The sequence below is a fragment of the Eublepharis macularius genome, chromosome 10, assembly GCF_028583425.1.
Source record: "Eublepharis macularius isolate TG4126 chromosome 10, MPM_Emac_v1.0, whole genome shotgun sequence".
NCBI lineage: Eukaryota > Metazoa > Chordata > Lepidosauria > Squamata > Eublepharidae > Eublepharis > Eublepharis macularius.
The window spans coordinates 60,203,177-60,491,534 of NC_072799.1; the positions used below are offsets into that span (position 1 = coordinate 60,203,177).

A 288,358-nucleotide genomic window follows, 5' to 3' on the forward strand; every position below is an offset into this window, starting at 1 on the left:
GGAATGGTAATGGCGGGAGGCTTCACTGTATCCTAAGGAGGTTCTTTTGCATATGGATTGGTGCTTGATGTGCTAATCTTCTCTGCAGGGCTATTGTCGGGTGTAGAGTGTTTTGTTAGCCTGTGTTTTTCAGAACTGGAAACCATGCTCTGTTCATTGTTAAGGTTTCTTCTTTCCTGTTGAAGTTTTGCTTATGCTTGTGAATTTCAATGGCTTCCCTGTGCAGTCTGACAAAGTAGTTGGAAGTGTTGTCCAGTATTTTGGTGTCCTGGAATAAGATACTGTGCCCTGTTTGTGTTAGGCTATGTTCAGCCACTGCTGATTTTTCAGGTTGTCCAAGTGTGCAGTGTCTTTCATGTTCTTTTATTCTTGTCTGGATGCTACGCTTTGTGGTCCCGATGTACACTTGTCCACAGCTGCAGGGTATACGGTATACTCCTGCAGAGGTGAGGGGGTCTCTACTGTCTTTTGCTGATCGTAGCATCTGTTGTATTTTTCGGGTGGGTCTGAATACTGCTTGAAGGTTATGCTTTTTCATAAGCTTTCCCATCTGATCAGTAATTCCTTTGATATATGGCAAAAACACTTTTCCTGTAGGAGACTGTTTTTCCTTGGTTGTTTGATTCATCCTGGGTTTGATTGCTCTTCGGATTTCATTTCTGGAGTAGCCATTTGCCTGAAGTGCGTGGTTTAGATGATTCATTTCCTCATTGAGAAAGTGCGGCTCACATATCCGTCTTGCACGATCCACTAATGTTTTCATTATGCCTCTTTTCTGTCGGGGGTGGTGATTGGAGTTTTTGTGTAAGTACCGATCAGTGTGAGTTGGTTTCCTGTAGACCTTGTGACCTAACTGAAAGTTTGCTTTGCGGATGACCAAGGTATACAGGAATGGGAGTTTTCCTTCGATTTCTTTCTCCATTGTGAATTGTATGTTCAGGTGGATGTTGTTGAGATGATTCAAAACCCCCATCAATTCTTCCTCCCCATGGCTCCAAATGATAAATGTATCATCCACAAACCGAAACCATACACTAGGTTTGTGGGGTGCTGATTCTAGAGCTGTTTTTTCAAAATGTTCCATGTAGAAGTTTGCTATAACTGGGCTGAGAGGGCTCCCCATGGCCACCCCATCCACCTGTTCATAGAATTCGTTATCCCATTGGAAGTAACTGGTTGTCAGACAATGATGGAATAAGGCTGTTACATCCTCTGGGAAAATCTGATTAATAAGTGCAATAGTGTCTTTTATGTTATTCTTATCCCCACAAGAAAACACCCTCTGAGGTGGGTGGGGCTGAGAGAGCTCCTAGAAGCTGTGACTGACCCAAGGTCACCCAGCTGGCTTCAAGTGGAGGAGTGGGGAATCAAACCTGGTCCTACAGGTTAGAGTTCCATGCTCTTAACCACTACACCAAAACTGTGTTCCTGCCCCCCAACTTCACCCAGCTGCGATCAGGAGCTGAGCAGGCGGCAATGCCCACCCTGCCTTCACCCACCCAGGATTAGGAGCAGAGCAGTTGGCACTACCTGCTCCCCCTTCACTCAGCCAGGATCAGGCATGGAACAAGCAGTAATGCCCACCTCTCTTCACCTGGCTGGAATCAGGCAGGGAGCAGGAGGCAATGCTGCCCCCCTTCACCCAGCCAGGATCAGGAGCAGAGCAGGTGGCAATGTCCGCCCCCCCGCCTTCACCCAGCTGGGATCATTCACAAGGAGGAGGCAATGCCTGCTTGCCCGCCCTCCCCTTTCTTAAGCCTGTTGTATTTTTCCCCACAACAGGCTTTGTTACTAGTTACTATCATAATTCTTACTTATGTGAATGCCATAATTGACAAAGACAATCTAAGATGCCTTAAGAATTGTAAGAGTAGTTTTGCACCTTTTTGAAGTGTACTTGAAAAGATAAATAGCAGCAGTAATATAGCTACTGACCTAATAATAGAAATGACAGCTGTGATGCATAAAAGTTCACTTGCCATTTGTACATGAGCCATTCTCAATCTCAAATGAGTGATCTTCGATAAGAATCTTGAAGTCTACGAAGCATTCAAGTGGAGTGGTGCTATATTTCAAACAAATCATCTCTTTTATCTATGCTGCACATGGATATTAGAATCTTCCTATGTCAGAGAATGAGGTGTTGGACAGAGATACCCATGTTATTTCATTCCTGCAATGCTAACCTGAGATGCCTTTTTCTTTTGTAACAACCATACAAAAATTCAGAAGACTAATTTTTTTTTGTATGGTATACCTATGTACCTGTAAATCTACTATGAGGGCCAAATCAAATGTGATACTGGGAATTCTGTCAATGGAGTTTCAACAGTTTCCCCCCAGCCCCCTCTGCCATAGATAGCAGACACGTACTATGATGCAATTGGGGAGGGGGAACTTTCCACTTTCTTCCACCATGTTCCCCAGTCTGAAACAACCCCACAGACTTATTCGCATGTTGGGGAAACGTACAGGCACTTCAGTATTACAGTACATAAAAAGAAACACAGAAAACACACTAGACAATGTTAAAGCATTCTACAAGCAAAATATTTTACTGCTTTTTCCCTCTTGGCAAAAGGTGGATAAATGTACTGGCTTACATATAGACTGTACATAAGCAAAACCACATTTCATAAAAATGCACTATACATCATTAAAATATTGGAAGCCCACTGTTCTTAAGAGAAAATAACCATCAACATTAATATAAAAACCCTTACCCCTGAAGCAATAAATATGTGTGCCTTTTTCACGAACACCTTATATATTATGGAGGCAAGATGACACTGAAATGTCAGCAGTGATGACAGTTTCGTCAAGAGATGTCTCATGCTAATGTAACCATTAAGATTGTAACCCAAGGCATATTTTCTAGGAAGCAAGTCCCACTGTACTCAATTGGACAATTCTGAATAAACATGTTTATGATCAGGCTACCAGACAGTTCTCTTTTTGTATTTTTGATTATTTTAAAAATACACCAAGATCCAGCATTAGTTGCACATCATAAGGTTATTTATGAATGAGCAGTCGTACCAGAATGTTTATGAAGATGCACAAATGTGAATCCCAGTGAAAAGAAGACATTTTAACACACATCCAATTTATGCTGTGGTCCCTGATTCAACAACTGATATGTTTGCGGAAGCCTGCTTCTGCCCATGGGATCTTCTTTTCTGGATTGGGGTGCTAGTATAGAAAGAACAGGCTTCATATGTTTACATTAATCTTCAACATCACAGAAGCTAATTTGCACACAATTTTAAATATGGGATGATATTTTTTACCTCTCTTATGTGCAAATGCATTATTTAGCTTCTTTCCTTGCTGAAACAGTGACTGCATCTTGTTTCCTCCTCTCTATCTCTCTCACTCCAAAGTGTTACAAAACTAACAAGTCGTTTTATCAAGGCTGTAATAAAAAAAGAATATTAAATACCTTTGGTAAAAAATAGATATTTCACAAGATTAGAAAAGCAAATAATTATGCTGCCAAAGAGAGTATAAAAATGTACACAATAAAAATATAAACAAACAAAAATACTTGCAGGCCGTAGAGAGAAGAAAAAGCCACGCCCTGTTTCTATTCGTTCCTTCTTCCTCATATACCCTGACCATTCAGCTTTGCTAAGTATTTTTACTGAAAACCATGACACACTGTCCAGTCTTTTCTATTTATATCAATGAAAAATTAAGCTTAATTCAGAATAAGCCAGTCTATAAAACAATTAACACTTTGATTTAGAATACACAGTTGCTGAGAAGACTTGAAAGATTCCAGATGTTCCAAGCTGTATGCCAGAAGTAACAGATCTGTAGAAGCAAGATGGCCAAAGTCCAGTCTTCGTCTGTCTTTTCCTATACTCCTAAACTTTAATCCTTTTAAATTCAAGATGAATGAAAGAGATGATATATATGTATATATAGTTGGAGGAAAAAAATTTCCTCATTGGTGCCTTCTGCACATCCTTATAGTGGGACTTCAAGCAACAGAGCTTTTACATTACATATATAACCCCAGTTTGATTTTCTCTCTTTTTTTTCTCCCAGAGCTGTCAATCCTGAAGATTTTCAAAGAAAAAAAACTGAGATTATAAAAGGAAATTAATGCACAAGCCCCAGAACAGAATCAGCCACTGTTTGAATGCTCTGTAAAAGGAAGAAGTGAGTCTAGCTCCTTTTATCCTTCTGTATTTCCTTTACAAACACAGTCACACTCTTCATGATGTTCCAAAGGTACATCTGTCAAAGATTTATGCAATCCTCTTACACCGCTCCTGGGCTTCAGCTGTAGGACCTGCAAGAGGACAGTTCAAGAAAGTCTTCTATAATATCAAGACTTAAGAGAATATTCCTACAACTAAAGTAAAGATGGGCAGTACACAGAGCCTTCTCCAGGCCTATGTATGAAGTAATTTTCCCATGCCCCAATCACTCCTCTTATGTAAAACTGAGAATATCAATACTTGTGTAAAACAGGATACAAAATTTATCCCAACATAAAACTTTCATAGAACAGAGGTACCTTCTTTTGATGCAATTAGCTCCACTCAATGCATCTAAGGAACAACAACAACAACATTCAATTTATATACCGCCCTTCAGGATGACTTAACACCCACTCAAAGCGGTTTACAAAGTATGTTATTATTGTTGTATTGTCGAAGGCTTTCACGGCCGGAGAACGATGGTTGTTGGGGGTTTTCCGGGCTGTATTGCCGTGGTCTTGGCATTGTAGTTCCTGACGTTTCGCCAGCAGCTGTGGCTGGAAGATGCCAGCCACAGCTGCTGGCGAAACGTCAGGAACTACAATGCCAAGACCACGGCAATACAGCCCGGAAAACCCCCAACAACTATGTTATTATTATCCCCACAACAATCACCCTGTGAGGTGAGTGGGGCTGAGAGAGCTCTGGTGAGCTCTAACTGGCCCAAGGTCACTCAGAGCCGGACCACACGTTACTAAATACACGCGAATGACACGAAAACCCACTTACACGGGTCTCCCCTGTACACTCGCCAGTCTTTCAGCACCGTAATCAAACTCGTGTCTGCCTTTGCACAGGTTCTCTTGGCATTCCTCCGAGACGGGCAAACGGTATCCCATCATGCATCCATTCCATTTCCTCATAAATTGAATCAAGTGGTCAACAGGGGGACTAACGATGGATTTTGTTTGTCATTATGTTTGCTTATCAATTGCTTTGTGGTCGGCTGTAATTTGTTCTGGTGTAACTCAATAATAGTTTTCCGTTGGTCATTGCAAGGCTGCAATACAGCCTACATGCATACATCAGATCTATTTGATGGAGAGCCTCATTTTTTCCCGAGCAGTGCTCATACACATGAAGGCTATGTTTCAAACACACATTGGTGAGGGTAGAGTTTGCTGCCATTATTCCATTCCTTCTCCCCATGTGCATTTGTTAGTCATGTTTAAAAGACTACAGAGTACTAGTTCCAGTAAGCCCTGAGCCATGCTGTTAGAGCAGCCAGTCTCTCCTTTGGTGTTGTTTGGGGGGGGGGGGGGGAATATAAGCAGTGGTCAAATGGTGAGAAAAAAAACTGGGGCGATTACCCACTGTAATGAGAGAGTACTTCGGGTAGAACTGGGCAATGGCAGGCAAAAAAATGAGTTGCGCGACTGACATCCAAAATAAATTCTTGACGTTCCCTCATGTTGACATGAGCGCCATCTATCTGCGATATTGAGAGAACGGATGACTGTGCTGAGGGCGGGAAGCGGAAGAAAATGGAGATGGAAACTATATTGCCGACTTGATGATCGAGACCGCGTACACTTGCCACTGAAAACAGATGATCTGAACGCGTGGCCGGACAAGGACACATACTCATCTAGGCACGGGAACTTGGGGTGAGGCACAAAAATGGACACTTGCTCAGTCTCGTGTATTTAGTAACATGTGGTCCAGCTCTCAGCTGGCTACAACTGGAGGAGTGGGGAATCAAATCCCATTCTCCAGATTAGAGTTTCACCACTCTTAACCACTACACCAAACTGGCTCTCAGTGGAAGTGGGATTAGTTCACAAAAACTTATGCTGGAATAAATTTTTTGTAATCTTGAAGGTGCCGCTAGACTTGTTTTCTTCTGCTTCAACAAACACAAGATTTTTTGTCATTTTTCATACATTTTTGTTACAATTTATGTATGTAAAAGAGAAAAAAAAGCACTATACCTCATGGTATTTTTTGGTGACCTTGGTGGGGACACACTGGCACTCACTACAAGAATGCTGACAGCAGGCACAATTTCCACCACAACGTTTAACCAGCAGACAAAGTGGCCAAAAGATGGTGTCTGTTCGCTTCAACTCTTCCCGTAGTGACACTGAAAAGTTGCGTGGAGTACAGCTATACATTCGCACTTCCTCCTTCAGAAGGTTCAGATCAACCACTGAAGAAATTTTAAAAAGCAAACATTTCTTGTCAGTTGTTTCATTAAGTTTTACCAATATGAATAAATGTCACAGCTGAAATCTATGCATCGACTTTTTAAACGGGAACCAACCCACCTCTCCACCTTCACAGATAGGCTTCTACCTACAGAACTGCTGAATGCCCATTAAAAAGATAGCATCTCCATGGCTCTATGCAATGTGGACTCTTTTGCAGTATGAGACTTAGCTTTGTTCCTAGCCAGCTGATAGATAAGTCTTTCTCGAGTTCGTGATTCAAGTTGGTATCAATCAAAGGGATGGGGTTATGGTAGAGCATCTACTTGACATGAAGAAGGTCTCAGTTCCAATCCCCAGCCTCTCGAATTAAAAAGATCAGATAACAGGTGATGTGGAAATCCTGTAGAGCTGCTGTCAGTCATAGTAGGCAATAACCTTGATAGACCAAGGGTTCAATTATATTCAGGGCTTTTTTTCTGGGAAAAGAGATGGTGGAACTCAGTGGGTTCCCCTCGGAGAAAATGGTCACATAGCTGGTGTCCCTGCCCCCTGATCTCCAGACAGAGGGGAGTTTAGATTGCCTTCTGTGCCGCTTGGCGCAGACCATTTTCAAGAGGTTTGTGACCATTTTCAAGAGGTTCTGGAACTCCGTTCCACCGCGTTCCTGCTGAAAAAAAGCCCTGATTATATTCAATTATGCCTCCAGTTGTTTTCCAGCTGAATCTTAATTTAGGTATTCTCAGTGATGCAACTTGTCAGAGTTTGAACCAATATTCAGAGTCAATGCATAACTATCTGAATTTGGAAACTAGATGTCATCACTTGTCAAGGTACATCATTATAGTACAGTATGCACCTTTTCAGTATAGTGCATTTTACATGAATAGGTGGCCAGAAGTTTCACAAAGTACTTGAGTCATCAAGTGTTTGAAGTGAGAATTTTCCTTCATCTCTCCCTTCCTTTCCACTATCTGTCTTTTCCAAAATATACTTTAACACACTGTAGGGCATAAGTCTAGATGAGAAAATGTATATACATTCCTCTAAAATGTTTACTCAGCTAAAATAAAAGGTTATATGGATCTATCAAGTGAACCAAACTATAAAGCCTATTAGAATGTGAAAATTTAAACACCCTTTGAACTGGGCTCCCATTCATTCATCATGTTTGACACAACAGTCAAAAGAACTTTTTAAGAACAAGCTCAGAAAGGATGTTTGCAGTGCCAAAGTAACGATATGAATAAGAGCTAATGACAGGAATAAGAGCTATTAAACAGAAAACCAAATCTAACCCAAACAAGAAAATATTTCTACTACGGAACTCACAAATACTGATTAATACAATTCTCACAATTTTTTGTAAGCGTTTGTGAGAATAAACCTACTAAAGACTCATTGCTAAATTTGGATTTTTCTAAACATATAGATCTTATTTTTAAAACATATAGACCTTTTCATTCTTAGGCTTGCCATCTGGCCAATTGTCCAGCAGCATGACTCCCCACCACTAGATGGTAAGGTTTTTCTTTCACTGTATTGATGGGAACAGAACAGAGGCCACTTTTTACCTGTTTAGTACCTCTTAAGGCACAGATTCTGTGCACTATTAAAGGCCTTTGCACTGCTTGGCATGCAGTCAATTTTAACTTCCATTTCCAGTACAGGCTCTTTTGTGACTGTGCTTCTCTAAACAATGAAGCTGTCTTTGGCTGCCTTTTCTGCTTCCCTTTTTTATTAATACTGCCTCAGCCAAAGAGAAAAAGAGCATGCACATGAGCATGTGCGCTGCTCACCTGAGATGCATTGCTATTGTCTGTTGGCTCTGCCCCTTGATTCTTTGTTTTATTGTCTAACCCTTCAGCTCTATCCTTGGGCACATGGGCCCAAGTGTTCCACCATTAGTTGGGTGGGCTCTGCCCTTGAGTTTGGGGAAGGGTTCACCCTTCATCAGATTTGTGCCTTCTAAGAGCTGTATCCAGATTGGACTCAATATTGTCAGGAGTTGAATGAAGGATGTTTTACAGTGCTACAAATTACTACTCAGTATTGCCTCACTCAGAAGATTTATAAAATGTCCAAATGAAAATCACCTTTCCTTTCCCAATCCTAACTTTCTTTAAATTGATGGATCAAACACTAACTATTGGGATCTTAACATTTCTTTCCCACTATATTGCTGCTGCCAAGAAAACATAATTAAAGTGACAAAAGGAACTAATCAAAACTGTGGTATTTGAAGCCTAAGGTGTATTTTCAATTAAATCGTCAACACATTCAAGTCCCCAAAATCCTGTACTTTCAGTGATTTTTTTGCAAAAAGACATCACATAGTATTAAAAAAATCAAACATTTTATTTCTGTAACAATTCTGCACGTCAATAGTTAATACCATGTCATCTCAATGGGACACATTTTCTGCCTTAGGCTATTATATTTCAGACTTGGTAATGCAGTCTGAGGGTGGTCTTTTTAAGATGGATGTGGGTATACTGGGATATGTTTATTCTATGGAAATTCTATTTCAGTGTCTAATTAGAACCTTTTAAAAAGATTTATTCTGATAACATTTTCTTTTTTGCAAGGAGAAAAAAAAATCAGTTTTGCAGGAGTTGCTTTTGCACAGCTTTTACACCCAATACCTATTAACCAATAGAAGATTCTAAAAAGATAAACACTGGCAAACAGCAATACTTTAATCATGAAAGAGCTAAATAAATATTTTTTAAAAATAAGATTTCAAAGTTCTGTATAGCATAACTATCAGTTCTCCACAGATCAGATGGTTTAGCTCTTTTATATATGTTAGAAGTAAAGTTGTATATAAGATGGCGGGCATTTAAAGCTTATTATTGGGGGAATTAAAACTACCCCAAACTGAACTTTGAAAATATTTCAACTAGTCCTCCTCCCAGTCAAGTTTAGATCAATCAGAACACAACACTGAAGCTTGAATACATTTAAAAAGTCATGGTTACACCTGCATTGACTTCACTGATTAACCTACAAAATGGACAAAAATTGTGCATATCCGGTTTGTCAAAACCAAATAAGCAAGTATGAAATACCAGAATATCAGAAAAGAACCTTTTTTTTTCTTTTTTGGCTTTGCAAAAAAGTGTGTGTGTGTGTGGGGGGGTCATCTTCCATTTGGATAAATACATTAGGGCATTCTCTCTCACAGAGCCTTCCTACACCAGCGAGAAGGTGCTAGGGGAGCAAAAGAAGCACGTCCCACAAGACCACAAGCAGAGTGCAGAGTGCAGAAGGCAGGGAGGTGGAGGATGGCACCCTCCAGCTGCTTGCCATCCAGTGCCCTCTGCCTATGTGCTGTCTGCGGAAGGCATGGAGACACAGGAAGGAATGTGTCCCTCCATAGTTAACTTGCTAGGCTGCCAACTTCCCTCTGCCTCCATGCTGTCTGGCAGAAGACATGGAGGCAAAGAGAAGAGGAATGCGCCCCCCTCCCCAGCTGGCTCACCAGGCAGCTTGCAGACCAGCAAACCAGCACATTCCTCTCTCTGGCTCATGCTTCATGGCTCACTTTAGAAGGGGATGCAGATCTAAGTTATCTTAAATTCAGGGTTATACCTTTTTCTCCTTTAGCGTTCTTTTGGGTGTGTGTGTTTTACATTCATGGTTGTCCTCCTTTTGAGTAAACATGGTAATGTTAGCCTTAGGGGGGAGATTTTGCCTGGAACTGCCAATCCAATTAGGAGTTCTATACTAGGATCCTATAATATTCTATAATAGGATTCTATATTATAACTTTCTTCATGAATAACATTATTGTTTCATTGGAAGAAGTACAAACATGATTTAATACAGCTGTGATCTGTCTTATCACTTTTCTGTATCTCTCAGAGAAAGTAATTTTTTTTTTTACTACCCAACAGATAATTTTGAACTGTAATTATATTTAAGAGCAGCAGTGATGGATCTGACTAAAGACCCATATTGTCTACTAATAGTCTTAGCAAGTGTTCGCTCTAACTGTCAAGTGGCTGGTCCGGGTACCAAACAAACAGTAGTGAGGCCACCCACCAAGAGGGAGATTTCATCATGTCTGAGAGAAACTTTTACCTTTTCTACTGAGTGGGGCACAATCACATAAACAGTGAACAGTTCCAGATATTTCACACCATTCCAATGAGAGTTTAATAAGCAATAACTATAAAGAAGAAATACTTTTTGTAAACTCTCTCAGGAGATTAACATTTCTGTGATAGAATATGAGGGCCAAAAAGAACAAACAAGCAAAACTGTAGAACAGCTGGTCACCTCTAGATTTTCTCCCATGAATGTATGCTTTTCCAAGGAGCTGCCAGGCTGGTTTGTAGAGGTCTTCCAAATCTAACTGCCATCTATCTGGTTCAAGGTACCGGATAAGTTCTTCCACAGTACTAAATCCAGCCACAGCATTGTTTAGCAAATCCAAAGGGAAAGCGGAGGGTGGTAACACTGTTGGGCTGGCAGATTCTGTTTGATGCTGCAATGAGACAAAGAGCACCTTAAAATTCAGAATATTTGGAAATCTATATATATTTCAGTATATTTGGAAATTTAAAACATATAAAAGAAAAAAAAGTTCTTCTCTAGAGTATCAGTAGCGATAACTGGTTACTAATTTTTATTGAGTGATTTACCTCCAGCATTCATTACATAGTTTCCTCTCAACAATTTTGGGTTATAAAATGACAATCTATTAATACTATTTTGCTGAATGGTAAATGATATGCTAGAAATTATTAAAGATAATGACTTTGGTGGGAAATTGTACCTCTATTACAAGCAAGTACTTTCTATAAAAATGGTGATACATATTTTTGTCAGGTTGTATTTTAATATTAAGGAAAATGGTTTTGATAAGCAGATAAAGGAATTGACCTACATATTTACTGAACAAATATATGAAGGGAACAACTGTCTATAAACATTTCCGGACATGAAATACTAATTTTTCAAAGTATCAGCAGTATGAAAAACCATTGTTTACTGAACAGTTTAAAAAGGTAAAGGTAGTCCCTTGTGCAAGCGCCGAATCATTACTGACCCATGGGGGGACGTCGCATCACGATGTTTTCTTGGCAGACTTTTTATGGGGTGGTTTGCCATTGCCTTCCCTAGTCATCTACACTTTACCCCCAGGAAACTGGGTACTCATTTTACCAACCTCAGAAGGATGGACGGCTGAGTCAACCTTAAGTCTGCTACTTGAACCCGGCTTCCACTGGGATCGAACTCAGGTTGTGAGCAGAGCTTGGGCTGCAGAGCTTACCACTCTGCGCCACGGGGCAGTTTACACACTGCAATAATTTAAAATATTAAAATAAGCCAAGATTCCTGATGACATTAAAGATAATTAAACTTCCTGAATATGTTCAAAACTTTAATCAGCAAACTCAACCACACAATAACTGAGCTTTCCCATTCATGTGACAGCAGAAGAAAAGGCTCCGTGTGCTTACATCTCTTGGATACTGGTTGTGGACTGGCTCAGCAACTGCTACTAATACCATAAACATTATTAGCCACTTGTTCTTGCTTGGCCAACAGAATGATTCTGCTGCAATTCAAGCTCCAAATCAAGTCTTTGGCCTTTCCCCCACATCCTAACCCCAGAGAATGTAGACTAAAAACACAGAAGCAATGTATAGAGGTTACTATAAGATGAGGACCTGGAAGACCATGGTTCAAATCCAGACACAGCCATGAACCAATGTTTTGAGGTCAGAAGAAACTGAAGCTCAATCTAGACAAGGCAGAAATAAAGCAGGCTTGGAAGGCCTCTTTCCGTGATCTTAACTCCTGGGCAGGAACATATGAGAATACAGTCTTTAGGATGCCTTGGTCCTAAGCCACGCAGGGCTTTGAAGGATAGTACTGACACTTTGAATTGGGCTCAGCAGTGGATCGGTAGCCAGTGTAATCGCTGCAATATCAGGGTTACACATTCCCAGCAGCTGGCCCTGACCAGCAGTCTTGCTGCAGCATTCTGCACTAGCTGCAGGTTTTGAACACTCTTCAGGGGTAACCCCAAGCACAGTGCACTGTAAAAGTTCAGCTGAGATGTAACTAAGACATGGATCACTGTGGCTCGATCTGACCAAACCAGGGTGCAGCTGATGCACCAGTGAAGCTGGGAAAATGCACTCCGAGCGAATGCAGCCACCTGACTTTCTAAGGTTACTGCTGTGTCAAGCACTATGAAGACACACACTGTTGTGGGAGCAATAATGTGTGTTGTGTTATGTGTGTTTAGGAACCATATATGCCACTCTGAACTTCCTGGAGGAAAGGCAGGACAGATATATATACTTGGAATAGTCAGTCCAAGTCTGAATTTTGGTAAGGCTTTCCCGTGTCATAAATGTGGCCCAGAAACTAGAACCATTGAAATTATGAGATTGCTACAGATTTTAAAAATGTGAGTCCATGTATAAGAACTCAGTGCAAGAACTGCATCCAAATATCTGATGTTGGAACTTTAACTTCAGAGGCTGGTCCCTACTATTACTTTTACAGCCTTCTCCAGGAGAAAAAGATCACTTGTAAAATAAGACTAAAACTTAAGCTCCAACAAATATTGGTATTAAGGACTATGGAATTCTGTACTTTTCACATGAAACTATACTGTTAAGATTTTCTTACTGTGTTCTCTGTTAACTATGTTTTCTATGTATATATTTTATGTGTGCAACATCTATATTTATGCCCTTCTGAACTTTTCGTTCCATGGCTAGCCCGTTCCTTATAACAGGATGTAAAGTTGCTATATAAAAGTGTGAATTGCCAAAATATGATACACCCACCATGCCCTGGTAACACCTAGATTAGATTACTGCAATGTGTTGCCCTTGAAGACTGTCACAAAGCTACAATTGGTACAGAATGCAATGACCAGAGGACTATCTACACTCTTCCCAATTTGTTTCTAGGCCCAATTCAAGGTGCTGGTACTTTAAAAGTCCTATATAGCTCGGAACCAGCAGACCTGAACACACCTGATCACTCTGGTAATCTTCAGAAGCTCGGCCTTGGATACTCCCACCATCTGAGGCTAGATAGTTAGCAACACAAGAAAGGGCCTTCTCGACGATGGCACTGAAATTTTGGTACTTCCTCCCTAGAGAGATAAGTGTGTCTCCATCTATCATTGTCTTCTGCCAGGAGGTGAAGACTTTTTTTTGTCTGTCTACCATTACCTCACTAACTCTTATTAGTTCTGACCCCTGTTTGAGTGTTTTTATGTCTTTATATGTTTCATTTAATACAGTCAACATGGTGTAGTGGTTAGTATGTCATTTTAGGATCTGGAAGTCCTAGGTTCAAATTCTGCTTAGCCATGGAAGCTCTCTGGGTGACCTCTCAGCCTAAGCTACCTAACAAAGTTGAGAGTATAAAATGGAGGAAAGTGAATGATGTAAACTGCTTTGGATTCCCTCTTGGGGAGAAAGGTGGAGAATATATGAAGCTAATAAAATAATAAATAAGTATACATACTGGTATTTTAATTTTTTTTTTAATGTTTGAAATGTTTTAATGTTTGTCAGGGACTCTGAATTGGATAGAAAGGCAATGTAGAAGTGTTTTAAATATAATAAAATATCCTTCTTTAGAAAATATCCTGTAACACAAGGCTTTAAAAAAAAGAAAAGGTATTTGGCAAACCTGATCAATTCTATATCAAAAGAATTATAAACATTTTGGGGGGGGCAGATGAATAAAGTTCCACAAAAAAGCACTGATCTTAAAATAATGTTATGCCTTTATATTTATTTTAAACCTTATAGCTAAAATATTCCTGCCAATATTCATGCAATTTCATCCACATTGTAAATGCAATAATGACTACAGTAATAACAAAATAATAATAGTAATAATACTGATGATTTTACTGGAAATATTTTTGAAGCCTCCAGCATCCAGCACTACTGTGCACAACTATTCTCTTATTAATTTCTTATGTTTTACATAGAGGTGTGCACAGGAAAAAAATTAGATTGATTCGGTTCGGAAATATTGAACTGGGGGGGAAAAATGGAATTTGGGAAATACCGAATTCATTCTCCAGTTCAGTAATACAGATCAAATTCGGTAAAATTTGGCTATTGTTTCCTCTGGGAAAATCATTTCAGAAATTTCAGGTAGCCAGGTGTGTATGTGTGTCATTTTTTGACCAAATTTGCAGGGACCTTCTCCCAACGGTCTTCTGATAACCCCCCAAGTTTCATAAGTTTGGACTCTGGGGGTCATTTTATGCCTTCCCCCAAGGAGGTGCCCCAAGCCACCTCTAATCACCATTATTCCCTATGGGGAAAACTATCTAGGGGCTATCCAGGGAGCTGGGGGAGGCATTTTGCAAGCAAAATGAACCAAATTTGCAGCAGTCCTAACTATTCTCCAGTGACTCTCCCAAGCTTCATGAAGATTGGCCCCCAAAGAAGGTGCCCCCAACCACCTGCAATCTCCATTATTCCCTATGAGAAACCTACAACTAGCCTATCTTAAAAACACTTTTTAAAAGTTCACAAGTCTCTCAGGATACCCAAAAAGTACACCCAAACACCACTAGGTTAAGTTAACAAACCAAACCAAGCACCTCAACAAGGAAGAAAAACCAACTACAATTGAACACCTTACCAAACCAAACTTCTATGCCAGCAGAAAAGAGAACTCAGCAAAAAACACCAATCAAACTTCTGTAAAGAGAGCCCAACAACAGGGAAAACAAACTCCCCCAGAAGAACAAGCAGCAAAATGAACAGCGAATATAACCAATTTCAAAAGCCAGAAATCAAAGCCCCCCCACACAGAGCAAAAAAGCAGTTTTTAAAATGCAAACTGAAAAAACAACCCCCACCCCTATCCCTCTTAGACACCAGGCCAACCCCCCTGCCCAAGAGAGAAAAAAAATCAGTGAGTCTATGACTCTCAAACCAAGCAGCAGCTAGGAATCCACTCCATTCACTGGGCAGCAGGATCCAGTGGCAGTCAAAAGCAGGCCAGGAGAGAAAGCTACAGCCAGCAGCAACAAGCAGGCAGTGTTTCTCAACCTCCAGGCCAGAGCAAAATGAGGGCTGACTGAGGCAAGCCTCCTAATGTAACTCCTTGCAGCAGTTTAAAAAAGACACTCTTTTTGAGAATACCACTGGCCAGAGAAGGAGAGCTGCTGCAAGGATTGGCCACTCACACTCCCCCCTCCCTTCCCTCTTCTGCTTCTGACTCCCCCCCTTCTTCCCCCTCCCATCTGGTTAAAAAAGGTGAGAAGCAGTGTTTCTTTGCTGTTCCTTAGCAAAGGAACAGCACGGAATAGAGCTTCCATTCTTACCAAAGTTTACTGAATAAATTCAACTTAAGTTTAATGTTACCAAATTTATTTAGTAATTCCGAATTTTACCAACTCAGGTAAAATTTGGTATTTTTGCTGAATTTTGAACCCGAATTGCACATCCCTAGTTCCATACATTTTCCCCTCCCATACTCTCAAATTTGCAGGGGATATGCTGCTTAATATCCCAGTTTCCACAACATGAGAACTGGGAGAGAATGGAATCTACCTCTTTCTGTATGGGCAAGACATTCTAAAGTATAGATACCACTATGGAGGATAATATTAAGTAAAATTCAGGCTTGAGGAAATTATGCATACAGACTTTAGAAGGTTATGTAATTTTTCTTCAATTTAGTCTCCCATTTGCAAATAGGTGACTAGCAATTTATTTCTTTAAAGCAGAGTCCTCCTGACAGCAAGTAAAGTTAGCCTGAAAGCTTAGGCACATTCCAGAGTGGACAATAATGGACTGGAAGGACCAATAATTCGACTCATTATTATGCAAAGTCCTATGAGGAAAACTATTTAGCAAGAGTAAACTTGTACAGCTGTTAACCAGGACTTTCCTTTTGTGGACAGGCTTTTATATCTGAAAAGATTACACAAATTGGTTAGCTTCAGATCTCATTATGAGGAGAGTACATATTCCCTTCAAGAATTTAAAAACTGTGCATTTCACACACACATCCCATTTGAATGTGACAAAAAACGTGCCATGATTCTAAACCATAGCAAACTGGCTATCAGATAGATAATGAAAGATTCAGGAATAAATGAGGGATGGGAAAATAATTTCTTGATACTTTATCAGTACTTTCTGCATAAGGTATAAAGCTATACAAACAAGGCTATAATAAATAAACCACTATAATTATGGGCATGCAATCCACTTGTGAAAGTTTGCAAAATACAATACTAAAGAAAATGGCAAAAGAAAGTTGAAGCCCAGGGATGAAATGTGAAGATAGAGTTGAAATTTTTTCCTTTCCCCCTGCATGTGGAGTGAAAAAGGACATTTTCTTCTTTGAAAAAAAGAAAAGTACTGATTTGCAGAACAGTTTGCACAGGAATGTTGGACCTGTATCTTATTGTGATTTGTATGCAACGTCCAGGTGATTATCCATGCGCAAACCTCAAAAAGAGTTTAAACAAATGATATTGTAAATCACATCAACATTACCTAGGTTATAATCTATTAGTGGTGCGTTGGCAATTTACATTAAACTATAGAACAGATTAAAATGTTTTGGGTTACGCAGCCAGAGCAAGAAAGCATGACGAATGGTGACAAATATCTGGCTTCTAAATAATTTCAGATTTCAGTTGAATTATGTGAATATCTTTTATGTATCTAAAAATAAAGTAGGTGACATGTGCCAACTATAAGAGCAGGTATCAAATCAGGTATTAAATTAAGCAGTCCATAGACTTGCAGACACATAGTGGAGCTCCAGTGCTGACAGGACAGGGAACTATCCTTCTGGATTGAAACTCTGGGCTGTAACACAGCAACTAGGGCATCTCTCAAAGCTGGACTACATACAATAGTATGTTGGTATTAATAGCATTCAAAAAGCCAAAATAAAACAAAACAAAAACATGAGAACTCTTTCACAGAGAACATCTAAAAACTTCAGAAGAACAAACAGCCCCACATTCCACTTTATTTTCATAAAACAACAAATGAACTATAGCTACTAACAAAGTCAGTACTCTCTTACATGAGGGGGGATGCAGTCAGCCACAAATGAAGGATGTGTTCCTTTCAAGACCTTTTTAAAACTACTCACATGAATCAAAATATGAGAGCTTTATCAAAAAAAAAAAAAGCAAGCTAAGTGGTTAGCTTGAACATGCTTAGATTGTGTTTGTTTTTCTCATATTTCACACAGCAGCCTTCTTGTGAACTAAATATGTGTGCCACTGGGAAAGAGTAATCGATGTATCATATTCCTCAGAAAGGATGCAGTCATCACCGACCAAATAATCTCCACATCGTCAAATGGAAAACTAATTGTACTTGACACATCCCTCTTAGACATCACATGTTAGCAGTGCAAGTTTTTGACCGGTTGCCTTTTGTGGGGCCAGGTAGGAATTTTTCCTTTCTTTCCCTGATTGGCCTTGGGGAAGGAAGTTTTTTGCCTACCTTGTACTGCTTGCTGGAGCTGTGGCTATTGGACTACGGTGGTGCTGTATAGGCCATCAATGGCAGGATTTAGTTGAGGGGATGTTAGCGGCGCGGTGAGTACCCTTGGCACATCCCCATTGGTGGGGATATTAGGGGCCTGTCAGGATCGGTTGGCATGCTTGGCGGCGGCCAGTTGAGAGGGCAGGCTGCCTGGTGGGATCTCCTGGACAAGTCCTTCCCTCATGCTCTGTGGCGGAGGTGCTTGGAGCTTTAAGGGGGAAACCATCTCCCAGGGCGGCCGGATCCCAGCCATGCATGTGGATGGCTTGCATCCGAGGCAGCAGGTCTCGCCCAGACAGGTCAAGGCGGGGTCCAGGGGAGTGACCCCAGGGCTTGACCTGTACCACTGGTTAGGCCCTTACCAGGGTTTTTTAGTTGTTGCAGTTCATGTTGTTGCCTAAATAAAAGTGGCCCTTTATTACCCAAGCCTTGTGTCTGCCTCTTATTCCGACTGGGGGGGGCAAAATATGTGTGCCACTGGGAAAGAGTAATCGATGTATCATATTCCTCAGAAAGGATGCAGTCATCACCGACCAAATAATCTCCACATCATCAAATAGAAAACTAATTGTACTTGACACATCCCTCTTAGACATCACGTGTTGCACTAGATTTATGATTAGAACTGTTAAATGCCCATTTATGAAGTTTGCCACACAAGACAACTATATCTGGGAGTGGGGAAGAAATGATCCATGAATTATATGTAACCCTTGAGACATTTTACATGTCCTTGAAGAGTTTTCATATCACAACTTAAAAGACATACCTAAGCATATAAAAGCTTATAGCAATTATATGTTTAGATAGTGTATATCACTTTTAATTGTTGTAAAATATTTTCAGTATGAACAACACAGCATGCCATCTCCTTCCCCCTAAATCACAATTTCCCTCAGGAACTAGTGAAAAGCCTCATTCTGATTTATCAACCAACAATTTCCTAATATTCTAGAATAAGCAATGGTTATCAAACAACTAAACTTTTAAGATTCTCATTTATTTAAAATATTTCAATCCCAACTTTTGATTTAAATAAACTGAAAGATATGTAACAATTTTCAAGCAATACAACTTTTTAAAGAAGTAGCAGTACAATTTATGAAAATGGAACTGGTGACTAAACCAGGGGTCTTTTTAACCCAGTATTTTTTTTTAACAGTGGTCAGTCAAATGCCTCTGGGTGCTTCACAGGTAGGGCATGAAGGTGATGACCATACTCTGATGTTTTCAGCATTTTGAATTCAACAGTATGCTACTGCTGGCACTGCAGATGGACTTACCAAAATGGCTCACAGAAATGCTACATGTATTGTCTATCAAAGAACCAAACCAAACAAAGAATCCTCACTCAAGCAGTGGGTCTTCATATCTTGTAGAAACTTCATGTACTGCTCAAAGTAGTACTCTTTTGACAGTCTTGCATCTACCAAAATCCACTGGTTGACCATGCACTAGCTCTAATATTTTATGAGTGAAAAAATCTATATATATTGATTTATATATTGGGATGGTGCATATTAGCAAAGAACATTGGACCAGCACACTTTGCAGGCAAGCATCTTTCTTGTAGCAGAAGGTTTCACGGCCCATGATCCACCTGCCTCTGGCAAAATGAACTATAGCCTGCAAAACTTTCTGCCGCTGGACTTTGGTGATTATATGAACCACTTAGGAAAGAAAATGTGGCTTTAGTTCTTATGCTCTTCACAGATACTTAAAGGCTTATATTTTCAGGCTTTTGGTCCCCCCCCCCCAAATACTCTAGGACACTTTCTTTTAGTATTTTCTTTCTCTTTTGGAGTTAGGAATGCTGGTATCTGTATTTCTGTTGGTCATCAGAGCTCTTCATAATCTACATAGAATTTCACTCTCAATAATTTGCTGTCTTCCAGATGTTTCATTAGTAACCCACATAACCTATGTGAAGAAGCACATGTTCTAATAAATACCCAGTATTTACATCCCTGTATTATTCATGCTTGCAGTTTATTCCTTTCCCTGTTAACCCAAAACATGAACCAGAAGTCCAGGAAACAACCAAAACAGGCTATAGGTAGTTAACAAGCAAAATGAAGGAAACTATAAAAAGCAAAAATGGCTTCCTTTAAAAAGTGAGAATATTTTCCAATTAAGCTGAATGAATGGGCATATATATTCTACAAAATAAACATATGCTGACAATATGGTGGGCAAAAAAAGAAGAGCAGATTGCTAAAAACATTGAGACAAGCAATAAGGATTAACTGCATTTGAAGCCGGAAACTGGATGAGGTAATTGGGCTTCTGGAAGAAAAAGTGGTGAAAGGTTTCTAATAAAAATGGGAAGATCACAGAGAAACAGAAGGAATTCAATGTTCATTGCAGAAAATGTCGGGTGGTTACCCACTGTTTTCAAGAAGGTTGTCAGAAGAGGAACACGGAGTTCGTAATAGGGCTAGTGGGCAAAACAAAACTATTAATTCACTGGGCCTTGATGGCATACACTACTGAGGGTTCTTAAGAAACTCAAATGCAACATTATTCTTACAACAAAATTATCCTAACCCCATTATGAAGCTAGAGAATGAAACACTGATTTTAAAAAAGGATCCAGAGGATCCTTATCATCTGGCTCTAGGTAAATTGTTGGAAATGGTTATTAAAGACAGAACTACTGCAGACTTTGAGTTAAGAGAACGCCAGTCTCTCCAACCCTTTGTTAACACTATCAAAGAATTCCAAGTATATGGATAAGAGTGATCCACTAGATATCAGGTAGATCCGATCATCCTCCATGGAGCCTGCCTTCCAATGGAAACATCACTTAGATTGGATGAAGGCTCCTTAAGGCTTCAAAGTTGAACTGAAAGGAAAGGTGAGTCATACTTTAATAAAAAAACAAACTTTGCTCAGTGGAGTGGTAGGATGGGGATAGGATCTACTCCAGTGTATACTTGGACTTCTAACAAAGTATCTCACCAAAAGCTCTTAAGTATACAACAAAAGGCTTGAGTTTTGAAGGCTTTTTAAGTATAGAGAAAAGATGACCAAAGAGGGGGGACATGATAGAATTTTATAAAACTTTGTATGGGCTGGAGAAAATGGATAGAGAAAATTTCCTCTCCCTTTCTTGTAACCCAGTGACACTCAATGACACTGCATGAAACAGGATGCTTGGCTAGACACACCATTAGTCTGATCCAGCCCAACTGCTTTTCAGCTCTTGATAATGATAATTACTGTGTATATTGTAGACACATGCAACACATTTTCAAGGACATATTTGAAGTTCACATGTAACTAATTTGTCCACAAGCTGCTACTCTGTAAAGGTAAAGTCACAACGATCAAATTTTCTGATCACCCTTAATATTTTGATGGCATGAAAACTGTTTCTAAATTCAAATAATATACTTTTCCTGTTCATTACAAAGTGTATGGTGCCTATTTTCAGTTTGTATTAAATGGCAAAAATGAAGGTATCTGTAACAGAGGCTGCAGCAGTTTGCAGCTAATTTACTCTCTATACTGGGAATAATTGCAATTTTATTTGACAAAGAAATTTAGATTTTTACATTTCAAAATATGCCAAAGAATGCAATTTAGTATGGTAATAAAGTTATGAATGATACATTCCTGAAGCAGTACATTAATTTTAGGTTTGATAAGAAAGCTGTTATTGCTGTTGTGGGTTTTCTGGGCTGCATTGCCGTGGTCTTGGCATTGTAGTTCCTGACATTTCGCCAGCAGCTGTGGCTGGCATCTTCAGAGGTGTAGCACCAAAAGACAGAGATCTCTCAGTGTCACAGTGTGGAAAAGATGTAGGTCATTTGTATCTACTCAGGAGGGGTGGGGTTGAGCTGAGTCATCCTGTAAGAGTTTCCCAGGGTGTGGAATGCTAATGGCGGGAGGCTTCACTGTATCCTGAGGAGGTTCTTTTGCATATGGATTGTTACTTGATGTGCTAATCTTCTCTGCAGGGCTATTGTCGGGGATAAAAAGTTTTGTTTGCCTGGTGTTTTTCAGAACTGGAAACCATGCTCTGTTCATTCTTAAGGTTTCTTCTCTCCTGTTGAAGTTTTGCTTATGCTTGTGAATTTCAATGGCTTCCCTGTGCAGTCTGACGAAGTAGTTGGAAGTGTTGTCCAGTATTTTGGTGTCCTGGAATAAGATACTGTGCCCTGTTTGACAGTAGAGACCCCCTCACCTCTGCAGGAGTATACCGTATACCCTGCAGCTGTGGACAAGTTTACATCGGGACCACAAAGCGTAGCATCCAGACAAGAATAAAAGAACATGAAAGACACTGCAGACTTGGACAACCTGAAAAATCAGCAGTGGCTGAACATAGCCTAACTCAAACAGGGCACAGTATCTTATTCCAGGACACCAAAATACTGGACAACACTTCCAACTACTTCGTCAGACTGCACAGGGAAGCCATTGAAATTCACAAGCATAAGCAAAACTTCAACAGGAAAGAAGAGCATGGTTTCCAGTTCTGAAAAACACCAGGCTAACAAAACATTTTATCCCCGACAATAGCCCTGCAGAGAAGATTAGCACATCAAGTAACAATCCATATGCAAAAGAACCTCCTCAGGATACAGTGAAGCCTCCCGCCATTAGCATTCCACACCCTGGGAAACTCTTACAGGATGACTCAGCTCAACCCCACCCCTCCTGAGTAGATACAAATGACCTACATCTTTTCCACACTGTGACACTGAGAGATCTCTGTCTTTTGGTGCTACACCTCTGAAGATGCCAGCCACAGCTGCTGGCGAAACGTCAGGAACTACAATGCCAAGACCACGGCAATACAGCCCGGAAAACCCACAACAGCCATCGTTCTCTGGCTGTGAACACCTTCGACAATACAAAGCTGTTATTGCCTGTTCCAAAGAACATAAAAAAAGCCTTGCTGTGGTCCATCTAGACCAGTATCATTTCCAACAGTGCTCATCTAATTGCTTTGGAAGACCAACAAGCAGGGCATAGAGGTCAAGTGCTTCCTCCTGATGCTGCCTTTTAGCACTCAGAGGTTTACTGCATTTGAATGGAGAGGTTCACTATAGTCACTGTGGCTAGTAGCCATTGATGGACCTAAACTCAATTCATCTGTCTAGTCCACTTTTAAATCAGGTATCACCTGTGGCCAGGAGTACCTTTTACCAGCTTCAACTGGTTAGCCAGCTGTGACCTCTCCTGAGCAGAAAAGATCTGTCCACTGTAGGATATGCTCTGGTTACATCTAGATTAGAATTCTGCAATGCCATCTGTGTGGGGCTGCCTTTGAAAAGTGTTTGACATCTTCAATTGCTGCAGAAAGCTACAGCCAGAATATTGACGGGAATGGGTAGGGATAATATCACTCTGGTCGTGGCCCATCTATACTGCTCCCAATCAGTTTCTGGGCACGATTCAAGGTGCAGCTGTTGACCTTTAAAGTCTATATGGCTTAGGACCAGCATACTTGAATGACTACCTACTCTCTTCCAAACCTATTTGGCCACTAGAGTCCTGCCTTCTGAAATTGTGGGTGGCAACTCATGAGGCAGCCTTCATCGTTGTAGCAATAAGACTATGGAACTCTCTCCCCAGGGAGACTCATTTGTCCCCTTCTGTTGTCATCTTCCACAAGCAAGTGAAGACTTTTTCGTTTCAACTGGCATTCCCTCCCTTCCTGTCTTATATTTTAATTGTTATTTTTATGCGTTTGTATGTGCAGTTTAGCTTGGTTTTTACTATATTTTTAATTTGTTAGCTGCTTTGGGTAGCGACAGCAGAAATGCAGGATATAAAATCTGTAAACAAACTTAAAAAGAAACTCTTTCAGTGCTGAACACCATACCAATAAAAGTACAGCCCACAAGTCTCCCTCAACTGCCTTGTGTTCTCACCAGTTTTTCAAAGGTCTGAGTAGTAGGAATGTTTATGCAAATCCCATGACACTCAGGCCAATGGCTAGCTAATGTCATCGAAATGAAGCATTAGATGCACAGGTTTCAAAGGCAGCAGCCCAAATTCATTTCCATTTTTTTTTTAAAAAAAATCAAGTTTATAGGGCGAGGGTAAACAATAATGAAGCTTGTATTTTCTATGAGTTTTTTCCCTGTGATTCCAGAGCAGAGCAGACTTAGAGTTGCCAGGTCCCTTTAGTCCTCCAGTGGGAGCCTGGGAGCCTAGCACTTACCCTGCACCGGCTTCACAGTCTTTATTTGCGCACGTGCATGCGTGTGCTCCCAGCGTGCATGATGACATCACTTCTGGGAAATGACGTCACTTCTGGGAAATGACACGCCCCCGATGGCCAGATAAGAGGGGGAGGGGGAGGAAGTGGGAGCAGGGGATCCCCTGCTCCCAGCGGGGGAATGGCAAGCCTAGGCAGACTTGTCATGGATAGTATCTTCTATTGGTCATGAGATAATTTTATTGCAAGTGACACTAACAAGAGCGACATCACTTTAGCTTCCAGAAAAACCTGGGAGCCTGGAAAAACTAAGAATAGCTAAGTCTGACACAACATTTACTGATACAATTACTAAAAATAATATTTACGCCAATTATAACATATGTGCACTAAGGAACTTGTCAAAGAGAAATTATTGTTGAAAACAATGCAGTTACCCCAGAAGATTCAAGAGAAGTCTGACATGTAGAAAGTCTATTTATATTGACTATTAGGTGAAGGAAAAGTCAAGTCCTACAAGCAACTCTTGCCCCATAGAAAATATACAATTCATTTTGATGGAGAGTGTAGAGCTCTAAGACCATACAAGCAGATGTTACGCTGTCTAGGAAGTAGATCTTCATTGCTAGCAAATTAAAAAACAGAAGGCTTGGCAGCTGGGATTTTGAACACTATGGCTAGACTGCTTGAGACTAGAGATGGGCACGAACCGGGGGAAAAATCCCATGCAGTTTGTGGTTTGTCAAATTTCACGAACCACGAACTTTCAAGAACCTGCCCCTGGTTTGCGAACTGGTTCATTTGGTTCGTGAAAACGTCACATCTGGGATAGAAAATAAGCACTTCCGGGCCAGCAGAAGGTTACTTCCGGGTCAGCAGAAGGTCTGCAGGAAGTCCATCCTCTGTTGCCTAGGAAATTGATTGATTGGCACCAGGCTGTCTGCAGTCACGGACCAAAAAATGAACCAAACAAACCAGCCTAAAGTTCGTGGCAGTTTGTCAGAAATGGGATCTGATGAACAGTGGTTTGCGAACCACGAACCAGCCTGGTTCATGCTTAATTTTGGTTCGTATTTTGGTTCGTGCCCATCTCTACTTGAGACAGACAACCACAGTTGCTTAAATGCTTTCCATGTAACTCACTTGTAGAAGTTGTTGCTACTCATCTTCCATGCTGTTAGATATAACAGCTATGACTGAGGATGAAACATTGGATTTTTAGACAGGAGACCTTCTTTAAGAAGCAGACACTAAAATGGTCAGGACAGTGATGAAAGCCTAAGACAAATCAAGTATGATCTCTCTGCTTTTGTACATTTTTCATACCTTGGATAATTAGAAGAAAGCTATATTTCATTTTCCTTGGTACAGTGCTAGCCAGCATGTTTGCCCACAGGATTGGGATGCCTGAGCCAAGATAGCCTCTTCATTCAAAATTTCTCAAGACTCATGAAAGGAAAACTTGACTTCTCCAAATAAGTTCGTTGTGGTTCTGATGGAAGGGACATAGTCTCTTGCTGTGAGCTCTGCATTCAACATGTCTGTCAGGCAGATATCTTCCTTGTCAGCCATACCTTAACCTCGCGTTGAGCCTTGGATCATCCCTATAGTTTGTTGCTTGACTCAAAAATTGAGTTGGGCAGCTTTTGTGGCTGCACTGTACTGAAAGGGTTTCTTTCTTTATGCTTTAAAAGCTGTTTTTATACCTGAGAGATAGGAAAAACCAATTTTCCCTCACGGTTACCATTGGCTTAGATTGTGAATGCACAGATCACTCCATTTGGGTGCTTTTGCAGCTTATCCGTCTGTGTGTGATCTGCATGCAATAAAATGCATTTTTACAATTAAAAAAGCCTTTAAAGCCTTTCCCCCCCAGTGATATGGGCAAAGAAAGTAAACAACTTCCATGAAGCTTTGGATGAGAATAGGTCTCTGATGCTTTTCTGTTTATTTATCAATCCAGAATTCCACTTTATAATTCCACTCTGTATCAGATTTCTGCTTGTTTTCAAATTTCTGCAACCCCTTACCCCACTGTGCTGTTTATCGGGTGCTACCCCAATAAATTTCTGCAACCCCTTACCCTACTGTCTTGTTTATCGGGTACCCCAGCTGTTGATTGCAGACTTACACTGTGTGATCCACCTTGAGTCTCAGGGAGGAAGGGAGACTTTAAATAACATAAATAAATAAGATCAAGAAGACTATGCTCACAGTATGTGATGTACCCAGTTGCGACAGACTGTTTAATTGTTTTCCAGTGTAAAGACACAAATTCCATGCACAAAGGTCATCTGGCATGGCTTAAGACATGATAATGCTGTTTACTGGAATGTTCTTAACAATTTGAAATAAACTTAGTTTAACAATGCAAAGTGCTTGTTAGGATAGATCTTACAGACCTAACCCCCCTGTTTTTGCAAGATGTCCTGTGTTATGTTATCCTTTAAAAAGCTGTTATCATTTAAGAATATGTGTGCATTTTCATGAAACGTATGCCTTTCCAAATTCCATGAGACCAGGCATTTATATACTTTGTACAAGGGGATTTTGAACAATGAGAATAACCTGAACAAACCATGTGGTCAGCTTTTTTAAATGAAAGGTTCTAGTAAGGTGTGGGTAAGAGGAACAACCTTTATCCAGGGCATGATTTTGCCTTAGCAGAGTTTGTCATATTCTTCCTGGTAGGCATATTAATGCCCCATCTTAAAGTTAGTATCATGGATAAAATTTTCAAAATGTGAGTAGACGCATCTTTTTTTCCCTTTGAAATGAACTTTCATGATTCTTTTCACTGCATTAATATTTCATTTCTCACTATACAAAGGCTGTGGTAAGAATAATCGGCATTCCTAAATCACCCTGCTAGAGGTATGTGCAAGGTGAAAAGGCATCTTATCAGTTTTAAACTTGCTGTATACATTTAGCTTAGGAAAGCTGAGCATAAATCTTTTTGAAGTTCAGAGGCCAAAATATTTTGTGCTTGTTGCTATGATACAAAAGGTAAACTTGTCGTTCTCTGGGAAGAGTGTATGTATGCCTGGGGTGGGAAAGAACTCAGAAAATATTGCATTTACAGTGTCTCTATAGGTGTTAAATTGTTTAACATAAATTGAAATCTGTTATCACCTATTCCAGCTGTTACAAGTGATCACAGTGCTTATCCTATCCTTTTGAGTTTTACAAAGAAATTCACAAAAAAAGACATTTAGCCCATTGTTCACAGCTTTCTTCTCTCTGTGTACAAAAATTTCACAAATAAAAAATTAATGTCATGAATCTGACCAGGCTGAAGCCCATGAAAGCTTACGCTACAATAAATTTGTTAGTCTTTCAGAAGCCGTAAGAATCTTGTTTTGTTGTTACTGTAATAGTGTTACATCATTAAAAGAATGATACAAGATAACATAGTGCACAGTGCTGTGTATCTTCTAATGATAGTGGCAAATAGAAAATCTGGAATGTTTTCACTGTAGAATTATATGTAACACATGTGATTTGTTTTTAATTGATGAAAGTAGGAATGTCAATTCATTCCTACGAAAAACTGATTTGGTTCTTTACGTCCATTGTAAGCAGGGCTTTTTTTCTGCAGAAAGAGGAGGGGGAACTCTCACCTGGGGCAACTCCTGGGAAGAGGGAAGTGGCATCATCATACAGGCATGGCCACACCAGGAGCACTCCTGTGCTCCATGGGGGGGGGGGTCCGATTCGGCCCAGAATGGGCCGCCCCACCGCAGAGTACTCTTCTGCTTGGCAGTGGCCGGATCTGGGCCATTTGGGGCCATAATTGGGCCAAAACGTGCACAAAATGGCCCAGATAGGCCTGGAACAGTAATTGGGCCCAAAATAGCCGAAAGGGGCCCAAAATGGCCAGGATTGGGCAGCTGCCAGGTGGGAGAGTGTTCACCCACCTGGCAGAGGCCCAATCCTGGCCTTCAGGCCCAATCCAGAACATTTTGGGCCTAAATTGGGCCCAAAATGGCCAAAAGGGGACCAAAATGACCAGGATCAGACTGCTGCTGGGTGGGCAGCCTGGCAGAGGCCAGATCCTGGCTGTTTTGGACCCAATCCTGGCCATTTCGGGTCTTTGGCCCAATTCAGGTCCCAAATGGCCCAGATCAGGGCTGAAATGGCCAGGATCAGGGCGCTTCCAGATGGGGGAGTATTGCCCCACCTGGCACCAGCCCAATCCTAGCCATTTTGGCCTCAATTCTGGCCCTAAATGGGCCCAAAATGGCCAGAATGGACCCAAACGGCCTGGATCAGGGCCAAATCGGCCTGGAATGTTCTGCTGCTGGTCGGGGGAGCCCTCCTCTGCCGGGCACCTGTCCAATCCTGGCCATTTTGGCCCCGACCTGGGCTGTTTTGGCCCTGATCATGGCCGTTTTGGGCCCTAAATGGCACCTGTCAAAATGGCACCAAAATGGCCTGGATTGGGGCTGAACAGGCCTGTAATGGGTCACTGCCAGGGGAACCCTCCCCCACCCAGCACCAGCCCGAACCTGGCCATTTTGACCCCGATCCGGGCTGTTTTGGGCCCTAAATGGGCCCCAAACAGCCTAGCCAAAATGGCACCAAACTGGCCCAGATCAGGACCAAACCAGCCTGCATCAGGTTGCTGCTGGGTGAGGGAACCCTCCCTGCCCCAGCACCGGCCAGATCCTGGCCACTTCGGCACCAATCCAAGCCATTTTGAGCCCAAAATGGCTGAAACAGCCTGGATCAGGGCTGAAACGACCTGGATCGGGTTGCTGCCAGGTGGGGGAACATTTTGGCCATTTTGGGCCTATTTAGGGCCCCAAACCGTCCAGATTGGGGCCGAAATGTCCAGGATAGGGCCGGTGTTAGGCAAGGGAACCCTCCCCCACCCAGTAGTGGCCCCATCCAGGCTCTTTGGGGCCTGATGTGGGCCCAAAATGGCCAAAATAGGCCCTTTTAACGATATTTTAAAGAGCGGGGAGTTCTGGCTCAAATAAAGCCCTGATTATAAGTCATATTTGTGACACACTTGTCTCGTTACAGAGGCCACTGACATTTAACCACAGTAGGACTAGCAGCATACCTGGATATCAAGTATTATTATTATTTTAGTATTATTATTTATTTAGTATTATTTATTTATTTATGGATTGGTGCGTGCTGTCTTCATCCTTACCTTTTGACCAATTCATTAAAAGCTATTAATAGCATTATCTTTATTTACTCTGGTTTTTAAAGGCATAATCCAGACAATCCTTATTTTAATATCTGTGCTCCTTTCAGGATTTCAAAGCTTAATTTTATTGCCCTCAATGAAAGCACAGAAGTAGTACAGGAGAAGGTTTGTTCTGTGCTGAAATCAACTGTATTTTGATAGATTTAAATGTCTGGAGGAAAATGCCATATAACTAGCAGAACAGGAAATTCCACTTGATCCAACACTAATTGTCATTTTTGGCTTCACTATAAGGAAGCAGCAGTCCTAGAATATTTATATATAGGTTTTGGTTTGCCATACGATTAATATACACTAGTATGGCAGAGATAAAACATTTGGAACTATCTAATATTTAAACATACTTCCTCATACTAAAATAAATGTTAATGGTTTTCTAGGTATAAAAATAGGAAATATGCAGAGTTTATTTGTATTTTGGAATAGGAAGTACATGTATAACATAAAATAAATGGTAAATTTATACTCCTTTTTTTTACTACATCCTATTCCATCTTACAGAAACAGGATGTTATGTTGACTGATGTTTAATTTTATATTCATTTTTATTTGAAGTTAGGATTATTTTGTACCACATTAAAATACTGAAGACTCAATAAATATCCTAAAATACCAACAGAAAGAAAAATCCAGGTGTAATCACCCCCAGCAAGCCACAAAGCCTTCCTAATAACCAAGTTCTAACCCCAATTCCTTCCTGAAGAGAAGTCATAAGAAATCAATCTCTTACAGGAGGCAGGAAAATATTTTGTAGGTGACCTTTTGGGCTTCAGGTTATTTATAGTATGCTGAATGAACTGATAATTTTTAATTGCAGAGACTGCTTACATGGGAGTTTATAATGTTTTTATTATTGTTGTTTTGGTGTTTTTATTGCAAACAGCCTGGAGCAATCAGAAAGGTGGGATATTATCAATATAATAAAAACAAATAATGAACTTTGGAAGAGCCTCTGAATATCCTTTTGTTTGTCTCTTTCTGCCAATGAATTTAAAGACTTATTGGTCTGGAATGAACAGAGAGTTCTGCTTTTTTGTCTTTCTTTTTTAAAACAAACCTGGCACTGTTGTGATCAGAAAGAGAAACAACAGGAAACCCAATTGACGGCTAAAATAATCCTCAGCTGCTTTACAAAAATTAGCTATTTTTCTTAAGCTCTCGTTACTCTTGCACGTAAACGTTCAAGTTTCAACATTTTCCCAACTACGTAAATATTTATACCTTTAATGTACCCACACATTCATTCTAATGACCTTTAAGGCATACACTCTAAGAGAGCTGCCTGCTTCGTGTTAGTAGCATTCACCTCCACTCATGTCATTACATGTTCTGTAATGTGCAAAGATGAAAGACTGAGCAGTTTTATGCTGCTTTCTCCTTCAGTGAACAGATCCTTCCACCACTGTCTAAACATTTTGATCACGTTACTGCTAGTTAGCAACATTTTTCAGCATTTAAAAATAAAAAAAAATAAAGTCACCCCTCTAGGGAAAGCAATAGCTGCTGGAACAGAATATAATTCCAAATGAAGAACTTCTAGACTGGTTGTACAAAACTCAGCATGAGAAGGATTACATGAAAACCATCTCAATAGACTAGAAACACTACTATAATATTTAAGTAGCAGGGGACTCTTGTTATTACAGTGAGAGTTGCTGTCCCTTGCCCTGCCAGTGAGGACTTCCTCTTCATAATATTACAGCCCAGGAAGGATAAACTGTGAGGCCATTTTCAGGGGATCTCTGACACCAGTATAAGGTGTGTGTTTGTATGTAAGAATGAGAGAAATTAACGTGAAGGAAGAGGAACTGCATTTTATGTCAATACTACTACTGAAAACAAAACGAGATGCTAGATAAAGAAGCTTCAGTATGGGAGAAAGTTATTTTCAGCCAATAGTAGTAAAAGAACTCTCTGAGTAGCTTTAGGGGACTATTATAGAATTCCAGTGGATAAGGTCTTTGAAATACCATTAACATGGCAGTGCAAAATTATGGAAAATTAATGCTGCTGATAGCAGCACTGCCAAAGTGTTCCAAGATATAGTTGGTAATATGTTTCTTCACCAAGTTTCCAGTTGGCTCATTAGGGAGAAATATGTTTTGGAAGTGAACTGATGGCAATATATGATTAGGATTATAACAGTTAAAACAGCAAATAGCCTTGGATAAACTGATCAGAATTTAGTCCAATGTTACTTAACTGGAAGATCAGATGGAACTAGAACTGCAATTTAGATATTTGATTTCAAAGGGCAGATTTTCAGAAACTAAATAAGTTAATTGCAAAGATGGGACAAAGGGACTTACACCACTGAGAAACAATTGTTTGAATCTCTTTAAATAAAAAAAAAGATGAATTATCTATTTCAGGGGTTTCCAGTGTAGTGCCCATGGGTACCATAGTGCCTGCTGGCATCTCTCCTGGCACCTGCCAAATGCTTTTAGAAAGTGGGTAGGGCCAATTATGGCTTTTAAAGTTTTTGATGTTTATGATATAATGCAGACAGTGGCTCTATGCAAAGTACTTTGCCTGTGCAAAAAGTGGAGTTATATTCTGTAACAACATAGTGGGGCTTGATTCTTCCCAACCACGGTTGGACTGCATGACTAAATACACCTAACCAGAACTTCTACTGAAATCATCAGATCTTCCTAGTTTTAATGTATTTTTATAATTCGGGTGGAAGTTGACACTAGCATCACTCCAACACATTTTGTTTACTTCTTTAAAAAAATTATGTTCTTATCAAAATCTGGCTAGAATCTCTCTCTACTGTACACTTGTGCAAGGAACTCTTGCCAACTGTCAGTGTTACAAGTAATAGTGCAGGTTAAGAATGGGCTGTGTTAATGAGAGAAGAGCTTTCTCAGAGTAGCTTTGTGGCACTCATGGTCCCTGTCCTGCTCTTTGAAGAGCAGGTTGGCATGGTGGCCCAAATAACCTTTTATCAGCTGCATCTGGTGAGCCAACTCTTTCACTGCCTAGACTCAGCCAATCTGATGATCCAAGCTTCTGTAACCTTATGGTTGGATTACTGCAATGTGCTCCACTTAAAGCTGCCACTGAAGACCTCTCAGAAACTACCACTGGTTCAGAATGCAGCAGCCGAACTATTGTCAGGGGCTAGCTGCCGGGAACATATGTTACCCATTTTTGAAATGGCTACATTGGCTGCCAGTTTGTTTCTGAGTTCAATTTAAGGTGCTGGTCATGACATTAAAGCCCTTTGTGAACTGGGACCCACATACCTGAAGGACCATCTCCTTACATATGTCCAAGCATGCCCACTGCAATCCTCAAACAGTCATTTGTTGGCTGTCCCACCACTTAGGCTTACCTGTCTGGCATGAACCAGCACCTTGGCCCTTTGTAGTGATCTGTGCTCTGTGGAAGGGGCTCCCTGAGGAGGGGAGCCACCTCCTTTGAGATATTCAGGAGTCAGAGAGATGAGGTCACCAATGACAAGGCTAAGACATTGGGTAGAAGACCCAATTGTCAGAACTGGGCGGGTCCGTGTGGGCTGGAGGTGGTGTGTTGGCCATCCTGGCACTCCCGGGTAGGTCCGACCTTGCTTCTCCTGTCTCGGGCCGCCTGCTGTTGGTCCTTCCACCCTGGCGAAGGCTCCCCTCAAGGCCTCAGAATGGGCTGTGCTGGGGAGGGGTGGCAGCCCCTCTCCCGTCTTTGCCCCAGGAGTTGGTCTCTTGACTTCAGGGACCTTTCTCCTGTCTCTCCTTCTCCCTGGCCTTGACTCAGAGCCCTCCTTATATATCCTCCCCCTATCACCAACCCCGCCCTACCACCCAAGTCCCTGCCCCCAGGGCAAGGCCCACCACCTGGGCCAGGTGTGGCCACCTTGCCAATCCCCTCCTGTGCTGCCAGAGCCTATGGACGGCCCCCTGTGGAAATTAATTAAATTCTTCCAATTAATTAATTCTTCCAATTAATTAAAGAGACTGCTTATTTGGGTAACACCTACACCCCTCATATCTCTAGATGTGTATCTACAACAGTCCAGGAATTGTATGACATTTTAACAAAAGCTAGGACAACTGGCTATTTTCATAGTCCAGAAAGTGGAAGAAGCTGTTCTGTATCACAGGCATTCTGCCTGTAAGCTTTAAAACAACTAACTTAGAACTGAAAATGAATTTGAGATGTGGTATACAAAAAACTGAATCTTAATAGCAGGACCTTTATAAATGAACTATGACTATTAGTATGTATGAAAGCTTTGTAAGTAGCAGCATGCTCTAATTGTATCAGTAATTTACTTGCAGATCTCTTCAGTAAACAGTCACTGGGGCAATCTAACCTTTTATATTTCCTTTTTCTCTGCACCATAGGATCTGCTTCCTTGTGTGAATTTTCTGAAACTATTTACCATGAAATTGACTATACTTTTCTGCAATTAACATGATCTCTTATTGCAGTTAGGACTGACTTGCAGAAAGCTGATAGAGAGAAGGGCCATCCTTTCAGTTTGACTACGAGACCATTTAGTCACTTATTATAAATCTTCAGTAGCAATACAAATTAAGTATAAGTAAATGCATACTAGTGTGCCTTACTATAAGATCATGAAGTACTAGTCCACACAGAAAAAGTTTACTGAGCCAACAATTGTGTAGCAATTTGTGGTCTAAAGGGGGAGGGACTGAAAGGTTTCCTGCCTGGTTACTAGGAGAGAATTCTAATTTGTGAAATAAGTAAGCAGCTATTTAGAAGCTGTACTACTCAGTTCTTATTGACTTGGTATAGTTGTAGTTTGTAGCTCTTACTAGATAAACTAGAGATACAAACAAAGGTCACAGAGGCACCAATTTTACAGGAACACCAGTTTGTGCCAGTATAGGTCTCCTTTGCCAAACAGTGCCTATAAAGCTGGAAAGAAGAGAAGCTGTAGAAAGATGGGAATACCATCTGGAAATGTAGCTATGGCTTCCCACCCACACGTGCTGCATGAAAGGGCACCCAAGCTAATAGAACAGTCTCTACTGATTTGCTTGTTGTCATTTGCATGCAATAGTTCATGTGCCTGAACATTTTAATGATTTATTTAAATGCTTTATATGGTGTACAATCTTTGGACTTGAAGGACCAGAAAATCATTATTCATAACTCTTTACACAGATATCAAGAACAAAGGAAATAAGAGGGTGGGGGGAGATCAAGAACAAAGAAAACCAAGCCAATCTGCCCGTGGAGCACATAGATAGATCCACATTACTCAAACCAAGCCATATATCAGTACAGTAAATAAAAAGCACTCTGACAAAAATTAGGTCAAGTGTTTTCCATTCAAAACTTGGAAGAAAGACGAAGTTAGACAAATGATATGCAGGTGCAGGTGCTATGTGAAGTTGGCTCATATAGAGTCAGGCCACTGATCTAGGTCAGTATCATCTATACCAACAGATACTGGCTCTTCAACAATTCAGGCAGGGGTCTTTCCAAACTCTGCAACCAGAGAGCCTTTTAATTGGAGCCATCAGGGATTGAACTGGGGTTCTTATGCATGAAAAGCCATGCACTCTATTCACTGAGCTATGGCCCGACTCAAAGCATCATATCGCTGTTATCTGCTGTTTTGTATCTACAGTAAACAAGTCTGGGCTTGTAAGGACGAGGACAAGTCTGGGCTTGTAAAGGACATGTTTGGACTTGTGCATTGTGTGTAACATTGCCCCCCTTCCCAATGTGCATACAAAGTCAGAGAAATATATACAAGTCCTATAATTAAGTAGCTTAAATTCCCAATTCTGACACCCTCTTAAAATGTAATATTGTATTATATACCTATTTATGCAGTAATATAAACTAGGTTTTAGCAGCTTAGACAAGTGACTCTAGATAGATAACAAACTGTTGATATAATCCTCATGACCATAAAAGAAAAAAAATACTTCCAACAACAGACTTGGTTAAAACTACAGATGGTGACGATTGCCAAGACCATCGTATCACCTCCCCCTTTTTTCTAAAGTATTCATTACATCATGCTAGAAATGTGTCTCTAGAAGACAGATTTTAACTTTTATTAGTATTTCCTCCAATTCTTCTTAAACCAGTTCAATCTTAAGGGATATGTGTGACTGTTTACTCAGAGATGAACCACAGGAGATGTGGAAATACGCTGCTACTGCCTGGGCTATTTCAAGAAGTTACTTTTGACTGATTAAGAGTCTGAACTCCACAGGCCACACCTTCCCTATAGTTATATATCAGGTATCCTGAGCATTTGTGAACACTGAGCACATGACAGCTCATAATCCTTTTATATACCACCACAGACAACATAGTATAACAAAGAAGCAGGTGCAAATCTAGATATTTCCACACAATTTCCGGAAAAACATACGAGCTTCCATTACTAGCTGTAGCAATATGTATGCATTGATATTTCTGTGGTAATCACTCCACACAGTTATTATTATGCCTAAAATTTATCAGATCCAAATCTGGAGCTTTAAGCCCATTTAGGCTTCCATCTACAGGTAACAGCTACTGTGCCTGTTCTCCCAGCTACTCAACTGTATTTACTGACTTCCTCCACACCGTGTATTTAGTTCCTCGCATACAATATAAAGCTTTATTTTGTTATTGATGTCAATGTACAGTGACTCTTCTTTGGACTGTACTGTTAGGCAATTTATGGATTAATCACATAAAACTATTGATTCATTAAGGCAGAACTTTTTTCTTGTCGATTACAATTGCTTAACAAGGAACTAAGAACTCCGTGTATCATTTTAATATCGTGCAGCAGGATTATTTTGTACCAACAGAAAAACTGATATTGGACTACTTACATCAAGAATTAATTTCACTGTTTTGTGGCACTGGAAGTTGCCATTTTTATATCACTACCTTGACTGTATCATCTTACAAGCTGCTGCACTAAAACACACACTGATGGGACTGGGCATTAAGAGCTGTACTGTGTTCCTACTGGTGCTGTGTTCCTACTGGTTCCTATACCTCCCAAGGCTTGTACTGTTCCAAATTATAGACGGAGAACAAAGGTTCAGTTTCAGGCTACTAAAATTCTCCCATGCACAGCAGGCACAGGGAGGCAAGGTGATGAATTTCTATTCTGTCTTTTCCTTCTGCCAAGATCCTAATGTAGACAGAAGGTTGGGACTGTTATCTTAAATAGAAATGGCAGACACCACTAAGCTCCTGCACACACACACACGAACACACATACAAATAAAGTTATCTATGGTTCATGCACATGTAACCCGAAGGGACAAATACTCACCTTCCATGGAAAAGAACTCTCAAGTCTTAAAAACAATTATTTTAGCAGTTGTGCTTACAGGACTTTGTTTGCAAAATTGAGATTTTCTTTATTTTTCATTTCACTGGTTTATAAATTTTCATTAAAGCCAACTGCATTGCTACTTGGCTATACCACACTTTACAGCAAAAGTAATAATTCCAGGATATGAAGAAGAAAAAGAAAGTTTACATAGAATGAATATATATAGTACCATGTAATTTGTAGAGCATAGCTATTTTTGAATGTGCATTTTGGTCAGAACGCTGATAAAATTTTAAATATGTAAAACATTAATTTTTGCGACTGTGAAATGCAGTTTATAACCAAGCAGGAAATGTTATGCCACCTGACTTCAGATGCCAGTCTGAGAGTATTGCTGCCATTTAACCCAACTGCATTGCTACTCAGATATTCCCAAAGTCTACTAAAAATATTTAAACCTCTAGGCAGGTTGTCAAAAGAGTATGGGTTAGATCCAAAGACTCCTTTCACTAAATGAGGGATATGTTGCCAGAAGGATCTAAGGAAAGTTGAAAGGAATCCTTAAGATCCAAATCTAACAACAATAGGATAAAATCTCTGATTTACCAAAATACAAAAAGTAAAAGTTCTTCAGTCAAGAATTATCTGGTACACCACAATGTTACAAGGAGAGAAAATTACCTGTCTGATGTCCCAGTGCTTACTTGTGCTAATAAATGATTAATTAGGTCTATATTGCACATCTACATTAACTTTCATTTCCAGTTGCCTCAGGTTGGGAAAATGTTCTTAAGCCAATAATAACTACCCACCACAAAATTACTATCTCTCAAAATGAATGCCTGGGACATATAGAAAGCTCAACACATCTGACAAAACACACATTTCAAATTAGGGTGGTCATTCAGAAGCTTCTTGGATTTCCACCTTCATCTCAGCTTCCATACAAAAAAAGTAAAGTGAGTTGCTTGTAAAGAAATTTTGGCATGATCTTGAATGACAAATGACATACTACCAGGTGCCAAGATAGATGGGGGATATAGTCACCCCAAACTTCAGCTTCAACTGGAGCTGCTTTGTTCTCGGTGCCCTGAATAATTAATAACTCCTTTGGCAATCAGTCATGCATTCCTTAATGGCACCTCAGGCATCAAGTGTCCCATTCACCCGCTCTCCCAAGTAACAATAGACTTTACAACACTGGGTGTTCTATGCCAAGCTTGTAACTGACATAATTTAAACTAAACAAGTCAGTAGAAGGAATATTACCCAGACCCAAATTGGAATCTTTTATCAGGTTTGTTTACATAGCATACGGTTGCTATGTAAATCATATCAGTATCTAAGAGATTTGGGATAGATTTTCTTAACATAATTTTTTGGCAAGTCATTTCCCTTGCATACTCGAAGAACTTAAGTACAAAAATGCTATTATATAGGCCAAGGTCCAAAATGATTGAGGACACGATAAATGGATATGCAAATACACTTCAGAGAATTTAAAATAATGTTTTCCAAGAATTATGTATTCTACATGGGATTTCCAGGACTACATGAGGTTTCTCACTCTATAAAAATATTCTTTGCAAAAGTATGTTAATTACAAGCACCTCCCATAAATTAGATTTTTCAGCTTTGCATTTCTTCAAAATACAGCTGTGTGTAAACACATTATAAATACTCAGTATCTGGGCATTTACACTGTGCCGTGCGGGGAACACCAGAGAAAACTACAATAAAAATTACTTCCAATAGTAATGAACACTGTGGTCAGAACTTTGCAGAAATTCCTTTTGCTTAAGCTGATTTATCAGTGTCTTTCAGATACTTAATCAACATAAAAATTGTTTCTTCAAAACAGTTAATTAATATGAAATAAAATTACATTAGAATTAAACAAGAATGCATAAAGAGGTCTAACAGTATGGTTCTCAATGTGTGTGGTCTCCAATAACAAAACACAAGCTTGTACAGTTTTATTTAATTTCTCCCCAAAACAATTTCTCTTTGCTAATCCACCCTCTCTTTGTCTTGCAGAACATGGATAGAGAGGGATGGTTCACTATGTAGGACTCGTTATAAAAATAGATTCTAGATACGATTTAGCTGACCAATTTTTTTTTAAAAAATCATTAATTGCTGTATCTGCCTAATTAGTAATGACTCACAAGCATTTTTCACTTGAGTTTCTCTTTTCCGTTCCCGTCCCTATGGTTGCATAATTTAAGAGCTTTGGCTTAGCACACATGAAAAAATTAAGTTTCATTTGATGTGATGTAAGAATGATGACTTCACTCTTCATGTTATTGCCTAGTTTTAATACTAATCTGTGATCTTTTAACATTGCATCTTGAAAATACAGAGGCAGAAAGAGATATTACTTACCGGTGTGAGAAGAGTATAATGAATACAGAATCCAGGTTCAGAAGGAAAATATTCATCAGAAACAAATCTTATTCTGATTTGGTTCCCTTTGGAAACCTGTTTGCCTGGAACAGCAGCGGAACCACACCACCGCCCTAAAATACTGCCATCAGTAGGCTCTTCAACTTCTACGAAGTCATACCTACAATAAAAAAATAAAGACATTTATTTATTTATTTAAAATACTTATTAGCTGCCTTTCCTCCAAAGGAGCTCAAGGCAGTTTACGATATAAAATTCACTCACTGATCTACTGTGTGCAGAATTTTTATTCAGCAGGCAATACAATCAACTCACAAACCACAAGAATAATTTCATTTCAAATTCAATATACTGGCTCATATCTACCTATAGTTGTTGCAGACCAAAACAGCTGGCGCACAATCCTTTATGCATTAAAAGACATGCCTTGCTAACATCTAGATCAGATTACTGCAATGTGCTCTACATGGGGCTGTGGAGTTTCCAGAAACTACAATTGGTCATAAAATGCTAGAGCAAGAATGCTTACTGGAGAGGGTCATAGGGACTATCACTCCAGTCTAGTTCCACCTACAATTATTCCCAAATTGCTTCCAAGCCCAAGACCTATATGGCTTGAGACCAGCATATGGACTATTTCCATATGAACCTGACCATTACAGTCATCTTCAGGGGCCCTGCTTAGTGGGCCTCCATCATCTGAGGAGAAAGGAGAAGCAACCTGAGAATGGGCCTTGGTTGCGGCACCAAAAGAGACTCTTCTGTTCCCCTCCCTCAATAGCTTCTGGCAGTGGGCAAAGACTTCGTGTTTTATTTGGCATTCCTTTACTGACCTCTCCCCCTTCCTGTTTGTTTTTCATTGGTGTTATATATATATATATATATATATATAGATATATATATGCATTTTTAAAGTTGATTTTTAATGTTTAACTGTTCACTGCCTTTAGGGCTGTATTTGGGAAGAAATAAATAATAATAAATAAATGTCTAGTCAGTTCAATGCAGCCCAGATGAACACTGCAGTGAGGTTATATGTATCCAGATGCACATCTGCATCTGCACATGGTTTTCTCCCATTGCACTGAGCAAGCTAACATTAATAATAGTGAATAGTAATTTAGAAAAATTAATAATCTTAATCCTAGTTTCCTTATTCAATATGCCCCTAACTGAGACATATATTAAACATAATTAAATCAAGCAATGAAATGAGGGAAATCTGCCATGTTTCACATTATCTTCAGTAGCAAATATTTATCATCACTGTTCAAATTACTGAGAAATTGGAGACACTATAAGAGAGACATGGGAATAAAAATTATAAATCATGTGTTAAATGATTCTGAATCAATAACTGTGATCTTAAGTATGACATATGCTTATGATTCAATATGCTAGGTTCAGATATAATTCTGCAAGACTGACATGCTTATAAAATGCTCCGATCTAAGACCACACAAACAGCTCTTAAAAGCAGATACGTAATATGGACAGCTAATTATCATTGTGAGTTAATAACTTCAGAGATGTTCCCTCAAATCAGCAGCCCCCATATTGCCATGAATATGTGCTTCGTCCAGATTGAAATCCAGAGACTACAGGTCAAACTAGGGGTGCCAGGGGTGCCAGGTGAAGCAGGAGGGGAAAGGGGGGGGGATCAGTGGTATGCAACACTCTGGGAATTTTCCAAAACTCTATGGAAAAACTCATGCTCCTAGTGATTGCCGAATGAGGGCTAGTAGTAACCCTACGTCTATCATACTGGGAAGGTCCTTGAAACCTGTATTTCACTTTGAGACTATTCCACCTCCCAGCTTCAGCTCCCTTTCCTAGGGAGATTCCATCTACAAGCCCAACTAGAGTTTTCTAACTGCCCACACCAGAACTCTAACATTACTGGTTCATGAAGCTATGAATAAATTATGATAGTTTCATCACTAGAGATTAACTAGGATAAATGTGAAACCTGTCAGTCTATGGATGACAGGCCATGGCAGATAGACCCCTGTACCCTCACAGCAGGAAATCCACAATCTTGGTTGAAAGGCTTTATTCAGGAATCTATTCCAATCCACAGATATGTCCATAGGATTGCTCAGAAGAAAAGCAAGCAGATAAGGAGGTTGACAGGACTACCTAAAAGTGTGAAACCCATTCTTCTTATAGAGCACAACTACCCGTCCCCCCTCCCAATAGTAAAACATAACATTTGGCATGAAACCGTCTTGAGTACTCCTCGCATAGTTTACATATCAAGTCTAGACACTAGGAAGGCATAAGATTAAAGTTGAAACACAGTGATTCATGAGAATGAACAGTTTACAAGGTCAAAAGCCCTGGGAGCTTCAAAGCAGTTAGATAAGGCACCTGCGGCTTTAGTAGGCCTGTGAAAGCAAGACAATTTATGGCAATATGACATCAAGGTACAGCATCAACAATCGTTCACAGTAACAGCAATTGCTCATTGTAACAGCTCAAAATAATGGCATGGATGAGGTGCAGACATGACATTTACGACCCCCCTAAAGATGGCCCTTCCCCTGAAGGGCCAGGTTTCTCAGGATAGCGTTTGTGAAATTTTGCTATAAGTGCAGGAGCGTTTATATGTGATTTTACCACCCATTCCCTTTGAGTTTCATCAAAGTCCTTCCATCTTACTAAATAGCAAAGTTTATTGTGTTTTATTTTAGAGTCCAAAATTTCTTCTGCTTCATAGTGGATTTGTCCATCCACTAGCATTGGGTGTGGGGCTCCCCTTTCTGGATGCCACTGGTTGGGGAGGGGGGAGCCTTTTTAATAGGCTGAAATGGAATGTTGGGTGAATTTGTCTTAAGTTCTTGGGGAGTGCTATTTCAACAGTTACTTTGTTGATTAATCTCTTTACAGGAAAAGGTCCTAAATATCTGTACCCTAATTTTTTACTAGGTTGCTCTCCTTTAATGTTCTTGGTGGAGATGTACACAAAATCTCCTGGTTGTAGTTTCCATTGTTCAGAGCGTTTTCTGTCAGCAAACTTTTTATAGTCCTCTTTTGCTTTGTCCAAAGTCTTTTGTACGATTTCCCGCTGGGAAGTTAAATTAGCCCACCATTCTCCTAAATCTCCTGGCTGTTGGGCGCCAGGGGTTGTAGCAAAAGGTAAGGCATTTCCTTCATATCCATGTACTATTTTAAAAGGGGAAGCCCCTGTAGAAGAGTGCACTGTTATACGCATATTCTGCAAAATCAATAAAATCAATCCAGTCATCTTGTTGATAATTGATGTAACATCTTAAGAACTGTTCTAACACCTGATTTCTGCGTTCTGTTTGTCCGTCGGTTTGAGGATGATGGACGGAGTTAATACCTTGTTCAATTCCAGCAAATTTAAGAAGCTCCCGCCAGAATTTGGCAATGAATTGTACACCTCGATCTGAGATCACCTTGGTAGGAAACGAATGTAGTCTATGTGCTTCATGAAAAGACTGGATAATTTCTTAGCTGTAGGAATTTCTTAGCTGTAGGTGCATGGAATAAAGTGAGCTTGTTTTGAGAATAAATCCACCACTACCAAAATCACAGTATGTCCTTTCGAGGGGAGGAAAGTCTGTGATAAAGTCCATTGAACTTGCACAGGGCTGCTGCTGAGGCTCCCTCTCCTCCTCCAGCTGTTGAAACCCAGTTGTCCCGTGCTGAGAGTGCTGTGCACTTCATGTCTGACATATGGACCTGCTCTAGTGTGCAGCATGCATACCTGTTGCTTACTGCTCACTGGTGGCAACCCAAAGACCTTCAGGGCAGGGGTGGGATGCCCAGTGATAGAGACAGATGAAACAACGCCAGGCCAGCTACTGCAAGGCTCTGCTCCATACCGAGGTTCTTGACATGTTGCACACAGTGGAGAACACTGCAGCCACATTGAGAAGGGAGTTAGAAGACTGGGTAGGTGAGGGCAGCATCATCATGGGATGCATGGTGACAGATGGTGAGGGTAGCAGTGGCACAGGTGGCCCGGGAGTGCATTTACTGTGTGGCCCACAAACTTCACCTCCTGGTAAAGGGTGTGCTTGGTTTGGGCTCCTCCAGGGAACTCCAGGTCCCCGCAACTCATGACCTACAGTATCTCCTGCATAAATGTTGGAGACTCATGAGTCACTTCTCATGCAGCGTGAAGTCCACTCACGAATTGCACCAGAAGCAGGCCAGGAGAACATGCCGGAGCACTGCCTGATCTCTGACATTGTCACTTGCTGGAAATCTACCTGTGCCATGCTTGAGCAGCAGGTGGAGCTGCAGGCCGCCCTTGAAGCATGGCTCTCGGAGAGGAGGCAGGAGGGTGAAATCTACCAAGATGATTGGCTCATCATCGCTCAGACAGTAGATGTCCTGAAGCCTTTCAAGGACTTCACTGTGGTGGTCTTGTCTGACACGGTGACCCTGGGTCTGGTCATTCCTCTGGGGCACACACTCCAGAGTTCCATGGCCTCCTTTGTGGACCCAAATGCACCAGGTGCAGACCTGGTTCCAGGAGTGCACACACTCATGAAAAGGCTGCAGCAGGGCATTACTACAGGCTAAAGCCTCTCACCAAGAAGGAATCATACATGCTGGTGGACTAGGTGCGACCTGTGCATTAAGGGCACTTTTACTTCAGAGAACGGGAACCTCGCAAGCACCAGACATGCCCTCTGTCTTCCTGTGAGGTGTAGGCAGGCCAAGAGGGGTTGCCTGCCAACAGAGGAGAGGGGTAGGGGACCAGCTCTGTGGGTCCCCCTCTTACCCCTTCTGAGCAGGCTCCCCCTGTGGCCACCGCTGGGATGTCCATGGAAATGTCCATGGAAAGGGGCTCCGGTAGGCCCTTGGCCCCTCTGGGAACATGAGTCATGTGAGACAGGACTCGGCAGAGGCAGTGGTCAGGGACTACTTTGTGGAGCCCTGTGAGTTGCTGTCCACTGATTCGCTGAGCTACTGGGCCAAGAAGGATGCAGTCTGGCCAGACCTCTCCCTCAAGGAGGCTCCTCTCATGCCCTCCGATGAGTGTGGAGAGCGTGAGTGACATTGTCAGTCCACATTCCATTCGCCTTCTCCCATGGAGAGTTGAGCAGTTGGTCTTCCTGAAGGTCAACTTGCAGCTTTTCAATTTCTCGGGAGTGGACTTTCAGAGCGAATGAGATCAGCTCTCCTTGTGGCCTGCATTCTCTGCAAGTCTATGACTTGGGGAATAATGCTCTTCCCAAAAGTAAACTTAGATAGAACACCAGCGGTGGGGGAGGGGGGACTCAGTGGCAAAAGGAATGCACCTTGCAACCACACACACACAATGTAAAACTGCCCCAATCCCCAAGGGCACAAATTTATGCTCATATTTGAGAACAGAGGCCCCAGAAATGTTATTATATTGCCACTGGAATGAAAAGAGAGAGAGAAACTTCCCCAGGAAAGAATTTTAAAGGTTTTCGGCACAGAGAGCAATGGAGAGTGTCTGGCGATCCTGCTCTGAGGGTGCTGGGGAACTTTGGGGCATGTGTGTTTGGTTCTGTTGGGCTGTTGGGGGGTAGACTGTAAGCAGGACTGTGGCTACAGCCATTGGCAACCACAATCTATGTGTTTCTGCTGTGTGGCAGTCTTCCCCACAGAAATAAATGGTGTGGTGGGGAACCACATTTTGGGGGGGCATAAGATGGCCGCACAAAGCCCTATCTCCCTGAAACTTGCGGGGGCATGGGAGGACAGGTAGGAGCAGGTCCCCTGAAAATTTGGAACAGTTTGCTTGTGAAATGCCATCCCAAGTCACCTAGAAAGACCTTGTTTTTACCCATAGGAAATAATGGAGAGTGGAGGACAGGGGCACCTTCTTTGGGGGGCCATAACATGGCCCCCCGAAGTCCAATCATTCTGAAACCTGGAGGGCTTTAGAGGAGAGTTAGGAGAAGGTCCCCACAAACTTTGCTATGATTTGGGAAGAAAATGCCCCCCAAGGCCCCCGGAAATCCAGGAGCAGCGTCCCCCATTGAAAATAATGGCCAAATTTTTCTGAATCATATTGAAGTGGTTAAACAGGCAACTTCCAAAGCAGCTTGCCACTTTGGAAATCACTTGTTTCCAAATCTTTTTCATGCTTCAGAAATACCGAAGCAGGAAACCGAATCTTTCTGGCACTGCACACCCCTATTCAGTACCTATACTACTGTTGAATAGGATGAGAGAAGAGAACATAAGCATCTAAAGTCTTCCAAAACTTCTAGTTCCCATAATAACAGGCATGGCTTGTGATACATCTGAATGTAGTCATGACACTAGAAATAAAATCTATGCTTGTTGAAAATTGGGTAGTTACATTTAGAAAGGGACATGAGAGTTAAATTATTAAAACATTTAAAAATGTATACCTCACAATTCTTAGAATTACTGAGATGTCTTGTGAGCTCTGCACACATTCTAGTGTAATTGAAAAATATATTTATCATACCAATTCAAATAAATGTATTTAATCTGTTTGCAGAAACAGTGAATTGAATCCTTACTTCTGCTATTCTGTAGAACAAAATTATTCTCTGCTTTGTTCAGTTTGTGTGCAAATTTATTTTGCACTGCAAATAATATTCTCAACAAAACCAGTTTTTGGTTGTTAATTTATTTTATAATAATTGTTGTAATTACAATTTCAAAACAGAATGTAAACATCAAATGGGGGGGGGGGAATCTATAAAATTCCACGGAACTGGGAGATATAACAACTGACACACGATGTGAAATGAACTATCACTCCAGAACCCCAGATGTCCCCAGGCCGTAATTTCAGAGACTCTGTAATCCCTGTAATATACCCACTAGTATTGTATTGCATTGTCCCAACTGTTATTTAAAGGATTTAAGAAACATGTTTTATTGGCCAATCAAATGTAGGCTTCTCACTGCAACATGATACAGTACATACATGAGTAAGTGGCTTATAATGACTACTTTTTTCCTCAGACTTATCCCCAGAGACCTACAGAAGATTTATTTTCTTTCATGCTTTACAAACAAGTCTGTTTTTGTAGACTTAATGCCCATTCTCATTCAGTACATTTGCAGATCTGCTTTTGACTTAATAAAGCTCTAAACAGAAACTGGAGCTATTCAGTGGAGATGCCTTCCTCAACTTCCCCAAACAGCAAATAAGAACAATGAAGACCTGCAGACAGGCATTCTCAGAGGGCCTGTTTCCCATTCTGGAACTGCTTCACCATGGAGGTTCTTTCTACATTTGAAGTTGAGCAGTTGGCAGAAAAAATCAGTTTTAATTGCTTGGCGTTAGAAAGAAAATCAGTGCACAGTTTAATATTTAATGTTCTGATTTATGCATCTTAAATTTGTCATCGTGTATCTTGCACTTAAGGAATAGTTTTAAGCTCAAGTTTTAAAATACTACTTCTTGAGGTAGGTGAAGTCCCCAAAACACATACAATCCTCACTATGCCTCCCATCACCTCTATGTATTCAGTATCCTCCACATAAGAATGATATCAACCATAAAATCTCCATATTCAAAAACAGTATTCCTAAGAACGGCAGATGTTGGGAACAAACCACCAGCCCTACATTCTCCTGAACTAGATGGAGGAAGGACTTGCCCCAAAGTCACAGGCTGATAACTAAGCAAAACCTTAAGCCGTAAATGTTAAACTTCCACAATCATTTCCCATCAGGATTCTTCAGATCAACTGCTTATATTAATTTATCCAGAACATTCAATTTTCATCCAGATCCCTCAATTTTTCTCAAAATACCTGTTTTCTCTGCCCTATCCCAAAAGGAAGGAAGTATAAATTTTCATTCTGACCCTTGGCATTTGATCAAAACCTGGTCAGTTCTGTCTCTTCTTCAGTTATGTTGCCCGATTCTATGCACTAGCTCTACCTCTGTTCTCTCTGCTTCTACCTCCAACTTTTAGAGGTAGGAGAACAAAAGGTGTTAAAACTTTTAAAATAAGCAGCCGGCCGCTTTGCAGCCAACTACCTGCAAGTACCACCACGGGCCACCTTCCTACTTGATCAAGCCCATGCAATTGCCCATGATGCAATAATCTCTCATTTATAAGAATCAGGGAAGATTTCCTAAGAGATACCAAATAGGCAGAAAGGGGGGGTGTAAATAAATGCAGTAACTAAATAACTAAAATAAATCCTGAAAAATCGTATTTGTGTACCTGGCATCAAAGCTTTACTACCTTACATCCCAACCACCAAACTAAGGGGAAAATTACAATAAAAATCCCTCCTCACTGATGACCTTTGTTCTTGTGATCACTTGGCATACTAAATGGTAAATTGCACCTGATTGTTACTCAAGAAACATTAAAGTTTGCATAACACTTTTTAAAATACAGAGAGAACAATACATAATATTCTACCTAAAGAAGAAAATGCATTTCTGATATGTACTGGTGCTCTGCCCATTAACTTTTGCTGTCTAAATGTATTATGAGCACCTGCCAACAGGATCAGATGTGCATCACAACATTTCTTATGCTGCACTGAAATCTGTGGCTGTTAAAAGATAATTAAGCAACTGAAAAATCTAAGATGTTGCAGAATTTTCAGCATCTCCATAGTATTTGTTTAAAGCACAGGATGGAACGTAGGGATGACTGGTCCAAACAACACATGTAGCCAAAATTACAGCTGTCACAAAAGCAAGTCAATCAACAGTAAGTGGCAAGATTCTTTTTTATGTCGTGCTGTATGTCATGGTTGTCATGTAATAATCAGCTCCAACTTATACAATTTTGAATATTTCTAAATCTATGTAAAATTTGTTACAGAGGCATTATTCAATACATTTCATAGTATGCAAGCCAGGAAACTCCAGCTCCTATTTATGGGCATTAACCACAGCCACTCCAGATCTTAGGCAGAAGCAAAGTTCCTGGTTTTTTAAATTTATTTATTTTATCGTTCTTTTCAGTCTCTGGGTTCTCTCTGAGGGTGTACCCACATGTAACTCATTATCCAGACACAGGCTTAAATAAAACTTCAGTTTACTGAGTAACAGAGTGTTGCTGAATGTAAAGCACTTGAATTCAGGCAACGGACAAAAACCAAATAACCTCTTTGTTACTAGCTAAAATCTGCCTGTCTAAAGTTTATTAAGCTTGCTACCCTTGCATCTCTGAACAGCTGTCTTAGCTGCTTGTTTCTCATCTGTTTGTTTAGCATAGGCGTCCTTTTCCACGCCAGGCTGCATGAGGCATGCTGAAGCACCGAGGAGCATGGAGTCTGCAGCTTCTCTCACATGATGCTATAGGAATGATAGAGAAAAGGACTGGGTGAGCTGGGAAGTCATCTTTTCAGGACTCCAGTCATCACCTTACTAACCAAGAACCAATCAGGGCCCAACTATCTAATTAGCATTTCCAGCCATGTGAAAACTGGGAAGTGAAGATAGGAGCTACGAAAGTCAATCTTTCAAGGTTGAATCTCTAGGGAACAAAGACTGGCCTGCAGGTGTTAGAATCAGCAAGGCCAGCACATTTCTGAGCCAGGCCAGAACCTGGGCCTGCAAACAATTACATCACTGAACCAAAGTCCAGCCATTCTTAGCAAAATCCTGGCCCAATCTGGTAACTTCCTTACACCTAGACAGAATGAATCATAGGTTAGATTCTGCAGATCTGTACTGCTAACAGCAGCACCTTCTCCTGGTGCAGGGTGCTGCCTTGCACATTGCAAGACACATTACTTCAGCTGCAATTTAGAGCCTATGATGTCATAGAAAGTCCCTTGCACCAGAAGGAAATACTGCCATTAGAAGAATGGATCCACAGAAGCCCACAGTATTAGAGTAAATATCACTGGTGGTAAACCCGAAGCAGGAATACCGAATCTCCCCGCCCATGCACAGCCCTAGACTGCAGCATTGGAAAATGCTCTTTCATTGTGCAATAGCAATCATTTACCTCTTGGATTGCTCTTTTTGCAAATGACTGCTATAACATAATACACAACAATGTATGAATTCAGCCTGTTTCTTTTTGTTTGTTAGTTCTTACATGGACTGGCTTGACAGGTTACACTTGAAGAAAAGTATTTCTCCATGGCATGGAAGTTATCAACATTTCTGTAAAATTTCAAGACCTTTCACAAACCACACTTCCGAGGCCTTTCTAAAAACCGGTATTTAAATACTTCATTTATAACCTACCTTCTCATCAAGACTCACAGATTACAAATATTCAATTCAATCAGACAACGTGAAACATCTAATAAACTGTCTCATAGGAATAGGATAACAGAATTAAAAAACAATGCAAACAAAAAACTATAGGTATGTGAATCCAAAGCCACGAAAGACTTCACAGGTGATGACCAGTAACTTGAACACAGTAACTGATGATCAGTAATCAATGAAGTGACTGCAGAATGCATGTAATATGTCTCCTCTGCCTAGCTCTTGACAGCAACTGAGCTGTGGAGTGCTATATTAACAGGAGTTTACAAGTTGACTTGAAGGGCAGACCCATGTAGAGCGCATTACAGTCATCTTACCTTGAGGTTACAAGATAGGGAGTTGTCATTTTGTGATTGCCCCTTCCCCTACAGCAGTCATTTCGGAGTGGTGTCCACTAAAATTCCAAATGTGCCCAGTGGCTCAACAAGTTGGGCAAATTTTGAACTAGGAAAAGTGGCTTGGAGGAAGGGGGTGCTAAGGAAAAGCAACAGGTTGGAGAATATCAGACTTAGCTCACAAGTTTTGGGTGGGATGTGGGCTTCCTAGAAGTCTCTGGCTGACCTCTGTGGAAACTGCATGCTTAGATTACAGAGGACATAGCTTTGTAATAGGTCACTTGCATGCAGGGCTTCTTTTCAGGGGGAACGTGGGGGAGCGGAGTTCCGGAACCTCTTGAAAATGGTCACATGGCTGGTGGCCCCGCCCCCTGATCTCCAGACAGAGGGGAGTTTAGATTGCCCTCCGCGCCACTCCAGCGGCATGGAGGGCAATCTAAACTCCCCTCTGTTTGGAGATCAGGGGGAGGGGCCACCAGCCATGTGACTATTTTCTCTGAGGGCAACCCACTGAGTTCCACCACCTTTTTTCCCAGAAAAAAAGCCCTGCTTGCATGTATAAGGTTAATTGCTCAGAGTGGCAGCTAGAGAAAAAATACCAAAAAATGGCCATCAGGCCAATGATGTGATATCACTTGCAGTATAACCCTAAGCAGAATTACTCCAGGTCAAGCCAACTGATTTCAGTGGCCTTAGACTGGGATAACTCTGTTTATGGTTTCATTGTTAAACTGGATAATGGAAATAGGTATCTCAGATTTTGGGTCCAAAGCAGGCTGGCTTCAGGAATGCGAGCTGTGTATTGCACCATGCATTAGTTTTGTCTTATTTGGCTGATAAATACAGAACCAGTGTCATTTACAGCAGCCAGACACGGGTTTCAGCTAGTGGGGAAATATGACAACAGAACCAAACAGTACCCAACCACATGGCATTCCCTTACTTCAATTGGCTTCTGTTGGGCTAAGTTGCAACACTGTTCCTTTTTTCAATTTGGTTTGGGTGGAATGGATGTGATTCTCTGGTGTGATGTTGGTCCCCTTGCTTCACTTTGGTTCTAGGGGAGATTCATTCCTGTGCTTCAGTTTGGTTCTGTTGGGCTTTCTCTGGGATGATCTCAGCTTGCATTTGGGAGTCTTCCTTGGCTGTGGCAGCATTGCTCAGTGTGCTTCCACAATGGGAGTAAGCTTTTACTTTTTCCTCCATAGGAAATAATGGCGTCGCTGGGGTCACCCTGTTCAAGCGCTCATGAAATTGGTCCCTGGGGTCCAATCTTCCTGAAACTTGAAAGGTCATTAGAGGACAGTCAGGAACAGGTTCCATGAAAATCTGGTGGAGTTTTCAGGAGAAATGCAACTCCCACCCCCCTGGATATCTCCCAGATATTTTATTTCTCATAAGGAATAATGGAGAATGGGTATGGCATCTTCTTTGGGGACCCATAACATTGCCCCCCATGGCCCAATCTTCATGAAAGTGTCAGGAATAGGTTCCCTCCAAGTTTGATGAAGTTTGATTGAAAAATGATCCCTTCAGCCCACCAAATATCTTCCTGCGTGATTTCCCATAGAAAACAATGACTGGTTTTTTGTTTTTTGTTTTCAAAATACTCGAAGCAATTTAGAGAATCAATTTGGAGTTTGGGGGATTTTTTCTCAGATTCAGAAAAAAAAATTCAGATGTACCGATTTTTTGGGGGGTGCACATCCCTACCCCGACCAGCCTTCTGACCAGATCAGTCTTTCTGACACAGACTGTTCTGGCTCAGAGTGGCCAGGAGAAGGGCCAGATGAGCCTGGAGCAGAAATCCAGGAGGATCAGCAGGATCAGGGCGGACTTGAAGCTGCAGAGGCACCTGCTGATGACACCCAGCATTGCCAGAAGCCCCCCCCCCGCCAGAACTTGCAAGCAAGCCCTCACCACTGCCCCCCTGAGACAACCACTAGGCCTCTGCCAGGCAGGAGATGTACCCAGGCTCACAGTCCCTCAGGACCCTCTGCCAATCCACAGGAATGGCAGCGGCAGAAGGCCCAGGTGGAGGTACACAAAGGAGGCAAAGTGCCAGACAGGCTGCACACAACATCCCTGTAAACCCAGAGCAGAATGCTGAGAGTAGTAATTCCTTGCAGAATCCTGGCCAGAGCCCAGCCTCACCTCCAGAGCCTCTACAATTGCCAGCAGATGCAGCTGAGCCAGACTGCCGCTCTGTTTAGACTGAGGCTTGAGAAGGCTGCAGTGCTAGATCAACCTGTTCTCTAGGCACTCGCCCTGTGTGCCAAATGCCCATCTCCAGCCACAGGCCACTGCTACTCTGCACTTCTGAGCTTGCCAGCCAAGCAACTGACTTATTCCCGAGGAGTCTGCCCCTACAGAGCACAGGACAGGTGACGGTATATCAGAACTAAATGAAGAGTGCATATTTTTTTGCAGCTGCATTACCTTGCATCTCCAGTTATTGTGTAACTGAGTTATTGCTTAATTGATTCAGCTGGAACCCATCAAATAAACATAAAAGTACTGTGCTAAGTATTCCTTCAATTCCCATCAGAGTCCTCTTCTCCTTTAATTTCCTTAAGGCTTCTCTTTAATTCCCTTCCAGGGTTTCTTCTCCTTTAGTGCTTTCCACTGACATTTGCTGAATGCAAAGGGGATAAACTGCTTAATTTAGCTTGTTGGGCATATTTTTTTAGGAATTCCAAAAAGACAAGCCTAAAGATATAAAACACAGGAACTCACATAGCACAGAATTCGTCACCTCCAAAAGCATGTATTTTCACATTTCATGACTGTATGTTTTATATATACACAACACTTCATTTATAAATTGAAGCTGCATGCTATACAATTAAAATACAGAAACAATTAATTGTTGAAAAAGTATTTGTATTTGTACAATAAAATAATGTATGGTATTATATTCTAGATTTGGATATCATCATCATACCCCCCGCTACAAATTCTCTAATTAAAAAATTACTCTGAATTAGTTTAAATCTGGCTGAAGAAGAGGTCTGAATAACTCGCAAGCTTGCACATTGTTAGGTGTCATTTGATTGGTCATGAAAGATATGTGGACACTGTGCTCTGGCTTTTTGGATTTTACAAAGCCTGAGGCCAAACAAGGAACATTCTCAAGCAAACATTTTAGTGAATCTGGATACGAGTTCCATATAAAAAGCATAATGCAGGCTCTAAAGAGAAGTGGTCCCTGTGATACATGAGGCTCAAGCAGTTAAACAGTCTTATCACTGTATCAGCCTCTAGAATACTAACGTATTCTGTTCACCGTCTCCTATGTGAATGGCATCCCAGCCAAGGATAGTGGTGCTATGCCTATCTGGAACGTCACTGCTTTTCAGTGGATTTTCTCTGAACTCCCCCACTGATAATGGCAGTGCTCAACTTATACGAGAGAAGATAGTACCTCCCCATCCCTCTCCAACTGTAGAGAGAATTTGAGAGAAGTATATATCAGATGGTTATAAAAATTCACCAGGACTAATCACAATAGAAACTAGTATGGTTATGGGTAATACTTCAAGATTCCAAGGGGAGGAGGGAGAGGAAGAGAGGAATATTTTTGTTAAGAAATAAAACAAACCAAAGCATATGGCTGAGGCTGGGCCTCCGCCGGCCTGGAAAAAAGGAGTGTATAAAATCCTCCCTGTGAAGGCTGCCCACCATCCTGTTTTAAATGTGTTGTTTTTAATGAACATGAATTTTAATTGTATTTTAATTGTATTTTTAATATGTTGTTATCTGCCCTGAGCCCGCTCACGGGGAGGGCGGAATACAAATTTGAAACAAACAAACAAACAAACAAACAAATAACAGTAAATTGCCTAACCTAGGAGCTGCTTTTAAAGTTATTTTTTTCTTAAAAAGCCAACACATAGAAGGCCTACCATAATTCTTCTTAGAAGACATCCCAGGCATCATTGCTTGCATGCAATCCAATCTCAACAAATGCGAGTAATAGCACCCTTTCTTACCAAACCCAGTCAGTTTATCCATCACCTCACTACAATGGTTTTAAGTTATATGTAACACACGAGCCTTACAAGTGAGTGAAACTAAAACCCAAAAACATAAGTCTAGCATGCTGAAAGCATTATCTATTTATTCTCCAACTTTCTCTCCAAGGCGACTTGCATAATTCTCCTCTCCTCCATTTATCCCAACAATCACCCAGTGAAGTACGATTCTGATAAACCCTGGTTTTGTTTTTATCATTCCATTCAAAAATTCAGCTACTATCCCTGTCTGTATTGCAGCACTGAGGAGAAAAACCATGTCACCAAGTCACTAATAACTCACGAGTGAGACCGTGAGGGTAAAAAATTGAAATCTGCCAGCTTCTGGTACATAGCATTAGCTTTCTAACTTTTCAAATTAACCCTTCACTCACACCAAATTGTAAGAATAAAACCAGTCTGCATACAATTTCTCCTCCACTCTTTCAATTGTCCATCAGACCACTTTACCAAAGTTTCATCCCACAATCATTCCTCACTCTTCCACTGGACTTCTCTGTGTATCTCAGCAGCAAAGAGGCAGGTCTAGGGAAAAGTAATGATATATTTCATCGTTAATAGAAGAAGGGGAGCACCACAGATCCAAGGCTGACTGCAGAGGTGCATCTGGGTGTCATAGAACAGCCCTTAGTGGAGTGAAATGCCTTGAACTGCCCCTAGGATGGATCACCCAAGAATTTCTGCACCTATGAGACTGGTAGCAAAATTGAAACTGCTCTTGCATTCACTGTGTCCTGAGTGGTTCTTGTCGGGAATCAATGTAGCCTGGGGTATCATGAGAAGTGGCAAGCTAGGATTCCCTTTTTGTACATAACATGAAACTATAGTTAAGATTTAAGTGTGGATTTAAAAAAAACAACTTCAGATCCTGGTTTAAGTGATTGAAACTAACTGGAGGCCCAAGATCAAACCATTTATTAACCATAATTAATCAAATTATTATATCCTGTTACATTTGAACCAAGCCAAAGAAATAATCATACCCCTAGAGAAAGAAGCACCTAAGGAGCAAAGGAACCTACCACATTCATTCTCTCAAGAGCTAAACCCTGTGATGTAAAATGTGCCAAACACACTACATAGAGTTTTGTGTAAAATTTCACATTTCAACCTAGAATTTTTTTTCATGGTAATAAGAAGTACAGTATGTTTTGATTATGTAGCTTCCCAAGGCTTTACTTGCATTTAAACTCCTTTTGATTTCACTATTTAAGAAACTGCACAGAAGTGTCTGAATTCTTGATTTCAGTTTTCAAAGTCCTGGACTGCATCATACAGCTCAAATGCAGAAGGCTAGAGCAGAAAGTCCGGCTTTTATGTGCTTTCACTGCATTCATTTACTTGCATCTTTTAGTAAGTTACCAACAGGGGAAACGCTCCATCAACATTAATTGTTCCCAGAGTTTCCTAGACAGAAACAAGATCTAAGACGGTAGTGCTCATTTTCAAGGGAAAAAACTTCATTAGAAGCAGAGCCAACAACAGTAACATGAAACAATTTTAGACGCAATAAATTTGGATTAGGCTCATTTACCAAAATATTTTGATACTGCGAACTAGTTTACTTCATTCAACAGGCTGCTCAACACAGAACACACAAGTGAGGTATTTTAAGAAATATAAAACATTTTCAGCAGAGCTTGCAGATACTGATGTGGAAAAGGAACAGTGGGTTTAAATAACTTTCTGTGTTATAACCCATGCAGAACTGATACTGGCTGTGAGAGCAATTATCCAAATGCTTTACAAGTGGAAAGAACAGCTGCAAGCAGCAGCCTTGCTGAAGGTGGTATAACCTATACAGCTAACATTGTTTCTGTAAAATAAAGTTAATCCAAATGCAAACTGCTTTCTTATTCTCAGTTTGCTTCACTGTGAATTTTTAAATTTTGCCTGATTTTGGATGGGAAAGTTAAACACTTTATGAAGATTGCCTTAAAATTGGTGATGAAATGTTACATTCAGTTAGTGAAAGGACAATAACCATGAAGGGCAATAATAGAAAGGTTTGGGGAAACATTTTATATCCTTTTTCTTTGAAGGATCCAATCTGGGCTCAAAATAAGCCTAAGAACCCACATCCTTATTCAAGGATACACTACTTTTTACAAATATCTTTTACAAATATCTTTTACAAATATCTTACCATCCTGATCTGAGCCTTTTTGGGATCACTTGACTCTTATGATGTTTCTCATCAATGGCAACTATCTTACTTGATAACATTTGGAAGATGGCAAGTTTTCTGTAACAGACAATCATGTAATGACAAAATACTGACTGCACTGAAAACCGTGAAAATTAATTAATTAATCTTTAAAAAACACTGTTTATTTTTCATCTTTCTACAATCATATACAGCCTCTAAGAAAGAAAATAACTTCTTTTGCATAGGCATTAGTATTTATAAGCCTCTGATCACGCTTGAATGTGGGATAGAATGATTGTTGACAAGGTCTGTAGACAGTATAGAATCTAGAAGTAAAGAATTCTAGTATTTCAGTCAAATTCATATCTGCTTCCAAAGCAATAACTGGCAGAAATGCAAGAGGGAAAAGAGGTTCAAAGCTATTAAGTCATTCTTCAACATAAAACTAATGGGAGTAAACATGTAGACAGTAATAGGAAACATTTATTCATCTGTACTCATCATGTGGTGTTGGAAACCTAGCATTCCTTAAGTATATAAGAACATTGCTAACCCAAAATGTACCTAATCCATGAGGCACACATTAAATATTCACAGAATTTTAGGGTTAGACTGATAAATATTCATCCACAATTGGACCGGCAACCATCTTAGTTGACTCTAATGTGAAAGTCTGTAACTACTGTGAAATTATCAGCAATATAACCTTTGAAAACTTGATTATGCAACTTTTATTCTTTGGAGATGTCTATTTTACCCAATTCTTATATCCTCCCTGAAAAATTTAGTTTGGAAAACGCTGTCTACCTGATATCTCTAGCATAAAGACTGATGCAAAGATTTAACTCAGTTTAACCACAATTTCCTTTTCCTCTTTCAGTAATTTTGGATTTCTAAGTTAATCAAAAGAAAATGAAAATCAAAAAAAGTAACTGGATGAGTACTGGAAATGTTTCTGAAGAGAGAGACTATTGAGAGCTCCAAAATGCCACTTAAAAAGAAAAAAGAAGGGAGAGGAACGAGCATCTGCTTGAGCCTGTGGAAAGCTGCTGCTTTTGGGATCAAACTTTAGAAAAGTGGACATTGTCTAATCCAAATGTAGAAAATCTAAGAAAGCAAAAACTCTAGCAAAAGAAATTTAAATTCTGTAAGGCAGGCAAAAAAAACCAAAACTAAAAAGGAATCTGATAAGCACATTATTTGGCCAAACAGCAAAAATGTATTTAAAAGCATCAAAAGCAGAAAACTAGTAAGGAAAGTTGTGGAATATCAAATGACAAAGGTGTGAGAGTGTTAGATCTGCCACCCCTGCCCCCAAACTACAGACTTGTCTCGGGTCAATTGGAAATGTTATTAAAGCCAGTACTATTAAAAAAGAACCAGCACGGCTTCTGTAGAGAGAAGACCTGACTCAATGACCTCTTAGAATTTTTTCCTTTTGCCGTTTGTAGAAGTTTTCTGCTTTTAACCTTTAAAGCCAATGTAAATTATAATTGCAGGCGACTGCTAAGTGGGGGAGGAGAGCAGGGAGAGGGCACGGCAACAAAAACACACGGTCACAGTGCTGGAGATAAAGTAGGCCACAACTTTATTGAGATTACAGCTCAGGGAGCAAAGGCAGGTATAGGGCATGGATCCGAGCATCGGCCTGCCTGCCAAGCCAATGACCCACACACACCCTCAGACCACTGCTGAGGGGGGGGGGACCATAGGATGACAGTCAGTGGGATGCCACGTGGGTATAGACCCCTGTGTGAAACATCCCCTGCCACCTGGGAGTGAGGCGGACTGACTGCCCCCGACTGGGCATGCACTGGTCATTCCTCACTCCCCAGACCCTTTATGGGGTTTCCCATAATAGGGAAACTGAGCCTGAGGGCCCTGTTCCCCCCAAAACGGATCAGTGTCCAATGCCCCAATATGCAGCCTACTAACTCCAAAGTTGTGACGAAAGGGAGGGCTGAGTGGGATGCTGCCATGGGCCAAGTGCTGAGCGGCAGTGGCCAGTTTCCAAGACCAGGGGCCTGCACCAGATGTGCCTGGGCATGCTCCCCTGGCCCCTGGTCATTCCCTCCCTCTACAACATGACAGCCACCATGCTCTCTCCCCCGTATTGCCCGCAACCTGGCCCCCAGTTTTAAGTCTGGGAGCCTCTGTTTTTATGCTATAAAAAAACTTTTTAAAAATTCAGTGCCTAGGATTTTCAATGCTCTAGCTACCCAAGTCATACTCTACTTGTGCTATCAGGTTGTTCCCCAGAGTAAGAACATTAAACTAAACAGAGTAAGAACATTAAACGATGGTATTTGGAATCCTTTAATAAATAAAGTAGGGTTTGCTATTAAGATTTTTACAGGGTTGGTATCCTTAGTTGGATCAGGCAGAAAACCCAAGATGAAGGGCAGAACACTCCAGCAATCCCCCCCCCCTCATAAGCAGCACCTAGTGAATATCCTGCATAAAGCAATTTCATGAAGAAGGAGGGAAATGCCGCACTCTCTCCCAGCAGCTTATTTCACTACTGAACTATTCTTGTAATCAGAACACCTTCCTTAATCCTTAAAATAGATCTACATCCTGTGTTTTAAAAGTCATTGCTGATGTCCTTTCATCAGTGGATAAGATACTCAATTGTTTATTCTCTGGCATCTTTTGACAGCGTCTGAAAGCTGCCAGTATGTTACCCCTTAATCTTTTCTCCAGGCTAAATATATCCAGTTTCATCCTTCTCTTTCCCTGTGAGCATCACCTACGATAGCATTTTAGATCCTTTAACAGAAGCGTAATTAGGCATTCACCTGCATGTCTGGGACATGCAACAATTGCCCCCCAGATGAAAAGCAGACAAGGGAGCCAAAGCTGGAAACATTACAATTGAACAACAGTTTGATAAGGTTGACTGGGATTCTTTATTCTTGGTAATAGAGAAATTTGGCCTTCCTGAACAGTTTAGTCAATGGGTTAGACTGCTGTTCAAACAGACTACATTTTCAGAATACATCAATGAGTTTAGGTAAAAAAAAATTATTTCAGTTATTTAATGTTCTGTAATAGTTTTGCTGATATACCAATAAGCAATAGGCAAAACTGCATCAGGCCCCTCCCCAACAATGTGACGCTCTGGCAACATGTGCTAATGAGCTCAAATGGGGGTGGGGGTGGTGATCAAGATATATCTCCACCAACACCAGTGAACAAAAAGGGAAGTGTGTTCATGACTATAACATAACAAATCCCCTGTACAGACTGAAAAATAGTGGGAGGTAAATTATTTAAATGACACAATATCCACTGATGTATGGACCCTCTGTTCTAGTTCTGGAAGCAGCTAATGATGGAACAGCAACAATATGACTATTGACAACATCCCCAGTGAGATGCCATCGTAAGTGAACACTTAGAGAAACTTCAAGGTCAGTATTCTACTGGATATTTGATCTAAGAACAAATATTCTTCAAATTATGTTATCGCCCAGCATGACACTAGACATGATAACGCTATGCAAACTTCTATGTCAGGCTTAGTCTGTACCTTTTAAACATGGTTCTCAGGCATGCAAAGGCTTGTTTATTGCCTATATTCCTCCTGCTTCTTACTGGCTAGCTCTCTTGCTTACCTATGGCACAGGCTCACAACAGTAAGAAAAATAGTCCTCACTAATATTCAATTCTCATCAGAAATACACAGTTCACATTAGTGAATCAGAATTAAGGATGCTAACACATCGGGAAGAAGATGAACCATCAGTTAGTACAGGCACACTACTTTATTTACACAGTTGACTATTTCTGTAGACCATAAGAGAACATAATGCCAGAAAATTTTTTTCAAATGGGACTTCTTATTTTCAGGCATAGGGTTCTCCATTCCTACACATATTTGAAGAAGGGAGCTCTAATTTTCTAAAGCTCATATCCTGAAAATCTTGTTGGTCTCTAAGGTGCCATTGAACTCAAATCCTGCTGTTTTATTACAAACTAGAGATGGGCACGAACTGGAAAAAACAAACTGTGCTGTTTATGGTTCGTCACATTTCACAAAACATGAACCACAAACTTTCACGAACCTGCCCTGGTTCGCAAACTGGTTGGTTTGGTTCGTGAAAATGTCACATCCAGGTCAGCAAATCATCACTTTCAGGCCAGCAGAAGGCCACTTCTGGGTCAGCAGAAGGTCTGCAGGAAGTCCATCTCCTGTTGCCTAGGAAACTGATCGATCAGCGCCAGGCTGTCTGCAGTGACAAACCAAAAAACAAACCAAATGAACCAGCCTAAAGTTCATGGTGGTTCGTCAGAAATAGGTTCTGATGAACGGCCGGTTCGCAAACCATGAACCGGCCCGGTTCGTCACGAACTTTGGTTCGTATTTCAGTTCATGCCCATCTCTACTACAGTCACAACAGAGAATCTCCCGTATGGTATTATGTCTTCACAATTGTTTTAATAAAGGATATATTAATTGAGTACTGTTTCACAAATTTGTTTATACAGAATAAGGGATGTAATAAACAATTTGTATATTCTTTTGTTTCTCTTGACACAACCATATACTACACCATATATTGCAACCTCCCTAGACCTCAATTATACAGGCATCTTATGCGTTCTAAAAACAATTCATTAAAGTGTCCCGTGCTCAAAGTGCTATCATAGATGTTATTAAAGTGCAATTGCTTTTGGCATCCTATGACACTATTTCTCATATAGAACTCGATTTGCCTTGCATACAGGTACAATACAGGTACAGTATAAGGGTAATTCCAGACACTGTGAATGTCACAGATCAAAAAGACCTATAATCATAGGTACACGTAGTTGGTTCTGTGACTGCATTCTCTAACGGACGGTCCAGATCCTTGTAAGGTCCGTTTCCAAGCTTCTTTCTCAAAGAGCACAGATGTCAAAGATTCATCATAGTTAACCTTCCATATCCCTCTTTGATTTGTCAATTACTTCCAATTACTTCCAATTTGACAAATCAAAGAGGGATATGGAAGGTTAACTATGATGAATCTTTGACATCTGTGCTCTTTGAGAAAGAAGCTTGGAAACGGACCTTACAAGGATCTGGACCGTCCGTTAGAGAATGCAGTCACAGAACCAACTACGTGTACCTATGATTATAGGTCTTTTTGATCTGTGACATTCACAGTGTCTGGAATTACCCTTATACTGTACCTGTATTGTACCTGTATGCAAGGCAAATCGAGTTCTATATGAGAAATAGTGTCATAGGATGCCAAAAGCAATTGCACTTTAATAACATCTATGATAGCACTTTGAGCACGGGACACTTTAATGAATTGTTTTTAGAACGCATAAGATGCCTGTATAATTGAGGTCTAGGGAGGTTGCAATATATGGTGTAGTATATGGTTGTGTCAAGAGAAACAAAAGAATATACAAATTGTTTATTACATCCCTTATTCTGTATAAACAAATTTGTGAAACAGTACTCAATTAATATATCCTTTATTAAAACAATTGTGAAGACATAATACCACACGGGAGATTCTCTGTTGTGACAACTACATTACCGTGTTGCTCTATTTTGTTGTACATCTCTACTACAGGCCAACATAGCTATCCACCTGAACTTATTTCCAGTGTTAACTGAATTGAAATCAGTATTGTGACTGGTGGTGGAAATAAAGACGAAATATCTAATATCTGCACCAATTTTTTTTAAAAAATCAGTTTAAAGTAGATAATAGAGTGCCTTGTAACTGAGTAAGTTCTAAGACCCATACATGACAATTAAGAACTCAGGCAAAACATTCCAGATGAAACGTGGTTTTCTTTATTCTGTAAATTCTTTTGAACTTGAATTCAGCCAACTTTGCCTTGCTGTGAAAACATGTATATACATTCTTTAACCTTGGAGGTTTGCTCTGTAAAGCCTAAGGAGTTCTTTAGCTTGTCAGGAGATGCCATCTCCACAAGAATATGCGTCTTTGTTTCCATAAGCACTTCTTGGTTTGAATTCTACAGCCAAGAAGAATAAATATACAAAAGAAATTATCATGCTCATCAGTTATGTAAAAAGCTTCTTTTGAATGGTGGAATATGTGAAACTGTTTACACACAACTTTTATGTGCACTGGACCAATGCGTACAAAGAGGTTGCAAGCACAAACATCAGTGCACAGATCTCCAGCTCATGAGCACAGTGTCAGTGCACAAAGAAATTATTCCTCCCTGTTTAAGAAACATCTCAAGAACAGCACTCCTGATTGCAGGGAAAGAGCCTACACTCAAACACTTGCTCCACATGTAAATGCTGTGCTCATGCTCCTTCAATCGTGCGAAAGGAGGACAAATTTTTGTGCATGTTCCTCCTTTACACTCACACTGATTTAATATACGTATGGATCATGTGCAGAGGGCTACAGAATCAGACTGTTCTTCAGTACTCTCTACTCTAATAGGCAGCAGTTCTCTCAGGTCCCAAGAAGAGATCTTTATCATCACCTACTATCTAATCATTTTAACTGGAGGTGATGAGTCTCTTCCACAGGCAAAGCAAGTCCTCTACCAATGAACCATAGTCTACCCCAAACATGTTAAAGCTGCATTACACTGAGACAATCATCGGCCAATCTGTAACAGTCTACTCTGATCAGGAACAGCTCTTCAAGGTCTCAAGCAGACAGAAGGTATTTGTAATGCTATTTTCGGGACCAGCTCGAAGGGCTGAGGGTGCTTGTGCAGGCAACAAATATGCATGAAACACTTCATGGAGAAAAGAAGCCACAACCTTATTAGTTACAGTGATAGGAGTGTTGGCTCTGCATAAAGTGTGGATTCCCAGATCAGCCGATCACCCCCTCACCCCTTCAGCCTGCCTGCTGAAAGGGAAAACCACAGGATGACAGTTAGTGGGATCCACAATGCGTGGTAGCCTCTATGTGGTTCCCCCATCTCCTGGAAGCAGGAATGCTCTGGCAGCCTCTGAGCTGGAATTGACATGCCATGCTTGGTCCAAAATCCCTTATGGGGATCCCCATCTCTGGAGAAACTGTGTACACAGGCCCTCTTTCCCCTGAAAAGGGGATCTGTGCCCAACGCCAAAACCGCCAGCCAAAAGCTGTGACAAAGGTAACATTATAGTAACAACCCAATCCAACACATAACCCTGTGTTTAAACAGACTGAAATGCAATTACCCCCCAAAGTTGTGCATGGAAAGACATTACTGTAAGTTTTTTTAAAAAACCCTTTTTTGAACCAGTTATACTACCCTGAATGTAAAACCCAGCCAACCAAACCAATAGCTATCAACTATAAAAAAAAAAAGAGGTGGGTGGGAGGGATTTCTGTTTGAAGCCCAACTGTTGAATGGCCCCATCCAGCTCCTCCCTAAATAGTTGGAGAGTGGACCTGAAAGGAAACTTCACCTCTCAGGTCAAGGGGACTGAGTCTCATCCTCCTTTGCTCAACTGGCCCAATCTGATTAGCCAGCTGGGAATTTAAAACTCGCGGTTCCTTGCACAGCCGTGGGAGCTGTGTAAAGGAGCCGGCCGGTAAGGGAACCGGCCTGTCTTTGCCCCTTGCCTGGGGCCCGCAAACTCTGGCCCCGGTACGTGGCTTACCCAAAATCCTTTAGCTAGAAATTCTGAGATTTGAACCAGGGATCTTTTACATGTAAAAGCCACTGAGCCAAATCTAGGTCCATATAAACCTACAGAGAGTTAAAACTTGGTTGATTGTTTGTCAAAGTCTGAACAGAAGCATTTCTCTATCCTTTTTTCCATTATGTGTTTTCCCTATCTGCTTTTTAAAAATCCCTTTATTGTCTTTGTTTATTTCTTTTGTGACTCGTTATGAACTTATTGTCTTCACAGGGGCTCATGCCAAATGGTCCAGTGTGATCAGTAATTGCTGAAGATATTGTCTGGCCATGTCTTTGTTAGGTTAATGGCTCACTGGGTGGCTGATGTTTTCTCAGTGGGTGCTAATTGTTCAGAGATAACTATGTTCAGGGTTAATTATCTGTAGGAGTTTAGAGAATCTAAAGAGAGGAGCAGGTGCACATCCCTATGTGCACATGCAGAAAAAGCTCAACCTGCAATGCAATCACGTTTTGAGAGCTTTTTTTCAGTACAAATAATCTAACCTTCAGTGACATTACTATTGCTATCATTACTATTTTCTCAGACCAGTTGCCTTGGGGGAAAATATTTATTTAAAAACAAAATTCACGTCCTCTCCGGAGGCATAGTCATGTTGTTATGTTGCAGCAGAATTAAAGTGGAGTCCAATAGCACTTTAGAGACCAACAAATGTATTCCAGCATAAGATTTTGTGCGTCAGAACTCACTTGAAGTGAGCTGCTCACAAAAGTTTATTCTGGATTAAATGTTGTAAGTCTCTAAGGTGTCACTGAGCTCCTGTGTAATGTGCTCTCCAGAGTCCTCAATATGTTAATTTACTTGTAAACCAAAGTTAAAACACTCTCTGATACCTTAATGATGTTTTGATGCCATTTAAGATTTCTCTTTTTGTTCTTGCAGAAATCTACCCATTTCCTTTTAAGCACCAACAATTTTTAATCAAAGTATCCCAATATGATTAACTTTGCTCTAACTAGCAATTATAGCTGTTACTCTAATGCTCTTTCTCTGCACCTACAACTGTTCTGAGCAATTACTGCCCAATGGAAAAACGTCAGCCAGCCATTCTGAGCCATTAATCAAATAAAGGAATGACCAACCAATATCTGAAGCAATATTATTGCATATTACAATGAGACAGTGAGAACCCTGAGGAAACTCACTTCAAATAAAGGAATGCATTTTATCAAAATATATATATATAAACCAAGCTATTTTTCAAAAATATATCACTGAGAAGAAACACAAGAGCAGCATAAAAGAATCATCGGGGGGGGGGGGTAGGGGGACTAAAGAAACAGAATTTTGCAACTTGTGCATCACTACATAAGCAAATATCCTTCTAAGCCATTTGACTTCAACAGACTTACAAGGGTGTACATCTTTGACTGCACTAGAGAACTACTGCTGTATCTCTTCAACATGGGAGAAACTTTTATCATATAACAAATTTGTTCTTGGGCCAACCACAATGAACTGAAGTCTGCTATTATCCTCTGTGAATTTTTCACCTTTCACAGACTTTGGGTATAAACTATAGCTGGCACTGATTGTATGCTCTTTAAATTGGGAACTATGGATAGATCAGGTTTTCTGCTTGTTCACAGACCATCTATTTCCCCAGTAAGCACCCTTTCTGAGTTAGCAGAGGTGCTCTCAGATGTGGTGCTGTAAATACCTAAACTGATTGTTCTGGGTGACTTCAACATTTATGCTGAATACTTCTTGCCAGAAATAGCACAGGATTTTAAAACTTCTTTGGCTGCCTTCGGTCTCTTTCAAATCATGACAGAACCAACACATGAAAGAGGCCATACCTTGGATTTAATCTTTTGCACTTTGAGGGGAAGGTCTTTTGGGAACGGAGATTCAGACTGAACCATGCTTTGACCATTATCTACTGAAGGCAAGCGTGAATATGATCCTGATGCCCCACAAAAGGGGGACCAGTTAAAATGGTCCACCCAAAGAGGATCATAGATCCCTCTGGATTCCAAAATAGTCCGGGGGATTTTAGGATCCCAAACACATTCTCTGTTGGGGCTACAGTGGGAGCTTAGAACATGAATCTCCTTGAAGCCACTGATAAGAATACTTCTTGTTGACCTCTCTAATGGGAAGCCAGCCCCATAGTTTACCATGGCACTGTATGACCTAAAGAGGTCTGGAAGATGTCTAGAAAGACTGCTGAATCTGATCAAGCATGCAACTGAACCCACAGGATGATGTATGAAGCAGTGGTGATAGTGCAAAGAAGAGCGAGGGGAGGGATTCTTTCTCCATTTCTTGCAAAAAGCTGTGGCTCAGGTTTTCCTCCAGGAGCTCAGGGGCAGGGGGGATGTCATAACAGGAGCTAGGAAATACAGGGCAGCTTTTCTGCAAGAGAGAGAATCCATGATGCGATTCACTGCTGGGGAGGTGTGTGTGTGGGGGGGTGGAATTCTCTTTCCCCCTCTCTCTTGCAAAAAGCTGCCCTGGACTTCCTACCTCCTGTTATGTTTCCTCCCCCCCACCCCGAGCTCCCAGAGGAAAACCCAAGCTGAGGCTTTTTGCAAGAGACAGAGAGAGAATTCCTCCCATCGCTCTTCCCTCAGCAGAGAATTATTTATTTTATTTTTATTTATTTATTTTGCATTTCTATTCCGCCCTCCCCACGAAGGGCTCAGGGCAGATTACAATAAGTTAAAAATATATTAAAATTTTCATATTTGAATCATATATAGGATATATGATTCAAATATAGTATATAGAATCAAATATAGTGTAGAATCACATTGAGTGGCTGTTCTTTGTAAGACTACACTACCCAGGGAACCTTGCGGGACCAGACCCATGAAGAACACATGTCTGGGGTCTCGTGTAGTTTGGTTCTGTGCTCCCCACTTTTGATGAGGTTGAGTTGATCCTTGCAGACTTTATTAAGAGCCTAGGGGTTATACTGGATCCAGCACTGCTATGAGAAAAGCAAGTTAATGCAGATATAAAAAATGCCTTCTTCAGACAGTCTAGCTTACCTGATCTGATCATCTGGATCCATGCCATGGAGACTAAACTATGTACACTCTACATAAGTCTCTGCTTAAAGTCATCTTAGAGACTCCAGTTGTTGCAGAATGCAGAAGCTCGATTATTATCAGGCGCTATGAGAAGCATACATAATACTCCCATTCTTCAGTCACTCCACTGGCTAACCATCAGTTACTGGACTCAATTCAAAGTTTTGGCTATCACATACAAAGCCCTTCATGGCTTTAGTCCCTCATATCTACATTTATCTGAACAGGCCCTTCTGCTTATGCCACCCTGCAAATGGGCAGGATCAACAGTTGTCTGTACAAGTGCATTCTCTGTGATGGCCCCACCTTATGAAATGGCCTAACCAATGAGGTCAGGAAAGCTCCTAGATTTCTGTAAACTATGTAAAATTGAATTATTCAAGAGGCCTTTTTAAAACAGGCAATAGAGCTGTACCATAAGGAAATGGTTCAGAGACATGCTCTGGTAAAGCGACGGGGACTGTTTCAGTCTGTATCAGATTGTTGTTGTTGTTTTCAAATTTCTGCAATCCATACCCTATTGCATTGTTTACTGTATGTCCCAGCTGTTGATCATATTAACATACACTATCTGCCTTGACTCTCAGTGAGAAAGGCAGACTATAAATCATATAAACAAATAATTTGTCAGGAAGCAGAGATTTGGACAACTCCTTAAGAGTAACAAGGAAAAACCAGAGTACCAATCAGCCTGAATTTCTGTTGGACTTAATATTCTGCAGAGCAAGAAACAGGGTAACGGGTTTAGAAAGCCTGAATTTGTAAACAATTATGGTTTAAAACTTGGAAAAGTGTTATTATTATTTCTTCAGACTAAGCTGTGGTTCTTTGAAAACTCTAGAAGCACGGCCTGTATCATTCCTCCTCTCTTGTCATGCTCCACTTGCTTGCACTGCACCACTTCTAGATTCTATTGTCTTCAGCATTCCCACGGTGAGTTTCTCACATGTCACCTATCTCATGAACAGAACTCTTCACATAATGCATCTATAATGACCCTAATTCTTTTTAAAAAAAGATAAAGAGGATATGAGCAGGCATTTCCCCACTTTTCAAGAGCAGGCAAACTTTTTTATTCCTCTAATACAGGGGTGGGCAATTGTTTTGGCTCGGGGGCCACTTTGTGGGAGCGGAGGTTAGCGGAGGGCCGCACCTTTTAAAATGATTGCATTCATTAGTTAACTTTGCATTTCAGAAAAGGTATAAATTGTATCATAGAAATCAATAAATATAAATTAAATAAAATAGTGGTAGTTTTATTCAATTTATTTATTGTGCTAATTTCATATCATCTATAGCTGCAAGCACATATAATTTTAGAATCAGTTTAATGAGACAAATGTACCCTATCACACTTTTCTACTGTCTTGGCGGGACACAAAAAAAACTGTATCGGGCCGCATGTGGCCCGCGGGCCGCAATTTGCCCACCCCTGCTCTAATAGATAGTAGATAGAACACATACTCCACCTTGGTTGCTTTGCTACCACAAGTAGCTCCCCATACATTTTGAGAAACTCATACTATTGCTAACTAAATGTTTTCTCACTTACCATCTGAAATCCTGTAAGTCTTTAACTTAGTGCTGAAGAGCAACTGCTATAAGGACATAGAAGAGAGACTGCTGGAAGATATGTTTCAAGACCAAACTATATGTTGCATTGGAAGATCTGTAACTGACTTTTAAAAAAACTAAATGCAACTATAGAGTGGACTACTAAGTGATGTGGGAAAAGTCCCATTCAATATAAATAATTCCATTCAAGCGGATACGTTTTTCATTATGAAAAAAATGTAGACACCTACATTGTGCCTATATTTTTCCAATAGTGTAAACAGAAGCTTCAGTTACTTAGACTCAGGGAAGAATTTAAATTCTTCTACAATCCCAGCACGGTTTCCTCAATCAAATTAGCATCTGCTCCTCCACAGCAGTACCTGGTTAAAAATAAGTTGGTGCATCAAATCATGGATTTACCACTGAATTGTGCAGTCTGGTCTTCAATATTTTTGTAAAGATGCCAGATCTTGTGAAAGCACCCATTGTGAATAATGGGTATGTTAGCCCTATCTTCAGTCAACAATAAGGAGAGGGGGAAAAGAAAAATAGCTTTCTAATTTATGATCCTATTGAGACACTTAGACACATACTGATGTATGCAGTATGAAGGACTTGGCTCATATGTTTTTTATAATAGTTTGCTACAGTGAACCTCAGATATCCTGATGCTTTGAGTATTTATTATGTTTTATAACTCACCACCCCATTGTACTTACTCAGTAAATTCAAAAGCTAAGCAAATCATTTTCCATTGTGAAAGTACACACTTCAAAGGAGAAGCAACATATCTGATGTCAGAAAGAGACTTGGTTCACTATTTAAGAAGCAACTATAAAAGACTATAAAAAAGAATTACTGTTAAAATGTCAGTTGCAAGTAAAGTTGCTTAACAGCTGCCAGAAAATGCAGGGCAAATGATGTCCTTTCCCTGCTACAGATTCTTCACAACAGCACCTTTAAAAAGACATGCCAGTATTCCTCCCTTCTCAGCTCAAGTCCTGAATGTATTTCCATATTAGTACCTCCTACTTTTTCTTATGTTGCCATGCTTTTTTTTTTAATAGTCAAGATTCTCTGTACTTCTGTGATTAAGCAACTTAAAAATGTTAACACAGAAGATTACTGGAGGAAAAGAACGGGTATAGGAAGGGTTAAATGGGCAGCCTTGCAACCAGGTAGGGAGATTCCTTTTAGAATCTTTTGAGAAAGAGAAGCTGGAGAGACTGTAGCTCAGTAACAAGAGGCTGAAGAGAATTTGTTAGGGAATTTGAGAGAGATTTTTTACTGTTAAAAAGGAAATTCTGGAGAGAAACAACTGAAGTTGATTTAGGATATGTTAGAATATTGAGATGATAGTTAGTAAGTGGCTGAGAAGTACACATTAGAAGACTGTACGTTAGCTTCTGAATCAGTCCACTTGCTCAGGTAACTAGTGCAGTATTTAAGTTAAGAGTTGATAATGCGCATTGCAAATGTACCATGGGCAACTGTGAAGTAGTGCCATGTTCAGAACTATAGATGCAAAGATCTGCCTTAAGGCACAGAACACAGGCATGGATTTTGTACTTTTCTTCCACTTGTGCAGTGCAGGCCTCCAGTGCTTTGTATTTTCTGTACATGCAGAATGCTGTGCCTTATGTAAGCAGAAAGTGCCTCGACCCAGGACCACAGCAGAGGACCACCTGTGCAATGGATGATTGCAACTGGAAAAAGAGTAGAGGATCCAAATCTTATCCCAGATGCCTTGGCAACAAGAGTGCTTGGACAACTAGTCTTTCTCCTTTTTCCTTCAATACCACCACCTAATGGCTATTCATTTGGCCTTTGCCATTAAGCTAGTTAGTTCCTTATGCAAACAAGTATAAAAGTAAAAATCTACAAACAAGCTGAACAACTTTCTAGAGATACCCTTAAAATGTAGTCCACCTGCAACGTAATATTCTCAGATACCTCCTCCTTTATGTCTTTTCATTCTTACTATTGTTCCAAGTTGTTTATTCCACTGAAGTTTATCTTTTCCAGATACCACCTGTTTTCAATTGGGCAAGTTTATACTTTAGTTATGTTCATTTTCTTAATTTTTCTCTTTATCTTACGGTACTCATTTAGGGCACTAACAGGACTGATTCAGACTAAATTTTCCATCAGTTTGGTGGAGCTTCCCTGCCATTCTCCTCCCACTGCAGCCCACTGATCTCCCTGAAATGCTGCTTTTGGGAGCAAAACCCTAAGGAATGGCATAAAAAAGCAGGAAGACAGAATTTGTGGAAACTGCCAATTTACTCTGGATCCTGCTCTTCCACCAAATAATAGCTAAATATGATCCTATTGCAGTTGTGCAACCAGGCCAGATTATATATTCTCTATTCCCTATTTATACCACTTTCTATTTAGGAGTCTAAAGAAAAGGGACAGATTTAGGTTCCTAAATAGTAAACAGATAATTAGAACGGACCTTCCATTTAGAAATGGTAGCAAGACTGTCTCTGATGTTGTGTTGTCTGATTCTACTAGATGCATGCCAGTCACTTTCCATCTTTCATACAGTGTAAGCCTATGCAGAGTTACTCCAGCCTAAGCCCATTGAATTCAGTGGGCTTAGACTGGAGTCTGTTTAGGATTGCACTGATAGTGTCTGTTCTGTAAAATTATCAGCACAATCGTAACTAATTACCCTCTAAGCCCTTGACTTTAATTGACTTAGAAGAGTGTAATTTGGCTTAGGACTGTGCTGAATGGATACCAAAATGGAACTAGAAACATCCAGGGCCTTCTACTCACTGCTGCGGTAAAACAGCTACCCACCAAAGGCTGGGAAAAGAAAGCTCATGTATATTTTACAACATGACTAAGGTGATCTATGGCAAAGTTCTGTCACCATTTGAATGTTAAAATGTAAAATACTAATTAAAATGGAATCTTCCATTATGCACAGGCAACTTCAAAGATTTTATTGTGGATCTTGATGTCATCCACTGGCCAAACCTTCAGCTTTGGTTTTACTACATGTTTTTTACAAAATTGGCTAGGCACCACAAAACACCCTTTGAAGTAGCATCAAAGAGGGATTTTTCCTAGACTCAAAGTCTGAAATAATTTCCTTAACTCTCATGTGTGCTCCTTCTCCTTGAATCTGGTTCAACTGCAATAAAGAGGCCCTGTACACCTGCTTCGTGCCCGTCCTGATGTTATGGTATCAAGTGACCAAGACTACAGCCCATTTCTTGTCTAATAAGCATATAACACAGCTCATAAGAAAACAGTATAAAATAACAAGGGAGAACAGCAAGGACTTGTGGGGGAGAATCTTATTCTATGAACTCTCTATTCATGTTGTAGACTCCTGTGAAGAACGGAAGGCATCCCAACGCAGAGCACAGCTACAAGTTGCTGCATTTCAAGAGACTGGCTAGATGTCAGAAAGACTGAAACCTGGGTCTGCTTGAGTAAAACAGGCCTGTTTTGTTACATGATTGCTGTTGTATATGCTTTATTATTGTATTGTTCCCAATAAGATGTTTTCTTTTTTCCAAGTTTGTTCATTGTTATTTTTATAAATGCAAGTGTCACAAAGTGGGATCACATTGCCATAGACATGAACTGTCCCAGGTCTCAAATTAAATATATCTATTTATTTGATGTTGTTCCTTGAACAAAACAGGTTACAGAAATATTTGCTCTTTCCCTTCCCTAAGAAAACTTCCACAGCCTCTCATTTTCCTGTTTCCTTCTCTCCTTCTCACCTGACAGACAACCTACCATTATCCATCCCCATCTTCACCATTCCCTTCTTCCCTCCTCCTGGCAGTCTCTCCCTGGAGAAAACTTTGGCTCAGTTGCATGTTGGAGTACCTGCAAGGACTAACAGGGGAGAGCGTGGAACCTCACTTTCCCCTGTATTTCTCTCTCAGGCTATTTCCTCTTTCCCTCCTCCTAGTAGCCCTCATATCCTCACCTTTCCCTGCTTCTTCTCTCCTTCCCACTGTCAACCTACCTTTTATCTGTCCCCTCATCTTCAGCTATATTTGCTTCATTTATATCCCCCCTTTCTCCCCAAAGGGCAGTGTACATTATTCTCCTCCCCTCCATTTGATTCTCACAACAACCCTTAGTTAGGCTAAGTGTGTGTGATTGGCCCAAAATCACCCAATGGGCTTCCACAGCAAAGTGGGGATTCAAATCTAGGACTCCAGATCTCAGTCTGAAACCCTAACCACTACAATGCTGCTGCTGAACATTCGCAAGCAGCTGGGCCTGGGTGAATCATTCAAGTTTCATGGTAGCAAGTTGTTCCATGCTTGCTTCTGGGCCTGGCCTCAATAAGTCCCTCCTCAAAGGCCAAAGCAGTCTAGAAAGGGCACTGTTTCTTTTAGACAGGGCTTTAGCTCCTCTAATTTTGTGTTTACAAAAACTGTAAAGAGAAGAGAAAGCAAGTCGTTGTGGAATATGCCATTTATACAGCAGCAGGTATCAGCACTTAAAAAATTTCTCACCTGCATGCAGAATTTAAGACTGCAAGAAATATATTATATTCTATTTTGGCATTATATTTTGTACTAATCATAATATATTGGCAGACACACTAATTCAGTTCTGCGAGAAATGCAGAGAAGATGTCAACTCACAATGTTACTTAGTAAAAAAAATGTTTACCTGAATCTACTCTGTTCCATTTAAAAGATTCAAAACACAATCAGCAAAAAAAAAATCCAGAGAATATTGTACACGCTTGAGCTTCCTAAAACAATAGCGTTGCTGCTAGATAAGCAAGTTCCTGCAGCTGCAAAAAATGCTTTCTTCCAACACAGTCTAGCCTGGAAGATGGCCCCCTACCCTGACATGGTTAATTTGGTCACCTGGATTCATGCCATGGTAACATCAAGACTAGACTACTGTCATGCATTCTACATAGGTCTCTCCTTAAAGTCAACTCGGAGACTCCACTTGGTGCAGAATGCTGCATATCAGAAGCTAGGTGGAACATGCATATTAGTCCCATTCTGCAGTAACTCCACTGGCTACCCATCTGAGCTCAATTCCAGGTATTGCCTGAACCCAACAAAGACAGAGGTCCTGAACTTGAGCCAGGGGGGACTAGGTTCGGGACTCCGGCTCCTAGCCCTCGATGGGGCACAGCTTGTGCCAGTTCCGAGGGTCAAGAGCCTGGGGGTGATCCTGGATGCCTCCTTAAAAATGGAGACACAGGTTGCAGCAGTTGTTAGGTCCTCTTTTTTCCATCTGCGGCAGACCAAACAACTTGTCATTTACCTGTCAACCTGTGACTTAACTACAGTGACTCAGGCAACGGTCATCTCGAGGTTGGACTACTGTAACTCGCTCTGCGTGGGACTGCCCTTGAGCTTGACCCAGAGATTACAGCTGGTGCAAAATGCAGTGGCATGTGTTATTATGAGAACGCCAAGTAGAGCACATATAACACCGATACTACACGACCTGCATTGGTTGCCAGTAGAGTACCAGATCAGATTCAAGGTTCTGGTATTGACCTATAAGGCCCTATGAGGACTGGGGCCAGCATCTCTGTGGGACTGTCTCTCCCTATATATTCCCCGGAGGACTCTCCAATTGGGAGAAAAACAGTTCTTAATGGTCCCTGGTCCCAAGGAGGCCCGCCTGGTCACGACGAGATCCAGGGCTTTCTCGGTCCCGGCTCCTACCTGGTGGAACGCTCCATCTACTGAGACCAGGGCCTGTAAGACAGAGTTGTTCCACCAGGCTCATGGCTAAGGTTGGGCCTCTGCCGGCCTGGGGGGGGAAAGGAAATTTAACACCCCCCGTGAAAAACTGTCCACCTCAGTATGCATGCAAAATATTGTAAGTCTTCCTGATGCTGCCGCCGCACAATACAAAATATCGCTATTTAAATGGTGTTTTAATATTTATACAGATGTAATGTTTTTAATGTCAGGTCTGTTGCCCACAGTCCCCCCATCTTCACTTGATTTGCAATCATCCTCTGTATGTGTGTGTGTGTGTAGTTTTTCACACAGGCCGTCCAGCTCCTGGGAAGACAGAACGCTTATCTCGGATGGCTCGCCACAGAGGCCTTGAGACGGTTCCTGCCTACTCTCCCACTGACTATGCCCAGCTGGTTGGGCACTGAGGGTGGGGGCTCACAAGGAGGGACTGGAACTTTGTAGCAAGCATTCCATACGTCATTCTCAGCAAGAGTTCTGTGTACAGCCAGACGCTTTATTTTGCTTCTGTGTAATCTATGGACATATATATGCTTTAGTTATGGTTTCCCAATAAAAAACCTTGATTCAAGAGAGCTTGGATTTCTTGCTGCAAGGGGGGAATCGGCTTCAACGTATCCTGTTTTCCATAGCCTGACATTTAAATTGTTTTTAAATGTTGTTAGCTCCCCTGAGCCCGCTTGCGGGGAGGGTGGGATAAAAATATGAAATAATAAATAAATAAAATAAAAATCGTATACAAAGCCTTTCATGGCCATGGTACCTCAAATCTACAGGACCACTTTTCTCCCTATGCTCTTCCACAGAGGTTTCACTCACCTGAACAGGGCCTTCTGCAGGTACCACCCTGAAACTGGGAAGAATCAACAGTTATCTGTACATGTGCTTTCTCTGTTGTGGCCCCCACCTTATGGAATGGACTGCCTGATGAAGTCAGGAAGGCTCCCAATCTCCTGGCTTTCCATAAACTATGCAAAACTAAATTAATCAGGAGAGCTTTTTTACACAAGTAATAGGGCTGTACTGTAAGGAAATGGCTCAAAGAGATGATTTGGTAAAGAGACAGAGATAGTAGACTACTGTGTACCATATGTTGCTGTAGGTATGCTCCTACTGGATAGCTTCTGCATCATTTAATATAACGTACTAATTACTTATAATTTGTTCTAGCATTGTTCTAGCTCTGTATTGCATTTCTGCAATCCATACCCTACTGTATTGTTTACTGAATGTCCCAGTCATTAATTGCATTGACTGACACTGGATAATCTGCCTTGATTCTCAGTGAGAAAGGCAGACGATAAATAATGTAAATAAAAAATAGGACTAAGATATGCCTAATTCCCTGTGGAATTCTCCCAACTACCATCCACATTTTCCTGAATCAACTTTGGATAAATAATCTAAAAATGTTAACAAATCATATACTCCAAATGGCTGCCAGTTCATTTTTTAGCATACACTCATTTAAAGTACTGGTTCTTATTTTTAAAGCACTAAGAAGTCTGATGAGGATATCTCAAGGATTTTCTACTCTCATATGTCCAGAAGCTGAGATCTTCTTTGTTTAGCATGTTGCACCTCTGGAGGAAAGGAAAACATCTACCAGAGATGGGGCTTTCATTTTGTAGTAGCTCCTCATCTACGATATTCCTTCCATAAACCTCTTTTACTGATGACAAATCTGTTGAGTCTTGAGAGACACATAAAAATATTTTTATTTCCTCAGACATCTGCCGGTGAAGAGTTCTGTATTTTTACCATGGTTGTAACTTATGGTGATGTTTATTACTTATATAATCTTATTTCTACTACAGTACTTTGTAATTTTTGAAATCCAGTTGTCCCATTATTCATGTCATATATTATACTGTCTATTGTATTGTTTCTTATTTTGAGTCTCAGCAAGAAAGGCAGAGAGTAAGTAAATAAATATTTCATCTTGGCTTTTATGCGAGTTCTTATTGATACTTATTGGTGTCATGGTTTCATTGTTGTTCAGGTAAATCTGAATTCTAAAAAGAATACACTGCAGTGGTTAAAGAAAACCGGAGCTCTCCGGAGCTCTCTCAGCCCCACCGACTTCACAGGGTGTTTGTTGTGGGGATAATAATAACATACTTTGTAAATCGCTCTGAGTGGGCATTAAGTTGTCCTGAAGGGTGGTATATAAATCGAATGTTGTTGTTATTATTATTTAATATACTTTTGTCCTTTATATTTGTTCTATCCTGAATCACTCGATGGTCTCTCATTTAATGAAAACTCATTCCTCTAAAGAAGGTAACATTTGTTTCTGCTATTAAGGCTACAATTATGCTTTTCAGGAAATGTTGGACAAAAACGACCCTTTACAACAAGTTACATACACTTTGTAAAAGCTACAGAATGTGCAGCATGGGAAGGTTTGTTAAACAAAGAGTTTGGAAGGACAGATCATACTGTGATCTGCACATCCGTCATCACTTCCTTTAGGCTTGCATAAACTGAACAGTACTTACTTGCAGATATCATCTTCTGGGTCTTCAAGCCCAAACCTTTCATCAAAAGTGAGCTGTATCAACACATTCTCCTCATTTGCTACTAATCGCCACACCAGTACTGTGTTGCGGGGATAAGTATATGGGAACTTAGGGCTGTGAATACTTCCATTAGCAGATACTGTAATAATCTTCTCATGTTGAGGTTCTTGTACTCCTGCAATAAAGAAATACATACAAAAGTGGCTATGGTATGTGACATGAACAGGACTGCAAGATAAAGTTTTTAAAAGTTCAGAAAAGATTTTTCCCTCTTTTTGGATTAAAAGCATATTACTCAGATGAAATATTCACAAAAGGGGGTTCACCTCCTGGCTCAGTAAGCTGACAAATGCAAGGTCAGCATAACATAAGTTGTGGAATTATGGTTTAATAGTCTTGATTTGCAAGATATTCTGCCTCATGGACTTCTAACACACACACCTGTACCACGCCAGGGAATTTAAAATGATACATTCCTCAGTTTACTGATCAGGCATGCTGAAGCACTTGAACATGACCAGTGGAATTATGAAGGGAGGGGTGCTTTGAATGGAGGCGCTCTATGCACATTGCAAATCTCTATAAAACTACAAAAACACTTCTTAATTTCCACAAGGACGTCTCTTTCAGTAGTTGAGAAACACGAGTTCAAACATCCATTGGGCTTTCGAGATTCATGCAGTTTGGCGGGCAGTGTCACTGAAGTATGGTGATCTGTTCTTTTACAGAAATACTCAATTCCACCCTCAAGTCATAGCTTAAGTTCCAAAAATCAAATGTCTTTCTTCTGACTCTGTATTTTTATCATAGAAAACTATAATTGGAGACTTCAAAGACAAAGGTGCATTATTAGAAGATTTAAACGAAAGGTATATATTTAAATGAAGAAGCAGGAATATGGGGCCAAACCTGAAATGCTCACAGAATAGTTCTGAACCCAGAAAATTCAGAGTGCAAAGAAAATGACATAACTATTTGAATTGCCCAAACTGTTAAGAACCAATGTTATTACTTCTAGGTATTTTGATAAGCTATTAAAGTTTTAAGGAAGAGCAACCTTAAACTTTGAGAAACAAAGCTACATTTTAAATCAAACATCCTTATTGCTTAGAAAGAAGCATCTTAGGTTAAAACTACACTAACATCCTCCTACCGTATTTCTTAATTGCTTCCTTTACCCTCCTATATCCTTCATTGCTATAGTTGACTGGTTTGCACTTTAGGTAGACATATGCAATTTTGTAACTGAAAGGCTGTTTTTTAAATTTTTATGTGATTAGAGATCTTTTTGAGGCCAAATGTGCATAAAAACATTGCCCCTTTTTGACACAGGGCTAGTTATGTAATATGCCATAACTAGTACGGGCAGTGGCACCCTCTTCTGCTCACTCAGACAATATTTACAAACAGACATCTTTTGTTAACAGACACCATGGACGTATATACTGATTCTGTACAAAAACTTATGAAAACATATTTCCACGTTGTATACAACATGCAAGGATCATGCAAGGGAAGAATGAAAATAAGCTGTACAGTGGAGATTTAAACAACATTTTTAAAGCCTCGAAAATGTGGCAATGAGGACAGGACAATGGCTGGTATAAAGTATTATTGCAATATTAGATATTATAAGTATTATGTTATGCATTACTATGTATTATTATTATTATTATTATTATTATTATCATTATTATTATGGATTAGTATGCATCTGGTGGGGGCACAGGTCTCAGTATTAAAATGGGAGTTCAGGGTAACAAACTACAGGCCTTCTCTTTGTTGTGACTACACAAACTGCAAACTTTGACACAAACACAATTGGCTGATGAAATTAACTTGCTTAACTACCTTGATTAAACACAAAGTGCAATCCTGATCAGATTGCTTCAATGGCTGTTGACATTTATTTTGACCAGCTTTGTACCTGAGCAATTACCACTGCAGCATCTGCTTGTGACTATGTGCCTTTTAAAATTGAAGGCAGAGGAAGATGGCAGGGGTTAGTAGCTGATGCTAAATAACACTGTAATCAGTATCTTAATAGCTGTTCCCCCTCCGTTTACTGACATGGGGGAAGAATACGTCTCTTTTTTGTCTATAACTTGATCCAATTAGCATTATTATGCCAGGACACCAGAATATTGTCTAATGGGAAAAACCATTTAATTACGTAATACTGCCAATTTCAATTTTTTTTTTTTAAATGGAGACTACGGAGGCTGACTATGCTTTCCAACATGTGCAAGAACCATTCAGGAACACCAAATTAATAAGTCTCAATTAACAGAGGTTTTTTTCCCTCTTAGCTATGTGCCTTTTAAAAACGGAAGCAGTGGCAGGCAGGTGCAGGGAGGCAGCAGCTGCTACAAGAAGCAGCATAATTGTGCAAGAAAGCAGAATAATCATATGAAGTGGACATATAAAAATTCACTGGAACTCAGAACAGCTCGCCAAATGATCGCTCCCTACTTGCAAGTGGTGAACAAGACATGAGTCAAACTATTAAGTGCTGGAGCTGCAAACTTTCAGCGTATGCACATATTATTTTCATCTTTTTTTCTGCTGATAGCACTGTGCCTTTGCCTCAGAAAGATTTACCCTCTCAACTGTAGCATGCCTTCCTATTTACCCATGGCAAAAGCTTACCTACCTATCACCATTAGCCCACCCAAAAGCTATGCTCATATTTGGGTTCAGCAGACTTCAAAGCCTCATGTTTTGCAGAGTTTGATTTTACTGCCACTCCCTAGAATAGTCATCCCTCTTATGCAATCGTCTTTTTATTTATTCCGTTGTTTCCAAAATCAAGAATAAAATAATCTTCTCTTTCTGTGTCCTATAACTGCAGAGACTATCCTTTCCCAAAGTGCTTTTTTGCCTGCTTTGTGATCACCTGTATCTTGAGACATGCTTATGCTCCTGTTGGTGCATATTACACAGCCCAACTTTCCCTTTGATTTACTGACTGCCTGGCCACCTAATCTTCTCTAAAGTATTTGGGATTGGTGCCTCTCCCCCACCTTTGCCTGCCTTCTTTTATTCTCTTATATTTTATCATCCTATCTCTTGTCTGAATGCAGCAATTTGCTGATAGTTCTTGGAATCACTCACTCAAATCTAATTTCTCTTCCCATTCTCTTTTGATTTATAAGACTCTCCATTAATAAATCTCATTTATTCCAACTTTGCTGTAGTTCTTCATCACCTAGTCAAGGATCCTTACCACTGGTGTTTGGGTTATTGCTTGAATTGGTGTTTAAGAGTTAAATACAACTACGTACTTACAGTATTTACTGTAATATAACACATGAAAATCATCTGGTACTGATATTTCCGTCATATTCAAGGCCCTTTTCACACAAGTATCATCATCATTTGGTGGTAAGTTTTGTGAAAGAGCAATCAGCTAACAACATAAATTTGTGTTTGTTCAAACAGTAAGCTCCAAATCATGTTGAGATTAAGTGTCAACTGATATATCTGCATACCTGTGATCCAGTATCCCAGTTTCGCTAAAACACTACATGTACGAAAGAAGTAACAGGACTCAGTGGAAATATTCCAAAGTAAATGACTTAAGTATTAGAGCTGAAGCATGTCATATTCCATTAAGAGTAAGTCTGAGACACAGGTAAACAAAAGTCATCTAATATTTTCCAAAATGTTCTTAAAATGTTAGTGCCATATTTTATTGCAATTGGCTCCCATTTTTAATGTGGAAAGGTACACTTAAGTGTTTTACAAATCTGAAAGCTACAAAGCGAAGTTAATTAATAATTTTCTTCTTGTGCGCTGTTTTGTTTACAGGTACCATAAGCTAAACAGGTTAAATTATTATTGCCTAAGCTCATCAATTAAATTTGGATACATGCTGCAGAACCAGTTCATTGTTACAGTTAGGCAGGAAACTTCAAATTCTAAGATTCTGAAATCCCAATACAATCCTGATGATAAGCAAGGGAATGTCTTGTGCTTGTGGTTGGGTTCTGTTCTGTGGTGTTCCCCCACTGGCTGAACCCAGTGCCTGGCTGCTGTGAATGACACTGGTTGTACTGGGCTAAATTTCCACAGTGTTGCTTACTTCAATTTGGTTTGTATGAAATGGGTATGATTCTCTGGTGTGATGTTGGTCCCCTTGCTTCACTTTGGTTCTGGGGGGAATTCCAGTCCCTTGCTTCAGTTTGTTTCTGTTGAGCTTTCTCTGGAATGAGCTCAGCTTGTATATGGGAGTGTGCCTTGGCCATGGCAGCCTTGACCCACTGTGTTTCTGCAGTGGGACTCACCTTTAGCATCTTTCCCATAGGAAACAATGGAGTGGCTTCAAGATTGGTTCCTGGGGTCCAATCTTCCTGAAACTTGGGGGGGGGGGTCTTTAGAATACAGTCAGGAGTAGGTTCCCTCCAAATTTGGTGAAGTTTGGTTGAAAATGCCTCCCCTGCCCACTGGATAGCCCCCAGAGTGATTTCCCATAGAGAACAATGACTGAATATTACTGAATTTGTTGGAAATAGCCAAAATTCAGGGAATTCCAATTTTTTCTCCAATTTGGAAAAAAATCAGATTTACCTTTTTTGGGTGCACATTCCATCTGCTGTACATGTAATGTACATGAACTGATAAACACCACATATATATCCCAAATACTACAAAATATACTGAATGTTCAAAGGACAAAAAAGGCGCATTAAAAGACAGATACATCATACAATATTCATGTTACTATGCCTGAAGAGCTGAAATGATACAGCGATAGTATTTTTAATAGTTATTAAAAAGAAAGAACAATTTTCCTTTCAAATCCATAGCAATTTTCTTAAAGAAGCAAGAACAAAAAAATAGGTCCATAGAAGCACTTTAGAAATATTATAAAGAACAGCAGTGACCACATAACCATGAAAACATGACTTCAGAAATAATTTACACTAGTAAAAGATATTTCTGTAAGGTCTAAACTAAATGTTACCTCTGGCATGCATCGGATCAGGGTTCTCCTGACCTGACTGACCTTTGCACGGCTAATATAACACTGGGAAACCAAGTTCCTAAGCGCGCTGGGCCATGATTTAGCTAGGGAATCAGCCTTCCCTCTCTGACCACATTCCCAAAAATATAAGTCCTCAGAAGGAGCCTATTTGTACTACACTGAGGTTCCACGGATGTACATAGACTCCTGCAGTGAGGCAAATAGGCCCTTGAGGCTTTTCAGGAAAATGGCTTGGAGAGGAATCCTGAAGCTCCTCCTTCTCTACACCATGCTTGGGAACTTCAATTCCTCAATGTCATGTTTCATTGTGCAAATATCAGAGCTGACTTACAGCCAAGCTATAAGTGACGCCTGACACAGGTTGGACACTTGTCAGCTTCCCTCAAGTTTTGATGGGAAATGTAGGCATCCTGGTCTTGCAGCTGTAATGGAGAACCAAGCTGTAAAACCAGGACACCTACATTTCCCATCAAAACTTGAGGGAAGCTGACAAGTGTCCAACCTGTGTAAGGTGTCACTTGTAGCTTAGCTCTCAGGGAAGTCTCAGCTTGACTCATGCTAATGTCTCGTTTTGAGCTTAGAGGAACCTCCCTCTTCCCATTACAATGGAATGAACTCTGATTCGGTTTCGTTTTCCCGGCCATGTCGGACGCTCCTCTCCGCAGGTCCGGGAGGAAGCGCCCGAGCAGCTTGACTGGGTGGTTGACCTGTGAGGGTTAACCCCCAGGACTCCCAGTGAGGGGGCCAGGGTCCGGAGCACTGCGGGAAGAACCCCCTGAAGTCAATGCAGGGGGTAAATTGCCCGTTTGCTCCAACGGAGGCCGGCAGACTTGCACAGCACATCGCGTGCTGCCGGGCCATGGAGAACGGCAACAAGCAGATTTAAGGTGAAAACCTGTAAGTAAGCGAATCTCTTCTGTTATTTCAAGCGTATGCGAAGGATTGGTGGGAGTTGAAGCTAAGAAGGCTCGGATATCTTCCCCTTCATTGAGTTTTGAAACTTAGTTGGCGGACTCCTCCCTCCCCTAAGACGGCGACGAAAAAGCAGAGCCCGGCTGTGGGCAAATCTGTCTCGGCTGCATTGCAGGGGAAAGGAGAGTCTCTTGAAGAGGTGGTTAAACGGTCGATCGTTGAAGCTATGAAGCCCTTTGTTGATAAGCTAAATGAAATCGGTCAAAGGGTTGACACAATTGAGAATGAAGTGAAAACCATTAAAGACGTAGCGTCTGGGACAGAGCAGTCTGCTTGGGAAAACGCAGCACTCATGAAAACTACAAACAAAGAAGTAAAGCTTTTAGAGAATCAACTGATAGGGCTACAAGTGGAGCGTGCTCAGACGGTATTGCGTCTTCAGAATGTAAAGGAGGAGGAAAATGAAAATTTAAAGGATTTGGTGTTGGAACTTTTGGCGTCATCCGCAAAGGCAACTAAAGAAGAGTTAAAAAGCGATATTTTGGAAGTCCGCTGGACATCTTCAAAATATGCAACGAAGCGTCAGCTGCCTCGTGAGATTATTATTGACTTTTCATCTAAGAAGACTCGGGACACCATCTTATATAATTCGTATAATGTGGACTTGGACTTTCTGGGTAACAAGGTTAAGATATTGAAGGACGTTCCATTTCTAGCTCGGAAAAGAAGATTCAAATACAAAAGGTTTGCAGCTCTTCTGAGGAAGCGTGAAATAAAATACAAATAGTTATTTCCGGAAGGCATCTGGTTCAGTTATAAAGATCAAGCCTACAAGATAACATCAGACGCACAACTGAGGGACTTTGTATTTAATCATCAAGAGTTTCAGCAAAGAGAAGATCCAGAATCTGAAGGGGGGAGGGGGGAGGAGGCAGTGAGCGCAGCTACTATAGCCGTTCAGAGAGAGCTGCGACCGAGACGCAGGGGGGGGGGGAGAAGACCTGATCCTGACTGTAATTTGTATTTTATAAGGTCTACCAATCTAATGGCATATTAGAAAGTTTAACTTTAAATAACTGTATTATGAAAGGAATGCAAGACTTGTAGTTGTAGTTGTAGTGTGTGTTTTTTATATGTTGTTCCTTTCCTTTCCCCTTGTTCTCCCTTTTTCCCTTTTGTAGTTTTTTGAGTTTAGTAATTAAAAAATAATAATAATAAAACAATAAAAAAACAATGGAATGAACTCCTTGAAATGCTGTTCCTGAGGGAAAGGGGACACCAAGAAACAGCACAAGGGGCAAATGGGCAGTCCATGGCCAGAGGGAAGAGTCAGTAATGACTGGTCCATTAGCAGGAATCATAAGGATCCTGCCCCACGTCATGGACTGGGACCCAGATAAACTGCACAATCACAAAGATCAAAGCTCTACCTGAACAGGTAAGCTCATGTCTATCTCAGAGTATGTCTGCTTCTTGAAAGCCCAGTCTATTCTGGGAAAAAACAGACCTGGCTCTTCTCGAAACATACTCATTTTTATCCTATATAATAATTTCATGAAAATGACAAATCTGAGAGGCTAGAGTTGCTTCCACACAAGGGGTTGGATCTTATATAAATTCTATGCATAGAAACACAACTTCCTCACCTCCTCCTTCCTGAAGCAACCCAAAATGTCCCCTGAAATATTGCTGGGGAACAGAGGACCCCAGGAGCAACATGAGAGGGACTTGTCCCCCATCTTGCAACTACGTATCTTTTCAGTATGTAGTTGCTTCAGTTTGACATTCAAACTTCAGCGTGCATGTGTTTTAAAGCATCCACATGACAGTAGCAATAGCAAATCATGTTATTCAAGAATTAGGGTGTGTTGATGTAATATCCAAATTAGAATGCATTTTATACTCACAGGATGAAACGAGTTTTTGTTTGATTTTAACTGTGACAAAGGGATTCACTTAAATACACAAGTGAGGCAGGATACTTGTTAAACTGAAACTCTTTTTATTGCAAAGTACAATATCACTTGTGCAAGCCAGAGTCAGGAATCACAAAAATGTACTTTATCTTATTACTCTTCCAAAGAAAGCCATATCCAAGCAGATCCTGAGACCAAACTGGGCTTGTCTTGTTTGTTTTCTTTCAGTTGTTCCTGGGATTCATCCACTTTTCCCCTTAGCTCTAGACTAGCATAAGACGAGCATCTTTCAAAGAGCCAAAAATTGCCTAGCATCATTCAGAAGGATGTACTCCGCAGAAGATGAATTGCATTCTCTGTTGTGGGGCAATTCAAGCTGTACCATGGTAATCCAAGCCATGATGATATGATTGCTAGATTTCTGGGCTGTGCAAGTATATTGAATCAGTTATTCTACAATAATTCTTTACTTGTAAGCGAAGGTTTCATCATTGCTTTTATTTTTTCCATACCATCCACTCACTTAGATCACTTAGTTAAGTTTAAATTAAAAGAACAGACTTCACTTTCTCAATTCCAAGCCTGAGAGCTCAGCTAGACATTACATAGACCAAGTGAAACAGCTGTACCATGTTAAAAACTGAAGTCTGCTTGACTTCCAGACTTCCAAAGAAAGTTGAAAACCTCAGAAATTACACACTGAGGAAAAGCGGAAGGAAGACCTAGTAATTGTTCCTCTCCAGCCCATGTTTTATCTCCTTTATGTTTCTTCTTAGAGGAAATACTTGGATTCTGGTTACTGGTTATATAAGGGATCCTACTTCCTTCCCTCCTCCCTCCACATCCATGTCCAGTTGTTCTACATACTTTTACAAGGTTGTGTTATGTCTAGTTTGCACCTGCTATTTTGAGCATTACAGCTTTTTCAATTAACTGGAATATTTCTGAACGTTTAAACAGTGTCAACTGCTGCATAACAATTGAGAGAATAACCCACCTCAGTTGCACTTTTTTGGCAGAATGTATAGAAAAGCTGCTCTACGACCTTATCATTTTTGGACACTGTCATCTGCACATTAATGAACTATGTCTCCAGAGCAATGACGTTTATAGTTTTCTTTCTATAAACAAAAAAGCACAAGAGGCATAAAAATGGGGTAGGGGCTAATCTTAAACAAGACTGAGCATATGTGATTGGGATCCTGTCTAGTTTTATTCATACATGCACAACTAGACTACACCAGGAGATGGAGTCGCAGGTTCTTCTCCTTATCAGTACAAGTGAGAATAGTTAGGGAGGACCAACCTGCTGCTGCTGTGAGTGCTCTCTCAAAAGCAAGCCAGTTTCTATAACAAAATGACTGCTCCAGATTTAGAATCAAGAACATAGTCAATCTCCGGACATTGGGTAGAACATAAGTATTTTAATGTTAAGAATAAATCAAGATGGGTAGCAGTGTGAGTCTATCTGAAGAAGAAAGCTCCACAAATTTTGTTAGTCTTATAGGTGCTACTGGACTCTTGTTCTTTTCTAATGTTAAGAATAGTTTTAAGTATTACAGAGGCTCACTTGCAACAATCCTTTGATTCAGATCATTTTGTTACTATTAAGCAAACAACCTTTCTTTTCATTCCAAATAATAAAATTTACTAGAATTTTAAAGATCTATGGTTAGCATATGTTTGCAACCTATTTTCTGGATTTCCCTCAAATAAAGGGGGGGGGCAATTAAAACAATATCCTGCAACAATTTATGCTCCAAATGTCTGCAATGTTTTTATTTAAAGATTCCCAACAGATTATTTTGAAAACTTGGTCTCATACTCCCTTCAGTACTTTTGCTGATAGTTAACATTTGCCAAGTTTAAAAATTTTAGGGTGTATCTGACGAGCTTCACTGCATGCCGCAATAACTTTTGGTACTTCTAAGTTCTTAAAACAGGCTTTAATAGACACTGTAAATAAAAAGCCTGCAAACTGGCCCAATTAACCAGGACAGTCACAATACTTGAATCTATGCCCCAAGGAAAACCACATTCTCCAATTATTCTAATTTAAAGACTTTTTTTGGTTTTCACATTACAGATGGCTTCTGGTAGCTATGGATACAGGAACTGCCTACAGATGAAGGAACTTGAATGTGAGCATATATTTTATCCTATGATGAAATCAAAACACACAATAACTTGATCACTTTATTGTAAGTTCTCCATGAGGATAAACTAGCATGAAATATACTACAGATACAACTGTTGATTGCGTTTTTCTCTGAACTTTTCTCCTCAAAACCTCTGCTAAATGCAAATTAGATGCTTTTAATATTAGTAACTTTTCTCAGCCCATCATCCCACAAAGATTGCAGGACAGCCATGCGGAGCTGTAACTGAGGTTTTCAGCAATAGAACTTAGGATAAGGAAAATATACATGGTTCAGCCATCTACCTACTCTTTTAATTTACTGGAAAAGTAAGCTAGCCAGCCAAATATGTCCATGGCATTATTTGAGAAAGAAGAAAGGAAAGGCATTTTTTACTCTGTAAATTAAGCTACTAGAATGAGAGACAGGGAAGAAAACAGGAAAATACAAACAGATTTTGTTCTATGGAAGAAAAAAGTGATAGGATCAGATCATAAACAGAAAAAATTGAGCTAAATAGGTAGAACCTGCTCCTGAATTCGACCAGTCAGAGAAAGGAACATGCACTTGTTTAGTAGCTAAGGAAAGGACTTTGCGTGCCCTGAGTTACTTTAATCAGAGATGCTATAATCTACATATGTGATGTTCAAAAGTATAACTTGCCCCTACTCACACATATTTTCTCTGAAGTCAAGAATCTCTTGGGCCAAGCAGACTGTATGTTTGTATTTATGGATTTCAAATTGAAACAGTACTTAGAGCATATTTACATTGTCAGCATTTATTACTATAGAAGCAACTAGCTGATAGCCATTGCTGGTGCATGCTCAGAACTTAAAAGCTTGGTAAGTTATTGTTTTCGTGGCCTCACTTTGGCAGGCTATGAAACCTACAGTTCCCATCAACTCTGATAGGAATTCATGCTGGGGGAAACTGGCAAAGGAAATTCACAGGAAAGGTCTTAGAGCCACCCCTTCTATCACTGTTCTTCCTTAATTGTTTGGAAATACATAATTTGTGGAGGAAGGGGGTGTTGGGAAGCAGGCAAACATCCAATTTTACATTTGTGGGCATATGCACATTTTACAAATGTGCATATATGAATGTTAAACAGTGATGCTCACAAAAACGTATCTAGTTCTATGCTGAGCATTGAAGAAATTGGCTTCATCCATCCACGTGTTCTAGAATTAAGCCCTAGTATTGAAAAACTCAACTCTAATGAGATAAAGTACAAGCTAAATTTAGAGGAATAGCAAAGGAATCTATATAGTAAAGGGAAAACGTTAAAAAGAGAATGTATTTTTGTGAAGAGTTGTTAGAATGTGAAGACCAATAAGCAGTGGATTGATATGTGGAGGGAAACATTCTGATTATAGATGGGCAGGCACCAGGGGGAGGGGAAGAACCATGCGGTTCATGGTTCATCACGTTTCACAAACCACAAACTTTCATGAACATGCCCGGGTTTGCGTTTGGTTCATGAAAAAGTCACTTCTGGGTCAGCAGAAGGTCTGCAGAAAGCCCATCTCCCATTGCCTAGGAAACTAACTAATCGGCGCCAGACTGTCTGCAGTGATAAACTGAAAAACAAAACAAACAAACCAGCCTAAAGTTTGTGGTGTGTTGTCAGAAATGGTCTCTGACAAACTGCCAGTTCACGAACCATGAACCGGCCCAGTTCGTGCTGAACTTTAGTTTGTATTTCGGTCCATGCTCATCTCTAATTCTGATGGGAAAGGAACATTATACCAGAATTCTCAGGTCATAGTTTGCTAAGGCAGAGTCAGTTGTTAATTTCTAAAGTCAAAGATGCTGGGTGTTTAATCTGTGTCATATATCCCATCTCTCTCTAAATCCTGATTCTTAACCTTAACGTAGAGAGGAGAAAGCCAAAGACACTACTGCTAGTTGCAAATGATAAGCACTCTGCATATCCTCAAGAGTCATTATTCCTTAAATGTTTTTTCCATTTAACATTTCTCTACTCAGTGATACAGCCTGGTGATTCATTTCTTGCTGTGCCTCATTATGTTCCTCAGATGAAAAAAACGTGATTAGCATCCTATAAAATTGGGCCCTGGCAAATCTTCAACCCCCCAAAACGTAGGAGCAAGAATAATCTTTCAGCCTTCAGAGTTTTATATTTTAATGAACACTAAAATTTCTCACAGCCACAAAACCGAATATTAATCACTTTACAATTTCTTATGATGCTATTGAACCCTATGACAAAAGTGTTGTAGTATATAAACACATGTAGGGGAAACCGTGGTTGTCATCACCACAACAAAAATTCAACCTTTATCTTTGGCCTAACTTCTTCCTAATTCCTTATAATCCCATTATTGTTTTTAAAACCTCAGTTTAACTGAATACTGGAGCCAGTGTACAAAGCAACTGATTAAGAAATGAATTCATTCATACAAATTGGTATAAAGATAAGTTTATACGTAAGCAAGCAATGACAAGAACTTCATGCATATTTATTTTTACATCATAAATGCAACAAAACATTCTGATGCAGAATGTCAACTAAGCTTTGGGTTGGATCCAGCTAGCATTTTCCTCTCAAACACAGCCAATATTACAGTCCCAATTCCACATGGTTTTGTCCATACAAGTATCATTGTCCCAAACACAGCCTTTCTGGTGGTGCTCCAATTTTCGCCAGTTGCTGGCAGGTGGGATCCCCCCATGCCCCCTGACAGCTGATAGTTTAAAGGGCCCTTTCCTGCCACTTGCAAACGGCAGGAAAGGGCCTTTTAAACACCCCAACCCTCCCAACCCCCAGCCCCAACCCCCCACTTACCTTGGCTCTGCTGCTGTGGTGGTGGAGGCCCCAACCCAGTAGTGACAGCCATTTGAGGGGCAGGAAGGGACAGAGGAGGTGGCTCCAGCTTTCTCCGCCACCCTGCAGGCCCACGTGGTGGCGGCGGAGGGCGAAAAGGCCCTTCCTACACCTCAAATGACCACCACGGTGGCCTTTTGAGGGGCAGGAAGGGCCGGAGGAGGCGGTTTCGGCCTTCTCTGCCGCCCTGCGGGCCCGCGCAGCAGTGAAGGAGGCCAAAAAGGCCTTCCCCACTGCCATGCAGTGCTACGCACCACCAGATCTGGCCTTCCCAGCCACCCTGTGGGCCGCTGCAGGCCTGGAGGAGACGGCATGGCGGCGGCTCTGGCCTTCCCCGCCTGGCCAGGTAAGGGTGGGGTGGGGTGGGTGGGGTGCTGCGAGAAAGCCCAGCCCCCTGAATCACTCTGGAGTGCTCCAAATCTTTACGGAGCATTCCGAAGCAATTCAAATCCCGAATCCGAAGCGGCTTGCCGAAGCAGGAAACCCGAAGCAGGAAACCCAAATATTTTCAGGGTGCACACTCCTAACTGGCACTATGTATTAGTATGTATTTCTTCTTGTATTGCAATATGTGACTGATTACTATTCAGAAATACTTAAAAACCAGAATGTAGCCTCTGCAACATGAATAGACAGTTATCATACAGTTCTAACAACTTAGTTCACCTGGATAGTAATTCCTTTTATCTTGTAAATGGGAGGGGGGGGATTTCATTTTTTAAAATATTACAGCTGCATGACTGACATTTTTGCCTCAACTATTTTATTCTCAATTAGTTTCTAATGACAGATCTGTCAAATGGGATTATGGAAACAAAGCATGTGAATAACGGGGAGGAGGGAATCAATGAATAAGTTAGTGTTTAGTCTAGAGAGTGGTATAAAATCTGTGGTCTGTACCAGCTTGAACAGGTGATACTAGATTTTGCATACATTCACACAAAACAAATGCCACAGTTACATGACTTATTTTCAATAATAGAGCATATAATTATTCGCAAGTGCCAATAAAGTCTAAAATTAAGCTTCCAAATAAATTAAGAAAACGTACTAGCCCATGACCACTTATGTTAGCTTGCTAGCCCCATAATACATGGTCTTAATTCTTTTGTTCAGAAAGGCAACAAATACAAATTACTGTTTGTAAACCTTTTCAGTTTATGACTTGGAGAAAAAAAATGGTGATCAAAGCAAGATTCTTTTTGCAACGAAACTGCCAGGGACATAGCCAAACTAGCCTAGCTCTGAATTCTGCTTTAATTTGTGCTGACTTTCATTTATCAAAAGGGCAATAGAGCACAAGTACTCTTTTAAAAAAATGAGAACAAGGTGCTTATGCATTACTTGTGCCTTTGATAATCAAGCCCACCTTCAAAAGAAGTATGCAACATTATAGGCAAGGGTGTTGTGAGAAGGGAGGAACTGGAACCACTGTAGCAGTAATACCACAAATATATAATAAACATCTTTCCTTTTATTTACATAATCCACTGTGGCACAGCATGAAAAAATTCTGAGCATTTCAAAATATTTGCGAGAGAGGTTCAAAACAACAGAGCTGCATACATAGTTGAACCAGAATTATTTTACACATCACAGTCAAAATCAGTTTTATAAAGATCTGAGATACAGAAAGTTTCAAAAAAACCTACAGCAGCTGTAAGCGTCTTTAAGAAAGGATTGTAATATGCCACATTAAAGCAAGGTATTATCTACACATCAAAGCACAGCTGTCAAAAAGAAATATGAAGTGTTAGATGCCAAGTGTAGTGTGTCCTCTCCTCTCTGCAAACCAGAGGGTGGGAGCGAGGATGCTCAAGTTAAAATGTTTGTAAAGAATCGTTTATGAGGGTTCAGAGGCATGTATTTATATTAATATATATATATTTTTGAACCACATACACTGTGTTCTGGGTTGAAACACAAGGACAAAGGCCTAGCAGAAATTCTAATAATGTCTATTATTAACCCTCTTATTCTTCTTTGAATTGGCAAATCATTTCAGTGAAGGATGGTTGTTGTGGGTTTTCCGGGCTGTATTGCCGTGGTCTTGGCATTGTAGTTCCTGACGTTTCGCCAGCAGCTGTGGCTGGCATCTTCAGAGGTGTAGCACCAAAAGACTTTTGGTGCTACACCTCTGAAGATGCCAGCCACAGCTGCTGGCGAAACGTCAGGAACTACAATGCCAAGACCACGGCAATACAGCCCGGAAAACCCACAACAACCATCGTTCTCTGGCCGTGAAAGCCTTCGACAATACATGATTTCAGTGAAGTTTTCATTTTGAAACTTACAAAAGGAAGAACAAGGGATTAATCTTTGTAGGAAAAATTAATATAGTAGCTAGGGATATACAGAAGTGTTCAAACAACATATACCTCCAGTAGTAGAACGTTATGTATGATAATCTTACAGAGTGATACTTGGTAATCTGTGCTGAGGATCTGATAAACAAGATGTTAAAACACACATGAAAAAGGCCGTTTCTCTTACTGCTCATTCCACAAGTCTGCCCAGGAGACACGTGTCTCCGATAGTATGGCAAAAAGCCCACCTCCCATCGCCCTCTTCTATCTGTAAAAGCACACTGAGTGGAAAGTAGGAATCCATAAAGCTTCTCCTGTTCCATATGTGCTCGAAAGCCCATTTCACACACACCATTTTGAAGATGAGTGCAGTCACACATTAAATGGATGTTGGGTTGGGGTTTTCCCCAACACATCTCATATTTAGCATCTTGTATAATCAGATTCTGACTAATTTTCCTTATTTACAGATAGGACAATCATTTGGTTATTTTGGATGACAGAAAACTGTGATCCATTTGTAGGAGGAGGGTTATAAGCTATTTCAGGCAAATCTCCCTGCCATTTCAAATATTAGCAGTTCCTCAGCGATGTCACTGTACTAGCAGTGTATAAGTATGGCCAACCTTGGCAACTGGATGCTCTTAACCAAGAATTAGAGTTGTCTCACTGGGGACAAGGATTTAAACCTTTTCTTCTTTGTCATTTTCCTGAGCTCAAACATTCCTGGAGATGCAATTTGCCCTACTGGGGGAACACAGCAAGCAACCTGTAAACATCCTTCAGCAGGGCAAAGAGCAGCTCTTGCAAAACTGAAGTTGGTAACTGATGGTTCTTGTGGATTTTCCGGGCTGTATAGCCGTGGTCTTGGCATTGTAGTTCCTGACGATCTGAGATCTCTGTCTTTTGGTGCTACACCTCTGAAGATGCCAGTCACAGCTGCTGGCGAAACGTCAGGAACTACAATGCCAAGACCACGGCTATACAGCCCGGAAAATCCACAAGAACCATCGTTCTCCGGCCTTGAAAGCCTTCAACAATATATCGAAGTTGGTAACTGTTGTCCATGTTATAGCTCCGAACTAAATTTAGCATAAACGTTTCTCTGTGTACATACATGCTTTTATACATATAGATTACAAAAATGTGACTTTTTCTACAATCACAGTGAGGTTTTTTGGCAGTGTTCCCTTCTTTTTTATCAGATCATGAAAGTGCAATCATGGGTCCATAAAACCAATGACGAAAAAGAGAAGTGCTACTAGCAGAGTAAAAATGGTGGCATGATACCTCTCTGTCTCTTCTCTCCTGTTGCAGTCTTCTGAGCTTCTGATATTCTACCCTTGGTGGCCAAATGATTCTCAGGAAGATTTTGCAAAATGGAAAAAAAATAGTCTTTGGATGCCTTCAGGAACAGGTGCACATATTCAAGTGGCTAACATTGGCCAAAGTACATATAGCCACTGCAGACCACAGTCTTTATATTGTAATGCAATCTGATTCCCTGTGCATATATAACTAGCTCTAGCAGTTTCATAAAACACCCAAAGCTATTGCTCACTTGGTCTACACAGACTATCAATTGTCCCCATGTGAGCACCCACATGGTCAATTGAGGCTATTCTGTGCAAGATACTCTCACTGTCTCTGGGAAGCCATACATAAAGTTCCACACTGTGGCACTGTATTAACTTTGAAGTATATTAGATGCATGCATTTCACACACACACATACTCTCTTCCCACTATCCTTAAAGAGTTATACTGGGCTCAGCATTTAGCGGCTGACTGCAAGCACAGGCATGTTTTCTCCTCACTTCCTAGAAGAGAACAGGAAACCAACATCGAAACAGCAGAGTTAACATAACATCTGTATTTGTCTCAAGGCAGAAGGCTGAACTAAATGCCACAGTCATATGACCAAGTCACCATAAAGGGGGGGGGGCAAACGCAGCAGAAGAGGATGAACCCACTTTTTATATTTTTCTTATCCACTGTTTTCTTAGTTACTTACTTCTGGTCAAAGAGCCCTATTAGTAAAAAGGGTGATGAAGAGTTTCGTTGGACTATGGTGTTTCCACCATCACCATTTTGTGAGAATTTGGCAAGCATTCCATTTTGACACTCGAGCTTACTGAGATCACAATTGGTCTTATCAACTGTTGTACACTCCAGTGGCACTGGTGAATCAGTTCAAATCAGGATTCTTAGTGAACAGTGTCCACCCCCCCCCACAAGAGAGAACGCCACTCCCTCCTTATGCTGAATCCATACATGACATATATGAGATTATTGCTTAAAAATTATTTAAAACTGTACAAGAAAATAACTATGGAACAAATACTATAAACAAAAGAGGGTTAAATACCCATGCCTTCCCTTAACACAACTTAGGCTATTAGCCCTGCAAACCATTTTCTACTTTCTTGCTCTAATGGTTTCAAGCTGGCTGGAGTCTTCCTAAAACAACTGTTACCCAATAGTTACTTTATTTGAATTCTGAAGTAATTGCACTGTAGAACAACAACAATATTTAGATATAGGACAGAAGTTGCCATGACACATTCAAGTTCAATAGCTCATGGCTGAGCCAGAAGCGTGGCATAAAATTTCAGGAGACCTACAGCCTGTGCTTGCTGATGTTTATTAAAACAATAAATAATTAACAGAAATAATGGATACAGTCTACAGAGCTATTTCCCATCAATACCTGAATGTTTAGACTATCCCTGTAAGTTTGATGACACAACATACTGGAATCCTTCTCATCTGCTATTGTTTTCTTTTATTTCTTTGGTGGTGTGGATGCATTCCAGATGTCATATAAAACACAGCTGCAAAAACTGGCCTGTGTCAGTTCTCAATCTCAAGCATACTCCCCAACAAACTACATTAATTCTATATATGGTCAATTATTATTAATAATAATGTTATTTATAGTCCACTTTTCTCACTGAGAACTAAGCTACAAGAGACGAATTACACGAGGAGGAGCACGTGAAGGGAGTCGCAATGTTAGCCAGGAAGCTGAGTTTTAAAAGAGATTGGAAGGCTTTGTCAATGTCCTCTCTCGACAGAGCCAGGGAGATCTCTGCTCAGAAGGTTTATTTCCTCTTTGCCTCTTAGAAGGGGAGGTTAAAACTGACAGTCTTGAGGAGGCAAAGAGGAAATTAACAAACTCTCTGAGCAGCATCTCCCTGGCTCTATAGAAAGGGGAAATTAACAAAGCGTTCTGATTTCTTTTAAAACTCAGCTTCCCGACTAACATTGCGACTTTCTTCACTGGCTCCTCCTCATGTAATTCATCCCTTGTAGCTTGGCTCTGAGACTCAAGGCAGATTACATGGTGCATTTTCCAGCAAGGAAATAAGGTAACAGTCCTTCCCTGTTGTTGCCACCTCACCCCAGTAACTGGTATTCTGACTCATACTGCTCCTGGATGTCAAAGGTCCTTTCAGTTGCCATGATTAATAACTACTAATGGATCTATCATTCCACGAATTTCTCTAATTCACCAAAGCTACATGACAGGTAGTAATTGCTAGAACATAAATTAAAAATGCTTTTAATAAACTGTTTTTATCTATCTTAAATCTACTAGTAGATTTCATTGGGCGAGCTAGGTATTCTTGTATCAGAGGTGGCAAGAAAAATAGAAAGTTCAACCCGTTTTCTCCACACCGTACACAGTTTTATAAACTTCCTAGTACACATCCCCCTACTCATTCCTTTTTTAATTTAAAAAGAGAGAGAAGGGGGGGGGAAGCCCCTTTCCTAACAGGGGATATGTTCCAACTCCTTGGTCATTTTGCACACCTAAAATTTTCAGAGGTGTCAGAGCCAACAAAACACTGCAGATCAAAGACAATCTTAAACCAGAAATCTTGTACACAGCCTCCAAGATGAGCCCTCCATTCTGTTCTACAGCAGTGTGCCCACATGACAGCCAACATGTACAAGCAAACCATTTGTCCCTGTACATTGGCTACTTTGGGTAGCAGAGTAGGAAATATAGCCTCTTGCATCAGTATTATCTCTCTCCAGAACACACTAAGCAAAACTTTTTGTCCCTATATAAAGGCAATCCCACAGAAGAGCACAGAACAACAAGAAAACAAGAACCCACTACCTAGATAATCAAGAAAGCCTACCCAAGATAGGGCCAGTGCAGCTCTGTGAAGAATGTGGAAATACTATGCATAAAAACATCCAAGAAGATGAGGTGCATTGGTGAGAGTATCTGCCAATTTTCTGCTTGGAAGACACCGCTGTCACTTGGACTACCTGCAGAAAAAACCTGTCATTTCCACAGACTACAGAGTATTAAATTAAGTTAAAAATTGCAAGATTAAAGAATTTTAAGTTAGAGTTGGTTACCTAAGGATTCAACCCTCTGCATGAAGACCTCCTGAAAGCAAAAGCCTCTTCCCCCATATTATATTATATATTGGTAACGGTGGTGGTGAATGCCCTCAAGTCATAGCTGGCCCCTGGTGACCCCTGGCAGGGTTTTTAAGGCAAGAGACTAACAGAGGTGGTTTGGCATTGCCTGCCTCTGCAACCCTGGTCTTCATTGGAGGTCTCCCATCCAATTACCAACAAAGGCTGACCCTGCTTAGTTTCTGAGATCTGACGAGATCAGGCTCGCCTGGGCTAGCCAGATCAGGGCATATTATATATTACAGTGTTATATTAAAGAACAGAGTTTCCAGTTTTGATTGCTTAATTGATTGCTTAAAGATACACATCTCTATGTGCTAACAAAACTTTCAAATCTAATCTCAGGGCAGAGGCTGTGGCTCAATGGTTAAGCATCTGCTCTGCATGCAAAATTTCCCAGGTTAGAAAGATCAATGTCCTCATGATATAAGACAATTTCATGTGTGTATGGGTCTACAGCTTGTCTTTAAATTTACTATTTGTCCCGTCTCCCTCAATGTTTATTACAGTAAAAGTAACTGAAAAGATCCATACTAATATATATTGGTGATTTTATTACATATAATTATTCATCCTTGTTCACGTATGCCCTTTAACCGATTCATGTATTTTAAAAAACTTATATTCTTCCTTTAAACTCAGAAACAAGTCCTTTACTACTAGTCTCAAATCAGTGCCCAAGGTTGCAAAACTCTTTCAAGAAGGCAGAGGATGAACCTCTGAAGTAAAGCTGCAAAGAAAGCCTATTACTAACACTCAATATTTATATCACTAGGAAACTTGACTATACTATAAGACTTGCATATTGGGTTGTAGCCTACGACCATCACAGAAGAGAAGTTTTGATATCCATTTTGGGAGCTTAAACTCAGTTTGACTTTTCCCGTCTAATGCAGTTCAGAGAACAAGCAATTACTTCTAAGAGACCCAAATAAGCTCCAGAAAAAGCAACTGATTATCTATACTGATAAAGTGTAGGGAAAAGAATACAAATTAAAACAGAAAAGCTTTGCTCCCCAAAGTAAAATTACACTGCAAAGTAAGCATGTGAAACAAATTCACTCAACAACTCATCTTTAAATAATCAAAAAGTGGAATAGAAAAATTCTCAAAAAAGCTGCTTGAACCTTCTCCCCTCCGCCTATGTATTTGTCTCCTTCTCTCACACACTCCTACACAAAAGTTCAAAATACTGTAGTTTTCTCTGTACTTCCTTCAAAATATATGCCCTTCAAAATATACCCCCCAAATACAATGGCTTTTTAAGATGTCCATCACACTACATACCAGATCTCTACAGACCTATAAGCGCTTAACAGTGCTTTCTTCTCACTCACAGTAAAAAATTCCAGAGGGAGTAGCCATGGTAGTCTGTTTCAGTAAAAAAAAAAGAGGCAAAGAACTTGTGAGACCTTAAAGATGCCTTCAGCATGCCACACATATGCCCTGCTTTTTCCTCTTATTTACTGAGCCTAATGATGCCCTAAGGGAGAAGATGAGAGGGGAATGCAATTTCTTTCTGAATGGCACCCCTTAACTTTAAATCTTGAGATATTATTTCAGTGCAGCTTTGCAGTACCACCATCATCTGAACTGCTTTCTCCACCAAACAGAAACAAGACGACCCCCACCCCCCGCTTTCTTCTACCATCCATCTTGATGCATACTCTGGAAAAAAGTGGGGAAAACATCTTTTGATGACAGAATTATGCCATCTGAGAAAGTGATAGATATGCTACACATTTCAGACTCCAGTTTATTTTAAAAAAATAGATGGAGGGTGTACTTTGCAGCTGTTGTGATCAAAAGGCACAGTCCCTAAAACAACTGTAAACACATTCATCAGATACTGACAGCTGGAGTAAAAGTTCCATGTTAAAAAGCTCCACTAAGTTCTCAGGCTGTGCAAACGTTTCATTATAAGAGACAAGAATTACCATAAGTACAGAATTTATGTTGAAGAGTTAATGCATTCTTCTATGGTTGCATCTGCAAATATCCAAGGTCCTATTCAAGGCCCTCAGATCAAATTTCTCACTACTACTCTTGCTATTACTTTAGTTTAGCAACATGATCCAGCAATGCAGTTAAGTGCTGTTATTTGCTTACAGCCTAGTCAGCTACTTAAAATTAGTCTTTATTTCAAGTAGAGCTTCTAGCAAAAAAAAAGCACATTTAAAATAACTACTACTATTGGTTCTAGAGTCCCTAAAATTCCCCAAATGGTTATCCCCCAAGAGGCTTGGAACTGCATTAATTACTCTAGTATATAAACAAACAGATGAGCAAAGTGTGTTAGCATCTGTGTCACATTATCATGAACATCAATATGTTGAAATAATAAACATTACTGATCATTCAATATCTCCTTTTGTCATACTGTGCTTTACTATTCTACAATATAGCAGATTTGAAGTGTTTTAAAGAAATCAGCATTTTTCCTGCCTTCTGTACTGCTTAGATTCATACAAAGGTTTGTAATTGAGCCAAAAGTAAATTTATGGCTAAGAAGTTCAAGAAAATGAACAACAGGAAATTACGAAGTGTTAGATTACTTTATAATGAACCACTGACCACTCTGCAAGGTAGACAAAACAGAACTTCTTAAACCTGTAGTCCCAGTAACCATGCCCCATTAAACATGAGAGAAGTGAAACCTCCTTCAACTAATGATGTAAAAAAAAAAGTTAAGGGATATTGTATCAAGACGTATCTACACTTAACTTAGCCTATAATATTTCAGCAGGCTGTCAACAAATGGGCTATTAAAATTGTACAATTAATGACATTTGATAGTAAAACAAAGATTTGCAAATTACAAGTTTTAGCATGTTTCACTGAAGGAGCCAGTAAACTGATATGGCAGGGGAAGGGTTGAGGGGAGAAAAGAGAAATATTGTATTAACAATTAAACCATACATTTATGCTTTAAAAAGAGCAAAAGCAGGCTTACTGTTTTTTAAAAAAACTGATAGTCTAAAATTATCAAATACAAAATACTAAAACAAAAAAAGAAACATTTTTTTTTAAATTACAGCAGTAGCATAAAGAAGAATATTCTTTGCAAAGGCTCGATGGAACAGGTAAGTTAGCACAACACTCCACAAGGAAGCCACTTTAGAAAAAAAAGCAAATCAGTAAAAATGAACCCTACTTCAGAAAAAGCAGAGCCATGTTGAAATATTTTAATGCATGGAAAAAGGTCACAAATAAGAAGGCATTCTCTGCAGGGGTATGAGACTACGGACACTTTGAAATTTTGAGAAATGGTAATGGATGCAACCACAAAATGGTTCCCATGGGGGAAGTTCTAATCTTCCCCATTTTTAAAAACATAAAGTTTTGATCAGTTTTTGTGAGAGCCAAGAAAGCTTTCAGGTAACAATGTCTATACTTACTAATATCTATCAAATAGAAACAAATTGTGCTGTGTTGCCTCACAAATCTTTGTGAGATCTGTGTCTTTGATAACACTGGAAAAGACGTAAGTTAATGCAACTACTTTTATATGTCTGTGTGAAGGTATTCTGTAAACAGCAGGTACTAGGGAATGGACAGGGATTTTTCTGGGTGAGACTAGGAGCCTCTCATCTCATGTCTTCTGGTTATTCCTTTATTTATTTTCATTCTTCATAACAAAGGCCCCCACTTAAAGACAAAAAAAGCCAATTGTGATCTCAAGAGCAAGCTGGAGCAGGTTAAATACAGAGATGCTTGAGAAAGAAAAAAGTGGAGCAATGCACTATGGTTATGAAGTAAGGTACAGGAAGAGGGGAACATAAGATAGGCAAAGGAGAGGGGGGAAAGAAAAATGGAATTTAAGAAGAGAGAAAAATGCAGTGTAGAAGAAATCAGGAAGCAATGTGTGATGGACAGGACTGGCTTTATCTCTGCCTCTCCTGAGAAACAACCAATAAGAGCGGGTGGAATGCTGGGCCAATGACAGTTGGCTTTTGGAACTGCTCAGAAAATGCAGCAGAGAGATAGCTGGCAGTTAATCTGTTCTGATATGCTGTACCCTTCCCTGTTTAACCTCAATATACATATGAATTTTAAAATCATTCACTCCGGTGTTCTATCTAATAAATAAAAATTATTTATTGTTTCTGTTTTAACTCGGGCTGGCTTGAGATTGTTGGCTGAGGGAAAATATCACACACACAAGACTCAAACACTCTGGTCACATTAAATGGGCCAAGTGTAAGTAAATGGTGGCAGTGTATATAAGAGAAAGTAAACTCTAAGTTCCCTTTCCCCAACAGCAAGAGTGGTGGGCAATAACTGGGAGAGGGGAATGGGCTGTCTAGAGCCTCTGAGTGAGGAGAGGACCCTGTATGTCTTTGGGTCAGAGCTCTCTGCCTGATAATAGAGGGTAGACATGTTGTGACTGCCCTTCACTGCCTGGGAAGCCCCCAAATCTGTGAAGAGAGGTTTAGAGTGGGCAAGGTGGTCCCCAAAAAGTACAGTAAATGAAACCCAGGAAATAAATTATAGTGTTTACCAAGCCATGTTTGATGGTTGTGGCAGAACTATCTCTGAGTGGCACTCATTTGCTAAAAGATACTAATAACAGCTGCCACCTGTACAACCAGATAGATCCAGAAGTGCTGTATAGGGATATGGGGCAGAAAATACAGAAATCACAGAATTTGTGGGGCTGGAGTGCAGCTATTACTGACCTGTTTGGCAGACAGTTAATAAAGTGTATGGAAGAAAGGTGGTTGCATACAGGGAAGAAAGCAATTCTCATAAATTTATAATGCTAATATGAGGCACAGATCTTCCCTCCTTTATCTGCCTGCTAAACTGTGCTGTATTCTCTCTCTGCTACAAAGCACTGCGCAAGCCGCAACTTTAAAAACAGTTCCATCTTTGGCAAAGTCAAGATCAGCCAATTTGCCTATTGCGAGCAGCTGCAGTCTGAGGATCAGATTCGACTGGCAAAACCAGAGCATTATCCACCAGTTTTTCCTTAAACTGGCTGCCCGCTGCCAGTTTTTGGTGCCTTTGTTTTCTTTAATTTAAACAATGAAAGAGTAACATAAAATACTGTTTTTAAATATCTAGTATTCCAATACAAATGTTTTCCACATTTGTATATGTCTTTGAATATGTCTGAAGATTTAATTTTCCCCCTCATTGAATTTTTCAGCTAAATTATTTATTGCTACTGGGGCATAAAATGAATGTGGGATATTTTAAACATTACATTGGCTAAATATGTAAAAATAAAAATGCTAAACTGGATCATGCTTTATAGCATCAGGACATTTTCCTATTCATATTTTTACAAAAAAAACCCATATGCCAATTATGAACAATAGCAGAACAATTTTGAGATGCATCATTATCAGCATTACAAGTTTTTCTAAACCTTTAGCTTTATTTTTCACTGAAAGAATGTCCATGGCTCAAAAACTGCATCATATATTCTAATAGTGAACTTGATAGTTCCCATGCTTATTAGTGAAACACAACTAACAAAGAGACCACCACAGGTATATATAAACTAAAAAGTAGGATAAAAATCCTCCGTGGACACAATAGTGTACACTGATCAATACCAATATAATAAGTGTTTTGTAAAGTGGAAGGTGCTCTAGTGCAATATTCAAATGTAACAATTGATATCTCAGTCACAATAATCCTTAATGGCTGATAGCACGTCAGTTTCCACTATATACTTCACAGTCCTTCTGTAGCCTCCCAATATGTACCCAATGCAGAAGATCCAGAGGAAAGTAAATTCTTCCAATGTGCAGTAATCCTAGTCACAAACTGAATCCTGCAAGTGAGCGGAACTGGGTCCACACACACATGAACCCCGTAGGGCAAGTAGAAAGTATGTCACAAGGTAGGTACCATTTCTTAAAGATTTGATATCAATGTGAAACTAGTGTTAATGCTCCTAAGTATCCTCTCTTCATGTACTTCCCTTGACAGGTCCGACTGAAGCATCAGTTGGCTGACTATGTCACCCTGGCTCACTGTCCTCTGGCTGCCTTCCTCTGCACCACTCAAAACAGCTTGACAGGATGCTAGCCGTTGCCTGTTTCATACTCTTCTTCAAGATTATAAATGGGTCTGATAAATCTCCATCCTACAGTATATGGAAGCAGAGATTGTATAAATTTTATTTATACTTAAGGGGAAACATGCATTGTCCTACTCTTTGTTCCTCCCTTCAGTCCAGATGTGATAAGTCTTTCAAAGTTTCAAGTCCAGGAGGGGAGGGATATAGATGTTTATACTCTGCTATTCTCCCAGTGGGTACTCACGGCTTACAAGATCATTCCCCACTTCTCTATTTTATTCTCACACCAATGGTCCTGAGAACTACATTAGCAATAATGCAGAACTACTTTGGGGAGGGGGTCATCCCCAAAGGTATACAGAGGACAATAAAAACCACAGTTTTAAATAAAATGATACGTTTGTGTTCAAGTATCAAAGTTAATAATGCTTACAAACATACAGCAGAGAACCTTACAAAGTTTATTTATAAGGATTTGCAGCTGGCTTATTTTAAACCAAGGTCACTGTAAAAACTCAACTACGCACTCACGATTCAACTACTTGTTTTCAAAGCTTCTAAGTTATCAGAACTATGTTCCTCTCTTTTTTCTGGCTGCCAATTACACTGCTATTCATGCCAATCTGGCTGCACTCTCAGGGGTAACATATTTGTTCCACTTACAGCTAAACTAGACAAGCATGACGGTGTTATAATAACTGGATATTCCCAAATCTTTTTCATTTAAAAGCAGCCTTTTAGGGCTAACAGTTGCTGGGAAAGAGGAAAAATATCCTGGAGTAGTGTGCTGGGGTGGGGGAGTAAACCAGCCTTTCTGCCTTGGCGCCAGGGCCCCAATTCAAATCAGCGGGTCTCTATAGCTATCTCAGAATGGCATTAAAGTTTGGAGATCTAGATCTGATCATGGATCTCGTGTCCTTTTTACATATTGCACTTTTCTTCAGTATCGCCCATGCATTATTCTGCTTTTCTTTCCTTAGCCCACCTATCATTTATGAATGGGGCTATTCCTCATTTGCTGCACACTACTCAGACATATATATTTGAAAGCCTATGACCACATTTCACAAAAATACACAGTATTATGATGTATGCCTGGACTGCTTATTAAATTATTTTTTTGCTAGCTATAACTCCTTTTTGCCACATGAACAGGAGTGGAAATAAAGTGATTTAATGTTTTCAGAACTGAAGAGTAACTATTTACAAAGCATGTGGCTCTTACACATGGAAGAGAAAACTCCTGAGCAGAATCACAACAAACAGTAGCAGAAGGAAGAAACGAACAAGGCAGATGCCAACACCTAGGATAAAATAAGGCATACAAATTATGCCATAATAGGTTATTAAAACCAGCGAGAATAGGAAGACTATAACGCTTCTACTGAGATACACATTTATGGTGGTGATATAGAACTCAAGGAGAGACATAACAATGAAACAATTCAGTTTACTTTAAAATTGCTGTAAGTTATTTGTTCCCCTGATTTATTCAAATCAAATCCCATAATGCATGGAATAAATGAGTTACACTGTTGCTTCTGAAAAGTCAGGGCAAAGGTTGCCAGAGTAATCGAGTAATCTCTTTTTTATTTCACTTCCCAAAATAAATACTATTTTCTGTTGGTTTGACCAGCATTCACAGTCTTTCAGTAATTGGGGAGTTATTCTTTCTCCTACTGCCAAAGGAAGGGATCAATGTAACCTGGATTCCTTCCTTTCACATACTTCTCAACATACAATTGCCATGCTCCTTAAATAAATATCACATCTGTCATTCAAAGAGGTGACGCCTCTAAATGGTACAGATTTAATCAAAGCTACACCCAGATGCTAAACTATTTTGCTTTCCTGTCTGATCATAATCCTACTCGTTTTCCCAATTTACTCTCTTTCTTCCCATCATCTTGCCCATCACAGCCTCTCATGCCTTTCCAAAAACCATTTCTACTCTTTCAATCACTACTCCTGGAAGCAATAATTTATTGAGTTCTGTATCTCTCAATCTCTTGCTGATCAATTCACCAGCCTCATGCCCATCCCAAGTCTACACAGCCCATTCAACTCAGTATTAGACTAATTTGGGGGCCCTGTCTGGGATATGCTATTTGTAAATGCTTGCAGACTTGCAATAATATAGACATGAACCAGTTCAAAATTAAATGTGCATGTTATTTTATTTTATTTATGTCATTTATAGTTTGCCTTTCTCATTGAGACTCAAGGCGGATTACACAGCAGTACAGCTAATTTCAAGGACGTTTCCATAAACAGTGCCATAGGGTAAATAAACACAATTTTACAAAAATACAGCATTAGTAAGAATCCAATATAGAGTTGAAGAAATGCTGAAACAGAACATAAGCAATTCTAGGGCTGACATTAAACCACATGAAGCACAAGCAGCTCATAGGAGCACATACCTAGGACAACAGGTAGTATATAAGGCAACATAGTGGTGAAGTCTATGGTCTTTAACTCATTAGCGAAGCATCTGAGAGCCTCACCCTACAATATGAAAGTCTTTTTGAATAATTCAATTTTGCATCATTTGCAGAAAGCTAGGAGACTGGGGAATCTCCTGACCTCCTCAGGCAGACCGTTCCACAGTGTAGTGGCCACCACAGAGAAAGACCGTGTACAAGGTGCTGTTGATTTCGCCCATGTGCAAGGTGGCACCTGCAGGAGACCCTGTTCAAATGAGCAAAGCTCTCGTGGAGGAACATAAGGAGGGAGACAGTCCTATAGGTATGCTGGACCAAGGCCGTGAAAAGCTTTATATGTGACAACCAATACCTTGAACTGAACACAGTAGCTGATAGGTAGCCAATGGAGTGACTGCAGAATGGGAGTGATGTTCATGCTCCTGCTCACTCTTGATATCAGTCACGCTGCAGCATTTTGCACCAATTGGAGTCTCCTAGTTAATTACCATGTTGTCAATGCAGATTTTATATTTTTGCATTAGGTGCAAAAAATACAAACACAAATGTGAAAATTGCATGCAATATTGGCATCTTATCTTTTCAAATGTACTTTCATACTCTCAGTTCTTCTACATTAATGAAGAGAAGTTTAACCCTTTACAGCCATAATTAAAGAACAATGCTAATTGCAAGTAGGAGTGTGAAAAACAAAAATGAGCTGGAAATACAAACAGCAATCACTGGCTGAATCCACACGTCCTGGCGTTGCGCTAAACTTTCGCTAAACTTCCAGAAATATAGCGTCTTTCTAGTGGAATTTCTGACTTGTGGTGCAATGAGTCAAAAATTGCACTAGAAAGATGCTATACTTCTGGAAGTTTAGTGCAAACTTCCAGAAGTTTAGCGCAACGCCAGGATGCGTGGATTCAGCCACCATTCCATTTTGTTAAAGCAAGTTCCAGAACCATGATCGAGGAAACCAGATTATGGCAACACCCTCCCACCAAAAAATGTGTTATTTCGTTTTGGGTCTTACCTCGCACCAGCAGAAGTAGCAGTCAGGCAGGCACTGGGCCTGCATGGCAGAATCTTGTTTTCCTTAATGGCATTCACTAATCAGATCCCAAGGGGAGAGAGCCCTTATGTTATTAATTAACTCTGTGAGTGGGGAAGGGGGAAGGTACGCCGTGTACATGAGCGCATCTTTCTCCCCCCATCACTACCTGGGCAATGGCATTGTCTCCATGCCAATCAAGTCCTTAAAAAGGGAGACCCCCTCCCTGCCTATTGTCTTTGTAAATGTTTGGAAGAGGGAATGTGTAGACTTCAGTCATAGGCTGCAATTCTAAAGATATTTCCCTGGGAGTAGACACTACTGAATAACATGAGACTTAAATCTAAGTAGGCCTGTTTAGGATTGTCCCCCCTACACACACACACAACCATCCCACAAGCCATTCCCCTTACTCTGTCCTTTCAAAACAATCCTGTTTGCCCACAGTGAAAGAAAAAAACTATGCAAAAAACACAGGCCTGTTTAGGCAGCTGTGGGGATTCAGGTAATCATGCTACCTGCTTGCCTGGACTTGGGCGATGGAGATTGGAAGCAATGAATATAAGAACACCGCATTTTGCAGCAGAACATTGACTTTCAAAAGGAAGAATTCCCACCCCCCACCCCCCATCATAAGAACAAACCTACAAAGCATAAGGAAACATGGCAGCAACAGCAGGATGCAAAGGTAATAATTCATTGGCACTACAGGAAAAACGTGAAAATAAAGTAGGATGGTTTTTAATGTTGCCAATGCCCCACTACCCCTTTGCCAGCAGGTTTCCCACCCATAGTGTGCACCTGCTGACTTGTATGAACATTTGTAGTGTAACTGAGGAAAAACTCGGTGGATCAATGGTTCAGAGGGAGGACTCTATTCCATTTGACTGTGGTGCCGTTAAGTACAAAAACAGCTGCCCCCAAAAGACTGAAAGCCGTCAACTGCAAAGAACGGGGCTGAAATTCATGATGATAAAAAAAGGTTAGATCCAATCTGGCAATTCCCTATCCAGCAAAAAACACTAACAGTGCATAGTTCCTTCAGAAAACCCCAGATGTGAAAATGAAGCGGAATTTTTTTCAGTGCACATCCTCAATCTCAACCTCTATAGAATTGTGTAAATAATTTAATACTGTTCCTAAATTAATACTGTTCCTATTTTAGACTGTTCCTAAAAAGTTTGGTCAAGCATCAGTAAATCAAAATATCTAAAGGTAAATTATCTGTCAACAAATTTCAGTATCCGAAGGTATCCTCCTACTTTTCAGGCAGCATCAATTGATATATAGAGCCATTTTATATTTCTAGAATACAGAATAGTCCACTTCTAGAGAAAACTGTCATCCTACATGTAAATATTATATGCCTGAAACATGTAAATTAAAAGGTACTTTATTCTTTGCTAGCAGGACTGTTTCTAAATCCTTCCTATTCTTAGTACTTTCACAGAAATATTTGAAATAATTAACATTCCCTTCCTGATTATTGCAGCAAGGTCATGTTAGGTACATCTTAATTTTTCCATAGTGCTTATCTCCAATAATTTATTTTTCTGCTCTCCTTCTGGATAGCAAAATCAGAAAGATTAAGATCTTAAAGATCCAGTCTTATATATTGCAACCAGGCAAGGAAACACCCTGAAAGTCATCTACCTCAGAATAATGATGTAGGATATTGTTAAATTCCCAGTGGAGCAAACAACACTGAAAGCAATGGTGCATTGCTTTACCTTAAGAGCAGACTCACAGAGAAATTCCTTGCTTTCTCCAGAATCTAAATAAGGCCAAGTGCAAACGAGCTCTGAGAGAAGGCCAGCTGGCCTCCATTGAGGCCAGCCCGGCAGCTGCCTCAGGGCACTAAGGCACCGGAGGGGTGCTGGCCGGGGGCAGTGGCACGCGCCACAGAGCTGCCACCGCCACCACCAACCAGGAGCGTGTGCTGGCGGCAGCAGCGTGGGGCAGCTGAGCGGGCAGCCTCCTGTTCATTTGCTCTGTGGGCCAGGTGCAGCCAGCGGCCAGGGTGGCTGGCTGCACCTGGCCCACAGAGTAACTGAACGGGAGGGCTGGAAGGCCTCCCTTGCGCGCACCCAGCCCCGCATGATGTCACATGCAGTGACGTCATGATGCAGTTCGGCGTACGCCCTTAAGCTGCCTCAGGTGCCGGCAAAGCTGGAGCCGGCCCTGATCAGAAGAGCTCTAATCTGGTGTTGAAATATCCACATAGCATAAGGTAAGAGTTGGGAAATTGAAGGCCTAGAGTGTCAAGGGTTAGGGACAGAAGGTCCCAAAAGTTTCCAGTGCTCTGGGGTTTTAAGAGTGTAGATAGAATGTAGACATTAATGCAAAGGAGAGAGACAATATGCAGGCCTTCGATCAACAGAATCTGAATATAGTCCTGTAAGGAACACACACAAACACACCCCATCAGGCTCTCAAATGGATTACACTCTGGTTCAGGCTCCTAAGTCTGTGTGGGCCCAAGATCAGGCATGTTTTGAGAAAAGTTTCTAATCAGAAACACCTGCAAGTTCTTTCCGGTCTCTTGAGAACTGGCCTTGGGAACCTTGATGGAGTGCACCTGTAAAGTAAATTACTTACTATCCAAAGACCCCACTCGGCTTGGCTTTCTATCCACCATTTGCCAAAGGTATACCATCCCAGATGACCTGTTAGGGGTCTCAGCCAACAATCTCCCACTTAAGGAGTGGATCTATAAGTCAGATGCAGTGATGGATCGGCTATCAATATCAAAATCTAAGGCAGCTCCTTGGTATAAACTAATCAAATTTGATCATTCAAGATCTCCCTACCTAGCCAGTATTTCTCATTACAACCTCAGAGTGTCTTTCAGTGCTCTGCGCTTCCAGATGATGCAGACAGCTCTTTTGGCAGGGCGTTATTCTCACACCCCTATGGAACATTGCACCTGCATTTGTGGATTACCTACAGTGGAGAACGTTTCCCACTACCTACTTTATTGCCCATTATATAGTGTACCCAGAGCTAAATTTTTGGCTAGAATCCTATCAATGACAAACACATACTCTGAAATCAAGAAGATTGTGTTTTTGTTATCTGACACTGATAATCATGTATCCTATAGAGTCTCTCAGTTTGCACTCGCAGCCAAAAAGATCTAAGGTGGTACTGAATGAGGCTGCTTTGTGATCCCTGGGATAGTTTGGCATACCGTATTGTTTTAATTAATTTTAGTAACCTATATAAACTGTGATAAGGGACTTAATAGTTTATTAGTCAATGTTTGGTGAATTGTGACGGCCTATGGCTATAGACAATAAACTCTTTTTGACTTTTGAGTGCATCTGTAATCAGTTTCAATCATTACTCCCCGTATTTCTCATGCTAGCACTTCCAATTAAGTATTTAACCCCTGATTGGTTCATGGGTAGTGTCCCCAGGTGCCTGCCACTGGCGGGCAAATTCCCAGGGATTTGATCCCTCGTCCACCGATCACCCAGCAATCAGTGGAAGGTGGCAAACTCCTGGAGGTTTCCTGCTACTGGCAGGTGCCTCAGGAACGTGCGCTGCATGCTCCCAACAGGAGCAGCGACATCACTTCCAGAAGTGCTGTTGTTGCACCTGTCATGGGAGTATTCCTGCGCTTTGTTTGAGGCCGATTTGGGGTGGAGCACAGGAGTGCTTGTGCAGCCAGTGCACTGACGTCACTTCTGGAAGTGATGTCATTGCGTCAGCCCCAGGGTGCATGCACACAAAGAGGATCCTCGTGGACAGCATGAGGTAAGTGCCAGCTGTCCCTACCCTCCTGGCAAGAGGTTGGAGAGACCTGGCAACCCTATTCATGGGATTGGTAGCTGATGTAATTCAGGCCTGAAAATGGCTATTTGACTGTACTGTGGAACCTCTCTGATTAGTGTCTGTCTATCACCATGTGTGAGAGAGACTATGCCTCCTGCTTTCCAGCATGCCACAAGCCACATGGTATGAACTGGACTCCGTTACTAAAGCCTTTGGTAAGAACTGTCAGCCATGGTAAGAACTGTCAGCCATGAAGCCAATTCAGAGATTTCCAGATGTCAGTCCCTGGCAGTTAGGTCCCTCAAGCCCTCCACAGTTAACACGCAGGTGTTCCAGTTGAAGTACCTTTATTGAGATCCATACAGTACAGGCATTCACCCAAAGGTATCAATTGGCAGAAGTGACAATTCAAACAAAGGCGTAACTAATTATAGGGAAACTTCCTGCCCTCCGAGGTCCATTGACATTCTGGCGCAAAACTCCAAAGAGGTTGCATGGGAACAGGTTAGTTTAGACTACATGAAGTACAAAGAAAAATATCACCCAGTCTGTAATCTGCCCCTTCTAGGTAAAGCAACTGAGAGAAAAGTAGTAGACCAACTCTGGCTCTTCTCAGATAACAGCAGTGCTCATCCCTGTTCAGTATGGTCACAGGCTGGGCTACTTTTAGGCCAGCAATGGAATGCCCTGGAAAGTGGCAGTGGAAAGTGGTACATAAAGGCTCAGGGATCTCCATTCCTACTTGCAACTGATGGAGCTTTGACTCTCAAAAGCTTATACTCGGAATATCTTGTTAGTGCTTACACTGCCACTAGATTCAAATCTTGCTATTTGGAAGTTAAAGGAGATGATATACACAAACAGACACATATTAGTACTCTGCCTAGCAAACTGTGTGATCAACTAAGCAAATACTCAGCATCTGTTATGGGAACAAGCCAGCTCAGGCATTTCTATCAAGTTCAAGAGTGATACCTAGGGTTGGACAATGTACTATGCTGACAGAGCATCTTGTTTACAGCAGGGGTGGACCATGCACACAGGGCTTCTACAAGCAAACAACCATCCTTAGCTTGGTACAAGTTGCTTTTATAAAAAACAAACATTTGTTCCTTGCTTGAAGCAAATTCATTGCAGGGGAAGGGGAGAGTAGCCAGCTTGCATTAGCTGTATGTGGCTTAGGAATCTGCTCTTTGCCTCTGGGCAAAATGTACAGTTCATGAATTAAGTTACCCCCAAATAGCCTAACATTACTGCATAATCACCAGTCCTCTGAGCCAAACTTTAGCAAGAAAAGGAACAGAGTGAACATTCCCTTTAGGCATCTGAGCCAACCCTGTGTGTTACTTAACTGCTTTCCCATATATTAAATTATAGAACATCAATCTACAAGCCTGCAAATAACTCAAGAAAGTGACAACTGCTAATTAAGACTTGAAAAAAAATTCAATTAAACCTAACCCAACAATATATATGGCAAAGTTCTTACATACAGTTGAACACAATTACTGCATAAAACAAGCAGAGCGTGTCTCCATAAGCAAACATAGGTGCTGGTGATTTAACACTTACCTCACTCTAACATGTCTCCTGGATTATTTGTTAATTAAACCAATATTCCCAACCACAAAAATGCTTCCAAGCATACAGAAAATAACTTCCAAATGTAATATAAATTCAACAGTCCTATTAGCACATGAAAGTGGAACTGAATTTGTACAGGACGATTTAGAATACATAAGATAAGCAAAGTAGAAATAATTATTTTTTACCTTTGTTGTGTAAAATGTTCAAGCCAACATTTTGCCACACTGAGTATGCAAGCTTTCACTTATATCTAACATATATTCTATTTGATATAGTCAAACACTATCCTCTATAATGAACATTTTTTAAAAGTGTTAACACTTTTATTTAAAAAAAAAACAAAAAGAAGTATAGTCATTAGAACAAAGCTTTAAATACTTAATAGCAGATAGTTACTCAAATATTGATACATTTATTCCTTCTGGCCTTGTACAAAGAAGTTAAACATTCTGCTAGGATGTAATGTCTGTTTCAGCTTGTGACTCATACTCGGAGCCAGCAGCTCATGACCTGCACATTTTCCAGTACCACTGTAACCTGGAACTACATTTTTAGAAAGAATTCTCTCAGTAATTTCATCTGCAGAAGACGTTTATAAAAGGACACTATTCATTAAAGTATGCCCTTGCCCAAAGAAGAGAAAAACAATCACTTTCAAATTAGAGATCACAGGCACAGGCAACATTGTCAACCATGCCATTATCTGTACCCAATGCTACTAATCAAGATAGAACCCCATCAATTGGAATCTTTCCATTTTTTGCCATGTCCCCCTGTAGTGTCGCAGGCTTTCACGGCCGGAGAACGATGGTTGTTGTGGGTTTTCCGGGCTCAGACTTAAAACTCTTACAGGATGACTCAGCTCAACCCCACCCCTCCTGAGTAGATATAAATGACCTGCCAACACCTTTTCCACACTGTGACACTGAGAGATCTTTGTCTTTTGGTGCTACACCTCTGAAGATGCCAGCCACAGCTGCTGGTGAAACGTCAGGAATTACAATGCCAAGACCACGGCAATACAGCCCGGAAAACCCACAACAACCCTTGTGGGAGTTCATTAAAAAACTAATCAAAATTAAGGATTGCAGTGTTGTTAAAAGTTGCTGCCCTGGTTGGTAGAACTGTTGTATTCAGTTTGCAGCCCCGCCCGGAGGGAGAGACAGGCTCCCTTCCTGGGCATACTGTGTGCTGGTGAAACGTCAGGAATTACAATGCCAAGACCACGGCAATACAGCCCGGAAAACCCACAACAACCATCCCCCTGTAGTGTTTTATTGGGTACAGCTGTAACAAACAGGCCAGGAACAGGAATTAGGAGACTCAAATTTCAATGTCCAATGCAACTAGGAGACTTTTACTTTATTTATAATTATAAACATTAACTAAAAAGTTGTATGTGTTGCAATTGTACCCCTCAGTCTCTGTCACATACGTGAACATATACAAACACACAGAGAGGATATATAATTATTCTGTTAAGGATATCTTAACAATATGATTATTGGTCTTCTGAAAGGTATTATAATGCTGTAGACCTGCTAATCCTAGTTTGTATTGCTTTGCCTATTTCCTAGCCATATTTTATAATTTTAATTATTTAAAACATTTATACCCTGCCTTCTTTTCTCAGACTTAAAACATCTAACAATGCAACACCAGGTTGCAATGACACAAAAGATAACAGTGCAACTAACAACATTTTTAAAATGCACAGATTTAAAACACACAATTTAAAAATGCAGATTATAAAATGTATGGAATTAAAACACATACATAAGCCAGTATGATGTAGTGATGGCAGACCAGAATCTGGCAGAACCAGGTTCAAATCCCATGGAACCTTACTGGATGATCCTGGGCCAATTGCCTAACTCACCTCACAAGATCCAAAGGAGTTAGCCATGTTAGTCTGTAGTAGCAAAATAGTAAAGAGTCCAGTAGCACCTTAAAGACTAACCAACTTTACCGTAGCATAAGCTTTCGAGAACCACAGTTCTCTTTATCAGATGCATGTAGGGTATGAAGAAACTGGCCAGATATATAGAGGTGGTGAGGGGAGCGGGGTATAGATGCAAATCAGTTGCAAAAGTCATGAAAGAGGTGGAGTGCACAATCCAGGCTGGGTGTGACCCCTCCCCTCCATAGATGAATCTGAATGGAATGCCTGGAAGGCAGTTACTTCTGATAATGAGACAATCACTCATAATCTCTATTCAATCCAAGTCTGACTGAGTCAAATTTACATATTCAGCAGCTTCCCGTTGGATTTTGTTTTTGAAAAGTTTCTGTTGAACTATGGTGACCTTTAAATTCTGGATGGAATGTCCTGGTAGACTGAAGTTTTCTCCCGCTGGTTTCTGGATGTTGCCATTTTTAATGTCAGAAAGGTTTCAACAGAAGGTTTTTATCTGGAAAACACATCACATTTCTTGTCTATACTGCTCTTCTTTGGAGAGGATATTTAGGTTTCAAATATTAGATTAATATTAGTCTAGAGAGACACACCTGAGTACTCAGCCCAAGTAAATGAGAACAGAATCAAGTATTTTTGTTTTAACCTTTACATAAACAAAGCAGTAATGTGAGCATTGTAAATCTTTGTTTAAAAAAGAGCTCTGTTTTAAAAAGAGCTTCAGATTCAAATCAGGTAACCACCCACCTGGAAATAACAGGCTTTATTTTTGCTAGCCTCCTTACTGTAAGAAAAAGGGAAACAGATGCTCTGAACAAATATCAGGAAAAAGTGAGAAATAATACCACTACTGAGAAAAGAAGCACCACAGAAGAGAGAAACTCACAGCGCAACCACAATTTATTTTAGCTGGTAGAAGGAAAAGTCTTCCAGAGAAGAATACAACATACGTAAATTTAGAATACTGCTGAGTGCACTTGTGATGTTTATGTAGAGAATTTCTGATTTATTGTAGAGATTAAATAAGTCACTTAAGGAACATTCAGTCACTGTTGCTTCAGGGGAGGCCAGAATCTGAGCTGAATGTGGTGGGTCTGTGTTGGCGGGGGTGGGGGGGAGGAAGAGAAATAATAGATAAGTGACAGCCAGGGCAGATGAGTCAGAAGCAAACCAGAATACCCTGTAGCATTATGCATCGCTCTTTAACAAGACAGCAAAAGCTGACCAGGGCTTTAAGACAAAGGTTATGATTATCTTCCATAAGAATGTCATTCACGTTGTATATGTAGGAGTATATCCAATCATGGCTCAAATTATCCTATGCACTAAAAGGAAGAGAGTAAATTTTGGATCCAGTTACACAAACAAACAGGAAAGTCTTCCTCCCAAAGAGGAGGAAGACATAAGTCAACAACTTACTGAAAAACAATGAGCTTGGTATGGTATGCATGAGGTCCATATTGGGTAAAGAGGTATTACCAAAAAATGCCAGTTATTTAGATTTTTTTTAGGCTGCTCCCCAAAGACCTGCCTAAGGCAGCTCACTAAATAAAAACAATACAACAAAAATCATAATAAATAGTTATCACTGGTGCATCACTAAAAACAGTATCCCAAAGCAATAAAATAATTTAGAAGAAAAGATAAACAGCAGCCATAAAATATAAACACAAAACAACTAAACCCTTCAACTAATTGTATCTTAAGGGAAGTAAGATAGGTGCCAGGCAATCCACAAAGGGAGGGGGTACTCTAGAGTCTAGGTGCTATGTCTTTAGTTGCTGCCTGTCTCTCATCTGCAGGCAGCTGCACAGGGAGCATCAGGGAATGAGAGAACAATATCAAAGTGTTGCAGAATTATAATGCAAAAATCTTGAAAAATTCAGGAATAGTGTTTGTAGCAAAAGATACATCATGTGCACATTTAAACTGCACATAATGAATGCATTAGAAGAAATATCAATAGGGGTCAAAGGAGTACATAATCAATTGGGTATTTGATGCCGCAGCTATTTAATTAAAGACAGATTATTTTTCATGTAGGTTTTTGACAGACTATCACTGGCAACAACTGCCTTCAAGTTAACAAATTCCTGGAAGATAAAAAGTATTGATAGCTATAACAGCAGATATTCAAGGCATCTATCATAAAGCTAAATAAATGCGATAGATGTCCAAAAGAGAAAATACAGAGCAATAAATACTCTACGTTCTCTGTACCGTCAAAATATCCTTAGGCAATGTGACTATTGTTGAACATACCAGGATACAGCTGTTCTTAAAAATAGGAACACTATTTTTGCAAATTTCTAAAAAAAATAGATTTAAATATATATCACAAATTCACCAGAGAGAACGCATACCACTTTAGGACAGTATTACATTTGATACTAGTACAGACTGCAACAAATAAAAAATAATCCTGATATAAGTGATACAGATTAAATTTCAAAAACATTTTTATAAAGATGGAATTTATTCTGTTATCTGCAATTGTACTGTTCCATGTGCAAAAATATACATCTTCCTAAATTACCCATTTCAGGGAGCCCCAGCATGCCTGGTATACAGGGATTCTGTGTCCCCAACACAGTGCTAATTATCACACTTGTACAACTGTTATGTGATACCTAGGAAGCTATCCCACACCTGACATTTTCATACCAGAAGAGAAATCGCACTGTATCAGTCTCAGTCTCATAACAACTAAGTAGTCTTCATGAGGCTACTTTATCCCTTTGTGCAACAGCGACAAAACAACACTATTTTAAAAAATTACAAGTAGCTCCCATTGATTTATGAACAGTATGCTAAATTAAATCTGAATTAATACAACAATGGTAAAGGAAAGTATACTATCAGACACTTATTACTGCATCCATGACCGACACCGATGACCCAAAAATATCTTGATAAAAACAAAAATCAAAAACTGACAGAAAATCTGGACTAGGATTACAACATGAGGCAGGAGAGCAACACATAAAATTTTGTGAAGCCAGCAATTTGTTCGCTGCAACCACATGCTTCAGGCAACCAAACAGATGATGTTATACATGGAAATCACTGGATGGCCAACAGAAGAACCTAACAGATTACATAACTGCAAGCAGAAGATGAAGAAGTTTTATTCTCTGCTAAATCAAGACCAGGAGATGACTGCAGTACAGAACATGAATTGCAAATATAAAAAATTAGAATAAAGCTGAAGAGAAACACTAAAAGAATCATAGTTCCAAAATATAATCTAAATAACATTCCTGAAGAGTTTAAGATCCATGTAAAGAACAGAATGGTCATTTTTGGACATTTTGGGCCCGTTTCAGCACGGATTGGGGCTGAAACAGCCTGGATAGGGTTAGTGCCAGGCAAGGGAAGCCTCCCCCACCCGGCACCACCCCTGTCCCAGCTGTTTCGGCCCTGATTCGGGCAGAAACGGGCCCCAAATAGACATTTTTGGCCCGTTTCAGCCTGGATCAGGACCAAATGGGCCTAGATCGGGTCGGTGTTGGGCAGGGGAAGCCTCCCCCATCTGGCAGCAACCCGGCAGCGGTCATTTTGTCCCTGATCCAGGCCCAAAAGGGCCATTTTCTGCCCTTTTGGGCCCAGATCAGGGCCAAAACAGCATGGACCAAGTCAGTGCCAGGTAAGGGAGCATTCCCCCACCCGGCACTAATTTGATCCAGGCTGTTTCAGCCCTGATCTGGGCCTGAAAGGCCCAAAATGACCACTTTGGGCCATTTGGGGGCATTTTCTGCTGGGATTGGGACCGAAACAGTCAGGATTCGGTCAGTGCCAGGCGCAGGAAGCCTCCCCCTCCTGGCACCGACCCAGTTCCAGCCATTTCAGCCCTGATCCAGGCCAAAACAGGCCCAAAATTGCCATTTCAGCCATTTTGGTCCCATTCCCGCTGGGATCGGGGCCGGAACAGCCAGGATCGGGTCGGAGCTGGGTGGGTGAACCCTCCCCTGCCTGGCATTGACCTGGTCCTGATGGTTTCGGCCCTGATCCAAGCCCAAATGGCCTTTTTTGGCATTTTGGGGCCCATTTCGCCCGGGATCAGGACCAAAACCTCCAGGATTCGGTCGGTGCCTGGTGGGGGACCCCTCCCCTGCCCAGCACTGACCCAACGTGGGCCATTTTGGGCCCGATCCAGGCCAAAACATGCCCAAAATAGCCATTTGGGGCCTGTTTTGGCTTGGATGGGGGCCAAAAGGGCCCTAATTGGGGCACTGCCAGGTGGGGGAACACTCCCCCATCTGGCAGTAGCCAAATCCCGGCCATTTCAGCACAATGAAGGGGTGTGGCATATGCTAATGAGTTCCTGCAGCTCTTTTTCTATGAAATGACCCCTGGCAAGGACTAGTAAGTAATCACAGGCATTGGATTTCAGCTACTAGCTCCAAAAGATAGCATCTTGAACTTTACCAAAATAATTCACAGAATTCTCTTAGGTGGTTTTGTATTCTTTTTTACACCCTCTAACCATGGAAGCTTGGCAATTTAATAAAGCTGTGTTTTAGAAAAGTATACATGGTTTGATTGCTTTATTGCTAAATAATTTTGATCACGTTTTATGTAAAGTTGTTTTAATATGGTAACTAGAGGGTAATAACACCAAACAAATTGCAGGAATTATACAGGCATGTGTAGGTAGTGTAAAGGTTGTACTTAGTTATAAATCAACATTTTAATGCTTACATTAAACTATCAGTAAGTAGTTTTGTTTAGACCTCCTTTCATACAACTGAGAAGTTTTTCTGGAATAAATTATTTTAAATCAGTATCTTTTTCCCTAAGCAATTTAAAAATAAATTCACGATGCAAAGGTCACACTCATCATTACAGAGTAGAATGGACCGTTGGATACTTACCATGAAGGGTCCTCCTCTGAGAAAAGGAGGACATCTTGGTAGGTGAGTCCCACCATCAAATCAGGAAGATAGGAATAAAGTCATTCCATTTCCTGTCTCCTTGGTGCAAGTCACCCATCTCCTCAGTTCTGGTGACTCCAAAAGCAGTTAATAACATCCTAAACTATCAAACTCAACACTCTAGAAGACAGTAACAAAGAAAAAAATGAGTAACTGCAAGGTAAAGTAACCCTAGGACAGAAAGTGGTCCTGTTGAACAAAAGAGTGGAGAATGTCAATGACTTCGGAAGGGACAAGATGTCCTTCTTTCCTCGGAGGAGAAGGACCCTTCACAGTAAGTATCCAATGATCCATTCTCCCTCCAAGGTGAAGGACATGTTGGTGGGACCTCCCAAAGCAGTGTCCTCATTTTGTGGGTGGGATATCATCTTCTGATTGTAAAATATGCTGTAACATCCTTCTGATGAATGCTGCATCAAATGAATCGCAGATGTTCATTTTGTAGTGCTTTACAAACGTGTATATTGATGACCAGGTGGCAACCTTGCAGACCTCTTCAACTGTAGCATGTCTGGTGACGGCCATGTTGGTTACAGCCCTTCAAACTGAATGGAAGGTAATCTCAGCCAGTATGTCTAATTTTTGAACTTTGTAAGCTTCGATAATGCAGGCTTTAAGGGTACAGTTGACGGTCGATTTTGACATCTTCATTCCTTTCTTTAATGGAGAGATGGAAATGAATAAGGAATCAGTTTTCCAAATACATTGTGTTCTGCAGATGAAGGTTTTGAGTGCATATCTTACATTCAATGTAGGCCACAGTCTTTCCTTAGAATGAGTGGGATTCGGGCCAAACGATGGAAGACAGATTTCCTGATATCTATTGAAAGATGAATCCCTTCGGTTTAAAGGTAGAGTCTGTGCTCAGGACTATTTTGGCCTTATAGAAAATGCACAACTCAGGATTGACTGACAGTGCGCCTAGTTCGGATACCCTCCTTGATGATGTGACTGCAGAAAGAAATACTGTTTTCATCCTCAGCCACTTAAGAGGTATTTCTTTAATAGGTTCAAAGGAATGTCTGTTGAGAGCTGATAGCATGGTGTGTAATTTCCATGTTGAAAGTCTGTGTGTTTATAGTGGATCATTTAGAGTAGTACCCTTCAGAAATTGAGGTATGTGGGGGTGTCTGCTCAATCTTTCGAATCATGGTTACACCGTTATCAGAGCCTCAACCTGTCATTTTAGTGTTGAAGACCTGAGCCTGAATAGCATGGCCTTCTTGCAGAAAGGACAAAAGAGATTTAATCTTAGGTTTCAAAGAGTCAATGCCTTTTTTTCTGCTCCACCTGACAAAAGCCTTCCATGATGGATTGTTTATTCTGTTTGCAGAATGTTTTCTGGAAGCTAATAAGGTGTCAGCCACTTCCCCGGAATAGCCTAGTTGGAAGAAGTTATTCTGCTCAATTTCCAGAGAGTTAAATATAACCACTCTGGATGTGGATGCCAAACTGGCCCTTGTTGGACTATGTCCAGAGATACTGGAAAGGGTTATTGGTGGACATGGTGACAGTTGCTGAAGAGCCGAAAACCACAGACGCCAAGGCCAATACGGTGCTACTACTATGATTTCTGCCTTCTGTTCTTTGATCTTCTTGATCAATTTTTGAAGAACCAGGGAGGGGAGATAGGTAAATAAGATGATTGCTTGGCCATTGGGACATCAAAGTGTTGGTTGCTTTGGCTTTGGGATGGTAATATCTGAAGAATCTGTTCACTTGATGGTGACACGAATAGAATTGATTGATTACATGAACAGATACAAAGGGGAAGACCGAAGTGTGCGGGGATTAGCTGAAACATTCTTCAGGGACCATTCCTCCTTCTGAATAGTTTGTCTGATGAGCCAATCCACCTGGATACTCATCGATCCCTTGATGTATTCTGCCTTGATGGATGCCAGGGTCTTTTCTGTCCACACTAGGATCTTGATTGCTTCCCTGTGTAATGCTGAAGATGTGGATCCTCTTTGTTGAGGTTGGTTTTGGTGAACACATTGTCTGTTCTGATTAGAACGTGTTGGCTTAGTATTCATCGGCTGAAGTGTAGAAGGGCTAGATAAATCACCTGAAGCTCCAGTAGATTAATTAGGGTCCTCATCCAGACAGACTGGCATCAGTGAAAATCTGTTTCACTATCAGACAGCAATATTGCTTTCCTTGTATAAGGTTGGGCATTCTTGTCCACCATATGAGGCTGGTTTTTACTGTCAAGAGGACCTGAATGGAAAGATTTTTTTTGTTCATAATTTGTAGTTGCTTTAAGAGTCTTATATGTAGTTGACCCCCGCAACATCCAGCCCCCTTCTTCTTTTACACTTACAGCAACTACTTTAAAAACTCCACATTACCAAGGAGAAATAAAATTTAAACTATATAAGTGCAAAACATTTACAACAGTTTTGTTTATATTTAGTATACCCATCCTGCATGACAAATATTTAAGAATTATGGAATAAAAGGGTACAAGATGCATTTATATACTCTAATATTATTTTTCTATGGACTTCAGAGCTAAAATTGTATTTAACAAATAAGCCTAATTACATACCAGCCCCTCCAACAGCCCAAAAGAGCTAGCTCCCATAGCAGTTCATAGAAGAATGGATTGGAACTGCCGGTCCATCCTTGTAAGTAGTGCTCTATTTCGTGCTCTTTAGGTAAAACTTTTACTAAAGTCTTGCCTAAGAATCAGGGAATGGAGTGATATCTAAGAAGTTCAGCTGGTAGCTCCAGCCACACCTCTTTCGCTTTTGGCATGGGCAAGACCCAGCTAATTCTTGTTCATGTCAAAAGCTCCATCAAGTCTGGAGCTCTTCTTTTGAAAGGCAGAGCAAGGGAGCATGTGCAAGGAGAGAGCAGACAGAACTGCATTTATCCTGGGCAGGTTCTGTAGCACTAAGTATTAAATAATGAATAAAAGGGTTTAAGTATGAACAACCCTTCTGCTCAAAACACAGCCTCCTAAGGAATCTTCTCTTTTAAAAACCCTACTAGGAATCTGTTATGCTTGTGAATTTAATATACACTTTGCCTGTAAGACAGCTTCAGACATGTAGTAGCCATACTACATTTCACTACCTTTTTTCCCCAGCATGTTGGCTGCTGCCTGCCACATATGCAAAATAAGCACTATCTAGAATTGGCTAAACCACCCTCCTTCCATTTCCAAACAGTAAATGGGGAACTGTCAAAAGAGTGAAGAGAAAAGCAGACAAAAATCATTACTTGCCAAACCATGGCTTACCTGACGTTTTGCGCAACGTATTGTCGAAGGCTTTCATCAAGCACCAATCCATATGCAAAAGAATCTCCTCAGGATACAGTGAAGCCTCCCGCCATTAGCATTCCACACCCTGGGAAACTCTTACAGGATGACTCAGCTCAACCCCACCCCTCCTGAGTAGATATAAATGACCTGCCAACATCTTTTCCACACTGTGACACTGAGAGATCTCTGTCTTTTGGTGCTACACCTCTGAAGATGCCATCCACAGCTGCTGGCGAAACGTCAGGAACTACAATGCCAAGACCACGGCAATACAGCCCGGAAAACCCACAACAACCATCGTTTTGCACGACGTCGCGCAAAACTCGCACAAGAAAACGCGATATTTTGCGTTTTCCCTGGCACGATCCACAACATTGCGGCATGAAGCAGCTTCAGGTAAGCCATCTGGAAATGGCCCCTTTGACTTAAAAATTTTCACCAGCTCCTTTTAACTGAAATCAGTGCAACTTCATGCCCCTAATGCCATCAGAAGTACATATCTTATTTATGTACTACTAGAGGCTAGCACAAACCAAAATATGAACCAAAGTTCGTCACAAACTGGGTCAGTTCATAGTTCGCAAACTGGCGGTTTGCAGGGAGCTTATTTCTCACAAACTGTGATGAATTTTAGCCTGTTTCATTTGGTTCATATTTCAGTTCGTCACTGCAGACAGCCTGGTACCGATCAATCAGTTTCCTAGGCAACAGGAGGATGGGCTCTCTGCAGACCTGGAAGTGACGTTTTCATGAACCGAACGAAGAAGTTCGCAAACCGGGGCAATTTCATGAAAGTTCGTGATTTGTGAAATGTGATGAACCACAAACCACATGGTTCAGAACTTTCCCAGTTCATGCCCATTTCTACTTCCCACCTTTCCACTTGGGTCAAGGTGGCTTCACAGAAACTATACTAATGCTGGAAATAACTGATAGCCCATCTTTCTCACTGTAACTCAAGACAGATAACAGAATATGACACAACGCAATCTGACATAAAACATTCAATGAACAATGCAATAAGACTAAGATTAGAGAATTAGAAAATAAGCAGATAACAAGCTGTCTAAGGCAAAGTAGCAAGTTAAATTGCAAAGGTGGAAGACAATGCAGCAAAGCAAGATGACAGCTATCGCAAAGCTATGCACAATCCTCTAAAGTATATCAAAAGATAACCAAATGCAGAAACTGTAGCACAAACATTACACATAAATGGACACAAGGTATACATGGGTCAGAATACCAGGACATGAAATGGGGAAAATTGTTCTGAAACCTTAAACCAGAGAGAATCGAATGCAAACAGCAAATAGGATGGTAAATCTTCTGGTGGATGGGTGCCACTTTCAAATTGCAGGTAGAGTACTACCTAAGATAGACTACTCTCTCTGTAAGATGGCCTGAGCTTAGAAAATGTGACTTGAAGAGTTTACACTAGGATCTGAAATTCTTTTTACACATACAGTCAAAAGGTGTAAGACTGTGAAATGAACTCCAGTCAATGTACATGACCCTCTTTAGAGACATGCTTGAGGCAGCTCACATGACAATGAAAATACAGTATTTGTTGTTACAGATGTGTTTGACGCCAGAATTTTTGGGCTGGCTGTTAGATAAGAAAAGTTGTCAAGGCCTGTTTTAGAATACTTCCCACATTTCCTATGTGAGAGCAATATGAAGAAGAACACAAATACAAAGTTAAACCAACATCCAGAAAGAGAGAGAAATCATCTGTTATAGAAATGCAAAAACAAAATCTGGTAAAACTCTCCCCAAGTTTTAACTATATCCATAAAAGAAAATAAAGATGCTGTAAAAGAGTAATAAGTAAGATTACAGAAGAGGGAAAGGAACTATATGATCAAGGATTGATTGAGAGAGCATTTTACAAATATTATGCCAAGTTATATCAGAAAAAAATAGTGGATCATGAAAAGATAAGAGACTATTTTGACAGGATTGACCTACCAAAGGTACCGGAGAAGTTGAAAGAGAAGCCTAGTGCTGAGATATCAATAATGGAAGTGTTACAAGCAATACAAGCTACTACAGTTGGTAAAGCTCTGGGACCAGATGGAATTACTGCAAAATTTTACAAAGTGATGGCAGAGGACTTGAAACAACTGATGCAAAAGATGATGAATGGAATATTGGAAGGGGTCGAGATGCCAGATACATGGAATGAGGCTAATATTATATTGATACCGAAGGAGACATTAGACTTAAGTAATGTTAAGAATTATAGACCAATATCTTTAACTAATAATAACTATAAAATATTTGCAAAGATACTAGCAGAAAGACTTAAGACTTGGCTAGTGGAATTTATTGGAGAGGATCAAGCCGGCTTTTTACCAGAAAGGCAAATAAAAGATAACTTACGAGTGTTGTTGAATGCTATTGAGTATTATGATAAAAATCCAGGGAAGCAGGTTGGTTTTTTCTTTGTGGATGCGGAGAAAGCGTTCGACAATCTGAACTGGGATTTTTTGTTTGCAACAATGGAGAAGATGCAGTTGGGAGAGAAATTTATAAAAACAATAAAGGCAATATATAAAAACCAATCTGCAAATATAATTGTTAACTTGGATGTAACCAAAAAGTTGGAAATAAGAAAGGGAACAAGACAAGGGTGTCCGCTTTCCCCACTTCTGTTTGTAATGGTACTGGAGATTTTACTTAGGCAAATAAGAGAAGACAATTCAATAAGAGGATTGAGGACTAAAGGATTTGAATATAAAGTAAGAGCTTTTGCTGATGACATAATGGTGATAGTGGAAGATCCAATAGAGTGCATGCCAAAATTGATGAAGAAAATGAAGGATTTTGGAGATGTAGCGGGTTTTGTAATTAATAAGGTGAAGTCCAAAATACTCTGTAAAAATATGACTAAACAACAACAAAAGGAGCTGATGGACAAGGTGGAATGTGAAGTAGTAAACAAGGTTAAATATTTGGGAGTGGAAGTGACAGTGAAAAATATTGACTTATATAAGAATAACTATCACAAGTTATGGCAACAAATAGAGAAAGATATGATTAGATGGAATAAAATGAACTTGTCATGGTTAGGTCGTATTGCAGTAATTAAGATGAATGTTCTTCCAAGAATGATGTTTCTGCTACAGACAATACCTATTGTTAAAGACAGTAAACAATTTGAGGAAGTGGCAGAGAACGATGTTAAACTTTGTTTGGGCTGGAAAGAAACCCAGAGTTAAAATGAAAGTACTCTATGATGCAAAAGATAGAGGAGGATTACAATTACCAAATTTTAAATTATATCATGAAGCGATATGTTTGGATTGGCTAAGGGAATGGATGACATTGAAGAATTTGAAGTTGTTAGCATTGGAAGGATATAATAAACTGTTTGGATGACATGCATATCTATGGTATGACAAAGTAAAAGCAGACTCTATGTTTCTACATCATTATGTCAGAAGAAGTTTGTTCGCTGTATGGTCTAAATATAAGAAATATATAGAAGAGACTATACCAATGTGGATCATCCCTGCGGAAGTAGTAAATCCAAGAACAGAATATGCAGGGGAAGACTGTTTGACTTATAAAGAAATTCTTGAGATACAGCAGAATAACTATATGCTTAAAGGTAATGAAGAATTGCCATTCCAATATGGATGGTTTCAATACATGCAGATAAAAGACCTATATGAGAAAGACAAAAGAAAAAATGGTTTTAGGCTCTGAGATTGAGGAGTGTTTGCTTCAGGGGGGGAAGAAAATAATTTCTAAAATATATAAGATATTATTGAAATGGTTTACAGAGGAGGAAGTTGTTAAAGTGCGGGTGGTCAAATGGGCAATAAATTGTAATAAGGAAATTTCAATGGAAGCTTGGGAAAAGGTTTGGAAAAATGTAGTTAAGATTTCAGCATGTACCACTGTGCGTGAAAATGTATATAAAATGTTGTATAGATGGTATTTAACACCGAAGAAGTTGGCCAATGGTAACAGCCAGATGTCTGATAAGTGTTGGAAATGTAAACAGCATGAAGGTTCATTCTATCATATGTGGTGGACTTGTGATAAGGCTAAGCAGTTCTGGGGGGATATAGTTAAAGTTATGTCAGATATTTTACAAAGGAATATAAATAAAACCCTGGAATTGCTGTTATTATGTATGAACCTAGAAGATTTTGATAAAACGGACAGAGTTATGGTGTTTTATATGATTACGGCGGCCAGAATGTGTTATGCACAGATGTGGAAGACTCAGGAGATACCATCTATGGAAGATTGGACTTTGAAAGTTTTGAACATGGCAGAAATGGACAAATTAACAAGGAAATTGAAAGAACAAGAAGAATTGGACTATACATTAAGCTGGAAAAAATTTAAGAAATATGTGGAAAAAAAGTGGGACATGAAGGGGAAATTGTGGTCTTTGGAGAAGTTGGGGAGATAGAAACTTACTTAAGCTTAAAAAGGGGTATATTTTACTATATGTTATGGGATTAGTATAGTATATTTACAGGGGATATGTATGTAATTTTGTTTTACTTAGTTAGCATGTGTACTTATTATTACTTATGTAATTTTTATATTTTTAACTAAAATAGGTAATATAGTTAGAGTAGATAGTAGGTATAATATAGATATATATTACATTAGTATTACAGATTTTATGAATTTATATGATATACCTTTTAGATTAAGTTGGGTATGGAAAACTGCGGGGAGTCACCAGAAAAGGGGGGGGGAAGGATGGGGAAAATGCAATGGGGTGAATGATAATGATTTTTATGTTTATGTTTGTAAACCCATCTAATAAAAATTTTCTAAAAAAAGAAAAGAAAAGAAAGATGCTGTAAAGCAGGTTTCCTTGGGCAAGGAACTCCTGGTACTGGAAAGTGCCATCAAGATGCCGATGGCAACCCCAGCTGGGGTTTTCAAGACAAGATACATTCAGAGGTGGTTTGCCATTGCCTGCCTCTGCACAGCAATTCTGAACTTCCTTGCAGGATCCAGCACATAGTACATGAAATTTGATGCTTACCAGTTTGATACTTGTAAGACAAGTATAATGCCAGTTTTAGACTTCTTTACTTAGAATAAAGCCACTTAGTATAAAGTGGCTTTATTACCTGAACTACCAACAAGATGCTTACAAACTTCTCTTCTTCCAAATTTCTCCTCAGATCTTAGGCTTCTGAACTACCTGATCTTGTTTAGCATGTCAATGCTAGTGATCCAACACTCTTTCATTGTGTATATACACACATTTCGCTTCAATATCAGTTTGGATAATTTTATTTTTATTTATTAATTAAAGCATTTATACCCTGCCTTTCCGCACAGTTCAAAATGGCTTACAATATAAGTTCAGGCATCTGGCATTGTAGCATTTGGAAGGACCAGCTACTACCCACCCCCACTCCTAAGCTCCTGAGCATGAATCCCAGAACTCCCAACAATGCTGCAACAAGTTCTCAGGCACATCCTCTCTTTGCAAAGCTTCACTTCCCCCAGAATGCACTCCCTTACACAGAGTGGTTAAAAAACTTGAGCCAGCCTTACAGTGCATCAAATGATTCTTTACCGAGAATGAAAACATGAAAAGCAGCTCAAGACCTAGAAATGACATTACATACAAATGAATATAACACATATATCAGAGAAAATAAGGAATGCAAAGAAGCAGAGAAGGAGGTGGGGAGAAAGGGAAGAAGCACTTTTGTCTGCTCCAAAATTCACCATCTCTCAATTGTTTTTAGGTCAAACATGCAACATAGGCCACTTCAACGTGCACAACATTCACACACTCTACCCTATAAGGCCAGGGGTTCTGTAAAAATATTAGCCTGTAAAAATTGGCTTGAACAATCCGTTTGTCATGCCTTTTCTATGTATCTTTATTACCATATTTTGAAAATGGACTACATACATTACAAATGCCATTAGTAATTAAATGTAGCAAGCCACTTTCTGGTCTTTTTTAAATCCATCAGACCATTCCTCCTTACCTAACTGGTCTTTCCAGGTAGCCTGCTTAATTAATCCATTAGCAATCAAGAGCGGGCGTGATCTAAATAGCCCGCCCAATAAGTTAACTGAGACAGTCGAAGCAAACTTCATACAAATTTAAAGGGGAACGGAGCACAATATGTGAATGAATAGTTGGAATAGACTAGGAACAATGGATATAGCAATACCAATAATGAGTCACATCATCCTAAAAAAGGAGTAAAGTCTATCTCCTGGTTAAGTCCTTTTGGTGCCACGGTCCTGAGACTAAAAATCCATCTGGCTTCCGAACGAAGCCAGAATTTGTATGAAGTTTGCTTCAACTGTCTCAATTAACTTATTGGGCGCGCTATTTAGATCACGCCCGCTCTTTATGGGTTGCAGACAGATGGAAGAATTCACATGGGTAATTGAAACAGAGAAGAAACTTTTTGTTCCTGTCTGACAGCCGATAAAATTATGTTTAAGGTGAAGAGATTTATGTAAAAACGGTAAATGAAACTTTTTTGATGTTGTTTTAAACCCTCCGTGTAAATTTGCTCACTGTGTAAAGAATTGTGTTTTGTATGTTTTCAGGAGTTCATGGTATTGGCTGTTGAAGAAGCCTAATTTATTACGAAACAGGATAATTTAGCCTGGCAAGCCCATTGCCAATTTCCCGTCGGGAGCAGCCAAGAATTACAGGCGCTTCCCCTTTTTCTTTTTTTTTGTGTTCAGCTTGCTTGTTGCATTAATTACAATACAATTGGAGTAGCTATATAACGGTCTGTTGGCTCGTTTGTTCGACTTGCCTTTTTTTGTTGTGACTTTCGGACCATTCCCCTCATCTTTTTTGCATCATAAAATCAACAACAGACACTAACTGTCCCAAGATGGGGTCAATTCCAGATTCTTGCCCATCAACATACAGGGGGGAGGGAAGCAGACAGACAATGTGCTGCAACCCATACGTGGGTCAGCAAACAAATGGGCACTACATAGCCCCGTGCTGTACCCATACATTGGGCAGCCAGCCGGTGGACACTGTATAACCCCACACTTAGTAGAAGGCTGGTGGGAGGCTCAGTGAGGAGCTCATGCTGGCCTCAACCATACGCCTGGTGGAACATCTCCGTCTTACAGGCCCGCCGAAATGATAGAAGATCCTGATGGGCCCGGGTGTCCTTAGACAGAGAGTTCCACCACGTTGGGGCCAACCAAGCCTCCCTGGAGCCAGGGACCACCAGCAGATGTTTTCCAGCTGATCGGAGCATTCTCTGGGGCACATACGGGGAGAGGCGGTCCACCATGACACCAGGCACATGTTCTTTAATGTTTCAGGTGAAACAATTTCAGCTGTAGTGTTAAAAGACAGAGATGCTCAGGATCACTGGAGAGAGGAAGGATTCTCTCACTACCCTCCACCGCACCTGCTGGTTACTCAGCCCCACCCCCTTCCTAATAATAGCGCTATGGATGCTATTATTGCTGAGACAATCAATGATGAAAAGTTGCAATTATTTTCTTTACCAATTTCAATGTGAAGAGGAACGACCTGTTCTCCCCCCCCGCCCCCCCCCCCTTGTAGAATCTGGCAGGTCTTAAAATAAAAGTTTTCAAAGACAGAACCATGCAGGATCGCTGGGAAGAGGAACTTTGCAATTGTTTTCCTTAGCAATCTCAATGGAAAGAGGAACAACCAGCTCCTTCTTGTCCCTGCCTCCCCATGCTAGGGACAATGCTGAAAATTTGCTTGGGGCTCAAACAGGACAATAATGCAGAGGATCTGAGAGATCTTCATTTTTAAAAAACTTTAAAGCAATTACATAGGGCTGCTAATTGGATTGCAGAGGTGGTGCTAGAGAAGCTTTAAACCTCTCCTCATGTAACTATTTTCACAAACTAAATTTCCCTCCCCAGGTCCTGCTGTTAAGTTCTGAAAGGGAACGTTCAACAGTACACATTCACACATGGCTCCAGTACAGGACCCTGCAGTTTCTTTTAAGTAACAAAAAAGTAAACCGTGATTATAGGGCTCCTAACCTCATTTTGCTCTTTGTTGTGCTAGATATGGACCTGGCATTTGGCTTGCCTACCTTCATTTAAACAGCACATTCCATTGGGGGTGGGGAGTAATTATTCCTTGCCCCATTGAAATTAGTAAAGAAAACCATTACAAGTTTTCATCATTGTTTCAGCAATAAAACTACAGTTCCCAGGTAAAACTGCATCACCCGACACATTAAAGAACAGGTGCCTGGCATCACATCTAGTCTCCCTCTCAGACACACCCTCTTTTACAAAAAACCAAATTTTCTAAAACAGATTAAATGAGTCTAGTATTTCCTGTTATTAAAACCATGTAGAGTATCATATACAGTTTGTAAACAGATAAGAATATTTTCTTCAAAAGACAAGAGATGTAAGAAAACTGCCTGAAGCTATACTACAAGAAGACGGAAATCAAATCAAACCAACTTCTCCAAGTACATTGATGCTCTCTACCATTCAAGAGCAATGTTCTTAAATATCGATGTAATAGTGCTGCAAGCTTTAAACGGAGTTACTGCAAATGAGTCTGTCCTATGGGATTGGCATAAAGCCACATGCCAGGAAAGGATAAGAGAGTTAGAGCATTTGATGAAGAATATATTTCTGAACCATTGTTAGATATCGCCTCAGCATGCCTTATATGTTAGGAAATGGCTCTGTTCAAGCTGCCATCAAGACTTGGAGGAGGAGACCACCCCCCCCAGCTGAAGCAAGGGGCACATCTATGTTTGTCTGTAAAGAAACAACCGTTTCAGATTTTGGAGGAGACAGAAAGAGAAGATGACATACACTGCTGGGAGCTAGCTGGAACACCTTGGGATGTAGACTCTCTCTTTTCTAGGGATTTCATGCAAAGTAACAGATCTACTTGCATTATAGCTGTTCTCTGCCCCTACCTGTGATCTACATGTACATTTTTAAATGAAATAAATTTTATAAAAACACCATCAGTTTCCAGTTTTTTCTCTCCTCCGAAGTAGAGTTCCCAGGTGCCCACCACTGGTGAGCCATCCCATGGCAGCTTGCCCATTTGTCAGCTGATCACCCGTCACTGGCAGGCAACTTGGGCAAGCATGCAGCAAGCGTGCTCCTGGTGGGGCGCGATGATGTCATTTCCTAACATGATATCATCATGCTTTGAGAGGAAGTGCTTCATTTTGGTCCCAAACGGGTCAATTCTAAAAGCATCAAAGCATGGCACAGCAGCATTCCTGTGTGGAGCACAATGACGTCACTCCCAGAAGTGACATTACTATGTTGGTGCCAGGAGTGCACACGTGAAAAGCGCTCCGTGTCAGTGAGTACCTGGTTCCTCCCGTCCCACTGGGAGGGTATGGGGATCTGGCAATCCTACTCCAAAGAGAACCAAACTTGGAAATTGCTGTTCCTGGACCTTCTGGGAAAATGGGACATTGGTTTGAGAAGTAGGATTACAGCACCTTGGAGATAAACTGTAAGCTGGTATGACTGGGCCAAGAAAGAGCAAGTAAGACAGGCAGAGCACAAGCATAGCTGGAAGAACAAAACCAGTGGCTAATGTAGTGCCTGGAATCTCAATACAGAAGTATAGGGAGTCAAGGCTGACTCAGAAGCCCAGTTACAGAATTAGGAGTCACAAGGAAAATCCAGGAGACAGAAAATGAGGTTGGACAGTCGTACAAGAGTTTTTGTATGTTCAGAGCCCTGTGCACACATATGAGAGAAAAGCTAAAGTGAGTGAAGTCCTTGTTGGATATAGGTGAGGATGAATTATAGCCTGGCACCATGGAAAAGGAGCTTCATATAAACTTCTTCACCATTCACACTTCCCAAGAAGATCTCAGTGGGTAGGATCAAGCACCTACAGCTAATGTACCCCACAGACAAGGCCTTCCAATGGGACCAACCCAGAAGCCTAAGAGGTATGTAGGTTGAAGAGAATGTAGAATCAGTTTGCCTAATTTTAATACCCAGCCTTGGTATGATGACGGATAGATGAGTGGCAGATAGGGCTGGCTTGAATAGATCAGCCCTGCTGCTCCTACAGAATACACCTCAAAATAGAAATATGTTTGATCTGAAGTCTGGACCAAAGCTAGAATTGGACTTGGGAACCAGTTTAACAGCAACAAAGATGAATTCTTTCTACAATTTGTCACAGAAAAGCATTTTGATGAGAACTTGCACCTGTTCTTAGTGGACTTAGAGGAGGATACCATCACCCCAGCAGAAGGGAGGAGGTATTCTTTAATGCCTGGCACATTAAAACTGATGTATATGAGGTTTCAACTTTTTATCACAGACTGAGAAAATCCCCCCTCTGCCTTTAGACCCACTGTAAACAAGCCCCTCATACCCCTCAAATAAAAGGCACTTAAAATGCAAAGTGGTCCAAACATTATGGCACTTAAAGACCACCAAATACCTCAGTGCAGAAAGACTGTACACAATCTATATGACAAGCAGACATGTAAGGTTCCTATTCTAGATGAAGAGTTGAATTAGTCTCCTGTAACAGAATAAAACAGCAGTACAGTAGCACTTTAAAAACTAACAAAATTTACTCCACTGCAAGCTACTGAGAGTCAGAGTTCACTTCATCAGAGACAATTGAGTATAACTCCATCAGGTGGACAAGAGAGGTTTGGAGGGGCTTACCCAGAGAGGCAGGTTTTTGTTCTTGGATCTTGTTTTAAATACTTGTTTAGTAACACTGACACCCTAACCTTTTGTTGTTTATATAAATACGCCTCATGGGTGCATCCAATGCATCTGATAAAGTTAACTGTGACTCACAAAGGCTTATACTGGATTAAATTTTATTAATCTCTGAAGTGCCACTAGACACTGTTATATTTTAAGGTGCCTGTTGTCTCATGGGAAGTATATGCTTTACTCCATAGTTATTTGCCCAAGAAGAGAGCTCTGGCTATTATAAATGATAAAATGGTATTGAACAGCTCAACACCATTCTCCTACTATTTAAAGTGGTGCAGCAGAAATCATACCAACCTTTCTTCCCTCTGGCAACCTCTTACAGCTTTCATCTTAAGGAGACAGTTAATTTCCATGTGTTCCTATTAAATTGCTAACTCTGGCCTGGTGCTTTAATGGGAGCAACACATCACTCAACTCAGGAACAAGCTGAATCTTCAGACTGCTCATCCCAGATCACCTTGATTGATTCCAAGCTTCGTTTCAGACTACATCACAACACATTCATATTTACATGCAAGCACACAACCGTTTAACAGCCTCTTTCATAACAAGAGCAGCCCTAATATTCTAAATTAGACCCAATTCTTATCTTTACTTACTATATTTTTAGTCCAACTTTCTCACTGAGACTTGAGGCATATTCCACAGCATAAACTGATTCAATCAATAGGATGAGTCAGCTAATAAACAATGCAATAGGACTAAGATTACAGAAATCTGAAACCAAACATAGACTATTAAATGTGATTTGTTAAACAACTCAGAAAATAATATTACTTAAGCATAAAATGACTTAAGTGTGCACTTAAACTGGAAATATTCTGTATGTATAAAGAACAAGAGGCTAGCAAAGAAGTACACAGGCAACACATTCTATCATACTTGAATGTCTCAGAAAGAAACTATGTAATTTATCCACAAGAGAAGATGTGCCCAAGTTCTGTATAGATGCTATTTTGAGAAACAGAAACAGAATGATTCAGCTAGAAGCAGCAGCAACGAAGAACCAGAAATCTATTTTCAGAATCTAATAATTATTGGTATAGCTAAGTCTATTTATCAGAAAAGGAGCTGAAGAGGAATTTCAATTTCCCTCTAGACTTTCAAATTTTAGATAAAATTTATAAAAGACTGTCCATTAAATTAGCAGAAAGCATGATCCAGTTACATCTGCATCTTCCATAAATACAGAGTGGAATACTCCATTACTGACCATAAAAGGTCAGTGTGCATGTTTCTCAAGTAGAGAGTGAGTGAGAATTTACGAATGTATAAATACATGCCATTCCTTTGTGCTCATATGCCCTCCTGAAAGACAGCCAGAGAAAGCAAGTACCAGGGTCAAAAACAATAAATGTCTTCATTTGCACAATAATTAGTCTTATATCTTATACTTTCATATCATGCCATTTTAATTCTATTAATACGTGAACTGCAATGGTAGTATAAAGCATGTTATCAAAATATTAAAATGTTATATGTAAACTTTGGAATAGCTGATCTGTAATGTAAATTATAGTACAGGAATTCAATTTTATTCAAAAAGACATTTGATCTTCTCTTGCAAAATAGAAATATAAGACGTAACTTATTTTTCCAAGACAGAAACTCCCAATTGCTCTTTAAAAGTTCCCTAAAGCTTGGGAAATAGACACAAGCATTAGTACGGACTTGAAATAGACACATTTCTCTAATCACTACCTTGAAAACTGGAGCCACATTCCTCAAATCTTTGTAATGCATTGCTATGTCCTTTTTAATTATTTTCTTTAAAATTCTTTAAGGCAGGTAGCTGTGTTGATCTGCAGCAGAAGAGTAAAGTTGAAGTCCGGTAGCACCATAAAGAACAACAAGATTTCCTGGGTATAAGCTTTCAAAGAATCAAGACTCCCTGGCAAGGGTATCTATCTGGTGAAGGAAGCTTCGACTTTTGAAAGTTTATGCCCTGGAAATCTTGCTGGTCTGTAATGTACTTACTGGATTCCAATCTTGCTCTTAAACATTCTTTGTAAGTATGTGCCATCAGAAATGCTGTGCCTATTTTAAAATACAACGATGCTAGAGCAAGATGAAGACTAATTCATGGCGAGCTGAAAGGGGCTTACAAGCTATCTAGTCCTACCCTCTATTCAGTGTAGGAAATCCAAGAAGTGCATTCCTCACAGATGACTGTCTGGCCTCTACTTGAAGAGGAAGAATCCTGCACCACCACCACCATGCAAGTGGCTCCATTACCAAGCAGTTGGGAAGTATCTCCTGATGCTCAACTTAAGCCCAGCAGGAGCAGCAGAGACATATGGGTGAGGAAGACGCATAGAAGAGAGCAGCCCTCTTCTACATGTCTTCCTCACCCATATGTGAACAGTGTGCTCAGTCATCTCTTCTCCAGGTTAAACATACAAAAGTTGCATCACCCTTTCCTTTTCCAGCCTTTTCTTGTTATTCAGGTCCCCGACCACTGCCCTCATCTGTAACCATTTCAACTTGTCTATATTAGCCTTAAATCGCAGCATGCAGAACGTATACTAGATGAGGTCCGACCAGTGTGAAATGAAGGTGAAACTATTATTACATAGATAAGTACTTCTACTAATTTTTGCATCCAGATCACATTGCTAGTTTAGGCTCAGCTCGTGACTGACTGCAAACCCAAAATTCATTTTACACATACTACAATCAAACCAGCTATCTCCCATCCCATACCTGCACATTAGATTGTTTTTGCTTAAATGTAGGATCTTGTCTACATCTGTTAAACTTCATTAGTTTCAACTTTATCAAGATCAGTTGGGCTTTTATTTCAGTCTGAGCTGTTATTGATCTCTCCCAGTTTTGTCTACTCTGACAATTTGATAAGGATTCCCTCCACCTCTTTATCCAACTCCTTGATAAAAAGGTGTTGAAGAGTTCTAAATTCAGGAGAAATCCTTACGGCATCCCACTCAAAACACTCCTCCATACCAATAAACATTATTATGTTTCTCAAACCAGTTATGAATCCACCTGATGGTACTACTGTTTGATCAATTTGTCAAATGCCTTATAAAAGTCAAAATACTACTTCTACACTATTCCCTTGATCCACTTAACTAGTAATCCCATAAAAGAGGAAAATATAAGATTATTCTTGAATAATCCATTTTTATGTAATAATTGAAGTATTTCAAGAGGCTTACAGACTAGGTACTTTAAAATATGTTCTAGTATCTACCTGACTCTTTAAAACTCTCTAACAAGTCTTCCTAAATTCTCCTTTTTGAAGACTGGAGAAATGTTGTTCCAAGACCAAGTCTTGTTGTACCTCACCAGCTCTTCAGGGCTTCTCAAAGCCAACAGAGGTTCTGGGAGTTATTTTATACTCCATCTTTCCCCCAAAAGGGACCCAAAGTGGCATACATCGTTCTCTTCTTCTGCATTTTATCTTCACAACAATCCTATGAGTAGGTTAAGCTAAGAGTATGTGACTGACCCAAGGCTACTCACCAAGCTTCCATGTCAGAGGTAGGGGTGTGCAGCAAAAAAAAAAAATCCGTATTATTCAGATCCAATATTCAGTATTACACATATTCAGGGTCCAAATAAACCCGTATGATATCCAGATCTGGTTTTATTTGGGAATATCAAATATATTCAGCCATTAGGATGGTTAGCATCAAGTCAAGCATACTTCATTCCTTCCTCCACTTTCTGAAAGAGGAAGTTCTCACTAAGGCATATCAAAAATTTATTAGACATCTGATGCTTAGAGGAGTTTGTCTTTAAAAAGATAACAGTAGCCATGATCCTGCTCCTTTGAAACATCTCTAGTTGGTTTGAGGAAAACATCAGTCACATCCTTTCCTTGATTTTGTGGTATGTATATACCCCAGCCACAATATTACTTTTATTTATTTCTCCATTTATTTTATAGGCCTCCACAGAGCTACCATAGCACACTCTTGGATTTCTGTGCCAGGGTAAACATTCTTGACATACAATGCTACTCCTTCTCTCCTTTTTTTATTTTGAGTGGTAAAGGGAAAATGGGATCAGCTACCTGGGGTTTGTCATCTGTGGCATCTCAGGATCCTGTACTTTTTTCTATGTTGTTCAAAATTTATATAATGCCATTCAGTGGCCCACAGCTTTGGAGTTGGATGTCATCTTTATGTTGATGATACCCAGCTATCCAGCCACATCCTAAGACATAAAAGGCCAACCGTGCTGCCAACGACTCACTTCTTATCCCTGTGCAGGCCCAGTATGCGGAGATAAGAAGTGAGTTAGGGGCAAAACGGTTTGCCTACCTGCTGCCTCCTGAGGGCCTCCAGGGGCCCAGAAAACCCCAGCACAGCTACAGAAAGGCCTGGCACCACAGCGCTGGGCCTGCCTGCTGCCTCGGGGCTTCCAAGGAGCCCGCTGCCCCGGAGGAGCCCACCACCACCACCCCACCGTGGCCTCGGGAGGGCCGCAGCTGAGGAGCTGGAGGAGGAGGAGGGAATTTCCGATCTCTTCCCTGATTTCCTCCTCAACTGATGTTATGGGGAGAGGCACGAGAGGAAGGGGAAGCGCTGCTAGGACCTATTGTATTTCCCCAAACAACGGGCCTTATTGCTAGTCTTTAACTAAGTTACTAGAAGTTGTTCTCTCATTTCTTGAATGTTGCTTAAAAGGGCAAAGTGGCTAAGCAAAAGCACTCTAAATTGGAATCCACAAAAGACTGAAATGATGTTTGCCAGAACGATAGATGCTAGTACAGGAATTGCTTTATCAGCTTTGGATGGGGTACTTTTGAAACTGGTGAATTCAGTTAAGATCCTAAGTTTATTCCTGGACATAGTAGCTAGAGAAGTCAATCAGCATTGCTAGCAATGCCTTTCTCAGTTACATCGTGTTCAGAAGTTACAAGTACAACCTCTCTTAGTCTTGGCTGATCTGGCCATATTGATTAATGCTACTGTAACACTGAGGCTACATGATAGCAGCCCTGTACAAGTAAGGCTGATTTTAAGGCAGCTCAAAAACCTCCATTAAGGCATTAAAGCCCATGTGAGAGAAGTGCAGACTCCAGGTTGCTGATGGAGCCACCAGAGACCCCCCCCCCCAAAAGCAGCAGTGGTGAGCCCAACAGGGAGCAGAGTCTACCCAGCCTTCCCATTGGGTGGGTAGACCAGGAGAAGGACCACTCAGGAAAGCTGGGCTGGAATTGGGAGGAAACCCAGGGAGGTGGGAAAAGGAAACTCTTTAAAAGCAGGTTCCTGTGAGGGTTGAGCAGGAAGGCAGGGGAAGAGGCAGCTGGAGTGTGCTGTCACTAGCCGGGCAGAAGAAGGAACAAGGTGGTGTAACCCCCTTCACTGCCCATCCGAGGCCTAACGGCACCTGCCTTCAGCAGCTGCCATGGCAGTGGGTAACTAAATAGGGGTGCTGGTGAGAGAGGAGCTTCACACAAGTTAATTTCCAAAGGCCTTTTAAAATAATTCTGTTTGCAATTTTTCCCAAAGAGTGCCAGAAATAACATTTCCTACACTTCTCTAGGCAGTTCATTCACTGAAAGATCCTGAAAACATCCTAACCTCCCTCAGTGTTGGGATTATAAGCAATCCCTGTTACAACAAGCACATGGCTCTCTTAGGTCTCATACTGGAAGAGGCAGAGACCATCAAGTATGCAGGTCCCAGGTTGGTAACACCTTTAAAGGTTAAAACAAGCAACCAGAATTGAATTGAAGGCCATGTATCAAAATCTCAGTAACACAGTAACATTTGTTAGTCCCCCATCAGCAGCCAAGTAGCTGCTTTCTATACGAACCGAAGTTTCCGAGTAGGCTTAAAAGGCAACCCCATATAAAGATTTAACGCCCTATTCGGCTTAGCAGCCACAGACCTAATACCTTTTATATGAAAGCCCTCTATGCCTTCCAGCAAGGTCTACTTACCATCTACTCACTACCTCTCTACACGAGACATCTTACATGAGGACGCTCAAGTGTAGGGAGATGCAATGTTAGCAGAGAAGTGTAGTTTTAAAAGACAGAACCAAAGGGGAGGTGAAACTGACAGATCCTCTGGGAAGGCAAAGATGAAATTAACAAACCTTCTGAGGCGTGATCTCCATAAGCTGTCTTTTTAAACTACCCTCCTGTAGAGAGGTGAAATTGACAGAGCCTTTGGCTCTGTCTTTTAAAACGACGCTTCCTGGCTAACATTGCATCTCCCTACACTTGAGTGTCCTCATGTAAGATGTCCTGTTTAGGGAGACTCTCAGTAGGAGAGATTAGAGGGGTCACAATTAAATCAAAGACTTTTTTCCTGTGGTGGCCCGATTCCTATGGAACTGACTGCCAGGTGAACTGACTGCTGTAGCATTACTTCTGCTTTTCAGAAAAAAGATGCAAAGCAGAACGTAAGAGCTTTTCCCTGAATTGTTGTATCATTTTTATTTCTTATGCACTGCTTGTTGGAAACCACACTGAATGATACAGCAAAGTGGCATGCCAATACGTTAAATATAAATTTGAACAATTTTATGAACTGAAGTCTAGATTTTCAGAGGAACTCAAGGCAGCTTACTATTCAACAAGTCACCCCTGTGGCAAAAATACTAAAATAGCAAACATGTAAACCTGTCTTATTTATGATACTGGTACTACATAGGGTTGCCATTCTCCTGCTGCCAGCCTTCCCTCCCCGCCACCACCATTCACCTGGCTGGTGGTAGAAAAAGCACCGGAACGTACCTCCTGGGGTGTGCTCCTGACCCAATGACATCACTCCCAAGTGATATCATCCTGCAGCCTCTGGGAGTTCTCCTCAGCCAAACAATTTGGCTTGTTTGGGGCCCAAATTGTCCCTCTGCAAAACCCAGGAGCACTCCCAGGCCCTACGCAAAGATGTCACCCAAAAGTGATGTCATCACACTGCGCTGGCAGGGTATGCACTAAGACAACGAGAGGGTAAGTGCTAAGTCCTCCACCCTCCCACTAGGAGGATAAGGGGACCTGTCAACCCTAGTACCACATGATCCATATCAATATGCCTGCACTCCACTTTCAGGACAACAGAAGTATAAATTAAGTGCTTGATTAAGCACCAGGTCTTTAACTGATGACCCAGCTTTAAATTTATTTTTATATATTGTAAAGCATTAGAGACACTTTTCAAAGCCAAGAATTATTCAAAAATAATTAATTCTTCTTACAGCATTAAAAATAAACAAGGTCCATCAGTACTGCGGAAGGTCCAGTTAAAAGTCATGCTGAAATTAAGTTTAGCTGAGAACTACTATATCCATAATCCAAGTAGAAAGGGCTATAAAATGTCAGCCTTACATTCCAATCCTAAATATATTTACTCCAAAGAAAGCCCAAAGATTGCAATGGATTTGCTTCTAAATTTGTATGCATGGATTTCATTCTAAAGGCAACTTGCTTACTAGTTTCAGATACATACTTCAAGTGAAAGCCAACTCTGAATTCCTCTATTATCAAGTTTGGCACACAGAAAAGAACGTACAGGCTGTACAGACACAGTGACAACAGCAAGTCCTTCAAGAACCCTGATTCATGGAATTCCCTGCCAGATTCACCAGCTAATCCATTAGCAAGTTTGATTCTGAAATTAAAACTTTCCTTGATCACACTGTTTTAATTGATTAAAGCTTATATTTTATGGCTTTATCGTAAGAAAAACTTCTGAATGAATTCCCAGAATATGAGCCTGTTCTTTCAAAGATACTGCACAGACCTAATACATATACATATACATATACATATACATATACATATACACATACACATATACATACACACACACACACACACACACACACACACACACACACCACATCAACAATATCAAAAAGTATATATTTGCCTGAAAAATATGGGGAGACAACTTAATTCTACACAGTGAATTGATTTCACATTGTCCAGATATTTCAGATTATTTACAGGCTGGAATATTTATCAAATTCCAGGTTGTTTCCAATTGATCCAAACAACTTTCACACAATAATAATGTTAAAAATTCAGTTTGCAGCAATTTGCCCACAAGATCTTTTTTTTCATATAGCCAAGCTTCTACTTGGTAAGAGTATATGCTAGTTTGAAAATAGTCCCCCCGTCCCCAAGAGATCTGAGACAAAAAAATTTCCAGTGCTTTTTTCCATGCAAAGTTTTCCATTTCTGAAGAAACTAAGGCCGAATCCACATTACCTCCGCGCGTCCCAGTGTTGCGCTAAATGTCCGCGAAACACCCGGAAGTATAGCGTCTTTCAAGCGCGATTTCAGAAATCGCGCTTGAAAGACGCTATACTTCCGGGTGTTTCGCGGACATTTAGCGCAACACCGGGACGCGCGGAGGTAATGTGGATTCGGCCTAACAATGAATGGATGCCATTGCCAATAAAATACTAGGCAAGCATGGCAGTTTCAAAATTATAAATGTTTTTCCCTCCTGGGATTAACCCTGGGAATTGTAAGAGAGTACGCATGTGTTTTATTTATTTGTAAAGCAGGAGTACCAAAACCACAAATATATTATTCCAAATCAAAAATCAAGTTCTTAATTCACCTAATGAGTAAAGCAAGAAATGCTACAGAGAATGACAGTCAAACTGAGGTGCCCAAGTGACCTCCATGGTAGAATCCCATGCAAATGCTTTTAAAATAGATGAGTGAACAATCACATTGAAGGTATATCATGAACAGTTTCCAGGGTGTGCTAAAATTAGTGTGTCAACAGTCTTCATAGCTTTCAGAGTTTTTTTCCTTAAATGTATACAGTGTAAGATAAGTACAATCCATACTACCTTTATGTTTCTCAGGTATCTGTAACCCAAGGATTCATGTGTCCATCTGTGACAGACATAACATCAGGTCATGGGAGATCATGGGAGTTGCAGTGCCCTAAATAAAAGGAATCAGAATATACTACCCCAGATTATCTATAGAACCTCTCCAGAACAGAAGTCATGGCTGTCCATTTGTGGCAGGCATAACCAGTGACATGGAGCGGAAAGTATTCCAGAAAGTTTTCCTATGTTGTCTTTTTCCATGGAACATTTCCTGCCTTACATATATCAATATAGTCTGTTTATCTATCATTGTCAGGGCTGTTGTGCTGCTTATCACGTTAGATTGGCTAAATATGGTATATGAAGTATGGACCATGCTTGCACATGGTCCAGGTTTGTACATGCCGTATTTGTCTTCTTTTGCTTATATTTAAATATTCAACTTATTTAAATTCAAATTCATCAGAAAAGTTAAAAGTTCGATGTATTGTCGAAGGCTTTCACGGCCGGAGAACGATGGTTGTTGTGGGTTTTCCGGGCTGTATTGCCGTGGTCTTGGCATTGTAGTTCCTGACGTTTCGCCAGCAGCTGTGGCTGGCATCTTCAGAGGTGTAGCACCAAAAGACAGAGATCTCTCAGTGTCACAGTGTGGAAAAGAGAAGAGATGTAGGTCATTTGTATCTACTCAGGAGGGGTGGGGTTGAGCTGAGTCATCCTGTAAGAGTTTCCCAGGGTGTGGAATGCTAATGGAGGGAGGCTTCACTGTATCCTGAGGAGGTTCTTTTGCATATGGATTGGTGCTTGATGTGCTAATCTTCTCTGCAGGGCTATTGTCGGGTGTGGAGTGTTTTGTTGGCCTGGTGTTTTTCAGAACTGGCAACCATGCTCGGTTCATTCTTAAGGTTTCTTCTTTCCTGTTGAAGTTTTGCTTATGCTTGTGAATTTCAATGGCTTCCCTGTGCAGTCTGACAAAGTAGTTGGAAGTGTTGTCCAGTATTTTGGTGTCCTGGAATAAGATACTGTGCCCTGTTTGAGTTAGGCTATGTTCAGCCACTGCTGATTTTTCAGGTTGTCCAAGTCTGCAGTGTCTTTCATGTTCTTTTATTCTTGTCTGGATGCTACACTTTGTGGTCCCGATGTAAACTTGTCCACAGCTGCAGGGTATACGGTATACTCCTGCAGAGGTTAGGGGGTCTCTACTGTCTTTTGCTGATCGTAGCATCTGTTGTATTTTTCGGGTGGGTCTGAATACTGCTTGAAGGTTATGCTTTTTCATAAGCTTTCCCATCTGATCAGTAATTCCTTTGATATATGGCAAAAACACTTTTCCTGTGGGAGACTGTTTTTCTTTGGTTGTTTGATTCATCCTGGGTTTGATTGCTCTTCGGATTTCATTTCTGGAGTAGCCATTTGCCTGAAGTGCGTGGTTTAGATGATTCATTTCCTCATTGAGAAAGTGCGGCTCACATATCCGTCTTGCACGATCCACTAATGTTTTCATTATGCCTCTTTTCTGTCGGGGATGGTGATTGGAGTTTTTGTGTAGGTACCGATCAGTGTGAGTTGGTTTCCTGTAGACCTTGTGACCTAACTGAAAGTTTGCTTTGCGGATGACCCAGGTATCCAGGAATGGGAGTTTTCCCTCGATTTCTTTCTCCATGGTGAATTGTATGTTCAGGTGGATGTTGTTGAGATGATTCAAAAACCCCATCAATTCTTCCTCCCCATGGCTCCAAATGATAAATGTATCATCCACAAACCGGAACCATACACTAGGTTTGTGGGGTGCTGATTCTAGAGCTGTTTTTTCAAAATGTTCCATGTAGAAGTTTGCTATAACTGGGCTGAGTGGGCTCCCCATGGCCACCCCATCCATCTGTTCATAGAATTCGTTGTCCCATTGGAAGTAACTGGTTGTCAGGCAATGGTGGAATAAGGCTGTTACATCCTCTGGGAAAATCTGATTAATAAGTGCAATAGTGTCTTTTACTGGAACCTTGGTAAACAGGGATACAACATCAAAACTGACAAGTATGTCTTGTGGATTGAGTTTCAGAGAACTGATTTTGTTGATGAAATCTGCTGAATCTTTGATGTAAGATGAGGTTTTCCCGATGTGGTCCTGCAGGAGATCTGCCAGATGTCTAGCTAATTCATATGTCGGTGAACCAATGGCACTCACAATGGGTCGGAGTGGGACTGAATCCTTATGTATTTTGGGGAGTCCATATAGTCTAGGTGGCTGTGCTTCGGTCTTGCATAGTTTTCTGTGCGTGTCGGGATGTAGTGAGGAATTCTTGATCAGCGCATTTGTTAGCCTGGTGATTTTGCAAGTGGGATCTCGTTTTAGTTTTTTGTAGGTGGAGGGGTCCAGGAGTTCCTTAATCTTCTTTTTGTATTCCTCTGTTTTCATGATCACTGTAGCATTGCCTTTATCAGCTGGTAGAATGATGATGTCTGGATCTGCATTGAGGGTCTTGATGGCATTTTTCTCTTTGCGTGAAATATTGCTGGTGGGAAGCTTTGCCTTTCGTAGAATCCTGGCTGTCTCTCCTCTTATTTCCTCAGCTTCCTCTTCAGGTAGATGACGAATGGCAGCTTCTACATTTGCAATGATGTCTTCCACAGGAAGACATTTCTTCCACAGGAAGACATTTGCAATGATGTCTTCCATCAAAGTTAAAAGTTTCAAAATTAGCCACCAGCTTCAGGATGATTGTGGAAGCTACAGTGCCAAAGATAAGATGGAATCCTGGTCCAGATTATCTCCATAATATCTCTCACATGAAAGTGATGGTTGGTTTACTGGAGATAAGCCAGGACAGTGCAGACAGCACAGACAGGGAGGAAATATCCCCTGCTTTACACAGCAAAGACAGGAACAACTTATCTCTGATCTTCACTTCAAAAAGTCCAGTAGCACCTTTTAGACTAACCAACTTTATTGTAGCATAAGCTTTCGAGAGCCACAGCTCTCTTCGTCAGATGATCTGATGAAGAGAGCTGTGGCTCTTGAAAGCTTATGCTACAATAAAGTTGGTTAGTCTTAAAAGGTGCTACTGGACTCTTTGCTACTGCAGACTAACACGGCTAACTCCTCTGGATCGCTTCAAAAACATTCCTTTCTCTGTGACTGTGTACTTTCTTAATCAACGGCTGTCCCAGCAACCATTGCAACTGCTCCAGACATCTTGAGACTTTTGCTAAGATTGAAGTCTTCCTGGAAACTGAAGAGAAGCATCAACAGCTCCACAAACAGAAAAGAAAGCTGGCTACTTGAATGGTTTATAAAAATAAAGGGGGGGAAGTCCCTACGGTGCAGTTTTTTACAGCTGTAACTACCATTAAATGCATTAACTGCTGACCAATTTACAATATAAGTAGAGGAAAAATTAAAATTAAAATTTTACAACAGTATAAACTCCTAGCATGGGATGAGTGTAGCATGTCTCACAAGGCTACTTTAGAAGCTGTAGACCACACACTGCAGGATTTGAGAAGAAATAACTAGGGGAGGAGTCACCCACCACTGTATTAGCTGGTGATTTCCAAGAAAGACTTTCTATTATTCTTCAAGGAACTAAAGCTGATGAATGGCAGGCCTGTATCAAATCATCATACATTTGGAGTAGTATCCAAAAATGCTGTTTGAGGAAAAGTTTATAGGTACAGCTTTCTGGTTTCTTAATAAAACTAATTAAAATGCAAATGCTCTATATTTTTACTTTGATTTCTTTGGAAACATAGCTATCTGTTATCAAATAAAATGTATTAAAAGAAAAATAGGGCCAACATAGTGTTGAACCACAGAGCACAGACGAGCAAAGCCCCTATAAAACAAAATTGCAAGTACAATGAGCTATGCGGCTGGTGAGCGGGGTGAGCCAGGGCTGGCCCCTAGTTATTCCAATAAAAATAATTTCCCTATAAAGCTTTGAATTTGTCTGAATATAACATTTAAGTCACACTTGGTTTATTTTTCCCCCCTTCAGTTCAAGTATTTGTTGATACTGGGACATAAAATTAACATGAGGTACTTTTAAAATTTTGTTTACTGAATATAAATCAAAATAAATATACTAACTCAGGTCATACTCTATTTAAGGCATTAAAATATTCCAATTTATACTTTTCCAGAAAGCCCACATCACTGGCCAAGAGTTATATATTTAGCCAGCTGACAGCTACAGATCTGTTCAAGCCATCATCAGCCCACAGCAAGGCCCAAAGGGCCTGTTCCAAGCTGAACCAGGTGCCTGAGGTAGAAGCACTGGGCAATGAAGACAGGGAGCAGTTGCATCTGAGCCTGTGCCTGCATGTAAAAGTGGCAGCTCACTTTTTGGTAAATAAGGAAGATCAGAATCCCTTTTCAAGCCTGGGATGGTCTGCATAGGCTTCCAAGCCTGAGGACACAGCCTGGGAGTCTATGAAAAAAAAAAGCAGACCCAGGATTTGTGGGGTTGGACCAGAGTTTTTACTGGTCTGCTTGGCAGATGGGAGGATGTGGGGTGATATACAGAGAAGAAAGCAATTCTCCTTGCCAGCGAATATATCGCTTATAAGAGGTATAGATCTTCCCCCAACAGCCCCGCTAAATTGTGCTGCATTTTCTGCTCCAATGCACTCAGTAACTGCAACTTTAAAACAGCTTCTTGTTTGGCAAAGTCAAGGGAAGTAACTTGCCGACTGCAAGTGGTTGCAGTCTGACTGAGGATAAAAAACCAGCAAAACCAGTGCATTATCCACCAGCTTTTCATCCAAACTGGCTGCAAATTGCCAGTTTCCCCAGGCCCAGAATAGTCAAACAAAAGTCCCATTGGAGCTTCTGGCCATCCTCCTCCCTGTTAATGAAATAAAAGACTTTAACAGGGTGGAACGATCTTTAAGAGTATTGGACTGCCTTGGGAGATCTAGGATCAAATACCACAACGTGAATCTCACTGGGGGAACCTTAACCAGTCCATCTCTCTCAGCCTAACCTACTGGACAGGGTTCTTTTAAGGATAAAATAGAGGTGCAGAAAACCAAGAACACCACTCTGTATTCCTTTGTGGAAGAGAGGGATAAAAATAAAACAATCACATACACTATGTTTAATCCTATTATTTTCACAAAGACTGAAGTTATATCTTATAAGCACTGAGAACTTAATACATCATCTTTCTCCAGTGAAGATATTTCTCATATAAATATTGGCTGTTTGGTACTAAATGCTTTTCCCCATAATTACTCTCTTGATGTGGTTGGGTATTACTTGACTTTTTAGGGAAATATGATGCATCAATTCTTTCCTGGCATTTAAAGCTTTTCCCCCCATCTTAGCACGTAAACTCTGTGCTCTTTAGAAATTCTGTATTTCATCTTTTTGACCTATCAGTCATAAACTGCTTATTTCCCAACCTAGCAAGTACACAATTTGTCACTTTTTTAGCAAACAGAAAAACATGTTTTCAAGAACGTGTTTTTTACAACTGTCCAGACATACACTGGTAAAACATATCAAGTTGCAAACCAAAGTCTACCTCTACAGACATTTCTCGCTGTATTCTCCTTATCCTTGACATCTTTTCACTTTTGTGTTTGGCAGCAGAAGACTAAGAATGCTATAACCTGAACGTCCCTCTTTCAATCATAATTGTATTTCATTTTATAAAATGTTTTCCAAAAGCTTGCCCTTTAAGGGAGAGGCTACCTTCCATTCTTCACTCTCTTTGCAGTTTACTTTTCCATCAACTAATGTCCTTGTTTACTTTTGATGATGTCAAGAGACATGTTTTCAGATATTTAATGGCTCTTCAGGCCAATGTTCATTAGGCAAACAAATTGCTTCAGTTCAACTACAACTGATCACCTTGCCAAATACTTAACAAATCTCATTTTATCATTATTCATAGCTGTATTACAACAACAGTAATAATGTACTTATATATCACTCTCAGAGTGGTGAACAAAGTCAATGTCGTTATTATCCCCACAATCCATCACCATTATAAGCTTTATTGCATTCGCTCAAAAACTTAGCAATTAACATCAAAAATACCAACAACCTCAAGATAATAATATGACAATCACAATAACAATAGAACCTCTAATATACATTAAAATTTTATAAACAATTATTAAGATCACAACAGAAATTTGAGTTAAAACCAATATCAATTCAAACAAATTCAATCAGATACTCAAGAAAATACACAGATTTAACCATCAGCCACAATAACAGTGTTAAGGCCTTTATCACCCATGCAACGAACTTTGCATCCGTATCCATTTACTTTTGTCAGCAAGTAATATAGTTAGTCTATTCATTATCCACTCTCTCTGGATATTGTATTAAAATATTCCCAAGATATCTTTCATGCTCTGATGTGAATCTTGGGCAGTAAAAGACAACATGGCCTAGGTCCTCAATAGAATTCTGATCACAAATACAGACACGTTCTTTATATGGGATCGCATTATAACAACCTCTTACCATTGCCAATTGTAAGGTATCCAACCATGCTTTAGTAAATGCTTTCCTATACTCTGGATTAAGTAAATCAGTAAGGTAGGATAGAAGAATTAAATGAGGAGCGAGTTGCTTGTAAAGGGGAGCTATTCTCAAGGTACTTAACAATGCGGCTTCTATCCGAACACTTATATCTAGCAGTCTTTGTTTTATTAATTGCTTTGCTGCAAAAAAAAATTAGCCCTGTTAGTCTTCTGAAAATCCAAGTTTGGCTACCATATTCAATATGCAACTCCACCACGGGTTACTTTTCCCTTCCTTGTAAGCCATGGTTAAGAAACATGAACCTAACCCAAACCGAATTTTTAATCACTAATTAATAATAACTGTATGGGCTGAGACTAATATTGTCAATAGAGTCAATTCCAATCTAGTTATGGCTGCTGGTGTTGAATTAGGGACTGCAAATAACATACAAATAAACGTATTCTGAATTATTCCTAATGGTTGTAAATTGGAGTTCCATATAGATTTCAAACAATGGAGGTACCAAATAGCCTCCCCTTGTTCTGTAGACTCTAAGGATACTGAGTATAGCCTTTTCAAATTTCTTCTTTGCACGCTCAATATGTGCTGATCAGGAACCAGAGCTATGAAAAATTATCTTGCGGTATCTAAAAGAGGACACTTGTTCTAACAGTTTCCCGTCTATTTTCCATTTATGAAAATGGGGCCTTTTACTAAATACTATTATTTTAATTTTGTCATAATTGAGTTTCAATAAATTGTTCTTACAATAAAGACTAAACTCTTTAAAAAACCTTCTAAGGCCAACTTGTGCATGGGATATAAGTAATGTGTCATCAGTAGAGATGGGCACAAACAGCAATACGAACAAAAAAAAGCCACGAACAGCCCAATCTGCTGTTTGTGAACAAGCTGTTTGTGAGGCCCTATTCTAAACCAACAGGTGGTCGTTGCAAGCCTCCTTCATTGCTGTTTGTTGCTGTTCATCAAGCCAGACAGTCTGGCACCTGTAATCAATTCCTTTGGCAACTTAGGCAGGGATTGTCTGAACTCTGTCTGAACTCCTGCTGTTGCCCTGGAAACCCCAATCTAAGCCCAATTTAGCTTGATAGGCAGGTCCTCCTTTCAAGTGTGGAGCTCCAAATTTGTTACGAGGGAGCAAAGAGCAGGGGGGAGGGGGGCTCCCAGCTCTGGCTTAGTTTGCAGACAGTGGAGAGGGAGAGAGTTGCTGTTGGCATTTTGATAAGAGTGCATTAGAGCTTGCATTTTCTTTGAGTGGTGGAACAGGGCTGCCTTTCAAGTTCCAGGGCTGCTGCCAGGCTCCGGGCCAAGCTATTATTTATTATTGGTACCTTTCCTGGTGCCTGATCAGGTCAGGTTTCTGGGAGTGGTGCAGTAGGGATCTTGACTTGGATGATGGCTGGAGGAGAGCCTGCTGGCCCCCACGAACAGCCAACCATGAACATGTTCGTGAACAGGGCCATGTTCGTGGTTGTTCATGAGTCCCTGTTCATGGATGGCAATGAACAACGAACATCAAGTTTGGTTTTTTTTCTGTTCGTGCCCACCTCTAGTCATCAGCATAATGTGTCTCCAAGCCAAACTGGAAAATATTGTGATCCTGACAAATACTCAGTCATATCATTTATGTACAAATTGAAAAGCAAAGACACCAGGATAAAACCCTGGCATATGCCTTTTGAAGTTGGACTTGAATTGGACAATTGGCCAGAAATTCCTGATCTTACTTTAAGAGTGGTGTTAGTATGGAGAGTTTTAATTAATAACCTACAGTCAATTTTCAATTTGTTTCATTTGTCCCATAGGCACTGCCTTGGGATGGAACTGAAAGCAGCTTTAAGGTCAATAAATGCTACATACTATTGTCTAGATAGCCCCATTCACATATTTGTTGTTATAATATTGCAATATAAAGCAATGGTCTAAAGTTGAATGGCCTGTCCTGAATTCAGTTCATTTTGGTTCTAGTAGGTCATTTTCAAGCACCCCATCTTCTAACTTTGATAAAAGGTGCCTTGCATAAGGTTTATCTATAATGTACAACAGACTTATTGGTCTACAATTGGCCTGGTCTTTTTGTTCCTCGTTCTTATAAATAGGTACATGATGGACAAGAACTACTCCTGCAGGAGTTTACCAGTTCCTATTTACATGAGTAAATAAATTGGCTAAAACTGGTGCCCATCAGTCTTGAAAGGCATTAAGCATATCAAGGGGATAAATTTTTCCCCTGGGACTTATTATTCTTAATTGTTGAAATTAGAAACTTTATTTCACGGCAGTCACAGAGGCCAAGGAGATGATAAACCTGCTGAATTGGTTGTAGTAGTCTCAACTGTGTCAGTCCTTTGTTCAGAATCACTGAATAGCTGAGAAAATCTTCCGAGGTATCCTTGGATACATATGAATCCAAATCCCGGCACATTCTTCCATCCATTTTTGCAAGAAGATGCCAAAACTTTGACATATCTTTTTGGGACAGAGCCAGGACAAGTTCCTGCCAGGAGTCTTTCTGCAAGGCATGCTTTTTATTCCTAGTAAGCTGTTTATAATAGTTACGGAGCTTGAAGAAAAATTTTGGTAAACAATTATTTGGGGCCTGCTTGTACATTTTGAAAATACATCTAAGTTCTTTTTTTTTAGTTTAAACATTCACTATCAAAGCATGTATTCGAATTCTGTTGCTTTTCATTTGAAATTCTTATATTCCTAACCAAAAAAGGCTTCAAGAATGTAATTAAATTATTGTATAGGGCCAATGCAATGTTAGTATCTTTAGCTGCAAGGATTTCATCCCTAAGTTTAAGAGCCAAGTCACTATTTAACATGTGTTGCATTTTATATTGGAACATAGGGGACCAATTTAATCGAATATCGGAAGTGATTTCAATTTCTGGAAGAGTACCAGGTGTCCGATCATTGAGAGTATTTTCAGAAATGCAAATATAGAATATAAGAGGTTAGTGGTCGCTTTCTGGGATGCAGCCCATTAAAAACAGCAAGATATCACTCAAAAAAAGTCAGTGATACTAGTAAGTAATTGATAACACCCTCCCCTCTTACTAAAATAAATAAATTCACCACATCTATCTCCCTCAGTATTATTGTTAACTATTACCAAATTAAATGTGTTGATCAGTTGGTAAAAAAAATCCCCAGTTTAGTTAAGCAATTGATCCTTTGATCTCCTTTTATCATTATAAGGCTCCACTGCATAATCCTCAATGTTATGTCCTGGAATATTATCGCAAATATGGGCATTAAAATTTCCCAGGAGCATAATCTTTGCCATGGGGAATTTGACCTCAAACTCAAGGAGATAATCATCTAGGTTAGACCAACAGTGCTCATCATAAAAAGGAGAAGGGTAGTGGGGGACATAGACATTAATTACTAAAATTTCCTGGTTTGTAGATATCAGGAGGCAGGCCATTGCCAAGAATCCCAAGGATGGCAATAAAACTACAATACATTTAAGTAATGTAGATATCAAACATGTCAGGCCACCACTAGGGCGTCCACTATTGTTAGAAGGAATGGCATTGACAGTATAAGACAAGTATCCATTTAACACTAAGTCTGAGGTTAGCCAAATTTCCTGGATACAGGCTACATCGTAACACCTAATAAATTGTACAAATGAAGGATCTTGAATTTTATTTGACCAACCTACCACATTCCAAGAAATACAGCTGGGGAGCTGGGGCTGAGAGAAGTGGCTTACCTAAGGTCACCTTCAGAGCTCATGGCAATAGTGGGAGTCAAATCAGCAGAGTGCTGGTTCGCATCTCAACCACTTAACCAGTATGCAACAGCATCACACGTAACATCCCATGAGCATATTTCACCCAAAAGAGTAGAATCATTTTAGTATAAAACCAAGAAAAGGTATTACAATGTATGTTTTATAACCCAAAACATGAGCATTAATCAACTATGGGAAAAAGCCAAAATAGACAATGTTGCACGACACTAAAAACTGTTTCTTTGAAAATGGCAACAGTATTTAGAAAGCAAAAATGGAATTTGGCGGGGGGGGGGGCACATTCTGGAGCAGTCATATACTACAGTCACATTTTTTTTACAGCTAGGGAAAGGAATTTTCTCCTCCACTCTCAAACACAACAGCATTACTTAGCATGAGGAGCATACTGCTAGACAGGGTATTATGTCAACTGTACCAACTTCCATGATAAAAGGAAACAGAGCTGCACTGATTTCCATGATTTGTGATTTTATTAAAAAAAAAATTCACATAACTCTAAGGTGGCTCACATGGGATTCCTCAGGATGTTTCCCCTTCAGGAACTGAACTTATCCAGACATAGCTTGCTCCAGCAAGGTGAATGCATCATGTTCCAAACATACACTGGTAAAAGCCTCACTGATGCAGTCAAATATCTGAAATGGAGCGGGGGGGGGGGGAGAACACGGAAATCCAGAAATACCTCACAAATATTTTGTACATTTTGAGTGAACCCAGTTAAAATTAGAGGGGGCTTTTCAAGGGGCATGAAATAGTTCACAAAACTTGCCCTTCAGCATATCTCAGCTTTAAAAAGCAACTCCATAGGTCCCAAAAGTTACTACGGCCAAAATCCACGAGACAAAGACTTACATACTGTACTATTCAAGTGAATGCTACATAAGAAGTAAACACAAAAACATCGTTGAAAGATTTTACAGCATTTCCCAAGTACCTGCTTTTTTTCAAGGATTCCTGGGGAAGTATCCATATCCTTCTACTTTTAACAGGGAGTAAACCAACTTCCATGGGAGGGGAGCAACCAAGGTTTTACTATTCCAGCCAAAATGCCTCCCTCTTGGCAGATTATCAAACTTCGTATTGGGGAGGGGGTTATCATAACTGGCTGTAACACACTATGAGCTTCATTTGAAATGATAGGTTGTTTTGAAGACCAAGACACTGTTACATTCCGAAAATCCTGTTTCCTGGAACAGTCATCACAAGACATAGTTATAAACAAACCAGGCCGAAGACTATTAGAACTGCTGTCACTCCATCAATGCACATTCTTCATGGCATAAGGTTTGATCTCTCTGGTGGTATGTTTACATTCTTATCCACCCAAGGAGCCAGCACAATAGATTATGTAGCAATATCACCCTCACTCCTACTCCAGACCCTTTATTTTGAGGTTGGCAACAGAACAGAGGGATCAATGCTTGCTAAGGCTTTTGCATCAATTCAGGGGTAACACCTTGCTTAGTCCTGCCAATGATCCCCTAGAGGGCTCTCAGTCTTGTATAAGGAGAATCAAGTGGTCTACCCAGCTACACTGCAGCTTAGCTCAATGTCTGATGAAGGATGATCTCTGTCTCTGTGCCAAGAACTAATGCAGGACGGCTGTGATGCCACCAAGTGTTTTGAAGGCATAACCCAGCTCCTCAAACCTCTGCACTCTACCAACAGACACAGTAAAATTTCAACTCATCTTAGCAGAGGGTGCATCCAGAAAAGAGCTATTACACTACACTCTACAGCTTTGTCAAAGGTAAAAAAGGATCATCTATCGGTCATCTCATCTCTTTAAGGTCACCTTATAAGAAACTCCTTAAGCAGAAGAAGCTCGACTTCTCTGCAATGGCAGGAACCAGGTATGACGGCCTAAGAAAAGAGGGAGTCCTGGTTTTGGGAACCTGTTTCCTTCAAGTTAGGCAGATTCCCCCCTTCCCCGCCCCGGACTGGTGGTATAAAACCTAACTCTCCTTCTTTCCGATTTCGATCCTGTGTTTCTTATAGAGTAGAAGTTTTCCCTAGTACCTAAGAAAATCCAGGCTCGAGCTGTGCTTAATGGTTGAGACTCCTTCACCTACGTCTAATGAAGGTGCTAATATGTTTTAATGTACTTTTATGCATTTTTAACATTACAGTTTTATTGTTTATTATTCATGTTTTACTTATATACTTTATTTGCTTAATTGTGATGGCCTTTGCCTGCATACAATAAACATTGTTTTGGTTTCAAGACCGTGTTACAATCAGGATGCTGATCCTTATCATATGCATAAGGAACTTTTAAAAGAATAAAATCAAGCATCACACATGAATGAGCAGTTAATCTAAGATAAAATGAATCTAAGATTAAAGAAAGATGCCCAAGGGGAAAAGGCAGTTGGGTGGAACAATTATGTATTAGCACTGCTTACTAGTAGACCAATAGGGTGCTCTAATTCCTTCATCCAAGTCATAGGCAAGAGAGAGAGTCAGGATAAATGATCAGGTTGGTTGGCATTATCCTCCCCAAACATGGTCTGGATCTTGCTCTAACTGAGAACCCTCTATCTTATTATACCTGAGTCCTAAAAGAAAAAACACCCTTCAATTACATCTAGATCCAGAACTTGGTAGATATGTAGACTACAAAAATTCTGAAGGCATGAGAAACAACTGGGAACTGAGAAAAACTGAAATGTATGTAATACCTGTTTATTATTTATTTATTTATTTCAAATTTCTATTCTGCCCTCCCCGCGAGTGGGCTCAGGGCGGATAACAACATTACCAACACTTATTTTCCTGCTTGAATAAAATATTTCCATTTATTTTATGTTTAGTTAACATACAAACTTGCATTATGTGCATTCTCTCTATTACCACATGTGCATGCGCAAAGTGCACGCATGCTCCCAGAAATGCGTGATGCCACTTCTGGAAGTGATGCCACTTCCCGGAACCCAGCACAATGCATTACGATGAGATAAATGTTAGTAAGCTTGGAACATTACACTATTATGAGAATGTGACTCACCCTGCGGCTGTTTGCAGTTCAAGCAGGGAGTCAGGCTTTGCAGCCCCTCCGGAGGAAAGGAGGCAGGCTCCCTTCCCTCCCAGGCATCTGGGCTTTTCCTTTCTGTATCCTCTACAAAAAGTGAAATCTTCCGTTCCCTTTCCCAAACATTGCATTTCTTTGGAATCATATTTTAAAATATGCAAGAAGGAGGGGGCCTCTAAAAATCCAAAACCCATCTCACAAATCTAAATTCTAACAGATTCCTTCTGCCAGCGTAGAAAAAAAATCCAAAACTCTTTCTCAAAAAGAGTCTGAAATTCCTAATTGAATAAATATTGAATTTTCAAATTTTCAGGGAGGGTTTTGCTTTACTGGAGCAATTCAAAAGAAGATACTCAACTTTAGCTGCATTAGAGTTATACTTGGTTTAAAATGGCTTTTTTTGTTGCCTACCAATTCTGCCTTAGCAGTGGCTAAGCTGTTGTGACATTGTGAAATGCTCATAAATACTCCAATGTCCCAGACAAATAATATTCATAAAAACTTCCTTAACACCCATATGTCCACTGTAATTTCAGTGCTGTTAATCAGCTGAGGGTGGGGAGAACCATGATGATGAATATATGATGATGAATATATTGATGAAAGCCTTCTGTGACTTGGACACAGCTATCCATTCCTACCATAAAACTAGAATAACCGTAACTGATATATTTAACTAACACAGAACCAATCTGCATTCAAAAGCTGTAGGAACCATAACAATGTCAACTTCAGTCAACAAAAGAATGAAAGCAACACACACACAGCCAGGCGGGGCTCTTGCCCAGAAGGGCTTGTGATTGGCTGAGGTCTTTAAAAATTGCTTTCAACTACCATCACAGCACAGGAATCTTCACTGTGTGACTGAAGGTAAGCTGTATGTTCATTTTAAAAAGCATCCTGTTCAGCAGAGCTTCTGCCTGAAATGTTTGACATTTTGTAGTAGGCTCTGCCTCCTGCAGCAGCCATTGGTGTTCCTGTAATAGCCATATTATGGCTGTAATTATCACTCTGTATCAGAATTGCAAAGGTGCCTGCAGGTTCAAAATGCATGCCTTATCATTGAACTAACCTTTTCCTATTTTAGGAATACTCACATGCTCAATATTTTTTTCTTTAAAAAATTAGAGGTTTTTATATTTTCGTCCTTGAACTTCAGTTAATGTTTGCTATCCAGCAATGGTGATTCAAGGTTTAAGTATATTAACATGACCGTTTCCTGAGTTACATCAATATATCAGACTTCACGGAATTCTTCTGCTAGAATTCATAATGTTGCCATAACACTAATACAACTATCAAATTGTTCTGAACGCTATAGATATACCCGAGTCCCTAGACTAATGTGCTCTTCACAGTAGTCTGTTTTAATACAATGAGAAATAAAATATTCATTAAAACTTCATATGAATATATTTGTCACTCTTCATCTTAAGACTGAAAGAAAAATTATTCCAAGCCTCATTACACAAGTAAAATATAATCAAAACAACCGTAAAGTAACCCATACTTAACTCGATTCCAAATCCATCACTTAAATATCTAATAAATGACCCAATTTGTTTACATGACCATACAACTTTTAATAGTTTTTCCATAAAGAAGTTATTACATCCATTCTCTGTTTTGTTGCAAAGTGTTTGAATGGGCTCCAGAACCACAAGCAATTTGAACAAGCTCTTTTCTGATGGCAGCGGCTTCATGTAATTTACCACTACTGGTGAAACACCTCAAACAATGAAGATTTTAAAATACCTACACACACATCAAAAGCATTTCCTGCTTGTGTCACTAAAATACATTGTCTACTGTAAAGATTGAGTGCTATTTTCTGTTTAAATAGTATGGCTAATATCCAAGAGGCCATAGGTTGTCTTTTCAGTCACCTGCTTCCAGAGGCAGCCCCCAGAAAAGGTATCCATGAAGAGAAAGGTAGTTCTAGGTTCAAAAGGCAACTATCAAAACAGGTTTCTCTGGATTCCAGCCAATGAAAGCTCATGGAAGGCAATATGATAAATACCAGTGAAATTATCTTATGCTTAATTTCTTCCCAAATGTTCAGATTCCTTCCTTTAAGTATTATTTACTGGAGCAAACCTAGCGTCGTTCATATCATCCCTATGTTTTGATACAAAACAAATGAAACTAAACCCCTTAAAAGTTAACCTATGATATGCCCAAACTATTTTTATTTCTTTTTTCAATGTAGTAATTTGTTTTAGTCTATACAGCAGAAGAGTGCTCTTGTACAATACAAGAATAAGAAAAGAAATCCCTTTGTATGTCAAAAGGATACATTTTTATCCTTTTGTTTTTTGGCATACAACAGGGACTAGGGTGGATCGGACCTTTAACTTTCTGGCAGGGCTGGATCTACCGGGGGTGGGGGCAGGGAGTCTGGAGCTCTACGAAGCTGAGTGCTGCTGTCTAAAGGGAGGGGGGGTCTGTCTGGACTCAGAGACCTTTTTGGAAAATCCTTTCCACATTTACTTTGCCACTGGTTTTGTGCTGCAATGCATTTCAATGGAGCCCATGCAGGTAAATTGACATTCTGGGCGAGCCTCTCCCTCTGGGAACCACCACCTGCAGTAATGGAGGAGGGCTTTACCGGACTCTCCGCAGCTGAATGCAGCTTTCCAGAAGGAGGAAGAGGGTCTATTAGGAGCCAGAGACCTTTATGGAAAATCCAGTCCACATTTTCTTTGCAACTGTTTATGTGCTATAGTACTGTCCAGTGGAGCCCATGCAAGTACAGCCCGGGCAGCCGGATCCGAGACCGGTGCCTTCAGAGGCCAGCGGCTTGAGAGGTGGGTGGGCCCCTCCTGCCTCCCCCCGGCAGTGAATGGAAGGGAAGCACACCTGCCTGCCCTACAGCCTGGCCAGATGGATCTAACGGCAGCAGCTTGAGAGGCTGGTGGCTTGAGAGGCGGGCGGGCTCTTCCTCCCTTTCCCAGCAGAAGCGAAGGGAGCCTGCCCATCCTTCAGCCTGGCCAGCCAGATCCAAAGCCAGCAGCTTGAGAGGCCGGTGGCTTGAGAGGCGGGCAGACTCTTCCTCCCTCCCCCAGAGGAAGGAAGAGAAGCGCACCTGCCTGTCCTACAGCCTGGCCAGGCCAATCCAGGGCTGGCGGTTTGAGAGGCTGGTGGCTTGAAGGCAGGCAGGCCCTTCCCCCCTTACCCAGCAGAAGGGGAGAGAAGCTGCAGCCCCACCTCATCCACGGATCAGCTGGGCAGGGAGGAAGTGGTGGCCTCCCTCTACAAGCCTCCAAAAGCCCCGAGGCAGTGAGAAGGCCCAGCGCCTTGGCGCCAGCCTTCCCACTGCCACACTGGGCCTTTCCAGGCCTGTGGAGGCTCCAAGGAGGCAGCAGGGAGGCAAACTGTTTTACCACCGCTCGCTTCATATCCCTGCACACTGCGCATGCATGGCGTACTACGCATGTGCAGAAATAAAAAGTGAGTTGTCGGCAACATGGTTTGGCTTTTATGTCTTAGGATGGGTGGTCCTGTTGTGGATGTTTTACGGTTCCAGTTAGTTTTATTAAATTGATCCCGGTTTTTGCTGATTGTTCTTTGGGAGGGAGCTACTGTTGGTGACTGAGGTGCTGTTTCTTTATAGTGTTCACTGTTTTTGCTTGGTATTTACTGTTTCTATAAAAGTTTGGTTTGGTGTTCAATGGCTGTTAGTTGTTGGTTCAAGGATGTTGTTCTTCTGGGAGGGGGTTTGCTGGAGTGCTTGATTCAGTTTAGCTTAAATTACCTAGTGGTGTTTGGGCATACATTCAGGAGTAGGTCCCTTATAAATCTGGTGGATTTTGCTTGCAACGTATCAACCCCAGCCCACTGGATAGCCCCCATAGTTTCCCCAATAGGGTGTAATGGAGATTGGGAGTGGAGGCATTTTCTTTGTGGGGGGGGACATAAAGTGCCTCCACAGGATCCAATCTTTATGAAACTTGGGGGGGGTGTCACTGGGGGTCATTATTAACAAAATTAATATAATTTGGTTAAAAAATGACCATCACTCCAGCCACCAAAAGAGCCCCATGGCACAGAGTGGTAAGCTGCAGTACTGCAGCCCAAGCTCTGCTCACTACCTGAGTTCAATCCTGGTGGAAGCCAGGTTCAGGTAGCTGGCTCAAGGCTGACTCAGCCTTCCATCCTTCCGAGGTCGGTAAAATGAGTACCCAGTTTCCTGGGGGTAAAGCATAGATGGACTGGGGAAGGCAATGACAAACCACCTTGTAAAAAGTCTGCCAAGAAAATGTCATGATGCGACATCCCCCCATGGGTCAGTAATGACTTGGTGCTTGCACAGAGGACTACCTTTACCTTTATCTTTACTCCAGCCATCAGATATACCCAAATTGAATTTCCCATAGAAAGAAATGGCTGAATTTTACCAAATTTGCTCTGTATTACCAAACCAAACTGGAGAATGAATTCAGTATTTGGGGAATACCATTTTCCCCCCAATTTGGTATTACCAAACCCAAAATATCCTTCCAGCTGCAATAACGGTATCCATTATTTTGTGCGTCTTCATTCCAATCTCTTTAAGAAAACTTATTTTCTTCTATTTCCTCTTAGTTTAACATATGTCTAAAGTCCAGGAAATTAACTACACAGGATTATTTGAGCAAATGTCTACAACTATATCCAAAGAATATGCCAGAACTATCCAGTGCTTATGTAAAATACTTCCTGTCATTACAGATTTCTTATTTTATGCAGTGGGCTCCATCATTTGATAAATGCCAAAATGATCTGAGGATGGGGAATAATTTTAGCTTCTTAGTAAAAAGCAGTTTCTGAAGCCAGGATATCAGGTTAATAATAACAACAACATTTGATTAATATACCACCCTTCAGAACAAACCCACTCAAGAGTGGTTTACAAAGTATGCTATTATTATCCTCACAACAATCTCCCTGTGAGGTGGGTGGGGCTGAGAGAGCTCTGGAAGAGCTGTGACTAGCCCAAGGTCACCCAAGGTTACAGCACTAATTAGTTATTGTATGTGTTACTCATTTAAAACACAGCTTCTCATTGGGGCTGGGGGCATAACAAGCAAAACAGCACATTAGTCCTTAAGATAAGCAAATAATTTCTTCGGGCATCACTGTACTTCAGGCTATACTATTTCAGAATGTAAATGGGGGAAGGAATGGCTGAATGTTCTAATGTTCTCATACACAGACAACTTCGTACATATCCACTTGCTGATACTATTGTTTCATCCAGTCCACAAAACATCTATGGGTAGATGCTCTCTCTTGCATCAGGCCTGACTGAAACACCGTAAGCTTTGTAACATGAGCCGCAGCAGCAAAAAAGGAAGGTAGCAAGCATCACACCCTGGCCATCTTACTGGTAAGATGCTAAGCCTCCCAAATCTAGAAAAATCTGGAATACCAATGTAGAGTTGCTTGCTCAGTCAAGGAAGAGAAGCAACTCTTTGATCAGTGGCAGCAACCATCCTACTGCCCAAAAGGCTGGATTCCATCGAAAAGCTCTATATACGTAGTGGAGCATTTTTGTTGATTCCCCTCTCCAGAGGCAATCCTACAACCCCTTTCACACCACTACAGTGGGGTCCCTGTCCCCCAGGAGTGGTATTTCAGCCTATAGCAAAAGAAGAAGGCAGGGAAGTCATACTTTTGTGCACATTACTTTTGGATGGGATCCAACCCAAATGGTAAAAGTGCAGGAACAGCTGATTGCCTAAAGGAGCCCCCCAAGGAGGAGTATTTGGGGTCTCAGCCAAGACTGGTAGTTGGTAAGGTGCTTTTTTCACTACTGTGTGATACAGAATATAGATGGTGTTACCCCATTAAATAAGTCACATAGCACGTAATTAGCAAGGATGTGGAAACAATTGGTAAGCACCCTGAGGGATCAACATGGTGGAGGGAAGCTCCCATAATCCACTGCCATGAGGCTTTAATGGCTCATGGGAATAATATAGGGAACTGCCTTGAAGGCAACACTAACTGCATAATAGGGAGGGAGAACAGGTTAGCAGGCTATGAGGATTGATTCTCCTGCCCACTCCTTTGGGTATACAGGTAGTAAAAACTAAGGAGCAGCAGAATGCTGGTCTATGGCTTGAAGTCAACGTAGAGTTGCCCAGCTAAGAATACCAGAACCTCATGCTCCTTAATTGAAAGCTTTACCTGCAATGAAGGCTTAAAAAGATAGCTGCAGATCAAACTTCTGGCTAATAAAAGAGATGCTCTTGGTTCATCCATTCCAGTAACCTCGTGTCTTTACTCTAAGAAAGTAGGAGCAATGCCACTGAGACCAAATGAGTTACTAGAAAAGCTGTATATTTGATTAGGAAAGTATCCTTAAATGTTGCAGATTACACCACCTCTTTCAGTACGATAAGCATTCAACATGATGGCAAGACCTCTTTTGCTTATTACATTTATCAGGTTCTATCTTAGGCAAGGTGTAAATGAAGTAAATAAATAAATGACAACTATGAGGTTGCAGGTTTTCACTTCCCCCTTGTGGGAAATGTACTTGTGTGTTTAAAAATAAGGTCTAGTACATACTCTGAATGCAGAGGATCATATGCAGCGCACCTTTTCTCACATGATCAAAGCTTTATACTAGTAGCAGTAATTAATAAACAGTTTTAACATTTGTAAGATATTAAAAATGCAGTGTTGTATATGCCATTTACACCTACAGCCAATTATAAGGTAACTTTATTTTTTTAAGTTTTGAAACAAATGTCTTGAAACTGAATAGAAAAACTAAAATAAAGATACTGTATTATCAATGTTTCTTTTTGACATGACATTTTCCAAGTTCGGTTAAGATGGGGGAGGGATATGCCACCCACTATGAGCCTAATAGTATGTTGGCAAGATTTAGACTGCATTAACATTGCTTTAAAAGGTTCTAAATTAACATTTGACTTTCAAGAATCACATTCCTTTCATTTTTATTGGATTACATTTTCTAGAAATGTACATGGGCGTTATACAATTCATCCTTCTACATCTGTCCTTTGAAGTTTTAGTCAAATCTCCAAGGAGAATCTATACTAATAGGTTATCGTGGGCTGTTTCTAATGACATTTCAGACCACTGATACTGATTCAAGCTATTTTATCTCTGTGCACCAAACGAAATCATAAGCCTATGAAAGAATCCAAAATCCAGTAAGCGTGATATTTTGGCACCATCATCTTACATAATTTCTATGCTAGGTTTTTCATTGAAAATGTTAAGATGGGGGGGGGGGGAGCCACCACAAAAATTGAATTTGGTTTTAAGAGTGTGGCATACTTATTACTTTAACTTGAGCAAAACATTCTGGACACTATTCCACAAAAAACTTCTGACAGATCAAGTTATAAGCCATGTTCATATGTCAAAACACATACATACTATATTTATATATAATTAATACTCTTTAAACTTTTAAGAAGGGAGAGGAAATGTATTGGAGTCCCACGTGCTCTAGAGATTTCACCCTCTGAGGTAAACAGTGGGAAGGTTTTTTTAAGCAAGCTGATGATAGACAAAAACATGCCTGCGACATTTTGATAGGCTCTGAACAATCTGATACAGATCAGAGATAAGTAAGATAGAGATTACTAGAGTTTTGGTGTGTATATGCATTATGGTCACATTTTGTCAGGTGATTTATTATTTTATGACAGCATTTAACATTCTGGCATTCAAGGGAAACTCCTGAGCTTTGATTCCTCACCACCACTGAAGGAGGTTTAAATAAAAAGGAGCCTGCTATTTCCACAGAAACATTATTTCTATTGTCTAGTACTGATCCCATAACATTTACTTTTATACTTAAATGCAGTCTCTGATCAGTTAGATATTTCAAACTGAGGATTGATTATACAATTTCTTGACTGGATACCCTGAGTTTACCCTGAAAACACATTTCAGATTACACTGAAAATGAATCCAAAAATTAAAGTTGACGGTAGATATATCCATCCATGGGGGGGGGGGGGAATCCAAAAACAATAGTACAATATCCTTCCACTAAAACCAACCAAAGTATCACAAAACAATGAACACAGACATCTGAGTTCCCAAGAATTCTTCATCATGCTAGATTTTAAGTACAATAAAAAACTGTTCCAGTGCATGTTGGAAAAACCTAGAGTTTGCAACTTAAAAGAGAGAGTCACCAAGAGGTATGGCAATCAAATTAGATGGGTGAAAGACAGATTTCAATATGCCTCAGAGGCTCCTGCGATGATGGAGCAAAACAGTGAATCTCTTCTGAGACATTAGAACCCACTCTGGCATTTTCAGAAGATTAAAGTTCCCTTTAAGACCAAGGACAATGAAATAATATAGTAGCCCTTCAAGTTATGAAGCTAGAGAATAATTTTACAATTATACAGTAGGGAGAAGGTCAACAGAAGCCAAACTCTATAGCATTTCCTAGTGGTCTGAGGTTATAAAACATCAAACAATCTCATCAGAAGATTGTCCTCTACATAGAATCTATTATATGAACAAATCCTGTCAATATTTCGCCATTTACACCAAACTATTTTTACTCTTATTATTAACAGTTCCACATAAAAAGCGCATGCACAACCACGGCATAACTATTTCTGCAGCTTGAGAACTATAACCTTCATTATGTAATGCATCTATGAACAAAAACATTCAAAGCTCAAAGTTAAAACGAGGATTTCATTATAGAGACTGAAACAACACAAACCAATTCACAGACACTATAGCTACAATTCCAGATTAGAACACAGAATTGAAATATCAAATTCCTTCAGTAGGTAGGTTCTTTCATCTGGTTTCAGATACATGATTCCGAGCCAATGATGAGACTAAGTTTTTTAGACCCTTCCAGTAATCCAAGACACAGCAGAGCAATCAAAAAATTGACAATATCAGTTTCTTGCAAGTTTGTTGTTGGAACTATATCTTCATAATGAACCTATTAATTTTCAACCAATGGTAATTTGGTGTTCAGGTCACTGCCAGAAGACCATGAATAAAAGAGTGTACACTTTACTGGAAGACCCTGATGAGGAAACAATCACTTTACTACAACGCACTAACTATGCCACACTGAGCAGAGCAATACCTTTCTAAGCCCACTGAAGTCAATAGGCTTAGAAGTATGTAACTCTGCTTAGCATGCACCCCCTTATCCTGCTAGGCAGAAACTGTTCTGTAGAACACTCTTTTCAATCCTTTTTCACGCAATACAATACCTGTTTTAACCATGACTTTTCATCCTAGTATAAGAACAGAGGTAAAGATTAATCAAGATGGAAGAAGGAACAGTGAAGAAATGATTTATTGAAAGTCAGATTCAGATTAAAGTGCTGGACAGAAAAAGCTCTAAAAATGCATCACCAGTTAAAGCAGCACACCTTGTATTTATTTATCCAAGCTCCTTTAAAGATAGCACTACCCAAACAAAATTCCTTTTTATTCCCATTGATTTCAGTGATGGGAAAGCAATCACACATTTAAACTCCTATTCAAATCAGTGGAACTTTATAATTAATACTGAGTGTATTATTCCCAGATAATGGGGGAAGATGAGGAACTGTTACTAGTATATTATAACATAACTTTTTCTGCAGTGCCTTGTTATCTCTAGTATGAAAACTTTGTTACTTTTATCTGGTTTTCTAAATTTAACTTTTGCACAGCCTCTCCAGCAAAGGCATAGTATGATCCAATAAAAGGACTAGTATAATACATCGTCTCTCTTATTTATCAACACAGCCATCATGACTTAACCTGCAGTCCTTGCCACAACCAGACTTTTAGTAACTTACAGTGCCATCCTACAAACGTCAGAATCCTACTCAGGTAAATTCGGTAGGGCTTACTCCCAGGAAAGTGTTCTTAGGACTCCACTATTAATTGTGTTCAGGACTACAGCCTTACACTGTATACAATTTGAAAGTCAACAATCAAAATACCATAATGCTTTTGTGAAATAGAACTCCCTTGAGATATTTCCAACTTGTAGTTCAAAGCCATGAAAGCCACTACCAGTAAATTAGTATTTTAAACAAACCTGAGAGATCAAAAAAGATGGTGCTAAAATTGGAAAAGGTTATGACAAATCTAAATTCAGGTAACTATTTCTTTTCTGACCAAGGTTTCGCTGTGCTTTCAATTCAGTCATTTACCTTTTCTCTTGGCTGCAAAAATTACTGACCCATAATAAAGCAAGATTATCTATAAAGAAGAGTTTACACAAGAGCATTATGTTAAAACATCAACTAGATACCCTCCAGAGTGCTTAAATAGACATACTATGCTGTTTTCTAAAGCAGATACACTGGCCTCAAATCCTAATCAGTTTGGATTCTTGGAGGGGACATGTAAAATCTGGATATTCTCATATATCTAATCGTCTAAAAAATGTTGAAAGTTGCTATGAAAAAATATATTATTTCTGATATATGATGCAAGGCTTTTTAAAAACACACACTGAAGTTACAACAAAGAAAGTTGAGGAAAGTTTTGATTCCTTAAATCTATGCCTAGAACTTAATAACTAATATTTGCGGATTCTGAGCAACTTAAGTTAATAGTTATTAGCCATTCCAGGCACCTAAAATAATTTAAAAGGCGTGAACTACTAAAATAGGCCTGTGTCTATTAAGTGAGCTACATATTAGGAAATTCGTAGTTCAAATCTCATCTCTGCTACAAACCCACAAGATGGCCTTAGTTAGGCTATATTTTTCTCAACCTCAACTCCCTCACCTGCAATATGGGAATAATAATGGCACACTTTGAATACTATATATATAAAGTAATATTTTCTGTATTTCTTAGACCAAAGATGGCATTCTATGCAGTTTGCTAGTAAGTGCTATGCACTAGATCTTTTGACAATCCCATGAACACTTTGAAGCAATTCCTACAAAACCCAGTTGGACTTACTTCAAAGTAAACATATATAGGATTGGGCATGCAAGAGAAGAGAGCATTGTTATGCCAGTACACAGTGTTGTGTCATGTGAATCACTTGTTTCAAATTTGCCAGCAGAATTTTAACCCTAGCCCTTACACAACCACACTGTGGGTTGGATCCAATCAGCTTTTTCACTCACTCTTACTCAGTTCCCCTCCTTATTACTGCCACATGATTTTTGCCCAAGCTGGATTCCCAGCATGGGTTTTTTGGCTGATAAAGGGGACCCCCACTCCATTTTTCACCTGCAGAAAAGCTAGATGAATCCAACATTATGTTTAAGTTGCAGTAAAGAGTTAAAATCACATTTTAACTTGACGTAAGTAAAAACTAGATCCCACTAAAATACATGAAGTCTCCCAAACAAGTTAAGTGTTGAGAAAAGTGCTGGTTTTAGTTTAGCTTTTACACTGCAATCTATGTCAAACTGACAAATGTAGAAAGTATAAATTATAGTATCCTATAATCCAGATATATAAACAGTCATGGACAATACAATTAAAAGTATGGCATTCTTCTACAACACTTGCTTAACTTGGGTTTATTGAAGACCTGTGATGCCACTGCTATGCCATACTACTGCCCAGGCCAAGGATTCATTATACCTTTAGTAACTTCATACTTTTTATATAGTGAATTGCATCTATATGAGCCAAATGAAATTGAACTATCATTGTCATCTACAAAGCTCTCCTAAACCATCCTACATTACTGACTGGCAGTTCGCCAGTTCTTGATACTTTCTTGTACATATAGACCTTGCTGCATCTTTAAATGCCAAATCTCTCATATAAATACTTTTCCAAATAGCCTATTACTTAGTAATATGTATAGATATTTACATTATGCTGCTGCAAACTCACTAAACAAAAAACTGGTAACAAAGAAAATAGAGGCACAATTTCATCAGGACTGAAGCAGCAATTATAGTTCTAAACTCACCCACAAACCATATAATTGCACTGACACCACAGTCAACAAACTACTTAAGCCACCATATTTTCCCTCACTGCAGAACTAAGGCTAAAATTCTAAACCCTCTTACAGAGTAAGATCCACTGAACTTGTTTCTGTGTAAACATGTTTAGGGTTGCACTAAAGCACTGTAGACACATATCAGCTGGAGTACTAAGGGGGACTATGGCATATGTCATTTTTTCAGCTCATCGGTTATCATGGACATTCTTTGAGGCTCTAAAACATCCACTCTGCAGAAGAACTTGAGGCTGAAGATTAGATTCTCCACCCTCATGCAAGGTGGATGCTTTCCTGCTTGAGGACAAAGGTTAGTCTGATTAGTTTCCTGTGGAAGTAAAGCTGGGTTTCTGCCTGTTTTGATCACGTATCCCTGGACTTTTACAGTTACTCTGGCTAGAGAGTGATCCCCAAGGCAGCTCTTTGATCACCAGCTCTGGCAGTCTGCAGGTGCCATATGTCATCACATTAGGAACCAGCAACACTATGACTCTCTCTTGCTAAATTTAATAGCATGAAGCACTTTCTGCAGAATCATACATTTGCAAGAGGCTAATTCCCTGTTTGCTTTGTAACATCAGACAAAACATATAATGTATATTAAGAAAACCGTTTTCCAAAATCACAGGGATTCCTGTTACTTTGAGCCTTTCCTCAAACTGACATGTTATTCAATACTGTGTTCATTTTTTCCTACTGCAAAGATTTTTTTCTTCTCTTATTTATGCCTGTTTGGCTAGTTTGTGCCTAGATGAAATCACGTCTTTCTAGCTAAGGGGAAACTACTAAAACATTTTCCCCTTACATTAGCATACATCATTGGAAAACAGGGTGTTTAATAGCCTAAGTTTAGGCAGCCTGCATTCATGGGGTGGTTTCATGTGGCATATAACATTTCTGTTTGCAAAGTATTGCTTTAAGTGACTTCGTAATAGAAGATCAAGGGTGAAAGGCCTTAAAAATCTGAATAATGTAAGTCATATGGAGTTCGGAGGCTAAGCAAATTACACACCCTGAAACTGCCCTCTGTATGAAAGGAGTCTTTCTCCAACTCTGCTCAACCCACAGCCCAAGGGAACTTGCATTTGAGAGTTCTCTAAACATTTCAGGTACACTTGAAAGCTTGAAAGTAATTCTCATTTCCTATGCAGATTAGCTTACTTCCAACACATACAAAACAGAGTTTATACTCCATCGACCCACAGTACCAGCCTGATACAAATAGGAGGGAGGGTGATTAGACCAGCCACACCAGAAACCACCACACACAAAGACTGAGAGCTGGGGGAGGGAAGAGAGTTAATCTGTTCCCTGTCTTCTAGCGTCTTAATTGGTGCCCTTTTACCTATGCTGCTCCAGTTAATGAGGTTGACAAGTTTCCTGGAGTGACATACACACAGTTAAGTCAGACCTGCCAACTCTCATTCATTATGGCTTCAGTCTTTGAAAACTCACTCTGTCGGTGGAAGATGCCCACCCACCCCCTCCCCAAAGTGTGCGCGCTTCAACTAGATATTTACAGTCCCGCTTCCACACACACACACACACACACAAAATGCTGGAACGGATTCTCGCTCCAACATGAAAACACTCGCACTTGAAAAGTTGTCACGGGCCGCTCCACGACAGCCCAGCCCCCGAGGTTTTGCAGAAGCAAAGAGAATGCAAATCCTCCAGTCCTCGGCGCCTCCTCCTTCCCCAGCGTGTGCTGCAACGACAACGTTGTAAGTCTCCTAGACACAACAAAGCACATACACACACCCGGAACGCGCCTTACCGTTTTGCTCCTTGGCGCTGGAAAACTGGAACTTGCTGCTCAGGTTCGATTCGGCTTGAGCTCCCTGCCTCGGGCTGACCAGGGCAAATGTCAGCCAGAGGAACCCGAAGAGGAGCATTTGGCAGGCTGGGTCGAAGCTCTCAAGCACACACACCGAAGCACTTGCAAGCTCAAGCCCTCCCCGCGTCCTTTTCACCACCTCCACCACCCCGCGAAGGCTGCACCGCCGGGGAGAAAGCAGCACTGATCCTGCTCGGGCAGCACAGAAGAGCAGGGTAGTTTCCGCATAATCCCATCCAAAACTTTTTTGCGTCCCGCTACCGTCTTTTCTCCCAGCGTCTCCAGGGTTCGTCTCTCGCCCGACGTTCAAAGCATAATATGGGCTCTCGAGTCAGTTTCCCAAGGATGAGAAAAGGGACCGGTGGGTCGGTGGGCAGAGGAGGGCAAGAAAAGGAGGCAGGGGCGCGAGAAGTGGCGGCTGACTCGCAGGAGCACCTGTCAGCTCCAGGAACCAGGAATTACCCAACTAGCCGAGGGAAAGGGGTGGAGGGAAGAGAGAGCCCCCTTGGGGAGGAAAAACCCACCTTCTTCCTTCTCACGCTGCCCAGCCTGCCTCTTTCCACCCCCCCAAGTCAGGACCGCTCCCGGGTTTTTTTCTCCTCGCTTTCACGTGTTACTGCCATTCTCCCTCATCGCTCCTGGCTGACCGGGGGAGGAGGGAAGGAGGTCGGGAAGGGGTGGGAAAATAAAAGGGAGCTGCGAGCGAAGACGCAGGCCGGGGGAAGGGAGCGAGAGGACTCCGGGGTCTCTCCAAGCAGCTGCTCAGATCCACACCAGCCACAGCACCTGGTTTCCCTTTTACGCCCAAGTTTGCTGGGCAAGAGGGGAAACAGATTACAGGAGAATCTCCCCCTGAAAACACCCTTTCTACCTCAAAGCTCTGCTACCTCCTTCCCCCCTCAAAACAAAAAGTATTTTCTGCTCCACCTCAAATTCTTGCGCGCCCTCCCCGCTCTCCTCCTCCTCACAGAACCTTCTATGGTCTTATCACACAACCCAATTCAGCTCTTCAAGACCCTCCCTTTTCCCCACACAGACGCCACGGCCCGAACTTGCTGCCTTCTCTCCTCCTCCCTCCCGCGTCTGGCGGGAAAAGGTGGCGGCGGAGAGAAGGAATCTCCCTTCACGCCACGGCAGGAGGGGCTGTCGCGGCAGCAGCAGCAGCAAGAACGCACAGGACGCCCCAGGACCGGCCAGCCAGGCGTTCCCGGCTGCCGCGCAGGGTGACGTTCGCTCCCGCTCAGGAGGCGGCGGCGGCACCAGCGACTGGGAAAGTGGTGCAAAGTTCAAGCCTGCGAGTGGACGCTGGCTGCCTGGCTCGCGCGCCCTCCTTCCTTGGCAACACAACAGGTGCTCGGGAAGGAGCAAAGACTCGCCAGGAGAACGGCTGGGGCAGCGGGTTGACCACAGGCGGCGGCTGCTCTCTTTTCCAGAAGTGTTCAAGGCGCACTGAAGGTGACACTGAGCATGCGCAGAGTGTATTTCTTCACCCTGCCATCCACTTCGGGGGTTAGAAAGGAGGGGGGTTTCTCAGTACTTTTCTTTTAAGAGAGAGGCCACTGGCGACAAAGGAATTTTGTTTTAGGGGCGCAGCATGAAACTGACGCGGAGTGTCAGTTCAAATAAAATGCGAAAATTAGATCCCATCCCTTTTTGACTCTCGTTGCTTCCTGAAGGTCGCCAGTTACAAACGTTTCAGCACTGGTAGACACAGCTGACAGAGAATTCCTCTGCACGTGATGTGTTATGTGCCTCCAAGTCGCCTCCGACCTATGGTGACTCTATGAATGAAAGACCTCTAACACGTCCTATCATTAACAGACTTGCTCAGGTCCTGCAAAGAGGAGGACGTGGCTTCTTTCATTGAGTCAGGGCATCTCGTTTTAGGTCTTCCTTTTTTCCTACTGCCTTCCACTTTTCCTAGCATTATTGACATTATGATACAAGTAAATAATCCTCTGCATTCTTGCGGGACCCTATTGCCTCTTTATTACCTTCCTGCCAGCATTGGACATCTGCCTGTACTAGCCTGGCACACTTTTTTCTGTGGTCTTCTCCTTCCTACAACTCCAGTTCCACACTTTTCTAGGCTCACTCCAAACCATAGTTTAGCCATCAATAACCTCTCAGGGATTTCCTCCTTTCCTTTCCCCTGGTTTACTATGTTCTTTTTTTGTATTTACATCTAAACAGAACTGACTATGGCTTGAATAAATGTTGTTAGTCTTTAAGGTGCCCCAGGGCTTTTGTTTTACTTTACTAACCAAAATAGCCCCCAAGCAAATTTGAAAGTGGAACTATCAACAAGTATTTACAAGCTATGCTTTTTAGCAGTGCTGAGAAGTTTGTAAAATGGGAAGGGGGAGAGGAAAAGAAGTTGCAAGCTGGTCAAGATACAAGATGGCTAAGAGAAGTGGGACAAAGTAGGCAAGTAGTCTGAAAAACTACATGAGGAAACATTCAGTGGTGGGTAGATGGACAGTGGTGGACAGAAGTCCAAAAATGGACTTCTCATTTTTGAGCCTGTAAATTTAGCACCAATTAAGCATTCTGGTAGCAATAGGTTGCACATACATTTCAAACCATGCTTGCAAATAATGAAGGCAATCCTATTTAGTTTTAACCAATTCATGTAGTATCTGATGGCCCTGGACATTACATGCCAGCCTATAAGATCTAACAGAACCTCTCTGTTCCACCCAGTAAGTTTTAGTAAGGAAGGAGAAAGCAAGGAATGTGGCTTGAAGACAGAGTGGGGAACTTGCCTGGGTTTGATCCGCTGGAGTTAAGCTTCAATTATGTGATTTAAAATCAAACATCTAAGGGTTCGTGCCACAAATACAATATAATGCAGGCTACTCTAGAAGCTTCCATCCCAAAAATCACCTAGCTAATCAAACCAATTTAAGAAAATTGCCACCTCTCCTTTTTCCTGGCCCTTATTATCCCTTTAGTTGCCTGGTAAAAATGCTGCCATCACTGCGGAACCTACAACAGAAAAAAAAATAACACCCTTCTGTGTAACTCCTAAAGATACAAATTAAGTACAGCAGTCACTGTGTAGTCTGTAGGTCTAATATGATACCTCTTGGACCCTGGCTTGTAGTTTCTAGCCCTCCCAGTTGCTTTTTCTGCTTCTGCCAATTGTGCTGCTAGGCCTAATGTGAAAATTTGGCCTAGCCCTACTTTCTCCTTTCTTTGTATTACCACTTTCCATTGTTTCTTTTGGCACTTTTCTTTCTTTTTTTCAGCCTGTATTTTACTTTGTTCTGCTTCTTGGTGTGTTTTGTGGCCAACCATCCTTAGCACTCCCACACATGTTATCAGTCTATCTAATTCTCAACATAGCCAGATCTATGGATCCTTAAATCCAGAGATTGGCACCATGAACAGACAAGATAGAATTTTCTACAAACCTGAGAAAATCCCAAGTTTGCAGAAGAATTTGAGATCTTTAAAAAAAATACATGGGTGTGTGTGTGTGTGTGTGTGTGTGTTAAAACTCTCAAAAAAGATAGAAGCGGTACTTGTGGCTTTAAGAAACAAGTGCCTTCAGGGGCTTTTACTAGGCAACCATATCCGTATTGCTGGGCCATCAAGCTTTGGTTTCTGCTGTAAAGGGTAGGGTGAAGGGGCTGGGTCTTTCCAGGGCTGTTTTTGCCTTTGAGGGAGGAGTCATCAGTTACAGACCCGCCAGCAACCACCAGACGACTTGATAGCCTGTGACTTGCACGATTCACCCAAGACAGGCTGCTTACTACTGTTCAATAGCAACCACCCCACAAAAGCCAGTATGGTATTGTGGTTAGAGGAACCTAACCATCTCTCTTACCCAGAGACCCTCTCTTCTAGCTGTATACTGGGAAAATCCAAATAAATTGTATTTATCAAATGGTGGCATGCTTCTTGGCTCTGGTCCCATTTGGACAGAAGGAGTCCAAACTAGTTAGTTTTCTGTATGAATCCTGCCTTTTCAGGGACTTCGCTCAGACACCTAGTCCAGTGATATCAGGAAAAGGGAGTGAGCTGAGTACCAGCTCAGTACCAGCTACATCTTGTCCTTCAAGTTCTCCTTTCTGAGGTTGGGACTATTTTCAATGTGACGGTCATTTTACGGCTATAAAGACACCTCAAACACTTACTGAAAAATAAAAATAGAGTCCTTTTTAAATTTAACATTCTTCCTGTTGAAGAGTTCTGGGAACTTGAAAGCTTACTTGTTGTTTTTGGATATTTTTATTGGATCTAACAAAAAGATATTACACAACCGGGGCTTTTTTTCAGGGGGAACGGAGTTCCGGAACCTCTTGAAAATGGTCACATGGTCGGTGGCCCCGCCCCCTGATCTCCAGACAGAGGGAAGTTTAGATTGCCCTCCGCCGCTCAGCATGGGCCCTGCTGGTCCATCAGCCCCAACATCCTGCGTTCTACAGTGGATAAACAGAAGTTTCTAGGAAACTTATACTTGTTCCATGTTAGAAGCAACACTTTCCTGCTATTTACCCCAGTAACTGTACGGGGGTTCATCTCATCAGATATAGTCCAGTTCTGATTTATTCAGTGGTAGTGCAGAATGCAAAAAAGGTTGCAAAGTTTGGAGGCTAAATTGGGGTATTTTAACTTTGCATGCAGAGCTCTGGATAGAAAACGATGCAGTATGGAGCCAGAACTGACCAAAAAATCCGTGTGCAGAAAAAACTCAAGAATAAATGAGAATTTCAGGGTCAAGAGCTACACTTTTCTAATCCCATTGACTTAAATTGACTTGGAAGGGTGTAACTCTGAAGTCCATTCACATCCCAAACAAACTGTGGTTTGGTTGTTGTGGGTTTTCCGGGCTGTATTGCTGTGGTCTTGGCATTGTAGTTCCTGATGTTTCGCCAGCAGTTGTGGCTGGCATCTTCAGAGGTGTAGCACCAAAAGACAGAGATCTCTCAGTGTCACAGTGTGGAAAAGATGATGGCAGGTCATTTATATCTACTCAGGAGGGGTGGGGTTGAGCTGAGTCATCCTGTAAGAGTTTCCCAGGGTGTGGAATGCTAATGGCGGGAGGCTTCACTGTATCCTGAGGAGGTTCTTTTGCATATGGATTGGTGCTTGATATGCTAATCTTCTCTGCCGGGCTATTGTCGGGTATAGAGTGTTTTGTTAGCCTGGTGTTTTTCAGAAACGTCAGGAACTACAATGCCAAGACCACGGCAATACAGCCCGGAAAACCCACAACAACCATCGTTCTCCGGCCGTGAAAGCCTTCGACAACACAAACTGCTTTGTGATGTCTGAATGCAACAGTATTTTATTGTTGTCCAAAGAAGGGATAGTTTAGTTATACATTTCTGTGCAATATGTTCCATTTACAGTTCAGTGAATGCTAGTGAATAATTTGCTACTAAATAATAATGGTAGAATTTCCAGATCCTATGTATTGCACAGTATACTGCAGCCAGCAAGCCAAGGGAATGTACTGTTCCCAAGTGGATGGTCATAAATTAGTAGTAAAGCTACTATGCTATTTTGAGATATTGTTGCTTCAATAAGTTTGCCTTTAATGAAAATCCCAACGCAGACAGCTAGGTCTATTTCAGTATATACATCCTGAGCAAAACAATCCCACTAAAGGTTGTACCAATTTACATCATTTGATAATATGAACCATATGGACTACCATCGACAAAGCCCGTGCAGATCTGAAGCCTGTTTCTTTTATCTACTTTTTTATTCTTAATAAATATGATTTTATATGAGATCAGTTACAGCTTGTGGCACTGTGAGGTAAAGTCATTCTCTTACATCTTTGAAAGAAAACAACCATCTAAGCATTGGTAAGAGTCTATTGGTGAAGTAGCAATGCTCCAAGGTCCTTTTTAATACAGGGAGGTGGGCTCTAAAACCAAGCTGTAGTACCTATGGTTGTTTGCTAATATGTACTTGAGATTAAATCCTTATGTAGGCATGTCTAACAGCCTGTTTTTTTAAAAAAAAGTTGAGTTTAACCATTTCATCTACAATCAACAATGGTTATGGCTGAGTATGCTTGATACCTAGTTCGGAATATATTGTATAACTTGTCTGCATTACATATAACATTCTGTAAATTTGTGCCTGTATTGATTAGTGTAGCCAATGTTTCTAAAATGCCAAGTTTGTGAAACAGGTGATTCTTAATGGGGACAATCTACACATCTTGGGGGCATTTGGGATTGTAGCCCCCCCCCCCTATTTCCCCATTTGCAATGGGTTCTGACAAGCAGCGAAGGAGGTTTTTATACTGCTTACACTGCCCTGAGGATGAAATCCCAGATGCTAGTCCCACCTGCCCCTTAAAAGAGAAACCACACAGCAATTAGGAGTCAGAGCTAATATTAGGGCATGGGCAGATGACCATCAGGTACTGAGTTTACACCTGATATCTGTGCATTGTGTGCATATATCATAGATGTACCTATATAAATCTTGTATGGAGGCCTGTTGTTGTCTGGATTTTTTAAAATGTGGTATGAAGGGTATTAGATGAAAATGTTGGATACTTGGGAACAGAAAGGATGCTCAAACACCAGCCAGTTGGAATTGTGTCCTGATTGCCAGTCACTATCAGGCAGCCAATTTTTCCACATATTGTCTAGCTTTTTCAACATACTGTCTGGCTTTTTACAACCCATTTGTGGCTGCTCAAAGAATTGCTGTATTCCTTCCCACAAATGGCCCAACATAGTGACAGGCAGCTCCCCCCCTACTTGTTACCACTGCAAATTGCTCTGCCCTACAACCAAAACACCAAATCACATTCAGTTATGAAGCATACAAAGTACTGGCAAATAAACTCTGTGGGTCCTACTTTTCTGTATTCCTTTGCAACCATAAGGGAAACCACGTCTGTCTGGACTGTTTCAGGTGTGTATGATTTCACAAAGTGCCTGGGATTTCTAGTTTCTCCCCATCATGTTACAAGGTAGTCAGTGCCAATCAGACAAAAGGGCCACATCCATGTACAAAAGCTCAGAGGGATGAGAGAAGGTTTACTACATTTAGCTCCCAACTCAGCCTGCCAGTATTTTGTCTGCCGGAAAAACAGGATTTTGACAATATACACAGAAGAGATTTATTGTACCATTCCTGTTAATATCAGCTGCTCCTTGGAAGTTCCAGGTAGAAGTTGATATTAAGGTTACCTCAGAGGCTGGAAGTACATTTTAGATAATGTTAGCAAACCCAAGCCATCTGCTTAGATGGTGAGTTATGTTTAATGATGTTATTTATTTTAATCATCTACATCTGTTTTATAAACTGAGAAGATCCTTAAGGTCAAAGCTCGTGTGCATCTGTTCACATGCATATACATACACACACTTTAAATCAGAAGGCTTTTTCTCTTCTCCTACTTCTAATTTCCATTGTTTTCTTTTCCTGTTTTCTCTATTTAAAGGTAGGATGACCTTCAAAATAACAACGTAAAAAAGATCCTCTAACACTCTTGGTTATTCAAACCATTAACAGTTGGATAACTGAGTGGAGAAGTGTCTGTGATGTTTAGCTTAAACAGGTTCTACTGAAATTTCTTTAAAAGCCCAGCATGAGCTCCGAATCCACCATATAGAGGAGCAGTGAAATGAGGGCCCATTCTAAGAGGATGTGCACCCAGCAATTTTTCCAATCTTCCTCGTACTATACACAACTCATTTGTAGGAACAACAAATGGACACCAAACAATCAAGTTAACTGCTGCAGAGCAATGCTGGAATCCCATGATAAGGAACACCATCACCACTACTTCTTGAGAGATCTGTTTATCCTCAAGGTCTTAAGTTAATATAACTTCAGATTACTCATCCACAATCCGTTGTGTAAGCATGGAAGCCCACTCACTCCTTGTATTTTCTCCAGGATCCAGAATGCCCAATCAGTAACAGGGTTCAAGCCCCTCCCCTGTTTTTGTAGCCCATCCTCCCCAACGACAGTTTTCCTCAGTTCTTTTCTGTCTTTTACAAGTCTGTGGGTGGGAGGATGGGGGGGGTGGTTTATCACTGTCCCTCTGGCAATTGGAATTGGAGTGCACCAGCATACAGTGGATCAATGAGGCCAAAAGGAAGAAAGGAATGGTCGCAGTTTAGCTTTTTGATATTTAGTCCCAACAGGCCATAGTTTTGCAGTTCAACACCCAGGTCAGCATGACCCTTCCAACCGTTCCACACAGAATTACTGGAACCTGATGAGAAAGCAGTGGCACAAATAGCACTACCTTGCTGTTGAATAAGCCAAATGCTTTCTTTTCAGCTTCTAGCTCATTGTAGATGCTCATTTGCATACCAATACTTCTCCATTCCTGTTAGTAGTACTTATCCCTCACCATTCCAAATCTGGAACCACCTGGTTAACCCAGCTGTTAAGTCCATCTGTTACCAAGTCCATACTGTCTATACTGAGACAGGCATGTGTAGTTTCCCCATTTCTGCTGTAGTTGCCAGTACAGTGCAATGACAACAGGACTTCCACATGGCAGATTTCCCTATAGTTTCTCTGTCCTGGTTAATTGAGAGAGGCCACCACTAGAGATGGGCATGAAATGGGAAAAAATGAAATGAGTGTTGCGTGTTTCATCGCGTTCCACAAATCATGAACTTTCACGAAATTGTCCCATTTGTGAAACTATTCGTTAGTTTCATGATTTGTCAGAACCCAGGGCACTTCAATGGCCCCCTTCATACCCAGACCTGCCAAACTTGCAGGGAGACTTCAGCAGGCTCTTCTCCACCCACCCTCACCCAACAATCCAGCAAGAACAAATGCTCTAAATAAGAACATAAGCAAAGAAAATTAAAGGGAAAAAAGGTAGGCCTCACTCAAGCTAGGCCCCAGAGCCAGGCAGTGTCATGAGACTGGGGTTGGGTGGGGTGGAGGAAAGAAGGTACCCTCACCCAACAACCTTCTCAGCAAGGCCAAGATCTGAAAATAAGAAAGAGGCTTTTCAGTCTCTTTTAAAGCAGCAGCAAATCCAGCCAAATGCTCCCAATTCCACTCTCTCACTCCGAATCCCAGCAACACGTCCTCCCTCCTCCTCTGTCTACTGGAACTGAAAAGCATGAGGCAGAGAGCTGTGCCTTATATAAGAAATGCTCACATAGAGCAGAACAGGAGGTCTCTGGGTAGCAGACAGACCTGCCTAACAGGGTTGGGAGGAATGAGATTGGTGTTCCCATGGCTACAGAAGTCCCATCTCCTCAGTTGCCTAGGAGATTATCCCCCCTGCTCCCTGCTGTATAGGACAGAATGGAAGATCTCTAGTTGGCATGGAGAGCTGCCTATCAAGGTTATGGGGGCTAAGATTGGAGTTTCCAATGGCAACAAAAGGTCTGCAGACATTCTGGGCCTATGTTGCCTAGGGAATCAATGGATTGGCGCCAGGCTGTCTGTCATCACAAATCACTCACGAATGGAACAAATCAGCCCCAAAAGTCATGAATTTTGTGAAAACTGCAGCCCCACAAACCGTGTTTCTCGAAACATGAATTGGCCCGATTCATCACAAAATTTGATTTCAATTTCGATTTGTGCCCATGTCTAGCCACCACAATGCACCACCAGAGCTTTTTCATTTTTTGACAGCAGTGGAATATTATTATATAGAAAAAAACATTATTATGACATGCATACCAGGTTCTCTGAATTCCTAGCTTTCATTTTGAAAAAATAAGAGCTAAAATATATGAGACGAATTACATGAGGATGTTCAAGTGAAGGGAGATGCAATGTTAGCTGGGAAGCTAAGTTTTAAAAGACAGATTGGACAGCTTTGTCAATTTCCCCTCTCTACAGAGCCACAGAGATTGCTCCTTAGAGGGTTTGTTTATTTCATCTTTGCCTCCCAGAAGGGGAGGTGAAACTGACAGAGCCGTCCAGAGGGGAAGATGAAATAAACAAACCCTCTGTGCAGCAATATTTGCTGGCTCAGTAGAGAGGGGAAATTGACAAAGCCTTCTAATCTGTCTTTTAGAACTGAGCTTTCTGGCTAACATTGTGTCTCCCTTCACTTGAGCATCCTCGTGTAATTGGTCTCATGTGTTTTAGCTCTAAGTCTCTAGCCTTTGTTGTTGAGATATTTTATTTTGCATTTATTTATTTATATTCTGCTTTTCTCCCAGGGTGGGAACTCAAAGCAGCTTAGAATATTGTTCTCCCCTCCTCCTTTTTCCTACAACAATGACCCTGTGAGGTAGGGCATTCTAAGAGGGTGTGATGGGTCCAATACCCAACAAGCTTGTGTGGCAGAAGAAGGGATTGGAACCCAGTTCTCCCCAGATCCTTGTCCTCTGCTCTATCCATTTCATTATGCCATCTCTACACCATGCTGTGATGGACTACACTTTTTAAAAGCATAGAAGTGCTGTACAAATTGCTGAGGGGCTGTTAATACTTTACAGAAACAGAGAGCTTTGAGTGACAGACTACTCCAAGGAATCTGATGGGGTAGCATGATCTGTACAGAGGAAGATTTTTGAACTGGATGCTAGGGGAAAGGGAGTCTGACTTTAAGGGTCAGTTAAAGAACATAAGAACATAAGAGAAACCATGTTGGATCAGGCCAATGGCCCATCCAGTCCAGCACTCTGTGTCACACAATGGCCAAAAAACCAGGGCCATTTCCAGATGGCTTACCTGCCTCCGGAACATTGCGCCATGTTGCGGGGAAAATGCAAAATATCGCGTTTTCTTGCGCGAGTTTTGCGCGACGTTGTGAGATGTCACGCAAAACTCGCACGAGAAAACGCAATATTTCGCATTTTCCCCGCAACATGGCGCGACGTTCCAGAGGCAGGTAAGCCATCTGGAAACGGCCCAGGTGTCATCAGGAGGTCTGCCAGTGGGGAAGGTACACTAGAAGCCCTCCCACTGATTGCCCCCTCAAACACCAAGAATACAAAGCATCACTGCCCTAGACAGAGAGTTACATCTATACCTTGTGGCTAATAGCCACTGATGAACCTCTGCTCCATATATTTATCCAATCCCCTCTTGACGGTGTCTATGCTTGAAGCTGCCACCACGTCCTGTGGCAGTGAATTCCATGTGTTAATCACTCTTTGGGTGAAAAAGTACTTCCTTTTATCCGTTCTAACATGACTGCTCAGCAATTTCATTGAGTGCCCACAAGTTCTTGTATTGTGAGAAAGGGAGAAAAATACTTCTTTCTCTACCTTCTCTATCCCATGCATAATCTTGTAAACCTCTATCATGTCATCCCTCAGTTGTCGTTTCTCCAAGCTAAAGAGCCCCAAGCACTTTAACCTTTCTTCATAGGGGAAGTGTTCCAGCCCTTTAATCATTCTAGTTGCCCTGTTCTGCACTTTTTCTAGTGCTATAATATCTTTTTTGTATTGGGGTGACCAGAATTGTACACAGTATTCCAAATGAGGCTGTACCATTGATTTATACAGGGGCCTTATGATACTAGCTGATTTGTTTTCAATTCCCTTCCTAATAATCCCCAGCATAGCATTGGCTTTTTTTTATTGCCATCGCACACTGTATTGACTTAAAAACTCAAGACTAGTACGGGTGTTTCAAGGGAAGGGGTTTGGGTACTGGAAAGAAGGTACGTGCCTTCTGGAAACCAAAAAGAGCAAGAGAATACTCAAAGAAAGTATAGCAACCATGCTGGCTGCTGGAGAGGAGCCCGACCACACCAGCACTCCTCCCCCTGCGCCCCCAGCCACAACTCTTTGACTCACCCCCAACCTTGTCCCTGGCTGCAACTTTGCCTGCTGGTAAATCAGCAAGCCCTTTTTAGTCTGAAACATTAGATCTTAAGTCTGTGCATGAACTGATTTTACCTCAGATCAATCTACATTGAGTTACCTCAGAAATTTTCAACCCTGATTTTACTGATCTTTCCCATCTATGCTAAATAACATATTTTGTTATTTTTGAATTTAAAAATGCCTCTAGTGCCATTTAAGGGAGGGGGTCGTACATGCCTTTCCCACAATGAAAGGGGCTAGAGACTTTCTTCTAAGAAGATGAAAGCTGGAAGTTCAGACAACTTGGCACACATATTGTTATAACACTGTATCAATATAACAATATCCAGGGGAAAGGGAATGCCAAGTGGGTGGGACCTGGAAAATCCAAAGCTTCCTGCCCACACAGCAGCTATCCAGGCTATGCTGTGATCTCTCCCAAAACTTCAGAGCAAAGCAGTGTTATGTATTGGGCTAGCCCCAGTTAAAGCGGGGCTCCTCAGGTCTGCAGTCTTATTGGGTAATAGGATTAGCAGCAGCCAATCAATTCTCATGGATGAGGACCAATTGCTGCCTTGTAAATATGCCACATTTTACTTAGTGCAGGCACACGACGGATCCTAGTTGCGTGTGTTCTTATTGGGTGTTATCGAAAAGGGGCGTAGTATTGGGTGCATATATCTGGCTCCCTCGAGAGTGTGTGTTGTAATTGGTTATAAAGATGTTCTTATGAGCTGAAATCACTGCCTGACTGAAATCACTAAGGGCTGGAATCACAGAACATAATAAGCAGGTTTGGGAAAGATTGGGGAAAACCCAGGAGGCGCACAAATGCACCACGATGCTGTGAGGAAGCAGGGAAAAAACTGCTTCCCAACAGCATTGAAACGGGGGCAAATAACCTGTGCTGAAACAGCTAAATAAGGCAACAGACCAAGCAACTACTATGCAGAGATAGTGGGCAGCCACAAGGCATTTATTGCATAACCAAACAAATCTGGTGATCTGCTCACCCTGCAGCCACTGAGCACATTTGTGGGCAGCCTAGTGGGTAGGAGCAGATGAAAAGTTAAGAACCAGAGTTCTAAACCATTGTTTATGATAACTAACCCCAAACAGAATCAAAGGTCTGCCTTGTTCAGCATTCAGGGGGGAACAGATTTTAAGTTCACCCCAATCCTCTTCATATTTGGAGCAGGAAAGGCTTCACACTGCATGGGCAAATAGGAAGAAAACATTTTAATTTTAATTTAATTTAATTTATTCAATTTATAGTACGCCCTCCCCACACCAGTGGACTCAGGGCGGATCACAACAAAGCTTAAAAACACATTGCACAATTAACCATCATTACCATTAAAAATGTAAAATAGTACATATCATTCATTTAAAAAATACTACATCTGTATAAATATAAAAAAAGACAGCAGCACATAATTTAGATGCTCACCTTTCACCATCTATAGAGCATTTTTCAGCAAAACATGTGAGAGATGGGAGGTGACATTGAACGGGAAGGCATATAGTTTAACCCTCCACTGGGGGAGGGGCACCACCTAGCATCAACCATATGCCTGGCGAAATGCTAACAGATCCTCCTGGGCCCTAGTCTCATAAGACAAGAGCATTCCACCAGGCTGGGGCCAGGGCCGAAAAAGCCCTGGCCCTGGTCGACACCAGGCGGGCCTCCCTAGGGCCAGGGATCTTTAATAGGTGTTTATTGCTCAAGCGAAGGGTCCTCTGAGGCTCATATGGGGAGAGGCGGTCCCGCAAATACGATGGTCCCAGTCCACATAGGGCTTTATAGGTTAATACCAAAACCTTGAACTTGCTTCTGGCTCCTGTGGCAACAGCTTCAAAAGCCTCTTGTCCCTTCACCTCCCTATCACTTACCTGGAAGCTACTGTAGCAACAAAGGCAGGAAAAGTCCATTCCCTCTCTATCCTCCCCCCTCACACAGCGGCTGTGTAGTAGCTCAATAGGCTGTCGCAGTGCTCTAGATCAATGAGGGAGGGAGACACAGGAAAATCCGGCTGCAAACGATTGCTAAAGTGTATTGAAAGTGGGCTATCCAATGTGTGTGAAAGCAGCAGAACTCTCTTTCTGGCTCTGTCACCATAGCCGCAGCTACCCGCAGGTAACTAAGACAGTGAGGTGGAAGAGAGGATGATGTGCATGTTTCTCCTTCCCCTTCATTCTCACAACAACCCTGTGAAGTAGCTTGGCTGGCCTAAGCTCACCAAGTAAGCTGTATAGCTGAGTGAGGATTTGTCCCAATCATAATCTAAGCACTATACCATGCCTGCCAGAAAAGCAGCATCAACCAATGCTCTAAAGGGTATTATCCTATATACAGCTGGTACTCTTTTAATGAAGGTGTATGTTTTGCTTGAAGTAGCCTAAGTTGAAAGGAATAGATGGGATGCTATACTGGTGCCTTTTTATTATTTTCCTACTGTCCCTAAAAGCCATTTCAATACTATTATTTTCCCTCACAGGAATGCACCTGTAAGTTACTTCTATAGTGCAAATAATACATGGGATTAATTTATTCGCACTTCTATTTGCCATTCAGTCATGAAATGTCGAGAAGTCAGCAGGAATGTCTGACTAACAAATAGACATCGCTAAAAGTAATTTCAGTGTTAACAGTTTTCATCAAGGAAACAATCTGTGGTTTTGTTTCCATGAGTCAAACTGGTAATGATGGACGGAGCTCTGACTTTCAGACTGGGCCGGATGTGAGATAAATGTCATCAGGAAAGCTAGCATGGTTGAATAATAACTAATTCAATACCTTGCTCCCAGTTCTTCTCAAAATATACTTGGAGCATCCCCAAATTTATCTGATGGGCTTGAACCTGCCTATATGTAATCTTGTTTACATATGGACTTATTTGCTCTAAAGCAGTCGAGGCATTCTTTTAGAGGCATTACTTAGAAAGTACCTGAGTACATTTTATTAAACATATTAATAACATGTTTGTTTGCACTAAATTAATACACTTCCATTTCTTATATACAAGACATTTAATGTGACCAAAAAGAGTGTTAACATGTTTAAAAAATCTAGGTAGTTTCTGAGATAATTTCTATGTAACCCCTTCAAAACAGAAATAGCTTATAATAATAACATTAGATTTATATACCACCCTTCAGGATAACTTAATGCCCACTCAGAGTGGTTTACAAAGTATGTTACTATTATCCCCACAACAAAACATCCTGTGAGGTAGGTGGGGCTGAGAGAGCTCTAAGGGAGCTGTGACTGACCCAAGGTCACCCAGTTGGCTTTGAGTGAAGGAGTGGGGAATCAAACCCAGTTCTCCAGATTAGAGTCCCGTGCTCTTAACTACTACACCAAACTCCCTCTTTCAAGGAAAGGGAGGCTTCTTATTAAAATATTTATCATAGTACAGATTGTTTGATGTAGGTAAGGCGTTTTTAATTTCAATAAATCATTAATTAAATGTAAATCAGAATTTTTCAAGCTGCATTACTTTTAAAAATGTAGAAGTCTTAACCATGGTTCAGCTCAGAATACTGGGTTCCACGAGTTGTTGGGAGAAGTAAGGATTTATTTTATTTTATTTGTGAAAGGGAGCCTCAGGACATAGTGGGTGGCATATGGTTTTGATGAACAATCTAGGTAATGAGCTGTGAGTGGTAAAGGAAGTTAATCACATTTGTGCTCTATTCTGGGAATGAAATAAATGTATGTTGTTTAAACCTTTGCTGTACAACTGAATTTACATATGTTCCAAACAAATACCATCAACAACAACATTTTAATTTTAATGACACCCCTGAGCTTTCAGTCACCCTTCACCCTGATTTTTAGTCCTATTCTGATGTGTGGTTTAAATTAATAATAAATTATTTCTGTTAATTCCGGAAACATAGACCGTGACAGACAAATTCAATAACCAACTCAAATGTCATGATTTTGTGGGGCTTTTTAAAAAATAAAATAAATAAATAAAAAAAAGAACGACAAAATTGTGTGCAACAATGCCCAAGATGTGCAACAATGAGTGAGTTGGTACTCCAGAATAATTCAAGTTACAACTTCAAAAAGCGTAATGAAACCAGGACAGAGGATTGGATGGAGATAATATAAATACATGGACTGATTCTTTATCCATCATGATTCTTTATCCATCATAAAGCTAACCTTCATTTCCATGCCAATTTGTTTAATAGAAATATGGCACAAAGGCTTTTAAAGAGGTTTTTCCACCCAGCAACTCAAAATCTTCACTGTAGTTTCAAGTTTTCCATTAATATATATTAAGATAATGCTATTGTCAATGTTTTTCTTTATTGATCATACACTGGCATTGAATCCTAGCATCTTTTTTTTTTCAGAGAAAAAAACTCAAGGGTGTGTGTACATTACCACCATCTGGATCACAGATTATCTCATAAAATGTATTAATGCTGACAGTTTGTGTTTAAAGGGTGGTTTTTAGCACTCATTTCACATTATTCTTTTTTTCTTTGTGGAAACAGTACCCAATCACACTCAATGGAAAGAAGTAATGGTAATACAAGTCATATAAAATATTATATTCGGACATTGCAATGTATATTGCTTCAATCTGTGGTGAGGCATTTAGGATGGATCTAAATAATTACTAGGCCAAATGTACTTTTATGATAGTACAGTCCTCTCACAAAACTCTGTCTTAAGCTTCATTCAGGGAGGCATTAATTGCCCTCATGTCAACTATTTACTAAAAGAGATTTCTCTTTGACATGATCAGGGCTCATTTCGAGGGGGAACGCTCAGGAACATAGTTCCGGCAGTTCCCCAAAGAGGTCACATGTCAGGTGGCCCCGCCCACCTGACTCTCAGCCATTTGGGGCCCATTTCAGCCTGGATTGGGGCTGAAACGGCCCAGATTAGGCCTCTGGTGGGTGGTGGATCACTCTCCCACTCAGCAGTGGCCTGATCCTATTCCTGACCATTTTGGGCCCCTTTTCGGCCATTTTCAGCCCCTTTTTGCCATTTTGGACCCAATTTCGGCCTTGAATTGCCAGGATTGGGTCCAAATAGGGTTGCCAGGCCCCCTCAATCTCCCAGCGGGAGATTGGGGCCTGGTTCTTACCTGGAGAGGGGGGGTGCACGTGCGCAGAGCGCGCACGCGCGCTCCTGCAAGCGTGATGACAGTGACATCACCACGCAGCCTGTTTGGGCACGGATCAGCCCGTTGTGGGCCCCTGTGGAGCACAGAAGCGTTCCTGCGCTCTGCAGGGGCCCACAACGGGCCCAATCCGTGCCCAAACGGGACCAATCTGTGCTGAAACGGACCCAATCTGCGCCAAAATGGGCACAGATTGGGCCCGTTAGGGCACAGATTGGGCCCGTTGTGGGCCCCTGTGGAGTGCAGGAACACTCCCACGCTCTACAGTGGCCCCGATCCAGGCCAAAACAAGCCTGATCCTGGCGGTTGCTGTGCGCGGGGGCGCACAGCACCGCAGGGGGGGCACACATGGAAGGTGCGTGCCCCCCCGCCGGCCAGGTAGGGAGGGGCGGGGGTGGCAGGGTGGGGGCGGGGGATCCCCCGCCCCCATCGGGGGTCTGGCAGCCCTAGGTCCAAAGCAGCCAGGATAGGTGATGTCAGGGAATGTGGCATACGCAAATCAGTTATGCTAATGACACACTTCTGGTGACAGCAAGGGGCGTGGCATAAGCTAATGAGTTATGCTAATGAGTTGTGCTAATGAGTTCCTCCAGCTCTTTTTCTACGAAATGACCCCTGGACATGATAAATAGCTGAAGTGGAGTGATGTTTTAAATAACCAGCTCACCTGATGAAACTTGAAGAGTGCAGTTCCTGTATGAAAACTTTACTACCTCATCAGATACATTCTTAGGACACAGTATTATTACGTGCTGTATCTCCTGTTAATTTTACCGCAAGCTGTAAATTGCCCCTTAAGTTCAAAAGCTAATACTGAAATCTTTCTTAAAAAATATTATTGACTGATTTGCCACTCAGATTTTAGTTTCTTAGCACCCTTTCAGTCAAAATGATCCATTTTCTAACCAGTTCTGGAGAGACCCAGCAATCCTATAAATGTAGAGACATTCAGAAATTTGCATGATTTGGCTGTACCCAAGGACAGCATTTAACTGAGCTGAAGTCTAAAACTATTCATGACAACTTTTCCATTTTAAAATCTAACCCTAAAAATAATAGGAACAACTGCTGAATTAGAGATTGGATTTTTTCAACTATTGTAACGAAGAAGAGATTGACTGGCCTGTATATACCCTGTAAATTTCACAGACTAGTCCAGTATTCTAGCCCCTTCAACACACTAGTTCATTTATTTTAGGATGCTGAAACATCTGTTGGTTTGGTTCTCATCCTGTTCACTAGTCACAAAGAGGTAGCTGATTTTTGAGGATCGGTTCAACTGTTCATTGACCCATTCACGGCTGTTTGATAGATTGCTTCACTGTTTTTTTATTCCTCTCTGACAGTATTTATTAATTTGTTTGTTTATTATTTTGATTTATAAACCGCCCATCTTCAGGGGCTCTGCACCAACTGGGCAAGAGGACAAATATAGATGTTGAACAACATAGGAGAGAAGATGGCCCCTTGGGGAACCTTGCACACCAAAGAGTGTCAGGAGGAAACCCTCTCTTCTAGTGCCATCCTCTGTCCCTGGTCCTGGAGAAATGAGGCAAGCCCATGAACTCCAGCGGCAGCAAGATGGTGGGTCAACAAATCATGGTTGACCGTGTCAAAAGCTGCTGTCAGATCTAATAACAATAGGAGAGCTGACCCTCCTCAATCCGGCTGTCTGAGGAGATCATCCATGTGGGTGATCAGCGCCGTCTCCATTCCCTGTCCAGGGCAGAAGCCAGACTGGGATGGGTCTACAGGGGATGTGTCTTCCAGGAAACTGGAGCTGGTCCACCCCCACTCTCTCAATTACCTTGCCCAGGAATGAAAGATTTGAGACTGGGGGTTATTGGCAGGGAATAGAAATAGGGACCACTTACACTCCGGCTCAGTTGGTGCATTGTAGACCTCTTCTCATGAGGCTAGAACTCTGGCTGGAAGCGGGTCCACTCTCTGGACAGAATGGAATCCTTCTCAGCTCTCACAGACACAAACTGGAACGAGAATATCACTTCGTTGCACCAGCACCTCCTCAAACTCTGCCACTTAGTCTGACAGGCTGAGAGCTGGTTCTCCTCAGGGAGTATAAGATAGGCAGGAATTATCAAACTGGACTCAGATGGTTAACAGAACAAATTAACTTTACTGAAGCACATTTTATCTTCCTCCTGCACAGCCTTAAACGGTTAAACGTTCCAGATACCTCATTAACTAGACCTCCTCAGAGAACTCTCTAAACACATCTGCCTTCTCTGGTTGCTAGCCCTCCACTCACTTTTTCAGAGTCTCTCTTAACTGCCAAAACTCCCAACTAACTATTCTAAACGGTCTTAACTGCCATTCGCTGCCACTCTCTCTCAACATTCTATTCAGGGCCTGTCACTCAAACAGGGCCTGTCCGTCACACCAGTGCACTCCATTGTGATTGAGGTTAGCAGGTAGACATGGGCACAAATGGAAAAAAAACCCTGAACACCCTGTTTGTCATTTGGTGCCATCCATGAACAGCGAACAACGAACATGGATGAACATGAACTGTTCCTGGACATGTTAGTTGTTCATGGGGGCCAGAACCACTCCCACCCCAAACCCCCCCTCTTAGCCCCCCTCCCCTCAAACCCACTTACCTGGCCCTTTAAAGATCCCTTTAAACTATCAGTTGGCAGGCGGCAGGGGGGGATTCTCCCCTGCTGCCTGCCAGCTCATAGTTTAAAGGGCCCTGTCCTGGCAAAAACAGCAGTGTCTGCTGGCAGCTAGTTTGAGGGGTGACAAAAGTGACCTTCCCAATGTCCAATACCCACCAAATTTGCAGGGGACATAGTCCTCACTGTCTTCCGAAGACCCCCCAAGTTTCAGAGAGATTGCACCCCGGGAAAGGCATGATCCACGGGTCTTCCCGTTGGCTGTCATTTTCTCTTCACAGTGGGAAAAACAGGACCCTCTACTGGAAGTACTTTGAAGGGTTAAAGCCAGAAGGAGTCCAGACAGAGTTCAGTCCATCCCTGCCTCTGGTTGCCAAGGGGATTGATTGCAGCAGGTGCCAGACTGTCTGGCTGCTGAAGGCAAGGAAGGAGGCTTGCAACGACCACCTGTTTGTTTAGGATGGGGCCTCACGAACAGCTTGTTCGAGAACAGCAGACTAGGCTGTTCGTGGGTTTTTTCTGTTCGTAATGCTGTTCGTGCCCATGTCTATTAGCAGGTTCAATTTGTGTATTTATCAAAAATCTTATAGACAGGATAGGTCCAAGGCAGTGCCTGATTTCAGTTTGCCATCCATGTTTCCCCTCTAAACATGTTCACACCATTATGTGCCAGTTAATGCAACCATCACTTCCTCCCCTACTTGTGGCGTGTCTGATAAAGAAATGGGGAAGCACAAGAAGTCTTTGGGGAAAGTTTGGGAGAAAATTCGATTACCGTTAGATCTGTTTGACCATTCTCTTTCATAGCACTTTCATAAATACTATCATATAATTTTCATGACAGTAACAAGCCATACTTTTTCCTTCCATGCCTCAGAGGAACCTCACATCTATGTCACCTATATCCTTTGTAGTTGTCTCATTTGAAGCAGTAGATCTATTGTTTCACTAGTAGCTCTGATATTTCAAGCCTCCTTTCCCAGGCCATTAACAAAAAGATTTCCAGTCATTTGGAACTTTTATGGGAAAGGAATTTGTCAGAGAATACTGTTGTAACTGCTATTTTAAATTGTCAAGAGCTGCCTGCTTGAATACCATATTTGCCTATGGATATCTTCCACTGCATTAGCAGTAGCAGAACTGAAGTCTCCAAAACATAACATTCTAGTGGGTTAAAGGAGTCTGCCAATAGTGGATATTTTTGGAAATTTGGCACATGCTTGCAGAAAGGCTTCCTTTCTAGATCAGAGCTTTGAAAAGGTGGATTGAAGCAAAAGCCTCTCTTTAAAGATCTGCTTCGTAAACATCCAAAGGCCCTGTGATTTATTAGAATATGATGTCACATCATAGTCTCTGGGTCCTGAAATGATGGACATTTTCAAGTGGCATTTGAAAGGAAGTTGGACAAGATGCTTGTCCATTAACAGCAGGAGCTGTAAAGGTGGTCTTTCCACTGAAATGATATACCATTGTGAAGGAATGCAGAAAACACTGCCTGTAGGCATGTGGGTTCAATAAGGAGAGAAACACTAAGATATATGTCCTGTGGGTTAGGGCATGACCAGATGGCTCCAATTTTGGAGATTTTGTAGACTCGTCTCAGCCCTTCAAATCCCTAAAGTCCAGATGTGCTGGGTATATCAGTCTGTGTTCACTCATCTCCTAGTCCACATAAGTGATGGAAGCTCACATGGACTGTACAATGCACATGGCTGAGCCTCTCACAATAAAACACAACGGCATCCTCGAGGAAACAACGCCTACTTTTCGTCAGGACTCTTTCTGCACTCCCCAGGCACGCATGAATCATCTACCATACAAACATGCCCTAGGTTGAAATGACAGGCTATTCTTGTGTGGTGTAATAACTGTAGTTGTTTACAGAAGGAGGTGCCTTTTCACAGAAAAAAAAAGAATGCTGCTTAGAGGACAGCCCATTTTTTCTATTGCTTAAATCTAAATTATACAGGAGCCAACCCCGTCCCCCTTCTCTCCAGGTAACTCATTTATTATATTTGTGCTGTTGTAGGATACAATCGTACGAGGACTGAGGGAATGTACTGGCCAGTGCTGTGCCTCTAACGTCACTGGTAACAAACAAGAGGCCTCATTCCCCAGTCCAGGACATTATGTGATTTTTAAAAAAATTCATGCTAGACCACTCCAATAAGGAGGAGACCCTCATGTCCTCTTGTACAAAAAAATTAATATGGCAAGCATGATCTACTCCTATTAAGAAACCAAAATATAATGGAACTCACTCTTTAATCCAATGTCACACACTAGCTTCTCATTTCACCACAAATCCATTTGCAAACGCTTTTACAAACCACAAATCTTTGCAGAGATATGGTAAGGTAAACATTTTTATAGGGGTATATTTCCTTTCAGCATGCCAAAAAGCCTGTAGGTTGCAGTTCTAGCCTGAATTCAGAATGGAGCTTATGTGCTCTTCCCTATACAGAAGCATTGTATGGCAGCCACTGCATTCAATAACCACCCAGCTCAATAAATACCCACCATCTGTCTTTGAGATTCTTGTGGCTGCCTGGCAATTGTAACTCATTTCTATGTGGAACCTGGAGAACTGGTGGGTCTGCAAGTAGCAGCAGATGTGTCTAATATTAGTTCAAATTGTTAGCATTTCCAATATAAATTTAGGTTTTTCTGGAGTTTATAACCAACATCATAAAAACTGGCTTCAGGCTGTATTCGGCATGAAAAAAAGAACAATTTTAAACAGCAATATGAGTAATGTTTTAAAATCCGCCACTGGGTATGCCCCGTAACTTCTTTTTCTAGTATTAGGAGTTAATAAGAATCTTGTAAAGGTCCAAGAACACAGATGCAGTGCCCTCTCCTGGCCCTAGGTGCAAGCAACTTGGGTTTGTTATGCAGCACTGGAACAAAATGGCTCGTAAATATATTAAAGTAAAATATATTTAATGTATCCTTGTTTGGGAAACTTTTAAAAATTGCAGCTTGTGTTTTTGAAAAAGTAAACAGAAAAAATAAATGTAACAAGGTAAAAGGCCAGTACTTGGCAATGGTTTTTTTTTTTCATTTAGAAATGTCTCACGTTAAACATATAAAATGTTAATTTTAGACTTTGTTATATTTTTAATTTTAATTTTGTACTTTGTTATATCACTACAATATTGGGAATTAAGATTTCTCCTCACCCTTCCAGCACCTAAAATGTATAACTCTAAAACTTGCTTGAAATTTCGCAACAGTTCATTTTAACTGAATGTGTACCTTCCTAAGATGGTTTCCAAGAATTCCTGTGGTGCACCCAGGTGCTAAATCTGTCTTCTCAGCAGGGCTCTTTTTCTGGGAAAAGAGGTGGTGGAACTCAGTGGGTTGCCCCGCAGAAAATGGTCACAATGCTGGTGGCCCCGCCCCCTGATCTCCAGACAGAGGGGAGTTTATATTGCCCTCCGCACCGCATGGAGGGCAATCTAAACTCCCCTCTGTCTGGAGATCAGGGGGGGGCACCAGCCATGTGACCATTTTCTGCGAGGGCAACCGTCTGAGTTCCACCACCTCTTTTCCCGGAAAAAAAGCCCTGCTTATAAACAAATCATTTTTCCCAGCACCGCCATAGAAGCTTGCCTGGAGACTTTGGTCCCATCACAATCTCACAGCTGAATCCATCTCACAAGGTAGATACTTGGAGGATAAAGAAGAGGGAAGAATAATGTGCTTATGTCCCTTTGGGTCCCCATTAGGGATAAAAGTGGCACATAAATTAAAAATAAAAAATACATAAAAATAAGTATACATGCATCAAACCCCTGAAAAATCCAGTGGTTAATTTGTATATTCAAAAGTTATATGTGCATGCAAAATTCATGTGTTGCCCTTGTTCAGACAACACGATGACCATATAGATTGAGAGATTCAACAAATGGTTATAAGGTTGCCAGCCTTTGGCATGCAAACAGTGGAACACTTACTGGGCTTGGGCGAGGGAGTGTAAATGGCATTGTATGACATGCAACATCACCTGTAGCTGGAAAAAAAACCCAGAAGTGATGAAGCTTTAGGAATCCAACAAATCTCTATGGTTTTGCCATATGGATTCCTAAAGCTGATTCCTAGACATGGATGTATTCCTAGAGCATAACCACAACACAGTGATGTCATTTCCTGGTTTTTGGCCAGAAGTAGTATCACACCACCACTATTGCACAACACCAGTTTCCCACCCCAGTTTCTCCTGCTGTTCATCAAGTAGTCATGGGGGGTGGGCGGGCAGCAAGGATCAGCAGGAACCCTCCCAGGTAAGTGGCATCCCCACTATGGCTGGCATTCTCCTGGTACATGTGGATGGAAGATCTGAAAGGGGCTATTATTTATTTATTTGGACTTATATCCCGCCCTCCCCACGATTAATGTATTTATGTGTCCCCTCTCTCTCTTTGCTCTCTCCTGCATTTCCTGAATGAAGCTAACCCATATGGATGTTTATATGGAAGTAAATGCTATTAAGTTCCGTTCCTGCCTCTGTTTCACCTTCCTTTCTCCTTCTTTCTCTAGGAAAAACTACCATGGAACCCTTCCCTCAGATTTAGTCTTTAGTAGTTGAAGCTATCATTGCAAAGAAGTCTCCTTATTTGGTGGCAGCTGCTGCTAATGTGAATAACAAATTACTTCTTTGCATATATAATGGCAACTACTGAAGATCTGAGTTTGAAGACTGCAAATTTCGTACCCAGTGCACAATTACATGGAAGCAAGTCATTGGAATCAATAGGACTGAATGCCTCCGAGCTCCATGAAAGCGTCCCAACTTTGCACTGCCAGAAGTAGGAAGTCCATCAATAGCACTTACTTCCAAGTAAATGCAATCCTTTCCTCAGTCATCTCAGACTCTCTGCTCCTGGGCTGACACATAAGCAATTTGTGGTAAGACTTCACTGCCAAAGGCACCATATTAAACAGTTACAGAAGCTACATAGATACAGATGGAGTTAAGCAAGTGCTTACTGAACACAAAACCAAAATACTCCCCCCCCCCATGCATATGTTTTATGTATGGATGTGTATATATATGTGTGTGCATGTGTGTATATATATACTTATATACGTATATATATTCATTGACCTGCCCATCTGAGGTTTCTTTTTAAAAGCTATTAACGATACAGACCTGACATTTATTGGGCAGGCTGCTGATGTGTCTTCATTTGAGCGAGGTAACATTAAGACACCTTTCCTTCTCTCATGAAATCCACCTCCTTTCCTTCTTCATTCCCCCTCTCCAACTTGGTTAGGAAAATGTTTGTCTTCCCAATATTTAAGAACGTGGGGGGCATCTCTCCCATCAACAAGTGAAAGTTCATTTCAGAGCTCTGTAACTCAGAATAGGTGCCTTGATAGGGTTTGCCAGCCTCCAGGTTGTGGCTGGAGAGCTCCTGGAATTACAGCTGATCTCGAGGCCATATAGAGATGTTCCCTTGGGGAAAATGGCTGCTTTGGAGGGTAGACTCTATGGCATTATACCCTGCTGAGTTCCCTCCACTCCCCAAACTTCACCATTCCTAGGTTCCACCCCCAAAATTTCCAGGAATTTTCCAACTTGGAGCTGTCGGGATATTCACAGCAAGAGACTAACAGAGGTGGTTTCCCATTGCCTGCCTCTGCGACCCTGGTCTTTGCTGTAGGTCTCCCATCCAATTACTAACCAAGGCTGCCTCTGCTTAGCTTTTGAGATCTGATGGGATCAAGCTCACCTCAGCTATCCAGGTCAGGGCCCCTAGTAGCCCCTAGTAGATGGAAAATACTGCTTTCTTATGTGTCAGCCTTTCTTTCCTGCTTCCTAGCCTTTCACAGCAAATTTATGGAAGTTTCTGTTCTAAAATTCCAGGTCAGCATACTAATCCTTTCGCATTCTAAACAGTGAAGCTTCTAACAAAACTCAAATAAATATTGGCATTCCATCAATGATATCTCCTGTCTCTTCAGTGTTTTCAGCTGTTGTTTTTACCTTTTGAATTAACTGTAAATTCTGGTTTTAAATTGTTTTAATGATGCATTTGTGTGTTGGTTTTAATGGCTTTTCAGATGAGATTTTAATGTGTATGTTGTAAATTTTTTAGCTGTCTTGATAGACTTATGAGGGCAGAAAGGCAAGTAAAAATGTTGTCAATAAATAAATACATAAATGAATGAATTAATAATATTTGACTGTGCTACAACCTCTGGCTTTATCTCCTAGCATTAAGCTTGATCAGAGCTTGGTCCCTGATGAACTTGTAACAATGAGGCTAGTTCCACAATGGGATTTTCTGCACATGGATTGCGGGAAGCCCCCACAGTAAAAGGCAGAGTTCACATGACATTGGGCTCAATCTGTGCATGACTTATCTGAATCCCATTTCTCCCATTTATTCTGGAGAAGATATAAATCTCATCTTCTCTGAAATAAAAGCAGGACTGCATGGTAGCTATGGGTGGACCATCATCTCAACGGTCTTGCATTGCCACTATGGGAAGAGTTGGAGTTAGGCTCTGTCATCAAAATGGTAGAGCTAATGTCTGCATGGTTTACCAACCTACAGGTAGGGCCCGGAGTTCTTCAAGAATTACAGCTCATCTCCAGACTACAGAGATCAGTTCCCCTGGAGGACATGGCAGCGTCAGAGGGTGGATCATATGGCATCATGTCCCCACTGACTTCCCTTTCTTTCCAAGACATTACCCTCCTCAACCACTACCCCCAAATCTCCTGAAATTTCCCAAGATGGAGTTGACATGGTGTAATCTGCCTCAGTGCATCTTTAAAAGCCCCCCCACCCCCATTCTCTACTGAATGATACTTCAGTGTTACAGGAAACTCAGTAGGAAAAAGGAGAATGAGGGGGAAAGAGAAACTTTTGGACTATGGGGTTCCTGGAAAAATTACCATCACATCTGCACTTTTGTTCAGGGGGAGTGGCAGTGCAGCAAGCAGTTTGGAAATGAGGCTATACGGATGCTGTTTCTGCCTGTTCTCTCACAGCCATCCCGTTGCTGCTGCCATGACATGAGAGTGGGGGTTTTTTTTGCATGCCCATGTGGATGCAACCTGACTAGTCTTTGCAGAGTATTTTAATTAAGCATCCCATTTGTTGATTCAGGTTTGTGCCAGCTCATTGGATGGTCTAAAAGCTGGCAACTGATTATAGATTTTTAAAACTAATCAAGGATGTAAAGATAAACACTTTTATGTTTCATTTATTTCAGTCAAAAATAGAAACAAAAAAAGAGTAAATCTTCCAGTACGCTTTATAGAAGAAGGGCCTGCAGAACCCACAGTCACCCTGATCCAATAGTTCTTTGTTTGTGTTCTGGTGGAACCACAATGCTTCTTTACCCACAAGGTTTCCCTTTTATGGTTCAGTGGAGGGGGCAGCTGTGTGGAAGGGTGTGGAGCAAAAAGATCCTGAACCAGGAAATTAGCTAACAATGTAAGATGAACATCATTGCCTAAACATCCCCCTTTTGATGGCCAATGTAGATTGCAGTTATGTAGTTACTATGAATACACACTTGAGAAACTGTGGAAAGGTCTCATCAACTCTGCTTTGTGCTTTAAAATACACCTAAGTAAAGGTCTGCTCCTGTTTCTGTAAAGAATGGGTGGGAATTTTTCTCTGTCTCAGACTGTCTGGGTGAAGATCAAACAAGCCTTCACAATCTCTTTAGTTCCCTATATGTTGGAAGGTCATTGTTAAGCCTGAGAAAGTGGCTCGTGATGGCATCTTGCAATTGATTCCTAAGATGAAATGAAGTTTGAAATTAAATTTTATGTTTGTATAAAGGCTGACAGATGAAACCTCTTAGGATTGTCAGACATGGCATATTCTGCTTAAAAAAAATTACACAAGCATTGTGGCAGAAGAGCTTGTTTTATCCTCTTTGCTCACATTATGTCTAGTCAGAAAGGAAAGCCTTGCATGACATTTGGAAGTTGGCTCATTAGTCTTCTTTTTGTGTGTTATTTAGTTGCCCTGAGTTCATAATAAATTCTCCTAGTACTGGCATACAATAGAAAGGCATTGGAAGGTTGATGAAAGAAGTGGCACCAGTGGGATCTTTATTATTCTTGGCTGCAGACACTTCCAGCCCTGACAATAGCTTGTTTTCTTCCTCTGTTTCACCACCGACATACTGTCAAGTCTTTTCCCCCCTAAGGATAGGAATTTCATTATGCTTCAGATGGGTGGAAAAGCAGCAATCAGATGTCTGGGGCAGGTAGGTAGGAAGTTTACTATAGTTTAACAGAAGCTCAGGAGTGAATAGATGCTATAGGTCAAAAGGCAAACAAAAATAGCTTCTGAAGTGTAGCTTAAACAAAAAAAGATTCCTCTTACTGCAAAACCAGCATTGTAGCTACTGCTTATTCCGTATCCATAGCAATTTTTTGCTGCCGCGGGAGGAGACGGAAGCATGAGGGCCTCCTTAGAGTTTTAAGCAGATAAATAAAGGTAAGCATCTGGACCTTTGGGTTTTAAAACTAACCCCAAGTACTGGTACAGTTAAAAATAGCAATGCCATACTGTTACTATGAAGACTATGAAGAAGGGCACGATATAATGTGGGTCTGGTTTTCATGTACAGCTTTTCCAAGTTTATTAAATCCACTGAATGTACTTTGCAAAAAAAAAAATCTCAAATTGTACCCAAATGACAAGAGTGAGAATTGCTACTATTTTTACCATGTCACATTTTTCAACATAAACAATGTAGATCTTCCAAAGTTTTATAAAAAATATAGTTTTATTAACAAGCCTCATTCTTGTATAGTTCTGTTGAAAATGAAATCCTGCCCTCGAATCATAGTTGACTTGTGGTGACCCCTGTTGGGGTTTTCATGGCAAGAGACTAACAGAGGTGGTTTGTAGGGCTGCCACCCCCGCCCCTCCCTACCTGGCCAGTGGTGGGGGGGCGGTGGCGCACCTTCCATGTGCACCCCCCTGCGGTGCTGCGCGCCCCCGCGCACAGCAACCGCCAGGATCAGGCCTGTTTTGGCCTGGATCGGGGCCCCTGTGAAGCGCGGGAGTGTTCCTGCGCTCTGCAAGGGCCCACAACGGGCCCAATCTGCACCAAAACGGGCCCGATCCGTGCCAGAATGGGCTCGGATTGGGCCCGTTTTGGAGCAGATTGGGCCCGTTGTGGGCCCCTGCAGAGCACAAGAATGCTCCTGCACTCCACAGAGGCCTAAAATGGGCCCAATCCGTGCCGAAATGGACCCGATCCATGCCAAAATGGGCACCGATTGGGCCCGTTTGGTTATGGAATGCTCCTGTGCTCCACAGGGACCCACAACGGGCCGATCCGTGCCCAAACAGGCTGCGTGGTGACGTCACTGACATCATCACACTTGCAGGAGCGCGCGCGCGCTCTGCGTGTGCACCCCCCTTCAGGTAAGACCCAGGCCCCAATCTCCTGCTGGGGGATCGAGGGGGCCTAGCAACCCTAGTGGTTTGCCATTGCCTGCCTCTGCAACCCTGGTGTTCGTTGTACGTCTCCCATCCAATTACTAACCAAGGCCAACCCTGCTTAGCTTCTGACATCTGACATGATCAGTTAGGACTTACTTATTTGCTGAACAGACTAGGCTCATTCAAGAGAACAGTCATTTCCTAGTAAAGAATTAACACATTAATGTGCATGATAGACTAAAAAAGGTATTATTGTGTAGACATGAGGAGCCTTCAAAATAAGAAGAGGTATACTGTCTGGAATGTTGAAATATGTTAAAAAAACAAAAACAAAATAGAACCTAATCCCAGTCTTAAATTCATTATGTAGAAGTAAATTATCAATGATTTAACTGAAAATTACTTTCATGTAATGACTATAATCTCCAAAACACAGCAGATGGGATAAGATCCTATAGTTATCTAGGAAAGAAAAAGATTTCTGTGTTCAGAACTGCCTGCCTGAAATCCAGGCATCCATGCCAATTATATAATAGTAGGAAACGCATTACAGAACATGGTATAATTTTTAAAAATATATATGGCTTAATACATAGTGTTGCCAAGTAAGCCCCCTCTCCTGCTTTAAGGCCTGCTATGAACTGTGTTAAAGTTTCCTGCGTTGCTGTTTTACTGCTGCACCAAAGACTGCTTTGCACGTGTGTGTTCTGAGTGCCGACCATCCCAAGCACTTAGAGAATGCATCTCAAAGAAACCTCCGCATTCCAGAGCTGATGACATCAGGACAAGCCCTGTCCGCTGGAACATCCATTCAGCCCACTTGGATTTCCCCCTCCCTCTTTTGTCCCCTCTTCCTGAGGTGTCACTTATCACAATCTGATTACCAAAGTGGCCCATCCAAGCCATTCAGTAGCCCATTAGAACCTTTGTTTTAATCTGTGAGAACCACCAAGTACAGCACCAGCCCCAGGGTACGTTTTGGGGTATTTAAGCTGGTCTCCCAGACCACTCGGTGCTTAGGCCATTCCTATCCAGACTTCCTTGCTGTCCGTCTGTGGTTCCAGTGCTGGCATTGGGCCACCCCCCTCGCTGTTGTGTCTCTGCTTCGCTTCAGGATAAGTGAGTATTCCCCCTATCATCGTTGGGAACCAGCTAATGCGAACGTCTCTGTATTTCATACTCTGTACTTCCTAGATCTTGTGTGTTTCTTGTATGCTTGTGCAAGTTCAGGCTTACGCCACATTGTTAGACAATACACGTGTTTGAACCTATTTGTAGTCTGCCTCTTTTTCACTTGAGTGTCTGGGATCGGGACCTCCGTAGACATAGGTTAAGATCCGCGCTAATTTTAAGTTACAGACTGCTAAAGCTAATTCCCCATTATAATAAAGAGCAGTTCTGGTAACAGTTTACTGGTGGAGAATATGCGGGCATAACCCAGTTCGTGTGAATACACGTGAGTCGACACGCGTGTCTTCAGCGAACTGACTTAGAGGAAAATTTTCCAGACCTCTGTGTAAAGAGTGCAATTTAGCTTAGGGAATTAAAAGTGTGAGTGTGTGTGGCTCTAGCGAGCAATTCTATCTCGTGGGTTGGCTTTTCCCCATTTCCTCCTTCAGCCAGCTTTGGACCACTTGCCTTTTGTGGTGCACCGCGAGGCCCTCCAGCCGTTATAACCGGTGTACTGTGGGTGAGGACCTCTGAACTGGTGAAGTTCCTGGCCACCTTCCGGGCCGCCTAAACGCGTCTATGTGGGTGGGATCCCAGAAGTAGGCTCTAAATATATACGCATATATACTTCCTGAAGCAGCACATATAAAACTCTTTTCCACCCTCCCCCGCCTCTCCTAAGTCCGTCCAAACCCCGTTCCTGCCAGCACTTAGGCTTCAATCCCCGCTCCGGAGGAAACGTGAAGGGATCGATAGTCCGTTTGTTTAGTTAGTTTAGCTTTGGGAATCTGAAGCCAGGTTCCTGAAGCCCCGCGGCAGCCGGCCGCACCGTGCTTAAGAGTTTTAAGTTAGAATCTTGGGCGCACCTCGCTTGGGAGTTTGAAGGAAGACTCTTGAGTGCTTTCCGCTTGGGAGTTAGTCGGACTCTTGGGCACATTTTTGCTCGGGAGTTGTTTGAACTCCTGAGCGCACCTCGCTTGGGAGTACTGTAGTTTTACTCCTGGGCGCTTTTGCTTGGGGACTTACAGAGGCAGTCCTTGAGCGCTTTAGTCTTTTGGTCTTGGCTTGGAGACAGTTTAACCGTTTGTCTCTGAGCGCGAGGCCTGGGGACACTTTGAGTTTAGTTCTTGGGCAGAGAGCTTGAGAGCATTTGTAGCTTCTGAGCAAGAGGCTTGGGAGCAGTTCTGGTTGCCTGAGCATAGGCTTGGGAGACCCCTTAATTGCAGTTTCCGAGCAGAGGCTTGGGAACACCTTTTGGTTTTCTGAGCACATAGGCTTGGAAGACCCCTGAGCTTTGGTTTTCCGAGTATAGGCTTGGAAGACCCCTGAGCTTTGGTTTTCCGAGTATAGGCTTGGGAGACCCCTGAGCTTTGGCTTCTGAGCAGAGGCTTGGGAGCACTGAGAGTTTTGGTTCTTGGGCTTAGAGAGCTTGAGAGCACCTTCTGAGCCAGTAAACTTTTCCTGGTCCCGTGGCTTGTAGGCAAGCTTGAAACGGGAATAGGAATTTTTCCTTCTCCCCCGGTGGAGAAGAACCGAGTGTAGGACCCTTAAAAATACCCTGGTAAACCTAAAAGTAGGACCTTTGAAAACACCCCTGATAAAAACCTGTGTAGTACCCAGTTTAAAAATCCTTGAGAACCGGAGGGAAGGATAAACCTCCCAAAGGAACCTAGAGAAGAAAAGTTGTTAAAACCCCTGAATATCCAGTGTAAGAGTCCCCGAGGACCCGAAGGAAAATAACCTCCGAACGGCCCCTAGACGGGAAAACTTATAGGGAGCTTTAATCGCCCCACCCCTGGCGTCGCTGATCCACTCTTTAACCTCCCCCGAGATCAGCCGTAAACGAAAGGAAAAATGTACCGGGCAGCCCCCACCGTGCCCCGCCTGGAGAAGTGGCTAGTTAAGAAGGGAGATTGCCCCTGGGAAGCCGGTTCCTTCAAGGGACCCGACCCGCTCCAGATAGTTAGAAGCGCCTTCCAAGATTTTTGTGAAAAGGAGAAACCCAGGTCAAGTAAAAAGGACAGATATGGAGCTTGGGCACTTTTCACCGCCCTACAGGACAGCGTGTCTCTAATTAATAAGCTACAAGCAGCTCAAGAAGAACAGGAACAGGAGATAGAGAAGCTAAGGACGGAAAAGAAAGAGTATGAGGAAAAAGCAGCCGAGTGGCGTTCAGAACGCGTTAACTTCATGCTGGAGAAGCAAGGACTAACCACTGCCCTCCAAGACGCCCAGCACAAGGCTGAAGTAGCCACCGCTCGTGCCGATATGGCTGAGCACGCAGAAATTGAAGGACAGGAGAAAATTGCCAAACTAACCCATGCTGCCCAGTTCATGGCAGAGCAGAAAGTTGCTAAGATAGCCGCAGCGGACCACTCCGCTTGTAAGAGGGAGCTAGAGGCCCTAAAGCAGCACCTGGGAATGCAGCAGGCCGTAATTTCCGCCGTGCATCCCGCAGCCCTCTTGGCCCTCCCCGAAGGTAGTACCGACAACTGGTCACCCCCTTCGCCCCAGCCTGCGGAAGCCCCACAGCCCCTCCACCCAATAGCTACTAAAGAAATAGTCTCCATGGACGAGGACGGCAAGAAGACAGACCGGGTCGTTAAGGAAACCCGCAATTGGAGGCCCGACGAGCTCCAAGCCATAGCAGATCGCATGGGGTCCCTAAACCGAGACACGGCCATCCAATGGTTCACTCACGTAACCACCTCTCAGCCCTCCGCTAGTGGTTCCGACGTGGCCCAACTGGCCCGCCACTGCGCCAGCCCCGAAATAGTCACAGCCCTTAATGCTTACGTTTCCAACCGAAGGCTAGCCACCCGCAGTCAGTACGGAGCAATTAAAGAACTGTGCGCATTCCTATGGCCCACCAAGAGCTTAAAAGCCCTGTACATTGCAGAGTCTCAAAAACCCGGAGAGGACCCAGAGGCATACTTAGCTAGGAAGCAGCTTCTCGCTGAGCTAGCAGATGAAGTAAACCTAGATGCAAGCGATGTACCCGACTTCGATGAGCTAGAATTCAGGAGGGCAGTCATAGATGGTCTCAATAGTACTACCCGCCTAGCACTAGCAGGAGTAGAACCCGGGAGCATCTCATGGGGAGACCTGGAAGCTCGCATCAGGAGCATTGCTGGCCTGTTGCGAGAAACCGGCGCCATCCGCCATGTAAAGTCCCCGGCCTCCCATAAGAAAGAGAGTGAGCCCATCAACACAGTCACGTATGCTAACCATGGTCCCCACTCCCAATATTGGCCCCAAGGGCATAGCTCGTACTCGGAGCCTAGAGGTGGAATCTTGCGTGGGAGAAGCGGTAGCTTCACTCGGGGCCGCAGCCAGAGGGACTCCCATCCAGGAGTAACCTTTGCGCCCACCCCCAGTCGCTACCCTTCCTCCCCACAGGGACACTCTGAGCCCTGGAGACCTGCGCTGCCCTCGGCGCCCCCGCCCCCTTGGGCACCTCACCCCTACAATCACCAGGTCTACCCTCCCCCAAGTCAGGCTGACTCCTGGAGACTGCGGCCAAAGGACCATGAGGAGCCCTCTGACCTAGGAGAGCCGCCACCAGCTGGGAACCCCTTTTTCCAATAGGGATGCCCGGGGGTCACACATTATTCTCCCCACTTAACTGCCCATGGGAGAAAACCAAAGGTTGAGGCTAGCCTTCGACCTCCGGGAACTAAAAATAGCTTGGAACTTAAAAGAGAGAAGGAAAGATTCCAAAGGGTGATTCGCACCCAGAACCCAGCACCAACTTTGCCAGACACCTCTGAAAGAAATCTGGCAGAGCTGCAAAATAAAATTCAGAAGCTCATAAGTGTAAATAGGGAACAGAATTTAAAAATAAATGATCTTAATAAAGAGAATGAGGAATTAAAAGAAAAATTAAATGCTTGCACAATAGAGAAAGAGCAGCTCCACAATAAATTCCTTAGCATGCAGACTTTGCTGGAAAACCAGAATAATGAAACTGCCACTTTAAAAACCCTGATGCAAAATCTCCTAGAATCCCAGAGACTCACTGAGGTCAGATTAAAGACTTTAGAGGAACAATCAGTGATTGAATCAGCATCCCGCCCCGCCAAAGGCAGTGAAACATGTAGCCAGTCACCTCTGCCTTCAATTTCTGCCTCAGCCCCCACGCCCAAGAAGCCAGAATGCACCTTAGCCTCTGAGCATGTGCAGAGTTTAAAAGTCATTCCCCAAGAAATTGTCTTGGCTCCCATAGACTGCCCCCAGCCAAGCTATACACAGCCCACTGTGACTGTGCCCTCTTGCAATGATCCTGAAGAACAGGTAAACAAAAGTAAAAATGCAGTTCCTTTAAAAGAATTAAATTGCTTTGAGAATCCAGTGCTTGCAACTATGCACCAAATAGCTTTCTCTCAGCCTTCCCTGACTAACACCCCTGAAGAAAACCTTATGTTGTGCCTGTGTGGTTTGGTAGTGCTTGAGCTAATTCAGAGACATTTGTGTATCTGTTTCCACGTTTTAAAAGGCTCAAGCCCAAAACTTAATGAAAAGGTAGAGCCTCCAGCAGTAAGTGCAGTCAGGAATGTAATAAGGCAAGTGAGCAAATTCCAGAAAGACTCCCAGTTGCTAGCAGCATCTAAAACAGACTGTTCCCACTCAGCGCTACACCCCCACCCCTCATTGAAATGGAAAAACTGGCCAGACCAGGATTCTGACCTCCTCCCAGTTTTTCCTTTTGTCCTCTCCCAGGCTGAAGTGAGCCTAAATAAATGTAATCACTGGTTCCCTGTCAGAATTTGGAAGGGATTGGAACCAGGAGTGGAAAAGCCACCTTAAGGAGACTTGAGTTCAAGTCCCTGCAGCCCCCGTCCCTTTTCGTTGTGCAGTCTTAACTTTATGTGTGTGAGAACCTGAAGCCCAATTCCCTTTTGAAATTAGATGTAAAAAGCCAACTTAGCTTCCTATAATCATTTAGTGTTTTTGTTATTTCTTGTCAGTTCTATTCTTTAACTTTCTTAGGCGGGCCCCATAGTTGGGACCCTTGGGGGAAACACGGCAACCAAAGCCAAATAGGACCACCACCGAAAGTGATTCTTAATTGGATTTAAGCCGCATGTTCGGAAAAAATTACACAGGCAAAAGAGATTTGCTGTGTGTGAAAGTGTTTGGAGAGGCTTTAGCCCAAAAGTGAATGCAGTCTTCCAACGGTGAAACCACCAAATAAGGTGATTTCTTTGTTTGAAAACATTTCACAGCCGTGCTGGTGAAGATCCCGCATCTACGTAGATTCGGGGTCTCACCTGCCAGACCCACGCTTTCGCATGATGGTCGGCTTTGGCTTTGAGGGCCGTGCCTCCCCTGAAGGAAACCCCCGTCCAGCCCGTCAACCCCCTCTTTTACTAATGTTCATGTTCGTCATGGTGAGTTGCTATACGGCGCTACCATCTAGTACGCTTTAGTGCAAAAGTAAAAGACCCGCCAGTATTTTGTAAATATGTGCCCTCTGGAATGTGTTATTGAGGTGCGTTCGCTACGCACAAGGGGCAGCGTGCCTCATTTACATAGCCAGGATCCCCCGCGCCAAGATGACCCCTGAATAGCCCAGACCCAGCGGCGCCGGAAGATTTCCGCCGTCTCCGCCGCTTTTCGATAAACGCTGCCAAACGCCTTCGGCTCCACTTCGGCCCTTTCCGCCAGCAGCCGCCTGCCCCATCTAATGTAATCTTTTCCCTTGCCCGTACTGTATAAGGGAAAAGAAGGGGGGGAGACATATTGAAGTTATAATGAAGCCCTGCCAGGCCCTCCAAATGAGGGCAACCCGAAAAACACCCCACACCCGTATGCTTCTTGCTCCGTGTATTTTCCTTTTTTGCTCAGTATATTTTTCTTTTTGCCCGGTGTACCTTTTTTTTAAACCAGAAAATGGGGCCTCCCGAGGGAGTCCCTCCAAAAATTGCTAGTCCTGCAAACATATGACGAAAGCCCATTTTTAGGAAGGAAAGCGAAGGTCCCCGCTTGCAGCAACCCTTATAGTTGCTGGATACCGCTCTCGAGTTTTTTCTTTTAAATCGGCAAGGCCAGGCCGAGCCGGACCGACAGCTCTCAGCCCGCAAAATAAAAGCAGCCCGCCACCGAGCAAGGGGCACCTGGAGGCCACATAGCCTAGGCACCCAGAGACCCCTGGGGCGAGTTTGCATAATCCCGCCTAACGTTCAGCCGACCCTTGCCCAACGCAAAGACGTTCCCCCTTGAAATATACATGCTTTAGGAAGAAGCCCCCGCACAGGAGTTCCCCAGTGCAACAAGCTGGAAGGCCCGCTTAGTGCCCTGGGACTTCTCGTTCGAACCCCGCCTAATAGACAGTGCTGGCAGAAAAACGCTCTCCCTTTTCTTTTTCCCTACTTCACTTCATTTATTTTGCTGCAACAAACTCAGGGAACCTGTACTTATATCCGCAGGTCTCCCCAGGATATTTGCACTACAGAAAGGAAAGGAAGGCCAGAAGATGAGGCACGTGGCTACCCTGTGTTTGCTCGTGCTGGCAGGCACCCTAATAGAGGGACGCCCGTCCAAATTAATGCCCTACCCCCACTGGAGATGTATTAATACACTAGCAGGAAATGAAATGATGGTCTGCAAGGTTGTGCAGCAGAGTAATATGACCACCCCTACGGATCGCACAAACTTCCGCAGCTGTGAAGAGCAGTGGATCCGACCCCCAGAGCTTGTTATTTTATGTGTAGGAGTAAAAACCATGTCCCAGGAGCTAGTGTGCTATTCACCTACTGACACAGTGTCACCACTTGCTCCGATCCCATGTATGTTTCTCCCCCGCATCAGGCCAGCCCCCACCGCAGTCCCGGTGGTAGACAAATATACCACCCCTGCCAACTTCGAAACCTCGCCGTTTGTCACTGAGGCTCTCGGACCATACTGTGAAGTTATTTTAGTGTCGGCCGCAGTATGGAAGGCAGGAGACCCCTTTAGAATGGCCATCCTACTAGGCACCACTACCACTGAATTTGCATCAGTCACTATCACGCCCCCTTCAGGCGCAGTTATCTCCTTTGCTATAGAGCGCTGGGAGAACCTGACGTGGATTGTAAAAGAGGAAGACCTAGCCAAACATGGCCCACCCGATTGGATACTGGTTCGACAGACGCCCGAATGCCAAACCAAGCCCCTAGTAGAGAAATTTCACCGGCTTGGGCTGCTCTTTGTAAATTTGACTCACGAACCAGGCAATTACTCCCTGCTGATCCGGACCCAGGAGACCCACACCATCCAAATTGACCCTTTGATTGCTAGCAATGAACAATTAAGCCAAGGCGGCACACATGTAGTGGGCTCCCATGTTTTGAAAACTGACATTCGAGAGAGAGTTCTAGTCCGCCCGCAAATGTCTTTAAAAGAGATCCGCATAGACTTAGCTGAGCTAAATGTAACCCAGAGGCTGCCGCAGTGCGCTCCCTATCTGGAGGCCGGTAGCAAGGGTTGGAATGCATGGCTACAACTGTGGATCGATCCCTCTCCCTCTCTCTCGCGTGCCAGACGAAGCATTGCCGACTGGACTGCTCCTGCAGCCGGAGGCTTAGCAATCATGGATTCGGTCAATATTGAGACTCTCGCTAATAAGTTTGCCCATGTCACGACTAGCATCTCCGACTTAGGTAAACCGGTGGTGCAGTCCCTAAATTCCATTTCGAATGGGCAACACGAGATCAGCTCCATTCTAGTTAACTGGGAGAGTCAAATTGAAAGAGATTTTTCTCTGCTGCTCAAAGGAACACAGTCTGTGGAACGCAACGTGTCAATAGCCATGGCATGTATGCAAGCCCAACAATTAAACCAGGCTGTGGCCATGGGGCTAATTCGGCAAGCCATGGACGGGCACTTGCCCCTGGAAATTAAAAGATTGATTAAGCCCAAATTGTCACCCATTGAACTGGAGCTTGAATCCTGGTGGTCCCTTGTAAATTCCTCATTTTCACTGGCCACCCAGGAGCTTAAATTATTTTTGTTAACGGCCAGTGCGCACGAGTCATTCCATGTGTATCCAGTTGTGCCTCTGGGACTCCAAGTCAGCGACACCGAGGTCCTCTACGCCCGCCACCCCGACCATTGGGCCCGCTTCACCCCGACCGGATGGCAGCTCGTCAGCCTCCAAGGGTGCCAGCATCAAGACCAGACCGGCTTCATTTGCCAAGACCAAGCCTTTGCACCGCATCACCCCTGTGTAGCCCCGCAAGTCGACGCCCTCAACGAATGCTCTTTTGAGGTCGTCTGGGAAAACAGTTCCGCTGTGGTCTATCTTGGGAAAGGATGTGCCTGCGTGCGAACGGCCTGCGACTTTGTGATCCTGAACTCGTTCCAGCTCAAGCCTGTGATCCCGGGAGTCAACCGCTGCTTCTGCAACCTGTCTTCGGTAGCAGCCTGCGACTTCACCTACACGGTACCGGTCTGGACCCAAGAAGAGATCCTGGTGGCACCCTCCATCTATCGATATGTGAAGCCCATTCCCCTTGGCATCGGTCTGGAATTAATCCACGAGCTCCTGACCCACCCCCAGCTCCACCACACCCTCCAGAGCATCCAGAGGGACGGGGACACTACTGCTTTGGTTGTGTCCCACAACGGAAAGGAGATTTTGGATCTTGTCCAGCGGATTAAGACCACCGGAGAGCACTCATGGTGGGAAACCCTCTTTGGCTGGAGCCCCACTGCCACTGGAATTTACAATTTGGCCTTACACCCGATCGTTGTTATTTTGGCCTTCCAAGTTTTACTGTGTGCCTCACTGCTTTATTTGGGCTGTTGGAGCCGCCGACAGCTCCAGCAACTCCAACTGTCCCACCGCTTGGATCACTATAACCCCGACCTCCTCCTGCCTTAATGGTTGTTCTTGGCATCCCATTTTTGGTCCCTTGCTTTTTTTATTATTTATGTTGTTGTGAACTCTGCTTGTGTTTATGCTTAATATGTATGGATCCTGAACCAGCCCCATGGACGCTTTGCTGCCGGACACCGCTCCGAGGCCCTCTTGTGGACTAGGGGAGGACATATTTCTCTGCCTCCCAGCCCACGGCCCGCCTACGAACGACCGCCAGCGGCACTACCTCCATGAGGACTAGAACTGTGTGCCTGAAGCCCTTCTCGCCGCTCACCGACCCTGCTCTGCGGATTGACGCAGACAGCAAGGGGGGGTGGAAGTGTGTTTTGGAACACATGGACTAAGTTTGCTTGTTCCTGTATATATGCAACCCAGTCCAGCTGCTGTACTGCGGACTGAGCCGTCTGTGATCTTTGTTGCTCTATTGTTTTATGAATCTCTTGCCATTACTTTCATGAATTTCCCCCCCATGAATTTAGCCCCGAGCTAGTCCCTCCCTCTATTTAATGCAAGTGCGCCCATGATCTTCCCATGAACTGGGATTCTTTTTATCACCCCCTATTAACTTTACCCCTATGAGTTTGATTTTAACCTTATGAATTGCCTTTTTAACCTGACTCCCTCCGCCGAGGTAATTCTAGCCTATCTATTATTTTATGAATTGGGTTTTATCCGGGACTTCTCCTGAGCAGTCTCTTTTAAAGGTTATTTTATTTCTGATTTTAAACTCCTATGAATTTGGTTTTAACTGAGACCCCTCCTGTGCTGTCTCTTTTATTGGGTATTTAAACATTGGTTTTAGACTGTATGAATTTGGTTTTAATCTGGCCGCATGAATTGGTCTTTTAATTGCGAAGTTTATTTTTCTGCCCCCATGGGCCCTTCCGCCGCTTACCCTCATGAATTCTTTCCACGCACTTGCTTTTACTATTGCTGCTTTTATCTATGAAATTGGTTTTAACTTCCTGAATTATTGTTTTAATCCTATATATATATGTATTTATGGTTTTAATCACCCATGAATTGTTCCACCCTCGATGAATTGGTCTATGCCTTGCTTGCACACTTCACTTTTACCCTGTATGAATTATCACCCATCTATTAATTGCTTGTGCTTTTACCTGTATATGAATTGGCCCGCTTTTAATCCGGCATTCATGAATTGGCTCATGAACTGCCTCTGCTGTTAACCTTATGAATTGCTTCTGGTTTTTATCCGCTATGAATTACTCATGAATTACTTCCATTTTATGAATTTATATCACTATGAATTGCTATTGCTTATGAATTATTACTATTTATTCTGACGGTTGCACTTAGCACACCCCCTGGTGTGAACCCAGAGACCTGCAGCCCATTGGCTGATCCAAATTGCACTTATTCGGTTAGGTGGTTCTCTAAACTAAAATTTTGAGTGACGCCTCCCCCTCCTTCCCTTCCCACTCCTTCTTCGCTCGAAGCTCGACCACCGGACATTGCCGACCACCTCGCCTTGAAGTCAAGTTCGGAGACCCACGCGCCTGATGTCACGTGGTCTCCGAGGGGGGGAATTGTTGCCAAGTAAGCCCCCTCTCCTGCTTTAAGGCCTGCTATGAACTGTGTTAAAGTTTCCTGCGTTGCTGTTTTACTGCTGCACCAAAGACTGCTTTGCACGTGTGTGTTCTGATACACGTGTCAGTTTCCTGTCTGCTATTTAATTACCCTGCTGCTGCAATAGACTGTGTAGTTTACTGACTCCATGTTTGGATAACTGCACAAAGGACTCTTTTTCTGGCAGCCCTGCCCTGACCTGTATCTGGATTTCCCAGTGTGTGTTTGGACTTTATTACAAGTGTGCCCCGTGCCTGCATTGCCATCTGCCACGGACCGTGCCTGTTCCCTGCTTTGGACTGTGTTTTGTGTGCTGTTTCCCCTGCCTCCATGGAAGCCTGCCTCATATGGGCCCAAGCCGCTGTTAGCAGCCGGGAGACGGCCGGGGAAACCTCCAGCGAGCCTGGCTAGGCGCTCCCTGGTCAGTTCCCGCCTGGAGCCTCCCGCGGGTCGGTCCCCGAGCTTGCCCTCGCTACCGGGCAGCCTGCTATCCAGCCCCAGCTATGCCCAGCCGGCATCCATGTTCTCAGGCACCCAGAAGACCCCGGGAAGAGGACTGCTTTGGGAAGCCATTTCGGCGAAGCGGGCACACCACGTCCGCAGCGAGAGTACCTCGCCCCGCTCTGCATATCTTAGGAGCCGCCCCGGAGAAGGAACTAAGTGCCGACCATCCCAAGCACTTAGAGAATGCATCTCAAAGAAACCTCCGCATTCCAGAGCTGATGGCATCAGGACAAGCCCTGTCCGCTGGAACATCCATTCAGCCCACTTGGATTTCCCCCTCCCTCTTTTGTCCCCTCTTCCTGAGGTGTCACTTATCACAATCTGATTACCAAAGTGGCCCATCCAAGCCATTCAGTAGCCCATTAGAACCTTTGTTTTAATCTGTGAGAACCACCAAGTACAGCACCAGCCCCAGGGTACGTTTTGGGGTATTTAAGCTGGTCTCCCAGACCACTCGGTGCTTAGGCCATTCCTATCCAGACTTCCTTGCTGTCCGTCTGTGGTTCCAGTGCTGGCATTGGGCCACCCCCCTCGCTGTTGTGTCTCTGCTTCGCTTCAGGATAAGTGAGTATTCCCCCTATCATCGTTGGGAACCAGCTAATGCGAACGTCTCTGTATTTCATACTCTGTACTTCCTAGATCTTGTGTGTTTCTTGTATGCTTGTGCAAGTTCAGGCTTACGCCACATTGTTAGACAATACACGTGTTTGAACCTATTTGTAGTCTGCCTCTTTTTCACTTGAGTGTCTGGGATCGGGACCTCCGTAGACATAGGTTAAGATCCGCGCTAATTTTAAGTTACAGACTGCTATAGCTAATTCCCCATTATAATAAAGAGCAGTTCTGGTAACAATAGTTGTCTTTGTTTGACTTTTGTATCGTACGACATAGAAGGAAACTGCTGTTATCATATGTAAAAGTATTCTCCTATGTCCCCACACTTTGGCGTAGTGGGAAATCTGGGAGATCCCGGTTCAGATCCCTCCTCTGTTGTGGAAACTTCTGGGTTACCTTACTCTCAGCCTAACTTCCCACACAGGACTGTTGTGATGATAAAACAGAGGAGTGAAAAACTGCTTTGGGTTCCCAAATGAAGGGTATAAATGAAGTGAATAAATAAAATAGTGATGTTGATAAATTTTGAACTGAGGGACTTCAAAAATCTACTCCTCTTCCAATTCTAGAACCCATACCCCAATCTGGGATCCTTTTGAATAGGGTTGCTAGGCTGAGCCCGGCAACAGGCAGGAGGGTTAAGGGCAGGACCATGGGGGCATTGTTGGCATGACAACATCAGTTCCTGGGAAAAACTGGAGTGATGATGGGTATCTCTAGGAATCACTGAAAACTCTGTGGTTTTTTTCTGATTATTCCTCGAGCTACCTGAGATCTCATCTACAACACTGCTGTTTAACCGCCCGGTAGCCATTTGGAGTAGTGGTGGGCAATAGGCGCTTTGGGGTGAAGATCCCCCACTGGGGATATGGCAGCTCTTATTTTGAAGTTTTTGCCTAACTTGAAATGGGGCTGGGCTCCTCCCTGTTGGACCCTCCGTCACCTTTCCAAAACAATTCCACCTCTGCAAAGGAACTGCTGGTACTGAAAAGAGTTCACTAAACTAGGAGAGAGACCATTATATGGGTTTGCATCTTTTTACAGTTGCAAGTACAACTCTTACCTGCCATTTCCTTTTTTCTGAGAATAGGTTTCAAAATTTTCTCTGCTTTCCAATTAAATTTTAATCCTACATATCCCAACATTCTTAGCTGTAAGAAGCTGCCAGAGGCCTTTTCAGGGTTTAGTCAGTCCCTTTCTGCAAGGTATTTCCTCGCCTTTTTCAAAGAGAAGAGAAGACATCTCCCACATTTGTTATCTGCTTTTGGGAAGTGAGTTTTTTCCTGTTTTCCCCAAAGCATCATGATACATTTGTGCAGTGCCTTTTTTCTGGGGGGACATGGGGAGATGCATACCCCTAAACATTTTGTGAATTTAACGGGAGAAAGTAAAAATTTTAAAATGTTGGAAATCCCGCTAAACCAACTCCAAACGTATTATGGATATTTATATGATTTGTTAAGTTTTATGTAGCGTATGTTGGCAACAAAGATGTTTAGTTACATTTAAACTTACTAGGAGCGCTGTTCGTCTTACAAAAAATGGAATGTCTTTGAGCATCGAACACGCCACCAAGATCGCTGGCATAATCGGTGATCGTTAGGGTGCAGACAAATACAAACAAGTCTTCTCTAAGCCACTTGGAGCTCTGGTAGTTGGAATCTAGCACGGTGATTGGTCAGTCTTGTTGCTACCCCCGATGGCGGTAACCAATTTGTGTACGTTTTGCGCAAAGAGTTTGTCTACACTGAAACTCTTTGGTTGTGCGCACGTGTCACTGTAGAGGGGCTTGGTTGACAATATTGATACCCATAATTGTCATCACTGACAGTCTTTTGACGTCATTTCCTTTCCTGAGTCTCAGATGGAAACGAGTGTTTAATCTGTGAAGTAGTGTGGTGTTTTACTGATGAAAGTTTGGCCTATAACCTCATTGAGTGGCACAGTGAGCTGTGTAATATGAGGTAATGCATGTTCTTGGTAATTTTGTCCATTGACTGCATTTATTTTTTCCAATTTGAACTATAAAATGGTGATTTTCTTGAGTCAAACAGAGTACCCTTAAACATTTTTAAAGAAAAAATGCACTGCATTTGTGTAGCTCAGCAGATTTCCCTGACTTTTCTCTGCTTTGCTTCAAAGTTTCGGGGGAAATTTCAATAAAGCTGGGAGGGCTGCTGGCTGGATGAGCAAATTTGTATTTCACATGGCAGCCATTTTCCATGACCATCCCATGGTAACCATTTCCTCCCCCTGGCACAGGGTGGGTGGGTTATTTTTTATTTATATTGGCACTAGAATATGTTTATGTTAATATATAATTCTAAGTCTGTAGCCCTTTCTTTTCTGGATATATAAGGGGAAAAGGCATATATTTTCAAAGGAAGGGGCTAGAGACTTTCTTTAAAAAAATGAAAGCTGGGAGAAACTGCTACACCTAGTGGTATAATGGTATATTGATATAATAATATTTGAGTGCTTTTTAAAAAAATGTAAAAGGATGAAGGGGGGTCACTTGCAGGGGACTGGGGCAGGGAAACAGTAGGAAAGCCTGCCACATGGCAGCCCTGTTTACTGCTGTGTTTTATCTACTACTACTACAACAGCAACAGGGAAACCACAAAATCCTGTCCCATTACCTTTGTTACTCAGGAGGTGAAGGAAGCAACATAGGAGGCAAGGAGCCCATTTGCTTTTTGTGTTCTGTTTTTAGTATTCCTGTTGTGGGCTCCAAAACCTTTAGATTTAGATTTTTTTTTAGTGCTTTACAAAAATGATTGTAAAGTATGATTATTATTTTTTAGGTCAGGTCCACAGAAAGGGGAGTAGCAAATCTCTTATTTAAACAGAACTGACTGAGACTTATTTGGTCCTAACTGCAAGCATGCTGTTTGCCATGTTACAATAAGAAATTATGAGATATATATTCCATGTAACACTGAATGCATAGCCACATTTATCACCGAAACAGAGTTGAAAGATTTAGGAATAATGTGAAGAACAGAGAATAAGTTTAAAGAGATGATTGTAGCAAAAGAAAACATAAAAGCCATTCATAAACAAAATGCCACTGAAACAAATTGTTATCGATGGAGAGATTGTGTGAGCTGGAAATCTCATCATCTGGGAACACAACCTAGACAATGTTAGGCATTTCTTCTTGTTTCAGCTGTCTTCGGTCAAAGACTATTTTGTGTAGAGTGATATTCAGAATTGAAGGTAGAAGAATCCAGTTACATAAGCAACTTTAAACTCCCTGTTTGTAGAATGATGACATATCTTTTCATTGTAATGACAACTGTTAGACAAAGATGTCTTCTCTTCATCCATAGGAAGCCCTTGGCAAGTGACATGAGGTATGATGTTGTCAGTTCCTAATGTTCCTGTTTGGGGAAGAATTTTATGGACTTTATTCTTCTTCCTTACACCAAGCTGGGGAATATTATATCTGCCACAAAAGCAAAGCCAGATGATGACTCTTTTTAGTTTAATATTTTTTTTCATCTTATACAATAAGGGATGAGTTTGTAGTTATCTTTTTTGTTGTTGCAGTCTAAAAATCTCAATTTCAATAGTGTTTCTACTTGCACAAAACAGAACCACATATCTTTATTCTGGGGTCATTTTCTCTTTCTTAACAACAACGACAATGACAACAACAACAACAATATTCGATTTATATACCACCCTTCAGGACAACGTAATGCCCACTCAGAGTGGTTTACAAAGTATGTCATTATTATCCCCACAACAAAACACCCTGTGAGGTGGGTGGGGCTAAGAGAGCTCCAGAAAGCTGTGACTAGCCCAAGGTCACCCAGCTGGCTTCAAGTGGAGGAGTGGGGAATCAAACCCGGTTCTCCAGATTAGAGTCCCGCACTCTTAACCACTGCACCAAACTGGCACCCTTCAAATTGATTTGTATTCTCAAATGCATTTAATCATATTTGTGTCTCAATAAATCAGCATTGTACATTAAAATATAAATTAAATAAATATATGATGAATGTTTTATGTATAAATATTGCAAAATTGCATATAAAAATGTATGAGATATGTACACATTATAAATGAATCTACAAAGCAATGGGAATTCAGAGCATCAAAACTAACAAAAATAGAAATTAAAAGAGGCACAGTAGTAAGCATTCACTTACCCTTGGTATGGGAGAATTTTTTTTTTAATCACTCATGCTGCTGGCTAAGCAACTTATATAAGATAGGCAGAAGTCATTTGGGAATGGACAACAGACATGTTCTTGAAATTAGCACAAAACAGAACTTGGACTGAACACTTGGACTGAATATGTCAATTGTGAATCCTGCACTCTGATAAGCCATTAAAAAGTCAACTTTTTTGAACAAATCTGTTGTATTAAATGTTCCCCTGGGCTGGATATTTTTTGTTCTTCTGTTATCTGCAATGTCATGGTATTTCTGTGTGTTTCTGTCAAACCATTTATTTCACTAATACTCTCAAGCTTTTTGAACTTAACCTCCATTCTAAATGTATTCTGTCTCCCCCGTCCCCAGCCAGTTACTTAACATAATCTTGCTGCTCCAAAATAGTTACCATCCAATCTATGCACATAGCCTTCCCTTTACAGCTGGAAATTTTCCATCTCAGCTGTTGCCTCTTTCAGAGTCTCTATGACTTCTTAGCTTTTCAGCTGTTCGCCATATTCTGAGATTGGTGGGGGGTGGGTCTGTTAGTTCTGAGAGTCCCATGGTTATAGAATACATTAGGTGCAGGCTATTCCGTCTTAAAAGGCAGTCGGATGATCCACTGGTTCACCTTTTTTATAAAAAGGATCTCCACTTACATTATTGCAGATAAAAAATGAAACTCATTACCAGACAACGTCTTCTTCATAGAATCTCTGTTTCAATGACACCAGCAGCTTGTGGCTGCCATGGCATCTGCCAATGGTCTTCCTGTTGCCCATTTGCTCCTTTAACCAGGCCTCTTTTCCCCAGTCCACCTCACTGGGGTAGAAGTGCTTCAGAACAAGTCCAGGGAACATCTTTTGAGAAACAGCTGCCTTCATAGAATGTTTCACTTGTGACCTACCATCATTTTGTGATTAATCCAACATTCCATGGCAACTGTTTTGTGATTGCCCCCGAGACAGTCTTTTTATGATGGTGGTGCCCATTATCAAAATTCCAAAAGTGGCCATGGGCACAGCAGGATGACTCTATTTATGTAAAATAGTAAAGAGTCCAGTAGCACCTTTAGGACTAACCAACTTTATTGTAGCCTAAGCTTTCGAGAGTCACAGCATGCATCAGGCAAAGAGAGCTGTGGCTCTCGAAAGGTTAGGCTACAATAAAGAGTTAGGCTTTATTGTGCCGAGGAGTTAGTCAGAGGAAAGAAAGGAATATGTTCTAGTAGGACAAAATCAGTTTTGAGAAATCATGGGGGAAGAATTTTCTCCTGCAGAATAGCAGGAAGAATCCAGGAAGAAGGCTGGAATTCTAAAAACATTTCCCTTGGGAGTGAACCCCATTGAATAAAATGGTGTTTGCTTGTAAGCAAACTTACTTAGGATTATTTCATTAAACGATCAGTGCATGAAATGCATTAGAAGAAAGTGCAGTTAAAATTAGGCATTGTGTTTGTGTTATCCACCCACAAAAGTACTTGCAAACGTAGAACAAGTCAAATGAATAACCATTATTTGGCTAAGTTGAGCACCCCTGCTTTACCACTGCTTGTAGGATTCCACAGGTATTTACTGTGCCTTTTCTCTCTTCCTTTTTCTGTGTATCAGTGGTTGTACTATAACATGCTGATTTATTAACATTAACATAGGACCCTTCCATGCTTGATACAGGGAAACTCCACTTCTTTCCATGTTGACATTGTGCAGGCTCTTCTCACAAAGAGAACAAATATCATATTGGCTATAGCCAGCTCTAGCACAATGCATGCATCTGTCTCTTACAGCAGATGTGATCCATTTAATTAGTGCCTTTATATCTTGGACAATATTTCCTTTGGCTCTTGTAGGGTTCTCTGCTTTGTAGCTTGAAAGAATGCATAAAAGAGCAAGCTTAGACCTAATTTTCTCTACCTCTTCTGGGATGCCACTATTGTTTTCATAACAATGTACAATTAACATTGTTTTAAGTTTAACACATTCATATATTTCCCTTTGTTACATATGATTATCTATAGCTCCCTTCACCAAAATTTAGATGAAGTATGTACATACACTGTGATTCAGGACATTGTTCTTCAACCAACTTGCAAAATTCTTCTTGGAATACTCCCATGCAGCTTAGCAACTGGTAGAGACATTCATTCCTAAACCAATGATACAGGCCAAGCTAATTACTGGCAAACAACCAAAAGGGACTGGTATTGTTGCTGTGCCTTTCACAATAACAAAGAGAAGCAATGCAGATTTACCCCTGGAAGCTTCTGAATTTTCTTCCCAACTGAATTAAAGAAGAGAAGTATGTATAGTATGAATAAAACCCAGCTTGCTCCTAGGATTCAGCTCCAGTAGACACTCTTGTACGGTTGCCAGCTCCAAGTTGGGAAATTCCTGGAGATCTGGAGGGTGAAACCTAGAGAAAGTAGGGTTTGGGGAGGGAAAGGACCTTGGCATGGCATAATTCCATAGAGCCCACTCCCAAAGTAGCAATTTTCTCCAGGTGAACTGATCTCTGTGGCCTGGAGACCAATTGTAATTCCAGGAGATCTCCAGCCACTACCTGGAGGCTGGCAATCCTACACTCTTGATATGACTGACCTAAAATAATTCTGGCAGCAAGTACTACCAACGCATGGTAAGAACTGCAGAGAGGAATAAACATTAAGGCAATAACTTTGGGCGTGCTTATTTGATGGCATGCATAGAGGACCCCTTACATGTGCTTACCTACCTGTCACATGCCTCTTACACACTGCCCACACTATGCTACATTATGCCTCCACACACTGCAGCTATCCCTTCCTGCATGGCTCACATTCTCTCTCCATTTCTCCCTATTGCTATTAATACAATTGGGCTGTTGAGAGTGTCTGTGGGAGAAATCCTAAGCAGATCTACTCAGAAAAAAATTGCCATTTATTCACTGGAGTTTACTCCCAGGAAGATGTTCTTACAGTGAAATCCTAAGCAGAGTTACTCCAGCCTAAACCCATTGATTTCTGGAGTAACTCTGCTTAGGATTTCACAGGCATTTCAATGGGCTCAATCTCACCTAATTCTCATCCTTTCTAAAACCTCCATCCTGTATGGCTTTTGTCCATGTATGTTCCATGCTCCCTAACATGGCTTTTTGGATGGTCAAAGGGGACTTTTACACTCATGGAAAAGGTGACTGGATCCAACCTTGTGTCTTTGCCACTCTCTATTAAAACCTGTATGTACTGTTGCTACTCATGTATTAGATATGCTGTATAAGGCCCCCTTTGCCAACAAGGTCTTGGTATTCCTTAACCATCACAATTTACTAAGCATTTACTAAGCAAACTAGCTTAGTAAAACCAAGGAGACTGCCAGTCGCTGCCATACTAATTGTGATTACATTTGAATTTTACATAATTATAACCAGTGCTTTTTTTCAAGGGTTCCAGCACCTCTTGAAAATATTCGGCTATAGTGTTTGAAAATAATATTATTTCAAAGAATCCCATGTGTTTCTTCCTCATTTCCCTCTTGAGAGTTCCACCACTTCTTTTTCCAGAAAAACCCCCCCTGATTATAACACACTCTTTATTGTCTGCATTTCATGTCCCTTTGACCTTCTTGTTTACAGTTTTTGTCTTCATAACATCATATGCCTGCCTAATGATAACCTGCCATGCATCTGATAAAAGTGAGCATGAAACGTTGTTTTAGAATTGTTAGTCTTTAAGGTGCCATAAGACTCTTGTTTATCTTTGTAAACTGTATATCATTGATATTATTTTCTCTATAGGTGGCCATGGGGAATGTTTTAGAATGGTGTAACTGTGCTTAGACCATGGCAAGTACTCAACATTAAACCAAAGCATTCTGGTAACCTATGCTTTTATCATATTTATGTGAGGCACAGAGGTATAATTTAATTTTGTTTGAGTCTGAAGGCTCAAAATTGGTAGAAAAGCCTGAAGTTCAACAGTCACTTCTTATGGCTATGTCTGACATCTTAAAAGCTAAAAGCATGAGATTTTGTAGATTCCAGGCCATTTTGTCAGATGCTAAAATGGCTTGAATAGCAAGCAAATGAGGGCAATTATTTGACTTTTTAAAATATCCTCAGCAACTGGCCATTGAAAGTGATATCTTTGCTGATGTTCATTCTTTTTCGGTATCTGACAATGCATACTATGAAAACTCATGCAACTAAAATAACTTTAAGATGCTATGAAGACCAAGTATGTTGTGTGTGTGTGTGTGTTCAGGAATAATCCTTGCTTGGGAAGCCAAACACTTTTCACATGCACAGAGTGCTTCTCCTACACTTCACAACAGCCACACGCACCAGCCTGCCTGGTATTGGGGATGAATTTCTAGGCTGGATAGAGATCATTTCAGGTGAGTAGCTGTGTTAGTCTGTAGTAATAGAATAAAATTTGAGACCAGGAGTATCCTAAAGACCAACAACATTTTTCAAGGTATAAGCTTTTGTGAGTCACAGTTCATTGTGTCCGATAGGTTGGATGTTGTGATTTGTAGGCAAACGTATCTCAGGATTTCCCCATTTTAGTATTTAAATATGTATTCATTGTCATCGCCCCACCCCAACATACACCTCCACTTTCCCAACACTGTTTTTAAACCACACCCCTCCCCAGCCTCATATCCTGTAACATCTCTGGAGGGAAGAAGGTAGGGACATGGCAGTACCATTCTAAGCCCATTGAATTCAGTGGTCTTAGAAGGCAGTAACTCTGCTTAGGATTGCACTGTTAATTAAATCAATGAAGAACTCGTAGTATACTTATAAGCAGGGCTTTTTTTCAGGGGGAACGCGGAATGGAGTTCCAGAACCTCTTGAAAATGGTCACATGGCTGGTGGCCCCGCCCCCTGATCTCCAGACAGAGGGGAGTTGAGATTGCTCTACGTGCTGGTGCGGAAGGCAATCTAAACTCCCCTCTGTCTGGAGATCAGGGGGCGGGGCCACCAGCCATGTGACCATTTTCTGCGAGGGCAACCCTCTGAGTTCCACCACCTCTTTTCCCGGAAAAAAAGCCCTGCTTATAAGCAAATCATTTTTCTCAGGATAGCTGATAGTATGCCCTTTTATATAGGAGTGTAAGGTTAGGAACTCACAAAGAATACAATGCGATATAACTGTTGTATGGCATACTATCAGGATGGCTAATAGTATGCCATATAACAGATGTATTGCATTGTACTCTCTAACTCCACACTTCTATACAAAATGCTAACCTTTATAAAGAATTTTTAAAAATTAAGAAATCATTTGCAAAACATTAAATACATCCCTCAAAGAACGTGCACAGTATTTTATACATTGAATAGGTATCGTTAGATGATATTCTCTAGTTCTACTACTACACCGATTTCTTGCCTTGTTATCTTTCTCCCACCCACTCTTTTAACCCAAGCTCATTCATATATCTGGATCTGTGAAAAAACTGAGAATTAGACATTTTTTTTGTTTCTATCATCATTCCTTCTACGAAATGAAACATTAGTACTGCCACTAATGAGCGTTTGGCTTTATGTTTGCAAAGTGAAAACATTATCTCAGATCAGGGCCTTTTTTCTGGGAAAAGAGGTGGTAGAACTCAATGGGTTGCCAGCACAGGGGGAAACTCTTTCTGGGAGGTAGTGCCCCTGGTACCACATGTGCGCGTGCAAAGTGCGTGCACGTTCCCAGGGCCAATGATGTCACTTTGGGTCAGCTGGAACAAGGGGAGAGTTTTTAAAAGTTTAAATCACCCTCGGCGAAAATGGTCACATGGCTGGTGGCTCCGCCCCCATCTCCAGACAGAGGGGAGTTTAGATTGCCCTCTGTCAATATAAACTCCTCTCTATCTGGAGATCAGGGGGCGGGGCCACAAGCCATGTGACCATTTTTAAGAGGTTCCGGAACTCCGTTCTACCTCATTCCAGCTGAAAAAAGCCCTGTTTCAGATAAGGTTGTATCACACAGAGTGATATTAGAGTGGTCACTCTAGAACATTGTGCCTGAACACCTGGGAATTAAAATCCAGTTCAGTTTAAATGAATACATGAGTAACTCTTAAGTGATTGAATCTGGAATTTTTGTTGTGTTTGCTTATGATATGGTTCTTGGAGATTTTATGAGGTGTCATTCTAATGACCTTTGGCAGCTGCATTCTGAGCAGGTAGCAGATGGTTGTATAGACTGTGTCTAAATCAAGAAGCAGTTAAGTATAAATCTCAGTCAAAAACACCAGTTCCTTAATAAGAGAGTAGACATGCATTGTGGTCAGTAAGTGGAAACTTTCAGCTTCCACTTTTTGGACCTTGTTTCTGCCCACATGCAGCCCTATAATTTCCCTGTGAGTCAGTGAGAGTTGTGTGGTTATGCTGAAAGTAAAAATGTGCCCCAAATGATGCATTTCATGTGGCAACTGGCATTATGCATTTCTGGGCAGCAAAGACTAAAGTACATCCATTTTCCTTAGAAACCAAACGGAGAATAAAAGGGTGCTTGCCTAACATTGTGCTGCTCTTTACATACAGTTCATAACCACTGATTATGTAAACCAGAACTGAGTTGCCAAAGATTTCAAACCTATATGTGAAATCCTTTCTCTGTGGAAAATTTGGGCCCTTGTACACAGGTGACATGTAGAAGTTGTGGCTTGTTCAGTTGCCAAGCACACACTTTGCACACAGAAGATTGCAGGATGAACTCAGGTTGCAAGTTTGGGGTGTCTTCAGCAGAAGTGAACAAATTGAAGTGGCACCCACTTTATGGACTCAAGGAAGTGAGGGGGATGCCATCCTTGGAAGCTTTCAGTAGGCACGAGAGGTTTCAACTGAGTGTTAAGTGGTGTGCCTTTTATTAGGTTGGGGTTGAGCTGAGGTTTATCATCACTTAAATATTTTAATTATGTATTGTGAGCTACTTGGTGCCACGGGGGTAGGAGAGAGACGTTTAAACAAACAAATGAATAATGGGGTGGTGCTGCCAACACACCACTGCAGCTCAGTCATTGGTAGTGCAGAAGGAGGTAGCAGCAATAGTGTATATCTGCCATTCCCCCATTCCAACTCTTGCTGCAGCCGTTCAAGTACCACATGACTCTTGAGGCCCTGGCAGTGTTGCTGGGGCTTAGCTTTCCCCTCGTCAGTGGCAACACAAGAAGAGACCTATTGCCTCCCAGACTGTCACTCTACCCTCCTTGAAAGTGCCACTGAAGCTCAGCTTTTGCCCTGTTGGTCATGGCATGGAAGGAGGCATGTGCCAGGGTAGTCAGCCTCCAGGTAGGGCCCGGAGAACCCCTGGAATTACAACTGATCTCCAGACTACAGAGATCAGTTCCCTTGGAGGAAGCAGGTATTTCAGAGGGCAGAGTCTATGACATCACATCCCCACAGAGCTCCCTCCCCTAATTCTGAGATCTTTTGGCACTGCTACCAAACTCCAGGATTTTCCCAAGCTGGAGTTGGCAACCCTACGAGAAGGCTGTCCAGGGCTGGTTCACCACCCAAGCAAGCCAAGAAGCCACTTGTGGTGTCAAAGCCATCGAGGGTGCCCACACACTGCTGGGGCTTGGACTGGTTCTCCTCTTGTGGTGCCACAGAACGAGGCAATAGGCACAGTCTATTTCCCCCTCCTACCCCTATGCAGCTGCCACCTAGGGCTGAATGACAGGCTTCGGAACTCTTGGCAGCACCCGGGGGCGGGGGTGCCTGGACCCGGCTAGAGGCAGCACAGGATTCAGGAGATGACAAAGAAAGAAAGAAAGAAAGAAAGAAAGAAAGAAAGAAAGAAAGAAAGAAAGAAAGAAAGAAAGAAAGAAAACAGGCTGCAGAATTCCTTGGCGCTGCCGCTGGTTGGGCAAAAGTTCGGCCCTAGAGGCATTAGCAGCGGCTTGGGAGCAAGTATTGGCGTGGCTTAGGCTCCTTTGGCCACCTGGATCTGCCTCGGGGTCTCGAGCGTCTATGGCGTTGCGTGGAGTGCCAGATTTCTTTGGCCAGGCTGGAGGGATGGAGGGAGCGTCCCCTCACAGCCCTTTCCGCTTCTAACGCTGCCGCATTCCCATGCACTTAAAGGCAATGAAGCAGTGACTGGAACGGAGGGCAAGACCCGGCAAGGGCAAAGGCTTCTCCGTGGCTTCAGAATCCCTACTACACATGTGCAGATATCTCGCACATGCTCCATAGGAGCCACTTTGGCAGTCCGCACATGCTCAGTAGCAAAATGGATGCTTTTTGGTGCAGGGTTCTTTTGGGTAGCAGAGCGGCGGCGGCTGAGCTCCCGCTTCCCCGGCTTGCTAGCGTGTGAGCCCCGGCGTTGCCATGGCCCGCTGTGGGCTGCTCAGCCATCTCCGGCTGCGGTAAAGGGCTAAGGGCGGCGGCTTCCCTGGCTTCTGGCTCGTGGTAAGTCTTGTCGCTGGGCAGCAGGGCCGCGTCACTGCGCTAAGGACGATGCGTTCGCCCGCCGGTCGGGGAGGGAAGGCGAGACTGCCGTGCCGTTGGGTCGGTGGGGGCGACGGACGGGCTCGTGGGGGCGACGCTTCGCGGGTCCTCCCTGGCACGTTCCCGCCGAGGTGGGCAAGCGCCCCTCCGCCTGCAGAAGCCCCTTCAGTGCCTTAGCCAGCACTATGCAGCGCCTGAAGGGATGCTGCGCGGCGGGCATTGGGGCGGCTGGAAAGGGGATTCCTGACGCTGCTGTAGTTGAGGCAAGGGTGGGAGAGGGGGCCATTATAGAAACCAGAACCTCGGGTCCGAGAGGAGACCCCTCCTCTGTTGCCCAAGAAGGAACGCCTCCACAGCTTTTGCTTTGATGGGAAGGGGATAGACCAATCCCAATATTTGTTAAAAATGAGGAAGGTATGGAAAGTCGTAGCAGGGCATAAACATGATGATTAGAGTGAAAGCAAGCAGACTTTGTAGTCCTCCGGGTCAGAGGCAAAAAAATTGGGTGGGTATGCCAGGAGAGTGATAGTGGCAAAGGCCTTGTTGTTTAGGGGGCCATTGTGGAGGGCAAGGCAACTCCACATGACTGGAGGATGGTACGGAGATAAGAAGGGCACACCTGTTGCCAAGATGGCACAGGCCATAGATGGTTGGTTTGCTTGGTTTTAAAGAACATGGGCGTCCTTTGATGAGAAATGTGTCTCTGGTAGCGTTAATTCCTTCTTTTAATTTTGCCTTTGCCGCAGTGTGAATCCTCTTAAATGTTTCTGATTTTTATGGCCCTAGTGTTGCTCTGGGAGAGAGGTCGCCCAAACCCCTTAGCAGTGAGTGTAGGCAAAGGTATTCGAAGGACCTTGCTTGTTATCCTGGTGAAGGATCTGGAGAGGATATGTAGTGCGTCTGAAGGGGGAGAACGCTGTTGTGGTCACTGCTTGGATTGTGCGAATGGAGAACCCCTTGTCTTGCCTTTTGGCTGGGAGCCCTTGTTGCTGTTGCTTTGGGCAAAGAAGCTTATTCTGTTGCTCTTGGAGGGAAGACAAGAATGTCTTGCTGCTGCTGCTGTCCAAGGGATATAAATATCTTCCTGCTTTTAAGAAAATGTACCCAGTCTCTGCACCTACAATCAGAGAAATGCAGCTAGTGTTGTAGAATCCAGTCATTTCTGATAGGGAGTAAAGACTGGAAGGTCTGCACTTGCTTCTGAGATCATAAAACACAGATTTCCTTTCAGGAGTTGGCCGGCAGGATTTGGCAGTGAACATAAACACTTAACCCTGCTGCAGATGCATCCTGTATTATTGATGAAATATTTCATAAACTGGATGCCATATAAATGTTGCGCAGTAATGAAATATTACCTGTGGTACAGGTAATACGTGCAGTTTGTTTCTTATTATAAGTGGCGTAATAGATGTATATATGTTAGTATGGCCAATATTGTACACAAAAGTATTTGATCCAGATTTCATTATATTAAAAGAATTCCCTTAACATTAATTCAGTAGTACAAAGAAGGATTTCAAGGACAAGACCCTAAATTAATATGTGTTTCTTGATAATAGTTGGAAGTATTACATGTCAGAGACCTCATTAGCAGAAATGAAGATGTGTATGACACTATATGTGAGTGAATGTGAGATTTAATGTTAGGGAAGTTTATATAGGTAAATTTTTATGCACATGGCTTCTTTCTAAAGATGGAAACTTGTTCTATACATAGATCCAGAGGAGTTAGCCATGTCAGTCTGTAGTAGCAAAATCAAAAAGAGTCCAGTAGCACCTTTAAGACTAACCAATTTTATTGTAGCACAAGCTTTTGAGAATCACAGTTCTCTTCGTCAGATGCATGACAAAGAGAACTGTGATTCTCGAAAGCTTATGCTACAATAAAATTGGTTAGTCTTAAAGGTGCTACTGGACTCTTTTTGATTTTGTTCTGTACATACATCAAACCCAAGCGTATATTAATTAATAACTATTAATTAATAACATCATTATAAATTTTCTCATGCTGATAATCTCTGCAAGTCTATGAGGATAATTAGAACAGTGAAATCAGTACGCCTAACTCACTACTGTATAATGACTAACTCACTACTGTATGGTAGTTGTGGGTTTTCTGGGCTGTATTGCCGTGGTCTTGCCAAGACCACGGCAATACAGCCCGGAAAACCCACAACAACCATCGTTCTCTGGCCGTGAAAGCCTTCGACAATACATCACTACTGTATAATGTATAATGACAGTTTCACATGTCCAGGTATGCCTAAAACTTGACAAAACTAAGTAAGTTATGTCCAATAACAAACTTGGCAGTACATTTCTATCAATTAGCTCTTCATTTCATGTATGAAGTTTACCCCATTTTCTGTATCTAACTCCACTAATGTAAGACCTTTACTTCTCTTATCTATCTTAGGTCAACTTTTGTTCCAGACCCAAAGCCCCCACAATGAAGTTTTTACTGGCAGTTCTTGTGTTTGTTTTCTTCTCGTTATGTGTTGAAGAGGCCTGTTCAAAAGAGAAATCTTCCAAAAAAGGAAAAGGGAAAAAGAAGCAGTATCTCTGCCCTTCGTATGTTCTTTTTTTTAAAGTCTGTGTATAATCAAATAATTATTTATGAACATTTTATTTTACCACTCAAGAGTCTTAAAGTGAATTTTACAGTTTTCTTTGAACTAAGAGCAAATAAATGTGTGTAGTAGAACCTGTCACTATACTGTCAGTGTTGCTGAGGTTTAACCAGATCATGTCAATTTCATAAAATTTGTAAAGCGGGAACATAAATGTTTAAAATGTGGTCTTTTTTTTTTTGCCATTAAGTTGCAGCCGATGTATGGTGACCCCATGGGGTTTTCAAGGCAAGAGACTAACAGAGGTAGTTTGTCATTGCCTGCTTCTGTGTAGCAACCCTAGACTTTCTTGATGGTCTCCTATCCAAGTACTAACCAGGGCTCACCTTGCTTAAGACAATAGATTATCACAAAATAAAATATTGTACTGGTATCATAAGCTGTTAGGCATTTATGATCAGAATCTTACCTTGATTTTCTTTTGTGTTTTAATTTTTTTTAAAGTAAAAGTTTAAACTTACATGTTTCAATTTACACCCCTGCATATGCTTTGCTACAGCTCTTAGACAAGCCGTTTGTCTCCATTTGTTTCAATAGATGGAAAAAAGTTGCACTGAGAAAGAAGTGGTCTGCGTGGATGTTTCCTTTATTGGGATATTCTAGCTATGTAAGCAGTGTCTGTGCCTGGGAACACCCGTGCTCATAAGAAATTACTGGAATTTGATGCCGTTGACTTTTGTATCAAGCAATGGGTCAGGGATTTGTCTTTTCTTGAACGTTGGACCTCAGACCTTCATTCTGCTCAGATACTTGTTATCAGGGCTTTTTTTCAGCGGGAATGTGGTAGAACGGAGTTCCGGCACCTCTTGAAAATACTCGGCAATAGGGCTTGAAAATAATATTATTTCAAAAAATCCCGTGTGTTTCTTCCTCATTTCCCTCTTGAGAGTTCCGCCACCTCTTTTCCCAGAAAAAAACCCTAATTGTTATAATTTAAATTCCTTAAACATAAGGATACAAGCAGTGAACATCATGATACTTTAACCAATCATAAAGTTATGGGCAGCGCAATCCTAAACTCCAGATACCCGTTCCTTGCTGATGGTGATGCATCACTGGCATAGCCAGTGCATATCCTATGATTTCACAGTGGAAAAGAGATAGCTAAAATACCCAGTTTGTACTGGAATACATAGTAATACTGCCTATACCCACCAATCACAGAGTGGCATACGAACAATGCCCCATATGACAGCCATATATGGAAGCAGTGAGCTTCCATAATATTCCCCTGCTCTCACCCTATGCCCCACCTACCCATAGAACACAACAAGGAAACGAGAGAAAACTCAGCGACCTTTAGTGTAAACAGAACCATGGCAGGCCTAGTAGGAACCCAGTTACTACTACATTTTGGGGATCTCTGCAGAAGGTTTGAATCCTTTTCTGCAAACATATTCCTTTTCCCCTTTACTCAGTATCACCCTGAAACTTCCATGGTGAGCCCAGGGCCTTTCCTACACAAGGTTTGGGGTCCTCTGAAAGTGATTATAACAGCCCGAGGAGCAGTTTTGTGTAGGCTCTAGGACAGCAACAAAAGTGCAATATAATATTCACGGAAGGCATTCATTTCTTGAAGGGGAGGCAAACCACCTGTCCAGAGGGCCTTGATGAGGAGGACTGAGCCAGACTTCAGTCAATAAAGAGAAGTCCTGCCTCACCAATCTCTTGTATTTTTTTTAGTGTCAGCAGACACGTAGACAAAAGTGATCCAGTAGACATCATATGCTTGGATTTATAAAAAGTCTTACAAAACAGTTTTGAGTAAACATAACTGTAATGCCAAGCATTTAAAGATACATGCACCCATTTCTTGAAATCATTACAATAACTATCATGTGATAAGACTTTTCATGTACTGGTAAGCCATATACTGAGAGCCAGTTTGGTGTGGTAAGAGCAGCAGGACTCTGATCTGGAGAACAGGGTTTGATTCCCCACTCTTCCGCTTGAAGCCAGCAGGGTGACCGTGGATAATAACAATACACTTTGTAAACTGCTCTGAGTGTGGCAATAAGTTGTCCTGAACAGCAGTATATAAATCAAAAGTTATGTTGTTATTATAACTGGTGAAAAAAGAGGAAGCAGAGGGAATAAATTTACAGTTTTTGTACTGGAGCAAGGAGAGCAGTGGGGTTCTCCGGGGATCTGTGTTGGGCCCAGTACTGTTTAATTTATTCACAACTGACCGGGAACTGTGAGTGAGAAACTGAAGTTCACAGATGGCACCAAATTGTTCAGGATGGTGAAAATACAAAGGGCAAGGAGCTCCAAAAGGATCTCTTCAAATGGGGTGAATGGGCAGAGGGAATTTGGTGTACGTAGATGTACATCTGGGCAAAAAATCCTAATGTCAGGTGTACACTGATAAGCTCTGAGCTGACAATGACAGGCCAAGAAAAAGGCCTTGTGTTTGTGATGACTAACTTGTTGAAAATTTTGAGCCAATGTACAGTGGCAAAAAAGGGGAAAATTTCAGACTGGGGATTATCAGGAAAGGGATTGACAATAAAACTGCTAGTACAATAATGCCATTATATATGTACCATGCATGGCCTACAGTTCTGGTCACTGCATCTTAAAATTATATTAAATACCTGGAAAGGGGGCAACTGGAATAATTACAGGGTTGGAACACCTGCCCTATGATGCAGAACTAAAGTATCAGGGGCTTTTTAATTCAAAGGAAGGCAACTGAGGTATGACATGGTAGTGCTCCACAAAATTTGAGAAAGCTGATACATAGAATTTTTTTCCTGTCCCATAATACTGAACCTCGAAGTTACCCTATGAAACATATTTGCAGTGGATTCAAGATAAATAAGAGGAGGTTCCAGGACCAATGAAATGAGGAGGACCATTTAGTCTGTGCCTCATACACAAAGGGAGCCTTTAAACACTTTTTATGTACATCCCTTTCTGGCTAAAACCGTTCAAAAGGGGCTTCAAGAGCTGGAAGAAGTCCACTTCTCTCTGGACCTTAGAGAGAGACTGGGGAAAATACAACACATAGTTGGACTTTTGAAACTCAGAGCCATGCGATGTGGTGATGGCCAGAGGTTTGATTATTTTAGCAGGAGGTTGGACAGATTCATGGAACATTGAACCTCTGCATAGTTAAATGGGGCCCCTGGGTTCAAAGGAAGAATGCCTGACTGTCAGATGCTGGAGAGCAGTCAGCAGATGAGGGCTGGTTTCTGTTGGCTGTGCTTGTGGTCTTTTCTGTGGCAGTTGATTGGCCCTATTGGAAACAGGGTGTCGGACTAGATGGACCATTGGTCAGATCCAGCATGGCATCTCCCCAATAGATTCCTGGGAGAGTCACTCGCATGACAAAAGTGAGAGGCATTGCATTCTATTCAAGGGGAAATGTGCAAATAAGGCAGTGTTGACCTTTGGTCAGCTACAAGCTGGTTAGCCACAAAGTAGAAAGAAGAGGCAGGGCTAGAACTCTCACACAATTCAGAGAAAGGCAGAATTGTTGAGCCAACACCGACTAGGTACTGTTGCAGGGGGAGGAGGCAGACATTTGCAGCAGTTCAAGTGTGAATCATGGAATACCTCCTCCATGCTTACCCATCCCCAGTTGGGAGAGTAGAGAGTACTTGGATCTTGAGCTGGTACTTGGGTCCTGATCAGGGGTATCTGCAATGGTTTTTAATATTGTTAGCAATCTGCTATAAGATCTGTTTTCCTCCTTGGTTCTTTGGGCAAAGAGCCCCCTTTTAGGCAAAGTTCTCTTTCTCTAGAATTTCCATCACCAGACTTGCTCCATTGGTGTTCTAAATGTGCTCAGCACAAGGCCAGAGAGAGGTTGCCACATGCCATGCATGCTGTTGTGTGAGATGTGATTGCCCTGGTTTGGTTTTACGTATAGTTTTGTAGAACTGTGATTTGCTGCAGATTTTGTTGTTATCCTAAATGGTGCAATAGCTTTAAAGCATAGTGGGAAGCAATGGGGGGACTTGACTTTTTCAGTTCTGTTGTGTTCAGTGATAGTGTTTATGCTTACTTCATGTGGTGTGGCAGTTAACATTTTCATTGACAGCTTTGGTTCAATACAAGAAACAGCTATAATACTAAGCAGGGCTGCTTAAGAGGGGTGGAACTAAATTCCAGGTGTCCATGGATCTGGATGTCCTGACCTGGATAGCCCAGGTGAGCCTGATCTCGTCAGATCTCAGAAGCTAAGCAGGGTTGGCCTTGGTTAGTTCTTGGATGGGAGACCGCCAACGAAAACCAGGGTTGCAGAGGCAGGCAATGGCAAGCCACCTCTGATAGTCTCTTGCCATGAAAACCCCACCAGGGGTTGCCATAAGTCAGGTATGTCTTGAGGGCACTCTCCGCATGGATCTGCATGCAGTTTAGTTCCATATATTTGGGTTGTGTCTGGATGATGTGAGGGAGGCCTGCAGAGATTTTTTTGTTCTGGTTCTCAGCTGCCTCAATAGTAAAACAGACATTTCCTACATATATCAATTTCTTGGCAGTCTATAATAGTTGAGAATAAAATTGTATTTTTTTTGGAAAGAAAGACTAATCTATGATCTAGTGATTATGATCTAGTGATTGGTCTGTTTGGTACTTATACTTACACCAGCATTTTCAGTTACATAACATTATGCTAGTGACATGGAGAGGACATGGACTGATGGAAGTTAGAATACTAGGCCCTGCTCATCCTGTAGCATGCTGTTTACGCTGTCCGCTTCTGGTTCCTTCATTCACAAAGACAGCTAATGCCGATGTTAATACGAATGGGGCATTAGTTGGCTTTAGTTTTTACCATAAACAATTAGATTTGTCCCCGAGAAAACTAAATATGAGTACAAACCTTGTATTTGAGTAGTCAGTCATATGGAATACAATAGTGGTTTCCTCAGGCCTGGGAATTTCAGTTTGTGTCCTACCTAAATAATATTGTGGATCTATGTAATCAGTAGCTAAGCTTCAGGTATTTATTTGTCAGTACAGTGACGTCTACTAACTGGGAATGCAAACTTGGCTGCAAAGAAAGAACTTAGTATGATGAAATTGTTTCATGACAAATGTCAAAATCCTCAGCTATCAGTTTCCTATAACCTTAAATACACAATGTCGTTTTAGCTATCATAGTGAATCATTTTATGATTAAAATAATGTATGTGAGAAGCACAGCATGAGTGTCAGAAACAATTAATTTCCACGTTCAGTTCCTAGTTCTGCTGTGAAAATAGTACCAGGACAACCTTGTGTGTGTGTGTTAAAAAAAAATTGTGCTGTTGCCAGTTAAAACACATTTACTTTGCTGAAGTGGTGTCAAAACTTGCTGTTATATGCTCATATTTCATTAGTAGCCTGTGTGCATTTGCTTCTTAGATTGTGTCAACTCCTTGTGCAGTGTTCTCATGATGAACCAGTCTGGGAGTCTTAACTTTCTTTTACTTCTGTGAGTCAAAGTATTCTGTTTCAAATAGAAGTGTGCATTCCATCCTATTCAGGACTCTACAAGACTTCATGTTAGAAAGAATCCAAGTTTTATGTGTTTAGTTGGCGCTTTTCTTGACTTTATTTCTTTTATCCTATTCATATATGCACATATTTTTGTATGTTGGAAAAGTATAAGAAAAAAAGCGTTCCTGACTTGTCTTCACACAAGTTTGAACAATTTATTCATGCGAACGCACAGTCTTAGGAACCAGGAGCAAAGTATATTATTGACAAGGAGGCTGAGAGCTTGGAAGAAGAATGTGAAAGGGATCAGGAGGCAAAATGATAGGTGATCCAGAGGTGAGCAGGTGAAATAAGAAAGCAGTAGGCAGTAATGGGTTAAGAAGCTGGATATGAGGCAAAGGAGGGTACGGTGGATGCTTGAGGAAGAGATGTGCTCCAGGAAAGGAAAGCTATTTGATGAAGCAAGGTTGAAAAAAACATCTTTCACTTAGGCTATATGTTGTAGCCAGGAAGGAAACAGATAGGCAAGGGAGCTCTGGGATATAGGAATGGGGCAGGAGGACCAAAGACGTAGTGGGAAATCTGAATTCCATATATTAATTTGATCAGTCAACTACTGGTTAGAGGATCCTGGTATTCAATCTAATTCACATATTGCCTGTACTAAATTTCACCTAGCTTCTTTGTTCTGAAAGCATAAAATCTCCTCACTACTTGAATACAGATAATGACCATTACACAGCTTGATGCTGCGGTGTGTTGAATTAGGATCTAGAAGACCTAATCATGGCCCCACTCTGCCACAGAAACTTAATGGGTGAACTTGTGCCAGTCACACACACTCAGTTTAACCTACCTTAGAGAGTTGTTGAGAGGATAAAATGGAGGAGAGTATAATGATGTTGTAAGCCATTTTGGGTCCCCATTGTGGAGAAAAGGGAGGTATAAGCATCTAAATAAGTAAATAGCAACAAGCCATATTTTGATACAAACCATACTACCTATAAATAATCCTCCTCTGAACCCTTAATTTTGACTAAACAGGCTGTTTTCACACGGCTTACTGGCCACAGAACATCGCGCCGAGCTCCCGGAACGACAGCGTCTTCCAGGCGTGATTTCGCGTGAGAACTGCTGTTCTGGCGCAAAATTGCACCAGGAAGATGCTGCCGTTCTGGGAGTTCGGCACGATGTTCCGTAGATGGTAAGCCGTGTGAAAACGGCCACAGTCTCCCTAGTCTCAAAAAATTCAGTATCTTTTAGAGTTTTTTTTTTAAAAAAAAACAGGATTCCCCGTTTATAAAATTTATTTGTAAGGAAAATACACAACTGTTTTACATCTCTGTGAAAATGATAGCAGAGTCCTGTGCAGATTATACTGTGTTAACACAAACATTTTATTGGTAGCAAATCTACTGCAAAAGATTTGTATAAGGTCAAAATTTACAATAAGTTGTCTCTATGGACAAAGGTCTTATGGTAGGCAATTCTGGATGCAGTATGTCTTTGGACAAGCACTTCATTAAGTGCTCTTGGCCTGGTGGTAAGCTTCCTGGTGCCAGGTAGGTAACATTCAGTGCTTAAAAAAAATAAAAACAAAACGTAACTACGCTGTTCCCTAAGGGCAGGGTGTTAGGCAGATTCATTTTCCAGTGAAGTTGACTAGTATCAATATGAAGTCAACAGATGGACCTGCAGAGATGAAAATCTGCATGGGAAAAAGTTAATTATTATGTCATAGGCAAATATTTACTGGAAATGCTTTTCCATGTTCCAAATAGGCGAATTCTTGCCATCATTACTCATGCTTCTGTTTAGATCCAGTTATGTAATTATTGACTGGTGTGAGAGGCTCCTCTCCTGTCTGTTTAGACCTCAGCCAGCTTGTTTCAACAGTTGTGTTCTATAGCAGTAGTATTCCATCCCAGGAATCACCTTTAACCCCAACTTGAATCATGGGACCCACTTTTCATTTTTTGACTATATATGTCCATCTTTCTGTTTCTCTCATTTTTCTCTATCTCTCCATGCATCTGCCATCTTTTTGATATCCTCCTTCTTTCTTCCTTCTATTAAAAAAATCATATAGAAGTTATCCAGATAGTAGTTATGCCCCTGATATGACTTACTTCAGGTCGTCCTTCCGGGAGAAATTACGTTCACATGCTTCAGAGCATTAAATGCTGAATCGCTGTATTGACTAAAACATTGTTTATGTTTCCATTCTTAAATGAAGATACGTTTCAGATGTGCTAGTCTGAAGAACATTATTGGGATCCAGTCCACCAGCTGAAGATCAATGTTCTATAGTTCTTGTATTACAAATATAGAAAACTGATAATCTAAAATTCAGCTTTCCAGTGACATTGCTTTTAAAATTATGTCTTTACATTTAGGCATCTTTAGCACAAACTTCTTGTTATTTTTTAATAGTTCTTGTTATTTTTTTCAAACAGCTCTTTTTACACCAGACGTGTTAGTGCAAATTCCATTTTTGATATAAATTGCTTTTATTTAGGTGAGTTATGTATCACTAGGCTGGCTAGATGATAAGAGGCATCGCTGCTTGGCTTAGATTGTCTGGAACAACAATGGATGCTGAGAATGCTACACTTTCATTAGAAAAGAGCCAGCAGCACCTATAAGACTAACAAAATTTGTGGTAGGATATGAGCTTTCCAGAAGTGAACTGTGACTCACGAAAGTTCATACCCTACCACAAATTTTGTTAGTCTTATAGGTGCTACTGGACTCTTGCTCTTTTCTACTGCTACAGACAGACTTACACGGCTACCCATCTTTTTCATTAATCTAGTCTGACTGATGGTGTTACAGTAAATGGCATCCATGTATGATGCTAGAATGGCAGCATGAATTATATCAATGCAAGCTCAGCAATTAGGAAGTCCCATCCTATGCATTTATTTGCTGGCACAGGAGATATCCAAGTCAGTCACTACTCTGGTTATTTAATACTATGATTCATGTATTCATTTATGGTATTTATATACCCTGTCTTTCTCATGACACAATCAGGGCTCAAGGCAGGTAATCATACATACATACAGTTAAAAATAACCATCTATTTAAACCATTAAAACACAGTATAAGAACTGGTAAGAGAGCAGTAGCGTCTATGACATTCAAGATGACTCATACACTCGCTTATATAGCTTTGTTTTACAATCTTGGTGGAAATCTCGGCATATTAAGTATCTTTCTCACCCGTTCTGGGAGGCTCTTTCACAGCAGCAGGGCAGCAATAGAAAAGCTCTGTTGCTCAAATACTTGGGGAAAATACCATGGCCCCCAATGTTTGAGGTGAGGAGAGGCGATTGCACATTTCTGGTATGCTCATAGACAAAGCAGATGAATCCAGATGTGGCATGCCTCAAATTATGCCTGGTATCTGATACCCGATGCTCTGAAAAATGTAAAGGTAATTTCTAGGTTAACACAGAAAAAAGAAATACGAATGAGCTGCACTTCTTCTATAACATGTAAAAGAAAGCTTGTGTCATCTGTGCCACTGAAAGATTTTACAGTCCTGGAAAGAGTACATGCATCTCCTTACTACAGAATAGTAAGGTGTACCTTTTGAAAAGTTATAGGAAAAGATGAAAATGGGAAGTGTGATGTAATTTGGCATCTAAAATATATTTTGTTTGTTTATTTAATGTTGTTTATAGTCCACCTTTCTCACTGAGACTCAAGGGGGATTACAGTCAACAGGGTGAGACATCCAATAAACAATGCATAGAGTTTGGATTGTAGAAATCTGAAAACAAGCAGAAATCCAATACAGAGCTGGAAGAATGCTGAAACGGAGCACCAGCTTTTTAATATGACATATTAAACAAGTCAGAAACTACCTAGTAACAGCATACTTACAGCAACAGACAGCCTACAGTCCCCTATCCCTTTACCAAAGCATCTTTCGGAACCATTTTATTACAGCACAACCCTATTACCTGTGTAAAAAGCCCTCTTGAATAATTCTGTTTGGACTTGTTTGTGGAATGCCAGGAGAGCGAGAGCTTTTGTGACCTCTTCAGGCAGGGCCACTCCATAAGGTGGGTGCCACCATAGAGGATGCGTTTGTGAGGACAGTTGTTGATTTTACCCATTTGTAGGGTGGCACCTGCAGAAAGCCCTGAGCCATAATCCCTCCCCCCTTTCCTTTAAAAGACACTCAACTCTTTTCTATATTCCATCTCTTCTGGAACATGTTTTGTTCTTATCACATCAGTTTTTGAAAGGTTTGTTTCAGTTGGCTTCCTCAGCATACCGAGGGAGCGTGCTGAGTATGTGGAGACCCCCTACTATACAGAATGGCTATAGGTGGTCTGATTTTGCTGCTTTCATTGTCCACGTGGGGATCAGCCAGTGAGACTCGCAATCTGAGTTGTTTTCAGTGATACATCCCTGTCACACTCAAATTCTGAAACACTTTGTGAAATGGTGCGGTGTTGCTGTTTAGTGAGGGAGCCTGTTGCCCACATAGCAAGCTGGTGCTGTTCTATCAGCATGTCATCATCATCTGGCAGTTCTATCACAATGCCACCAATCCTGACATGTCAGTCATTTGGCTCATTCCAGGAATTTCTTTTCTGCAGGGATTCTGCCGCATGATAGTGTGTGAAGAGTCTTTACATTCATCAACAAAGGGACCTAATTGTGTCTCTTTCTTTTTAGCCTGAACAGGGAACCCTGTGTACATTTAAGCAAGATTAAGGTGATAGTGTCCCATTGTAAATAGTCAATACGGTGACTTGTAGGACTAAGCTAACATGGAGGCAAAAATTAAAGGAGGATTATTAATTATGAACATAAATGATTTATGAGTATGTTACAGTTTCTAATATGCTGAATTTCAACCAGAGTTAGCCATTCTAAAAAGCTGTTGAGTACTGCAGGCTTAAAGCTACAATAACATAGAAACATCAGTAGAAATTTCCGTGGGCTTTTGGACTCAGTGCCAATATATGGATAAAGGGGCTTTCCTAACAATTGAATCTAGCATCTAGAAGCTCCATACATCGTGAGCCATCATAAATGAACTATGCAGGACTTTCTGAATCAATCATACAGTGACGTACAGGAGAAGCATGTGTGCAGTCCAGGTTTAAATCCTGGGTGTGGCTAGAAGGACATAAATTAGACATGCCTTAGTGCATTGTCCAACCCAGTTGGTAGTGATGGGTATCTGACAGGCTGCCCTTTTTCCTTTGCTCTCTATTTTATCTAGCTATTCCTCCCCATGCCCATTTGGCTGATTACTTCTGCTGGCTGCTTATCATACCAGAGACTTGCTTCTCATTATCTCTCTTCCCTTCACCATCCTCCAGGTCATACAGCCTGACTGTGTGTTCTTCACACCAGCAGTGATCGGGGACAGTGAAAATTTAAGAGACTTCCCATCTACCAGTGGGCTTAGAAGAACTCTTCTTAGGATTGTACTGTTAGCCATTATTCTAGAGCTGTCTAGATAGTGTAAATTGTACAAAGGATTGTATCTTAAAACAATTGTAAAATAATTTCCTTTGTTTAAATAAATTGCAAAGGCAGCCAACACTATTAATATTTAATTTTAAGACTAATGTTCCTTAATTCTATTATAAATAATAAGCATGCTTTATTTTAAACAGACAGCAATCTCCTGAAGATCTTGCGAGAGTACCTCCTAATTCTACCAGCAACATCCTGAATAGACTTCTACTCACTTACGATCCCAGAATAAGACCAAATTTCAAAGGTTTGTTCATGCTTTACTAAAATGTATATGTTTGCACTACATCCAACTAGATTTTAATTCCTTTATACTAAGGGGCCGGTTAGACTTGACACCTAACACTAAGACCAGGAGCAATTATTGTGCAGTAACGTAAACTACTGTAATTTTAAACCTTATCCACCTTAAGAAGAGATTATAGGGTGAGTTGCAAAGTCAATGAATGAAGTCAATTAATCATTTGTTAACTGTGAGAGTTGACAGTGTCAGGCAATTAACTGTAGAATAAAGGTTCCCTCTTTGAGAAGATCTAATTGATTACCTATATTTGTGGATGTGGGCTGTAGTTTTTGCTGACTGCATATATTGGGTTGGATCTTGCAGATCCATTCTTCTAATAGTGGGATTATACTTTGGCTTCGAGAGTTCTTTACACTGAGGGAAGCATCATCATTAGCAGAAAGGACCCATCATCTTCCTTTTATTCAGCTCTGCGATGTAAAACTCCTAGCTTTCATACTGGTATACCATGCAGGGATGGTACCAAATTTCATACCCCCACTATTTCAATTTACCAATCCCCATTTCACATTCATTTCCTCCTTGTGTGAATCAAACCCATTTTGCCAGCCTCCAGGTGGGACCTGGAAATCTCTCAGAATTGCAACTAATCTCCAGACTACAGAGATCAGTTCCCCTGGAGACAATGGCAGCTTTAGAGGACAGTATACCATAGATTCTACTGAAATTTCTCCTCAAATTCCACTTTCCACAGGCACTTCCCCCAAATCTCCAGGAATTTCCCAGACTGGAGTTGGCAACCCTACAAGTCTTTATGATTGCTCTTTTCTCACACTGAATTCTGAGTAGACTTGCTTAGGACTTTTCTCTTGGTTAACTAAGAATAGATAATTGTGCTATGCATGCTCAAGGGGAAGAACAACCAAGTAATATAGAAATATAGTAATTGAAGTATAATAATAGAAGAAATATAGTAATGTAGAAGACTATAGTAATATAGAAGAATATAGAAGAACTTTATGAAAAGAATTTTTCCTTCCTAACCAATTACAACAAATAAGTGTTTATTTCACTATGATTGTGAAAACAGTCTAAAATGTGAAAAGAGTATGTTACATCTTTTTAGTTTAAAAACAATATAGAAGAGGAAAAAGGAAATCATCTTGGTAGCTCTGAGACTGATCATTTCCTATGTGTTTTTCAGGAATTCCAGTTGAAGTGGCAGTTAACATTTTCATTAACAGCTTTGGATCAATACAAGAAACAACTATGGTAAGCAGATCAACAAGGGGTGGGGGGAGGACTAAATTCTTAAGGCCCTGGCCACCCTTTCAGCCTACAGAGCTGGGCAGGTCATGTGATTTACTTTCATGTGATATTTGGGTTGGCTGTGAGTGAAGCCTGGCAGGAATCTTTATCTGAAGGCCTGAGGCTGCTTTCAGGAATCTTGGTGGTGAGGGCTGAAGTTTCCTTGATACATCCATTTCTCGCAGAAAAGAGTTTACAAGAATTGTGAAATGATTTTTTTTGCAAGAAAACTTATGATCTAGAGATCAGAAAATGTCTATAAGTATATCAAACTCCAGTAATGGATCACTTGCCTTTAAACTGACATTTCGTTGTCTTTTGAGGAGTTATGTATAGAGATGGGCACGATCTGCATTACGATCAAAAAACCCCCACAATAATAGCATTCACGCAATCGGGACCTGGTGGATCGTTGTCTTCCACAGCAAATGATCCAGCGGTCGGGAGGGGCTGGACTGGGGCTGGACTGGGGCTGGACGGGGCGATCGTGATAGGATCAGGAAGCTAAACATTCAGGCGCCAACAATCTATTCCCCTGGCAACGGAGGCAGGGGAATGCCTGAGCTCTGTTTGAAACTTGATAATATTTCCCCTAGCGAGGAAAAGCAAACAGTTGTGAGTGAAAAGGTGGCTTCCTGAGAAAAATATAAGCAAAGTGATTGGGAGAGGAAGAGGTTAAGAGAGAGAGAAAACAAAAACCCCTGGCTTTGAGCGCGGCTATCAACTGAAGCTGTTTTGTGCTCCGTCCTGAGTTCATTCAGTGCGTTGAAAGAGTTAACACTGAAAAGAGATCTCTCTCTCCTCCTGGCTTCTCAGCCCAGTGGATCAATGGTAAATAGAGGGCTCAGAGGAGCTGAGTGGGAGTGTATACTGTCCCAGATCATGTCCAATGCCACAAACAGGACCAAAAGATCTAAAATATGACAGCCTTTTTGTTTTGTTTCAATGTAAAAATCATATGAATTCATGAGGATCCGTGTCTCAGATTCATGTTTTTTCACCGTGGCAGCACCAAATATTTTTGGATCTGTGTTTTTTATATTTCAGTCTGTGGACCTGGCTGTGATATGTGATTTGATTTTTCATTTGTGTTTTTCCTATTTAAAAAACCATAGGATCCGCGAGGATCCGTGTGGATCCTGGTTTTACTTTCTTCCTGTTTAAAATATGCTTTTGGAAGACTGGCTGCTTGTTTTTAAAATCGGGTGGGGAGGAATGGAGGATTCTATCCCAGCTTTTTTTAAAAAGCTGACTGAAACTTGTTGATGGGGTGTCTCTGTCTCTATCTGGAGAGGCAGGGACAGGTTAAAAACTCCCCCCCCTGCTCTAAGTGCATGTGTGTGTGTGTGTGTGTGAGAAAACGTCCCCTCCCTGAGGGGAGGCAGCTCGTCGCCGGGTTAAAAACTTCCCCCCCATCTGCTCTAAGTGTGTGTGTGTGGGGGGGGGGGTGCCCCTCCGATCCCAGATCGGAAATAGGACTTGATCGGAGTGAATCAGTGATCTGGGGTCATCACCAGCGCAGATCCACGATCAGCTTGATCGGTATTTTTTTTTGGATCATGCCCATGTCTAGTTATGGACAGTGTCTACTCCATTCATATGTCCAGGTGAATCTTTGCTGTAGGTATAAATGGATTCCAGACAGAGCCAACTAGCTATTGAGGTGCATGATACTATGCACTGTAGAAGGATGATCTGTTTTGTGAGCCATGGTTAATCATTTTGTAATAATTGCTTTCTTGAGAAGACTATTCTAATAAGGACTATTCTAATAAGGAAAGGAATTCTAACATGCAGATTTCTGGTTACTTGAAGCACCTGTATTCACATGAATGGCCAAAGTGTTTGACACACTATCTTGCTTCTCTTTTCCTCCTGTTGATGGGTGGGACTTAGGACATCCTTTAGATATGATTTTATCTGAATAGCTGATCTATGAAAATTGCCTTGTGGAGCCAAGATGTCATTTGACAATTAGAATAATTAGAATATGAATTGCAACATCACACAATCATAAGTCAACATTAACAACAAAATAGGAACAAGTTAGGTAAATTGCTATACAGCTTGGTAGAAGTTATCGTTTTCCATTAAACGTATCCTTTTTTAATTTTTCCTGGTTTCTTATTTATTAATATCTGTGCTCTGCTCAGTATTCCTCTGATTATTATTACTGAAAGCTCCATCTGAATAAAGTTACCAAATATCTGGTTTTGAACTACACAGTTTGGTACTGGTGCTTGCTGTTGGGGATAGAAATTGCAAAAATACTGGGCATACAAATGTCTGGTATTTTCTAATTAATAGTTCCAAGAAACAGGCATTCCCAAAGGGACAGAGTAGGGTGATCTCAAGGGTTAAAATAGAAAGGAAGTGAGAAAATGAAGGTGCAAAAATGTAAATCAAACCCTAGAGTTTGGCTGTTGGAAGATTCCCTGGTGGTGGGCAAACTGTAGCTGGCATTAGCATTTTCTTTATCTCCCCCCCCCCCCGCCCAAGAGAAAGAGAAGATGAAGCTCCCTTTCCTCAAGCAACAGAATGGTGTCTCCTTCTCTTTAAAAGGAATGGGCAGTGTTATTATCCTTGTGTTGATGCTGTCCCCTGTGCTGCAATGCATGTGACTCTACCATGTGCTGCAAGGTGGGCAGTTATCTTTTGCTCAATCTTGTTGCATTTCCCCCCTTTTCACTGATGGAGCTGCTTTGCTTGCCCTTGCCTCACTCACCCCCTCCAAGCTGGCTGCCTCTTCTAGCTCTTATCTGGGAAGAAGCAGACAGCTTCTTTTTTCTCTCTCTCAGTGGGAGGCAACTACAAAAAAGAGTGGGGGTGGGGTCACAGTCCAAGCAGGTGCTGGGAATGGGCATGATGAAAAACTTAAATCTTCATTGTGCCCTATAACTAGGATTGGCAGGTTGAAGCCCCCAAACAACCGTAGCCTAGAGTTCCTTGTGTGTATACAAAGTGCGCGTGGGCTCCTGGGCCCGGAGCAATGATGTCACTCATGGAGCAATGTCATCACTGGCCACTCCCTTGGGAGGCCAGGTGGGTGAGCGGGCCTGCTGCTTCCCAGGCGTGGCAGAGAAGGCTGGCAGGGCTGGGTGTTTCTCTGGAGCCTGGGTCGGGTGCTTTTCTGGCACCCCGCTGCTTCCTTGGTGTGGTGGCGGAGGCTGATGCTTCCCTGGCATCCTGCCGTTGGGTGGGCTGGAATCAGGTGAAGGAGGCAGAGGCGGAGCCGGAGGCTGGGCTGCCTGGAATAACATAACATTAACGTTTGATTTATATACTGCCCTTCAGAACAAAATGCCACACTCAGAGCAGTTTACGAAGTGTTTTATTATCTTCATGACAATCACTCTGTGACGTGGGTGGGGCTGAGAGAGCTCTGAGAGAATGGAGACTGACCCATGGTCAGCCAGCTGGCTTCAGGCGGAGGAGTGGAGAATAAAACCTGGTTCTCCATATTAGAGTCTTGCTGCTCTTAACCACGACACCAAACAACTATACCGAACTGGGGGAGAGAAGGCAGAGTGGTACGGGAAGGCCTGCTGGTGCTGCTGCAAATTTGTGGACGCCAGCAGCCAGTCACCCCTCCTCCTTCATGGTCAGAAACAATGTTTTTCAAAACATCCACTCTCGTGAACTTAGCATTATCAGCTCCATGGAAGCTGTTTAAACTTGCGTGTCACTTCAACCGGGGAGTGATCCCTTTGGCTGCGGGGAAGAGTAGCTGAATATCCCTTTTAAAAAATAGCATGGTGCATAGTCCTCAGGCAAGCAGACCATTTTATTTATCACTGAAGCCCTCACTTCCAGTCATATAAAAAGTTATAATGTATAGTATGAGCTAGCCCTGACTTTTTGGATTATCCCTTATGAACAGAACCACCACTAGTCAGCCCAAAACCCAGGTTTGACTGTGTAGAGGAGGAGGATAGAATTGGGAGGAGGGGGGTGAGAATTAGCTTATAATGTCTCAGGTTGCCTGACAGAACCTTATTAGCCTTATTTGCTTTTTATTACTTCTGTTTCTTCCCCCTGTTTCTTCCCTCCAGGAAACATAGTTTTCTTCTTGTTACGCTAAACGTTTTTGGTTAATACACTCTACATCACTGTCTTTGTTCTTTCAGTGATGCTAGTCAAGGCTTCCTTGATTTTTTCATGTATGTATATTATATATACACAAGGGAGGGGCACCAGGGTAACACAGGAGGAGGAAAGACTTGGGAAATACACCCCTCCCATCTCTTTTTCTAAGATGCTATACATTTTCAGGGATTTGAGCAGGCTAATTTTCTCATTCCCCCCTTTCCCTTTAACGAGCCCCAATTTAAACATGAGACTGGTAAGCAAAAGTGGAACTTTTCATTTATTCACCATCTTATTTAAATTGGACCTTGCCTGTGCAAAGCAGCCACATGTGCTTGGTGAGAACTGCGGAGGTCCGTAGCTCCCGGCAGGTGCTGTGCTGGCATGCTAATGAAGCACCTGTTTTGGTGAGATGTTAGGCAAACACAAAGGCCTACAGGTGAGTACTTTTGCTTCTTGTATTTTTTAAAATTTAAATTGGATTTTGTTTGATAAAATGCTTTTTGAGGAAAAATCATTCTGAAGATAAGTTTCTGTTTAAGATACATTATAGCCCAGTGGTTTTTCATGATAAAATAAGGATTATTTTTAATTATGTAATATGAGACTGTATATTCATGCAGTGTTTTTTAAAAAATCTGGAAATGAATTCCATCCATTCATTCATTCATTAGGGCCCCCATGTCATGTTCTCCCCGAGGCTTCTATCAGATTATTTTGGGTAATTTTTCTGTGTAGAAGATACCATCACTGATGCTTGGTTTTGCAGTTCTCCAAATTGTGAATTTGTGTCTGCAGAGATAACGTTCCTTTTCTTAACAGCAAAAATGTTTTAAAATAAACATACAGAATTGAGAAAGAGACCCACATTCTTTTGCTCTTCTGCAAAGCTGTGTACACAGAATCAACCCCTTACCTCTTAAGTGCTACATTTCAAGAAGTTCAATGAATAGAAGATTGTTTGGGGTAATGTTAAAATAGCTGAGTGTAAGGAGGGAGGGGCAAGCAGCGCTAATGAAAGTGAAACTTTTTGGACAGAATACTCCAGAAGTCTTGAGAACAGTGTAGCTTGAGATTTATCATATTATTCTCACTCTTAAACACGAATGTTTAAGCAAATATGAAGATATATATGCTGGATAATATTACTGTTTTAGTTAAATAATACAATTTAAATTATTATTGTTAATGATTATGTTTCTCCAAGTATGAATGATTCACCTATTAAACTGGTAATAGGTCACCTTGCAATGATTTCATAATTAGCCTTCCCTCCCCAACTCACCTGTGGCTGGTTTGTGGGCCGTGAAGTGTGGAGTGCAGGGCTGGGGCTCCTACCATGTCACCCAGGGCTGGCAGCACCTAGTGGCCCCATGTGACTGTTTTTATTTTTTATTTATTTATTTATTTAGTTTTGATTTCTACTCCACCCTCCCCGATTACACTCTGCAAAACAACACACTAAAAACTTACGTTTTACAGTTCCATATAAAACAGTGCGCTCTCGCTCTCGCTCTCGCTCTCCCTCCCTCCCTCTATTGATATTGTGAGAGAGCCTATTTATTTAAACCAGCCAATGGGGCTGGGCCGGCAGAACTGTGCTGAGCAGTTTTAGGTCAGATCTGTTGGGCAGTTTTATATGTAGGTGCCGCTCTGGCCCCTGTGTACAGTTGTCATTGTCCGGCATCCCACCCAGCCCACCCTCAGTTTAGTTTGGAGACTTTTACCCTGCAAGAAAGGCTCCTGGGGTATGTCATTGGGAAAGGATGCTTTCTTGGTTAGTGTTTGTATTTTATCACAGCTTTTGGAGTGCCTGTTTGGGCATTGGGCACGGATCCTTTAGGGAGGATATACGGCCTGCGTGCACTGTTTCCCTGTAGTTAGTGATCTCCTTAAGGAATCTTGGGGGCGATGCAGGACAGGGACAAGTCAAGCTTGGGGCTGTTGGGGTACGCCTGTTCCCAGGTGATAAGGGAACCACACAGAGGCGTACGCCCTGGTGGAATCCCTCTTACTGTTATTCCATAGTGCCCCCTTCAGCTGGTGGACTGAGGAGGCAAGGGGATCACTGGCTGAGCAGTTGGGTCAGCTGATCTTGGGATCCATGCCCTATGTGGTGCCAAGGCTCCTGTGAACTGTAAGCAATAAAATTGTGGCCTTTTTAACTCCATCTGTGGTATTCGTGTCTTTGTAGCCCCTGCCCTCACACTCACCCCTCAACCTGCCCCCAGAATCTATTTCAAATGCTGAATAACCAAACAATCATTAGTTTTCAGTTAAAACTGTAAAACTAACCTGAGAGGTTATTGATTTGATTTAAATCACATCTACCCTGCTTCTCCAGCATCAAGTTTAGATTGGGGCTGACTTGCCCCAACGTTGCTTTCAACATTCTGTCCCTCCTGGAGCATGTGTAGTTGTCATCAGGCCATTTCGTGCATTTTTTCCCTGGTTAATTTTTTCTGCTTATCTGGAGAGTCCCTTGAGTATGTGAGGACCTTTGTGCTATGTGGGTGGTCTGATTTTGTTGCTTTTGTAATTGGCACATGAGCCAGTTACTTTACTATTAGATATAGTGATCTCACCTCTTGAGTCTGTGTAGTTGCATCCTTGTTAGAATTCCAAAGATGTGAAGTGATAGGTCAAAAGGGTAATGCACTTTTATGGCTGTAAATGGAAGAAAGTAGAATGGTAGAAGAACATTCAAGTTCAATATATTGAATTGATGCCGTGATTCAGAGACACAAAGTTAAAAAGGGGTAGTCTTCTGTTTTTTCCATTGTCTCTGTTATGTAATTCACTGATCTTTATGTTTTGTTGAATGTTGCCTGCATGGTTCTTACTTTCTTTTCTGCAGGAGGGTGTGCTGGAGTTTGTTTATACCCAACGTTAATGCTGTATTGTAGATAATATACTTAGATTGTAACATGACAGGCAGGGTGTATTTCATTTTAAATTTTTTGTACAATGCCTAGCAGTTTTAGGGGTCTGTAAATAAATAATATAACATAATAAAGTGGGCATTCTCGATGTTCCCTGATGGATGATGTATCCAAAAGGTATTGCTTTTTAGACCTATGCATCTCCATTTATGTCAGAAAGATGTCAGTTTTTAATGGTGAGCACACATCATTTTGAAAAATGTCATCTTCCTGTCAGTGTAATATGCATGCATCTGTTCCAAACAGGATTATAGAGTTAACATCTTCCTAAGACAAAAGTGGAATGACCCACGACTTAAGCTGCCCAATGATTGGAGGGGTTCGGATACATTAACAGTGGATCCCACCATGTTTAAGTGTCTATGGAAGCCAGATCTCTTCTTTGCAAATGAAAAGAATGCCAACTTCCATGATGTCACTCAAGAAAATATTCTTCTGTTTATATCCCGTGCTGGAGACGTCCTGGTCAGCATGAGGTATTTTTTTTTGCTTTCAACTACAAACATTTACTGTTGTCTTGGGATAGATAGAAGTTACTGCTTGATGTAATCTGTCTGTGTGGTGCGTGTGGTTTTTAATAGAACACCTTTGGTAAGCCTGGCTATTAAATGATACTAATGGGAAGCTTATCAACAGCCATGTTAAAGGGAAATTGTTTGCCATGTGATCAGAGAATGTGTCCACTTTCCAGAAGGTTGTACATGGGAGCGGCTCTTGATTTCACATAATATGACAACCTTCAGTTTGTCGTTCTGATTGAAGGTGTAAGCCGCTCACGCTCCGATATGGAAGTCCAGTGTGGAACTGGCCACACATATGTGTGTGCAGCGGTGGTCCCAAATTGGTCCACTTGGAAAACATTCAGTATTATATTGTATTATGTTAGGTAAAAGATTCTCAAATATTAACAGTGGCATGCGGTGAGGTGCTGTAGGACAAGGTAAAGAAAAAGGGGCAGAGGAATCTGGTGTCAGATGCCTTTAACTGATGTGGAGCCAAGGGATGGCTGGAGTCAGTACTCTGTTCACATGGAGTACTACCCGACTACAAGTGCAATTATAGCCTAGACAGGCAAGCTCAAGCCACCACTGGTGCCTTGTATCTTCAGTAAAGACCCCCTTCTACATGACAGCCACTTAGTGGCAGCAGCCTCTTCCTGCCTTTTCCTACGCATCAGACCTGCTCATTGGCCACCAATATCAGGGTAATCCTAAGATGAGTTACATTATTGATGTCAATGGACCTAGAAAGGTGTACTTCTCCTTGGGATTGCACTGTAGGAATTTTACTGTGACAAGTCCAAATAGGAAAATCCAGAAGGTGAATGGTTGCAGTAACACAATAACCAACAGTATGTGGTTACTATAATAGAAAAATAATCATGCTGGAAAAGAGCCAGTTTGGTGTAGTAGTTAAGAGTGCGGGACTCTAATCTGGAGAGCTGGGTTTGATTCCCCACTCTTCCACTTAAAGCCCGTTGAGTGACCTTTGATCAGTCACAGCTCCCTTAGAGCTCTCTCAGCCCCACCTACCTCACAGGGTGTTTGTTGTGGGGATAATAATGACATACTTTGTAAACCGCTCTGAGTGGGCATTAAGTTGTCCTGAAGGGAGGTATATAAATCGAATGTTGTTGTTATAAGAATGAAATAAGACAAATTACTAATGATTTTTATCAGGTATCTATTCCACTGTTTCCCTTGTGAGACAGCATCACGGGATTGATCTATTTGTTTAATTTCTCACTGCAGCGTGTAAGGAAAGCACAGGGACTGATCTCTGCTTTCCCTTGACATTTGCTGCATTCTAAACCAGCACTGTTAAAGCAAATGCTAATTCAGCTTCACTAGAACATTTTAATGCAATATACATTAGAACAATATGTGAATTCGATTTTTATATGAATATATACTGAGTTGCTAAGATTGTAAACAAAAGCAAAATGTCACATCAAGGACACTTTGAATGAGTTACAAGCTTTCTGTTTACATTTCCAGATTATCCGTTACTCTTTCATGCCCGTTGGACTTGACCTTGTTTCCTATGGATACCCAGCGTTGCAAGATGCAGTTGGAGAGCTGTATGTAAATCAGATTGTGCATAAAAATAGTGACTTCTTTTCATGCCTAGAAACTGAACCAGAATATGCCCTATATATTTTGCCATTTAGCATCAGGACTTAAAATTACATCATAAAGTTATTCATCTTCTTATCTTTTAGAATTTTCCCTTGAAAATTCTTTGCCTCATTCTGACTAAAGCCTCTAAAGCCCCCATTCCATGTTTTGCTCCCTTTTATTGATTTCAGCAGAATTTACATCCATGCACATTTAGAATCAGAATGTACTTACAGTGTTGCCAAGTAGGCCCCCTCCCCTGCTTTGAAGCCTGCTATGAACTGTGTTAGAGTTTCCTGCATTACTGTTTCACTGCTGCACAAAGACTGCTTTGCACGTGTGTGTTCTGATACACGTGTCAGTTTCCTGCCTGCGTGTCAATTACCTTGCTGCTGTAATAGACTGTGTAGTTTACTGACTCCATGTTTGGATAACTGCACCAAGGACTCTCTTTCTGGGCAGCCCTGCCCTGACCTGTATCTGGAATTCCCAGTGTGTGTGTTTGGACTCTGTTACAAGTGTGCCCCGTGCCTGCATTGCCATCTGCCACGGACCGTGCCTGTTCTCTGCTTTGGACTGTGTTTTAAAGTGCTGTTCCCCCTGCCCCCCTGGAAGCCTGCCTCATATGGGCCCAAGCCGCTGCTAGCAGCCGGGCGCCAGCCGGGGAAACCTCCAGCGAGCCTGGCTAGGCGCTCCCTGGTCAGTTCCCACCTGGAGCCTCCCGCGGGCCGGTCGCCGAGCTTGCCCTCGCTACCGGGCAGCCTGCTATCCAGCCCCAGCTATGCCCAGCCGGCATCCATGTTCTCAGGCAGCCAGAAGACCCTGGGGAGAAGACTGCTTTGAGAAGCCATTTCGGCGAAGCGGGCACACCACGTCCGCAGCGAGAGCCCCTCGCCCCGCTCTGCATATCTTAGGAGCCGCCCCGGAGAAGGAACTAAGTGCCGACCATCCCAAGCACTTAAAGAATGCATCTCAAAGAAACCTCCGCATTCCAAAGCTGATGACATCAGGACAAGCCCTGTCCGCTGGAACATCCTTTCAGCCCACTTGGATTTCCCCCCCCCTCTTTTGTCCCCTCTTCCTGAGGTGTCACTTATCACAATCTGATTACCAAAGTGGCCCATCCAAGCCATTCAGTAGCCCATTAGACCCTTTGTTTTAATCTGTGAGAACCACCAAGCACAGCACCAGCCCCAGGGTACGTTTTGGGGTATTTAAGCTGGTCTCTCAGACCACTCGGTGCTCAGGCCATTCCCTATCCAGACCCCCCCCTTGCTGTCCGTGGCTCAGGCCATTCCCTATCCAGACCCCCCCCTTGCTGTCTGTGGCTTAGGCCATTCCTATCCAGACTTCCTTGCTGTCCGTCTGTGGTCCCAGTGCTGGCATTGGGCCACCTCGCTGTTGTGTCTCTGCTTCGCTTCAGGATAAGTGAGTATTCCCCCTATCATCGTTGGGAACCAGCTAATGCGAACGTCTCTGTATTTCCTACTCTGTATTTCTTAGACCTTGTATGTTCTTTGTATGATTGTGCAAGCTAGGCTTACGCTACACTCAATACACGTGTTTGGACCTTACTCCTTGTCTGCCTCTTTTTCACTAGAGTGTCTGGGATCGGGACCTCCGTAAACATAGGTTATGATCCTCGCTTAATATTAATAGTTACAGACTGCTACAGCTAATTCCCCATTATAATAAAGAGCAGTTCTGGTAACAGTTTACTGGTGGAGAATATGCGGGCATAACCCGGTTCGTGTGAATACACGTGAGTCGACACGCGTGTCTTCAGCGAACTGACTTAGAGGAAAATTTTCCAGACCTCAGTGTAAAGAGCGCAATTTAGCTCAGGGAATTAAAAGTGTGAATGTGTGTGGCTCTAGCGAGCATTTCTATCTTGTGGGTTGGCTTTTCCCCCATTTCCTCCTTCAGCCAGCTTTGGACTACTTGCCTTTTGTGGTGCACCGCGAGGCCCTCCAGCCGTTATAACCGGTGTACTGTGGGTGAGGACCTCTGAACTGGTGAAGTTCCTGGCCACCTTCCGGGCCGCCTAAACGCGTCTATGTGGGTGGGATCCCAGAAGTAGGCTCTCTATAGATATATATATCCTGAAGCAGCACATATAAAATTCTTTTCCGCCCTCCCCCGTCTCTCCTAAGTCCGTCCAAACCCCGTTCCTGCCAGCACTTAGGCTTCAATCCCTGCTCCGGAGGAAACGTGAAGGGATCGATAGTCCGTTCGCTTTAGTTAGCTTTGGGAATCTAAAGCCAGGTTCCTGAAGCCCCGCGGCAGCCGGCCGCACCGTGCTTAAGAGTTTTAAGTTAGACTCTTGGGCGCCTTTCTGCTTGCGAGTTTTAAGTCAGACTCGTGGGCACACCTCGCTTGGGAGTCAGTGGGACTCTTGGGCACACTTTTGCTTGAGAGTTAGTAGGACTCTTGAGCGCTTTTTCCGCTTGGGAGTACAGTAAGCTTTACTCCTGAGCACTTTTGCTTGGGGACTTGCAGAGGCAGTCCTTGAGCGCATTTAGTCTTTTGGTCGAGGCTTGGAGACAGTTTAACCGTTTGTCTCTGAGCACGAGGCCTGGGGACACTTTGAGTTTAGTTCTTGGGCAGAGAGCTTGAGAGCATTTTGGCTTCTGAGCAGAGGCTTGGGAGCATTTCTGGTTGCCTAAGCAGAGGCTTGGGAGACCCCTTAATTGCAGTTTCTGAGCAGAGGCTTGGGAACACTTTCTGGTTTTCTGAGCGCATAGGCTTGGGAGACCCCTGAGCTTTGGTTTTCCGAGTATAGGCTTGGGAGACCCCTGAGTTTTAGCTTCTGAGCAGAGGCTTGGAAGCACTGAGCGTTTTGGTTCTTGGGCTTAGAGAGCTTGAGAGCACCCTCTGAGCCAGTAAACTTTTCCTGGTCCCGTGGCTTGTAGGCAAGCTTGAAACGGGAATAGGAATTTTTCCTTCTCCCCCGGTGGAGAAGAGCCGAGTGTAGGACCCTTAAGAATACCCTTGTGAACCTAAAAGTAGGACCTTAAAACCCCCTGGTAAAAAACCCTTGAGGACCTGAGGGAAGGATAAACCTCCCAAAAGGAACATAGAGAGGAAGAAGTTGTTAAAACCCTTGAGCAGCTTTAATCGCCCCACCCCTGGTGTCGCTGATCCACTCTTTAACCTCCCCGAGATCAGCCTTAAACGAAAGTAAAATGTACCGGGCAAACCCCACCGTGCCCCGCCTGGAGAAGTGGCTAGTTAAGAAGGGAGATTGCCCTTGGGAAGCTGGTTCCTTCAAGGGACCTGACCCGCTCCAGATAGTCAGAAGTGCCTTCCAAGATTTTTGTGAGAAAGAGAAACCCAAGTCGAGCAAGAAAGACAGATACGGAGCTTGGGCACTTTTCACTGCCTTACAGGACAGCGTGTCCCTGATAAATAAATTACATATAGCGCAGGAAGATAGTGAGCAGGAGATAGAGAGGCTCAGATTAGCCCAAGACAAAGAGAGGAAGGAGCTAGAGGAAAAAGCAAAGCGAGAACAGGACGCCCTGCACCTAGAAATCCAGAGTCTCAGGGCCAAACTAGCCGAACAGGAAAGAGACCATGAGGAAAAGGCAGTTGAGTGGCGCGCCGAATGCGTCAATTTCATATTAGAGAAGCAAGGACTAACTACCGCCCTCCAGGACGCTCAGCACAAGGCCGAAGCGGCCACCGCTAGTGCCGATATGGCTGAGCGCGCATTAACTGAGGGACAAGAGGAGATTACTAAGCTCACCCATGCCGCCCGGTTCATGGCGGACCACAACCAGTCTAAAACCGCAGCCGCGGACCATTCAGCTTGTAAGAGGGAGCTAGAGGCCCTAAAGCGACACTTGGGGATGCAACAGGCCGTAATTTCCGCCGTGCACCCCTCAGCCCTCTTGGCCCTCCCAGAAGATAGTAAGGACAGCTGGACATCTCAATCGCCCCAACCCGAGGAAGTCCCACAGCCCCTCCATCCAATAGCTACTAAGGAAATAGTATCCATGGACGAGGATGGCAGAAAGACAGACCGGGTCGTTAAAGAAACCCGCAATTGGAGGCCCGATGAGCTCCAAGCCATAGCAGATCGTATGGGACCCCTAAACCGAGACACAGCCATCCAGTGGTTCACCCATGTGACCACCTCTCAGCCTTCCGCTAGTGGTTCCGATGTAGCCCAACTGGCTCGCCAATGCGCTGCCCCTGAAATAGTCTCGGCCCTGAATGCCTATATCTCTAACCGAAGGTTAGCCACCCGCAGTCAGTACGGAGCGATTAAAGAGATCTGTGCATTCCTGTGGCCCACCAAGAGCCTGAAAGCCCTGTACATCGCAGAGTCTCAGAAACCTGGGGAGGACCCAGAGGCATATTTAGCTAGGAAACAGCTTCTTGCAGAGCTAGCAGACGAAGTGGACCTGGATGCCAGCGATGTACCCGACTTTGATGAGTTAGAATTCAGGAGAGCAGTCTTAGATGGACTCAATAGCACCACCCGCCTAGCACTAGCAGGAGTAGAGCCCGGGAGCATCTCATGGGGAGACCTGGAGGCTCGCATCAGAAGCATTGCTGGCCTGTTGCGAGAAACTGGCGCCATCCGCCATGTGAAGTCCCCGGCCCCCCATAGGAGAGAGAGTGAGCCCATCAACACAGTCACGTATGCCAACCATGGTCCCCACTCCCAATATCGGCCCCAAGGGCATAGCTCGTACTCGGAGCCTAGAGGTGGCATCTTGCGTGGGAGAAGTGGTAGCTTCACTCGGGGCCGCAGCCAGAGGGACTCCCATCCAGGAGTGACCTTTGTGCCCACCCCCAGTCACTACCCTTCCTCCCCACAGGGACCCTCTGAGCCCTGGAGACCTGCGCTGCCCTCGGCGCCCCCGCCCCCTCGGGCACCGCACACATACAATCACCAGGTCTACCCTCCCCCAAGTCAGGCTGACCCCTGGAGACCGCAGCCAAAGGACCATGAGGAGCCCTCTGACCTAGGAGAGCCGCCACCAGCTGGGAACCCCTTTTTCCAATAGGGATGCCCGGGGGTCACACATTACTCTCCCCACTTAACTGCCCGTGGGAGAAAACCAAAGGTTGAGGCTAGCCTTCGACCTCCGGGAACTAAAAATAGCTGGAAACTTAAAAGAGAGAAGGAAAGATTCCAAAGGGTGATTCGCACCCAGAACCCAGCACCAACTCTGCCAGACACCTCTGAAAGAAACCTGGCAGAGCTGCAAAATAAAATTCAGGAGCTCATAAGTGTAAATAGGGAACAGAATTTAAAAATAAATGATCTTAATAAAGAGAATGAGGAATTAAAAGAAAAATTAAATGCTTGCACAACAGAGAAAGAGCAGCTCCACAATAAATTCCTTAGCATGCAGACTTTGCTGGAGGACCAGAATAATGAAACTGCCACTTTAAAAACCCTGATGCAAAATCTCCTGGAATCCCAGAGACTCACTGAGGCCAGATTAAAGACTTTAGAGGAACAATCAGTGATTGAATCAGCACCCCGCCCCGCCAAAGGCAGTGAAACAGGTAGCCAGTCACCTTTGCCTCCAATTTCTGCCTCCGCCCCCATGCCCAAGAAGCCAGAATTCACTTTAGCCTCTGAGCATGTGCAGAGTTTAAAAGTCATTCCCCAAGAAATTGTCTTGGCTCCCATAGACTGCCCCCAGCCAAGCTATACACAGCCCACCGTGACTGTGCCCTCTTGCAATGATCCTGAAGAACAGGTAAACAAAAGTAAAAATGCAGTTCCTTTAAAAGAATTAAATTGCGTTGAGAATCCAGTGCCTGCAACTACACACCAAATAGCTTTCTCTCAGCCTTCCCAGACTAACACCCCTGAAGAAAACCTTATGTTGTGCCTGTGTGGTTTAGTAGTGCTTGAGCTAATTCAAAGACATTTGTGTATCTGTTTCCACGTTTTAAAAGGCTCAAGCCCAAAACTTAATGAAAAGGTAGAGCCTCCAGCAGTAAGTGCAGTCAGGAATGTAATAAGGCAAGTGAGCAAATTCCAGAAAGACTCCCAGTTGCTAGCAGCATCTAAAACAGACTGTTCCCACTCAGCGTTACACTCCCACCCCTCATTGAAGTGGAAAAACTGGCCAGACCAGGATTCTGACCTCCTCCCAGTTCTTCCTTTTGTCCTCTCCCAGGCTGAAGTAAGCCCAAATAAATGTAATCACTGGTTCCCTGTCAGAATTTGGAAGGGATTGGAACCAGGAGTGGAAAAGCCACCTTAAGGAGACTTGAGTTCAAGTCCCCGCAGCCCCCTTCCCTTTTCGTTGTGCAGTCTTAACTATATGTGTGTGTGAACCTGAAGCCCAATTCCCTTTTGAATTTAGATGTAAAAGGCCAACGTAGCTTCCTATAATCAAGTAAAAGGCCAACTTAGCTTCCTATAATTATTTAATGTTTTTTTTATTTCTTTTCGGTTCTATTCTTTAACTTCATTAGGCGGGCCCCACAGTTGGGACCCTAGGGGGAAACACGGCAACCAAGGCCAAATAGGACCACCACCGAAAGTGATTCTTAATTGGATTGTAAGCCGCATGTTCGGAAAAAATTGCACAGGCAAAAGAGATTTGCTGTGTGAAAGTGTTTGGAGAGGCTTTAGCCCAGAGGTGACTGTATTCTTTCGAACATGGTGGAATCACCAAATAAGGTGATCCCTGTATTCGAAAATATATCACCCGCCGTGCTGGTGAAGATCCCGCATCTACGTAGATTCGGGGTCTCACCTGCCAGACCCACGCTTTCGCATGATGGTCGGCTTTGGCTTTGAGGGCCGTGCCTCCCCTGGAAAAGGACCCCCAGATAGCCCAACATCCCTCTTCTACTAATGTTCATATTCGTCATGGTGAGTTGCTATACGGCGCCACCACTTAGTACGCTTTAGTGCGAAAGTAAAAGACCCGCCAGTATTTTGTAAATATGTGCCCTCTGGAATATGTTATTGAGGTGCGTTCGCCACGCACAAGGGGCAGCGTGCCTCCTTTACATAGCCAGGATCCCCCGCGCCAAGATGACCCCCGAATAACCCAGACACAGTGGCGCCGGCAGATCTCGGCCGCCTCCGCCGCTTTTCGATAAACGCCGCCGAGCACCTTCGGCTCCACTTCGGCCCTTCCCGCTAGCAGCCGCTCGCCCCACGTAATCTTTTCCCTTGCCCGTACCGTACAAGGGAAAAGAAGGGGGGGAGACATGTTGAAGTTATAGTGAAGCCCTGCCAGGCCTTCCAGGTGAGGGCAACCCGAAAGTACCCCACACCCGTATGCTTCTTGCTCCTTATATTTTTCTTGCCCAGTGTATTTTTCCGTTTTTTGCCCGGTGTATCTTTTTTTTCTTTTAACTAGAAGATGGGGCCTCCCGAGGGAGTCCCTCCAAAAATTGGTTGTCCTGCAAACATATGACGAAAGCCCATTTTTAGGAAATTAAAGCGAGGGCCCCCGTCTGCAGCAACCCTTATAGTTAATGGAAACCGCTCTTTAGTTTTTTTCTTTTTAAAACGGCAAGGCCAGGCCGAGCCGGACCGATAGCTCTCAGCCCGCAAAATAAAAGCAGCCCGCCGCCAAGCAAGGGGCACCTGAAGGCCACATAGTCTAGGCACCCAGGGACCCCTGGGGCGAGTTTGCATAATCCCGCCTAACGCGCAGCCGACCCTTGCCCGACGCAAAGACGTCCCCCCTGAAATATACACGCTTGAGAAAGAAACCTTCGCACAGGAGTTCCCCAGAGCAACAAGCTGGAAGGCTCGCTTAGTGCTCTGGGACTTCTCGTTCGAACCCCGCTTAACATACAGTGCTGGCAGAAAAACGCCCTCCCTTTTCTTTTTCCCTACTTCACCTCACTCATTTATTTTTGCTGCAATGAACTCAGGGAGCCTGTACTTATATCCGCAGGTCTCCCCAGGATATTTTCACCACAAAAGGAAAAGGAAGGCCAGGAGATGAGGCACCTGGCTACTCTGTGTTTGCTCGTGCTGGCAGGCACCCTAACAGAGGGGCGCCCGTCCAAATTAATGCCCTACCCCCACTGGAGATGTATTAATACACTGGCAGGAAATGAAATGATGGTCTGCAAGGTTGTACAGCAGAGCAATGTGACCACCCCCACGGATCGCACAAACTTCCGCAGTTGTGAAGAGCAGTGGATCCGACCCCCAGAGCTTGTTATTTTATGTGTAGGAGTAAAAACTCTGTCCCAAGAGCTAGTGTGCTATTCACCTACTGACACAGTGTCACCACTTGCTCCGATCCCATGTATGTTTCTTCCCCGTATCAGGCCAGCCCCCACCGCAGTCCCGGTGGTAGACAAATATACCACCCCTGCCAATTTCGAAACCTCGCCATTTGTCACTGAGGCTTTCGGACCATACTGTGAAGTTATTTTAGTGTCGGCCGCAGTATGGAAGGCAGGAGACCCCTTTAGAATGACCATCCTACTAGGCACTACTGCCACTGAGTCTGCATCAGTCACTATCACGCCCCCTTCAGGCGCAGTTCTCTCCTTTGCTATAGAACGCTGGGAGAACCTAACCTGGATTGTAAAGGAGGAAGACCTAGCCAAACATGGCCCACCCGATTGGATACTGGTTCAACAGACGCCCGAATGCCAAACCAAGCCCCTAGTAGAGAAGTTTCACCGGCTTGGGCTGCTCTTTGTAAATTTGACTCACGAACCAGGCAATTATTCCCTGCTGATCCGGACCCAGGAGACCCACACCATCCAAATTGACCCTTTGATTGTTAGCAATAAGCAATTGAGCCAAGGCGGCACGCACCTAGTGGGCTCCCATGTTTTGAAAACTGACATTCGAGAGAGAGTTCTAGTCCGCCCGCAAATGTCTTTAAAAGAGATCCGCATCGACTTAGCTGAGCTAAATGTAACCCAGAGGCTGCCGCAGTGCGCTCCCTATCTGGAGGCCGGTAGCAAGGGTTGGAATGCATGGCTACAACTGTGGATCGATCCCTCCCCCTCTCTCTCGCGTGCCAGACGAAGCATTGCCGACTGGACTGCCCCTGCAGCCGGAGGCTTAGCAATCATGGATTCGGTCAATATTGAGACTCTCGCTAATAAGTTTGCCCATGTCACGACTAGCATCTCCGACTTAGGTAAACCGGTGGTGCAGTCCCTAAATTCCATTTCAAATGGGCAACACGAGATCAGCTCCATTTTAGTTAACTGGGAGAGTCAAATTGAAAGAGATTTTTCTCTGCTGCTCAAGGGAACACAGTCTTTGGAACGCAACATGTCAATAGCCATGGCATGTATGCAAGCCCAACAATTAAATCAGGCTGTGGCCATGGGGCTAATTCGGCAAGCCACGGACGGGCACTTGCCCCTGGAAATTAAAAGATTGATTATGCCCAAATTGTCACCCCTAGAGCTGGAGCTTGAATCCTGGTGGTCTCTCGTAAATTCCTCATTCTCACCGACCACCCAGGAGCTTAAATTATTTTTATTAACGGCCAGTGCGCACGAGTCATTCCATGTGTATCCAGTCGTGCCTCTGGGACTCCAAGTCAGCGACACCGAGGTCCTCTACGCCCGCCACCCCGACCATTGGGCCCGCTTTACCCCGACCGGATGGCAGCTCGTCAACCTCCAAGGGTGCCAGCATCGAGACCAGACCGGCTTCATTTGCCAAGACCGAGCCTTTGCACCTCATCACCCCTGTGTAGCCCCGCAAGTCGATGCCCTCAACGAGTGCCCCTTTGAGGTCGTCCGGGAGAACAGCTCCGCTGTGGTCTACCTTGGGAAAGGATGTGCCTGTGTGCGAACGGCCTGCGACTTTGTGATCCTGAACTCGTTCCAGCTCAAGCCCGTGATCCCGGGAGTCAATCGCTGCTTTTGCAACCTGTCTTCGGTGGCAGCCTGCGACGTCACCTACACGGTACCGGTCTGGACCCAAGAAGAGATCCTGGTGGCACCCTCCATCTATCGTTATGTGAAGCCCATTCCCCTTGGCATCGGTCTGGAGCTAATCCACGAGCTCCTGGCCCACCCCCAGCTCCACCGCACCCTCCAGAGCATCCAGAGGGACGGGGACACCACTGCTTTGGTTGTGTCCCACAACAGAAAGGAGATTTTGGATCTTGTCCAGCGGATTAAGACCACCGGCGAGCATTCCTGGTGGGAGACCCTCTTTGGCTGGAGCCCCACTGCCACTGGAATTTACAATTTGGCTTTGCACCCGATCATCGTTATTTTGGCCCTCCAAGTTTTGTTGTGTGCCTCACTGCTTTATTTGGGCTGTTGGAGCCGCCGACAGCTCCAGCAACTCCAGCTGTCCTACCGTCTGGACCATTACAATCCAGACCTCCTCTTGCCCTAATGGTTATTCTTGGCGCCCTCCTTTAACCCTTGTTTGTTTTATTGCTTGTGCTGGTATGAACTATGCTTGTATTTTATTATGTTTACGGATCCTGAACCAGCCCCATGGACGCTCTGCTGCCGGACACCACTCCGAGGCCCTCTTGTGGACTAGGGGGGGACATATTTCTCTGCCTCCCAGCCCATGGCCCTTCTCCAAACGACCGCCAGCAACGCCACCGCCATGAGGACTAGAACTGTGTGCCTGAAGCCCTTCTCGCCGCTCACCGACCCTGCTCTGCGGATTGATGCAGACAGCAAGGGGGGGTGGAAGTGTGTTTTGGAGCACATGAACTAAGCTTGCTTGTTCTTGTACATATGCAACCCAGTCCAGCAGCTGTACTGCGGACTGAGCCGTCTGTGATCTTTGTAGCTCTATTGTCTTATGAATTTCTCGCCATTGCTTTTATGAATTTTACTCCCATGAATTTAGCCCCGAACTAGCCCCCCCTCTATCTATCGCAAGTGCGCCCATGAACTTCCTCCCGATGAATTTGATTTTAACCTTAGGAATTGCCTTTTTAACCTGACTCCCTCCGCCGAGGTAATTCTAGCATATCTATTATTTTATGAATTTGGTTTTAACCAGGACCCCTTCTGAACGGTCTCTTTTAAAGGTTATTTTAGTCCTGATTTTAGTCCAGCCATGTTGATTTGGTTTTTAATCGCAGAGTTTATTTTTCTGTCCCCCATGAGCCCTTCCGCCGCTTACCCCTCATGAATTGTTTCCACGCACTTGCTTTTATTCTTGCTGCTTTTGACTGCATGAACTATTGCTTTTAATCACATATATGTATTTATGATTTTAGCCATTTATGAATTACTCTACCCTTGATGAATTATGCCCTGCTTGCACATTTCACTTTACCTTGTATGAATTGCTTTTAATCCTACATTCATGAATTGAACCATGAATTGTCTTTGCTTTTAAATCTTATGCCTATGAATTGATCCATGTATATTAATTGCCCCTGGTTTTTAGTGCTTTTAATCCATCATGAATTCCGTATGAATTACCTTCAATCATGAATTGATCAATGTACACAATTATGAATTATTGCTATTTATATGCATGAATTGATCATTGCTGCCTATTACTATGAATTACTATTGTTATGAATTATTACTATTTATTCTGACGGTTGCACTTAGCACACCCCCTGGTGTGAACCCAGAGACCTGCAGCCCATTGGCTGATCTAAATTGCACTTATTCGGTTAGGTGGTTCTCCAAACTAAATTTTTTTTTGAGTGACGCCTCCCCCTCCTTCCCTTCCCACTCCTTCTTTGCTCGAAGCTCGACCACCGGACATTGCCGACCACCTCGCCTTTGAAGTCAAGTTCGGAGACCCGCGCGCCTGACGTCCCGGGGTCTCCGAGGGGGGGAATTGTTGCCAAGTAGGCCCCCTCCCCTGCTTTGAAGCCTGCTATGAACTGTGTTAGAGTTTCCTGCATTACTGTTTCACTGCTGCACAAAGACTGCTTTGCACGTGTGTGTTCTGATACACGTGTCAGTTTCCTGCCTGCGTGTCAATTACCTTGCTGCTGTAATAGACTGTGTAGTTTACTGACTCCATGTTTGGATAACTGCACCAAGGACTCTCTTTCTGGGCAGCCCTGCCCTGACCTGTATCTGGAATTCCCAGTGTGTGTGTTTGGACTCTGTTACAAGTGTGCCCCGTGCCTGCATTGCCATCTGCCACGGACCGTGCCTGTTCTCTGCTTTGGACTGTGTTTTAAAGTGCTGTTCCCCCTGCCCCCCTGGAAGCCTGCCTCATATGGGCCCAAGCCGCTGCTAGCAGCCGGGCGCCAGCCGGGGAAACCTCCAGCGAGCCTGGCTAGGCGCTCCCTGGTCAGTTCCCACCTGGAGCCTCCCGCGGGCCGGTCGCCGAGCTTGCCCTCGCTACCGGGCAGCCTGCTATCCAGCCCCAGCTATGCCCAGCCGGCATCCATGTTCTCAGGCAGCCAGAAGACCCTGGGGAGAAGACTGCTTTGAGAAGCCATTTCGGCGAAGCGGGCACACCACGTCCGCAGCGAGAGCCCCTCGCCCCGCTCTGCATATCTTAGGAGCCGCCCCGGAGAAGGAACTAAGTGCCGACCATCCCAAGCACTTAAAGAATGCATCTCAAAGAAACCTCCGCATTCCAAAGCTGATGACATCAGGACAAGCCCTGTCCGCTGGAACATCCTTTCAGCCCACTTGGATTTCCCCCTCCCTCTTTTGTCCCCTCTTCCTGAGGTGTCACTTATCACAATCTGATTACCAAAGTGGCCCATCCAAGCCATTCAGTAGCCCATTAGACCCTTTGTTTTAATCTGTGAGAACCACCAAGCACAGCACCAGCCCCAGGGTACGTTTTGGGGTATTTAAGCTGGTCTCTCAGACCACTCGGTGCTCAGGCCATTCCCTATCCAGACCCCCCCCTTGCTGTCCGTGGCTCAGGCCATTCCCTATCCAGACCCCCCCCCTTGCTGTCCGTGGCTCAGGCCATTCCCTATCCAGACCCCCCCCTTGCTGTCCGTGGCTTAGGCCATTCCTATCCAGACTTCCTTGCTGTCCGTCTGTGGTCCCAGTGCTGGCATTGGGCCACCTCGCTGTTGTGTCTCTGCTTCGCTTCAGGATAAGTGAGTATTCCCCCTATCATCGTTGGGAACCAGCTAATGCGAACGTCTCTGTATTTCCTACTCTGTATTTCTTAGACCTTGTATGTTCTTTGTATGATTGTGCAAGCTAGGCTTACGCTACACTCAATACACGTGTTTGGACCTTACTCCTTGTCTGCCTCTTTTTCACTAGAGTGTCTGGGATCGGGACCTCCGTAAACATAGGTTATGATCCTCGCTTAATATTAATAGTTACAGACTGCTACAGCTAATTCCCCATTATAATAAAGAGCAGTTCTGGTAACAACAGTAAGACGCTTATGGAATTGAGAAACCCTGTATCAGAAACTGCTAAGAGATTGCAGATATCCAAGAAAAAATGTCCAGGATCCCACTCACCCAAGTGGCACTAGTTTAATGACCTCACGTGGGCGCTAGAGTTGTTTTTCCCAACAGGACCCCCAACGCTCCTCTACAGAACAGCATTTTGTGATCTGGCATGCAGGTATGCCATTTAGAGCCAATCACTTTCTCCTTAGCTGAACTTTAGGCAGTGCAAGCTTGTCTGACCAACATTTACTTGAGAGGCTATTTTGGACAGATAAAAAGGAATAATCTAATCAAAGCTAATGACTCTGCAGTGGGATTTTAATCTCATTTTGCATTTGTTATTGATGCTGGCTTGTATTTCATGGCCATTTTACTCTTCTGGAAAGATACTTCCCCCAACAAGAGACGGAGGAGATTTCTGCCAGTTCCCGTCTCCCTCTGCAGAACACCATATTGTGCTTAATGCTGTTCCTGGGGGTCCTGTGAACCCCGCGGGCAGCACTTTGGGAGCCCAGGAGGTTACAGTCAAAGAGAGAGGCAACAAATACCCATTCCATGAGCTTCGTTCTGTTAGTGGTTGTTTTGGGTAAAAGATACTGATGCGGTTTCTAAAATGTATACATAAACCATAAGACAAATATTATGAGAAAAAATATTTTCTCACAGTATGCTCTGGATAATACATTTGTTATTTCTTCCTCTTTATCCTTTTCCAAACATATAGTTGGTTACACAACTGATGACTTGCAGTTTAACTGGCAATCTAGCGAGCCTGTTCAACTGGACAAAATTGCTTTGCCACAGTTTGACATAAAGAAAGAAGATATTGAATGTGGTAACTGCACCAAATATTACAAAGGAACTGGTACGTACTTTCAGTATTTAATTACTTGGGTAGATTCCACTCAGCTATGGGATTTAGTTGATGATTATTAGTCACATTCTGACTTGTTTTTAGTAAAGATATGTGCTCTAATGATTTTTTCAGTAATCTGCTAGAAATAACGTGATGCAAAATATAAGTGCTCTATAACGATACCCTATAGAAGATAACCTTAAGCTGCATAAGAGCTTTCTTGTGCAGCTGTTCGGAAGAATCTTGGTGTTCTGGTGGGCAATTTCTCTAGAATGCTGATTCTTATTTCAAATTGCTGTGAGGTTTGTTTTATACTTACGTTGACTAGTTTTATAATTTCATACTTGTGTTCCCTTGTGTGTTCTTTCATTTACTTTTATACTTCGGTTCACTTGCATTCAAAAGTGTGTTCACTCATTCTTTCCGAAGATCTAGCCACAGGGGTGGACTGGCCAACCAGTCCCTGAAACACCCCCTCGGGAAACACTGCTTATCTCCTCTCCCCGAGTTCCCTGAGCAGAGGCCTCTCTCATATCCATTTCCCCTCCCTCTGTTGGATGTTTGTTAGTGGCAGCACTCACGAGCATGCTTTGGCCTCACTCCTCCTTATTTGGGGGCTGCATCGGTCTACTCAGGCCCTCACAGCATGGCTGAAGCACGAGCTGCAGTGCTGGGCTGAGTGGTGATGTACCAGCTGAGCTCGGCACCAACAGGAGGAGCAGAGGGAGGCCACGGCATCTCTGGCAACAGATGGGCTGCCAACAAGCACCATGGGGAGGGAGGGAAGATGGATTAGGGGAGCCTTTGAGGAAGAGCCGGGAGGGGCAGGCCTCTTGGGTCAATCTTCTTTTGTCCGTCCAATAATGCTGGTGCTTAGGATGAACGTTCTGATAAGAAAGAGGTTGAAGCTCTGTAGTTATTTGACTTAAAGATTACTTAAAATTGTGATTTTTATAACTATGGTTGGGGACATTGTGTATAATTTCACATCATAAATTCTTTGTAGCATCTCATTACCGAGGGTCTCCTCCTTCCTCAATATGCTGCATCTTATGAAATAAGTAAGCAATAGAGATCTTCATTTTTAACTAGAATAAAATGAATAAAATTAAGCTACTGATCCAATCCAGTACACAGCAAACCTTAATGCCAAGAATCGTTGATGATATGGAAGCAAACCATTTAAATACCTGGCACCAGACTTTTGGTGATTGTCATGTGCCTTGAATTGTTCCTGGAAGCAAATAAGTAGCTGTAGAAATATTGTTAAAACCACTAAAATGTGATTCCAGCAACTTAGACTAGCTAGCAATTTTGCTGCTTCATTTTGTACTAGCTTCTGAACAGACTTCAAGGACAGCCCTATGTGAAGAACATTACAGTGTGATCAAAGCATTGATAACCATGGCCAGACCTTGTCTGCTGAAAAAAGTCTGCAATTAGAGAATCATACAAAACAGGATAAAATAACTACATGTCCCACAGAAGATCTGTTCATCTCTCATAGAATAGTGTTCATCTCTCATACAACCTGTAACTGTTATTTTAGAGTGAGTTCAACACCAACCAGAACAAGGTGTCCTTCATAATCCACCTCTGTTTAGATTGCTTACCAACAACTACTCATTTTTTTCTAGACTGAATGTTAGGTACTGGTTGTCATTATCACATCCTGTTCAGAGCATGTGAGCAATTGCTCCCCATCACTACCTTCTGGTAGAATTCTGCCTAGTAGAACTGGAACAATTGAAATGACATACCCCGCCCCCCCCCCCCACACACACACACCAATTCCCAACTCAGCAAAGAGCTGGTCAGCATCATGCTAGATGTCATGAGTATCAAGGATGTCATAACTGAAGGTACTGAAAATTACCTAGAGATACAGGAATATCAACAGGGTCTCATATCTCCCTTTCCCTCTGTTGCAGCAAACGTCATCAGTTAGGACTGGGTTCTGGACTGGTTTTAGAACAGAATCTGGATGAAATGCCCAAATATTTGAATTCAGTAAGAATGGGGCTTAAAATAGCATTGCTGGGAATTATCACATTCAAATGAATGTGGTACAGCTCGCTTTGCATGCCTCCCAGACAGCAGTTGGGCACTCATCTGCCCAAGACTCATGTAGGTTGAGAGGTCCATAGAATATAACAGGGCCAGAGATGGATGTCAGACAGGACCTTAGATTAGTGCTTTACATTACTGAGGTTTCAATAGATAGCAGGCTTATTAAGTGTCATAAGTACAGTTTATTGAGTGAATCAATGAAAAGATTGGTTGCATCTGTTGATGAGAGTGCATTAGAGCTTTGAGAAACCATTATTTGTGGTAATGGCTTCATTCCAATAATCACTTCATAGCTGTTGATATTATTGGCTGGACTGTGGCCCTGTGAACTAGTTCAGGTGAGCCATGCGTGTTAGCAACACAAAAGGCACAGGGGAATTATGAGGGATGGAAGGTGGAAGCAGAGCCGAGTCACCGCAAGGAGTCAGAGATTGCTGACTAGTGCTCATAGGAGTTCCCCTTTCGTCCATCCTCAAGCTGTTCATTAGTTAACTACAAATATTCATAACCAAACATATTTTTCTGAGTGAAAGTATAGCAACAAGATGAATACATTCACTGCCAGCTAAGCCATTATCAGAGAATATATCATCTCCTGAAGAAAAATACTTGCTTGTAACAATGGGTGAGCACAGTCATATTTTGTTTAGATCTCTCATCATTTCATCCACATACAACTGCAGATCAAATATATGCTTTCTTTTATTGCTGTGGCTAAGACAAGCCCCTCTCTCTTTACTTGACCATGTGGGTCTTTATAGCTACATTTTAAGAGTTTGACTGGGTTATGAATCAGACTGCCATTCTACCAAAATGAGAGAAAGTGCATGACGGTTGTAAACATAGGATTAATACTTTTGCCTAGTTACAATCTTCCTTTTACAGTTATAATCAGAGACTGTTGAGGTGAAAGAAGTTTCAGACAGCATTTCGTGTTCTGATTTCAGTGTTGGACTTGTTTTTTGTTTTTTAGAGTTTGTAATGAAACTGCTTGCTCCCCCCCCCCCACCCCCAAACCTCTTGATGTAAAATGTACCTTGTGTATGTTTCTGCCTTGGAACATAACACTTTCTGTTGGCAAGATAATATAAGTCAGTCAGAGAGCGGGAGTGAATTTCTGACCTAACACAAACAGCTGAACACATAAAAGTCATATATAGTTAAGAATTTGACAACCTGTGGAATCCATTTGCAAATGGCATAGAAAGAATTCCACTCACTCAAGATCATAAAAAAGGAGAGGATCAAGTAACCGGTGTGTGTTCAGAGTTCACTTTTGCAATTACTCAACAATAATTTTTCTTTGTTTTGTATTTTATTCCATTACTTTTTGTAATGGACTGTGTTCGTGAGCATTCTGTATTTTCAGAACCATTCAATACAAAGTGCATTCTAAACTTTTATTTGGTTTTGTTGCACGCACAAACCGCCCCCCCCACTTCTAAATACTGGGCAGTCATAGCTCCACTGTGTACATCAGACCTGTGTTAAATGAAATGTTATGATTGTATAAACCTTTTGTTTAAACAACTGTACTCATTTGGAACTCAGAATCTTGGTGGTGCATCATAGGGTGCGCTGTAGTTACAGATTTTTATTTTTTGCATTTTAAAATTCACGATTTGTACATTCACACAGTTAAAATTATTGTCACATAAGATTCCATACACGTGCAACTCAGGAAGAGCAAGCATTGCCATGTTGGTTATAGTGCAAACTTTATTTATGTCTTCATATAAATTCTGGGCCAAATCCTGCAAGAAATAATACATACATATAAATAAAATTGCCATAATTGTCATGATTGGAGAAGGAGGACACTTTATGTATACATAAACATATGCGAGTAAGGGAAATCAAGCTGAGCTTCCTTGGGGAAGTTTTCAAATCTAGGGAACCAGCACAATTTGCTCTTGTGTTCTATGCATTTAATTTTCTCTTCTTAAGGAGAGAGTTCTCAATGCGCTGTGCAGAGCATCCATCTCCTCGTTCAAGAGAAAGCAGTAAGATGCATAAACAACTGTGATAAATACCTTTTATAGATAGAATAGTTTTTTACCTGGGAGAGAGAGGTGGACTGGCCTTTTACTGGTGGCCAGGAGAAAGGTGAACCTGTTGCTACCGTTGCTGCAATCTAACCCAAGCAAACCCTGTGGAGCCATTGCTTGTTTCAAGATTGTTATAATGTCCCTGTCTACCCCTGTATAGAGTACAGATTTTGGAGTCCTGGTAGCTGCAGAAAGTGGGGAGAAGAAATCCATTCCATGAACATATCTCATCAGATCCAATATTGATATTGTCTGCCTTTTTAACCAACATTGATTGATTGATTGATTGATTAGGCTTTTAGCACCCCCCCCCCCCTCCACAAGCAGGCTCAGAGTGGGTTACAACAAAGTATAAATACATTTAAAATCATAATAAAAACCACATCATAGTTATCATAAAATACAATTCCCAAGACATCAACTAATGCAACCCACCCCTGCCAATAGTGAGGGGTGGGGGGAGAGGGAACAGTCATTACTGTCTACACTACAACTCATGTGAGGGGCCGAGATGACTATACTTCCCGCCCCCCCCCCCAACAAGAGACCGGTAGGGAAGCTCACCAAGATGAATACAAGACTGGCCTCAACCATATGCCTGGTGGACTATCTGAGTTTTACAGGCCCACCAAAAGGATAAAAGATCTTGGCAGGCCTGAGTATCTACAAACAGAGAGTTCCACCAGGTTGGAGCCAGGACTGAGAAGGCCCTGGCTCTGGTCAGTGCCAGTCGAGCCTCTCTGGGGCCAGGGACTACCAGTAGATGCTTATCAGCTGACTTAAACACTCTCCGGGATACATACGGTAAGAGGCGGTCCTGCCAGTGAGAATCAAGAATCAAATGTCTATCTTTTTGTGAAAATTGGTTATTAAATTTATTTAGGTTCATTTTGAAAATTCCAATTACTTTTCAAATATGTGACTGTTTTCCAGAAATGTAGAAAAAATAAGTTTGTGCTTACTTTCATATGTGAGTTTTTTCCTCTTCCTTGGCTTCCTCAAACCAGAAAACTTCAGAAACAAATGCCCCACTAAGCAACAACAGGAAGAAAATCTGATTTTTTTTTAAAAAAAATGACTTGCAGATCTATAGATTGATTTGTTAGTTCCTTTTTCTGTCGCTGTTCTGTTTTGGTTGTGCCAGCTCACCTAAATGCTTGAGCAGCGGACACTTCTTGCTGTTCATTCTGGCTCTGAAACAGATTTTGCCTCTAATTAGATCAGGGTCAACCTAATGCCCTTTGAAATAAAATTGAGAAGCCTCTCGAAGACCAACTGTTTGGTGACATTAAAGCATTCCTCTCTCTGAGACCAGGACCTCGTAGAACCATGAGATGTACTTTGTTTCTTCATGAAATGTGTTTATTTCTTCAAAGGTTACTACACATGCATAGAAACCATCTTCACTTTAAGAAGACAAGTTGGCTTTTACATGATGGGTGTTTATGCGCCTACACTGCTAATTGTTGTTCTCTCTTGGCTGTCATTTTGGATCAATCCCGATGCAAGTGCTGCAAGAGTGCCACTGGGTAACCTACATTTATACCTACTGTCAGACACACAGACTCACAGAATGCCATTGATCCATTTCAGTTGCTTCAAGAGCAAGAGTCCCTGGAAGCAACTACATTCCCATTTCATGGTCTTCACTTTCATCCAGACTTCCTCTTTTTCAGTCCTATATATGTCTCCACTTTTTAAAAGGCAAGACCGTAGGCAGGTAGTTCTTGGATCTGCCCAAAAAAAAGGTCCAGAGAAGTGTATGAATGCAACTGTGAGTAGAAATTTGGAAAGGACAAATGTCTGGGGAGAAGTAGAACAACGCATCTTAGGGTCAGGCTAAACAAGATGCCAAGCAAGTGTTCATTAACTTGTCAAGTGACACAATTTTACCTGGAAACTGTAGTTTTCAAAGATGTGGGATCCCCTCACTACTTTCAGTTGTCTCTGCTGGCTGCTCGTCCCCCCCCCCCCTTCTCCCACTCTCTGGCTGCTATTGCTGCTGGGGACAATGATGAAACTTTGCTTGGGACTCAAACTAGACAATAATATAGGGAGATCTGTGAGATCTCCTTCATGAAAAAAAAAAACCTTTGAAGCAACCATTTGAGGTTGCTAATTTGATTGTAGTGATAGAGGACCTGCAAACCTTTCCTGCTGTATTATTTCCCCAAACTAAATTTCTGTCCCCTGGTCTTGCTCCTAGTTCTCTGAGGGAAAATCAGACAAGTACGCACGCCCACACACATGTACCAGCACAGGACCATGCAGTTTCTTTTAAGTAACAACAAAAGTGAACTGTTATCATGGGGCTCCTGATTTCATTTCGCTCTTTGTTGTGCTTGAGATAAAACTTTAAAAAAATAATAATATAATAATAACAACATTAGATTTATATATCACCCTTCAGGACAACTTAATGCCCACTCAAAGTATGTTATTATTATCCCCACAACAAAACATCCTGTGAGGTGGGTGGGGCTGAGAGAGCTCTGAGAAGCTGGGATTGACCCAAGGTCACCAAGCTGGCTTCAAGTGGAGGAGTGGGGAATCAAACCCAGTTCTCCAGATTAGAGTCCCGTGCTCTTAACCACTGCACCAAACTGGCTCTCACACCAAACTGGCAAAAAAGATCTGGCAACTAGCTTACCTTTGTAATGTGTTTAAACAGTAGATTCCACCCAGAGTGTGGGGGCAGGAAGGGAGGGAACTAGTCCATCCTCTCCCCATTGAGATCGCTAAGAAAATAAGTGCCAAGTTTCATCATTGCCCCTAGCAGTAATCGCAGCCAGAGCACAGGGGTGTGGGTAGGGGGCTGGCGAGCTGGAAGCAGCCAGTAGAGATGGTAGAGGGCAGTGAGGGAATTCTCCCCCGGCAATCCCACATGGTTCTGTCTTTGAAAACTATGGTTCTCAGTTAAAAATTTATCACTTGACCCATTAATGAACATTTGTTTGGCGTCTCATTTAGCCTGACCCTTAGTTAAGTAAAGTATTGGGTATATGGGCTTGGCTGCTCTATAATTTGGTAATACATGGGCAGTGGTGGTGAAATTCTGGGACTCTACTTCCATTTACAGATTTGAGGTCCAAGAATAGTACCTCAAGAGTATTCAAGAGAATTATGCTTAGCAGTCTCTTGCAAGAGATTGCGCTGTGGATCTGCATGATTGTGAAGCAGCCCTTACCATAACTCTGGGTGGGATCTAAGGACTCCCTTTTGCTTCTCCTTCCATGAGAGGATGATTCTTCACTTAGCAGGAGAAATACTTGGCTTCAGGGTCAGCCATGATTTTGTGCCTTGCCAAGAGGGAGGAGGTCACGGTCTAGAGCGCATTGGGACAGATCCCTTCCTTTTCTAGGTAAAGGAGTTGCATTGGGTTTGGTTGTTTCATTATGGCTACCAGACCTGGCCTGCTCCATCCTTACTCCAATGTCTGGAAGGCATGGACTCTCAGTTTTCTGAACCTTTTATTTATCATACTGACAAGTGTTACCTCATGTGAGAGGCCTTCTTAGCTAAAATCTCCCCTTCTAATTCCGTTGTGTTCACAGAAACATATTCTCTGGGCTTCGCTGGGCCGTTATAATCTTAGTTTCAGAGCAAAGAGGCTGCTTCATGAAATACGTCTTTTCCCTCCCTCAGTCAAATTACATACTTCCTTCTTATGTATTTCAAGTCTTATGTATTGTAAGACCTGATTCCCTTCTATCACTCTGGGATTCAAGAAAAATGGAAACTAACAGCAGGCCACTGTGACCTTAGCTGCCCTGCCAAACAATGCAATGAAAGCCGAACTGTCTTCTTTTTTTCAGTCAATGGATTTTAGAAGTTACTTGTCAAACTTTAATAGCTATGAACTTCAGATATTGTCTGATTAAGGAATATGGCCATCCAAAGAGTATACTATCAAAGGGAGGCATTTGTTGAACACCGTACATAGTTTTAAAGGTAGTAAAATGAATATCCAGTTCACAGTGATAGACTCTCCAGGTTGTTGTGGGATGTATACAATTACTGCACATCTGGCATGTAGACAACCAATTTGATTGCTACGTTCCCTGCAGGAAAATCAGGAGCAGAGATAGCCACCTGTCTGCCATTCAGTTGCTGTATCACTTCTCGTTTTTGTGACATCTTAAACACCATTTCATTGATGTTTTAAAAATGCATGGGAAGAACTGGTGCTCATCAACAAGAAGGACATAAGGGTTCCGTAAGAAACAGAGGTGGGCAGAAAAAAGATAGCCATCTTAACTAAGGATCTTGTTTGAATTGATCGACATATGTCCTCCAACGGCCTGAACTAATTTCTGAGCTGTCATCTTGAGTTCTATTGAACATATGCAGTAAGTATTTGCCGGGTTCCAGATGCCCTCTGGTATCTTCCCCCCCCTCCCCAGTAATCATGCCACCCATTCCCCTGCAAGTTTACGAGGTGGTGAGGGAGAAAGCAGCATTCAGAAAGGCAGTCTCATTAGTCCAAAGATGGATGTTAGTCCAAGGATCCAGCCAACTTGGATGATCCCACTTCAGAATATTGGTGGGGGAATGTATGCCCGAGTGCTCCTTTCTGTAAAGAAAAAAGCTCTATATGTAGAAAGCTATCTTTTCAGGTTAGGATGTATCAACTACTTCTACCTCTTCATCATCAGGGAGTGTTTTTTTAGAAAACATTCACTCTCTTTGGATGAATTCTGTAGTGATATTCTTAGATAAAATGTCTCCCCCTCCTTTGATTACTATCCTCATCTTAAAATTATACCTTCTGAGCAGCAGTGAAATCATGTAACGTATGTGTTCAGAATTGCTATGCATTGCTCTGTGTAACTGATTCCATAATTCATCATATACATTCATACTCATTTCCTGCACTAACATGTGTGGTGGTACATCAACCAGTTCTGTTCCTTTTTTAGGAAATGCCGTTTAAAACCTGGCAGCTTAAATGTGTGAGAGGTAGCAGAGGGGAAAAGGGTTAGCAACGCAGGAAGGTTTCCATTACTTAACACACTGACGGATTTCTCCTCCCCCCGCCCCCAGGTATTTTTTCAGTGCTCAGCTTGGCATCTGAATGTACAACTCTTGCTGCTGAACTCCCCAAAGTTTCCTATGTGAAGGCCTTAGACGTGTGGCTGATTGCGTGCCTTCTCTTTGGGTTTGCTTCTCTGGTTGAGTATGCTGTGGTTCAAGTCATGCTGAACAACCCCAAGAGGATTGAAGCTGAAAAGGCAAAGATTGCAAAGGCAGAGCAAGCCGAAGGGAAAGGTGGAAATGCTGCCAAGAAGAATACGGTGAATGGTACGGGCACTCCTGTTCACATCAGCACTTTACAGGTCAGTGCCCTTGGGTGATTCGGGCGTTCATGAGTTCAGAAGGAGACCGTGCTAAGCAGCACAGGTAGTTTTAGGTATATACAACATTTTTCAAGTTGTTTGGGATGCTGCGAAAAAGCATGTTTGAAGCAGCTATCTACAAGGCTAGGGACATGTTTGAATTTAGGGACATTTAGGGACATGTTTGAATTTAGAGACCTGCTGTTTCAACCCCCACTTCAGTTTCATTTCTCCCTTTTGTGAATCAAACCCATGATTCTTCCTTTTTGTGCCATTTCTTAGACCGATCTTTCCCATGTAAATGAACACTGCTTTCAGCATTATTTGTGTGTCAATAAATCAGCACTATACATCATCTGTGTAAGTGATGTGCACTGCAAATATAAATATGGTACAAATCACATCCAGAAATTATACAGCGTGCACATGCAATAAGCTGAATCTATAAAACCGGCAGCAAGAAGTAGATATCCAAAACTGTTGACAAAAGTATAAACCAAGCTAGGAACCCTTTGCTCATTCCTGGGATAGAGAGGAAGATGGCAGTGGTCCGACCCCTCTACCAGATCCTAATGGCTATCGAAATAGCGCGATTTGGTACCAACAATATACTATAGTAGTTGAGATTCCCAAAGGGGAGGGGCCGTGGCTCAATGGCAGAACATCTACTAGGCATGCAAAATGTCTCCGGTTCAGTCCATGGCTTCATTTATGATATGAAAGATGTCTACTTGATGGAATTCACACCAGATATCTCTGCTGCAGCTCCTTTTGCCATCTCCTACCTGATCTTCCCTTCTCTTTGTGAGCCATGACTCACAAAAGTTCATATTGAAAATGTTTTTAAGGGGCCTCTGGACTATTGTTGTATTTTGTTCCAACAGACTAATGTACTCTCTACCTGAAACCCTGGAGAGTTGCTTCCTAGTAGGGTAGATAGTACTGGCCTTGATAGACCAATGGTCTGACTCAGTAGAAGGCAGCTTCTTGAGATCGTGTGGAAGTCCCTACACATGTGCATGCGAGTGTGCATGTGTGCACACACGTGATTAAGATGAGTTTTATGCCTTGCCACAATCTGTGATTTAAAACCTGAGATCCCTGGATATCTTCTGTTCCTTTTCAGCATCATTGGCATTAACTCCATGGTCCCATTCTCTTTGCCTTTCTCCCTTCTACTTTTTATTCTGAACCCTAGTCTGGACTTAAAAATTTTTTGTGGTTTAAAAAACAGTTCAGCAGGGAGGAGGAAGCTGGTTCAATAGAGAAAAGAAGCAGGAATATGTTTTTCTTCTGTCTTGCTCCTCTTCTGTCACTGAGCTCAGCTGAGCCCATACCATACTGCTGAATTGGCTTGAAAATTTGGGCTGGTGACATTTTTTGTTGAGTACTATGCTTGTCTGCTCCCTGTTATTTCTGTGATTTTTCCCTTCAACTTGTTTAGCCGATAGTAACTATTTACTTGCTCTCCTGGACAGAAGTCGCATCTAAAGTAATGCCACAGCCTATGCAGAGATTTATGGCATGTTTATGATGCTTCATTGAGAACAAAGCCACATATGCACTCGGACTCTGTTCTCCCCAGCTCATCTTGTACCATGTCTTGTAAATATCTCCCAAACATCTAAGTTATAGGTCATCACTTAGAATCAGCATAAAACTGTCTTAGACATAACCAGGGCCTCCAGATCTGTGGTCAACAGTTTTAGATTTCTATTGTGGTGCATTTCAAACCACCTTGTGGAGCAGCTGTTGGTTCCATTGGGAAATCACATTACTTAGGTGGCTGAATGCAGTTTTTGCAATAGCAGCTCCATGAGGCAGGTTCAGGCTGCAGAAACAGTGCAAGGGGAGTAAGATGAAGCTGCTTCTCTCCGTAGGTCCATGATCACAAGTAGAAAAGGACTGGCGTATATCTAGGAGGTACAAAATTTCCATTGCATGTGTGATAGAAATTCTAGTATCATCAACCAAAAAAACCCACAAGGACTTCCTAACATGTAGTGAGACTTTAGTGTTCCTTAGTATTTCTGTATGACTTTCCTCTTGGTCCTGCCTTGGATTCCTGATAGGTTGGCTACAGAATTTCACTCTGAAATTCTGTATTATTGGGACTTGTTCCTCCAGCTGTCCACAGCGCAGTGCTGACACCCAAAACAGACGCAAAGAACTCAGTCCCCTGCTAGTCGTTCTTAGTTCTCAATCAGTGTGACCATGAGCCCATACCACTGACCAGGACAAACATACATTAGGTCTTTATTTAATGAATTTGGTTTATCATCTGTATTGCTACATTTTTTCCTTACCAAAGTTTTTTACGTGTAGCAAAATTTTGGTTCCAGCATTAAGATTTCCCCACATTTCTTGTGTGGTAGACTACATTAATAATCCATGACTGGTAAGGTTGAAATGGAGGAGTCATCCCTCAGTTTTTATAGTGAGTGATTTCTTGTTTTTTCTCCATCGTCTTCAGATTAAACAGTATCAAAAGTTTAAGCAATCTGGAATCATTTAAGTGTTTGTAGTTTTTGTGCTGTATTTTGTGTTTTTAATTTTCATCTATCTATTGGGGTATTGAAGGGGTCTTTACTGTGGTAAGCTGATGGTCTAATGTCTTTGAAGTTATGTTTCTGTGTTGTGTGATGAAAGAGGTGGGTGTGTATATGTGTGCATAGATGTGCTTTTTAAAAAATGTAACATGTAAAGTGAATTGGGGGGGGATTCTTTCTCATTTTTTCATTTCTCAAAACTGGTAATGTACAACATGGAGGCACCATTTTAAAACCCAAAGAGCAAAATCTGCTTGAATGCAGATAGATAGATAGATAGATAGATAGATAGATAGATAGATAGATAGATAGATAGATAGATAGATAGATAGATAGATAGATAGATAGATAGATAGATAGATAGATAGATAGATAGATAGATAGATAGATAGATAGATAGATAGATAGATAGATAGATAGATAGGGGGAATCTTTGCTTCATAGCAACAGAATGAGTCCGCAATTAGGGCTGGAGCATCAGCAGCCGTGGAATATTGCAGCCCTTAGTTAGTACACATTGAAGAAGGAAGTAAACTTTGTCCATTTCCCTTGTGGTAAGCTGATGGTCTGTATTCATCTCTGAGAATTCTCTTTTCTGCTTCCCGGTGGCCAAAGCAGCAATAATAGCAAAATGAGTTGTAAAAACAGATGTTCCATTTTCCTTGAAGCCTCCCATAGTCAGAATATTGAGCCACATCTTCACAGAGAGTCACTTATTCATCCTCTGTCTTTACACTGACCAGGGAAAAGCTGACCTTAGCATAATGTGAAATATAACAAATATTTATTAAATTAGAATATTGCTGTTTCCTCTTCAGAATCCTGCTTAATTAAAGCAATGTAACAATATTAAAAAAAGCCATTAAAATGAGCCATTGGACATAAACAGCTTGAAACAGAAGGAGGCCATTTAAAAAACTGTTAAGACTAAGGCCTGGGCAGAAAGGCATGTTTTCACCTGGCACCTAAAGAAAGTAAAGTAGGCACCAGGCGATCCTTAAGCGGGAGGGCATTCCAGAGGTGAGGTGCTGCCACAGAAAATGTCCTGTCTCACATCGAAAGCAGGAGTGCAGAGAGCAGGACTTGAGAGGCAGATCTTAATTGGGAGACCAGATAGTACAGAAAGAGACCATCTTTCAGGCCCTGTGCCATTTAGGGCCTTGAAAGTAAGAATCAGCACTTTGAATTCTGCCCAGAAACAGATAAGTTATCAGTGCTGATCTTGCAGCACAAGGGTGATAAAATCCCTATAATTATCCCCTGACAATAGCTTGACTGCCACATTTTGAACCAATTGAAGCTTCCAGACCATTTTCAAAGGCAGTTCTTATACAGCACATTAAAGTAATCTAACTTGGATGTGATCAGAGCATGGATCACTATGGCCAGATTGTGCTGTTGTAGCTGGTAATCCAACTGGAGCAGATAAAAGGCACTATGTGCCTCAGAGGAGACTTGAGCCTTCAACCATAGACCCAGAATCCAGTAGTACACATAAGCTATGAACCTGCTCCTTCAAAGGATGTGCAGTCCCCACCAGGACAGGCTGGCTCCCCAGTCCCTGAACAGCACTCACCAGAAGCACCCCAATCTTGTCTGGACTGAGCTTCAGTTTATTAGCCCGTTTCCATCCCCTTACCTTATCCAAGCACCTAATCGGGACTTTCGCAGACTACTTGGCTTAGAGGTTAAGGAGAAATAGATCTGGCTGTCAGCGGCATATTAGTTATACCTCACTGCAGATCCCTGGTTGATGTCTCCCAGATGTTTCATGTAGATGTTAAACAGCATGGGAGGCAAGGTGGAATCCTGTGGGACCCCATAGCATAAATGCCATAGGGCCAAGGAACAATCCTCCAGCAACACCTTCTGGAATAGTTTTTTCAAGTAAGAGAGGAACCACCGAAGCACAGTATTTTCTATGCCCAAGCCAGCCAGCCTTCCCAGAAGGATGCTATAGTTGATGGTGTAGTGGTTTGGTGTAGTGGTTAAGAGCATGGGACTCTAAACTGGAGCACAGAGTTTGATTCCCCACTCTTCCACTTAAAGCCAGCTTGGTGACCTTGGGTGAGTCGCAGTTCTCTGGAGCTCTCTCAGCCCCACTCACCTCACAAGGTGTTTGTTGTGGGGATAATAATAACATACTTTGTAAACCACTTTGAGTGGACGTTAAGTTGTCCTGAAGGGCGGTATATAAATCAAATGCTGTTGTTGTCGTTATGGAAAGCTGCTGAGATGTCCAGGAGAATCAACAGAGAGACACGCTCCCTGTCATTCTCCCAGTGAAGGTCATCAGTCAGGGCAACCAAGGCTGTTTCTGACTCCAAACCAAGCCTGTTTCCACATTTAAATGGGTCTAGATAATCTGTCTCTTCCAAGACTGACTGAATGTGTGTAGCCACAAGCTGCTCAAACACCTTGCCTAACAATGGGATGTTAGCAACTGGGCGGTGCTCGTGTAGGTTGTTTGGGTCCAGAGATGGCTTCTTCAGGAAGGGTTTCATAACCACCTCTTTCAACTAGTCAGACACCCTCCCACAGAGAGGCATTTATTGACTCTAGGCTCAATCAACTAACCCATCCTGGAATGATAATATTAGCCATGAGGAGCAAGGGGGCAAGCCCGGATGTGACTAGCTGCGCACTTCAAACCACCTTGTTCACTTCACCAGGCCTCACCCACTGGAAGACATTCATACAGCAAAGACCAGACTGCACTCCAGTGGCTTCCTGAGATTGAACCAATCCAACTGCGGTGTGTTAAGCTGTGGCGAATGTGAGCAATTTTATCTGGAAAATGTAATGCGAAGGAATCACAGTAGATGGTTGTGTTTTCCAAGTTAACATTCTCTGGGGATTGAGATAAGAATCTCTTTGCCACCTGGAAAATTCTGCCGGATGGCATTGTGCAGATGCAACGGTGGCAAAGAAGTGATCTCGCCTCACTGCCACAGAGGAGGCATGATAATATGCTCTCACCTGTGTTTGGTTGCATTTGCTTCAAGTTTTTCTCCGCTTATGCTCTAACCATCTGCCCAGCTGTTTCATTGTCTGAAGTTCTTCAGTAAACCAAAGGACATGCTGGACTCCATGGAAAGAGAGAGGGTACTCAGAACAGAACTAATTGTGTTCACAGCATGGGTCGTATCCAAATTCCACAGGTCAACCAGGTCTGCAACAGGAACACCCAAGTCCCCAAGAAACATCAGAAAACCCTTTGGGTCCATCAGCCTTGTGGGGGAGGGGACCATCCTAATCCCCTCCCCCACCTTTGTGAAGCTTCTGAATGTCCATGGGTGTAAATCTCACCAGGTAATGGTTGGTCCCTGAGAAGGGCAGAGTGGAGAATTCCCCCATTACCAAACCATATACCTTATCCCCAGATAAAGCCAAATCAAGTATATGACTTGTTGTATGCACAGGTACTAGAATTCCTCTTTCCGACCACCCTCAGCTTCTTACATCTTCTGTAACCCAACTGTTCCTCTTCCCATTTTCAACCATTACTCTCTTGTATCACTGCCCCTAATGGAGCAGAGGAGGAATTCAAGCACCAGAAGAGAAGGAAAGAAAGGTTTATTATTCTATTCAAGCTTAACAAGTGAATATAAGTGGGATATCTCAGAACTGGAGAAAACAAGGTTATATAACTGTATAATAGAATACACTCATAGCCTTGTTCTTATGCTCAGAAGGTAACTGTAAAACTGTTGCTAAGCAGTAAAAGAATCATGCAAAACTGGGTTAATGATCTGAAAAAATTATAAGTGTGTATAGCTGCTGATGCTTCGTTCCAGCATTTTCATGGAAAATGTATAACTATAGTTGTGCTCCAGTGCTAGATTTCTACTAAGAAACAAATTGCCGTCTTGCACCCTCTAGTGATTCTTTGTGGTATCAGCAGTATCTGTCAGGAAATCCCTTTGGCCCTGCTGTTTCAATATGTACAAAAGATCACACAGATAGGTCACACTTAGTGGAACAGAAAGGCACATCTTTAAAGGTTCCACTTGATCTGACAATCTGCAGCTACTGAGACACTCTTCAGTTTAAAAGTTTTTTAAAAGCAGTATAGGTTTATGAATTTAAAGGGTACCAGAATTCTTGTGGCATATCAGCTACCCTTCTAGAAATAAAAATATATGGGTTAGATCCATAGAAGCTGTAAGGCACAGAACTTGGAGTGCAGGTCCAGAGTCCCATCCCAGTGACCCCAAATATATAGCTCCTGTCTTCACCTGTGTGTGTATGTGTGGTCTTGGGTGTTATTTCATGTTAGAATGGGATGCAGAAAGTCTTTTTTATGTCAAAGAAAGATTTAGGATAAGAGAGTAATTGCATCAAATGTGTTGGAGTTCAATTGACAGCCTTTGGCCCTTTTTCTACTGCAGTATTTCTAACTTCAAGGCCTATTTCCTATAATCAGTACTTTGGGGCTATATTCCACATCTGAATGCATGCAAAGTGGCACGTACATGATTTAAATCATGAGATGTTGTTTACTATATTTATAAGCTGCTTTCTTTCCACTAAGAATATTCTACATACAAGAGAAATATAATACAATTCTAAAACTGAATTTCCAAAACAATGAACCAAGACATTACTAAAAAAAAGAGAGTTTAAAATCATATATTAAAACAAAAATAGCAATAAATGACAGATTAGACTAAATTGGACCTGGTGCCTGTGTATAAATTTGCAGGGTTGGGTTCTGATGGGTACTTCCTTGCTTCAGAGTAGGGCTGTGCGCTTCGGGTTTTGCTTCGGGTAGTTACCCGAAACAACCCGATTCAGAATGCTTCAGTATTCCCCGAAGTGGGGCCAGCACCAAAGCAAAGCTTTCCGAAGCATTTGGAAATGCTTTGGAAAGCTCCGGGGCTTGTTTAAAGGGCCCCACCACTGCTTGCAAGCAGCGGCGGGGCCCTTTCAACATTAGCCCCCCACCTCCCCCGCCACCTACCTTGCGGTGGCTCCAGACCGGCTCCTCTGCTGCCACCACGCTGCCGCCCGAGCCTGCAGGGTGGTGGGGAAGGCCGGAGCCACCTCCTCCGGCCCTTCCTGCCCCTCAAATGGAAGGAAGGGCCGGAGGAGGAGGAGAAAGCCCTTCCTGCCTCTCAAATGGCTGCCGTGGTGCCGGCTCGCCGCGGCCATTTGAGGGGCAGGAAGGGCCGGAGGAGGCGGCTCTGGCCTTCCCCACCACCCCACTGGCTTGGGTGGCAGCGTGGCGGCAGCAGAGGAGCTGGCTGGCTCCAGGCCATGCAGCCTTGTGCTGCTGCCGCCGCCGCTCAGCTGATAACCCAGGTAAGTGGGTGGAGATTGGAGGGATCTCCCCAGGGTTGGGTGGGGGGTGGAGGGGTCTCCCTGGCGGGGTGGGGGGGTCTCCCCGGGGGGGGGGTAGAGGAGTTGCCCCAGGGAGAGTGGGGGGGGGAGTTCCCCCCCTTGCTGCAGTATGCTCCGAATCTTCATGGAGCATACCAAAGCGATTCCTGAACCCCAAATTTTGGGGCATTCCCCTAATTCGGGGTATTCCGAATCGGGGAATACCGAATCTACCCACCTGTGCACAGCCCTACTTCAGAGTTCTCAGAGCAAACTGCTGTCATTTTACAGCATGCAAGTGAGGGAGCCAGACCCTACCTGTGTTGTCCCACTTTCTGTCTCGACTATAACCTTGTGATGTTTGTTTGTATTTTTGATAGCCAGTCCTCTGAATTGTTCCTGGTAACTAATGGATATTTTCTTAAAATGTTTACCCTGCTCTTCTTCCTCAAAGGACCCTCAAAGCAGCTATTGGGAATTTTTTAAATCCACGAGGGTCTTTAATTTCAGATTCATTTGCATGGTCAGGCAATGCTGTCCTCATAATAAAGGAGAAACCGCCAGGCTGATCAAAGGGAAAGGGAGTGTTCCAGTCTGTTGCCAACCAGAATGGTGGCAACAAGTACCATAAATGATTCATCTGGAGGAATATTTGGAGCTGGCAGAAGGGAAGGCAGTAAAAAGGGGTGAGGGTGCATAGATCTATGTGCCATCCCTTCCAGAGTCATAAGTAGAATCCTCACCTGCTCCCTCCAGCTTCCATGACAAGATTCATTAGGCATCCCAGTCCTTTCCAAACTATTTAAAGTTTTGAAGGTAAAAACCAGCTGGTGCAGCCAAGAATGATGTCTGTCAAAAATGTTCTCCCTGTTGTTGACTCATGTTATAAAACGGACTACTACATTTTGCCCAGATGTGTCTGCAGAGTCCTCATGCTCATCACCTTACATCATGTAATACAGAATATAATTAAGTTGTCAATCTGTGAATTTACCAAGGCATAGATGAAGATTACAGTCTCTGTGTTTGGGAGCAGTGCTAGTCTTTCAGGTGTAATTTTTTAAACACCCTTTTGGCTATAACAAGTATCTGGTCTTCTGATTGGACATGCGGTACAGTTTTGCCATACCTCCATCTCCTAACTGTAGGGGGAATAAACTTTGATATTCATGGCTGAGATGTTGCCATATTACAACCCATAAATGCAAATTACAAGATGCTAAAGCATTTTTTTGCAAAATGTTTGAAAGAGAAACAGAAATGGAGCTATGCATCCACCCCCTTTAAAGCTGTAGCAATTCATTGTGTAATTTCTGGGAAAGATTACATTGTTAGTGTTGGCAAATCTTTCTGGATTTGAAAAGTCACGTTTTCAGCATGCCCCCATTTATAGATACTCTCCCACACGTCTAATATGCAGATACCTGAAGTGAGCAGTTCCGAGGATAATCATGACTTTGGCATATATGCATAGCTGTCTGAAGATGATTTCAACTCCTCTGTAAATAGTGCCAAAAGAGAAATACGATATTTCTTGTTCTTTTAAACTTCATCTGATAAATTCCCACATTTGTGCTTCTCTGGTTTTAAGTTTTTGATCATTGCTGCTGCCCATTCATATTTCAAGGGGGCATTTTGGGCTGCAGTGGGAAGGGGGATATGAGAAAATCATGTTCTGTGGGTGGAAATCCTGCCATATGAAGAAATATTCTGGTGGTTCCAAGTCCTTAGGTCCAGCCCAACTAGTGCTAGTCATGACTATGAATACATTCCTAGCTTCACTTACGTAAGAGTAAGCTCTAGAAAACATAATGTTCATTTCAAAACGCGTCTGTCTATCTATCCTATCCTATCGATCTATTTGGTGCCTTTCCATCCAAGTAGCAAGTACATTCGCCAAGGCAATAAACTGCAAAATATTTCAACATTCAAACATTTTAAAATAAATAAAGTACTTAAACAATTCAACAAAATATATAAATACATAAATGGAGTGTGCATCCCAAAAAGATTTGGGATTCCCGAAGCAGGAAAAAAAATTAGGAAAACCCAAATCTCAAAATAACAAGCCACTGTGAGTTTGGGTATTTAAACCGCTTCAGAATTACTAGGGAAGATTCGACCATTGTTTCCAATGGGAAACACTGCTCCCATCTATCTAGGGACCGGGGGGGGGGATTTTCTTCCCTAATCCAAATTTGCAGGGGACCTTCCCCTAACCCTCCTCTCTCACACACCCCAAGTTTTAGAAAGATTGAACTTTGGGGGACCATGTTATGGCCTCCCCAAAGAAGGTGCCCCTATCCACTGCCAATCTCCATTGTTCCCTATGAGGAAAATGGGGGGAGGGGTTCCTAGGTGGCTGGGGGGGGTGGCATTTTGCAAGCAAAATGCACCAAACCTGCAGGGGACCCTCTCCTAACCCCCCTCTCATGACTACCCAAGTTTCAGGGAGATCAGACTTCAGGGGGCTGTTATGCCCCCCACAAAGGTGCCCCTAAATTTTTCTTAGTGGATTCTCTGGTGTGAAGGTTGGTCCTCATAGGAAACAATGGAGATTGGCGGTGGATGGGGGCACTTCCCCCCACTCTCAAGTCTTTCTGAAACTTGGAGGTCTTGAGAGAATAGGTAGGAGTAGGTCTGCAAATTTGGTGCATTTTGCTTGCAAAATGCCCCCCCAGCCACCTAGAAAGCCCCACTAGCAGCGGAAGCACTGTTTCCTCTTGGCGTTCCCTAGGAATGGCAAGGGAAAGACTGCTTCCACACTACTGTAAGTTTAATGAAGCATTCCAAAGCACTTCAGTAAATTTTGCTTCGGCATTCCTGAATTGCTTCAGCAATGCTGAGGCTGATTCGAGAATGCCAAAACATCCCAAATTGGGCCTGATCTGGGTTAAAAACTCAGATCTAGAAGCCGAAGTGCACATCCCGATACACAAACACACCTATTAATACAACCAGGGAGGATGGCCAATAACAGTTACTGGGGATATGCAAAGCAAACAAAAAGTCCTCACCTCCTGGTGGAAGATAGCAGTAGAGGGGACTGATGATATGGGATACGGAAAGGAATGGAACTTTAGTTAGGATGAAGACAAAAATCATTTTCAGTGAAAAAGGTTTAAACGTATTTGCTGTCTTGATAAAACAAATGCCTTGAAAGGCAGCATTCTTCTTCCACTATACGTAAAATGTTACATTTGTCTTTTACCTTTGGTCACAACTAAGGATAGTTTGAATGGTTCCGATATGATACAGGGGCCTCTCCAACATCCTCCCAGCAATGTGGGTGGGAGCTTCTTATCCATGAGTTGATCCTGTGCTGCTGAAGTCTGCAACTACATGATTGAACCACATGAGCAGGACTGAACATAAACCCAATAAATCAACATCTCATTGGGAGAGAATGTGCTGATACAATGGTCAGGGGTAGGAGGACCACACAACCACCCTTATGTATGTGGTTAAGTAATTTGGGTATATATGAGATCCTCCCATGATACATAGTCCCAGCAATACATCTGGGGACTTTTGAGGGAAGCAAAACAAGTTCAGCTAAGACTACAGAATTTGGCACGTGGCTGTTTCTCACACATCTCTAGGTGTCACCCTGTTTACTTAAAGTGAAATTCACATAAGCCTTCTGGCAAAATGAACCCTTTAAATAAAGTCCAGATTGGTATGGTGGGGAAACTTGAGTTTCTTCAGCAGGGAACTTTGTGATCTCAGACCAGTAGTTAACTATTCTAGACCTACCATAGAAGAATTGTGTGCTACTCAGATATATCAATTCACCCAGCTATATATCATAGTCATAAGACTATCTTAATCTGAGATGGATTCACCATGATATAACTGTCTAATCATGCCTAAGGAGTTTGGTTAAGAAACGATCCTTGCAAAAATAATGACAAGAGAATGTGTGTGCAAGTGGACATATAACTGTTTTGTGCATTCTCAGTGAGATACCTAGTGCTTGAAAATGAAATGCTTGAGTACTGTGTCATTTCTGAAACTTTCACAGGTTGGAGAGACTCGATGTAAAAAAGTTTGCACTTCGAAATCTGATCTGCGATCCAATGACTTCAGCATTGTGGGAAGTTTGCCAAGAGATTTTGAACTGTCCAACTATGACTGTTACGGAAAGCCCATTGAAGTCAACAATGGGCTTGGAAAATCGCAGGCAAAGAACAACAAGAAGCCTCCTCCTCCCAAGCCTGTCATCCCGTCAGCTGCGAAACGGATCGATCTTTATGCAAGAGCACTGTTTCCATTTACCTTCCTGTTCTTCAATGTCATATACTGGTCCGTATATTTATGATAAACTCCTTAATTTTTTTTTTTTAAGTACGTGCAATATTTTCCATTTCATTACATCATGAAGGCCAGTCTGCAAAAATTATTTGCATTTGCAAAACAATATATTGCATATTAGATGCCGTGCAATTGTAATGGAACAAAAACTGGCATCATGGTTTTGAATGAAAGCATGACACTGCAATGTCTGTGCTCAAACCAAGTGTTGTATATACATGTACAGCATACATCCTGCTTTAGGAATATATGAAGGATAATGCATACTACGTTACTGAAGCTGGACAACAATCCCTGTGAACATAACCAAGAGTTAAAAGTGTTTCTGACGATGAAACTGATGTGCACGCTCAGTATCAGTAAGATCAATATTCTAGTCTATGTAGTATTTAAAAGTTCTCCTTATGACTTTCAAAGCAAAGACCCATCTTGTTCATGTATAAATTTAGATGGCACTGTGGAAGAACCAGCTGATGTTGTAATTCAAGTTATTTAGACTTTGTAAATGGGCAAAGTATATATTAAGCTGATCTTGTCTATGTGGAAAATAAAGATCAGAGAATTTACAAAATCAGATCATTTATTAAAATGCATTCTTTGTTTCTGCCAAAAAAAAAGGTGATGTGCTACCAAATACGTTAAGACTAAATTCTGACCCTGCTGCATGGTTTAATGTTTAATTGTTTGAGCTTTGAAATAGTACAGAACTATCCTGTCTATAATAAACAAAAACAATCAAAGCCAAGGTCCAAATCCCTTAAAATGCCACAGGTAATGTAGAACAATCTGAAATCTATTGAGTATCCTCTGCAGTTTTTATGTCTCTAAACCGTGACCAAACCATGTCATATGGGACAATAGAGCCCTCCAGTTTTCCTAGGTTCCCAAAGATACCTTCCAAAGAAAGATCCTAACAGTTAAAATGACTCGTGCAAGCAACCAATATTCTTGTCCACAGATCAGTTCTCTACACCAAAGTTTGATAATAGACAGGGAAGTCTAGGGAAAATGTTTTCAGTGATATGGGTCTGCAGATCTGTAATTTCAACCAACAAACCGACCAATCAAGGTTTTATTGCATAGCTATATTGAAATTTATCTCCTCAGAACTGCTGCTGTTCAGAACAAAAGTAATGGGGTGAACAATCATTGTTAACTGGATCACAGATTATTGAGGGTTGTAGAGTAAAATCATGTTGTAAAGGTTTATTGCTAAATATTAAGCTTAATTTGGACTCCAATCATATTGGGACTGATGTACAGTCTTGGGCACAGCAGGATATTGCATGCATGCTGTTTGTTTAGAAGACACATGATTTCTAGTGACAGCGTACTCATGCAAAGAGTTCTCTCTCCATATGCATTTCTGATAGCTCAAAAAAGAGGGGAATTTGGGTTCCATTCTCAGTATTTATAGAAGATCCATCTAGCCCAGAAATGCAATGAACAGATATTTTCCGAGCTCCTGCTTGTTTTGTGATGTGATGATGCTCATGCCCATTTCTCATATGCACAGAGCAGAAAAAAGTCCACACATCATGCCACTGCATGGAGGCTCATTGCCAACCAATTCTTCTAGGTATTTTTAACACAGCAATGCCAATCATTAAAAAGCAGACTGTGTGATGGCATGGTGAAAATACCAGGATTGTGCATGCAGCCCACAGAGCCATCCTATCCTATCCTATCCTATCCTATCCTATCCTATCCTATCCTATCCTATCCTATCCTATCCTATCCTATCCATGAGACTGAGAGAGGAGGCTGTGACTCTTCAGACTATGGCCAAGAGACATGCATTTCAGTCACAAGCCTCATGGTGGAGAAATTTCCCCTCCCCAGGGGAATATCAGAACATTGCCTCTCAGGCAGCTCAGTCAACTGCTTGCCTTTATCATAGGAACAGCAGCATCTGACAGCTCTAAGATGCTACAGTTTCAGACCAACTTACCCAAAACGACAGTGGCCCCAACATCCCATGTGAGTGAGTTGTTCCCCCCTGTAGAATCACATAACAAGCAGCTGCTGTGCCACTGTTTGCATATGCAAATTGAGAGTTAGGATTGATGTACCAGATTTGAAATGAAACCTCGAAGAATGGAAAGGGGGGGAAGTGGTGGGTGGTACAAATAATTGTCCAATCCTTTCAGGCTTCCATGTATAATATTTGGGCTGGATACATACAGTCCCTGGATATATACATGCACACAACTGTGAGACGTTTGATGGAATCCCCATGCACACTCCAGGATGGGGAGGGGTAATGCTTTATTATCTTCATTTTGCAGTTTGAAAGGACGCTGCATTCGGGCCAGTGTTCCATCCACTCCTTGGGGCACTAGTCAGCCTCCTTATGCTGTATGTAACTAGCTGGAGGATCTATCTACTCAGTAAAGTCACATCAGACATAAGGGGGTGTATCTTTTTTGCAGTACTTAATATTTGTTTCCGCCCTCCCTTTCTCTGCAGAGTTCTATAAGGAAAACAGTTGTCTTATCTTAGAAAGCTTTTCCAAATATATTTTCCTTATTATCATGTTTATAAAGAGCTTTCCCCCTATAATTAATATCTTTATTTTAGCTTTATAATATTTCAGTATAGATTTGTATTTAAAAAATAATTTCTGTTCCATTCTGCCCTCCTGCCTTCTTCATGTCCTTTGGGTTTAACACAAAGTATATGATCAATAATATAAAAAAATACTAAAATCACACAAAGGAAAACGTGAAAATTGTTATTTGTGACATGCTTCCTGCAAATAACACAACACTAAACATGCTCTAATCCAGGTTACTGTCTCATGCGAGAAGTAAACTGCACAATAAGAACAACATGTTGTTGAGAACTCTCTGGGCTTTGATGTTATCTTATGCTCTAATTCAGAATTCATTTTTTACTAATCTAATGTGCACAATGCATGTGGTCCCTTCTCCATTCATTCCAGTGGGGAGAGAAACTCAACACTTGCAAAGAAATCTCTTGAATACATTCGGTAGGTTTCATGTTATTCAGACACTTAATGAGCTGCAGTCCACCTCTTAACACATTTCTTAATCTTTGATGGCAAAGGTTAATTGCTTTAGATTGGTTATCTATATTAAAACATAACAATAATTATTCTGTTAATCATCCTCAGAATCCCAAACTATCTGTCCATCTGTCTAAGACACTAGGTACAAAAATGTCTAAGTGATATCTGTTAAAAAGGTGCAAGATCCAAATGAGAATGCATCAAAGTCAACTGGGATACCAATCAAAGGCACTTTTCACGCTTACAGTTTAAACCACCATTGATAAGCATTCGCCCTGATCGCAGCAGCTTTGGCATTGCACCTGTTCATTTCACACTGTCTGCTGCAGTTTCAATTTGGCGCCTGTTCATTTCAGACCCACTTTGACGCTCTGGTGCAGTTTCAGGCTTTCGGAGCCTTGCAATCCATGTCACACATTTTTAAAAAATGTTGAGCATGTGTAGTAACATTACAATGTTGCAACCCATTCCTCCCCCCCCTCCCCCGCTGCTTTTGCTGATTGGGCTGTCCCCTGCCCACTGGAGAGGCAATTGGTGGCAATTGGCTGGGGGAAAATATGTACCACTTCATTATTATTTTTTTAAAGCCAAGCCAGGAAATGGTTAAAATGCTGCTGCTTCTTTCCCTCCATGCCACTTTGATTTGTAAATGGCTGTGCTTTTTTTTTTACATTGGCAAAAGATGGCGAGGGGGGGAAGCAGCCATTTAACCCTTACCTGGCTTTTAAAGCCAGGAGAAATCAGGAGTAACACTTTCCTAGCTTTGAAAAAAAATAATAAAAGTGTGTGCTCATAGCACTGAGGGAGGAAGGGGAAAGCAGCCATTTAACCCTTTCCTGTCTTTTAAAGCCAGGAGAGAATAAGCATTCCTGGCTTTAAAAAAAGAGAGAGAGAGTGCACATACCCTCGAGGGAGGAAGGGATAAGCAGCCATTTAACCGTTCCCTGGCTTTTAAAGCCAGCAGGGAATTACCAGAAAACTTAGGAAACGTTCCTGGCTTTGGGGGAAAAAATAAGAGCCTGTGTGCGTACCTGGGAGGAAGGAAGCTAATGGAGAAGCAGCCTTATGACCCCTACCTTGCTTTACTAAAAAAATGGTGGACAAGGAGTTTAGAGAGCTGAGGATGGTGGGAGTGGTTAATTCCTCACAGACCAATCAGCTCCCAGGGAAAAGGAGAGAGCGGAGAAGAGAAGCTAAAGGGGTGTATAAGTGTTCTCACTGACAGTGATCGTGCCAGCCGCGACTCAGCAGCGCCTTTAAAATAAACTTGTGGTATGTCCGCAGGAGGAAAAATTGGGGATGCTGCAAACAAACATCAGTTCTGCGTCCCATGACTATCTTGCAAAGGTGAAAGTCCCGCAAACATGGGAAGCAGAAAAGGTCCTGAAGGACCAAAGTTGGCGAGTGCATTGGTGCCACTCATAATGAGTCACTCAAAGCTGAAAAATGGAGGAAGAAGAGGCAGTATGCTTCTGTCCATGGACAGGCCATTGTCTCCTCTTGACCTGGCCGAGCTATAAATATTTCCAGGCTAGGTTTCAATTTCACTGGGGCAAGGATGACAATCAAGACTTTACCTTTCTGGTAGGGCCCTCGTGAGTTTTGTCAAGTGCCCATCTCCCTGACTCCTCTCTTTCTCCTCCTCTTTGTCAGCCCTTCTGCCTGTTCCCCTCCCACATCTTCTTCCAGATCTCCCCCCCCCCATGGGTTTCTTAGATCATAGACTGGCTTGCTTTTCTCAGTGATCATCATATATGAACACATGGAGCTGCCTTATACTGAATCAGACACTTGGTCCATCAAGGTCAGTATTGTCTACTCAGACGGGCCTCAGGCAGTCTCCATGATCTCAGGCATTACCTACCACCGGATCCTTTTTTTTTAATGTGTGTGTAGCTGGAGATACCAGGAATTGAACCTGGGACCTTTGCATGTCAAGCAGATGCTTTACCACTAAGCTACAGCTCCTGTTCTGCATCTCAGTGAGAAGGACAGACTATAAAAAAATCATTGTTGTCGTCATTGTCATCATCACCCCGTTGAACTACTCCAGCATTCAATCCAATTCTGTTCCAGCCTGCTGGGGCTCATACTTTATTCTCTGCGTGCTCAACTGCCTACAGCCCTGCAGTGACAGTGCCCAGACTTTCAGCTGGGCTGTCATTCTCACCCTCATGATCTATCCAGCAAACCAGCAATATACCCCCCAATAAATTGTCTGAAGTATATTTCTACTTCCCCAGATCCTTGTCAGGGCAGAACCTGCTGATAAAGAGATGTGGAAAAGGACATGCACTGGAAGGAGAAGGGACCTGCATAGGATCCTGCTCAAATAAAGCTACAATGGCCCACTAACATGCTGCCTTTTGCAAATTCAGCCTCTTGGCATTTGTTTCCGGCGCTGCTTCGGTCACCCACCATTGCCCCTTCCTTTTTAACATGCCATTTATACCCATGTAAGGTTTTTTTGTCCATTAGCTTGAAGGCAGACAATCAGGGAACCAACATGCCTTAGTTGGAGCTGCTCCATTCACTTGCAATGTCATGGTTGTGCCCTCAACAAGAGCCTTGGGACAGACTTTATTATGAACAAATGATGTTGTTCTGTATCACTGCTCTCAAAGAGGTCTGTTTACAACTGGATCGACAGAGTGTTCTGCACCATTACTGTAGGATGATCCTAATAAGCAATCTAATCCTATGTTATTCTAATACCATCCAATGAGATTATGGGCTGAAACATAAAACATCCCAGCCAGAAGGTATATACAGCATCATCTTTTATTTGTCGCCCTCATATTTTATTGCGTTATTCCTTGAATCATACCATATTATCCATTCTCCCACACTAAACTCATGCAAAACATGCAGGGATTTCCCTCTATTTAAAGTGGATTAAAAAACCTCAAAAACCCTAGATGGTATAGTTTAATTAAAAAGCTTTTCACATGAAGTTGCCAAGAGAAATTTCTCATGCTGCAAAACTGATGGGGAAAATGTGATACTCACACAAACACAAAGTGTACAACAGAAATACCCAGAAGAAAATCCATTTACACAAGGAAGCCTCCCACTGAGAAGCTGATGAGAATTGACAACTGGGCTGAACTATTTAGATGGGGTGGGGAGTCTATATGTTTTAAGAAATGAACAAAACAAGATTTGGGCAATGTTGTTACTAACATCAAAACTGGCAGCATTCTACTTCAGCCCAAACAGCACTCCTGCAACTTGTGGCTCTTCCTCCACTGTTGGCTCCTTAGGCTGGAGCAAGACTTCAAATGTTGCTTAATGCTGTGACAGGATACAGGCCAGTGATATTAAGCCACTTTACAGGTGCAACATTCAAATGAACTTGGTGGTAATTTACAGTGCAAGTCCATACAGAGGTACTTCAGTCAACACCCACTGATATCAATGGACGTAGACCAGAGTACGTCTGCCTGAAATTGTGCCAATAGTCTAACAGCCAAATCCAGCACCATAGCAGGATCTTTTGTTCCCTACAACAGAATTAATCCTACTTTCTAGACCTAAATAAGTATAACACAGAGAACACAAGGAGCAACATATGCTACATAAGAAGAGCACGGAGGAAACAGTGGCTAACACCACTTAAAACTGAATGCAAATTCTAGTTAGTGTATGATACATAATGCTGTTCAGGAAATGAGTTTTCTACAAGATCTGGATTTAGACATG

The 288,358-nt window shown here is 41.9% G+C and overlaps 2 protein-coding genes and 1 non-coding gene across 4 annotated transcripts; 1 reads left to right on the plus strand and 2 right to left on the minus strand.

The window, feature by feature from the left end:
• Positions 1-2,533: 2,533 nt before the first annotated feature.
• Positions 2,534-168,635, minus strand: PDGFC (platelet derived growth factor C). The gene is made up of 6 exons (XM_054989483.1): positions 167,229-168,635; positions 76,171-76,366; positions 38,995-39,175; positions 10,703-10,910; positions 6,203-6,420; positions 2,534-4,300 (listed from the first exon to the last, which is right to left on the minus strand). Exons 1-6 carry the CDS (start codon positions 167,344-167,346, stop codon positions 4,184-4,186), a joined length of 1,038 nt encoding a protein of 345 aa, XP_054845458.1. The 5' UTR covers positions 167,347-168,635; the 3' UTR covers positions 2,534-4,183.
• A 52,762-nt stretch (positions 168,636-221,397) lies between these two features.
• Positions 221,398-282,172, plus strand: GLRB (glycine receptor beta). 2 transcript variants are annotated; one of them, XM_054990603.1, is made up of 10 exons: positions 222,872-222,927; positions 223,978-224,132; positions 235,273-235,379; positions 236,581-236,648; positions 243,959-244,188; positions 245,710-245,792; positions 259,855-259,995; positions 265,481-265,633; positions 269,148-269,440; positions 281,336-282,172. In XM_054990603.1, exons 1-10 carry the CDS (start codon positions 222,892-222,894, stop codon positions 281,630-281,632), a joined length of 1,563 nt encoding a protein of 520 aa, XP_054846578.1. In that variant the 5' UTR covers positions 222,872-222,891; the 3' UTR covers positions 281,633-282,172. The 2 variants fall into 2 exon arrangements, with proteins under 2 accessions (XP_054846577.1, XP_054846578.1); XM_054990602.1 differs by lacking the exons at positions 222,872-222,927; positions 269,148-269,440; positions 281,336-282,172 and adding an exon at positions 221,398-221,519 and having other exon boundaries at positions 265,481-268,247.
• A 4,381-nt stretch (positions 282,173-286,553) lies between these two features.
• Positions 286,554-286,624, minus strand: TRNAV-GAC (transfer RNA valine (anticodon GAC)). The gene has a single exon. It is a non-coding gene; the product is annotated as a tRNA-Val (tRNA).
• Positions 286,625-288,358: the final 1,734 nt, after the last annotated feature.

What these genes read in the sequence shown, in the direction of transcription:
- PDGFC (XM_054989483.1), bottom strand. Translation starts at nt 167,346, where the DNA reads ATGCTCCTCTTCGGGTTCCTCTGGCTGACATTTGCCCTGGTCAGCCCG. An exon ending in CAGCGCCAAGGAGCAAAACG is followed by an intron (nt 76,367 to 167,228) that starts GTAAGGCGCGTT and finishes TCTTTATTGCAG; the next exon opens with GAGTACAAGAACCTCAACAT. An exon ending in ATTATACTCTTCTCACACCG is followed by an intron (nt 10,911 to 38,994) that starts GTAAGTAATATC and finishes GTCTCATTGCAG; the next exon opens with CATCAAACAGAATCTGCCAG.
- GLRB (XM_054990603.1), top strand. Translation starts at nt 222,892, where the DNA reads ATGTTGCGCAGTAATGAAATATTACCTGTGGTACAG. An exon ending in AAGCAGTATCTCTGCCCTTC is followed by an intron (nt 224,133 to 235,272) that starts GTATGTTCTTTT and finishes TATTTTAAACAG; the next exon opens with ACAGCAATCTCCTGAAGATC. An exon ending in TTCACATCAGCACTTTACAG is followed by an intron (nt 269,441 to 281,335) that starts GTCAGTGCCCTT and finishes AAACTTTCACAG; the next exon opens with GTTGGAGAGACTCGATGTAA.